The 288,358-nt window shown below is 35.3% G+C and overlaps 1 protein-coding gene across 1 annotated transcript; it reads right to left on the bottom strand.

Moving 5' to 3' along the window:
• Nucleotides 1-34,520: 34,520 nt before the first annotated feature.
• Nucleotides 34,521-179,607, bottom strand: Sema3c (semaphorin 3C). The gene is made up of 18 exons (XM_069996353.1): nt 179,338-179,607; nt 177,164-177,304; nt 109,101-109,261; nt 107,639-107,701; nt 100,214-100,333; nt 94,561-94,651; nt 92,474-92,593; nt 90,887-91,029; nt 89,585-89,699; nt 87,826-87,895; nt 86,931-87,075; nt 73,883-74,105; nt 54,653-54,741; nt 52,236-52,277; nt 48,028-48,185; nt 43,942-44,009; nt 41,469-41,599; nt 34,521-38,508 (listed from the first exon to the last, which is right to left on the bottom strand). The coding sequence occupies exons 2-18, from the start codon at nt 177,264-177,266 to the stop codon at nt 38,089-38,091; spliced, it is 2,262 nt and encodes a 753-aa protein (XP_069852454.1). The 5' UTR covers nt 177,267-177,304; nt 179,338-179,607; the 3' UTR covers nt 34,521-38,088.
• Between the last annotated feature and the right edge of the window lie 108,751 nt (nt 179,608-288,358).

Consider the following 288,358-nt stretch of genomic DNA (forward strand, 5'->3'; position numbering starts at 1 on the left):
GACAGTTTTACTTTTAAATTTTATATCCAGAAACTAATTTCTAACTTTAAAATCCTTTTACTAACCTCTGCTTTAGCCTTTTTTCACCCACAAATGCTATATTTATTGACCATTGATACTAAGGTTTATAACTTGCAAATCTATCAAACACTGCATTAAACAATATGGTGGGAAAATAGAATAAAAACAAGGACTTGTCAGAATTCCAGTGTATCAGAGACTAAAAGTTGATGCTCTGAAGAGCTACAGGTTGTTGAGACATTGGGCATCATTGAGAAGGTACCTTATATGAATGAATTATATTAAGTGAAGTAAACTAGGCCCAAAGAAACATAGGTTTCCCTTATTTGCAATAACTAGTATATGTCTGGGACAAGCAGAAAAAGTCAGACAAGATGATCTTAAGCAAAATGAACCCCAAGATAGGGACACACGTGGTTTTATCTTCCTTGCTATTGTTTCTAACGTATTAAGGTACCATGTGTTTTTTTTTTGTTGTTGTTGCTTTGTGTGTCCCTCCTCCACCATGCTTTAACATTTTACACTTTGGTTTTCATTTGCATTTGAATAACTCCTTGAAATTTTGAGGAGCTAGATAAAACCCATTGTCTCTTGGCTGCTTGTTTTAAAACAAATGTATTTTATTTTTCAGTCTGAATTGCCTCTTAGAAAACTGTTGAACTCAAATGACAGTTTTTCCTTAATGCAAGAATTACAATCACCAGCACTGTACCAGGAATCCAGACAGCATCTTTTTGCCTTTTAAAAATACATCCAATTGCAAAATAGCATAAATATCAAATTACGTTACACAGAGAAACATTTAACCCTCTTTTTAAAGCATTTTCAATTTCTGATACATCCAAGGGAAAGTTCTAGCAATACCAATCACATCATCACATCACTCACTTTACCATCAGGTCTCCAGTGTCCATCTGTAAGGAAAAATGATTGGACAAAGATAGACCACCCAGCCCCTCCTACAGAATGGGCTAATATCCACCCGACTCTGTAGGGTTAGGTGAACTGACTTTGTGCCAGCTTGCCCTCTTCTACCATGTGTGGACTCCCAGGCCTGGCTGAGCTGCACTGCGGCCTGTTCAACCCCCACACTTGAAGATAGGTCTTCTATTGGCTAAGTTTTTCCCCTTTCCTTTTTTTCTTGTTTCTTGACTGAAATACCCAAGCAGTTTTACACAGCCAGAACAGGTAAAGTCCATAGCAGTGGTAAGCAATTCTTTACATTTAAATTTCTAATACTTATACCCCAAATTTTAGCTGAGGGAAATAAATCCCAAATTTCCTTTTTGCTAAGCCAGATAACTTGTTTACAGTGTAAACACCCTTATGCATTTTAAAATACCAGATTTTCTGATTTTCAAATTAAAGAATCCTTAGAAAGCCTTTTAAAACAATGTGATAATTTTTTTAAATTTCTGGTCCAAATGTCCAAACCCCATAAACTTTTGCATTTTAAACTTAAATCCACTCAATTTTTTTACAGCATGCTGACAGTTTTTAATCTTGAACATGTTCACACACATACAAAACACACACTCACATAGATCTTAAAGCACACAAAAATGAAAAATCAGTTGTATGTATTTTCTGAAATTCAATATCAAGAGATTTTTTTTCTTTTTCTTTTGTCAATCTTACTCTTGCAGATGACAAAAATTTAAGACAAGACTTTAACAGAGCAATTTAGCTGGGCCTCATTTTTTCCAGGGCTTTCTTGTTTAGCCAGGTGTTTTAGCAATTGGTCTTTTGAATACCTTCAGTTGAAGGAAGGCTGGGGAGGGTGAGGGTCTGACTCTGTCTTTTACACAATTGTAGACAAGAGCATGTTACAAATTGTTACACTGTCAGGACCAGCTGAAAGTACAAACCCAAACTGGCACACAGCCTTCAACACCCTCCCTTCAGGCAGCCTCCAGAAGGAGAAAATGCAGCCATGCCCCAATTCTTGACTGCTGTAACACAAGGAGGGGGACTTGGCAGGTCTGTGACTGGGCTCAGCCCAAGGCTGGAACTTTTATTCCCCCAGAGATGTTCAAATAAATAACAAAACCACAAATAAACATAAAAACCAAGGATCCACATTTAAAACTGGTACCAATTCTAAAAACAGAACAAGACAAGACAATAACGGAAGGCTGAGTTGGGGACTGACTGGCCTCCAGCTCATCCCTACAAGAACTCTGTGCTACTCCTACTCAACAAGCTGAATCCAGAGCCAGCTGACTGAGCCTGTCACTCTCACCCAAAACTTCCCTACCTCAGAAAACATAGAACAGAAAACAGGACAGAGAAACAGACTTAGTTCTGAAAATTTCTAAATAAACCCAAAAAAGATTTTTCTTTGATGGCATGTCTGGCACCCACGAACTGGCTCTCAGAATTGCAGAAAGACCACAGGGCCCTGGAACGTCTCAGGGGCACTTCCCCTGTGGAGATTTCCATCCCTGGCAGACAACCTACTGAGGTCACTGCCAGTGGGCTCCAGGAACCCAGATATCTGACCCATAGTTAGCTTAACATTAAACTAACACCAGCACCAATCAATAACAAAGAAACAAACTGAAACTAAAAACAAACACTGACAAAGAAGACAAACACCACACTGAGAATCTACACATAATTACCAAGATAACTTCCACAAAATCCAGACCCTCCTCCAAACACAAGAGGCAGATGGAGGTCCAGGCATCCCTTGACCTCCCTGGTCTTGGAGAACGATACAGAGTCCAGTTTCTCTCCTCTTTAGACCTACAGATGGCACGCCCAAATAAGTATAGACAGTACACCCAGATAATTATAGATGGTGAACCCAGATACAGATGGTACACCCAAAAAAAGTACAGATGGTGCACCCCAAAAACTGATCATCCAAAGGCTTACCTCCAGAGGCTTTGCAGAGAACACCCAAAGAACCACCTTTGTTCTGGGGTTAAAGTGCAGTTAGGGATCTATCCCAGAAGAGCCCCCAAGAAATATTACGGGGTCCAAGAATGGGTCCACCAATGCAGATTAGGGTTTGAAGAAGTTTATTAAGGTGTTGCAGAAGCTGGTCGGCCAAGGACACAGTGTAGGCTCGGGAGCTAACACTGTGACCCTGAGCATGGACACAAGCTAGGCTTATGAAGGCAAAAACCACAAGCAGGTGCAACTGCCAAGTTCCAGTAACATAAAATCAATGTTTTTTTTTTAATCAGTGTTTTAAAAATGGTAGTTTTACAATGGCAGTTTCCTGTTATTGCATTCCTCCTTTCCAGGTAAGAGGTTAAATTCCTGACTCAGTTTCCTTGCTTGGTCTAGGGGCTTTTTTATCCCTAGGATTCTAGGATTACCAGATCCCTGTTTTTTACTTCTTGTTGATTTTATATAGTATCAAGTGATATAAATAAAAGAAGAAATGCATAAAGAATGATTCTGCACAGATGTAATAAAGTAGCCAACTATTCCTTTTATAGTAGGTGATCAGAGAAGATTTCTATAAAGGTTTGGCAGTGTGTTAAGCAGAATGGCCACCAACATATCTATGCACTAATTCCTGGAATCTGTAAGTATCTTTGGTTAAATGACCAAGGAATTTGGTAGAGGTAATCAAGGTTAAAGACTTTCAAATACAGTGATTATCCAGGATTACTCAAGTGGGCCTGATGTTATAAATATGGTTCTTAAAAGGGGAAACTTGCCCTTTGTGAGGGTAAAATATATGCAGCATGAAAGAATGATAGCAGGAAGATAGTTTCTAGAAATCCCTAGCACCCCAGTGTAAACAAGTGATCACACAAAGAATGGCATCTTGACCAAAATAACTGAAGGATGAAATCCCAGAGATCAGAGAAATTATAAAGACGGGAGGAAACACCTTGTTCTCAGTGTTCCATCCTCCCAATCAGAATCAGTCTTTCCCTGTGGGAAATCACAGGCAGAACACCTAAGCATCCTCATCATTGCCAAGAACATTCACTGTCTACTCTATTGGAGACTGCCACTGTCCTCATGGACTCTGAGTCCTGCTGAGAAAACTTTTAGAGTCCACATATCAAGCTGCCCTAGAGAAAGAAGTGACAGTTTCCCATCTGCCATCACCCATATTGCTACTGTATTGTACTGGCTTGATATCACTGCTGGGGTGAGACATATTCAAGGAATAAGAAGCCATTATATCTCTTTATTCCTGAGGCTTGGCTACCACTGTACCATGTCCACTTGATAAAGTACAATTGCTGGAGAGAGATTGTGTTATGTCCTACCCCTGAAGCAATGGACATTTCATTGTATATGCTTACCAGTTTCCTTATTCATTTGTTCATTGATTAGATTGTTTATAAGTCTCATTATCTTGATACTGGCTCAGTGAACATAGGAGTACAGATCCTTTTGTAAGAGAATAATTTAATTTCCTGTAGGTGAATACTCAGAAAACTTGTTGGATCACATGATAGTTTTATATTTAATTTGTCTAGAAAGTTTCAAACTGTTTTCAATAATGACTATGTTTCTGCCAAAACTCTACTAGAGTTCCTCTTTTTCTAGTCTCAAAAGCATATATTGAAGTGCAGACTGTAGGAAAAATATTCTACAGAGCAAGCTTTGGGAATTTGCTATCCAAACATTAACTCTATTTTTAAAAGGCAAAGAGCATTGATGAAGATCTTTAAACAAGCAGACAAGAGCTCCAAGTTTAATCCTAAATGCCATTAACTTCTTGACTGAACTTCCTTTGCTTCATAGATCATTTGAAGAAAATAAATTAAACTAGGTGTTTGTATGTTCCCAATTGTAGAAATATGATTTCCCTAAACAATAACACTGATATTGTTGCTCTTGAACAAATACTTAAAAAATAATCTTGTTAGGGCTGGAGGGGTGACTCAAGTATTAGAATGTCAGTTATGAATAGGAAAGCTAAAGAAAAACACAAGACCTTGAGATCAAACTGTGTATGAAAAATAATCAGAATAAAATTGCTCAAATTTAAATATTATAAATACATGATGCTCTGAATAAAATTACTCCACTATTAAATATTCTAAATGTATGCTGATTTTTATTACTTTGAACCTGTTCACTTAAGGTAATAATTTTCCACATTTAACTCTTTGCTCAGATAAGAGCTGATTCTTACCCTTTCAGACAACTATGGGGCTGACTTTAGGAACCCTGGTCTCCTAAGTGAATCATGGACTAGTTTCTTTGCTTCTTAAATGTTCGTAGAGCCTGAACTTCTTGAGGATCTTGTCAGAATACAAATTCTGATTACCTAGCTAGAGAGTGAAGCTTGAGATCTTACCTTTCTAACAAATTCCAGGGTGATCTCACTTGACCTGAGTTTGTGTTTATTTTCTGTGATTTCTTCCTTTTGTGAAATTGACTTGTTCCTGTAATACTGCTCTTTCCCTATTTTCTTAATGGAAAAAAGTGATACAGATTTGTTTCAGTGACCTTGCTGAGCCATTATGAAGGTGAATTCAGATCTTGTGAGGATTCACTAAGACATGTAGATCTATGTACTTTATTTCATAGATTCAATTATTCTCAAGAGTCTGAACTCTTTTCTTTTTAACCTTTCCGATGATGACATGTGTAACATTACTTGCATATATTCTCTAAAGTCTGACCTTATAGCTCATAGAGTCATAGAGATGCTCCAAGGTAAGAGCAAAAAGAAATAAATATTGTGAATGAAGGAAAAGTATTTTTTAAAAAACAGTATATTTTACTTCTGGTAAATACATCTGTAATAGCTTCACAAACTATGAAGCTGAAAGAGACTTTACTTCATTATATGAATAGGGATTTTACTAAGGAAGAAAAAAAGTTAATCATCCTATTCATATATTAGTCAAGAATTAGTTATATTGAAATTTAGGATGATAGGACATCTATTACATTTTGAAACAGTAAAAAAAATGTGTATTAGTGTTTGAAAGTGTTCGGTGAAATTTGATTGACTATATCTCAGAAACAAATGGGAAAAACTATTGCAGGGCCTTTTTGAAGACTGCAATTTACCCAAATTCCAGTAGATGGCAGACAAAATCCAACATTAAATAGAATGGCTATGAAGAAAGGGTAAAATGGAATAATGCTAATTATTACTTTATTGAAACTTTAGGCTTCTGACTCTGATATCTTTGTTCTTTTTTATATAACTTCTAACAGTAATTTAATAGCTGGAAATATACTCCATATAAAAACTTCCTAAACACTTTTCATTCAATTTACTGTATGTCTATGTACACAAGAAGACAATGTAGAAAAACCACAAAAATATACATGAGATCCTAATCATGGTTTTAACACTAAACAAAATTCTTGAGTAAGCTACTGAACTTCTCTGAATCCCAACTTATTACCCAGGCAGTGTGGATAATATATAGCAACATATTACCAATTTGGGAGTGATGGGTGTTAGACAGAAATTTATATTGTAGTACAAAGCACAATGTTGATTTACTACACTTTGCTGAGCTGGTGGGACTGAAGCCTCAAATCAGTAAGTCTCCTATACCACTCTTACCATGATGAGCTGTTTAGTGCAATGAAGCATCAGGAATCAGTGTTTTCCTGGTTTTTCTATATTGGACTCCCAGTCTTCTTTGGATATCTGAACAGTTCTTTACTAATTTCACTGTCATGTGTTATAAGGATACGTGTTCCTTCTGTGGGATTATCATCCTCACTTGGTCATTAGGCGAGAAAACTTTCAGATTCAGTTCTGGAATAAATTTTTAACATGTATCCTTCACGCTTCCTCCATCCCTCTAGAATTCCTCCTGTGGAATATATGCCTCTCTCCTGTTATTGTCTAGACACTAGTACTTCAGACTCAGGAATAGTCCAAGCTTTCACTTAATATCCCCACGAAGTACAGTATGAATCACAATAATGCTTGCTGCTCCCATACAATATGGGAGGTTGTTTTCTTTCTCATTACAGATCAAAAGAGGACAGGTATTTTCATTTATGTAATGACACAATCCCCAGCCCCTACAATGTATACTTAGGTACCCAGGATATACACAATGAGTTGTTAAAAAAAAAAGACAAAAGACAAAAGAAAAAGATGATACTGGCATGAACTAAGGGTTAGGAGTGGGGATAGAGAGAAAGCAGATTAAATAATATGCTGGAGACAAATGTCAGGATTTGATCATTTCGTTTGATGAGGAATGAAAGACTAAGTACAAATGCTCCAGTTGGTAGTATCAAAGCAAGCTAAGGACAACAAAAATCACTCTTCTGGATATATGGCCTTATATATATATAAGGTGAGAATATTTGATATAACTCACCAAATGCTCTATACATCACTGTTGCTCTATAATTCTAACTAAACAAGCCTCCTTTTATCCCTTTTCTTCAACCAGCACCATTTTACATACACACAGGTAATTCTTCTCTACGTGTAGTGGCTTCCTTTGATCAGGAAGTGATGTCAAACTCTGCTCCCTTACAATGTATAAATTAGCTTTGTTGGGTCACTTTTAAAACAATGCCATGTGATGGTTGTCTAAGATCGGTATCAAGGGTGCTGAAGCTTCTGACTGGATTTATCCCTATGATGGATCCATGCCACTTTGGAGTAATTGAGTCACAGTTTAATCAGATTGTCTAACATAAAATCACTACATGGGAGAAACCATGTGGAAAGATGACATGACAACAAATAATTATAATGTTCATACACCTCCAGTTTTCAACTATGAATGTCTCTACTCGTTTCATGTGTGGGAAGACAATTTTGAGAAAGCTCTAGTCCCCATCTCCTCCTCACTAACACAGTAGACATGTGGAAGAGTCGGAGCTGCTGGACTACCATAACAAAAGTCATGGACATGGACGGGTGGTTAAAATAATTGAATTTTCTTAGTTCTGAAGGCTAGAAGTCTGTGATCATTGTTTTCAAAGGGTGGAGGTTCTCTTCCTGGCTTGTAGCTACCTTTCATTCTACCTCAGATAAAGTAGAGAAAGTAGAGAGTAGGTAGAGAGAGTAAGCAAACCAGGTTCACTGTCTTATCTGACCCCCCCCATGACCTTCTAGATGCTTCATCTCTACATATGATTATATTGAGGGTTAGGGATCAAACATATGATTAGGTGTATAAGGAGGTCCAGTCCACAAAAAGGAACCTGGGCCTGGCATCTGAAGTAAACTGGTACTTCCTGAGGCCAATGTACACCAGAGCCATGAGATATTAAAGTAATAAATCATTGTTGTGGTTTTATAAGTTAAATTGGAGATAACTTGATATGCAGATAGAAAACCACGAGGCAACTCTCATTTATATCTTAAGTCTCTGCATGTCATTGTTCAGAAAAGAATTTTATGGTTACACTTCCCTCATTTCTTCTAGCAGGTGTAAGGTAGCTATTTCACTTTTGTTATCCTAAATACTTTCTTTGGCTTTAATATGACAGCTATCACATAAAATGCAATTATTTTTATTCCCTGCAACAGTCTCTAAAGGCAAGTAATATAGAAGTTACTTAAAATAATTTATCAGAAAGAGAAGCATTTTAAGCATTTTAAGTCTAAACTCATAAAACACACCTAAAGAACAGATGTGTGGGTAGAGAGAACAAGAGCTTTTACCCTTCATCTTTAATGCCATATGTGGTATGAGTGTGTGTGTGTGTGTGTGTGTGTGTGTGTGTGTGTGTGTGTGTGTGTGTGTGTGTGAAAAGGGGGAACAGAAATGTTTTAGCTACAAGTTTGATCTTCAAATTGAGGTTGACTTTGAGGAGTCACAGAACTAAAGAGGAAGCTCTTTGGAGGCAGCATCTTTGGTTTTAATATAAATAAATAATAAAACTCAGTGGATTCATAAATGGTGATTAACACTGCAAACATGAAACAAAAAACCCAAAATAGACTAAATGCATTGAATTAATGCAAATATATTTATTGACTCTCTTCTGTGTGATTTTTTGATCCATCTTACTTGTCATAGGAGAAATGACATAAATATGAGGAAGTCTTCAAGGAAATACTTTTCTACTTAGTGAGATAAGATATAATCACAAGGAAATTTAAGGCAGAAGATAAATGGCTACAGTATATTAAGATAACACAGCAGGAAATTATCACAGTAAATAGTTTCCAACACTACATTCAAAAATGTCTTTTTCAGCAATGGTTCTAGGTAGGGGGGAGAGGTTATAATGAGATGTTAAGTCAAAGGATACAAAAATAGGAGAATATAACAAGAACAAGACTAGAGATCCACCTACAATAGTAAAACTATTGTTAATAACTAGTAAATTTTGGTTTAGTTACTTTGTTATTAGCAAGGAGAAACATGTCAGGTGATGAACATGTTCATTTGTTTTATTATCATAGCCATGTTACCATATGTATATTTATGTATATATATATATATATATATATTCCCATATTGACATGTTGTATACCTTATACAGAATATTTGTTAGCAAATATTTATTAGTAAATATTTTGTGAATTAGTGATATGAACTGTATCAAACTGAAATGCCAAGGCTATTTCTTTTTGTTTTGTCAGTTGTTGGGCTTGAACTGAGCTCTTCAGCTCAAGGTGAGCATTCTCCGGCTTGAGCCACAGCTCCACTCCTGATTTTCTAGCAGTTTATTGTAAGCTGGCTTTGAACTGTCATCTTCAGATCTCAGCCTCCTCAGTAGCTAGGATTACAGGCACCCAGCTTATAGGTGATTTATCCCTAGTGTTTTAAGGTCTCAACAATTTTAAAAATTATTTTATGATCTATATAACAATATTACACTGATTTTGATTCAATACAATACAAACAAAAATTATTGTTTTTGCTTTACCTTGAGGCTCACCTTAATAATCTTGCTTAATATAAATTCTACTGTTTTGACATTCTTCTAATGAAAAGATACCATTACCAGAGAGTAGAAAAGTACCCTCAAATCATAATGGATAAAATAAAAATATGTTAAAATGATTATCTTCTGTTATCCTACTCTTTTCCCCCATTCTCTGAAATTTCGAATGGCTTTTTTAAATTATTGCTCTAAAGAAGAGAACCAGTTGGTTTCAAACAAATAAACACAATCAAGTTGTACACAAACAAGTTAACATAACATTGTAATGTATTATTTGCTATAATAAGGGAAGATCAGAAGCCTATGGCCTGGGTAGTCAAGACTTAAGATCAGGACAAACTAGGAAGATAGGAACAGTAGCTATCAATGGAATTTAAGTTTGAGTTCTGAGCAGGATTAAGATCATTTAAAAATATTTACAGGAGGGAGTTATTGAAGGAACAAAGCAAAGTACCTGTAGCAATAGGTATCGTTGACAGTCAGAGATTGGCAGAGTCAGGATGAACAAGAAACAGGTGAAAAAAGGAGCCTGTGTAGTGAGATTACAGGGCTTCCTGAGGATTACATGGAGACGTTGGAGATTTCAGACAGACATACTTTAGAAAAACCATTCTACCTACACCGTAGCTAGAATGTAAGGAATCAATCCTCTGAGCTGAGATACTGAAATCTGAAGTGAGAATAATGATGTTCAAGAAATATTGAGAGAATTAAATTGACAGGATTTCTTGATAAATTCATGAAACATATAAGATGTTTATGTAGAATGTTGAGTAAATGGTTGGATGGCTCTACCAGTCACTGTCACAGGCAAAGTGTAAGTTGTTAGGAATTAAAATGCATGAAATGAAAGTGATCAGTTGTAAAATTGTTGATATTTTTCAGATGCATATAGATTTTCTTATAGAGTGGAAGGAAGAAAGGAAGGACGGAAAGAAAGAAAGGAAGAAAGAAAGAAAGAAAGAAAGAAAGAAAGAAAGAAAGAAAGAAAGAAAGAAAGAAGGAAGGAAGGAAGGAAGGAAGGAAGGAAGGAAGGAAGGAAGGAAGGAAGGAAGGAAGGAAGGAAGGAAAGAAAGAAAGAAAGAAAGAAAAAGGAAGAAAAGTTGAGAGAAAGAGTCATGGAACTGAATTTGAATCCTTCAAGGGAGTGTTCAAGAATCTCACCATAAACGTGATGATCACTGACTTTAAAGATGGGTAGGAAAATCAAGTATTTCTAAAGGAGGTTAGCAGGAGCTCCAGTAACAAAAGGAGAACTATCTCAGAAGCCAAGTAAAGACCATGAAGCAGTAGTGATAAGAAGCTACCATCATTACTGTATGCCTGGGAGAAGAGCAGGTGCAGTGGAGTGGTGGAGACCAGAATGCAAAAGACTGAGGGAAGTGCTATATGTAAATGCAATGTTGGTAACTCTTTTAAGAGGTGTGGCTGAGAAATGGAGGTCATTCACTAATTCCTTGCCATATATGTATATATATAAAATGGAAAGAAATAATTATCTCTATATAATAGTAAATAAATAAGTATATTTAAAAACTGAAAGAAAGCAGCCAAGATGTGATTCAGAAAAATTCTCCTGTTTGTCTGTTTTTAACTGCAACCAGATCGAGCACACTGTTTTATAGACAAGACTCTTAATTTCCAATCTTTATAATCTCCAATGCAGCACTAATGCACATGCCCCTCTGCTGTGGCAAGCACCCTTACTCAACACAAGTTCCATTTCTAATACCTGTGCTTTCCTCCTTCTGCTAATAAAGACAGGATTTTTTTAATGTGACTGGGGAAGCATGTGAAAGAGGTCGCCAGGCCCAGGGACTGGCAACAGCTTGACTTTTGTCATCAGTTAAGGAAGAACTTGTAATTGAAAAATGTCTCTTTGAGGCCTCAGAAGCCTTCATCAAAAATAAATAGAACCCAATGTTGGCATTCCATTATGGCATTTCAACACTCTGAAAGCTAGACAAGAGAGAGGTGCTTTCCTCATTCAAGGCTCTTTTTTTCCCAAGTAGTTTGACTAACCCCTCTTTTATAGTTTTACAGTCAGTGGACTCAGTTCTTTCTATGTCAATAGTTTCCTTGATAGAATATTCTACTCAGTTTTCTTTCTAGGTGTTAAAAAAGCAAGATTCCTTTGGAGTCATAATTTATTCTGTTTTTATAATCACTCAGCATAACCTGTCACTGAGATGAAATGATGGAACACTCTAGATTCACCTGCATTATTGTGATTGAAATGATTCCTTACAGTGGGATTTCAATCAAGTGTGAAAAAAGTTGCTGTATGCAAAATAATCAGTCTGCTTGCAGAAAACCAAATTTGATACCCCAAGAAAAGAGCGAATGAGTCTTTTTTGAGGTTGAGTCACAGAATCTCAGTTTTTTCAAATTCATTTCTTTTTTGGTGGATGAACTAGGTAATTCAATATTCAGCTATGCCTGTAAGTAAGAATGTCCCACTGCCAATTAAAAAGGCATGTGGCTTGGTTTAAGTAGTTACAACTGACATGTATCTTATATCTGGCCTTAAAAATACTAGAACATTACTATAAACAGCATTCAATCTTGAACCAAAAATGCCTGGAGTCCCACCTCATGTCAGTATATGACACTGGGAAAATTTGCTTAATTTTCCATCTCTGTTCATGTCTAAACTGAAGATAATAATTGATTCTTTTTTACTGGATTGTGATAAGGTTTAACAAGTTAACATTTTGAAGACCTTAGACGGTTTGCTGTGCATAAAAGCATGTACTCTGCCTATCACATGATAAATAGTAAATATAAAATAGAAGGAATACTACTAAACTCAGATTATAAAGCTAGAATTGGCCTACTAGAGAAGCCAAAGACACTGCAAGAAAACTATAGGCTAGTTTCTCTGATGAACATAATTGCAAAAATCCTCAACAAAGTATCAGTAAACAGAAGCCAACAACACAACTGAAAGATTTTTTTTACTACAAGCAAATGAGACATATCCCCAAGATACAACTTTACTTAAAGATATGCAAACCAATGTGACATATTACATTAACTAACTGATAGATAAAACCCATATAACCACATCAACAAGTGCAGAAAAATCATGTGACAAACTTCAATATCCTATCTTAGTAATTCAATAGGTAATTAAGAAATTTCTCAATACAAGTAAAGCTGCTTTCAAATTCACACAGCTGATAACATAGCTAAATGGTGAAAAACCTGAATAGATTCGGCTAAGTACAGTACAAAGTCAACTCTATTCAATATGACAGTGAAAACACTGTATAGATTCAAATAAAAATACAAGGCATGAGGGTAGAACTATCCCCTTTTGCTTAACTATAGCAATTATAATACATCACATTGTGCACCCTAAACAGAACTTTGATTTTAAAAGAGTGTAACAATTAAAAAATGTTTTACAAAGTGAATTCACTTTAAAATCTAAGTTAGCTTAGTCACACTTAAATAGCAATTTGCGGAGGCCAAATTCCTGGAAGACAAAACTCTTGTCACTTCATGTGTCAAGTCATTAGACATGTATAATTGTTTGCAATATTTCTCAGTGAAGGCTTAGTTACTGATTTTGATTCATTGCATAAGAGCAAAGGCTGTAAAAAACATTTAAAGATTAGAATGATGGTATTTTCAAATTGTTTGCCAAAAAATAAGACAATGATATGAGAAGTATTGCAAGAATACATCAGCCACCTGATGCAAATAGTGATGATTTCTGCTTAGAGCTGTAGTTTTCATGCTAATCACAAGCTTTTCCAAAATGCTGAAAGTGTGATCAATGCTGCTGTCATGTCTGTTATAAACATATTTATTATTACTAAGCAGTTCTGGTTTACAATTGAATTCTCTCTGACCTCACTGTCCTCTCTTTGTGTGCATACTTGGTTCAGCCTGGAGGGTCAGTGTCTCTGGAGCACTCTTTGGCTCTCTGTTCACATATGTTCCCCCTGTGGTATATCCAGCCCTCACACACCTCTCTGTCAGGCACACCCAACATAAACCCTCTCTCCCTCAACTCACACATGATCCTGCCAACCTCTTCATCATCTTGAATCACCTGAGGGACCTGGAGAATTAGGAGTCATTCCCAAAATTCCTGGACATCTCTTATTGCCAATAGGGATTAACATCTGTGTTGGACTAAGCGGGCTTTCAGCTTCTCTGAAATGATCAGTGCAGTGGGTATGAGAGTATCCAGCATGACAGTTTACCAAATCCTAAATCCCAAGGCTTCTGCACACAGCCAGGATTTAATTCCTCATATATATCTTATTCTGTTGCTATGGAACACTCCATTTCCTTTATTTTAAATATCCCTCAGTGAGAATACAACTAGTAAATGGGACTCACAAAGTTTTATCTCCTTATGAGATTAAAAAGTGAGGCAAAATAATTTTAAAGCAATGAAGGTTTCTAAACTTGGCAAGACCTATTTTACTTTGGACATGACTGAAGTTTACATTATCAAGAAGCAACATTCTCCTACACATGACCTTGGAATATTATATCGAAGGAAGTTAATGGTATTTACTCAAAGAAGGATTTTTTTTTAAGAAGGGCATTTGGCCAGGAGAGTAACTCTCAGCAGTGAAGGATAGAGTACCCAAAACTAAACAGGCTGGTTTATTGCAGGATTCTTCAACCATTAGTAAAGAACTGCAGTATGTCTACTTCATTTCCTGCTGGAGCTTTATGTGGGGTGGGGGGAGGTGGGGTGTGCACACACATGTGTATTTGAATATATGGATGCAGGTTTAAGGTAAGTGCTCCATAGTACAAAATTGAACTGTGAGAAGATCACTATAGATAGGCTTAATCAAGTTATGCTGACCATGAAGTATGAAATTGCTGACCATTTTAGTGTGCTCTAACTCCAAGATTGGGGAGGCCTACCACCTATACTGTGCACTAGAGCTCTTGTGCACTCATTAAAAGAACCAAGACTTCATTGACTGAACTAGGATATTATTTAATTAATTAAACACACTAACACCAGATGCTTTTTTATAATATTATTATTATTTTTAAGTAGCTGTACAGAGGCTATCCAATTCAATGCATCAGTTTATGAATACAGTGCATCCTGATCAATATCATACCTTTAATTATTCTTCCCTGTCTCACCCAAACCTACCCATACCCTCAATTTGCTTAGCTCCATTTTCACACAGGTACCTTGGATATTATGATTGCATTCATTGCAACGTACAATAATTTTTTTATCCAGACAGAAAATAAAGTTTATAATTATCACCCTATTTTGTACTATAGCTGGCTAACATTATATACTTAAGAGCCCATATAAATTATACTTTGGGAAAGACAGTTTAAAGGACTCTAAACATTCAGACAATGAGACCAAAGGAGAATATTCTTAGGAAAGAAGCACTAGGGTTCAGTAGCTATGTGCATATGGTCATATAAAATGACGCTTATCGAAATGAACTCCAACAATGCTCGATAGGAAAAGTACTCATTACCTTACTCATGTAACTACAACCTCTTTGTACAGTACTTTTACAATAAAAAGTATTAAAAATACAAACCATTAGTAAAACAAAAAAAAAAGAAAAAAAAATGAAATCGAAGAAATGGAAATGAGTTTTTTTATTGTACTGTTTGAGGTTCTTTTTTTTTTCTTCTATTTTTTTTCTCTTTTGTCATTGTTTTGCTTTTTTTATTTCTGTACCTTTTGTCTGTGTTTTTCTGATTTGGGCAGAGGAAGGAGCAGCATGGAAACAGTGGGATAAAAAGTGAACTAATTCAGCAGTGATACTCACCAGATACTATGTTGGAAATAAACTATAAAATTTGGGTGAGGGAGGGAGTCTAGAGGGACAAAACTGGGAGAAAATGAGGAGAATGATAACACTGTTCAAAAAGAAATGTATTTATTACTAGATTTACATAACTGTAACCCCTCTGTACATCACCTTTACAATAAAAACATAAATAAACAAAGTAAAGTCCAAAAAAAAAAGAAAAGAAAAAGAAAGAAAAGCAAGATATTCCTAAGCAGGTGTAATTTCCTTAATTTGTTTTTAAGCCTTGCTCACCTAGTGGCCAGAATTTCTGTTTTTCTAGAATTAACTGAAACCTCAAGGAATGTTGAAAGCACAAGATGAGATCATGGTGAATTCTGTTTTTCCAGTAATATAATCAAGAATGATTCATCTTTTAAGCCATAAAGATCCTGTTAGTTTTTTTGTTTTTGAGGAGAAAGATCCTGTTGTCATTTCTGTGTATGAGAGTGAAAGCTGGGAAAGAGTAAACAATAGACAAATCTCCTGTGATCAGTTCTGAGTGCTCTATTGTGTCTATAAGGAAATATTCATTTTTTTAACTATATGTGGAATGCTTTGAATTCTTAGAAATATGAGTATCACATCACCATTATGGCTATCATATTACATGCCAGATGATTTTGACAATGTTCTGCTCACCCCATTTTCTATGTGTCAGTATCAGTTTCTCACAGGGTGTGAAGGATTATTGTTTCATGATTTTGTATTTGGTCACTGACATGACTCCCTCTGAAGAGTAGTGGTATTTAAGAGTAAGCTTTTAACATCATCCATTGCTACAAATTGACATGGGCATCAACAATCCCTTAAACCTCTGACAGCTTTGCTTCCCAAATTAAAAAAATAAAATAGAAGAGATGATTACTAAAAGTTTCCACATTAAACAATCACTGAGCATAGTTCAATGTTCAAAAAGTTGACTGATAGGAAGATAAGTACTGTAAGCTATGTTAAAAGAATTATTAAACATCAATACAATGGTTAGTATAATAATGAAAGTAATATAATGATTAAATCATTAAAATGTAATTATAATTTTGACAGAAATCATAATTATGTCTGTATCATGTACTTATTCAAATTTTTATATAGAATGTATTTATAATAGATAAATGGACAATTTCTAAAAAGAATCAACCAGGGTGCTGGTGGTTCATGCTTATAATCCTACCTACTCAGGAGGCTGAGATCTTAGTATCATGATTTGAAAGACATGATTTAAAAGTCCATGAAGGTCTTAATTAGCCACCAAGAAGCCCAAAGTGAAGGTGTAGCGCATGTGGTAGAGTGCTGGTCTAGAGCACAAAAGCTCAGAGACAGCATTGAGGTCCCGAGTTCAAGCTCCAGGACAAACACAGAAAAAGTAAATAAATAAATAATTACAAACATACTTAGGAAATTTAATTTAATTTAACATGACATGAATGTATAATGAAGTTAAATAATAAAAATAAAATCCCGACGAAATCAGGCTCATTCAGGATAGTATGGCCATAACCTAAAAATTAAGAAAAGTGAGGAAGAGGTGCGCTGGAAGGGTAGGTGAGAATGTTGAAAGGGGTGACATTGATCAAGGTGGACTGTATTCATAAACTGCTTTGGTGAATGGCAACTCCTCTGTAACTACTCAAAGATAATAAGAATATTCAGAAAACAAAATCTTTTAAAACTCATTATAAGGACATTTAATCTATTCACATATTGTCTATACATATATACATATATATAATCCTAATAGCTAAAAATCAAATTTCCACTAATGTCCACCCATTGATATACTAAAGGTAAACAATACCAAAGCAATGAAATATATGTATGTGCTACATAGATGAACATTAAAAACATTATCATCATGCTAAGTGAAAGAAAAATGTCACAAATGATTATATGATGTGTCATTCCATTTATCCGAAGTGTTCACACTGGAAAATCCAGAGACAGAATGTATGTTAATAACAGCCTTGTGTTGGAAGAGGTGACTGGTTCTGAATACAGGGTTTCTCTTGAGGGGTATGTGACAAAAAAAAATGAATTAAGTTGTAGTGATTGTTGTATAAGTTTTTTTTTTAATTTTTTTTGTCAGTAGTGGGGCCTGAACTCTGGACCTAGGTGCTGTCTCTCAGCTCTTCAGCCCAAGGCTAGAGCTCTATCACTTGAGCCACAGCTCCACTTCTGGCATTTTCTACTTAAGTGGTGCCAAGGAATGGAACCCAGGGCCTCACGTGTGCAAGGCAGGCATTCTTCCACTGAGCCACCTTTCCAGCCCCTGTTGCATCTCTTAATATAGTATAAACCATAAAAATTAACTTATGACTATATAATTACTTTAATTTTCATTTAAGTTATTGAATTTATTAAAATTTGTGTTTCACTTATTGAAATACAAATTACATGCTACATGAGTATGTAATTTATAACCCAACAAAGTCATACAAACACAGTAGTATACTCTGAGATTTAGTGGTGGTTTTAAAGTAAATCCAAGTCTCCTTTGACAACTTTGGGATGCTTTGTGTTTTTAAAAGCTAAGCCTGAAAAAATATTACTACATTTATTTTATTTATTTATTTATTTATTTATTTATTTTTTGCCAGTCCTGGGGCTTGAACTCAGGGCTTGGGCTCAGTCCCTAAGCTTCATTTGCTCAAGACTAGCACTCTACCACTTGAGCCACAGTGCCACTTCTGGCTCTTTTCTGTGTATGTGGTACTGAGGAATCGAACCCAGGGCTTCATGCATGCTAGGCAAGCATTCTATCACTGAGCCACCTTCTCAGCCCCATACAACATTTATTTTAAAGTAAATTTTCTAGACTTTCTACATTGTTGTTTTACAGAACTCCTTAGAACAGTTTGTTCTGTTGAAAGTCTGCTGGTTTGTAAAGTCTAAAGTCTAAATTAGAAGACTTTTTTCATCTTGCTATATTGGGAATTACTCAATGTTATTGTACATTAGAATTTCACAAAAGGGCCAATCTGCTGAGGACTGCAGGACCTGGATTAGAATCAGGAAAGAAATAAGTCTCTGACTCCGAAATAATGGACTAAGAGAATACTGTTGACTCGAAGTATAAGAATCAGACACGTGGGGCTGGGAAGGTGGCTCAGCGGTAGAGTGCTTGCCTTGCATGTATGAAGCCCTGGGTTCCATTCCTCAGCACCACATAAGCATAAAAAGTAGGAAGTGACACTGTGGTTCAAATGATAGAGCACTATCCTTGAACTAAAGAGCTGAGGGACAGCGCCTAGGTCCAGAGTTCAGGCCCCATGACGGACAAAAAAAAAAAAAAAAAGTCATCGACCAGAGTTGAGTTTCAGTCTACTTGGTATCACAACAATAAAATTATGTATAGATAAGTAATACAACTAAGTGGTTGTGACTGCTGAGGAATCAGGGCACTACCTGGGTAGGGTCACTAGGGATGAGATTGTTGTCCAAACCTGGATGATTATCCAAAAAAGCATATTCCCATTGTATCCCAGGTCTCTGACTGTCTGAAAAATCTGCTGTTGTCTATTTCTAGGTATCTGTCATCCATTCAGAAGCCAGTTCACCTGCAATTGTAGGATAAGATAATACTTCTCTTTCCCCAGTTTCTAAAACAACCTTCCCTTCTCCTTCTACTATTCATAGCTCTTTTCTGATACCACTTCAGGATTCTTCCACAGAGTTCAGGCACCAGAAAATGAAATCTCAGAGACAACTTTCCCAAGGGAATATGACTTGTAATCAAACTATGTAAATCTCTCCAGGGGCTAGAGAACACCATGGCTTGAGGGGAAGGAGAGAAAACACAGTGGGCACATTATCTCTAATTCTTCTTGTCATACTTGGATTCACTCTCTCTTGAACAGTTTAATTCTTAATACTTCAGTAGTTGCATAAAATAAACTGTGTCATACAAGTTTCTATGGCTGACATTTTACATCCCCATAATTCCCATTAAGTCAGTAATGGTGACTGCGTACTGGTATTCATTTTGCTACCTTCCTATGTTATTCAGTCATTTATTCCTTCAGCACCACCCACTGAACCTTGTGTCAATGAACTCTGTGTCCCTGCCCCACTGGTTTCTGCATTACACTCATCTTTAGTCTCATTCTGGACACCAGGACTTCTGTCAAACTTACATTTTTGCATGACATAGGTTCCTATTTGGGTTTTACTATGGCTATCTTCTGCTATTCTCTCACAAGATCTTTTTTTCTCCTGGTCTAATTTCAATTTCTTAGTTTATAGACTCTATTACAGTTAATAAAATGAATACACATGGAAGCTAACATGGTATCTTCAACTTCCACTTTATTGTGACTACCACATATATATATAAAAAAAGCACTTAAGATTAGGTTAATATATGCTTGTGACTTAAATATGCATACATTTTACTTGAGCTGTTTTGTGTGTATGCCTTTGTGTGTGTCTATATGTGTTTGTGTGTCTGTATGCATATACGCCGGTGTGCATACAATTATGGTTGAGGCAAAGAATGAAAAAAATATTTGAATCAACTTCCCATTGAGAGAGGAAATTAAATCCTCACAACTAACAACTTTCAAAAGCCTAAGTTAAATAACCGAAATAGTTCACCTCACTGTGGTATGAGGAATTAAAATGCTACTCCATTCAGGGTATGTAAGTAAGTCTGAGTTTTGTAAGTGATTTTAGTTTTTATTTATTTTCTCCTAACTTAGTTATAAATAATACCTCAGTTATTTGCACAGAAGTTGAAAAGCACGGTGTAAAAGACAGATAGAGGGACAGGTATGTGGTTCAAATTTCTGAGTACAGGCCATAGATTCAGAGAGAGAGAGAGAGAAAGAGAGAGACAGAAATAAGAGACAAAGACAAAATAAGAGTGGGAGTGAAGAAGGGAGGAAGGAGAGAGGGAGAGAGAGAAAGAAGAGAAAGAAAATTGAAAATGAGAGAGGAAGAGAGGGAAAGAAAAAAGAAAAGAAAGAGAAGGAGGGAGGAAGGAAGAAAGAAAGAAAGGAAAAAAGGAACAAAAAGAGAATGAGAAAAGTTATCTCTTTATACTAGATACCCTAACACTACACTAGGTGGTTCAAACATTTCTAAGTAGTGTGATGTCACAAATTCTGCATAAACATATAAATATATAAAATATATAAATATATAAAAATAAAGTACTATCAATAAAATCCAAGATAATACATTTCTTCTCAGTATAGTTTGTATGGACAATAAACCATTTCAGTTGAAACATACACCAGATATTGTATAAAACTTTTTTCTCCAGCCAGGTATCCTTGTTGGCTCTGCAATGAAGGTTTAGAATTATAAAATGGTTGTGGGGGGGGGGCAAATAAAGATGTAAAAGAACCAGAAGAAAATGTTGTTAGAAGAAAGAAAAAGATGCAGAAGGGCAAGGGCAAAGAGCAGCTAGTAGAAAAGCAACAAGGAGATCAGGAGAGCATATGTGCCATGCTGTTAATGCACACCTGTGAAGGGTGTGCTGTGGAGTGGGAACTCCTGGCACTCAAGTTCATTTGTGAGTATTACTTAGTGCCATTTTTCTTTTGGCTGAGGTGCCAGTCTCATCCCAGTGTTTGCCAAGAGCCCTAATTCATAGAAAATTCTAAGAAAAATCACCCTCTAAGCCAGGTGGTAGCTGGACAACTGAAGTATGTTTACATTCCAGACACATCCCAAAAGCACCCTGTGGAGTTTGAACAGCCCTCGGAATGCATTCTTCAGAAACTACCCCTGCCCCCTCCACCAAAAAAAAAAAAAACTTAAATAAGAGCTGCTCTTTGGAATTTGCTACAAAGTTTTTTTTTCTTCTTTTGTAAGAGATCTTTGTGTGAAAATGGCATCTGGGAAATATTCACCTAAGTTTTTCTTGTCGGTAGAAACACTTGGGGAGGCTAACTGCCTAGATGAAGAATAAATTTACCCAGTGGTCACTCAATGACATTGAAGCCCTAAATCATTTTTAGCTTCAGGAAAACATATGTGTTGGGATGGATCCCATTCAATTCATCTGCTTTAGTTGAACTCCGGAGTAAATTAAGAGTTTTAGGCCAAACTCTTAACAAATACACCAGATTTTAGCATCTGGATGGAAGGCGATCCAAAACAAATTATATGATCCAGAGAACATGTAACTATGGTGTGGTCATCTGATTCCTGAGCAGTGACCATATACTGGATGTGTAGTACGAACTTTTAACCCAACAAATGACAATTTAGCAAACAACAGCTGCATAGCTTTTCACCAATGGAACTATAAAAAATCAAATAAAACAATTATGTTTACAGTGGTGTTTGCACTTCAAAAAATGGCCATTTCTTCTAGCCTGAAGAAAATAAGAAAACTTGCAGCAATTCTAGAATTTGGCTCCTCTTTTACAGATAAATTATATCTTAGAAAGTCAGGGAAGATTATTATCTTTCCTATTCAGCTGCTATTTGTTTAATCTCTTGTTCAATTTCAAACCATTTTCAAGGGAAGGAAGACTGTCTTCTATCTTGGATGGCCTAGCAATATGGCTTATGCTTTGTTTCTGTGTTTGTTTTTGTTGATGTTTTGTACCTGTTTGAACTAAGGGCTTAGGCTCTAATCCTTAGTTTTTCATCCGAGGCTGGTGGTTTATCATTTAGGCCACACCTCCGCTTTTACCTATTTGGTAGTTAATTGGAGAATAAGACCCTCCTAGATTTTCTTACCCAGTGTGGCTTTGAACTGATATCCTGAGATCTCAGCCTCCTGAGTACTTAGAATTATGGCATGAGCCACAGGTGTCTGGCTGGGTTTTTGCTATATTTTATGACTAATGGAACTGAAAATTGTATGATGGTACTCTCGTTTCATCAAATTTTACCTATTGACTCAGCAGGTTGTGTTCCAATCCTGCAGCCCTAGGCACTTTCAGGTGGTTATTGATTGAGTCACAGATTTAGTTGCAGCAAATGATACTATGTGGTCAGTCTTTTAATTACTTAATGCAGTCTCTTCAGGTCATGACAATATGCACATTAAGGTAAGGGGTGTAAATAGAGCTGAATAAGGCTGGAGGAAGCAATTTTTATAAAAGCTGCTCTACCCAAGTGGGAAGTATTTCAAATTCAGTTAAGTGAAGTGTTTCAGTGAAAGTCAAGCATTATACTAAAAGCCATTTGGATAATGTTATCTATTATGGATAAAAAACACAAATGGAAAAATTAAATCAGACATGTCTGTATGTTAGTGTCTGGATGGACAGGAAGGTACTGTGCTTTGCAGACAGTACCCTTTTCTACAGAAAAAAGTAGAAGAAAATCATATTTAATTAATCACAGGTTAAGTAGTTTTGTTAAATCTTTAATCTTGTTCTAACTATTAATGAGATATATCTAAATGCTAAATGTGGACAAGAAGAGTATTCTACAAACCAAGAAATCAAGTTGTCTTTCAATTTCTTGCAGTCTTGGTAGTTAACAAAAACAAATATGCTTGTTGTTTCATTGCTGATTTTCTATAAGAACAGATTAACTACTTTGTTTTCCCTTTCTCTTGTTTTCCTTTTTCTCTTTTCATCTCCTCCTTTTCCTCTTTTTTGTTTACCCCTCTGTTCAGTTCAAAAGCACTCCAAAGAAGCTAAGGACAAGTATTTCTGAGTTTAGCCAGTCAAGAAAAATATAAAAGAAGAAGGGGTTATTACATGAGTAGCTGAACATTTTATGTATTTTAAAATTGTTTAATCATTTCACACATACATCACTACTAGACCCTATATACCTTTCAGTGGATCCTTAGCCAATTGATGTAGCTTATGTTTGTTAAACTACTGAAACTCAATTCCTAGAATTAAACCACTGTTCGAGGCATGGTGGTAAAGGTATGTAGTCTCAGATACTCTGGGGGCCAGAAAATAGGATTACATAGTCCTATGCCTAGGCAAAAGTTAACCACATGTTTCCTCAAAAGCAAGCCAGGGGTAATTGTGTATACCAGTGGTCTCAGCTACTTAGGAAACAGGGGTAAGAAGATTGTGGTATAAGGCCAGTTCAGCCAAATGCACAAGAAACTAATGGGAAAAAAAACTAAAACCAAAAGGACTTTTGCATTGTCCATCCATCTCTACTTTTACATAAAAAACTATTTCTGGAACTGCAAAAGAATATCCAGGTTGTTTTATTAATTATTCTCAGAAGGTGAACTTCAAAAGTCTTCACTTCATTGATTTTTCGGTATGTGAGAGAAACTAAAGGGAGATTATGTCCATGAGAAAGGAGATGACCACCCCACAAAGAAACTAACTCAGTTGGTTAATAAGAATAAACACAAATGCTAGGGAAATAAGTTTTTGATGAGGAAATTAATTCATGATTAAAACCTACCTAGGCAATAGACATTGATTCTTGAAATGTCTATTCTGTTGCTAAATTTCAGTAACTATACTCATTTTCTATATATTAGTTAGTCACAGACTGTAACATTTCTTCAAAAATAAATGATTCCCTTAATGATTCTTTTATGACATACGGCAACCACAACCCCAATGCACTTGAATTATACTGTTGAGTAGTTTCATCTTCAACAGCAGTGATGGACAAGTTCCTCTTTGCTGACCCCAGCACCATGTGTCATGCTGAATTCTACCTACAGTGCATTGGATGAGTTACACTGAACAGGTTTCACCCAGGCCAAGGTCACTACCCAGCCAATCAAAATGGATGGGGTCACTGTAACTATCCAAATTACTTCCAAATGGAGGTGCTGACAGACACTGTTAATGAGCACTGTTTTGTCAAACTTGTTGATGACCTTTGACAACATCTTTCTTCCAGACTCCCAGGATTAGTCTAATTTTTCTCCATCTGACATTTAGATGGTATCTGATACTTAAATGCACATTGGAAGGTAATCTGAATACAGTGTCTGAAGATGAATTTGCAGAAATGATTCAACTGAAGGTATCATTATCCATTCATTAGTGAAGAAAGTATTTGCTTATCTTAGTAAAGAAGTACACATGCATCTTGGTGAAATTGTTATTGGAGAAGCAATAGGGGCTACACAAATCTATGTCTTTGTAAGTATAGACAAATGACAGAGACCAAAGAATCCTGTTTTTAAACAGCCTCATGGTCTGCATTTTCCCAGTTGTGTACTGCCTGTGCTGGCCAATGAATGAAGCAAATGGGCTATGGTAGATCATTCAAAGCTTGAGTTTAGCATTCTAAAATAATCACATATTCCTAAAATGATGCCTTCATCTTCTGACAAAGCTATCAGCTATTCCATTAAATAAATTCTTTGGATCAGAGGGCTTGACCTTTAAGGTTTATGGTTATCTACTATAATAAATGAGTCAATACCTAACCCTTTATGCCATGTTCAAAGACAAGACTTTACAGTAAATAAGACCATGCAAATAGGAAATGTATACACAGGTCAATTTCTGAAAAAGTCTACAGTTACATGCAAGATAGAAAACTTTAAATCTCATTTTGATTTCTTTTAATTTTAAAATTATACTACCCAGCATTTTCCTGTTTAGGTTCTCTATTTTCACATATAAATGTCGAGAGTGTTATAGTTAAATACACTTTGTTTAACATTCCTACTTCACAGCCATTTGATTTTCTTAACTGTTCACAAACTTTGCTTGACAATCTCCTCATTCCTCTATTTGTCCCCAAGTGAAGTTTCAGGATCGTTCTATTCTCTGCCTCTATATTTAATGTCTCTTCATAAAAGACCCTTAACCTTTATTTCCTACTTGTGAACAGCCTAAAGATTAGCAAGATGTGAGGCCTAGTACACAACTTTCTTGAGGCATAAGCTTGCTGTATGTGTGCCTGTGCACGTGTGTGCAGGAACACACATACACACACATACACATACACACACACACACACACATACACACACACACACACACACACACACACACACACACACACCAGTATGCATCCTGCCCGTATATGCGCTTTGCTTTCGGTTTTCATGTAAATGATGGATTTTTTTTCAAAGCCCTTACAGAGCTTCTTATTCTGATTCTTTATCTTTCTTCCAAACTGAATGTGTCACAATTATTGCATAATTTTGTGTAGGTCAGTCACAAATGCACATATCAACTCTATCAGTCTTCTCATTTTCAACTGAAAAGTCATACACAATTTTTTGCTCAGAAAAGTTTTAATGGAGTCAACTTTTATATTCCATGTATAATTCAACATCTATTTTTAAAAGTAATTTGCTACAAATATAAAGGACAAAAGACATTATTTCAGATCAGGCTTATGATGTAATGTCTAAGAAAAAAATCCAAAGTTAACTAAGAGACAAAAATAAATGAAATAGAAACCTTAATATGGATACAAAGTTATACAAATTTTTCTTTTATCCTTTTATTTTTTTATTTTTTGGAACCATGTCATTTTTCCTTGCAACTCCAACTATTTTGTGAGGGAAGAGTCATTGGGCCTGTAGGTAAACTGAATTAATCGTTTCCTAGATTTGTGTTCACTGACTTCATGTTAGTTAGCTTTCCATTGGCCTTGATAGTATAAGTTACTTCATAGGAATGCGCAGTTATACATACCAAGTCTCTTTGGCCCCCTTCATCTAGTGAGTCAGTTTTTAATCTATACCTGTTCACCATTAGCCTTAATCCTTTAATAATCTGAATTCAAGTAAAATATTGGTGAAACATTACTTTAAAATACCAAAATAATGCTATTTATCAAGTGAAAAATTACTATGAAAAATAAACAACATTTCTTGGAGAAATATTACTCTGAAACACAGGCAATCTTAGGCAAATAATAAATAATAATAAACTGTACATTATTAACAATCTGCTTCAATCATTCCATTCAAAGATGGTAGTCATTTGTAGAGAAGAAAAAAAAACTACACTGCAAAGGATGGGGAGAAAAGGAAAATGAAATAAATTCTCTTTGTCTTCCTCTACAATTGGCCTTCATCCTCTCAGTCATCAAATATGTAAGTAAAACAAAGCCTTCTTCTGTAGCTTGCCTTACAGACCAACCACCTGAGCATCTCCCTGTAGGAACTTTCTAGAAATACAGAACCTCTACACTTATCAAATATGAATCTGCCTTTTAACAAAGTGCAAGGATGATTCATATACATGTCAACTGCAAGAAGCACTGGCAGGGAAATGAGGTACAGGAAAAGAAAGAAAGGGAGAAGATGGCAAAGAGAATAAGATGATACTGATTTGGGCCTCATGTAATTCAGTTCCCAGGCTAGTTAGCTGCCTTCTCTACAAAGAAGCTGGACCACCTCAGGCTTTTAAAGGGAGTGTTTTCAGATCACTTTTCTCCTCCCTACACCTTTGACTGCTTGTCTCACCTCTAGCACCTGTTTAAAAGGAAGGCGGCAGTAAGAATTCCCAACTACTGCTGAGGAAGTTGGAGAAAGTTGTCATTATGACCTCCAGTGTTGAAGCTTTAAATTTCTTCAATCTATGTGGATTGAGAGACAATAGACTCTCCTTTCACTCTAGACTAGTCTATGCCAAGGCTATGTGTAGCTAAGCAAAGTCAAATGAGACTAACCAAAAAAATCTGGCCTAGTTAACAGGGCAATTGAACAGCTGCCAGGCCATGAACTGGAATTCCAGAAACCTCACTTTTTCCTTATGTGGTGCTGACATGCAAAAAGAATAATCTGTAGGCCTTGTGTGTATTTTTCTGTACTACACACACACACATATCTCTAGGTCACTAACATATATAGGAAAGGAACTCCATGGAGGTATAGAAGATGTGGCTTTGTGACAAAAATCTGTGACCTCTTTATGTGGCTTAACTTGATCATCTGTAAAACAGTTGTTTTGACAGTTCTTAGGACCACCCTGATCTTCCCACCTGTCCAGATGCTTTTCGCTGTACAATATTCTGATCTCTAAAATGGGCTTAATTAACCACATCTTATGACCTAGCTCCAGTTGTTTTGATGTGTTTTGACATGTGATTCATCAATGTGAATTTTTTTAGTTCCTAAGTCCTATCTTAATTGATTGTCTAAAAGATTTTTCACAACTAAATGTATGCAGAGATTCTGTGTACTATTATGTATGGGCAATATTTTAACCACGTTTTAATGATTAACTTTCTCATGATAAAAGTAGTGTCCTAGGAAAACTTGATATGGCTAATGTTTGTAATTTCATTTCTCAGGAAATAGAAGGCTGTGGTTTTAATTTAAAGCCATCCTGAGCTAGATAGTCAATTTCCATCTACCCTGGTATACAAAGTGAGATACTTTCTTAAAAACAACAACAAAGCAAACAACAGAGTGGGCTATCTTGAAACTTTTTGGTTACTGTGGTACTGTGCTAGCTAATAGATATTCTGATATCATATGATGAAATCATATCTGCAGAGGCAAAGACAAAGTTAGAAGCTTAGAAGCTAGCCTTTATATGTATTACATTAATATTTCCTACTCCAGATTATCATCAGTATTAATGAGCACCTGACTTTCACAGAACATATAGAGATGGTACTTTACAAAGTAACAGCATCACTGTTTATATTATTCTACACAATCCTCTTATCAACATCAAATTTCTTATCAACTTTCAAATTTTTTTCATCTGTAAAAGACAAACAACTAATAGTAGTACTTCCCAAGTTTGATTCTGAAAATTAAACAAGGCAATGCAAATTAGCAAACATCATTAGCAATTAGTTAGCATAATTAAAATTATTTTTTAAAATTTTTAAATAAAAACATTTTTATTATTACATATTAAAAAAAAAACATCCTCACGTATAATGCTGAGAATATTTATACTAAAAATTAATCAGGCTTTATGTGATGAATCAGTTAACCCAAAGTCAATCAGTTAAATAACTTGCAGCATCTACATATTTTGCCAGATTTATGTAATAAAGTCTTCAAACTCAATGTGCCCACTAAACAACAGGGAAAACACCTCACTCGGGCTGTGCTTTCTATTGTCTGGTTTCTTTGTAATTTTGTAAATGTCTCTTTCCAGACAGCAGCTATAAAGTCTAGATAAGGATATCTAGTCTTAAACATTGCCCTTAGGAAAGCCATGAGTAGTAAAACATTAGAGTTTAGTTTAGAAGGTTTCATTCCAATGAGATACAAAGAAAAAGGGCAACCAAATGCATGGCACATAAGAAACTTAGTCCTTCCCGGTTTCAGAGAGGTTGGGCTGTCCAATAGGACTCAGATGAGTGGTTTGAATGTGCCAGATTGCTGTTTCAACCAACGAGGATTGAGAAAAACATTTTCTATTGAAGTCCATGACAATCAGTCAGTCCTCATGCTTTCCTGAAGGCATGTGTGTTGGCTAGATTAAAGGCAAGACATACACAGTAGAAATCTTATTTACATGACTCTTGTGTTGACCATTAGGCTTTATTGTCATGAAGACAAACAAGTGGGCTGTACTACAAACAACCAGGCAAGGAGGACCTATTTATAGTAGGATGAAGGAGACAGTATTTCAAACAATTGTCAGACCTTAAATTGAATGCCATGACAACTATATTAAACAAACTTATGATAAATAAATCTTCTACCCTTTTATCCTTATTGAAGCTTAATTGTTTATCTCAAGGCAATGTAATCTATTGATCATTGGAAATGTTTGTCTCTCATGCTTACCTTCTTAAATAAATCTGACCCTCTGTCTTCTCATATTGACCAACTTTTCTCAAAAATCAATGGTGAGACCATGTTTACTTCTTTATCTATTTCCTTCAGAGACACATGTCTGACTGAATCTAGGAGTCATTGTCCTCTTTTTCTATCTTTGCTTTATGTTTTCCTTCTCTAAATCTACAGAAAAGTCCTCTTCTATAGTTACATATTTAAATTCTACACTATACACTCTATATCATGTTCTTTGCAGCATAAAACTTTTCCAAGCTGGGCACTGGTAGCCCAGACCTGTAATCCTAGCTACTCAGGAGGCTGAGATCTGAGGATCAGAGTTCAAAGCCAGCTGGGGCAGGAAAGTCCATGAGACTCTTATCTCCAATAAACCACCAGAAAACCAGAAGTGGCAATGTGGCTCAAGTGGTAGAGTGCTTGCCTTGAGCTGAAGAGTTGAGGGACAGTGCCCAGGCCCAGAGTTCAAACCTCATGACTGACAAAAAAAATCAAAACAAACAACAACAACAACAACAACAAAAACTTTCCAGTGAAAGCCCATTGGCTCAACTGTTAATGTGTGTCCAACCTAGAACAACAAGTAGATGAGTGCTTCAGTCTTAGTACAACTGCTTGCTACTTCTTGAAATGCTTGGCTTATTTTTCTACCTACAAATTTAATACAATAACTTTACTAGATATGTATCACTGTGAGAAATGGATAAAATAAAGTAGACTTAAATATCACATTAACAGAACAACAGATTTCAGATGTATTATTGTGCTGTTCTTCTGGGATGGAATAAATATTTGTTGTTTAAAGGCCACCTGGTATTATTAAGTGTTCTATATTTGTTTAAGTTTTTCTTGAAGAATAGAGATGGTATTTTCTTATACAAAGTACACAGTAGAATTGTCATTGTTTCTTAGTAAGTTTTGTGAATTTCCTATTTCCCATAATGAAAATTCTACCTATTTTTAAACCAATAGCTGCTCACATTTTTAAATGGCATTATAGTCTTAAAAAAGCATCTATGGTATCCTATTTGTTGGATATTAGTGGCCACAAGGGTTCACTGTATACTGTCAAACAAGGAAGATCCTGAATCAATTCTATACTGCTTATTCAGACATTGAATTCACAATGAGTATGGCTAGCACTCTCCTAGATACTATGAAAACAATGTGATTGAGATATGAAGCTTAGGCTCTAGCTGAGAAGAGACAAAATTTACATATTGCATGTTACACATAGAGTGTTTGACATAATGTGGCATTGCCCAAGCCATATGAGGCCAGACAAATGTGCCAAAAGATACAGGAGGAGATTTCACAGATGTGAGCTTAGTTTACATTTTGTTTTAGGTTTTTGAACAAAGTATTTCATATCAGGTTTTAGGATTTTGGGGCTCTACCCAAATAAAAAAAGAAAACAAGCACTAGCAATCTTAGACTATTTTAACACCCCATCTATTCTTCACTGGTTATACTTTTGTTTTTTAAAAATTAGGTAAAACCTTGGTTTTTGTGGTAGAGATGGTAGGGGAATGAAGATGGTTAAGGCTCCTTAAGGAGAGGCAAAGTCATGGGTCCATCTTTTCTTCCTTCTTTCTATTCTCCAGATTCCTCTTACATAAATACTTTATCCATATGTATCCCTAATTATTTTGTTGGTTAGAATGAAACTGGATATACCTCCCTTTTCAGGTCTTAATGCCAACTTCTGATAAAACCATGCTAATATAGGTCTGGAAATGATCTTTCCTGATAAGGCATAGGGAAGAAGTTTCCTATGAAAAGTTGAAGTGGCTTCAGTGCTGATTCCAGGACCCTAAATTCATACATAAACTTCATCGTAATTTTACTTTTCTGAAGAAGGATATTTCATCACAAACACCATTCCCTAAGGTCTTCCTTATTCACTTTACACAGCTTGTTTTTATTTTTTTATTTTTCTTTTTTGCCGGTCGTGGGGCCTGAACTCTGGGCTTGGGCACTATCCCTCAGCTCTTCAGCTCAAGGCTAGCGCTCTATCACTTGAGCCAGAGTGCCACTTCTGGCTTTTTCTGCTTATGTGGTGCTGAGGAATCAAACCCAGGGCCTCATGCTGCAAAGCAAGCACTCTACCACTGAGCCACCTTCCCAGCCCACAGCTTGTTTTTAATGCACAAATAGAGGTGTCATTTCCCCAATAAATAGAATTGGGATGAAGTAAGTTATTTGCTGGTAAGGCAAGTAGGCTTCACCAATAGTCGCTCTCTTAATCTTGTCTCATTGTACCTTCAGCAAGGTGTTTGTCATGGCTTCTCAGTCCTACAAATTATTGTATCTTCAGTGCTTTAGAATCTCTGTCCCTGTGACCCAGCTTGTCTCCGTCCACATAGCATTGCCTCTAAAACATTCTTGGATTTCTATTCTTATATTGAAACTCGAGGCATTTCTTCTCCCAGACATTTTCAAAATAAATTTTAGTGTAAAGGTAATGTTCAGAGGGTTACAGTTACAAGAGTAGGTAATGAATACATTTCCTTTTGAACAGTATCACTCCCTCCCTCATTCTCACCAAGATTTTCTCCTCCCAACTTCCCTCCCCCTAAAGTTGTCTAGTTCATTTCCAACATAGTGTCTAGTGGGTTTCACTGCTGAATTGATTCACCCTTCGTCCCACCATTTGTGTGCTTCCTCTTCCCTACCTCAAATCAGATAAACTTATATATAAGACATAGGATACAGAAATCAAAAACAGTGAGAGAAGGGAATAAACTAAAGAAAAACAAAAGAAGACAGAAGAGAAAAGAAAAAAAACACAAACAGTATAATAATAATCATCATCATAATAATAATAAACAACTTTTTACTTCCATTCCTTGGAGATCACTCTCATAATCATTATTTTAAATAATCTTACGCACATGGCTGTTTGAGCCTTTGCAGTCTTCTGTGTGAATGTTTAGGTGGATGGCTAATTAATTATGTCCAGGTATAATTCTGTTGAGTAGCAAATCACTCCTGACAGTACCAGCTCCAGGACCACCTCTGAGGTGTTCTTCTTGGGGTTCACTTTTCTCTTCTAGAGCATACCCACTCAGTACTAATCCCTCCTCACCCTCAGGGATTAAATCATAGCTCATTTCTCCCTTTCTCCCTATTTCAAAAGCGCACTCCAGGAAAGATTTTTACAATTCTCTATATAGTCAGGTGAGTGGGTGTCAACACTTAAATCTAGACTCTGGATTTCTAGTTGATTGTTGTTTCCTTTGTTCTGATTATTTTTCCCTGTCGAAGGCTTCTAGGTTCAGTCATAAACATGTTTCACAGCATGTAAAGCACTCCTAACAAAAAATAATGCTCCAAAAGAAATGGCTTTGCTTCCCTGACTGAAAAATAATGGCCTGTGATAAAAACTCCACATCTCAATTTAATTCTCATAGCACACTTATTCCATGAAATTAATCTGTAGAATGTAATAATCCATTGGAGAGATGAATAAAAATAATTTCTAGGTTATATTATTAGAAGTGGAACAGGAATTTGAAGCAGAAAATTGACATTTATGTGCAATAATAAGTAAATTGAACAGAGCCAGCTTCTGAATTTATAGGCAAACAAACCTTGAATACACACATTGTATACATGTATATAAAGATGTATCCAGGATTACATCAAGGTCCCCAGACTTGTAGGGCTTGGATGTCAGTTTTCCTGTGGACCCAGTTTTCCTACTATGAGGAAAATTGTCTGTGGATATTAAAAAGGATCAAATAACTAGCAACTCATGTCACCTCAGGGACTTTAAAGATCTGAAGTCCCTCTGTGAGTACCCACAATGTAGAACAGAAGTGATAATTATTAAGTTACCCTCAAAACAAACAAACAGAAAAACCAAACTACGTGCTGGTGGCTCATGACTGTATTCCTAGCTACTGAGGAGGCTGAAAGCTAAGGATTATGGTTCAAAGCCAGCCAGGTCAGAAAAGTTTGGAATACTCTTATCCAACTCCAATAAACTACTCAGAAAAACCCAGAAGTAGCACTGTGGCTCAGTGGCACAGTGCTAGCATTAAACACAAGGAGGCTCAGGAACTGTACCCAAGCCCTGAGTTCAAGCCCCAAGACTAACAATAAATAAATAAACAAACAAATAAATAAATAAGTACAATCTAATACATACAATTTCCTTTTCTTCTTTTAAAGTTGTAGGCATGCACTATGCAAAAAATTTAGAAAGCAAGAAATTACACACATGTCATGAACCAAGCATCATATGAATGCTGAAAAATATCCAGAGCAACAAGAGTGATGACTTCCAGTCTCATAGCAACGCTTATCATATATCCATTTTGCCATCCATAAATTGTGCTTTTGATCTCATAAAAATCTTTAGATGGCATCTTTTTGTGTGTGTGACCAATTTGGAAGTAAGGAAAAACAAAGCACTTAAAAGAAATCCACCCTGCTTTTGTTCTTGGGAAATGCCAGGTACCTTTATATAGAATAAACAGTTTTAATATGTTTATTATAATGTCATTCTTTAATAGCACTTTATGTAAGTAACACTCAAGCTCAGCAACATAATAGTCCTGAGAAATACACCATTCTAACTATCTGGAAAGTAGAATTTTATGAGGTGAATAGACAAATATATTAGAGTCATTAAAATGAGATTTTTTTTTTTGGTCTTGGAAGTTGTTCTTTGCTAGATACCTGGACACTAACATTGTTATGGAGCCATAAAAATTTGTAGTATATATCAGAACTCCTAAGAAAACAACTTATTAACAGTGAAGTTTACCAGTTGATGTGTATATGGGATTTGTTGTGAGTTGTTTTGGTTTTGCAGAAGGGTTTGGATTCTTGTGTGAAATGTGGTCAGTTAAAAGGTTAGTAGGATAAACTCTTAAAAAGAATTTTTTTTCACAACGATCTGCTACAGCTTTGTTTTTAAGCAGAAAATTTAATAAAACTCTTCATTTCTGAAGCTCTTATGTAGTCTTAAGCAGCTTTTCAAAAAAGCTTGATTTTCTCCTGACTATAACCAGCAGAATAGATACAAGAGAAGAGACTCTCATTTTTTTCCTTAAAAGATTTCACTTAGGTAAGTCGCACATGATATCACAATCACAATTCTTTAAAATTACAAAGAAACATTAAAATATTCCAAGATAAGTAAGGTTAAAAAAGAAGCAAGGGAGAGTGTGAGAAACATGAAAGCAATTGACAGGTTGTACAAAATCATCAGGCTGCAAGACTGCTTGTGACAATTTTAAATTTTATTGTCCTGTTTTTCCTCTAGTCACATTAATACAGATAGATAACCTAGCAGTGAACAGGAAAGAATTGTGATTCAACTCTATTAACAAAACCAGGAATTAATCCATGGTTCCTTTTCCCCTTAATTTTACAAAGGCTCACTTTACCTGGCAAGGTGTTGCTGATCTACACAGTCGAGTTACATACTTAGGTCACTGGAATCTTAACTGGACATAGAATTCAGCTGGAAGTTGGAAGACGTCATCTTCCAGAAAAGGAAATTTGGCATGTATTAAATACTTTCTATGTAACATTTTCTAATACTTCCCAGGTATGGACTTGTATAGAGTACTATTGAAGAGTGTAATTTAAAAACTTAAACTAAAAACTTAAACTAGGTAGTCTTCCCCTAAGTCCAGTGAATTTCTATGATTTTTTAAATTAATGTTGACAAAACACTATATATAGATATGGATGTATGTGCAATATTAGGGATACAAACATACATCTGTTTGCATATATAAGATACCTTGGAAATAGACAGAAATCTTGATGACATGGGATAGCTTTTAGGTTGGGCTTGATGGTAAAGGATTAATAGACACATGATTCTCTATGGGATTCCTAAATATTGTGGGTGCTTTCCTCCCATGAAAATGGAAAATTAGATAAATAAGGAGTTTCTAGACTATTCACAAATAAACTCTACATTAACAAAGGAGCAAAAGACATCCCTGGGAGAATTCAATAGGTTTTTATTTTGCCAGGCAAATGCTTTCTTTCCCAACTCAAGGTTAGTGTGATAACTACACTTAGTTTGATTTCTTACACAGAGTGTGAACATTCACTATAATGATAGAATCATCATGCTAAAACTCTATTCACAAACTTACACTTTGAGAAAAAGTGCATTTCTAGGAAATTTTATATACAATGCAAATGGAAAGCATGTGAAACTGTTAATATGCCAAACTACCCCAAATGAAAGAATCACCAATAAACGGTCCACATTAACAATATTTTTGATACAGAAAACCTTTACACTTGGCAATTGTGTTTTAGAATGTTTTCAAAGAAGCAGTAATAAAGTATATACAGTTTAGTAATGGTCAAGATAAAAGGTATTAAATAGCATTATCGTTGGTTAATTTGGAACTATATGAAACCAGAAGATGACCCTAAAACAATTTTACTCTTGATTTTGGACATAGAATAGGTTTATTACAAACACAGAGGGTGGTTGTGGCTTTACATTAGCACATTGCTTTATTTTATTTCATTTCCTTGTACTGGGGCTTGACTTCAGGGCTTTGAGCTCACTCAGTTTTCTTCTGCTCATAGCTGGTGTTCTACCACTTGAGCTATTCCTCCAATTTTAGCTTTTTTTGGTGGTTAATTGGAGATAAGTCTCATGGACTTTTTTGCCCAGGTTGGCTTTGAATCACAATCTTCAGATACTTCCTGAGTACCTAGGATTACAGCCATGACCCACTGACCCCCAAATGTCACATTGCTTTGTGTTCATATAGAGGCAAAATTTAAGCATCTCCTTTTTAAACAGGCAAGCCATTTGTTTAACAAACTGCTTTAGAAACTGTTTTAGAATAGCATACATTTTGAGCAACAGCTTTGTAAATATATCCAGGTGATTTTTTTTTTTTTTTTGTAGTCATGGTCGTGGGGCCTGCCTGAACCCTGGGCCTGGGCACTGTCCCTCAGCTCTTCTACCACTTCTACTCAGCTCTTCTAGCACTCTACCACTTGAGCCACAGCGCCACTTTGGGCTTTTTCTGCTTATGTGGTGCTGAGGAATCAAACCCAGGGCATGCAAGGCAAGCACTGTACCACTGAGCCACCTTCCCAAATCTTCCAGGTGATTTTTATGGTTTTCATTTTTCACTGATTTTTTTTAACCACTGAGGTTCTCTTAGATTATTAAATTTTACCATTACTGGAAAATCAATCATTTCTTAAACTTTGATCAATGAGCCCATTGATTTTTACAGCAATTTTAATTCTTTCCCTTGATGTCAAGGTCTACTGCATGCTAAGCATGTGCTAGCCAATGAAACCACACCTCTAGTCCTAATTTTACATCTTTAAGTTTTATGGTGAAATTTTTTTAAAAGGGATATGTCAGTTTTGATTATCTTGCATTGTTAGTTAGAAATATTTTAATTAGATTTTGATAAGCTATTTGGTGCAATTTCTAATTTTATCTGGAAACCTAAAACTGTCTTCAAAGTAAGTAAAATAAAAAAGCAAAAGTTTGTTTTTTTTTTAAGTAGAAGAACCTGAGGAAAATCCTGTTATTTCTCTCATCTAGTTTTTAAATTTAATAAAAATAACTTTAGCATTAAATTATTCTAATAAACTATTCAAATATTATTCTAAGATAATCTATTATCACAAAACTTGCCATAATCACATTTAAAAATGACTGAACAGGTGCCAATATTCTTTCAAACGAATTAAACAAAACAATACATTATGAATAAAATAAACATCTTACAGGATGTCTGATTTTGTTCATATATATTATCTTTTTATTTCTTGGACTAATGGACATCTCTCAAAAACAAATGATTATAAAACAGGGAAATGTTGACTGAAAAAAATTAACATCTTGATTTTCAGTTTTATAAAAATGGGAATTAATCACAGAACTTGACTGCTGAATTTGAATATGAACCACATTTGGTATAAATTCTTACTGATAACAAATTTTCTACATTTATTCTTTTTCATTCTGGTGGATGTTTGCTACTTCAAAATGTTTTTCTTATTTTGATATCCCATGCAGACTAGAAAGATTAAAATCTAAACAATATGCCATAAATAGTGTCAAATTAAACTAAAGTCCATAATAACTTAAAAACACTTCCAAAAAAAGAAAAGTGCTTTTGTTTGGAAAATAATAACATAACAATATAAACCTAAATGTTCACTGATATATCTCCCATCAAAGATTTTTATTTATTCTTCCAGATATATGAGAATAAAATCAATGGCATTTATCAGCAACCGACAACAATTTTACAATCTTTAAAAACATAATATATTTCACTGAAAACATATCAACTAATTATTTCCTTGCCTTCTTCCCTGTCATTTAGCTATTCTACACTTCTTTTGATTTTAATTCTATCACATGCATTTGTGTAACTTCTACTATGTGAAGATTGTGATCTGGAATTGATTACCATATATAAAAATCATTGACAATTAAAAATTGAAACCCTTAGAGCCCAAAGTTTTGTCCCTCACTCAATCGAGGGATGTAACAGTTCTACTTTCGTAGTCACCACGTTGATTTTGAGGAAAGGATGGGTAAAGATATAAATAAATTCTGGGTTAAGTTAAATACTTATATGCACCATGAGGACCATGACATGTCTAGTGCTAGTCAATATCATACAAGAAAATGCATGCTCATTTCAGTTCACATTAAACTCACTTTAGGAGTGAGTAGTTGACTTTTAGCAGGAACTTTTCATGGGTAAAATACAATATTGATTGTAAAATTTGATCATTGCAAACAGAGCATTTGTTGCTGGAAGCAGAAGCTTGATTGAAGACCTTAAGATTCTGGCAGCTGATTCCTCCTGTTTCTACTTTTCCTGCTGTTGATGAGAGCCTTCAATTTGCCATAGTCCCCTCTCATCTTCTGCAATTCTTCTCCTTGCTGCTGCTGCTGCTGCTGCCGGGTGTCTTTGCAGTATTGATTGATCATCTGCATTTCAGAGTGGCTGAAGGCCCCCATGATGTCCTTAGGGTGAAAGGGTAGTGCCCTTACTGAGCTGGCCCAGGTCCATGGGGACCATTTATCTGTCACAACAGCCACCATTTCTGAATCTAAAACTTTGAAGTTGATCTTGGCTATGGTCTGCTTGAAACTGTTCTCAGTTGCAATGCAGTGGTAGAGCCCTTGGTCAGTATCTTGAACAGCACGAATCAGGAGTCCTTGAGAAGTGACAATAATTCTCTCATTCAGCTTAACCTAAGGAAAGAAACACATTTTAGTTCTCCAAACTGAAGACTGTACTTTAAAAAATGATATGGCCAGTGAGTACAAAGTATTGTGGACCTAAAAAAAGTTAGCAAAGCATTGCGTACAAGTTAGCATCCTGCCCAATAGGCACAGATTTTTGTCAGTCCTTTTTTTTCCCATGAACAATATTATCATGAGTCCCGCCCGAATCAATGAAAGAGAGGATGAGGGTGTCATCCATGTTGGAAAGGAAGGAAGTATGCTTCCTTTCAAGTAGTTTCATCACGCATAAGTGTAGAATTTTAGTTACTTTTGGAGAGTGAATCACAGGCAACATACATAAATGAATTTCATAGATATTATTAAATATCTATTTCATCCAAGAGTCCATTTAGTTTTGCAAAAATAGTCACTCATGAAAACATGAACTCATTATTAAAATGTTAGCTTTTTCTTTGTTTAATGTATGAATATACTGAATAAAAATATACAGAGGGTTGAGAATGTGGCTCAGTGGTACAGTGCTTGCCTCACATGCACGAAGCCCTGCGTTCAATTCCTCAGCACCACATAAACAGAAAAAGCCAGAAGTGGTGCTGTGTCTGGAGTGGTAGAGTGCTAGCCTTGAGCAAAGAGCAACTTAAGGACAGTGACCAGGCCCTGAGTTCAAGCTCCAGGACCAGCAAACCAAAATAAATAAATTAATTTAAAAAAAAAATATATATATATATATATACACAGAAACAGGCTTTTAAATATTTTCAAGGATCATTTCTAATTTCCCTATTCTGTAGGATGTATATCTATAAGTAAGCTGGAAAGGAATTAATTGTCTTACATGTCTCCCAGGGAGATTTACTTTCAAAGGAAAAGTAAGAAAATAAATGGTTAATGTTAAATTACTCCACAGGATTATACCTGGAAATGATTGATGGCTAGATATTAGGAAATGCTTAAAATCTATTTTCCTTTACAGTAGTTCTAGCTAGAGTGTTGTCAAGGAAGAGATAAAAACTGACGTAGTAACAGTTACATGACAGCATGCTCTATAAAGCTCTTTCTCTCAGGAAAAAAAGAAACCCTTCCAAAAATCAAATAAAGAAAATACATGTGAAATGTTTTCTATGCAGACAGATAATTGATTATTAAGGAAATGTAATTGAAAAATTTGTTTGCATAACAAGCAACCCATACAGAAAAGTAAGAATAAATTAATTAATTAATAAAGCAAGTACAATATTGGAAGCTGGTCAGACTAGAATTAGAAGAGTGGAAATAAGCAAGAAGAATTAGGGAAACAAGGATTATTTTTAATTAATCTATTAATTGTAATGGTTTATTTATTCATTATTTATTTATTGTGCTGGTGCTGGGGCTTATACTCAGGACCTGGGTGCTGTCCCTTAGATTTTACTCCATAGCATCAGCTGTTTTGTTTTGTTTTGGTTTTAATGGTTAATTGGAAATAACTCTCATAGACATTCTTGCCCAAGCTGGCTTTGATGTGCAATCCTCAGATCTCAGCTTCCTGAGTAGCTGTGATTATAGGAATAAGGCACTGGTGCCCAATTTATTTGGCTTTTTTGTTCAAGACAGATGCTCAACTTGGGCCATACCTTCATTTCCACTTTTTAAATTTTGAATGTACTTCCAAATTTACTTAGAAATTAAACAAAAGAATGTCTTTCCTAGTGTATAGAGTATTTTCTTTTCATATATACATATATATGTATATATATGGCACTGTGGTTTGAACTAAGAATCTCACATTTACTGGACATTCAACCATATGAACCACATTTGCAGCTTACTTCTCCTTCCTTCCCTCCCCCCCCTCTCTGTGTATATATATATATTGCAGCTTTCTGAAGAAGAAAATGGATTCTGAAATCCCACTAGTCTCTCTTTTCTCCAGAGAACTATGTAAGTAGACATAGTCTATGGTTAAATATTCTAGCAACAGAGGGAAAAACATTTCATTGAACAGTTCATAACACATTTGGATAGCCAAGTCTGAAAACTGGAAAGTATTTTCTCCTATGGACCTAATGTTTCAGCAACTCCAATTCAGTATCTATATGCTGTGACGATAAGCCTCCTACATAGTCTTAATTGATATAAAATGAAGAAACCAAATCTCCCAGAACAGAACATCCACAGATATAGCAGGCCCTATTTTTCACTTGGCTCTTCAGAATTTATGATGCACTAGTAACAGTACATTTTAGACTACCTCAAGACTTTATTACATGCATGTATACATGTTTTTCTTCTCCTCATTAGTCTGGAAAATGCAACAGCAAGATTTTGGAATTCATTCCTTATAGTATATTAAAATTTTACAATGTCTCTCTTTTAAAGTAGTCCTTTCTAATCACTGAAAGCTTACAGTGTCTTTTTACTTAGAAATACTTTTCCACTATATCAATAAGAAAAGGTAATGGCTCCATAAACAAGGATTCCATATATTAGCTCAGAGAAACCTAAGAATTATGAATAATACAGCAATGTAAACAGATTATGGCACCCTGGAAAAATGTTTTGTTGCCATAAAGGTTATAGTTCAGAGTAAATTTCTTGCTGAAGAAAACTGTACTTTGTTAAAAGACTCCTTTTATCTTGTTATTCACACAAAGGTCTCTTGTGTGAGAACTTGGCCTGTGGATTTGCACACATCTTGTTTCTTTTTACAAATGCTTCCTTACATCAATACTACAGTCTTACTGCCCAAACTCTTGTTTCAATTACTCTGTTACAGAGTTGGGCAGAGAGACAGAGAGGATTTGTAATTAATCCATCAATCTAAGCACAAAGGAGTTTCAAAAAAAAGGTAGGTCTTGTTCAGCCAGACACATAAAAGGATGTTCATATGTCTTTCCTTTGGTCTTTGATCTACACTTCACTTTGGGATGGTGATTTAATGTTTGTTACAAAGCCCTGGTTGATCCCAGAGGCACAGAGCTACTCACCTCTTTCCTCCTGTCTTTGTCTTTTTGTAGCAACCACTTTATCGATGCCTGTGGAGACTTAGGGGCACACTCCAGGAACGTGGTGTTATTTTTGACTCCATATTGAACAATTTCAGCTGCATTTCTATATGCTGAGGAACAAAACAGGAAGAAAGAACATAGTGGCATTTAAAGCACACTGTTTTGTATGGATGCTTATCTCTTTATATAAAACTGTATCAACTACAGCAGCCAGGAGAAGACAGTGACATTCATTTAATGAGCAAAGTGTTCTACAGTGTTTTCTAGTGTCGTTTAATGCAAAGGGACAGAAAGACTCTGAAGCTAATGGAGAGGCTATGTTGATAAAGCAATTAACATTTATTCAAGAATTCCTTGGTACCAACTGCACTTCAAATCAATTTTGACATTTAATTGCAACATGCTTATGAGTGACATTTTCTCAGATGAACAAATAAGGGTTGTGAATTATGAGGAAATAGAGTAAATGTCAGACAATTCTAAAACTGGTTTTATTTCACCCCAAACTGCATATTTAGGTGTAGCATGGAGAAAGTGAAGAAGAACTATAAAAGCAGAGATTGCTGTGCCCAAAGAGGAGTTTTAGTGGTGAAGAACCCAATGTTTGGAATGAGAGGAAATGTGAGGAAATCCTGACCTCAGCTGTGGTTGTGTTAGCTTAGACAAGTTACTTCATCTCTCTGTGACTTCATTTGACTCATTTCTACAACATACAATATTTCCAATGTTTTAAATAAAAATACATATTTGCATAAACAGTATAGTTATATGGTACATAGCTGTCATTTATAAATCAGGTTATAATATCATTTGGGATAATTGTTAAAGCATTAACTGAGATAGTCATCAAAAGAACCTGAGATAATTCCAGTTCCTAGCCAAAATCAGCAGCGTATTTGCAGTCACCTCCACTGCCACTATTGTTACCACTGTGATGTGATTAATGGAAACTGACATGCCTTCTATCAAAAACTCTGTGAATAGGGAAGTGGCAACCCAGATTTATGCCCTCCATTAGTGGTTCGGAACAATGAAGCCAAATCTGTCTTGATTACCTCACTGTAGCTTGGGAAGATGGTAAACAGAGATGACATGTTTTATTAAAGGAGAGGCTGGTCTCAGGTCTTTGGGCAATGGGAGGCTTCTTGTTAATGTTTAAAAGCAGATCTACATAGACAGCCCCTTGGTGAGGCAGAAGGAGGTCTGTAGGAGTTACTGGTTGATGAGGTTGGGGTAGAGACAGAGGATTAATGGGGAAAGTGGAATAACAGGGTATCTCCCTGTCAGGACAGGAAGGAAGTTTTAAATTAATTGTGAGATCCAAAGTAGTACTGTGTCCAGTACCCAGGCCCTGGCTTGGAACTATTCACTATGGCCAAAGTGTGGAAGCAACCCACACCTCCAGCAATGGATGTGTGGATAAACAAAAGGTATGACTAACACTCAGTTGAATATTGTTCAGACTTAAGCAAGAAGAAAACTGATATACACTACAATGTTAATGGATCTAGAAGATATTTTACTAATGGAAAAATGAAGGGGCAAACTTTATATGGTCCTACTTATGTGAGGTATTTAAAAATGTCAACTTCATAAGAAGTTCAGAAAAGTAGTGGCATCTGCAGGAGCTAGGATGGCTTCTGGATTGTTGTGCAACAATACAAATGTGCTTAAGTGGTAGTGTTACATTTAATTTCATTTTTCTTTTGCTGGTACTAGTGTTGGAACTCAGGAACCCATGTTAGCTCAGCTTGCTTTGCTGATGCTCTACCATGTGAGTCAGACCCCAAGCCTGGCTTTTCCTTGTATATTTTGGAGATAAAAATCACATTTTTAAAAATCATGTTTTTTGTGTGTTTGTCTGAGCTGGCCTCAACCTTTGATCCTTTAGATCTCAGCATCCCTAACAGCAATAGATATAAATGTGAGCTATCAGTACCAGTCATTCCATAGAAAATTAAAAAAAAATTCCCTCCAGGTGAGAGAGTAGCTATGAAAATGTACTACAATATATGTGAAATACCTACAAAGTAACACACACACACACACACACACACACACACACACACACACACACACACACACACACACATTCTTGATTCTTGGATGTTTGTTTTCTTGATTCTCAGTGTTCATACAAATAGCAATTAAAATATTTACTTATGTTTCTGTGACATTACAGTTTAAAATCAGGGCTTTGTACTTACTAGGCAAGTCTACTGGGATGGCAGCTGCACCAAGCCCAGCTACTGGTTCAGATGGGATCTCATAAGCATTTTGCCCTGGCTGTCCTCAAACTGTTATCCTTACCAAGAAAACAAAAACAAAAACAAAAACAAAAAACTATTCTCCCAAATATCTAGGTTCACAGGTATGAAATACCAGTTCCTGGACACAGTTAAGTTTTTTTATCATAGAGTTTACTGAGAATGACCACTGTGCACTTCCTTACCTTTCAGATTAAATCCTCTACATTGAGTCAGGGGATTTCCATGCCTCACATCTTGTCTTCGGCTCCTCCTACAGGCACAGAAACATGTAAATGGGATTGGAATTATCCTTTTACAATACTTAAAACACTGCATAAGGTTTCCTTATTTGGTATAGCTATGTTACGTTTCTCACTCACAATAGACTGTATGCTTCTACTTAAGAAAATATATGTAGCCAGTAGCTGGTGGCTCACACCTTTAATCCTAACTACTCAGGAGGCTGAGATCTGAGGATTGCGGTTCAAAGCCAGCCCGGGTTAGGAAAGTCCCTGAGACTCGTATCACCAATAAACCACTCAGAAAACTGGAAGTGGTGCTGTGGCTCAAGTGGTAGAGTTCTAGCCTTGGTTTAAAGAACTGAGGGACAGTGCCCAGGCCCAGAGTTCAAATCCATGACCAAAAAAAGGAAAAACAAAAGAAAAATTTGTTTTCCTAAAAATCAATTTGATCTTTACTATATTAAATAGTTATTTTAAACACAAACATACACAAATAGTGAAAATATCTCTCTTAGGTGGCAAAATATGATTCATATTATATTATCAATGAATACTCATATCCATTTTTTACTGTACCGAATTTGCTGTATTTGTGAGTCACAGCATCATTTACCATCAGCTGACTTGAAAATTTTTATTATATAACTGTGTGAGGGCTCTTATGGATGACCTGGTCAGCTTTCTGCACATGTAACATCATTCACATAGGTTACATTTATTGTCCTGAGATCAGCACTATGTAATGGTTACTCATTGAGAGCATAACCATTCCCAAGCTGGGCAATCTGAATTTACAGTATCAGCTGCCAAACATTCAAACCCAGAAACCGTTATTATGGCTTGGCTTAATTGAGACCAGCAAGAGGCTTTTGTGTGTGTCTATTGCCTTGGAGTCATTCCTGCAGGACCACAAAAGCACACTTCTAGGGAGGGCACTCTATATTGCACACAGAATTTAGGGGTTGGCTCCCGTTTCCAAGGTTTTACCCATTATGGTCAATGGCTTGGATAAACAATGAAATCATTTTCTTCTTGTATAGAAAAATATTTCTTTTAAGGTTGAACTGATTATCTTGTCTTAAATTTCTTACTCTGTTTCTTAATCTAGACTAAATAACACAACTAAATTGCATTATTTGATATAAATGCACAAATATTTAAGTTACTAGAGAGTGGTGAGAAGTAAAAACGCTTGTTAACTATACCTGTTTCTATACAAAAGAGATACTTTTTGCTTTTATTAATATGAGACCTCTAAGTGATAGCTATGCTCTAGGCAGATTGTGCAGCCAGGTTACATTAGCACTGTTAAAGAAGGAAAATGTGAAAAATATTCCAACTTGCCATTTCTATCACTGCCTTGTATGAGGTAAAGAAAATAAACACTGCATATGATAATTGGAATATAGTTAATTCATTCAGCAAACATGGTTTACATCCTCCATAAATAATGTTCCATTGATTTTGGAAATAATTTGGAGAATTTATATAGTGTAGATATTTGTAGTAAAACTTCCAGTGCTAATCATTATACTTGAGAGTGCAAAACAAATATGACTAAAAAATCCATCAGGCCTCACAAAAAGCATTTTTTAAAAATTTGCTTCTCTCACATTTTTATCAAGTTTCTAAGATCTCTCCACCAGCACAAATACAAAACATTACATGATAAAGAGGCTCCCAAATTAGATGTTAGACAAAATTAAAAGGCATAGACCTTCTTACTCCAAGAATGACATGGAATAGCATGGAATCTTTGAACATAGATACAAAAGACCCAAAGTGATCTAGTACCTCTTGACACTTCCAGTCTCATACAGCTACAGTTTTTGTGAGTTCTAAAAATAAAGCAGACCACATCTTGCTTCCTCTCCCTCCATCCCCCTGTACACGCCTCTATTTTATCTCACTTGAAATACTGCAGTAGCCTTCTGGCATGTAGCTTTTGCACATCTTACTCCAACCTCTTCCTACTTCTCAGACTCAATGCAAAATCCAACCAATGACCTTTTCAAAGCAAAACATCAAAAGTATCTATCACTCATGTACTGCAAACAAACAACAACAACCAAAAAAAACCCTCAGCCTGTTCACTTTTAGTCTAAAAACAAGCTTTCTTTCTGATTCCTTATAAAGACCTGCATCATCTAGAACTATGACCTCATTTCTGCCTATTCCATTTCCCTACTTCAGAGGCTAATTAAGTTTGGTGCTGTTACTCCAATGTTCTTGGAAACATTCCTGGAATTGTATTTTCTCACTTAATGCCTTGATGACATTCTCTAACACCTTCAAGTCCTTGCTCACCCAGTCAACACTGCAAATTTCTGCTTCCAAGGATTCTATTTATCTTCTCTGTTCTCCTAAAACTCATAGGCCTACCTTTTTCTGATACATTAGTACTTGTCTTTCTTTCTATCTTCTCCCCTTACAGTATTTTAAACCTGAAGGCACAGATTTTTGTCTTTTGTTATAATATCAAATTCTGAAACAATGGCTAGAAAATGTCCAGCATTGAGCAGGATATACTGTATTTATAAACATGTAAACAGCTTTGTTAATGGCAACTCCTTTGTACAACTACTTAAAGGTTTTATATATATATACATATAAAATATATATATATAATATATATGAAGGCTTTATATATATAAAGGTTATATATAAAGGTTTATATATATATTTATATATATATATGTTATATATACTTATATATATATATATATATATATATATATATATGTTGAACTAATAGATGAAAAGATCAAGATCTTAATTTGGGAAAGTGCAGAGTTATTTGAATCTGTCCATAAAGAAATATATCTGCTAAAGAGAATAAATGCTGTAAACCATCACAAAAATTAAAAGTAGGACAAAGGATGAACTAATTCAGCAGTAATACTCATTAGGCACTATGTTGGAAATGAACTATATAACTTGAGGGGAAAGGGGGGAAAATACTGGGAAAAAATGAGGATGGTAATACTCTTCAAAAAGAAATGTGCTCATTACCTGACTTAATGTAACTCCTCTGTTCATCAGCTTTACAATAAAATAAAAAATAAACCTATATAGCTTTATAGCTATAATTCCTAATGTTTTATTGAAAAGATCATTGCTAATAATGACTGGTATTGTTTTCTCCTTTTGCTGACATCAATGGTTTATAGATTTTTATCCCTACAATCCATCATGATCTATATCCAGGGATGATTGAAAATAGCTATGACCTTGTCTGACACTGACTTCTTCTCTGACTCTGACTTCTTCTTATATATATATATATATATATATATATATATATATTCAGATATTCAGTGTCTTTGTCTCTACTGGTGTCCTTTCCAACTTCATGCAGACTGGTGTTTTGTTTCCTCTCTCTGTATTATTTTACCTTCCATCTCTGAAATAAACAATCATCATTTCTCTTACACCAACACTTGTATTTGAGCTGTCTGGAATAAAACAAACAAAAACCAAAATAGCCTTCCTTAGATTTCTGTTTTCCTCTCACCCAAACCAGCAAACGTGTGCATGCCATTCCAGGTAAGAAGGCAGGAAGGCACATGTTCATCAGGTTGAAAAGCACAAAGAGCACCTTTCCTATGGCAAAGATTTAGTCACTACAATGACACAGGTAGTTCCATTCTAGAAAATGCTTTTTCTTGACAATAAAACTACTTCCTTTTATAAGAAGCATTTACTTACTTATAACATAATTAAGCAGTATATATTAAAAACCCTAAGAATGTGGGGTTTAAAATATACTGAAACCTTGAGAGTAACAATGAAACAAGAATTAGGTAGTATGAAGATAAAGCTACTTGCTCCCTGAAATATTTTAAAGGTGTTGGAGGGATAAGTTTTACAGTGAGGGTGAAAAAAGGTGAGGTCATAAATCATGGTATTTTCTCCACTAGAAGACTCTATATGGTATTAATCATAGCTACTACTTTACATTTGTTGATTACACCATACAAGTGAATTTAATGATGGGGTGGGGTCTTGTCCCATTGACTGCTTTCCCATTGAATACTGGGTACTCACCGCTTCCCAGTGGGATAGAACCTAGAGCATGAATGGCCATCCCAGGCACAGTAGGGGTCCCTGGCCAGGCAGCAGTCTGCACAGGCTGTGCCATACATGTGACAGCGGTGGAGAGAGACTTGGGAAACCCCTTCAATGGAGCTCACGTACAACTGTTGCTGTGAGAAAAACCAGGATCATTTATTTCAGATGTGGAAGTTAAAAGAAGCCTTTCAGCAGGAACACATTACAAGATACACCCGCAGACCCTTGAATTCATTCTGAAACACACTGAAAATGAGAAGTAGCACGCAGAAGGATATAAAGCCAAAACAAATAGAACTTTTCTATGTTAATGTGCCTATAACATTACCACTTTCCTGAAAAAAAAAAAAAAAAAAGAATCTCAGAGCACCTTGTAGAATGTGTTTTAGACACTGAGATTCAGTGTTCTCTCAGATTTGGACTAATACGTTGCAGGTTTAAATTATAATGTTTTCTATTTCCTTTGAATTCTGTCTCTTAAGCAAAGTACAAGGAGGCTTTCTTATTTTTCCAATGTGGAAACACATTACTTTGTAAGTTTGGAAGGAAAGTCAGGTTTAAAATAAAGCTTAAAAGAAAAATACTAAATCTAAAAGAAAAATATTAAATCTAAAAGAAAAATATTAGATAACAAGTATTAGATGAAATACAAAAACCATTTCAGAGCATGACTTTGAAAGTGGCATATTAGTTACTGAGACTCTTAAGATTACTTAGAACATCTGTATTTATATTTAAATATGCTTTCGATTTTTTTCATGATCCAGTAATCTGCACCATCCTCAAAAATCATGAATAAAGATTTTATCCTCCTCATTTGGAAGATGTTGAGAGCTTCTGAAGATATTGTTCCATGGCCTTCAGCCATGCATACATAGATATTTCATAGGAGTTGAAAGATGGGATTTCCAGTGGATACTTCTTGTGCAAAGCACTAATATTGGGTAACTCCAGTTTGCATGGAATTCTGGAGATGGAACTTGAATACACATGGATGTGTAGAAAGTGCCTGCCCTTCCCATATGTATATATACATTTAAGAATTATACCTACAGAGGTGTCTATTCTGGAACTTGGCAGGCAGACTCCCCTAGTTCCAAACTCAGCTCAGCCACAAATCTGATGTGCAACTTTTCTCAAACTCAGCTTCCTTATTATTAACATTGGGACAACATAACACTTACCCTGATAGAAGATTTTTGTTTGTTTTTTGTTTTTGTTAAGAGATTAATATTGTAAGGGCTATTATCACATGAAATGCTTAGAATAGTTTCTAGTTCATAGGTGTCCAATAAATATTAATTGATTAAAACAATAGAGTAAAACACTAATTAATAAACTATAAGTGTTCAATTCTAGCCAGTCATTTGGACTCTTTTACTGTGTTTAACATAATTATTTTATTCTGAATAATGGATTTTTTTCAGAAAATTTTCTAAATTTGGTTCCTACTTGGGCATTCAAATAATAGAAAAACCCATTTTCTTATATTTTTTTAATAATCTCTTAAATATTATTGTTATTATATGGTAATTCACAAAGGGCTTACAGTTACATAAGTCAGGTAAAGTGTACATTTGTTTTTGGATAACAATATTATTACAATAATGGTTATAGCAATCATTTATCCAGAAACATTTGAAATAATTGTTTATTAAGTGAATTTTTAAAAAATTACATAGTGACTATATTCTTCAATCAACTACTTTAATCAGAGTCAGTTATTTGAGAAAATGACACAAGTGGCTTTATTGGAATTTGTTTTTGTATATGTGTGTGTGCTGCTTCTGGGGCTTGAACTCAGGGTCGAGGTGCTATCCCTGAGCTTTTTTTTGCTCAAGGCGTGCACTCTATCATTTGAACCACAGCTCTACTTACAGCTTTTTGGTGGTTAATTGGAGACTAGAGTCTCAAGAACTTTCCTGACTGGGCTGGGTTTGAACTTCAACTCTCAGGTGTTGGCCCTCTGGATAACAGTTATGGAAGTGGCGCTGTAGCTCAAGTGGTAGAGTGCTTGCCTTGAGCTGAAGAGCTGAGGGACAGTGCTCAGGCCCAGAGTTCAAACCCCATGACCAAAAAAAAAACAAAACAAAAAAACCAAAAAACCTTTTTGAATAGCTAGTTATAAGGCATAGGTCACTACCAACCTGGCTACAGTATGCTTTTGATTATTTCATTTATTTTTGTTATATGTTACATAAGAATACATTATATATGTGTGCACATATGCATATATAATGACTGTACAATTTCTCTTTCACAAATTGTCCTTCTCTTATATAATAAGAGAATGCAGTTGAACAAAGGCATTTCAAAACTCAAATAATCACCATTGTCCTAACTTTAATTGTTTACTGTTCTTTTTCTTTTCTTTTCTTTTAGGTCTGAGACTGTATTGGTAGCTGGCATTCTCATTCATTGGCTGGTGCTCTACCAAATCAGCTATGCTTCCAACCCCAACCAACTTCAATAGTTCTAAGGAAGTATTTTTACTAAGTGGAATGTAAGATGTAGAAAACTAGTGTAATGTGTTAACTGCAAATAGAATAAGACCTGGAATTGTATGTAATACAGCTGTGCCAGAATGGCTTCATGTCCATTTTTAAAAATTGCTATGATAATATTTTCTTTTTCTATTAGTTCACTGTAAACAAAGGGCTCCCCTGCTAACTTCAAAGACAATTCTGACTTGTGATCAGCTCCCTAGGACATTAAGCAAAGTGATGAATTGCTCCTTGTGACTTGGGAAAATGTTTCTTATACACCATGCAAACATTTTTACAGATGAGATCTTCAGCTTTATCATACACTATTTATTTTTGCTCATAAAATTTATTCAAGTGAAAAGAGAACAAGGCTGACTTTGGAATACTGCATTATCTCTAACAGACCAAATATGGTAAACAATACTAAAATTATCAAATCAGTTGTACAAACATATAAAACCTTTATTCTCCATTCCAAAAAAAATGAATCTCAGCCTCTGATAGACAGCATTTGCTTAGCACCCACTTTACCTTAAGTGGTTATATAAGTTAACTTGTGAGAAAAGTTTCATGTGGCAGGTGTGGAAATATAGGACAGAGAACTTAAGCAATTAGACCCTAACTAACAGGTTGAGCTTCAGATAAATCTCAATCCAAATCTGAACTCCACCCTGCCTACAATACTCAACTCTGGAGAACTCTGTTAATCTAATACTTTTAAGGGCTGGAAAGATTGGAAATGGGCTCTTCTTTGCAATGATTACTGTGTATTTGCTTTTAAGTAAACATTAAATTTTAAAGAATTAAGGTAATTATCATAGATTTGTTCTTCAAATCCTGACTTAGAATATTCATGATTCATATTTTTTCAGACATGTATCAACCCTAGGGAATAGATTTGCCTTAAAAATAACCATAGAAGAATGCATTGCATATTTCCAACTTGTGACAGAAGCAAAAATTCAAAGGAGGATTAATTACCCATTCCAAGCCCCTGAGAATTATAGTAGCCCAAATATTATGATAAATTCTTTCTTTGGAAGATGACTTTTATTTTAGTTGGCTTTATACACTATAATATAAAATATTGTAATATATTTCTGTATGTATCTAGTGATCTGATGAACATTTCTATTATTTATTATTATCTTTAAGTACTTGTACAAAGAAGTTGCCATTTAACAATGTAACTTATGAACTTTTTTCTCTTTTTTTTCTTTCTTTTCTTTTTCTTTTCTTTTTTTTTTTTTTTTTTTTGTTGGTTGTGGGGTTTGAACTCTGGGCCTGGTTGCTATCCCTGAGCTCTTCAGCTCAAGGCAAGCTCTCTACTACTTGAGCCACAATGACACTTCTGGTTTTCTGGAGATTAATTGGAGATAAGAGTCTCATGGACTTTCCTTGCCTGGGCTGGCTTCAAACCATGATCCTCAGGTCTCAGCCTCCTGAGTAGCTAGGATTACAGGTGTGCCCCATCAGTGACTGGCTCTCATGAAATTTTATACAAAAATAAATATATTCGAGCTATTGCTAATGTCTATGTCAAAATGAAAGGTGATTTTATGATATACTTTAAAAGGTATTAAATATTTTTCACAGCAAAACTAAATTTTCTTAAATTAAGAAATATATTTTTTAGAGTAGCAAACAATAATAAGCTATTTGAACATGCAAAGAATATAAAAGTGGATTAGGTTTTACCTTTTTGGATGAGATTTTCATTGTTGTTATTGGCACATGAGCCTACAAAAAATTAGAAAAATTATGTTAATTGTTCTCACGACCTTTAGAAACTATTTTACATCAAAGTATTATTTATAAAAACTCTAAAAATCATCATCTTTCTCTCAGTATATACACTGTTCAATAAGTTATGTTTCTTCGTTAGGGACTAAGCTTACATTCATTATAACACCTAAAAAAAGGAGGTGCCTATGATGCATATGTATATCAAATACTTAAACAGAGAAAATTGTTTATTTTGCACTTTAGAAACACACACACACACACACACACACACACACACACACACACACACATTGCAACTGAGAATCAATGAGGTAACCCCTAACAATGTTATTTTAATTCAAGTTAAACTCAGAGAAATCAGACTCAGTCTCAGAAAATGAACCAAGTGAAATGAAGAGATGAAATTTCTGTACTGTATCAAAACTAACTGCCTGTTATTTGGTGGGGTTTTTATTTTTAACAGTTATATTAAGTTTTCTGTACTATCTCAACATGACACTTAGCTAAGGATTTTTTTTCCAACTTAAATACATGATTTCTTCACATGTTCATCAAAGTGGATCATGCACACCCAATTACTTTTTACCTCACCTCAGAAACTATGACACAAACACCAGGCTGCAGACAGTTACTATATTTGGTAACTGTGTCTCTTAATTTTTGTTCTATTCATCACTGGCACCTGTATCAGTGAAGAGGCTCGTGTAGATTTAATCTATCTCTTGGGATGATGTACCCCACATACATTCTGACTGATTCTCTTTTTCCACTGAGAGTTTATTCTTCATGATGATAACAACAGAAAAAGTCATGTAACAGACCATCAGTTGTTCTCACTTGGTCAGATTAACTCACATTTCTTTTGAGATGTTTTCATAACATATGTTTGGGTTTGTATCATATTCACTTAATTAACATTTCCCAACAATCAAGAAAAGATATGCCAGTATTAAAAATGAAGTGACACAATAAAGCATTTTTCTATCTTAAGAAGCCTCAAGAATAAGACACTTTATATTACTTAGGCCTGACACAAATTATTCGTACTTAGCTGAATAGCTAAAAAACATAATGAAATGATCATTTCTTAAAAAAGTAAAAAAATAGAAGAACAGCTAATTTTATAGGTTTTATTTTATGGTAACAATTTTAGTGTACTAATCAAAAGAACCGAATGTCAAACTCTGCCTAACATTGTTCATTCAATAACACACAGGGAAAGTTACCAGAGCTCCCCTACTACTTACTGATGTGCTTTTTTTTTTTTTGTATTTCTTTGCTTTTACTATGGATTAGCAAATCTGACAGTATTGTATCTTTACTATTTATATGCTTATAAATTCAATATTTTAATGACCTTAGTAATGTTCAAAAGATACTGAATCCATTCAGCTAGTAAAGCAACTTAGTGGATTAAAAATATTCTGGTTCTGGGAGGTCGGAACTTTTACTCAGCCATAGGCTACCTTTGCTCTTTTGTTGTCCCTGAGTTATTGTTTCTTAATTGGTTTAGTTAGAAATACTGGTCCTTCAATAAGAAGATTTCCTGCCACGGTTTCTTTACAATTCTGACAGTTCCTCTCCCTGTGTTTTAGCTATCTTTCCAAGTGAAGATAAAAAGGACCACTTGAACTAAGGTGATTTTAAGAAGAAAAGGACAAGGCAGGACACCACAAATCCCCTCTCTTGACACAGGGATGTAATGAATAGGCACTCTGCCCTAAGCAGACAAGAACTTACAGAATTGAACTTTCCTCCTTGTACCATTTATTAGTTGTTTTGTTCTTTCTTTTCTTTTGTTTTATCAGTCACAAATTTAAAACAAAAAGAAAAATTCAATAAAATCTTCAATAGTGACAGAATCCATGATTTTAAGGGTAACACTTGTTTCATTTAACATGAGTGCCATTTGAAGTGAAAACAATAAAAACAGAAAAAAATCAAAGTGGTTTTTCTTGAAACCAGTGGTTACAAGAATATGAGAAAGCTTGTCTAACAATCAATAATGTGAAAGCATTTGTGTTTCAGTGGCCTGTGATGCAAATCATAATAGCCCTTTCATGACAAACTCAGCTAGACCTTCACCACAACAATTCATTTTTAAAAAAATAATGATGACTAAAGTTGTGATGATAGCTGAGGGGAAAAAGTCATTCTTTCATGTTACAATAACTTGCAGTTTAAGAAAATACTTCACAAAAATATTTGTTCTAGATTTCTCATTTTATCTAATGTTTTCCTACCCACAAAAATTTATTACAGTCATTTATTTGATCTTTGGTCAAATATTTTCCCTCTAAAGTGGCTGTGAGATTAAAGAATTGCATTCATTGCACATGTTTTAAGATTAATAGAAGAGATGCTCAAACCTTAAAGACTTCCATTTCCTCTAGAATGAGTTCACCACTGGCAGAGCTGTTCATAGGAAGGACTACAACCTTTTGCACGGTACCTCGATCTATATTAAACAGAGAAACACTGAGATGAATATTTTTTAAACAAAGGGAATATTTAGAAGTTATATATATTAAAACATCATATATGTATACATACATACTAAAATATAAAATTTCCTGTTAATTAAAAATAAAACAAAAACAATGAAAAAACATGAAAGAATATGAAGTGCCTGTAAATGCAAAAAAAATTATCTCTTAAATTTTTTTTTTTTTTTTTTTTTTTGTCAGTCGTGGGGCTTGAACTCTGGGCTTGGGCACTATCCCTGCACTCTTCAGCTCAAGGCGAGCTCTCTACCACTTGAGCCACAGTACCACTTCAGGTTTTCTTGTGATTAATTGGAGATAAGAGTCTCACGGACTTTGCTGCCCAGGCTGGCTTTGAACCATGATCCTCAGATCTCAGTCTCCTCAGTAGGTAAGATTATAGGCGTGAGCCACTGGCACCCAGCAGAGTAGCTCCTAATTTTAACCCAATTTTTAAGTTACTGTGAGAGAAAATTTTAAAACAAACCATCATTTTCTTCTGAAAGGATTTAAAAACACTTTATTCATACCCTTTATAAAAGATTATACAAAGAAGACCTATAAACATGAGCCCATAAAAGATAATGCAAAACCTATTTTGATGTATTCACAATAAAAGGTAGAAAGTTACTTTGATTTATTGCAGATATTTTCATTTTTTAAAAATTTTCTTGTAATGAGTATTCTATACAGAAAATACTTTGACAGTATCTTTAGTCCATATCATTTGCTACTAAATAAATAGTAAATTTGTGTTGTCTTCCACCCATTTTTTACTCATCAATGCAACAAGAAATCATTGAATGGCTTCAGTAAGCTAGACAGTATAGATGCAAAAACAAATAGACAGAATACTCAAGAGTTCACAGTTGAGATTTCATGACTTTTGAGTACTTAATGTGTTCCCATTAAGCTATTAGTCATTGTGAGTTATGCATTCCAAAATGGTAATAAAAATGCCCATTACTGACATCACATAAAGCCATCTTCATGCCCCTTCATTTGAAGAAGATAACAGAGTTATCAAATGCCTTCCTTTTAGGGGTGGTGAGAATAGCATTCTTTGAATGTACTCATAACCATAAATCTTTTTTATTATTCTGTTGAATTGGGAGATTGCTATCAAATCCTTGGAGAAAAAAATCATGTATAGTTATACTAAAGGACTATTTCCTCATTCTGCTGTGTGTAAGGATGTGAAACACAACTGTGCCTTTTGCTGTGGACATCTGCTACTACAACGTGCCCAGAATCACATCCCTTTCTTCTGGTAATATCAATCGAAGGTATCTTTAGGAAACAATAACTTTCTTAGTCTTCGTCTACCATGATGAAGGGATGGTTTCCCTCACTGCCAATTCAGGGAGAAACTCTCCCACTTGACTTGAGCCTCTGTGATTCATGCAAGAGTGGGATCAGACACAAGTCAAAGCCCAGCCCTTTCTGAAGATCTTACTCCTTACATCAGGGCTATTGAAGCCTTGTTTATTTGGAGGTGCTGGAACCATTCCTGTGGCCATACACAGATTTTCCATTTGCAAATTAACAATGTGAAGGAAAGCAGAACTGAAAGGTGGTGAGATAAACTCTGACAAACACTATTTTAGCACAGATTTAACTGGAACCATGACTGCTTTTGACATTTCTCAAAGGAGGCTTTTGTTTCTTTGTTTTGCCTAGTTTGAATAAGGTATATGGTCACTTTCTGATGAAAGACTTCTAGTTAAATGAGTAAGAACAAACAACAACAACAACAAAAAACCAAAAATGTTTTAATATGGTACCCAGTACAGAGTTTCTCTTCAGTAAGCAAACGCTATTATTATTTTTAAAATATCTCATTCTTTCATTTTTAAGATTTTGACAGAACTGAAGTCCATGTGTTTCATTTAACTTCAATTTTCTCCTCAATGAGATAGAGGATAAACATCTGAATATATTACTGCCTTGGTATATGAATAAGCAAGATAAACCTTAGAGGTGATTTACATAATGCATACATATATATGCACAAAGCTAATACAGTAGACCCATTTTAGTAAATTTTATTTTCTTGTTACATTAACTATTTAAAGATAATCCTTCAGACAAGCATAAATCCTGCATTTTAAATTGTATACTTCCTAGGTTGTTGTGGTGGTGGATTTTTTTCCCCCCTCCTAACAGGGATCATAGCAATCAACTTAAAACCATCCCCTTACTCCAGCCAAGAGATCAGCTTGCATTTATAGCACAGTAGGTGTTGGCGGTCTCAAACAAGTGATCAAACACAGCTCATTATCAGCAGGTCACTTGAACAATCACCTGTATATCCATCCCCTGGGTTGCATTTTAACTAAAGTCTTCAAGAGTTTCCCTGGAAACTGGTTAGCTAAACTGTGCTTGCTATGGATTTCATAGAGTACTGCCTCCTTAATTAGATCTAGACAGTCGCCTCTCCTTTGTGTGTACCTCTAAAATTATTCCAGTCAGACTGGCTTCATAGGAGTTTGACCTGCATAGTCACACAAGCTCTTGTATTCAGAGGGGCTGTAAGTTTGAATTAAGGATCTATCGTGTACTTCCTTGAAATTCTGAATTGGTTTTTAGAAAAAGGATCCTACATTTTCATACTGTACAATGGCCTGCAAAGTACATATGGTGCTTATTTCTAGGAGTTGGTAAGTTGGTAACTAAGTAATTCAAACCATATAAGAAGCAGCCTTTAGGCTGGGGTGGGGGAGAGATGGGGTCAGTATAGTTGAGGAGGTGGGAGGGAAGGGATGGTAGGGGAAAAACAAAGGAGGCAAAAATGTTTGATAAGAAAAGTACTCATTACCTGGCTCACATAACTGTAACCCTCTGTACAGTATTTTCACAATAAAAAATTATTTATAAAATCAGCTCTCTTCATTTAAGAGAGACAAACACAAATTCCAATCACATAGGTATATTTCCTTCTTTTTCTCTGGCTTCACCACAGTGACCTTACGGGTCAACCTAGTCAGCCTACTGTATAATAGTGACCAATTTTTCAGATTAATTAAAATGAGCATTAAAAAAGATGACCTCTCATTTGCTAAATGGTAACTCTTCTTTATTACAGTTTTCTGAGCCAATATGTTTGTTAAAAAGGTAATTTTAATGCATGAGCCAGGTGCTGGTGGCTTACACCTGTGGTACTAAGCTACTTAGGACGTTGAGATAGGAGGATCATGGTTTGAACCAGCAGAAGCAGAAAAGTCCATAAGACTCTTATCTCCCTAATTAACCACCAGAAAATTGGAAGTGGATCTGTGGCTCAAAGTGACTGAGCAGTAGCCTTGAGCAGAAACTCTCAGGGACAAAGTCCAGGCCTTGAGATTAAGCCTCATGACAAAAAAAAAAAAAAAAAAAAAAGAACAAAAATAGATAATTTTATAGCCAAGAAAAAAGCTGCCAAATATCTACCCAATGAAAGTTTCATACATATGAAGAAAGTTTGTCTAGCCATCATACATTGTTAGTATCTATAATTAAATTTTACCAATTGGCTACTGCACTTCATTTTAGGAAAAAAGATCAAATAGATTTAATTTACCAAATTGCTTCCATAGTAATTTTTAAGTTCAAGAACAAAAAGAAGCATGTATTTTAAAAATCTTTAGTTTGAAAAATCTTTCTCCTCAGCATGCTTATTGTTACAAAAGAAATATAAATGTATTTCTACCCTAGGTCATCTAGTACAGTTTCTCACATTTAGCAGTTTCTTACATTGTGCCTCTTGACTGTATCATGGAAAAGCTGTGATAACCACACCTTCAACATCAGCTCAGGACAGCTAGAGGCCCATTTGGACCTCAATGGCATTGCAAGGGTCCCCATGGGAGGGGAGGCTTTTTAAAATGCAGTGTCCAAAAGAAAAGAAAAGAAAAAGTCATCTAATCAGTGTTTTCTAAAATGTATTGATGTTATAGTTTTCAAGATCACATAAATCTGAAAGTCTTAGGGTCACCTCTGTTCAACAAGTTTTTTTGTCAGAGTATTTCAGATGGTTTAAATACTTCGCCACAATGTAAAGAATACATAGGCTTTCACCTTCATTTGCTGATACTTTTAACTTCGCTTGTCTCCTTGGCAACTCTAGACATGTTCAATCACACAACTACTTTTTAAGCGTGGCTTTCAGACTGCCTCCCTCAGGCCCTTTGGGAATCTCGTAAAACCATACATATTGTTTCTTTTATCAGATCATGGATGTAGAATCTTTGGAATTCCTAAATATCACTAAATTTTACAGAGATTTCAAGATTTAAAAAACAAAAATTTCTGCAGTGTGACTCTTTTTAACCTGTTAGTTTTGTGGTAGTTGTCTATATTAATCAAAGAGGTAATCACCAAATTAGTCCTTTTTATAATATAAATTTATCAACTCTTATCTTAATTCTCTGTGTATTTCCCTAAAATAACACACTTTTTCTACTAATGTTTAAAATAATGATGTAATAAAGATACTTAATAAAAGGTACACACATAATTCTAATAGGCTGGGAAGGTGGCTCAGTGGTAGAGCACTTGCCTTGCATGCCTGAGGCCCTGGGTTCGACTCCTCAGCACCACATAAAGCATAATTCTAATAAAGAAGCTTCAAGTGTTTTGAAAATCAAGGTGTAATTCACACATATGATTCATGAAATTGCAAAAAGAACACTTAGTCTGTAAACATCAGAGTGTCTGATAAAACCTAGAGTTGCCATAGATGTAAGGAAAAAGGAAACTTCCAAATATTGTCAAGAGAAAAGTCATAAGGATAATCTTTCTGGAGGACACCATGCTCATTGACCATGATAAAGTAAGTTACTAGAACAAGTTTCTCGACTGAGAAAGTTTTCTACAAGCTGTAAAACATGGCCCGCTATTGTGGCTCACTCATACTGAGTCATAGCAGAAAGTGCAAGATTAAAATAAAGGTGGCCAATAGGCTAATCCCCACGATCACAACCACCTGTGGATTGTGTTCCACTAGAGGTTCAGGGAGTTAATGTTCAAGTTGAGCACAGAAGTCTCCCTTGAGATGAAGAGGTTTATATAAATGTCTGGAGCAAAGAAGGAAATGAATTCATGGAGCAAAGAGAGGAAAAGAACTGTCCAGCATGGGTGCCCACATCCTGAGTACTGGGCAACATCTTAACAGAGTATGAGAGCACCCAGGCTTAAGAGTTTGCAGCTGCTCAGGCAAGAGACAAAATAATGAATCATTATCTCATCAATTCAATGGGTAAACTAATGTTGGCTGAGATTAGAGTTCTGGTTGCATTCAGATTTCATTAACAACTTGTAAGGATTGTTCATATCCAACTGACAAAAGCAAACCTGAGCTTTTCAGAGGCACACAAAATGTATGACCAAGACCTGATGGAAGAGAAAGAGTTTAGAGTTGGATTCTTGAGAAACTGAAGTGATTTATTTGAGCATATACATTCTGATGAACAGTTAAAAAAAGATCAAATATGATTGAGACTATCACCTAATATAATATCATTATTGAAATGATAGTACTATTTAGACAAAGTAAACAGAATTGTCTACCATTTAAGAAACAAATTTGTTACACATAAACAAGGAGAAAGAAAATATGGCCAAGCATGAAAAAAGAATAAAGAAGTTAAGATAAAGCAGATGTTGAGCTTACTAAACAGTAACTTTAAAGAAGACCTAAATATATTCAAGAAATTAAAAAGATTTTTTTCTTTTCAAAACTTAAAGGAAGGAATGATATTAATGAGTAAACAGAATAACAAAGGAATAACAACCATTTAAAATTAGAAATATTAGATTTAAAAGTATAATAGCTATAAATAAAAGATTAATATTATGGGCTGAAGAGAAGGCTAACAAGTTGGAGTTGAAAACAGATAAAGTCAATGAAGTTAGAAATAGACCAATAAGAACTTATTAAATTGGAAGGAAGGAAGAAGAAAAAAAAAAAGATGGAGTGAACAGCCTCCTGGGCTGTGGGTATGATTGAATGGCCTCGTTTTAAAAGAATATCCTAATGTGGGGGGAATTTGAAGTAATACCAGCTGAAACCTCTCAAAAATTGATGAAAAATAATACAGTATAGATACAATAATTCATTAAGAACAACATAATAAATATAAAGAGGCAAGACATACACATATGAAAATAGCTAAAATAGCTAAAAATGAATGGCAAAGGAAAGAAAAAAAAAAGTCTTCGGCAGTATTAAGAGTAAAAAGACACTTTGCCACAATGATTGGTAGCATTCTCTGTAAAACAAGAGGGCTCAAAAATAATGAAGTGATATTTTTAATTTTTGAAAAAGACTCAGAATTCTTTATCTAGAGATATAAATATTTCATATATATTTTATAAATGAAAATGCTAATTATCATTTTCCAAAGCAGAAATGCTGTAAAATGTGTTCTATATAGATCCTTGCATTTGGAAGAAATGCTTAAAAGTATCTTTTAGAGCCAGGCCTCGTGGTAAATATACCTGCAAAGGGCAGTGGTCACAAGACCAAAAGCCTGAAGCCACCCTGGGCCACATTAATGAGATCCCCCTAAATATCTTTTAATCTTCTACTCAAAAGCAAAACATCACAAAGTACAAAATGAGATTCATAGGATCGAATAACAAAAGCAGATATGACCATTTCTTGTGAGAGCTGACTGGAATAAAGAGGAACATTTGGGAACTTTCTTTAGTCTGATAAATGCTGACACAAGACAATGCTGACTGATGCTTCCTTCTAAGGATGGCAGAGACCAAAGTTCCCAAGAGCCTGGAGTCCTCCTCAAACAACATCAACCCCTCCCACCAAGGACCTCCTTTAATAAAATAAATGCCAGCCAGTCAGAATCAGCACCTTAAGTGACAGTAAAGGAAAATTTTCCTCCCTCAAAAAAAAAAAATGTCAATATGAGCTATTTGTGATATCTCATGGAATGTAAGAAAATCAGTATAAAGATTATAATTCTTATTATGAATAAGGGATTAGTCTCTATTTTTAAAGTGACTCATTAATTATCTTTTATCCCTATTTCCAACCTCAACATTTAGAGGGCTTTATCATTTTAAAATATCTGTTATTTTAAACACCATGCTGACTTGAACTAATTTGGTCATAAAACCTGACTGGCACTGACTTGAAACTATTTATGTTCTTTACTCATTACTCATGGTTTGAAGATTTTTATGTCGCCCTGTAGAAAAAACACTGTGTGTTGTATTGTCATGGGTGTGGTCCAAGGGTCTGTACGCATTTTGAATGTGCAAATACTACCTTTTCTTGTTCAAAAGCTGAAATGCTGAAATGTTTGATTTCAAACAAGAGAATATAAACTACACTTCCTTTTTTTCTTAATTAAAATCTATCTTTCTCAGTTGTTTACAATAAGCATATGCAACTTAGCTGAATAAAAATAATTGAAGAAATGTAGTTAAATATTTGAAATCAAAGTTTTGTTTTGTTTTTCCCCAGAGATTAGAGTGTAAAGCTTCAAGAGAGCCTGGTCAGAACCACTCTCTAATACATTACCTTAGGAAGAGAATGTTTTGTGCTGGGTATGTGAGAGACTGTTTTGTGATGGCGATGCTTTTAGTACTCATGAGTGCTGTTCCTCACCAGCCCAGGTAGAGCGGTGCTACAGTGCTTCTGAGTGAACCACACACGTATGGATGCACCCACACATATATAAAACAAACATTCTCTATGTGTGTCTTCATGCACGTAAAATTTTGATTTTTAATATATAATTTTATAATATATCATTCTATTTATACGTAACCAAACCCAGTAAGTAGCATGCAATTTTCTTCCCTCTCTACAAAATATGGATAATGAAGTTGCCTTATACACTTGGCAAAGCTGCTCAAAATAAGTCAGACAACCTATGTCAACCTTCCTTGTAAACTCAAGAATATCACCATGTTAACCTCCATGGGAACACTGTCCTTCCTTATTCTTCTTCTGCTTGTGTGATAAAAAAATATTCATTTACTCTTCTTGTACATGAGTGCATCACTATAGTTTCAGAGCAAAGGAAATGTTTCCAGTAGTATAAGCATATTTATCTATATATCACTAAAGTTGCTTCTTTTTCTTTGTTTCCTTCCTTCCTTCCCCTCTCCTTATTCTCTCCCTTTCCTCCCTTCTTTCTGTTTATTCTTTCTTCCATTTTTCTTTCAGATCTTCCTATCAGAGTGTGTACTCAAATGTAGGCAACATTATAGACCAATTACCTGCATATTGTATTTTAACAAATTATTATGTATTTAATACAATTTTTGAAAAATCTCAACTAATGTTAGGATTGTCCAATATGTCCTCAAACATTGGCGTGTGAGAAGACAGGATGATATGGAAAGTGGCATGGTACAAAGGCCCTCTGATACAATGGGGCCACAGGTGATTGCTCCTTTTCAGCTCCCTGTTAAGGCCATCACGATGTTACTTCCTTGTATTCTTCCACTTACTTTCATGCTCTCTCCTCTATTTTTTTTTCAGCCCTTCAATGAACTCTCCGTGTTAATTTCCTTATCATCAGAGTCTCCTGGACTGACTTCAGGCATTGTCATGAACTCAACTAACACCTACATTGCAAATGACTCTCATATCTCTATCTCAAGCACAGCCCTCTATGGTGAAGTGTACCCTCTTTGACTTATCCTTCTGGATAGACCACCAAATCTTCAATCAAGTGTGAGACTTGGGATTGCATTTCAAAACTGTTTCCAAAAGCTCACAATGTTAAACAATTTAATCTCTCAAATTCTCACTGAACACAAACAGTGAAAAGGGCATAATAATTCCACCTCAGTTGTTTATGATGAGGTTTTTTTTAAAACCTTAATAAATCTTTTTATATGCATTCAATTAAATGGCACTACCTTCACTGTGAGTCTTTACAGTTTGGTGGCAATGTGTTTGACTCTTTGGATTTCTGAAACAGCTACAGCACACCCACTGAGAGGAGAGAAAGGAGAAGAGATCTCTGGAGAATTTCCCATTCCAGTCACTTTTTACCTGTATAAGGAAGAAATATTTTCTATTCTGAAGTCAGGTAGCAGTAGCTCATATCTGTAATCCTAGCTATTCAGGAGGTTGAGATCTGAGAATTGCAGTCAGTTTGAAGCCAGGCTGTGCAGGAAAATCTGTGAAGCTTTTATCTACAACTAACCACCAAAAAGCTGGAAGTGGAGCTGTAACTCAAGAGACAGAATCCTAGCCTTGAACAAAAACTCACACAGACAGTGTCTAGGCCTGGATTTCAAGCTTCATAACCCCCCCCCCCAGCCCCCCCCCACCAATTTCCTGAACTGGGCCTGATATCGAGAAATTAAACCTATAGAACTTGTGTCTTTAGTGATTGAATAATTGTGGGATCTGGGGATTGGTGATGAAATTGAATCATAGGAGAGCAGAGTTTGTGAGATGGTCGTGCCAGGCCAGCCCCTAGCCAATCTATTGTCATGGTGTACTCAGGGACACCCGGGCTGCTAGTGCTGCTCTGAGTTGTCAACTGAAGAATTTCATGGGTAAAGTGTGTGACTTTTACTGTCCTTGAGTGCTAGTCATTTTAATGACAGGAAGAAGAGGTGGATTGGTTGAGAGCAATGGACTATATCTTCATGATTTTCCAACACTTGTTGTAGGAGGTTGGGTAAAACTTTTTGCCAATCTGCACCACTACTATGAGGTTTTAATGAGATTTTATAGTTTGATATTGTAATTAGATATGATATCTTGGATTTGGTCTCTGATGACTTTTGAAAACTGCTTGCTCATTTTCTATTACTCTACTCAGCCATTTGCACTGATTTACAAAGCTATAAAGCTGCACATCGAGGCACCAATGGATTTGTTACCACTAAGTCCGTTCTTTTTCCTAAATAGTTCTGAAACTGGATAGTTCTTCTCAACATCCTACTTATAACTCTTGTTTAAATAATTTCATGCTTGTGCCATAAGTCCTCTTTCTCCTTTCTCTTCTGAATCTGTCTCCCACAACATTGTCAAAGGGACTTGTATAAAATATACATGGATACATATATACAGTATGTTGGGTAATATGGCCAACACATTTTAAGGTAACTTCGAATGAGTCACACCTTGTATAAATCCTTCCTTGCAGGTAGAACATGTAATTTGGTTGTAACCAAAAGAAAGTGCAAAAGCAATTGATTGTATGCCAGTGCCATTACTATGCTACATTATATGAGGCACTGTATTAATAGACTGAGGGACTGCCTGACTTAGGCAAGCAGCTTATTTTGATAGTCTATAAAGATATCCTTCTGACAGGGAATCATGCGTTCCTAAAAGAGCTAAGGCAGCAAGAAATTTAATTTCGCAAAATGTGTGTGAGTCTAGAAGGTGACCATGAGTTCAAAAAGAGATGTGGCCTGACTACACCGACAAAATGTTATGAGACTGTGACTTGAGAAGACAGGTCAGCTATCATCCATGGAAACTAGTAGAAAAGAAATATGGATAATCTAAGACAATAATTTTGTAGAAAATTTTTATGTAGCAAATTTTAAAAAACTCTCAAAAAGGTGTATCAAGCAGCTACTCTGACATTCAATAAACATGAATTGAATTAGATTGCTTTGCCTTCACTGTACTTACTGTAACTTCATTAGTGGACAATGATGCTGCTTTTCTTCTTTCTAAATCATAATCATTAAGTAGTGTCTGTAAATTCTACTGAATGGATATGTCACATTGTTATTTAATAGTATAGATATTTCCATGTTTCTATATACTCATTGATAAGTTGATTTTAACACATACCATCTCATCTTTGTGATTAATTAGCAGAATTTTTAGATTATTACAATTAACTTTATTTTTTGAAAATCTTAGGAGAAGAAAGCATTAAACTAGCACACAAAAGCTGCTTATTTTCATATTGTAGTCATAAACAAATTATCCCTAATTTAGATTCTTTGAACAATAAGTATTAATTACCTTAGAGGTTCTTAAGACTATAGCAATAGTCTCACTGCACTAAAAGGAAAGCTTCTAGAATTCTATTCCTTTTTGGATATTCTAGAATTTAGAAAGCAGAAATCGAGCGGTTCATTGTTCTATACTGCCTTAGGGGAAGAGAAAATAAGTGTGTAACTTAGCCAAATTAAACATGTGATTCTAATGAATGGATTCATCTCAAAAATTCATTTAAAATTCTTTTGTTCCAATTTATACTAGATTTAGCATTCTACAATGAAACATGTCCTTCCATTTTCTAAAATCTGAACTTTTCCCAGAAAAATAAAGAAAAATAATTAAAGCTAGCTTTGCACACAAGCCACCCCAACTGAGAGCTCCAGAGGTCTTGCAGTAGTCACTAAGGGACTGCCTCCCTGGCAGAAGGAAAGGGAGGCTACACATTCTTGTGAGGGGACAAAGGCTGCCAAATCCACCCCAGGGAAACTTGGCAGCACATCAAGAACAAAACCATAGTGTGGCTATTCATTCTTGACACGCAGACAATAGGCTTCATAAATTAATGTCATTGGGGTCAAAAATTGTCTTACACTCCCTTAGGTAGAAGTTAAGTAGAGGCAGCATGCAGGACTGAGCTTTCACTGTAGTGGTTCTCAAGTCCTCAACAGAAAGGTTGGTGATTAAATAGTCAAGGAGCCAATGGTACGGAGCAAATAACTCCATTTCTCTTCTTGCTGAAAAGCACCATTTCACTGCAAATATGCAAGTTTACCCAGTCTATCAATCACCCACAAAGATTCCATTTGAATTAGTTAAGAGAAGCATGACAGAAAGTTTTCTGTGTGTATTTTTTGGTGAATATGTGATGCATTTGGTATACATACATACTTTCTATCTTAAACAAACTGTAAATATGTAGAAATCTAATGATAACCTGAAAAAACTCAACATGAAATGCTACTTCATCTATGCTTCCTTTCTGTATCACTAAAAGTATTTACCTCCACTTCTTAATAGAATATAATACACACAACATGCATCAAATTTACAAGCTTAATTCTAGAAAGGTTAGGTTAGTTTACACAGAAAAATCCAGTGTGTTTGAAGACACAGTTTAACCAGTTTTTCTGTCATCTTGTTCACATGTAAGATGTGGTGACAGCAAGTAGATGGGTTAAGTGATAGCCCTTAAAGGAATACCAATAGTGGGTGTTGAGAGTCAGTCCATTAGTGGCATCTTCTGATGTGCATAGAACAAACAATAATATTGCATTTAGAGCAAAATGATAAAATGCAAATGGAATTACCTTCATTAAAGGAAAAAATATAAGTAGTATAGTCAGTGAGTTAGGACTTTGAAGAAGAAAGATGATCAGAAAGTAAAATAAGACAGAAAATATTCATATCTGAATTAACATAAACTATATATTGGCATGACCTTAATGTATCTAAAATTCCATCTGAATACAGTGCTGAATAATGAGGACAACTCATTCACTCATTCAAATAATGCCTATTTAAGAGCTACTTTGAATAATTCAATAGCTTAGATATTGAATGTAGATCAAGGACTATATCAGAACAATACTACTGCCCCAAGCCGCTTAGGTTCCTTGTGTATCAGAAATTAAGTAGGAGGGTTGAACGAGATAAATCATATATTACATTATAACAATAACAACACATTCCAGAAACTGAAGCATGCTTATTATGAGCACAGTACTAAATAAATGGGTAACTGGAACATCTGGCAAGATTGCAGTTTATGTAAGCATTATAGGAGAATAGACCTTATGCTAACTTTAAAAGAAAGATCTCTGAAGAGTAATATTAAAAAGAGTTTGCTTTTAGAAATAATTGTCTTGAGATTAACCATATATGCCTTTCAAGTAAATCTCTCTTTAATGTGTAAATTAATTGAGAATATTTCTCTCTGGATTGGACATCATGATCTTTCTTAAATGGCCTTCTGCACTACCTGATACCTGATCGGGCAGCCAGGACCCCATTAGTTATGATTTTCCTTCGATCAGTTCAGCCATCATTCTACACAGTTAAATTAGTATTGCCTGCTGTGAAAATCCTTGTGCAGTCCATGGAAAACCCTCAGAAGTTTTCAGATTCAACTTTGCAAAGCAGTGACCCACATGTTATTTTTTTTTTTTAATTGAGTGACTTGGAAAGGCATTTGCTTCTTATTTCTAAGCAAAGGGAAAATGTAGACATCATATTCAAAAAGGTAGTCAGGCACAGATTCCAACTGACAGTAGTGTTCCCAAACTCTAATGTACTACATTTTGCCTGGAGTATTTTAGGGTCTTTAAAATCAGAATTCCTGGCTCTGAAGATCATTAAGTGTGCCATTTCTAAGAGCTTCAACTGCCAGAACTGTACTTACCAGGAAGCCAGTTTTCCTCCAACGCTACCAGTCAAGCATGTTAAGGCTTAGTCACAAATGTGGCACAAACTTCAAACTTCCACACTTTCAAAAGGCTTAACTGGAGCCAGCTTCCAACTTAGTACTCACCCAGTTAAACGGAAGCTAATAAGAAGCATGAAATTGTAGATGCCATGTAAGAATTTTGGCAGAGCACCACAGATATTGACCCTACATTAAAAATTCATAATGATATTAAATCACCCTAAAACTTTAACACCCATTCATAAGAATACTTCCCATTATTCCATAAAAAACCACATGTCATTCTGATTCATGGGTAGCACTAAAATAAAAATTTGACAGAATATGTTTGAACCTGACCCAAAGACTTAAATATTTTCCCAACTCCAGAAGCAAAAGGAAAACAGACAGAAATCTCTGGGCTTATGCATTAGAGTCTGCTCTGAGCAATTGGCCTGGTAATAAGCAGTAGGTGGCAAAGTTAAAATAGAAATGCTAATCCCATGAGAGTCCTCTCCTGCTGTTTTACATCTGCCCTAAAGATTAAAAAAAGAAACTGAGCAAATAATACAGAATAAAACAAAGCCATGATTTTTATATGTATGTTTGTGTGTGTATTTTAAATATATGATCTGTCTTAGGAAGGAGTGAGAAAATAAGTAATTTAGCTTCTAGCTAAAAATTGAATAACATAGCAAGTTTTCTAAAATTCAGAATAAAAGTAGAATGATTTATTATGGGAAATATTATGCATCCCTATATTATCTCCTCAAATTAGAAATCGGTTTGTTTAAGAAGGTTATTTCTTTGCTATACTTTTACTTTTACATGTATAGACCAAAACAGTCAAACATAATCTACTTTAGGCCTTGTGCATTGAGGATTCAGTGGCTCCTGTTCAAGTCTTCCTGTGCAGCACAAAACCAACCTTACTTAGTACATGAACAAGAAATGGGTGTGGTTGAGTTTTAAGAAAGCTTTATGAACAGTGAAATCTAAGTCCTAATTTTTATTACTCACAAAATATTCTTCTTCTGTGTATCTTAACCATTTCCAATATAAAACAATATTCTTAGTGCATATAGTATACACTTGCCCAGATTTTTTCCATAGGTTACATAGTCAGATCACTCTTAGACCAGATATTGATGATGTGCAGAGAAGTAAAAGTTAAATGCCAATGACCACTTCTGTCACCTTCCCCTTTTTCTTCATTTTTTTCGTCTTTCATTCCATCTTGTTTTCCAGTTCTTTCATTCCTTCCTCCCTCTTTTTTTCTTTCCTTCCCTCTTTTCCTTTCTCTATCCATTCTTCCCTCCCTCCTTCCCCCTTTCCTTTCCTTTTTTCATTTATTTGTTGGATTACTCTGTTCATTATCTGGCAATACATAAACTATAATCTGAGGCATTCCAATGAGAATGGAAGGCCAATTTATCAGCATCTCAATCTCAGCTAGAGTTAAACTCACTATTGACACTAATTATCACAGTTACAAGGCACTAAGCCCACACAACTACCCATGGGGATGCTTTTAATTTCAAAATTATTCATAATATTTATGTCAAATAAACTTACACAATATCCTGTTTACACTCCAATGAACTTGTCACATGCTTTCTTGATGACTGATGATTTCCCCAATCCCCCTAAAAATTTCTTGATGGCACAGAAGGAAGGAAGCTATGACAAAAGCCTTCCTTAGAAAGTGGAGGTGTGGCTCAAATGGTAGGGTGCCAGCCTTGAGTGAAAAAGAAACTTCCCTCCATGTGAACAAGCCGGAGAATCATTGTTTATAACAGTGAAAGAAGTCTTTAAAAATGTTTTTAGAGATTTGGTAATTCCAAAGAAATAATATATTCTCCCATTTAGATACAAAAAGCTAATAGGTTGTTGGACAGTAGCCTGTAATTGCCCAAGAGCCATTTCAGAAAAGGTTCGAATTCTTAAAAAAAAAAAAAAAAAAGCATGTTACTACCAATTATTTTATTTTATTTTTTATTTATTTATTTATTTTTGGGTCCGGTTGTGGGCCTTGAACTCTGGGCCTGGGTGCTGTCCCTCAGCTCTTCAGCTCAAGGCTAGTGTTCTACCACTTGAGTCACAGCGCCACTTCCGGCTTTTTCCTTTTTGCTTATGTGGTGCTGAGGAATCGAACCCAGGGCCTCAGGCATGCAAGGCAAGCACTCTACCACTAAGCCACCTTCCCAACCCCCTACTACCAATTATTTTACACCAATATACTCTTGTTAGAATTTTGGATAAATAGAAATCACTGATTAGAAATGGTAATTCAGTCTTATAGGACAATGTGGATAAACTAGTGAAGTTGGTATAATACAATCTCTCCATAAAGACACTACTGACAGAGACACTGCTCTAGCACACACTTTTCTATTAAGATAGAATTATCAAAACAGTCTTGAAGCTTTGTAAGCAATTATTTGTGAATTTTTCCACTATAATTAAACACATATGCCTAAACATTGTTTCAAAAAATGGCAAAAGTGTTTAAATATCAATAGAGATAACTTTGTAAAGGTGCCAGCAAGTTATGCAGCAAGAAAAGCCAAAAGATTAGAGCAAAAGCACATTTTTTTTTACTGTTTGCTATCTACATAAACATTGCAGAACAGTCTTAAGAGATTGAAAACCCATGCACAAAAGTTTCCCAAAGGTAGGGCTGGGAAGGTGGCTCAGTGGTAGAGCACTTGCCTTGCATGCTCGAGGCCCTGGGTTCGATTCCTCAGCACCACATAAGCAAAAAATAAAAGGCCGGAAGTGGTGCTGTGGCTCAAGTGGTAGAGTGCTTAGCCTTGAGCTGAAGAGCTGAGGGACAGTGCCCAGGCCCAGAGTTCAGGCCCCATGACCGGACCCAAAAAAAAAAAGTTTCCCTAAGGTAGAAAAAACAAAAACAAAAAAGAAACTAACAATCTGACTAACAATCTGACTATGTTATTCAAGTCCAACATTAAGTCAGACTACAAAAGGTAAAGAAAAAAAGCAAGAATCATTTCTTGGTAATATGAGATATTAGGTTGATGTAAGGCTCTAAATTATTACTTGGATTTGAAGAAAAAAATTAGTTTTTTTTTCAAATGCAAACTACATTGTCTGATCTGATCAGTGTCTAACTAAAAGCAATTGTTTATGCTCATTTAAATGGAGCCTACTTGTTAGGAGAATGCATCTTGTATGCAAATGAAGATAAATGCTTTCACAGGCATTTATGAATTCATTCTATTACATGAGTAACAATGGACATTGTTAGATTTCTAATTTACCTTGACAAATATGTATTGAGCTAATGCAGTCCTGTGATACGCCTACAGAGAAATTACCTATCAAGGACAGAGAGTAAAGCTTGAGAGTAAAGTGTAGCAATGAATACAAATATGCAAGATTGGATTAAGTTCTGGCTTGAGTCATAGAAGAGAATAAATGAGCTTGGAGAATATTGTTTAAAATGTTAATGGGTTATACAATACATGTTCTATACTAGTAAATTGTAAATCCAATATTGAGCCTGCAAGGATTAATGACACACATTTTGAATTGTTTGTGCAAAATAATTAAAGCCAGATGAATAAATGAAGTGATCAAAGAATATATTAAAAGAGTGGTCATGGACAGAAACATTGAATAGAGGTTCCCACATTTATGAGCAGAAAGAAGACAAGGCAGCGACTGAATAAAGAATGACCAGGAGAAGGCTGGAATTAGTTGATACATGGGTGTAAGAAGCAGAGACCCACAATACTTAATGTTGCAAGGAAAAGCACGTATAGTATTTCGGTGGTTTAAAGAATGGCATGTCTTATCAGAAAACTATCAAGTCACTGACACAATCAGCAATAATGTAGAAGTGGTAGCGAGTGAAGATATGTGTATATTTTTTTAATTATTATTTTTATCAAATCAAGACTTGGTGTGGAACCAAAGTTGGAACAGCTAGGCCCAGTAGCTCATTCCTGTAATCCTAATTACCTGAGAGACAGAGATTAAATTATGGTTTCAAGCCATTTTAGGTAAAATTTAATGAGATTCTTTCAAAGAACAAACTAGGCATGGTAATGACAATGAAAAGGGAAAATATAAGGTGATTAAGAACATAATTATAATAGCAACAATCATAACAACAACAACAATAATAATACCCAAAGGCTTGGAGCTGGAAGAATAGCTTTGAGCAATTACGTGTGGTCAGACTGGAAAGAAGGGCTTAGGACTCAGATGGTTGGGGAATTGAAGAAGAACCAATAAAAACTGAGCCAAGAGGAACCAGGGTGAGGTTGCCAGATGTTAGAACAGTCTCTATCTCTGAAATTTCCAGCTGAGATGATGTGAGAATTAGAATTGTGAGCTTTGAATTCAAAGAATAAATAAGGATAAAAGAAACTTTATAAGAAAAGCAGATTTGGGATTTGTTTAGCCAAGAAAAAGTAAAACCACATTAAGCTGACTGAAATTTGAGTGCAATTCACCATTTAATGCAAAATACGTATTTCATTGCTGCCATATTGTATAATGACTTTTACAGACATGTGAGTCTATTTCTTAAATTAGAAGAGAGAGTAGCAGGTTTCTTGGAGTAGTAGGAAAACTGAGAGGGAATTTTATTACCGTAGTAAGAGCTATGTGAAATTCTGTTATTCACAACAACGAAGTTAAGCTAGAAGACCTGATATCTATGGGAAAAAAATTAAACAAAGAAATATAGTATTAGCTACTTGCTTAGGCAGAAAGCTAAGGTTTTATTACATTTTTTATTGGTTCTCAGATTTTAGGATGAATCATCACTACCTCCTAGACTTATTAACCATAAAATGCTGTGTCTCACCTCTAACATTCCTGGGTGGGGCCTAGAAATAGAGTATTTCTTACAGGTTTTAATGGTACTGATTTTGCTGATCTGAGAACACCACTTTGAGAAGCAGTGCATTAAACAACAACAACAACAAGATGATTAATCTTTGCATATTTTGTAAATCTCTGTGACCAAAAGTATTTTTATTTAACTTCAGATAAAGTAATTTGACAATTAGAATTGACAATTGTGGATATATTAAACTTGCCAAATTAATATTGCCTAACAATATACCTATATTTGAGTTCAATTCATTTCCAAATGTTATACAGAACCTGTTATCTATCATTATCTTCAACAATATCCTTAGAAAATGGATCCCAAGTGTTGATCAAGAAGTCACAAAATTTCCTTTGCTTCAAAAATATCATTCCTGGGGCTGGGAAGGTGGCTCAGAGCATTTGCCTTGCATGCATAAGGCCCTGGGTTTGATTCCTCAGCACCACATAAGCAAAAAGAAAAAAGCCAGAAGGGGTGCTGTGGCTCAAGTGGTACAGCGCTAGCCTTGAGCTGAAGAGCTGAGGGACAGTGCCCACACCCAGAATTCAGTCCCCACGACTGGACCCCCCCTCCAAAAAAATCTTTCCTGTCCTCAATTCAGCTCACATTATATATGTATAATATGATCTGAGTATAATATCATATATAATAAAATAAAAATATAATATTCCTATATTTTACTTAAGTATCAGGAACTCTTCCAGCTGTTTAACATTGGCAAACTCATTTCTCACAACAAATACATAATTTATTTCATTAGCTTCATTTACACATGTGAAAACAGTCACCAAAAGGTTTAAATAGCTTTCTTAATTCCAGACAAAAGGACATATCAGAGACATTTTGCTCTCCACACAAAGGTCCTAACTTACTACCTATATTGGAACACAATCTTTGAAGTGTAGTTTGACTCACCTGTTCCAAGAAACAGGACATGGTATCTACCATCGGCAGCACTGACTCTGTCCACAGCTATCTTTGTGTACTTGTAGTCGGTGCCTATACGAACTATTAAAGGCCTTCTGTGGATGGGGTAGATGGAGTTGTACATGAGAGGATGGTTCCGGATGAAAGTCACAACATCATCTGGAAATTCTTTGGTGGTTCGCATATTGGGCGTAAATGCTCCTCCTGGACACTAAAAAATATATTTTGAGGAAGTAAATTAATATAATAGTTCACTTTAATAATTATTGAAAGCCTTCTTCTCAAAACAGAAGCTCCAATTGCTTTAGGTATATTTACTATCCACTGAAGAGAAAATAAACATCTTGTCCCTCTGCATGCCATCTGTAGAAAATTAATATGAAATCCTACTCCTTCAGGGAGTTAGATAATTGATGGAAGCAAAGTCTACTTATCTTATCCAATTTGTTTTCAGAGGAGCTAATGCTTTTGCATGTGATATAAATTTCCCCTTTTCTCTATAACTTTTTTTTGATGTCATTGGAAAATAAAAACTTGTGGACACAATATAATGTTGCCATTTGTTAAACTTTATTAGATGGTGACTTATTAAACTAAATCAAAATTATATTGTACAAGGGTTTTTTGTTATTATTTTTATTCCATCTGTTTTACCTTCCTTAGAGTGATCTCAGAAGTTGGTTCTTCCATTGAATGTATTAAACGAGACCTGAAAATCTTCACTAGAAAAGACTCCAGTCATGTCTGTTAAATTTAGAATAGAACTTCAACAATCTACATTGGCCTATATGCCTGAGGCTTTCATCTCATGATAGTTCGTAATGGTCATGAATTTCAACTTTATTTCCCTTCCTGCTTCTTGGCACCTGCTGCTGCTCATTTAGCTTCATCCTCCAGCACACCTCCAGTATCTTATGATGCCTCATTCAGTTCTTAGTTTACAAGTTAGTTCTTTAAGGTGATGATAATATAAAAATAGCTCCTCCTATTTATCTTAATTTTCTGTTGCTTTAGTCTGCTGTTTTCCTTCACAGCCCTTTATTGAACAATAGATTACATACAAATTTCTAGTGTCTTCATTGTACATTTCTCCTTCTATCATGTTAGTATGTTAGTATGTCTACTCTGGAAGGCAGTTTGGAGGTTGCTCAAATAAATAAACATAGAACTTCCCTATTGCACAGCAGTACCAATCTTGGACATCTACCCAGAACATTGCAAGTCAGGATAGAATAAAGACATGTGTTCATTACTGCACTATTCACAGTAATGAAGTTATGGAATCAGTCCAGATGCCCCCCAAGAGATGAGTGGATCAATAAAATGCAACACACATGTGCTATGGAATGGTACACATCCATTAGAAAGAATTTAAGTACGTCATTTACAGGGAAACTGATGGACCTAAAACAAATCATGCTGCCGGGAGCTGGTGGCTCACACCTATAATCCTAGCTACTCAAGAGGCTGAGATCTGAGGATCATAGTTCAAAGCCAGCCCTGGCAGGAAAAGCCATGAGATTCTTTTTTTAAAAAAATATTATTCAATATATTTATTTATTTATTTTTATGTAACAACATAGTTCTTTTTATTTTTATTTATTTATTTTTATTGTGAGAATACCGTACAGAGGAGTTGCAATTACACGGGCAAGATAACGAGTACATTTCTTATCAAGCATTGTTGCCTCCTCTTTGTTTCCCCTTCCCATCCCTTCCCAAACTCCTTTCCTCCCCCCCCCAAGCCTCCCCCCTCCCACCAAAGTTGTGAAGTTTGTTTTTAGACATAACGACTTGTACATCTCACTGTTGCAATGGGTCCACCTGTATCCCTATTTAAACGATTTGTTTTTTCCCTTCCCCTCCACAAATTATACCAACATCAAATACAGTGAAAGCATGGGTTATACCGTGTGGGAGGGACATACAAAGCAACATAGAAATCATCTTATAAATATGTTAGAAACAACTGCATGAAAGGAAAAAAAATTTAATTCTTATCTTGGGGTTCATTCTCTTAACATCAACTTATCTGGCCTTTTCTGCTTGACTCAGAAATATACTAGTTATTGTAAATAAGAGAAACCATGGGACCTATGTTTCTTTGGGCCTGGCTTACTTCACTTAATATAATTTTTTCCAAGTCTTTCCATTTCCTAACAAATGGGGCAATGTCATTCTTTCTGATAGAGGCTGGCATAAGAACAGACCCCAAGACCATTGGAATAGAATTGAAAACCCAGAAATGAATCTAAAGACATATAACCATCCAATCTTCGATAAGGGAGCTAAAAAATTGAATGGAAGAAAGACAGCCTCTTCAGTAAATGGTGTTGGCAAAATCGATTAACTACTTGTAGAAAACTATCACCCTGCACCAGAATCAACTCCACGTGGATCAAAGACCTCCATGTCAAAGCAGAAACTCTGAAAACATTACAGGATGGAATAGGAGAAACCCTAGGTCTCCTTGGCACAGGCCAAAATTTTCTTAATAGAGACCCAGAAACACAACAAATCAAAGAAAGGTTGGCCAAATAGATTGCATGAAATTGCAGAGCTTCTGCATGGCAAAGGGCATAGCTAGCAAGATCAATAGAAAGCTCACGGATTGGGAGAAGATCTTCACTAGCCATACAACAGACAAGGGTCTCATATCTAAAATATACCTGGAACTCAAAAAATTAAATTCCCCAAAAAAAATCTTCAAAGAAACAACTGCCCAATAAATAAGTGGGCTAAAGACTTAAAGAGAAACTTCTCTGAAGAGAAAAGAAGGATGGCCAATAGACACATGAAGAAATGCTCAATCTCCTTAGCCATAAAAGAAATGCAAATTAAAACAACATTGAGATACCACCTCACCCCATTAGAATCTAGGCTATAATCAAGAACTCTAATAACAACAGATGCTGGAGGGGATGTGGACAGAAGGGAACCTTACTACATTTTTGGTGTGAGTGTAAACTTGTTCAAACAATTTGGAAAGCAGTATGGAGGTTCCTCAAAAGACTACACATAGAGCTCCCTTATGACCCAGCAATCCTACTTTTGGGCATTTACCCAAATGATCACAAACAAGACCATACTAAAGCTACCAGCACAACTATGTTTATTGCAGCATTTTTTTTTACTATAGCTAAGATATTGAACCAACCCAGATGCCCCTCAGTAGATCAATGGATCAAGAAAATGTGGTATATATGAACAATGGAATCTATGCCTCCATGAGATTTTTATCTCCAATAAGCCACCAGAAAACCAGACGTGGTGCTGTGGTTCAAGTGTTAGAGCACTAGCCTTGAGCTGAAGAGCTGATGGACAGCACCCAGGTCCAAAGTTCAAGCCCTATGACTAACCAAAAAAAAAATCATGCTAAGGTAAGCCAAGCTAGAGGGACAAATGGCACACATTTTCTCTCATATTTGGAAGCTAGATCTAAAAATGTAACTGAAAATGATGACCTATACAGTACTCTAGGGCTTCACACATAAATAGTCAAACTAAAAGATACCCATGGGGAACTCAGAGGTGTAACTCCTCTGAATATTCAAAATACTATTTATCAAAATAAATTCCAAGAAATTGAAACACAGAGTTTGTTGTTATTGGTGGTGGTGTTGGTGGTGGTGGTGGTGTTTGTCTTTGCTTTTGGTTTTTTCTTTTGCCTTTTGCAGTGGGGGGGGGGGCAAAAGAGAGGGCAGAAAGGGAGGGAGAGAGGATGAACAAAAGCAATCATGGTTCCATTATGTGGAAAATAAACCATGTAACATGTGTACAGGGATGGGAGGGGGAAGCTGGGGGAATGGGAAAGAAGGGTGGCATTGTCCACAAAAAGAAGCATACTCATTAACTGAATTATGAAATGGTAACCCTTGTGTACAACATCTTAATAATAACAATTAAATTATATTGTTTTTAAGGGTGTTAGGCTCTGGTTCAGAGCCTTAAGACCAAGGGACAGTAAATAATAATATAACCTTAAAAATGGACTGTTTGGCCTCGTTGGACATTATGTTGAAAATGAACTATACAACTTGTGGGCAGGGATAGAAGGGAAAAATGGGGAATGACGAGGGAAGAGATGATATTGGCCAAAAAGAAATGTACCCTTTACCTGACTCATGTAACTGCACCTCCTCTTTACATCACCCTAATAATAACAATAAAACATTTTTAATGGATTGCTAACTGAGTGTTCAGCTACTTGGGAAGCAGAGGTAGGAGAATTCTGGTGTTTGGAGAGCCTGGGAAAAGTTAGTCCAAAATATTATCTGAAAATCAAACTAAAAGCAGAAGGGCTGTGGGCATGTCTAAAGTGTTTCAGTGCAAGGCACTGAGTTCAGCCCCACTAGTGAGGAGAGAGAGAGAGAGAGAGAGAGAGAGAGAGAGAGAGAGAGAGAGAGAGAGAGAGAGAGAGAGAGAGAGAGAGAGAGAGAGAGAGAGGGGGGGGGGAGAGAGAGAGAGAGAGAGAGAGAGAGAGAGAGAGAGAGAGAGAGAGAGAGAGAGAGAGAGAGAGAGAGAGAGAGAGAGAGAGAGGAAAAAATGACTTAGTCAAAAAAAAGAAAAAAAAAACTGGACAGCTTCACTGTTCTGAAAAGGAGGCTGAGAAGGGCTGCTGAAGCAATGTTTCTATCCATGGGATATCTGAAGCCAAACTTCAGGTTAGACTGCGAAAACTGCTGAAGCTCACCACTCAAACTCACTCAACGGGAACAAAGTATTAAGTCATAGAACCATATTGTTAAGTATAGTATTTTAACATGTTCAAACATGAAATAATAATGTTGACCCACTCTATTAAATAGTAACATACCTGCCACCTGAACACAAACTATCTTAAAAACACACACTATTCTTAGTTTTTACTTATTCTCAAGAAAGAGGTTCAAGGTCTAAAGGAAGATTACAAAGAAAGCTTCCTGGCCAATAGCAGTGGGTACAGTATCAATGTGAACAGTAGGATATGATGTGACTGAGAGATTGGAAAGTTATGCTGGGTCCACGGGTGACAATGGACACGTATTATGTGCTGATTGTTCCTGTAAGATTGTGCTGCCAGATTCAATCATAAGATAAAAATGTGGTATTTTGCATGGAATCAGCCAAATCTTCAATGTTGATTCAGTTTTAAAAGATAAACAGTTATAGGAGTCATCAATATAAGGCAACCTCTAGGTTGAAGCCATCTGATTGCTATCCAGAATTCTGTGTGCCTTTGGGTCAATGTTGCCAGACAGATTCACAATTGTATGCACACCTCCACAGATTATTAATACAGTCTCACTCATTTAGACTGCATAGTCATATATGCTATTTTCAGAACAACTTGGCCAATTTAGCATTACTCAAAAGTTTTACAGGATAAAAAATATCCAGTTTGTTTTTGGAGAAATTGCTTAAGGAGCAATGGCATGAGTTCCCAAAGGAGAGATAATGAGACTAGCCATAAAACAAGCCTTCCACTTGTTCTTTCATTATTTGGAACTCATGTGCTCTGATTTGCAAGAAAAAGCATTGCATTTAAATATAGTTGTTTATAAACTGCCCACAATAGAGCCCAAAATGAGGACAAGAATTTAATTTGAGGTTGCTCTAAACTGGAGGATATATTCCATACTTCAGAGAAACATGGAATCATCATGGGTATTTTCTATTCTCATTCTTCATGCAAAGTGGAAAAAGGGAGACGCATTGCTCATTGGATGAAGACATGGAAAGAACAATGCATGGGCAATGTAACAAGTTGCAGACAGTCATAAACCACCACTAATTATGACTTGCTAAGTTGACACAGATCCTCAAGTATGTGCAAGCTCTTGAATTTTTCAGTTCTTGAAAGGTCAAAAGTTAGCCTACATGGTGAGGTGAGTTTTATAATTTCTAGTTGGTACAGTTAGTGCTTATTTTCTGTCTTTTCTTAAAAAGGAACTGAAATCCAGATAAAATAGTAAGGTTGCTTACCACCATAGTTAATTAGGTAAGTAAGCAATATACATCAAATCAGTGATGTTACATTCATTCAATCCATCTTTGAGACTTTCTTAACATACTGAATTTCCTTGGAAACAAGTGTCTCCTAAAAAGAGCTTATTTCCAAATTTACAGAATTATCTCTTTTTTCTTCCAGTTGTGGGCTTGAATTTAGGGTCTGGCTGCCTTGCCTGAGCCTCTTTTGTGCTCAAAGCTAACACTCTACCACGTGAGTCACAGCTCCTCTTCTGGTTAATTGGAGATGAGTCTCATGGGGACTTTTCTGCCCAGGATGGCTTAGCACTGTGATCCTCAGATCTCAGCCTTCTTAGTAGCTAGGATTATAGCCATGAGCCACTGAATCCCAACTAATTATCCTTTTATAATAACTACTTCTACTGATGCATTACATCAACTTTAAAGATAAAGTGTATATAGAATGGTACAATGTAAGCTAAAAAAAAAATCGATTACCCTTTTCTGACTATCTGTAATGGTGAGATCACTCAGGCTTACACTCCTAAATACAAATAAGATCAGATCATTTTTCCTTTATCTTGTGATATAGTAAAGTATATGTATTGAACCCATAAGATCAAATAACATACCTACACTGCCATACAAAAATGTGATTTCCACTAAATAATCTGCTGTCTCATTTTTTTAAAAATTGTCATAAAATTAATTTTGGTTAGATATTTTCTAGTGTTCAATTTCTTTTTAATGTGCCAGTAATGGGGTTCCTTCTCACATCCATTATACAAGCTTTCAAAGCTAATACAGTAACATACTAAAATGCATGTTCCTTCTTTTTTTATTTTGTTTAATTTTGTTAAGATGTTGTACGGAGGGGTTACAGTTACATGAGTAAAGCAATGAGTACATTACTTGTCCATCATTGTTACCTTCCTTGTTGCTGTCCCACTATCCCTTCCCTCTCCCACCTTCCACACTCCTCTCCCCTTTCCTCCCCCTGGCAGCCTAAGTTGTAAAGTTCATTTCCAATGTACTGTCCTGTGGGTATCATTGTTGCAATGGGTCATCCTGTGTCTTGCTTCAGTGTTTTGTTATTCTCCTTCCCCTCCCTAGAGGGGATTAGACATATGTATGTACAAGATGCAAAGTATCAGAATTGCGTACAGTGACAACAGGGGATATGCCATAGGGGAAAGAACATACAAAAGAAACAACAACAACAACAACAAAATAAAATCACATGATACATTTAAAACAACAACAATAAAGACAGACCTCTTGTGTCCATATCTTGGGGTTCATTTCACTTAGCATAATCTTATATGGTCATTTGTTCATGGTTTTTGAGCTTTTCAGCTCATCTGGTAAGATTATCCTATATGTATACTAACTATTGCAAATAAGGGAAACCATGGAACCTAAATTTCTTTGGGACTGGCTTACTTCACTTAACATGATTTTTTCTAAGTCTTTCCATTTCCTCCATAAGGGGCAGTGTTGTTCTTTCTGTTGGAAGCATAGAATTCATATGTATATATATATGTATATATATATATATATATATATATATATGTGTGTATATATATATACATATATATATACATTTTCTTGATCCACTAATCTAAGGAGGGACATCTGGGTTGGTTCCATATCTTACCTACAGTGAATAATGCTGCGATAAACATAGTTGTGCTGGTAGCATTAGTATGGCCTTGTTTGTGATTGTTTGGGTAAATGCCCAAAAGTGGGATTGCTGGGCCATAGGGGAGCTCTGTGTGTAGTCTTTTGAGGAACCTCCATACTGCTTTCCAGAGTGGCTGAACAAGTTTACACTCTAGTTGATTTTCTATGTGTAGGACATCTTTAAGTATCTTTTGTAGGGCTGGTTTGGTGGAGATATATTGTTTCAGTTTTTCTTGCCATGCTTTCTCTTATTTACAATATTTAGTATATGTCTACGACAAGCAGAAAAGGTTAAAAGCTATGTACATATGAACATATAAGATGATGCTAAGTGAAAGATAGGGACACAAGCATTTTTTTCCTTTATTGCTATTATTTTTAATATATTTTAATGTAGTATGTGATTTTTTGTTTCTTTGGTATATTATTCCCCTAGAGTATAACACCTGTTTACACTGTATTTGCTTAAATAAGGATACAGGTTGACCCATTGTAACAATGAGATGTACTAGACACTACCTAGAAAATGAACTTTACAACTTTGGCAGTGGGTGGGGGGCAGGAGGAGTTGGGGAAGTGGGGAGGGAAGGGATGGTAGGGGAAAACAAAGGAGGAGGTAACAATGCTCTATAGGAAATGTACTCATTATCTTACTCATGTAACCGTAACCCCTCTGTATAGTAATTTTACAATAAAAAAACATACAAAAATGAAAAAAAAGTTTATGCACCCACCAACAATGCAGTAGGGTTCTCTTCTGTCCACATCCCCTCCAACATCTGTCATTATTAGACTTTTTGATTATAGTCAATCTAAGTGGGGTGAGGTAGAATCTCAATGTTGTTTTGATTTACATTTCTTTTATGGCTAGAGAAATTGAGCATTTCTTCATGTGTCTACTGGCCATTCTTATTTACTCTTCAGAGAAGTCTCTAAGTCTTTAGCCTACTTATTAATTGGGCAGTTGTTTCTTTGAGGATTTGTTGTTGGAGGATTTAGTTTTTTGAGTTCTAAGTATATTTTAGATATGAGGCCCTTGTCTGTTGTGTAGCTAGTGAAGATCTTCTCCCAGTCTGTGGGCTTTCTATTGATCTTGCTAGCTATGTCCTTTGCCATACAGAAGCTCTGCAGTTTTGCATGTCCCTTCTTTGAACGCTTTTTATTCACAAAGCATTTTGACATAGAGGGCATAAGTATGAGTTGTATAAATACATCAGTAAGATAGACTTTATTCAAAGCAAAATAAAACCAGCATAATTTGTTTTTTGTTTTTTGTTTTTTTGGGTCCGGTCGTGGGGCCTGAACTCTTGGCCTGGGTGCTGTCCTTCAGCTCTTCAGCTCAAGGCTAGCACTCTACCACTTGAGCCACAGCGCCACTTCCGGCTTTTTTTTTCCTGCTTATGTGGTGCTGAGGAATCGAATCCAGGGCGTTAAGCATGCAAGGCGAGCGCTCTACCACTGAGCCAACTTCCCAGCCCAAAACCAGCATAATTTGGGACAATGAACTTGGTTCAAGTTCATTGTCCAAGTTCATTCATGAACTTGGTTCATGAATAATTGTCAATAATCAATATAGATAGATAGAAAAATAGATAGATAGATAGATATTAATGAACTTAGGAAAGTACAGAAGTCTTGAAAGTACTTGAGTCTGCCCAGGCCACTGAAAAAGTTTCAAGATAGGAAAATAAAGGTTAAGGTTATTCCTGAGCTATTAAAGCAGATTTCTCTGCTATAGTTATAAATAGATATTAGAATGGAGCACTTTAAAAATGGTGCTGTTTTTACCAGGACACACAGTTTATACAAAAGAAATCTCTGCAAAAGCTTTGTACACATTGGGACAGAATAATGTAATATGTTTGCCTGATGCAGAGAGAGTCGGCAGTCTTTGGCTGCCCTTTGCAACATACCAAAGGTGTCTTGTTTCTTCCACAAACTTGAGTTACTTATGGAAAAACATCATGACACAATTGGCAGGCTTCCTCCTACAGACTCAGACTTGCTGGTTGGGATGTTTGCTAACACAGCTATCAAGCTTGTTTTAAAAGGAGCACCTTCAGGGAACATCAGAATGAGCATATAGGATTTCTGCCAGTGCCATTTCTTTAAGAACACAATCATATTTATAGGGTTGACCCAGCAACCAGACTATGGCAAGGGGAAATACAGTCCGACAATCACAGTTGATCCTTTATTGGGAGGACTTCAGAGGCAGCATTCCTGACCCCAGAAGAGTGGAATGCTTTGGGTCATTTGGCTTAAGGTCTTCTGGCTGCATGATCAGGAAGCCCAGGGAAGCCACTAGCCACTGTGAGTCACAGAGCTGACTTCATGGTGTTTTGCTGAGCAAAGGGTGGAGGGACCTGATCTTCAAGGAAATATGCTTTTCCAGGAGAACTTCCAGAGGTCATTCCTCCACCCTGCTGCTTTAATTCCCTAGGCCTCACTCTTCAGACAATTTTTGGATTTAAAGGAGCTGTTCTGGTCTCAACACCAGATGTAAAACAACCACATAATAGAAATATGTCTTAAGTACTGACTACTCCCTTTTTTCACAGTCTGTTCCAGATGTGTGTCACTAATCCTTGGCTTATTCCACACTGTTTTAGAACAGGGGAGGGGGGGCGCAGAATGCTTATTCTTGGGAGCTAAAACAATGGTGAACAGTTAGCAGAATTTTCTAATTTAAAATGAGTTTATTTTTACTAAAATGGTCGCTCTATTCCCACATTGTGTAGAGGATTTGCTCCTTGCATTAGTGAGCCTTTATTCCTGTTATCCTCAGAGCTCCCTGCACACATTAAGGTGGCATTAAAGTTGCCATGAGCTTGATGAGCATCATGACAAGTAAATCCAGAGATGGCTATTCTTTAGGCAAAACAATCCCTGATGTAAAGCAATTTTTATGGTAAAAATTGTTTCTGCTATGGCTAAAAATTACTGGTTACCACTGTGGTGTCCTTTCTTTCTTTTTTTCTTTTCTTTCTTTTTCTTTTTTTTTTTTTTTTATCATTTGTGAGCCTGGGCACTGTTCCTCAGCTCTTCAGCTCAAGGAAAACACTCTACCACTTGAGCCACAGTGCCACTGTCAGTTTTCTGGTGGTTTATTGGAGATAAAAGTCTCATGGACTTTTCCTGCCTGGGCCAGCTTTGAACTTGGAATCTCGATCTCAGCTTCTTTAGTAGCTAGGATTACAGGCGCGAGCCACCGGCACCCTGCATGTGTCCTTTCTTTAGAAGAGCTGCTCATAATGTACACAATTTACTGTTGGGAGCTGGGTACAAGTTGGGTGTAGAACAGTAGTCAGCCTGTGGCTCTGAGGTCTCGAATTCTAATTTAACCTGATTTAGCATAAGTTCTCTTTCATTTCTTTCGGTAGATTATTTGAAGATTTTTCTTTTCTTGAGATATCAGAAATGAACAGATATCAGAACTGACTTTATAAGTTAGTTGCTTCTATACTAATCTATATATACATTGTTCAAAAGAATGAATGATAAATTTAGGCAAGGTAACTTATGTTTGTGATCTGAGGTACTTGACACACTGAGATCAAGAGAATCAAGAATCAAGGCCAGGCTGGGAGGTGGGTAGTACTTACTAGATCCTCATTTAAACCAGTAAAGTGCCAGTTGTTCTAGTAGTTAATTGGTAACATAAATAGGTACATCACGATCCAACTAACTGAGACAAAAAGCACAAAGCTACTGCAAAAAGTAACAAAAATAAAAAAAGACCTGAGGGTGTGGTTTTAGTGGTCAAGTACCTGCTTTGCAAGTGCCAGGCCTTAGGCTCAGACCCTGGTACTATCTGAAAGAGGGAGAAAAAAGAAGATGAAAGCATACACTATCATAGTCATCTATAAACTTCCTTCTCAAGAGAAAAGAATAATTGGAGACAAAGATCAAGAGGTAGAATGCTTGAGTTGTATATACAGGTCCCAGTCTTAATTCCCAGTATTTTAATCAATCAACCAACCAACCAATCAATCAACAAGATAAAACATTTTCAAAGCTGAAATTGGAGGATCCGAAGTTTGAGGTTAGCATGGGCTGAGTTCAAGGTGATCCTATCCTTCAAGTCCTATGAGGTTGGTTTTTTTTTTTTAATGAAAGCAATGATAAAGCTACAGCTCAATGAGAAGTCATTGTTAAGAATGTTATTTTTTAATATATTACCCATGACTCCTGTGGTAAAATATGAAATATTTCAGATGAAATACTTTCCATGTAATCATTCTTGAAATATGATTTGAGGAGAGGTGACTATCATATTGACATTTATTTTTACAATGACAGACTTCTTAGTATGCTCATGAATTTTCAACTCATAACTCCTAGCTTTATCAAGGTTTCGCTGCTTTGGAACTTGGCTAACATGTCATTTGTATTAGAAAACACTTGCTGCCTGCAGTAGATTATATCTATAATTCTAGCTACTCAGGAGGCAGAGATGAGAATTGTAGGTCAATGGTAGGCCTAGTCAAAAAGTTACAAAGACCCCTCTATCTAGCAAATAAGTTGAGCTTGGTGGTAGATGTCTGCAATCCCAACTATGTAAGAGGCAAAAAAAAAAAAAAAATCTATCGAAAAAATAACCTGAAGCAGAAAGACCTGAACAAGTGAGTCAGCTGGTAGAATCTTATAAATACTGATTTTAAAGTATAAAACTGACAAGAAAGTAAAAGAAGACTCCTTCTTCTAAGAGTTAAATGATAATGTTTAGATTGTAAAGTTATATAGATTGTACATTTATGTAAATTAAATGGGGAAAGATATTGATTTCCAATTAGCATATAAACTAACTTTTAAAAAGTTACCTGCCTAGCTCCCTCTTCTACCTCTTCCCTTCCTTCATACTTTTTCTCATCCTCTCTCTCTCTCTCTCTCTCTCTCTCTCTCTCTCTCTCTCTCTCTCTCTCTCTCTCTCTCTCCAATATCTCATTTTTGCAGCTTATGCTGGAATTACAGGGGTATTCTACCATACCTACTTGAAAGTTCAACATTTTAGAAGTCTAAGAATTTTATCACTAGTTGCTCCTCAATTTTCTCAAGCTTGAGGAATCTCAATTGTTTTAGTAAAGGAATAATCATGTGTGAATTAGAGATAACATGGCAAATCAATTTCAAATTTTTGACTATATTTAGTTAAAGCATATATGCTATATATTACTTAAAGGGAAAAATGTTTGACAAATGTGAGCAAATAGTTACAAGAAAAGTGATATTATAATACAAGTGTCTTATTTATAAAATGTAAAATAATTTAGAAATTAGAGCCACACAAATATTTGCTGCTCTGTGATTAAAAATCATTTCAACTACAAGTACTGTTTTGAAAGCATTTTGATGTATCAAACTTAAGCCACGTGATTAAAAGGAAAGTTTGCAATATACTTACAGTTCCAGGGCGAGGATAAGGAATTCTACCCTGATAGGAAATCAGCTGGTGATTGGGCCCTTCTTTGTGGGCAAAAGGCCCATTAAACACAGTCTGTATATCAGATAAATGGTACACACACACTGCTGAGCCTTTGAAAACTGAGCTGAAAAAGAAAAACAGAAAGAGTTTATTTTCTTATTTTAAAACATGTACTACAATTAAAAAAATTAGGTGGCAAAGCTTCTGATTAAAAGCTGATAAGGGCTGGGAAGGTGACTCAATGGTAGAGTGCTTGCCTTGCATGCATGAGACTCTGGGTTCAATTCCTCAGCACCACATAAGCAGAAAAAGCTGGACATTTCCAGCTGTGGCTCAAGTGGTAGTGTTGGCCCTGAGCTGAAGAACTGAGGGACAGAACCCAGGCCCAGAGTTCAGGCCCCATGACCCCCCCAAAAATAAAATAAAAAGAATGAAAAGCTGATAAAATTCACAAATCTCCTGCTGTGTGCTACCCAGGAACAAAGTCACAAACTGGAGAGTTAGGACATGGGCATAAATTTATATACCACTGTCACATCAAGTTACTCAAGTCACCTCAGCAAGACAAATTGTCAAAGTTTTCATGGAAATTGCCTGTATTCATAGTTTATTTCTTAAAATATCTTCTTTACTTAATTTCTATATTCTAACATATGTTTTCTTTTTTGAGAAAAATAACATAATTTCAGTTTTATTATTCATTATATGAATAACCTTGAAAAGTTCTTTTTCAGCTTAAGTATAATTTGGTAATCTGGAAATCTAAACAAAATGGTAGAACTATTTCATGGACCTAAAAATATAAAGAATATTTTAGAACTACTATTGCTCAATAATTTTATTAATTCACAAAACATACTCATTTAACAATTACCTGGATGTTGTAAAAATGCCATACACTAGAGTTGTCCTTGGATTATCAGTTTCCAGAAGAAATACATCCTCTATAACAAAGGAAAATGCCATTCTTTTAAAGTTCACAAATTTCAATGGTATTGTAAGAAAATAATTTCAACTATGAAAACTAGGGGTTAGAAAGTTATGCTTGGAGCATGACTATAATTTGGAAACAACTGAATGATGGGTACAGAGAGTAATGGGATTTATGAACACCATATCTGCATACCAACAAAGCTAAAGAAATGTTAACTGAAATAACCACAATGGCATATAATACGTATTAGAACCTTGTAAACTTTAAAAATACACACTAAGATAGAAAGGGGAGATTATTATCATGAGAGTCCTTGGGTATCAAGTTACAAGAGCATTCCTATAACTTGTTTGTGAATTTTCTAAGTATCTTTTAATGGTAATATATCATTTTCTTATTTAAAAATATCACAATTCTCAATTTCTTTTTAATCCATAGTTTAAAGTTCTAGCATGATAATTAATGGGTTTACAATGTTTCTATATAAATAGGGTTTTAAGACTTATGTTCAAAATTACTGATGACATATTTATCTTAACAAATACTTCCCCTGACAATAAGATTTTTACCCTATATTAAGGCAAAGACAAGAATATATATATATATATATATATATATATATATATATATATATATATATATATATATATATAACAAAACCCTAAGTAGATTTCTGAAAGAAAATCCTAACTTATCATCAACTGCCATGATTATCATAAAATCCTGGATGAACTACTTTGAGAATACAAACTCTAGGGAGAAATACCAGACAACTAGTTAAGGATCTCAAGCAAAAATTAGTAATCATTTAGCTTTTCCACATGTGAACTAAGGCTGATAGTATCTAGTTCTCACTCAAAGTAAAAAGACAGAACCAAAGAATTGTCAGCAAGGGGCCAGGGGAGGGGGATGAGTTACTAGCCTATGTCATAAAATGTTACTTAGAAATTTTTTTAGAGATGCTAGTGTTAAAAATTTGCTTGCATTATCAACACAATGGTTGATTAGACCATCTCTTTCAGGCTATCACTGTTAGGACCATCAAAGTTTTGCATTTTACAGTACAATGCCATTCTTCATCGTCTGCTTCCAAGTTTGAGAATGGACACAATTTCACATTTTAATAGATTAAAGAAAATACAAGATATTCTTAAAAGGCATTAGCATAGTTCAAATTAAGGCTACTTTTAGTGAGGAGAACTTTTCCATAACAGAATTAGACCATTGTTAGCCCTAGTTTGACTTGGAAATTTTATCTTTTTCATGTCATAGAAGTAATATGTAATTTCAGGGCCAACAACCAGGACCACAATTCTAATTTCTACTTTAATCTTTTTTTTTTCTCTCCACACTCAAGTGTGTGCATTTGTTTTACCGGCTGTGTATTCTTATACAAGCTGATCTTAAATTAGTATGTTAGATGTTCTGACATACATGAAATATATATTCATTTATAAAAACTGAAACATATAAATTACAGAAGTACACCATAACTTTCACACATTTAGTATGGAAAAAGAGATTTTAAAAACACTTAAGGAAAATGACAAGTAGCATTCAGATCATTAATTCAAACTGGCACCTTTTGTTGTTGTTGCTGCAAATACTCATAGAAGGCGCATCTTCTGGGATGCCACTGAAATAGATGAATCTTACGAACTCCCTTTCAGAAACATTGTTCAGTCTCACATCCACATACCTAACTCATCAAAGTGTGTCTCTGGGCCATCTTCATCTGTGACGGAGCACACAAGCCTTGCCTTCAAGAAGGTGGTCCACTTGTTAACGAGGCTCCGCAGCCCACCGGTGTCATTCTGAAACCATTTTGTAAACAGGATTCAGGTTACTTACAGAAAGATGGAAAGGCATTGAAAATTCAACGTGGACTCTACTTTCTTTAGGATTTACTACATATAATCTGAAGAACACGTGAACTCCATATGCACATCACAAAAATATTGAAGACATTATTTTGTAAAATGTCCAGAATTACACTGGTATTATTCTCCTACATTGTTAACAGTGAAAATATGTCTTAATTTTAATAACTTATGATCGAAACATCCACATTATGTAGAATAGTGATTTTTCATGCCTTTTCTTAATACTTGTTCTTCTTTGCTATAAACAAAAATTGTGGTACATTGTATTCTTCTCTGGTCAGGAGAGTGTGCATATCCCTATACCAGATAGTTTTATTTTTTTCCCTCCTTCATTGCATTACTATTGTTGTTATTTATTTTTTTATTTATTTTCCCTTCTCTGCTTTATCAGTCCCCAAAAGTTCTAATCAGAATTACCATTTGGATCATTCACAAATGTCTACTCATGAGGTTTTTCTCCATCTCTGTCCAGAGGCCGTTTTATCTCTATTAATGGCTTTTTTAAAAAATCTTCTTTCAAGTGACTAAGAAATAGCTGGTCTATGACCAATGGAATATTGCAATATGTTGAGATAAATTAACATAAAAACCTTCCAGAATATTTGTTGAACAAGGAGGCTAATCATATATAACCAAATACAATGATGAAATTACTATGTGAGAGAAACTTATGAATTTTTGATAGTATGTATGCTTCTTGTTGACACACAGAACATTTGGCTACTCTTTAAAATTAGAACTATAGTTGCTAAAGAATTCCTTAATTTTTTACTACTACAGACTGTTTCATAATACTTATCTTTTACTGAGATTTAGTTGTATTCTATTTGCAAGAGCTGTCTAGATTCTTTTGGTAATACACAATTTAGCTATTCAAATGCATTAAAGGAATATAAAAAAATTACTCAAAACTAAAACCAAATTATTTCCCTGAAGACTTTAAATAAAACAATTCAAGATGATCCCACATGACTCATGCAAGCATACATTATACTAAATTCTTTCTGTCAGTGTCTTATTCATTTGTCACTGTACATAATAAAAGCATGAATATAAACTATTGGAAAGACATGTATATAATTAATAATATATCTTCAAATTAGCATACGGATACTTACAGGACATATTCGAGCAATCATGGAATGAATCTGTTTTGTGCTCCTGTTATTGTCAGTTAACTTTTCTTTGAAGAAGAAATATACCTTAGCATCATTTGGATCAGTGCCATCTGGGATGACATGTGCATCCACAAACATAGGCTCTGGAAAAAACCATAAAGATTATATATACTCATGATGAAAATAAATCCAAGTACTGTTCTTTCAAGTAGATCAGAGATTCGTGCCTACTCCGTATTGGGTATAGAGGAATAGTTCTATGTCTATAGGCAAAATTTCAAATAAAAACAGTAACAGTATTCAGTTCAACATTACAAATTTGGAATGTCAAAGACCATGAAATATAGGGCTAATGTGACTATTTTTTATCTGTCTGTAATATATTATGGAAATAATGTAAATGCAAAAGTTCCTTGTACATTTGGTAAGTTTTAAAAAGTTATAAAGTTTCTCTCTGTTATTTCCCATGGAGTCTGATGGTCGTTTTATTGAAAGAATGTTTGCTTTTCAAAGTGTGGTTTACAATCTAGTACACATAAACTCAAATTCATTGAAGCAGAATGAGAAGTTGGGAGTCCAAAGTATGAAACACACACTATTTTTCCCTTGAAAAACAGCAAAATGAAATGGAGGGGAAACTTCTCAAGGAAAAAAATGCTGTCATTTGAAATCATACAGGGTTTCTTTATTTCAAGAACAAAACAACTTTTAGAACAGTCTAGATGTACGGGAAGAATAATTTGAAGTAAATGGACAATCAGTGCTTTTTTGGTGTGTTGCCCTATCAATGAAATAGAACACTTTGCTGTGGTGATTCATGCTTAGCTGGGCAATGTTAATTGAAGAGTCAAATTGAGTCAGCTTGAAACTTTGGACAAAAAAGAGTCAGCTTGAAATTTTTCTCTGGATAAAAATGACAAGGATCTTAGTGGTTTCTTCCTCTGTCAAGAGGAGTAAGTGATTGGAGTCATGGACTAAAATCAAATGAGGGCCTTTTTGTTAAAAAAATAACAATTCCACATAATCTCTAATAATCAGTAATAATTGCACAAAATAATAAAGTTATGTATATGATTTCTGGTAAATATTAATCACATTTTGGAAAAGTTATATATATATACACACCAGTTTTACAATTTGGAAATCTAAATATAAAATAAATGACTTTTTTGATACAACACATTTATCATATCAATATCATAAAAAATCTTCTCATTATGCCAAGTATCATGAATTTAGGACAGTTTTTAAGTTTGGCATACAAGCAGATTAAATGAAGTAGGAAGCATATTTAATCACAAGATATTCTCATTAAATAACCTGGAGAAGATGCTTGGAATATTGCTGCCACTTTTGTATGTATCTATGACAATTACATGATAGTTAATAAAACAAGGAATTATCACTGTTGGACTATTTCATTCCTTTGTCCTACATTATTGAATCATACAGTACAGACTTTTTATTACTCATATATTGGACTGAATTTTGACTTTTTAGCTATTGTTTGCTAGCTTTTATTATGGAATTACAAACTGTTACTCTATTACAGCATACTCCAGAAAAACGCAAGCTGTAACTTCTTACCACTTAGCCATTTAGAATTGTGTTGATCAGTTCTGACTGCATTCCTCTTGGTTAAACTTCGAAAAATGGCAGCATCTGTGCCCATGAAATCTATGTACATTCCAGAGAAAAGCTCTTCATCTATGAAAAGTAAGAAAATATCATCAGAGAGCTCAATTTTAAGTGCTATTCTGCTTTTCAGAAAGTTTTATGAATCAATAAAGTTGGTCATCTTAAATGTAATTGTTAATTGTTGTCATTGTCTATCAAACTGACTCAAAGGATAAATTTTAATCTAGTCCTATCATTACCTATATAATTATTTTTTCTACATAGTATGTGTCAGCAATGACAGATATTCAATGGATAAAATAGTATAATTGTTTTCTTTTTAACAAATTTAAACAACACACTAAGTTATAGAAAACTTGCTTTCTAATCTTGGCTGTCCATAACAAACTTAGAATTAGGGCTAAGTGCTTTAGCACCCTGATTTATAATCTTCTCATCTTTAAAATGTGAGACATGAAATACAATCTCGAAAGTTCTCATAGCATATTATATCCTAAAGTTTTACTAAACACAATTAATATAAAGTTTTCTTCTTCTTCTTATTTGATGACGTGGATGCTATATTTCAATCATTAAAATACTACTAATGATAAGAAATGTAATCAATGTAAAGTTGTATTTTAATTTTAAATACAAGATGGCTATTAGTAATATAAACAAAGTTTATCAATTACAACTCAGTTAAAAATAGAATATAAGGACAAGAAAGAAAATATGTTTAAAAATTTGAAAACATCATCGTTATTAATGGCAGGTGAATTATTTTAAGCCATATATATATATAAATGACATTATTTTATCTATTTTAAAGATACTTATGTGTAATCCCCATAGTAAGAAGGAGAATTTGGAATTAGTGAGAAGTAATGTGACCCTTGAGGAACTGAATACTGTCTTAATAAGAACCAGTTTTATCATGTCTGGTACACTGAACTCTACACTGATGACTCTCGCAGCCTCCAGGTTGTGGTCAGAACTATAACATTTGAACAGTCCACTCAGTCTCACTACTTAGGAATAAGCCATACGAGTTATACAAGAATCAACTGGAGAATGGAATGTTTCTAGAATGTGCTCACCGCGTTGCACACATCCCTACCAAGGAGCCAGTCTGTGTGGGAAATATTTTGGAGCAAAATGGGGCCAAAGTTCATGGAAACAGATTGTAGGGAGATAAAAATGAACAAAAAGGCCTTTAAAACTTTCAATGTAAATGTCTATGAATATTTATCAAGATATATACAGAGATTTGGTTACTAAATTCATATGTGTTATTAATCGATCCAATTTTGTTATAGCCACTTCGCCACAAAACTACAGATTACCAACTCTTGCTGTTCTGTTCCCAAGAAGAAAAAAAGAAAAGGATGTGAAAAGGTAAGTATAGAGATGACCTAATCCTATTGCATATTACAATGTTTTTATAACTTAAACATTACTCGTGTTGGCATGTTTAATTAGCTTCAGTTCCTGTTTGGAATTTTCAGTGTTTCTTGTATAACATTGGGAAGTTTCTGCTTTATGTTCTATAAATAAAAAGATTTAATGAAATATCACTTTGGAAAGCATTTTAAGAAGTTTTGGTGATGATTTCTTTGTAGGATTTAAGCAAAGATAAATATGTGCCTTTTTACTTTAACCGCAAATATTTTTCATTCCCAATTGTCCTTTCACTGACTACAAAGTCTAGTTTCTAAAAAAAAGATAACATCTGACTTCTTTGTTGATCTCCAAATAATAAGACAACATTGGGCTTGATTAATGGATTAGATACTGCATCAATATTGTGATGTGAATTCTTCTGATTATTAATGTTTATTGGCATTTAATAGATGTTACCATGTTAACCAGACTGAGTTATGTCAGTCATGGCAGTGGAATGGACATGACAATCCCAATAATACAGTCAAGTGAGATAATCACAAAAACTACTGAAATAGTCTCAGAAGGATAACCAAGAAGGATAACACAAACATGATAATATAAAAAGCTTATATAAAAGCACCATTATTTCGATTTCTTTATATCCTACTTACTGATCATAACAGACACAGTGTTCACATTGGGATTGAAAGAGCATCGTCCTTTTCCAGATTCACACTTGGAGTCAATCATGAAAACTTGGTCCTTTATTGAGGATAAAATATCATATGACAACATTTTAGTATATGTATAATAAAATGCAGCAATAATGTGCTAAGACAATTGTTCTTTGGTAAAAACAAAGCATAATCAAAAACAATTCACTTTCTACTTGGTTGCTTATGTCTACCCAATTCGCTGTGTTAAGAATGACTTGTCTTGTAAGAAGAATACATCTCTTAATAACTAGGAAACCTCAGCAGAGCTAGTTCTTATCCTATTATACTCCCTACAGAGCAGATCCAAGCAGTAATTCTCCTCAAATCAACATCACCAAAAATCATAGCTCATTCTAAATACAAGTGTAATAGGACAAAGGAAGAAAAACTTTCCACATAGAAATACTGCTTATAAGTAATACAATCTTTTCTAAGAAATATTTGTAAAAATATTTTGCCATATAATTTTGCTATGTAAAGCATTGTATAAGATCAACAAATAATGTAGATTAAAATATGTCACTATTTTGTTATTATGTTTATTTAACAAAAGATTATAGAACATGTACCAGACATATGATTAGCCAATGGAGTTACAGTAAGGAAAATGAAAAAAAAAAATCTTTGTTGCTGGGTGCCAGTGACTCACACTTGTGTTCCTAGCTATCAGAAAGTAAGATCTGGGTACAAAGCCAGACAAGTGCAGGAAAGTCTGAGAGACTCTTATCTCCAATTAAACACCACTAAGGCAAAAGTGGAGCTGTGGCTCAAGTAGTAGAGTGCTATCCTTGAGCAAAAAAGCTTAGCAACAGCACCTAGGCCTGAGTTCAAGCCCCAGGGCTAGCACCAAAAACATCACCAACAACAGTAACAAAGAACAAAAACCAACTTTGTCATCAAATATTTACAATCTCATGAGAAAGCCAGATAATAAAGAGAATAAGTAATGGTTGGTACCCCTTGCTTAGGAGAAAAACTAAAGGACAAACAAAACAGAGAAGAGTAAAGATTTGAAGAAATAGGTTCTCTGAGAAAGATGGTGGTCAGCATAGCATCAAAGAGGGAAGTCTTGTCAGCATAGTTATACATGTTTTCTTATACTTTTCTCAAAGTTTGTACTACCTACTACGAAAATTGAAAGAAAAATGATCATTTTTATAGCTTTATCAGATAATGGAAAACTTTAGTTGTTTGGATAAGGCTTTTAAAATTATCCAGAAGAAATAGACTTAGTGTGTGCAAGTAGAAAATAAAGGATGTAAACTGTCAGCAAACTGTCACAAACCTGTGATCCCAATATAAGGGAGGCTGAGCCAGGAACATCAATGGTTCTACCCTTCCTGAGTTACTGGCTTTCTCTTAAAGCACAGACACACACAAGCAATCTCTCTCTCCCTCCCCCCCCCCTCTCTCTCTCTCTCTCTCTCTCTCTCTCTCTCTCTCTCTCTCTCTCTCTCTCTCTCTCTCTCTCTCTCTCTCTCTCTCTCTCTCTCTCTCTCTCTCTCTCTCTCTCTTTCTCTCTCTCTCTTCTAAGGTTTGATTATATCTTGAGCTTTAGGAAGATTAGAAATAGTGTTAGGTGTACAGATATAGGTAAATAAATTAGACAATAAGGATCTGATCTTCTATAATCTCGGTAAGTAATCTGTACAGTAAGAGCAACAGAAATATAAGATAATTTCATGACAATCAACAGAGGCTGGCAATCAATTCTAAACTGTAATTCAAGATTTTATTTCCGATTATTCTGCAGATTCCACTTCTACTCCTTGAAGAAAAACAAAGCCAGTTCGTTTTCATTACATGAAGTTTGATGTATGAGACTGAAACTCAGAGGCAGTAGAGAATGACAAAGCTTTACAAATGTTAATCCTCTAAGGCTGAAAAAACCTTATGGTAAGATTTTTTTTAATGAATTAACTGAGACTCATGAGTAGTTCAAGGCCATGTAGCTAAAAGCTAACAAACTCAATCTTGTTGTCCTTGTTCCTAAATACATGTGCTGTAGAACAAGAGAAAAAAGTAAAACTGTATAATTAATGTTAGCTACAAGTTCCAACTTGATTCTTTATTTTACTTTGACTCCCAATAAATAAATAGTTATTATGGATTGGAATAACAAAAATGGGCCAAAAAAGAGTAGATGGTAAAATAATTAGAAAACAATTTCAGAATATAATGCTTTGAATATTAGAGGTTATTACCAAAAAGTTGCATGTTATAAATTTGTTTTAAGAGAAGGAATACTGAGTCATGGTAGTCTTTGAGGAATCTTACAAATAGTTTCTACTACTCTGTGGTAGGGAGAGTTATAATAGAAATGTCTAATAAAGACATAGTGAAGAGAATCATGAAAGCTGGAAACAAATCTCATTAGTCTAAGAAACATAGTTGGAAAAACTTACAGAACTAAGATAGTAATTTTAAGGAAAGGAATTTTTTTTCTTTTCTCGAGACAGGGTCTCCCTGCACAACTGAGGCTAGATCTGAAGTTGTGATTCTCCTGCTTTATCGCACCAAAGGCTGGGATTATAAACATCAGCCTGCCTGGACAATTCTACTTTCAAATGGAAAAATAAAAGGTAAGTACATAAGAAATGATTGAAGACATAATGCAGTGAGAAAGATTATGGATCAAAAAGTGTTATTGATAAGGAAAATATACAATTTTCTCCTTATGAAACAGGAGAAAAGCAACAGAAAGATACCAAAAAAAAAAAGTTTGGTGATTGGTTTAAGTAATTAAACCAGCAAAGGATAATATGAATGCTAGTGAGGTTCTTAGTCACGTGTGGTACTCCTTTAGAGTTAAAGTTATCTGCTTGAATAGTGGAAGAGTCAGGGACTTCAATGGCATTGGATTGTTGCAATAGATTTTATAGTAAAAGGTAAAACCAACCAGAGAAAAGATGTTGCAATATTTGTACCAAGATTATACAAATGGTTGTTGTTGTTCTTCTTTGTTTTTGTTGTTGTTGGTGGTGGTCATGGGGCTTGAACTCTGGGCCTAGATGCTGTCTCTCAGCTCTTCAACTCGAGGGTAGTACTCTCTTCCACCTAAGCCACAGGGATCCTTCTGGTTTTCTGGTGGTTTATTGGAGATAAGAGTCTCATAGAAGGGCTGGGAAGGCTCAGTGGTAGAGTGCTTGCCTTGCTTGCATGGGGCACTGGGTTCAATTCCTCAGCACAACATAAGCATAAATGGCCAGAAGTGGCGCTGCAGCTCAATTGGTAGAGGGCTAGCATTGTGCTGAAGAGCTGAGGGACAGCACCCACACCCAGAGTTCAGTCCCCATCACACACACAGAAAAAAAGAGTCTCATGGAATTTCCTGCCCAGCCTGGCTTTGAACAGTAATCCTCAGATCTCAGCCTTCCAAATAGCTAGGATTACAGGTAAGAGGCACCAGCACCTGGCTGTTTTCTTCATTTTTTAGCAATTACTTTGAAGTCGTATCTTATTTCTGTTGCTTTATGTTTTAACAGTAATGTAAGATGGAGTAAAGAGAGTGAGCAAAAGAAGAAGCCCAGGAAGCTTCTGATGCAGCATGGACGAAAGACTCTTTGGATGGGAGTTGATGTGCTCTGGTAATGCTCTCAACCCTACTTAGGAAATAAAGGAAGCATTATTAGGTATTATTAGGTATTATTCAACTGTAGATTTAAAGATTTCTATGAAGATAGGTGAAAGAGGATAGTGTCTCAGATATCAAAATGAATAATTAGTAACCATGAAAATATCAACTAATTCACTTATAGTTTGGTTTTGTATATGCAAAATAATTTCATAACTTAATAGGGATTCAGGTATTAGCTGTAAGTATTATTTACTGGTCATCTCAAAATACAATGTTAGTGGTAAAATTCCCAGATTTCCCAGAATGAAACATTCTGAATCAGATGGCCATTTTATGCCAGGAGACTCTTTTTCCCTTAGCTAGAAGAAAAGACACACACACACACACACACACACACACACACACACACACACACACACTGTTTTATAAAACTGTGCAGGTCTACAATTACATTGCAGTGTATATAGTTCAAATATATAAAATGATGCTATATCAAAACCTTTTAACTAGAATACAATATGTTGAATACAAACATACAGTTTGAATATCATAACTCCTACCTCAATAGTTTTATAAGGTACTCACATATGATTTAAGAGACTAAGTTAATGAAAATGCCTTCCCCTTTGAAATATATCTTAAGTAAGATACTTCATATTTAACAAAGTGATTAAAACTGATTCCATGCTGGTTTTTCCAAAAGAGATTATTTCTTGGATAGACTTTCTAATTAAGGTTTGAAGAGTGTAGTGGGAAATTTGTGCATGGGAAAACCATTTTATTTGAAATCTGTGCTCTGAAAATTGCAATGCTATTGTTGGCCTGCACAGTGAGTGCCCAGACTTCAGCCGAGTGTCTGACAGACTGCAGACGTCTGAGGCAGGAGTTTATTTAACAAATTGATCACAGGCATGTGTCTCTAATGACCAGCTCCATGAAGATAATTTTCTTCTTCCAACAAGCATAACTTTCCCTTGAAGACTGTTAATATTTTAATAGCATAGTGAACCCCATTTAGAAATGCCTTGGTTTCTGTGTATTCAAAAGTAATTTGATTAAAAGGAACATAGAAAAAAACATAGTTGAATTATACTAATATTATTTTAGATTGATCCTTATTGAAAGTAAATAAACATTTTAAAATATAACAATATTTAATCTTTGTCACAATTCTAATCTCTAAAATCAAATTAAAATATTTTCTAAGTAAATTTTCTCAAGTGAAGTTTCATAGTGAACCAAATAAAGATAGTTTTAAAACATTCAGTTTTTAAGTAATTATATTAAGTAAGACAATGTGTTTGCTTAAAAGAATGAATATAAACACTCGTTTTAATGTGTACCTTCCTCAGTCAATAGTTTTACACTGGATAATAAGCACAATCTTAAATGCCATGGTTGAAGTTCAACCAGTCTTGTATTTGGCTATGCATTAGCTATTGTACTTGACTAACCTTTGGCAAACACCATAATATCCAATATCATTTTAACTGTTAGAAGGATGAAGTGAGACTAGCTTACTATCAAGTCATGTTAGTTTTCCATGATAATATATAATTCACTAATGTATAAAGTTCTTTTAAGCAAAAATATTTAACAGTCTGTCTCAGATATCTTATAAATATTTGTTTCATAGAGGTTTATCAAATTCCTAGGATAAATAAGAATTACTTAAAATAGATGTAAGAGAGAAGATTTATAGTACAGTATTTCTAGAATTTAGAATATTTTTAGTGCTTTAGATTCAAATTAATGTTAAAATTGCCAATTTTTATATTTTCCATTATTTGCATTAGAATATATATATATATATATATATATATATATATATATATATATATATATATATGGCAAAAAGCCAGTCCCTTAACTCCTAAAAAACTTTGACAGATATTAATAAAAAGTAAGACATTATATATTAAAAAATGAACTTATTTTAAGGTTATGTTTCCCACCATTTACTATCAGGTACCATTTATCAAACCTCTGATGCTAACACTACATCTACGAATATGAAATTGCCCCACATACCTCTGATCTCCTTCCTCTGTTCAGGTAAGTACAAACTGGACTGTAAGCTCCACTCCCACATACATATAAATGAGTGCGGTTGAAGGTCTGAATCACACGGACAAAATTCCCACAGCCATGCTGGAAATGAAAAAGAAGTACTTTGCTGATGACTTTGATTTCTGTTTATGCTAACTATATCATCCTGAGATTTTGTCTGAAAAGCAACAGTGAGGTTCAATTCCTTGCGTTTTATTCCGTATCTTTGAGGAACTATGTAGACACTTCATAAAGGAAATTTGAGTACATTCATTTTACATTCAAACGTTTAAGATTTTTGGTGCTCAAAAACAAATACAAGCCTGGGCTGGGAAGGTGGCTCAGTAGTATAGCGCTTGCCTTGCATGCATGAGGCCCTAGGTTTGATTCCTCAGCACCACATAAACAGAAAAAGACGGAAGTGGCACTATGGCTCAAGTGGTAAAGAGCTAACCTTGATCTGAAGAACTGAGAGACAGCACCCAGGCCCAGAGTTCAGGCCCCACGACCAACCAACAACAACAAATAAACAAACAAACCCTAATCCAAGCTGGACACTGGTGACTCACGCCTGTAATACTAGCTATTCAGGAGTCTGAGATCTGAGGATCCCAGTTCAAAGCCAGTATGGCAGGAAAGTTTGTGAGACTTTAATCACCAGAAATTAACCACCAGAAAACTGCAAGTGGTGCTGTGGCTTAGGTGGCAAAATGTTTGCCTTGAGCTGAAGAGCTCAGGGACAGCGCCCAGGCCCAGAGTTCAAGCCCGACGACACAGACAAAAAAAAAAAAAGACTCAGAAATAGTCATAAAAGTATCACAGGAACAGTATATTAGCTACTATTTACTGAGTACTAACCTTAGTCAAAATGACATGTGTGATCTTTTGGGTATTTTTAGGGAACAAAATTTTACCCTTACAGAATTCAGTTGAACAAAGCAAACATCTATGTCCTCATTTTGTTTTCTTTTATTTGCAAAGCAGTTTGTGAATACAATATATCTTGAGCAGTGTCACCCTTTTCAATATTCTCACCCACCCCTCCTCTACAGACCCTCACACTTGTTAACTTTGTAGGTTACTCATCAGATCTAGTTATGTTTTGTTTGAGTCACTAATGTAATCCTAGCATTAACATGACAATATTTTCAAGTATGAACACATTAACAAGAAGTAAAGACAATATTGACATCCTTTGGTGTGCATTTTATTTTCTTGTGTTTTCTTTCTTTGCTATCAGTAGGAGATACTCATTGACATACAATTACTGTGATTCTCAGTTGGCAGTCATCTAGCAGGTGTGCATAATTGAATTAATCTCATGTGTTCAACAACTGCTAGGCTTGTTATATTGCTGATTATAAACCGACAGAATTTGAAATTGAACACTGTTCCTTTTCCACAGTCTCTTGAAGAACATTATTGCAAAGAATTGTATTGGTATAGATAAAATTGCTTATGTTAAAATCTAGGAAGAAATACACCAAAAGTTAACAGTAGATTTTCCCTGGATGGTCAGACATCACATGTTGATTTCTCTTTCTAAGGTATGTTTCTGATTTTTTTTTTGGTAAGAAACATGTATTATGTGAATTATTGTAAAAAGGCAAATTAAACTTAAAATAGAAGTTGTATTTAACTTAAAGTCAATAGTATTTCAGAGTTTATTTCATCTTTTCTTAATACTCCTGGCTTCTCAGTAAACATCAGCTTCTTTTCATACATAATAATTTCCTACATATGTTTCCATTATAAATTTTCAATCATTAACATACTGTCAAAGATATTTATCTTTACAGACTAGACTACACACTTGATTTTTATGTGAAGGTATTATGTATCTTATTAAATACACAATGCCATTGTGTTTTGATGTCTTTATAGAAGTACCTGGAAACTGATTACATAACTGCAGATGATCATATACTTCCTTGATGGAAAATCATAGATGAAATGTAGCATGCATAAAAGATGTCTATATTAAAGACATCAGTGAACAAGGAGCCTTGTGGACATTTTTCACATTGAAATTTAGGCACTCAGAATTCTGCATAGAATAACTTCCCATCAAACATGAATTTAAGCCAGTTGTTGTTGTTGTTGGTGGTGGTGGTGGTGTGTGTGTGTGCATGTGTGTATCTGTGTTGGTTGATCTCTAGGTTGCCTTCATGAATTACTGGTACTTTAAAGGAAAAGTAGCAGATAGTCTTCATTTGAATCTTGATTTAATAGCAATCTCTTTTTCTACCTATCTGCTTATCACAGTTGTATTTTTAAGTATTTAGTATAATCATGATACATATTTTGCTCTTTTGGTTCCAGGAGTTCAATTTTCACCTTGTTGCTGATTGTTTTGGACATTTATTATGTGGTACTTAACTACTTTATATAAATTCATTCAAGTTTTTAGAACAAGCCAGTCCCTTTTAGAAAAATAAAGCTTAATAATTTGTTTCACTTAACTTGTCTGAGATCATAGAGGTAGAATCTATAAGAGATTTTTGACCAATAGTAGGTTTAACATGGAATCCTGTCCTTTTATTCACTTTATAATTTATCATTGGCTGAGGAACTCATTGTGGCTTTTGTAAAATTTATTAGTACTTTTTGTTTTTGGTCAGTTGTGGGGCTTGAACTCTGGGCCTAAGCACTGTCCTTGAGTGCTTCAGCTCAAGGCAAGCGTTTTGTCACTTAAGCCACAGCACCACTTCTGATTTTCTGGTGGTTAATTGGAGATAAGAGTCCCATGGACTTTCCTACACTGCCTGGCTTTGAACTGTGATCCTCAGATCTCAGCCTCCTGAGTAGCTAGGATTACAGGCATGAGACACAGCACTCTGCCTTTTATAACTTTTTTCATAGCTGCTGCAACAATAGCTGCTGCGTACAAAGTCCTTAATCCTTAGATGTAAATTTAATTCTCACAGAAATTCTTTGGTTTATTAGTAAGACATTTTCTTGATAAGGAAATTGAGTAGGAGGGATTAAATAAAATGCTCTAGACTTAATAAGTAACTGAACTTGGATCTGAACAATGGTTGACCACGACTGAGCAGCTTTTCTGTAAGATGTTGAATAGATTGCCACACTATCTGATACTAAGATAGATCTTTCAACTCAATCTATATACAAGGGACAGAAGGAAACAGAAGTCAGTGGAGTTCACTAGTGAAAATCATCTTGTAGGTGTTCTGCTTTTCCACTGTGCCTCTTCCTTCATTTGTATGCACATTATTTCTGACCTAGACCACTGTGTCAATTCCATCCGGCAAATATTTACTCAACTTATGCTATGCAAGACACTGTGCTATACTGGCTGGCAACACTGGAATGAAGAGTCCATTATCTCCTCTTAAGGAGAGGGCATAGTATATCTGGCTATGATAGGTTCTAGAATAGGACTCAAAGTTTTAAGTACACCATAGAAGGAAAGAAGAGAAAATGTGGTTTGAGCTAGTTTGCATTTCAGCTGGAGCTTGTAGAATAAGCTAGAGATTTTGGCAGGAAAAAGCATAAGAAACGCTCATTTCAACAGAAAATAGCATGACCAAAAAGTAAAGACATTAGAATGTAGGATTTACTTGGGGAAAATAGTACCTAAAAGGGTTAGAGCACTGCTGGGAATGAAAGCTGCTAATACTAATAATAGCTCCCTGGAGAGGTAATAAGAGCTAGGCTGTCATTAGGCTTGAGTATTCAAATGAGCAGTAGAGCGTACTGTCAAGAACAGAAAATAGATATAAACACTAATATCTCAGACCCAGAAGTCCCATGTTCAAGCCTAGCACCGTTTATCAGCTTTTAGAACTTGAGGCAGTTAGTCTTTCTTCACTTAATAAGGCAGTTAGAATAGTATTTTGCACAAATAAACACAGTAATCACATAGTGATTTTTTTATTTGCAATTCCACTTATACTATCTGCACAAACCGTAAAAGTGGATCTCTACATTAGTAGAGATCCTTTTCACAGTAAAAGACTGGGGGCATAAATTTTAAAAAATAGAATCTTTAGTGGAAATAAATACAGTGCCTGCCTCCTTTTCACTGCTTAATTCTCTTTCCTTGGTTTTATGCGAATGGAAAATAAAGCTGATAACATTATACATAATGCAATGTAATTGTTTGTTATATATACATACACAACATGCTTGAAGGATGCAACTAAATTGTTCATAGTAAACACAGTTCACTAGGAGCACAGTTTAACTAGGTACTATCCTAAGCTCTCTACAAACATTAAACTGTTAATCCTCTTAACCAAATAAGATAGCAATTGTAAATTAGCACATTTCACAGATGAGCAAACAGAGACCCAAAGAGGGGAAGTCTCTAAGTCAGAGTTTATAAGATTTAGTTTGTTTTCTATGTGCTAATCTTAGCTTTTAAAGATTTATAAATTCAATTGACCATATATTGATTTGCTAATATAAAAATAGACATGTTTAAAACATATCCTGGAGTACAGATGAATAGACTTTAGAGGTATTCACTCCTCACAATCCATAAAGTGCTTTAGAAAAAAAAAGAACTTTTTATTTAGATTTTATAATAAACATTTCATATAAACATTTATAGAAGTGCATGTACATATAAAGAAATCTATGAGATGGGTACCAGTGACTCATATCTGTAAATCCTAGTGACTCAGGAGGCTGAGATCTGAGGATCATGGTTCAAAGCCAGTCCTTGCAGAAATATCTGTGACACTCTTATCTTAACCACCAGAAAACCAGAGAGCATTAGCCTTGAGCAAAAAAAGCTCAGGACAGAGCCTAGGCCTTGAGTTCAAGCCCTACAACTGACAAAAGACAGAGAGAAAGAAAGAGAGAAAAATTTATTCCAATGCTGTTAAGAAACTCCTAAACACTTGGTTTCAATGAAAAGTGTAAACAAAATAAGTTAATTGTAGAACTTTCAAGGATCTACTTCTCAGTACCTTTCTTTTTTTACCACTAGTGTTTTCTTCTGTGGTTAAACTGTGATTCTCTTACACATATGCAATGAGTTAGATTTGTTAGACATTCTCTTCTCCTGAATAGACAGACCACATGTTTGAAAGAATCTGATTATTATTTCCTAGGACTCCACAATGTTTTATGGACAAATAAAACCTGTCCAGCTGAGTTCTAGTAATATCTACATCAGATCCTTCCACTAGTTATTTCAATGGGTATACCAATTGGCCATATAGAAGGATTTAAAGATATTTGTGAATGATATTATAGCATAACAAAAGTATGGGAAAATGTAAGCATGTACCAAAGATTTTGCTAGATAAATTTTTAATTACCACAAAGCAACAATAGTGGGGTTCTGCTTTACCAAATGAAACAAGAGATCAACTGATTTAGCTAAGATTCTTGAGAAAGTCAACTGGTGGTTTGGGGAAAGAGAATACACAAAGGTGTATAGTTTCCATATATTGCCTACGCAGTTTCCATGGCTGAGAAATGAACATCTTTTTGAACAAAATATAAACCCAATTACATAGCCACAAGATATTATATGACAAAAACAACTGATGTGTATCTTGTTCTTTAGAGAATCAAAGACAATAGTTTAATTCTTTCTCAATTATTGAAATAACTGCTTCAGGGCACAAAACATTCTCTACAATATGATACTCCATCCTACTGTTAATTTCTTGAAAGATCATTTGTCATGTCTTAATGGACTTTTCAATATTTCTTTCTTATTTTTCTGAATTTCCCCTCCTCTAGCTAGACTGTGGTCCAGGAAATTCCTTAGATAGTGTACTGTCTATGCTTTAGCAAGGTTACTCTGCCCTCTTTAAAAGAGCAATCCTTGGATGAAATATCCAAAAAGGGAGACCCACAATCCAATCAATTTGGGTAATCTCTCTTGCTAAGACTTCTTGAGTGATACTCAGAGATGCAAATTGCAGAGTATTGTGTGGTTCTACTTTGAATCTGACTTCTTGGCGCTTTTACCTCAGTGACTATCTTTAGACTAAATCAGATATCAATTTTACTTCATAAAGAATATATGTCACGGGGCTGGGAAGGTGGCTCAGTGGTAGAGCACTTGCCTTGCATGCCTGAAGCCCTGGGTTCGATTCCTCAGCACCACATAAGCAAAAGGAAAAAAAAGCCGGAAGTAACGCTATGGCTCAAGTGGTAGAGCGCTAGCCTTGAGCTGAAGAGTTGAGGCACAGCGCCCAGACCCAGAGTTCAGGCCCCATGACGGGACCCAAAAAAAAAAGAATATGTGTCGCTTCTCCCCAACACCCAGGCCTGGCCTAGCATGATAAATCATAGGACATTTGCTACAAACATTATATTAATGAGCATTCCTTGCCTTTACTAGAAAAATAAGTGCTCAGTCACATTTTTCACCCTAATTTCAGATCATCTGGCATCAGATCTTTAAAAAAATGTGTGTCAATTTCCTAGATTTTTTACTCTGTCACCATGTAGAGGCTACCTCATTGCCTACTTAGCATGTATCTTCATGTTCATATGAAAGATGTTGATTTTTCCAAAGCAGTAAGCAAAGTTAATTAAAGTTATAGGTATGCCTGATTTAGTCCAGATTGTGTCTCTAACTACTAACACTATGCAAGTTATTCAAAAGGTACTCAAATATTATTTATTATTAGTGAATAATGCTTACCAAAAACAAACTTGAAAGAATAAGAAAATTAAGGAAATTCCTCAACATACTATTTGAAAGAATAGATAATTTAATATTTGGTTTCATTATATATTATTTTTATAAGATGATATATAAACTTGTCTTAAACACTGTTCGCAGTGAATACCAGCTCCATACATTTCTTTTGTAATATTCAAGAATAAATAAATGTGTCTATGTCAGCAAGCTGTTCACAGAAATTAATACAGATTTCTTGCCTGACTCTATATTGAATCCCACTTAAAGAAATGTAAGTCATGCAAGTGTTGTGGTGAATATTTATTGAAACTTGTATATGCATTGATTGTGGTTTTGTAGTTTTTTTAATCAACAAAGGTACCATTCAACACTGTTGATTTATATCTCAGGAATGTGCCCACTACCACTAGTTTGTCACAGGGAATCTTTGGGAAAGCCTGCATGGTATCTGGGAGCTGCTCCAGCCACTTGCATTATCATTATTTCAGCAGCCTGCTGAGAATTCTGTAGGTTGGATCCACTTGGAACAGGGTTTATTACTGAAATCCATCACAAAAATGTCTGCTCAAGATAATGAAAGCAAGACAGAAAATTTCTATCCAGTCAGAAATTCTAAAATTACAGATGGTATGAGAATTCCAATCTTGTCACATTTACATTTTTAACATACATTCAGTCAAGGTCTTCAAACACCTTCTTGGTTGTACTTAAAGCCATGAACCTAAAAAACAAACAAACATTTGTATGTTTTTATTTGTCTTAAATGTACTCACTGTGGGGTCTTTGCCAGCCATTTTGCACTCATCAACTTTGATTGTAGATGCTGGCCAGAAAACCTGATCAGAAAGGAAATAAAGTAATTTAAAGTCACTCAGATGTATGACAGCTCAATGCTCTTCATTTGCTTTCTGTTAGCAGATTTCTTCAAGGTATTTTGTATTTCTGTATTTCTACTTGAAAATTCACACTCCCACAGTCACTTAATATTCTACTGTTAATTCAATATTTGCCTCTTAGTCCTCCAATCAGTTATTTCTTTGCCAAAAGCCTTACCGTAACACATAGCCATTTAAAATTGTATATTATATAAGGTCCCTTATTCATACAAATGTGCACAACAATTCCTTCCGTCTGACTTACACTATGTTGCTCAACCTCATGAATTTATGTTTATGTTATCATCTAAATTTAATATTGTTTGTGGTAAACCACACAACTGGATGGATAGATTTTTACTAATATGAACCTTTATGTAACTGAGCAACTGAAATAACTTGGATAGAATCCAAGAGATTCTCTGTGAGGAATACTGCACCAGTCTTTTGAGACACTGCAGTTTTGGGTCAGGTCTTCTGAGTTGTCAGCCTGTTGCTATGTTAATATAATGAATTCAGAAATCAACTTTCTGTAATAATCTATGTTGTGTGTGTGTACTATGTTAATATAATGAATTCAGAAATCAACTTTCTGTAATAATCTACGTTGTGTGTGTGTGTGTGTGTGTGTGTGCATGCACACACACACACACACACACACACATGCACATGTATGTATGCTGCTTCTGTGGCTTGACCTCAGGGCCTGGATACTATCCATCGCTATGATTTTTAAGTCTAGTGATGTATTGCCTGAGTCACAGCTTTACTTCCAGATTTTTTTAGTGGTTAATTGGAGGTAAGAACCTCACAGACTTTCCTGCCTGAGCTGGCTCCAAACTGTGATCCTCAAATCTCAAACTCCTTAGTCCCTCAAAATCCTAGTACCTTATTACAGGTATAAGCTGCTGGTACCTGGCAGTCAATCTTCTTTTATTTATTTACTCTAATAAAGCTCAAGTTTGCTTCCTTGTTGGGTAACAGTATGGTAAATGTAACGCATACTCGTTAAATAACTTCCTTAGTGTATTCCTTTTAAACTCTGTGTGGATTTTATGTAGATTACAAGGTTTCTTTAATCTGATCATTTTCTCATGTTCTACATTTCCTTTCTTGATGTAAATGTGCAAGAAGTATTTTCTACTTTAGCTCTAGATTTTAGAGCTACAGGGGAGAATTGAAGTTGATACATACATTTCCAGTTGTGAAATAAGAACTAATTTCCTTAATATGAATGTGTGCATATGTGACAGGTATTTTCTATTCTATTGTAGTGAAATAAATATATTTTCTTCATTATATTTAAAGTTTGTTAAAGCATTTAGTTTCAAAATTGTCCTCATGAAAATGAAAAACTTACACTCAAAGGTTCTTGGCTGATATTATTAATGTTCAAGGAAATAATGTGATCCTTGCTGCCCACATATATCCGGTCCTGATCTTCATCCATTAGTAATATCCTGTAGTCTAAGGGGTGGTGGGATAGGCTGAAGTGTTCAGATGTCTTGGTTTCCCGAAGCTCTGAAATAGTGAAGAGCACACATAAAAACAGAATGTATCTCTTGAGCATCTCCCCAGAATGTGACATGTCAGGATAAGGTAAATACACGTGTATATCCATATTCATTGCAGCAGTATTCACAATAGCCAAGTTATGGAAACAGCCCAGAGGCTCCACAACAGATGAGTGGATCCAAAACTTATATATATATGTATATATATATATATATATATATATATATACATATATATATATATGCAATGGAATTTTACTCATCCAGGAGAAAGAATAAGATTGTGTTACTTGCAAAAAATTGGATGTACCTAGAGCAAATCATGATAAGTGAGGTAATCCAGAGAGACAAATGGCTCATGTTTTCTCTCATATGTTGAAGCTAGAGCTAAACCACAACTGGAGATGACAATGTGTATAGGGCTCTATGTGTTTACACACAATCAAACACACTGAAGGAAGATACACTCATGAGGAATCAAAAGGCTTAACTCCTCTGATCAATTAAATACTACTTTACTACTTACCAAAACAATTTTCAGGAAATTGAAACATGCTTTTGTTTGTTATTTATTGTTGGGCTCCTTTTTGTCTTAGAAAGGGCCAGGTACTGGAGGAGAAAAATGGGGGAAAATGAAGGAAGGGGTGACATTGTCCTGACTTAAGGAACTTTAAGCCATTTGTACAACTCCTTTGTAATAACAGTAAAAAGAACTGGAGGTGTGGCCACTGGAGAGCACAAACTCCTGAATTTGAGCACTAAGAAAGTGAGTAATAAATAATAAGTGAATGAATAAATAACTAAAGAAAAAAATAGTGTGTTGTTTCTACAATTCTATTGTTTTAATGAAAACTCTTACAGAATTATTGACCAAAAAAGTGAAGTTGTATGTTTCCCCTATCATAATAAATTGAATTTAAAATGAAGTTAGGCTAATGAAGTTTCAATTATTCTTTTGCTGAAGTAAAAAAAAAAAAAGTAAAACAACGAGTTCAATGTTAAAAATTTATTTGATCCAGAAAGAACAGGTTCCTTCATGAGTTGAATAAAACATAATAGAGAAAAGTCATTTACAAAGGTTGGAAAAATAGATAAGGATAACTAGAAAACTTGAATATCTGAGAATATATGAGGAAACACATAATAAAGCAAGTATCACTCCAAGATTGGACACGTTTACAGATGTCCTTGATTGTTTTTGTTATCACAGTGTTTCATAAAGCTTCCTTTTCATCTATGAATACAAGTCATGATGGTGCAAATCTTTAAAACTTCATGGTTAGAATATAGACTGGGCCATAGGATAGATGTTTAACTAATATCTCTTGAAATAATTATTTTCCAATGAAATACATAAAATGAAGGAGGGGTAACACTATTCAAAAAGAAATGTACTCATCTCTCTTATGTAACTGTAACTCCTCTACATCACCTTTACAATAATTACTTTTTTTTTGGTCAGTCGTGGGTCTTGAACTCTGTGCTTGGGCGCTGTCCTTGTGCTCTTCAGCTCAAGGCGAGCACTCTACCGCTTAAGCACCATTTCTGGTTTTCTAGTGGTTTATTAGAGATAAGAGTCTCATGGAGTTTCCTGCCTAGGCTGGCTTTGAACCGTGATCTTCAGATCTCAACCTCCTGAGTAGCTAGGATTACAGGCATGAGCCACAGGCACCCAGCTTAATAATTACTTTTTTTTTTTTTAATGAAAATTCTGAAATAAAATCCTAAAAATAACAAAAAGAAAAGAAAAAAGCAATACACTATGACTCAACTTATACTTTCTGGGTCCAATCATTGGAGTCTGAATTCTTTCTCTACAATTTCATTTTTTTAAAAAAATCAGATTACTGATTGGAATTTAGATCTTGTTTCCTCATCTTAAAGACAGTAAATAGTAACTTGCCTCACAAGGTTGTTGTAAGACTTAACCTGGGAACATACATAATGTCATAAAAAAGTAGCCAACCTAGTAATCCTAATTATACAGGATACCTCTGGACAGAGGCCAGAGGCCCTCAAAAATAATAACATTCCTCACACAAGGCAATAAAGGGGGAGAACTAGATTGTCAGATTTATATTTAATATTCACACATTGAATACTTTTATCTGTAGAATCTACTTAAATATTTGAGCAGGAGAGCATAATAATAAAACAAGGCATTTCTCAAAAAATTATTTGACTATGCAGGATAACTGTAGCAACTGTGAGATTAATGTGTAGTGAGGAGATACGACTTGATTGGAAAATGTAGGAAAAAAATGGGGTCCTTTACTAAGTCATTGAGTTATTGAAATAAGCATGGAATAGCACAATCCCAGAACTATCTAGTTAAGTGAATTTCACACACACACACACACACACACACACACACACACACACACACACACAGCACTTTTATAAAAATACATACTGACTGACAGAGCTTTTGTATTCATAATGTGCAGATACCACTTTTCATACTTTTTACTGTAGTTTGCTTAGATTGTTTTTTTTCAAAGTTCTCTTTGTCTCTGTCTCTATGTCTCTGTCTTCTACTCTCTATTTTTTCCTAATCTGTGCTAAAATGAACCCAAGAATGTGAACCTAGCTGGGAAAGTAACTGCAAATGAAATCAATTTTCAAATAACATGGAATAGCAGCTCTCCTCTTACTTGTTCCACTAAAAAATAATCGATTTATTGCATTTGTTTAAGTACCAGGGAGCAATAATATTAACTTGAAGACCTTTCTAGTCCAAGGACTTCTATCTTTTTTTTTTTTCTGAGCCATAAAACATCTTCAACTTTAATCATCTGTAGTTCACTGGCAGTTGACCACTGTTAACCCAAGGCATCTTTCAGAAGTGTTTTTTGTTTATCGTAGAATCCTAGGCTATTTAGTTATATACTATTAAAATTGCTGTTAGGAACCATAATGGAACTCTGGAGATTGTGGGGAAAAAAATGTTCACTTTTTATTTAAAAAAAAATTCAAAGCATTAAGTATCTTTAAAAAGTCTGATCCACAATTCTATCCCTTTGTTTCAATGTAGATCCAACTTAAGTCAATGATGATTCAGTGATTTTGCCACAGTTATAAGAAATAGCTGATTTAATTATTTGGCTATAGAGAGAGAGAAGGAAGTCACAAAGACTAGCTCATCATCAAAATAAGACAAAGAATGGCGATGCCCCACATTTCCTTAAAGTTAATAATGATATCATCTTTTTAACAGCATCTGACGTACAGCTAATTATATCCTTTCCCAAGACATGATCAGATGATTGAGAATAGACTTGACCTAGAGTTTGCAGTATTAGAAAATGCAGTGGCTCCAAGAAGGGCAGCATAGGTCTTCAAGTTCCTGGGAAAATCTCCTGGGAAACAATATTAAAAAAAAAAAAAAAAACAACTACATTGTTTTTCCTATTTCTATTCTGAAATCCACTCAAGTGTAGAGCTGCAGGATGGAAAGTTACTGTAATATCCTCTATGCCCAATCTACTTTCTTTTGAGGAAATTTTGCAGCTTAGTACACTCACCTACAATTTATGAGTTCAAGTGAACTTTTCTTTGTAATGGAAACCACTGTAAACCTTGAGAATTGAAGTAAAATTGGTTTTCCCCAAATATAAATGCTAGAAATGTAAGCTAAGTTTACTCAAGTATGCATCACTATAGCAGTAACTCAATACAGTGATTTGTTGTATTATCATTAATATTCTAATCACATAAGAACTAATCTTCATTTGCCATTAACCTAGTCAGAGACCTATTTCTAAGATGACCAAGTCTTTAAGAAGTGCATTCACATGCTCAGAAATGTAATCTTGGTAGAAAGATGGTAAGATTTTTTCTTTATGAATAATAAACATTTGTTAAACTACCTGCTGGAGAAATTCATTTAAACAGGATATTACATTATCTTTGGGCTTTTTTGAAATTCCAGAGTAGATAAAGAATTACTTGAGCTGAAAATCAATTCCCAAGAGTCTCTCAATTAGAAGCATATGCAATGGTAATCCATTAATTATATTTAAAGCTCATAATGTGCTTTTAATATATTTATTCAACACATACTCAGAGATCCTAATCCAAGTAAGAAAAAACAGATATTCATAAACACTGCTGCTAATTTGAACTGGAGTAGAGCCACACTACGTAGGTAGCTCACTTTAACATTCTCCTCAAGATCAACCTCAGCTTTGCCTAGGGGAGAAAGCAGACCACAGATTTCAAAGTAAATCTTATGAAACCTTTCACTTTAGAGATACTACTGTTAAGGACAGGATAATTTCCTCTAGAATGTCTTATCTCAGAAGAATGTTAAATAGGGTGTACTCAAATGACCCATCCTCTACTTAATGGGTTGAAAGTGAACTTCACCTGTCCCTTTAGGCAAAATTCTCAGATAAAGCCCAGAACAGAAACTTCTTCAGCCTGAAGCTAGGCTTCCTAATTCCCAAGATAAACAGAGACCTAAAGTCAATTGTTAAAACCTCATTCACTCAAAATTAACAGCCCTAAATAGAGGGAGCTCACCTGGCAAGTTACTGTTCTGTGGTTGCTTTAATTTTCATTCATAGCCTCTATAATTATGTATTAATATTGGCCTGGTTCCACACAAAAATAAATATGGACGTTCAGTGACCACCCTAACCAAAATCACCCAAGAGGTTTGAAGGTGGCAAGATCCAGCTTAGAAAGATCAGTGGGAGAGTGATGAAAGCGGTGACACTCTTCCAGATGACTGGTACTCACAAAATGACATGTTGAATGGAAGCCCCTTTCTATAACTACTTAAGGATAATAAAAAAGAAAAAAATCATAAATGTAAAATAAGTAGAAAAAAAGAAAGCAAGGTCAGGTCTTTGTGACCACAATCTGGTATCCTCTTGCTATTCTAAAGAGACACAACCTTCCACACTTAGTTATTCGGATTCTATTTCATTGCTATACCTGAGTCTGTATAGTGTCAAATGCAGTAGAACAAATCCCTCAGCTTCTCAAAACAACGACAACATTTTATGCCAACTGAGGTGAGGTGGAAACCATACTGCAAACAATGGGAAAGTCATCAGTCTCTGCAATGCCTTCCTGATGGGGTACTCAATAAGCCATCTTAGCAGGCCCAATGTACTACAGGAAAGAGGCATCAGATGTAGTTCATACTGGAGATAAAGCATTCCAATTTTCTGTTTCTTCATGGATGTGCATGATTAGCTAAGTGGAGGCAAAATGCCACATGGCTGAAAGAAGGAATAAGAGACACAGCTCTATTCACTGAGCCTGGCCAGAAAACGGCCACAAGAAACACAGAATGTATTTTCCAGACATTGCATAAGAGAGATTAAGAAACATACAGAAGGCTTTATGAGAGATGGTGATTCTCAGTCTGGTGTGCCCCAGACAGCTCTCTTTCCCAGCATAATTGTCAATAGTACTCATTTTTGTCTTCAAAAGATTCATGGTTTGGATGTTAAATTTTATGATTACTGTACTTTTGAGCTCCCTCTTCTAAATTGTCCTGAACAGTTTTCTATTAATTTTAGAAAAAAACCCAAGATTTTATCCTGACTTTCCAGGCCTGGCATGATCCTTTTAAAGATTAATTTATTAGAAGCCAGGTGTGGCTTCTATGATTCTATCTATTGAGGAAGATGAAATAGGAGGATTGCGGTTTCAAGAAAGTCTGGGCAAGAAGTTCCCAAGGCCTGTGTCAACCGACAGCTGAGTGAGAGGTGACTGTCATTTGAGTTACAGTTGGAATTGCATATAGGGGATCATGGTCCAGGGCATCCTGGACAAAAAGCATGACCCTGTCTAAAAAGCAACCAGAAGGAACAACAAAAGCAAGCAAACAACAACAAACAACCTAGAGGTATGGCTTAGTGGCATGGTACCAACCTGGCAAATGCAAGGACCTCAGTACATAAACTCCCAGTAAGAAAGAAAGAAAGAAAGAAAGAAAGAAAGAAAGAAAGAAAGAAAGAAAGAAAGAAAGAAAGAAAGAAAGAAAGAAAGAAAGAAAGAAAGAAAGGAAGAAAGAAAGGAAGAGAGAGAGAAAGAAAGAAAGAAAGAAAGAAGAAAGAAAGAAGGAAAGAAAAAAAAACAAGAAAAGAAAATCAAAGTTTTTCACAAAAAGAATTTATCACTGTTCAAATACAGACTTTATCATTGTTAGAATGTTGGATATTGTGGGATCAGCTGTGGAATTAGCCAATTGGACTGAAGTTTTAGTTTAATCTCCCAACAATAAAAATATTTTCCCAACCATCCTCCTACAATACAAGTCCTGTCCTTTCAGTCACAACAAACAAAATAATAATAAGATTTATTTAATAACCAGAATGATTACTGTTCCCTGCAGAAAGAAAATACTTATTTTGTTAATATTTGCAGGAGTTATTTATGATAAATATTATCTATGTGTACCATTGAATAGTATCCATAAGGCTAATATAATATTTTATTTTATCTTCAATCTGAGTCACAGTGCCACTTCCGGCTTTTTCTGCTTATGTGGTGCTGAGGAATCGAACCCAGGGCCTCATGCATGCAAGGCAAGCACTCTACTACTGAGCCAACTTCCAAGCCCCAAGCCCTCTTATTAAAATTCAGAAATGTAGCTGCAGTAATATGCATTTTCTGTATTTTCTAAGCTAAAGAAAAGAACAAGGCCTTCCTCTATTTAAAAAAAAAAAAAAGCTACTTTTGTTGTGTGGTTCAATTAAGTAGAAGTTTTACTTCTTCTAAGATCACTTGGGAGATGTGAATGCAGATTTCTAAGACATTTGGTACCAATCTGGTTCTTTGAGAAGCAATAACCAGAATCTAGCTCAGTATATGAACATTCAGTTAGAAATTCTCCTCAGATGTCTTGAGAGATGCTGAACAGGCAGGAAGGAACTTCTGGTTAGAAGACTCCAATCTGCACCTACTGCTAAAGTGTGGGGGACAAATGGATGAGCTGAATGAAATATTAGCACTCATGGTGTTTACAAATTATGTGAGGAAAGCATCTGTTTCAGAGAATGCCCATGAGACAGTGTAGACCGATTTGCAGAGAACCAGGCATATCATCTCATACGTGCTTTCTAGAGTTCTTGACATTCTAGTAAAGCTGCCATGGAACAGGGAGTTTAAGGTTTTGGGGTACAAGGTGTGACATGATTTCAACTGCTACTGATAACAAAAGAGTACACATCGATGAAATATAATATTGTGCTATTAAAATTTTGTTTATATAAAAACGTCAAAAAAAACAAAGTGCTGAAGGTGTTATTTTTTGAAGTCTACTTTCAATATGATAATACTTGTTAAAAGTTAATTTATAAAGCTGTGATCCTAGCTATTAAGGAGGCTGTGATATAAGATTTGAATGTAGCCCTGGGAGGAAAGTCTATGAGATTCTTATGTACACCACGAAAAAGCTGAAAATGGAGCTGGCTCAAGTGGTAGAGTGCTAGTCTAGAGAAGAAAAACAAAAATTTATCTCAGGACCACACTCAGGCCCTGAGTTCAAGCCCCAGGACAGGTACTCACACAAACACAAAAAAGGAAAAGAAAGAAAAAGTTAAAAAAAGATTAGTAACATCAGGAGGGATATATTGTAATATGTAAACACCAAAGCTGTGGGTAGAAAGACAGAAATCTAAAAGTAGGTGGATCAGTGTGTATGTATTAGCCAGGGAAAGGGTACTTCACAGCCCTTCCTGCCAGCAAAATCCCAGGAAAGAAAACATGACCACCCCATTTCCCATTGTCAAACCCCAAAATGACCATATTGGAATAACTTATGCAAAAGTTCTTATAGCAACATTAACACAAAACATCCTATTACTTATTGCTTTCCATGCTTCCAGTGAAACTTGCTTATCCACCTGATGTCCTTCCAGTAGGAATATCTAGTGAGCATAGTTTAATTACAGCAAGAAGAGCTGCAGATCGTATGTGCTGGTGAGATCTCTTGCCTATCTGACCCTAAATTTTCTAATCTTTTGATACATGCCTTTTAACTTGTATGGCTATATAATCCAGTGGACTCTCCACCAAAGAAAACTATTCATTGAGACATATATTTATTCAGTCTTTAGATAGTAGAGGAGCCAGGGGCTTGGTAAAAAGATGAAAAAATAATTTTGATCCATCTTCTCTAAGAAGACAAATCTATAGTGTAAGGCCATAAGCCACTGAGGAAAATGAGATGACTCAAGAAGTTACATGAATACTGAAGAGAGAAAATTAGGACTTCTGGGAAAGAACTATGAAATCTAATCAGGAGGAAGTCCCTGACTTTATTTCTTGAACAAATAGTATTCCAGTCACTCTTACCATTAACTTATAATCATATTAGTAAATGAACAAAGTATAATAAAAGAGAATGAATTGGAAACACAGGCTCAGCTATATTGTAGCAGGGTTGGAAATCTGTTGTGAAGACTTATGAAGATGGTGAGCTACAGAACAGTGGTGAGCTAAGAAGGAGGTACTGTTTTAAAGGGTGGAAAGAGCTGTACAGAAGCCCAAAAGTGGAAAATTCAAAAAAGATTATCAGAAGTTTGGGGAACTGAGAAAATATATTTGTGTGGGGCTTTCTAAGCAGAACTTAGGAACCAAGCAACATGCAAAATATTCACAAAGTCCAGGAGTGTCAGAGTAACATGTAAAGATGCAAACTCCTTGGATGTCAAACTAAAATGGCTGGATTATTTTTCAAGTCACTTGAAATACTAATGAAAAATTTTGAGAAAGTGTAAGATTTAATCAAACATAAGTTCTTTAAAAGATCAGTGTGCTAATAAAGAGTCTTGGAGATAATTTCATTAAACAATGTCAGGTGCATAATGTAGAATAAAAATATATGTATATATATACATATATAGAGTACTTTCATGGAAACGTATATACATATGTATATACATATATACATCCTAAGCTACTATATATGTAGGCATGAAAGTACACAGAAAAATATCTTGAGAAATTTCAATTTAATAATTTTCTTCATCATGTTTCCAAAGAGAAATGAGCCTGCTAATACTGAAGGCTTATTTCAGTGTTTTGTCAGCTTAAAAGATTTTTAATTACTCTGATGAAAAATCAAGCAGTGTTTGTTTTCTTTATAGACCACAATGTTCTACATATATTCTGAAACAAAAGTCTAGTTGGATTGCACTTAAAACCATGTTGAACTAGACGAAGGAAATACAAATTACAAACTGGAAAACAGGTAAAAGTTGCCAAAATTCTCTATCACTAGATTCTTTCAGAATGATGGAAGACCACCCACATCTTTTAGCAGGCAGACTATTTGGAATTAAACCACTGATCTCTTTCCATCAACCAAATTCCTGAACCAAGCTTTCAATTGGTACATTCTTAAACCCAGTTTCCCTTGAACACAGGAAAAAAAAAAAAAATATATATATATATATATATATATATAAAATGTATACTATATGATCTCAAGTTTAAAGAACTGAACTTTATGAATGAAGAGAGATAGAGATGTTTTCCTAAAGAGACAGCTATTTAATCTAAATATTGTTTAGCTCAATGTGACTCATTGTTTAGGCAACTTATTATACTTGGCTCAAAAACAAAAGTAAGTTGGAGAACTGTATGGGCCAGTAAAGATGTATTCCTTTCACTCTCAACATATTCATTTGTCATTCAATGCAGAGTTCTTTCTCTCTTGTATCTGTATCCCCTGAGACTGTCTAAAATACAAGGTCAGTGACTCCCCAGCATTCAGCTACCGGAGAAGAGATTTAAACAGTCCTTGGGAGTGTGTTTCTACATAGTAATAGAGCTACCCTTTGATTCTTTTCAACAGAAGCACAAAGGATCCAGCCACAGTTCCTGTGGTTTGCAAAGCCCAAGGGGCATCATATGTACAATAGCTATCCAATGTATATGCAAGACACTCCCTTTCCTTCATGCTAGATTGGTAAACCATTTGTTTCCAAATTTCATGTGACGGTGTTTGGAGATGGCATCACTTGATGCTTTACAAGTGAAGATCAGTGTTTCACTTGTCTGTTCTTGCTCTGGAAACATAATATTTATCATTCTTGCATGCACTTCAAGGAGAATAGTGACTATGGGATGTAAAGTTTATTTTTTAAAAAATGTGGCTGCACTTGTGAGATAAACAATGAGTCATGATTGTTCCTTCAATTTTCTGTGTACAAGTAAGGTCATTTGGTGAACGATAATAAGGCATAGGACAAAGTGACAAGCCATAGAAACTGAAAATTGATCTGAGTATTAATGACCAAAGATCACTTACTTTTTAATGGTAGGAAGTTTTATTCCATTTACTTATAGTCACTTTTATCTATAAATCTCAAAACTTACTTTAAATCAAAATGACAGGTATAGATAGCTAGGATGATGTTATTCAAGGGAATTTTTTTTAAAGTAAACAAATACGGATTTAGTGAGATTAGCTCAAGCAAGCTAGACTATGTCAAATAACCAGAAGGGTGAGGGCACAGGTTTCTCATTATGTAGTTGTCCCTGGTTCCTTTCCATTAAAGAGATTTCAAGTTGTATTTCTCTAATTTAAAAATGTTGCAAGCTGTGTTACTTTGTAAACAATATATGCAAAAATAACAAAGATTATCTCTTAATACTCAAAAGAAAAAATTAGCCAAAATTCAGAACAATTCAAGTCCCCAAATCAGTTTAACAGAAACAACAAAAATTACAGATAAAGCATGACTTTTGGGGAAGGAAGAGGGGGTAACCTAATCCATTTTCCTGGAGCAAACTTTTTTCTTTTGAAGAGAAATCTACACTCAAATCTTGGCATTACATCTGACTAAATATGTGGCTGTAGGATTGGTGCCTAAGTGTCCTCACCTGAATGATGGGAAAATAATTCCTGGAACTATTATGCTAATACAATATGAAAATAAGTGGGAAGCACCCAGGGCACAGTACTAGCTGCACTCATAGCTGGAAGACTCCATGCCAAGAGTCCAGTTTTAAACAGAATTCTTATGCACTGTCTTTGCACTCGCTTTAGGACATTAATGTTGTTTTCTGAATTAATCCTGGTAAGTAAAAACTCTTTTATTAATGTCAAGTTTGTATAAAATTATATTTGATAAAAGTAAGTATGGAACTTCAAAACTTTAGCAAAAGCAATGATTGCCATTTCTTCAGAATTTCTGCAATTAGCGTAAATGATGAGAAAATCAACAAACTTCTTGAGTTTTTAACCAGCCCGCCTATTGTAACCTACCACACACACTACCTAATTTCCAGGAAGAGTATACAAAAATCTGTATGTTTATAAGCACTTTCTCATTTAATCTCTAATGGATCCTATTGTTTTTTTTTGGGGGGGGGGCGGTTGTGGGGCCTGAACTCTGGGCCTGGGCGCTGTCCCTCAGCTCTTCAGCTCAAGGCGAGCGCTTTACCACTTGAGCCACAGAGCCACTTCGGGTTTTTTTTTTTCTTTTTGCTTATGTGGTGCTGAGGAATGGAACCAAGGGCCTCAGGCATGCAAGGCAAGCGCTCTACCACTGAGCCACCTTCCCAGCCCCCTATTTTTTTTTTTTTTTGTAGGTCGTGGGGCTTGAACTCTGGGCTTGGGCACTGTCCTTGTGCTCTTCAGCTCAAGGCGAGCGCTCTATACAGCACCACTTCTGATTTTCTAGTGGTTTATTGGAGATAAGAGTCTCATGGAGTTTCCTACCCCAGCTGGCTTTGAACCCCGATCCTCAGATCTCAGCCTCCTGAGTAGATAGAATTACAGGTATGAGACACCGGTGCCCAGCTTAGATCCTATTTTTTGTGAACAAATATGTAGAAAATTAGGGATGAATTTTGGGATACCCAAAGTGCATGTATGCAAACTCAGGTGTGTGTGTTCTGTTGAAGTTGCTAGAGAATGAGAGTTTTCTCAGCCTGAGGATTTTTGTTTCCTTTGGTTTTCCCTGATCATACCTGTAGCTCTCAATGACTAATGTATGTATGACATAAGTAAATTCTTGAAAAAGTAGGAATAGTTCATGACAGAAACATTTACTTAGGAGTTATTTTCAGCTCTTCCAGTTGAACATCCCAAGCTAAATACTTTACCAAGGTCATTGCCAAGATCAGATTAGAACTTCTCAATCTTCAAGGCAGTGACAATACGTTTGATTATAATACTCAAACTCATTTCAAATATTTTGCAGTTTGTAGTACAATTAATGCAAACATGTGTCTAGTAAGCTATTTTTTGGAGATATACATTTATGAGCTAATGTTGGATGATGTTTTTATTAAAATAATCTAACAAAGGAATCATTATCCTTCAAAACATTGCTTCATTTTTCTTCCAAAATTTTGTGAATATCAGCAAAAATTTATACATCAAATGTTCTTAGGAAATTTATTATTCACTTTAGATAATTCCTGAATGAAGATTATCTGACTAATGAAAATTGTTTAAGCTGATTTGAATATAAGACCTACAATTGTGTTCCCAAATTAGGAGTCGGTGAGGAAAGAGAGATCGTCTCATGTCAAGAAGTGAAAAGTGTATACAGAACTTCCTAAACCAGCGGCTTAAGAGACACTGGATGCCCACATTAGACAGAGAGACAAATTAACACTCTATACTTAAAACCACTATCTGACCTTCTGAATAGTACATCAGCCTCAATTTTAGCATTACTGTGTAAGGAGTTGATGATTCACTAAAATCCTTTGTGGCTTTGGGTTTGATTTTTTATTTCAAGAATTTTCAAAACTGGGCTGGGAAGGTGGCTTAGTGGTAGAGCGCTTGCCTTGCATGCCTGAGTTCAATTCCTTAGCACCACATAAGCAAAAAGAAAAAAGCCAGAAGGGGTGCTGTGGCTCAAATGGGAGAGCGCTAGCCTTGAGCTGAAGAGCTGAGGGACAGTGCCCAGGCCCAGAGTTCAGGCCCCACGACTGGAAACCCCCCCTCCCCAAAAAAAAGAATTTCCAAAACTATTCTTAAACCTATCCCAAAATAAACCTGAAATTCTTTTAGAATTTATTATTAATATATGCTTCTTTTTTATGCTGATTCCTTTGCTATACATGTAATCTTACTGTTTAAGAAGCAATTACATGGTTTTTGAAAATGATGTAGTATACAAAAGTAATTAAATCTGAATTTGTATATTTCTAGATATTCTTGATTTGATATTTATAATAAAAATTAACACACAAAATTAAAGTACCAGAAAATAAAAAAAATCAAACTACTTCAGTGGCTCCCTCTGGATTAAATCTTCCATTTACAAAAAAGATTGAAATAGAAAATAATTCCCTGGGGGGGGATGGGAAGGGAGGATGGGAAGGGGGAGATGGGAAGGGATGGGAAGGGGAAACAAGGGAGGAGGCAACAATGCTTGATAAGAAATGTACTCATTACATTGCTCCTGTAATTGTATCCCCTCTGTATGCTATTTTAACAATAAAAAGGAAAAAAAGAAAATAATTCACTTGTCTATCTACTACAAAATAGGGCATAAAATCAAATGACCTTTGAATTATTTACAAAATGACAACTTTACTGCCTCCAATCCCCAAACACTGAATAATGCTCAACATCAACTCAAGGAACACCATTTCAAGACTGCTAAAATTTTCTTCTCTTAGTATAGTATAAAAAAAAATCTGAACTAAAAATTGGCCTTCTTCAAATACAGCTAAAATAATTTCTTGATGCCATTTTTCTTATATTTTGTGAGGTTTTTATTTTCCAAAAGATTACTACTCTATGCTTCTCAAACATACATAAAAACTTAGACACAAATGCCCCAAAGAGTTCAATTGTTCTTCAGATTGTATATACTTTCTTTTTCCATTCTTCTTGATATCTCATTTTAATATCAGTGTTTCTTATACCTCTGGATTTTGTAGAAAGTAGTCATTTTTCAGCCCATGATTTTATTTTTCAGTTTCTGATTCTGTTGATTTTCTTGCACAATCTAGATCAAGGCATGCTGTCATTTTTAAGATCTCAGAGCCCTCTCTTGAGAACTGAACAGTCTCACTCGGGGAGAGAATATGATCCCCCACAAATCCACTTTATCACTCTCTCATCATGTTGCACAGCAACAACACGTGTTTCTTAATGCAAGAGACTGTACTGCCTTTTAATCCAGCTTTTGAATGTCATATAAAACATCATTTGGCAACTACACTTCTAAATTTAGCTTTAAATGTATACCTAATTCTACCATAAGTACATAATGACTTAATCTTCCACAGTAATCTTCACTGTTTTGCAAGAAAAGAGAACACTGGCAGATTTATGTAGTCTTAAATGTACACCACTTATAATCAGCTTTTTTTTACCTTGCATTTCAAACCGCAGAAGTCATAACATTAACATGTAGTAATGATGGCAATTAATGAATTTGGATATTATTGCTGAATAGAAACATTAAAAAGATTTTTAAAATTACTACCCTGACAAAATACTTTCACTGAATTTTAAAGCCTTAATATTTTCTCTTCAAATGGATGATCTGTATCTAGATATCAACTTCATGTATAATAAAATCATATAAATACAAATACATTTTGTTAAAGGTAGATGGTACTAAATGGTACAGAATAGCATGTCTTTTCATAAGAGATTCCTAGTGAAAAGAAAATAAATACTAAATGTGACTATTCAGAGTAAAAATGCTTTCAGCTAGCAGAAAAATAAGTTAATATTTCTGAAAGATAAGTCTATTACAGAGGGGATGAGAATGATTAAATTATATTTGGTACATCAGGTACAAATATCATATTACATTGTACAATTAAAACACATTGCTGGGCATCAATGGCTCACACCTATAATCCTAGCTACTCAGGTGGCTGAAATGGGAAGGTCAAAACCAGCCTGGGCAGGAACGTCCCTGGGCAGGAAAGTCTGTGAGACTCTGATCTCCAATAAACCACCAGGAAACCGGAAGTGGCTCTGTTGCTCAAGTGGTAGAGCACTAGCATTCAACTGAAGAGCTCAGCGACAGCCCAGGCCTAGAGTTCAAGCCCCACCACTGACTGAAAAAAAAAAAGAAAAGAAAAGAAAAAGAAAACCACAGAAAGAAGTCCTTCTCTTGCATTCATGAATGCTTGATCATCAATACACTGGGCTGAAATAGAAGTGACATAGCTGTGTTCCCCAGTAGTCTGTAGTGAAAACCTGTTTCTTGTCCCTTGAAGCTTCTGATAATATTTTGACTCACTTTAGTTTATCCCTGTATAGTCTTGGTATTTTTTGTTTGTTTGTTTGTTTGTTTGTTTGTTTTGTCTTCCTTTCCTTCTATGCAGGCTCTAAGCCTCTCAGATATATGTGATTGTAGATTCAACTTCATCTTGTAAGCTAACATTAACAGATTGCAGGGTTTATATGATGATATCTTTCAAAGGACCACTATTCAGCCTACCTCCACATGCTGATGGCAATAATCACTGAGAATTCTGTGGAGAGAGATGACTGAACATTACAGCAGCTGAGAAGGACAAGTGGAGGTGGAGTGGAAAATAAATTTTGATAGGAAAAGAGCCAGAACACAGAACACATAAAAAGGAGCAGACAATCAAAGCACAAAATGGCCCTGAAGGAGGCCAAGTGACAAATGAAAGAAAACAGTGTGACACAAGCAGCTATTAAAGAAGTGAATTTCAATAGGTGTGTTTAAAATAAGGTACATTTTCATGAAGAAAGCATGCTCATTTTAGTTCTATTTATACCTCTGAATTTATAACAGTGAAAATAATTCATCTTAATTTGATCATGACAAAAGCTAAAGTACCATTAACAAGTATGGTTTGTTTTTGGTTTGCTTTTCCACACCTGTGAAACTTTTTGTCTTCTATAACTGCCAAACTTAGAAGTCTTATGCAGAGCTACTCAGGCGACTAACACCAAAACAATGGATAGATCCAGTGGTCCTCGAAAACAACATCCCATGATCATTCCAGAACTAGAGAGGCACATGTACCATTTCATCAAGTCCTTGGTTACGTATCTGAGAAAAGTCCCCGTGAGAGTCAAGACACTCACAGACAACTACTCTGCATAGCTTCATCACACTCTACAGCATAATTCTTGACCTTATAGACAAGATAGAACAGTAGCTGGTGTCAAATGCTATCTACATATCTCTTCCAAATATACTTGAATTCCTTTCTGATATTCTTTCAGTGATAAGGAAAAAAAAAACTTTATTATAATCTCCAAAGTGAAAATTCAGCTGTGATTTTTAAACCATTGTTGTGGTCTAATTCACATGATGTGGTTCTAAGTGAGATCCGCTGATCCTGAAAAATAGGTTGCATATTTTCAGAGAAATATTTGGTAGAAATACTATTTTTTTCTGGAGAATTATACAGAACCAGAGAGCACACTAGCAAAGGAAATGAAGTAAAAAAAAAAAAAAAAACTTTTCAAGAGTTTCCATGTGTCCTTTGCCAGGATAACCTTCAGAATAAACCCATAGGGAATTGGGCAAAAATTCAGCTTATGCTGGGTGCGGGTGGCTCACACCTGTAATCCTAGCTACTCAGGAGGCTGAGATCTGAGGATCATGGTTCAAAGCCAGCCCTGGAAGGAAACTCTATGGGACTCTTATCTCCAATAAATCACTAGGAAAACCAGATGTGTCGTTGTGGCTCAAGCGGTAGAGCACTGGCTTTGATCTGAAGAGTGCAGGGACAGTGCCCAAGCCCAGAGTTCAAGCCCTACAACCAACAAAAAAAAATAATTAAAAAAAAATCTGTTTATGAGGAGATGTACTGCTCCTCTATCTGACCATTGTTGGAGAGTGGCAATTTACCATATTGCACTCTCTGAAGTGTGATAATGAACAACATATACACTTCTCAATTTAGTATAGCCTTAACTTGGCCATGAGGTCTGATGCTCCATTCCTGGGTCGTTTTTTATTTCTACTGAGCCCAGAGTTCTTGGATAGGGGTACAGTAATCAGTGTGCAAAAGACTCCTCCAGGATTATGAGTACAGCTGGTCCCTACCTATAGTACTCTACCTTACCATTTTCTACCTTCCCAGTAAAGTGAAAGCTATACACATTTGCTAGAAACTATATTTCATATTCTGAATAATGATATATTCCTGGGCTAAGGTTTTATGGTACAATACCATAACTCCAATCACCACATGATCCTCAGAATAAATGTATGAAAGTATAATCACCAGTATATTATGTTTAATAATATTCAATACTTTATTATACAAGGGACACATGTGAGTGACATGATTTTGTCTAACTGTAGTATAATATGAGTGTTCTGAAACTGTTTAAGATTGGCTAGGCTATAATCTACAACTATCAGCAGGTTTTGTATACTAAATATATAAAGTCGGTTGTGGGGCTTGAACTCAAGCCTAAGCACTGTCCCTGAGCTCTTTTGCTGAAGGCTAGCTTTCTACCACTTTAATTGGAGATAAGAGTCTCACAGACTGTTCTGCTGTGGCTGGCTTTGAACCTTGATCCTCAGATCTCAGCTATGATTCCAGGCATGCACCACTGGTTACCAGCTTTCAATATATTTTTTGATATAAGTTATTTTCAATAACCAATAGGTTGTTGAGATGTAACCCCTTGAGTTGAATATCAAGTAGGCTTCATTGTACCATGAGTCAACATCTATGCTTTTTATATCATTATAGTTAAAAGGGTGTTTATCAAACATTTAAACCCAGTTAAGTTATAACTAGAATATAAGCTATTATTTACCTAAAATATCTACTTAAAAAATCAACATGCACATGTATTTTGTCAACAGTATTATTTTCTCTTTTTTGTATTTTTTTACATCAGTGTTTTTAAATTGATAAGATGGTCAGAAATTTTTGCAGATGACCATGCTATCCTATGTCTATTGTTATGTGTCTGCTGGGCATGGGGGGGGGAAGTTTTGGGGGAGGTGTGGCAAGTACAACTCTTTAAGATCTCTCATGTCAGTTCTGTTGCTTCTTGAACTGATAATTAATAGTCCTTAACTATGGACCATATAATTTAGTCTTCACAATAACTATATGAGACTAATTTATCACTCAAAATAGGATTTTTTCAAGTATGAACAGGTAATGAAAATTGTACAACAAATGATGTATTTAGGGACCGTAACTGACAGACTATGATGGATGATTGATTGCCTTACATGTGAGGATTACTTTATCCTGGTGTGTAGTTAAGGACATTGGGACACAGTCATAGCAGAATCAGGACTGGCTCACAACGAAGTCTTCCTGGAATCCATACTCTTAATTACAGGCTCAAAGACTCAAGTAAAATCAACAGAATGCCAAATATAAGGCAACTTTTAGGGAGGGAGATTAAAATATCAGTTATTTACCTTATTTGAAGTATTCCATTGTAAAACTAGTTTCAGCTAAAGAGATAACATTTTGTTTGTCTTTAGGTTTCACTTCAACATGAAGCTTTTTGAAAAATAAACATTCTTCACACTCTGTTTTAACTAGATTTGCCATGTAGTTAGCAGTCTCACTGTCTTGCATTTATGAAGAAGGTAAGAAATTAGGAATGTGTTTCTTACATTTTGCAAAGAGGTGAAAAGGAGAGGCTATCTAGATTGCACATAATTAGATAACAGCCATTAAAGTGCCCATAAATTAGCAAAGGATATTGCCTATTAAATGTAAGTAAACAAAAATAAAAAGAGAGTTTTGTTTTAACTACTTTTATTTCTTGGAGAGTTCACCAGAACTAAGTAGGGAGAAAAACACTGTTCTGATTTCATAAAGGTGTCAGGATAACAACAAATTAAGTGCATTTGAATTTTCAGAATGACCCTTCAAAGCTACATTTTGGGCATTTGTTATTTTCTATCTGTTCCTCTTATGTATGGCAGGTAAAGCATGCCTACATCTGAGATATATGTCCATACTTGAAAACCCATTTAAAAGATCATGAATTAATTGTGATATAACAAAATGTTAATCTGGGAGGAATGAAGATTAGCCAAAGCAGAAAGATTGGACACAACATTCAAAGCAATGTTGACAAATTCTGCAGGAGATTTACAAAGAACAAACAATCCTTCTATAGTTGAGGGGAGAAAAATAGGTCAAAAGAAGAAATCATCCTGAAAATATGCTTATTGTGTTTTATTATGCTTAGAGTTTAAAGAGTTAACGCTCAAGAGTTTAAAGGATTAATAAACAAAGGAACATTGTGAAGAAAGATTTTAATTCTGGAAAAAAATGCTATAACAAAATATTCCTACTATCTTACTGATATTTGTGTTCTTAGACAAGAAAAAACCATGTGCTACATCACTTTGCTACTCAAGGAGGCAGCTGAAAATACACTGGATTTGATCCTCCAACTTGACCCTGGGTCTAGTGTCTTGAGAAAAAGGAGAGATACACACAGACACCCTGCCACCAAGTATGGCTGAGGTTAAAAGTGCTGTCATTCTAAATAGCCCTTCCATTTGCCTCTCCTACATTTTAGAATAGAAATTACTGCCCTTGGCATGAGTATGAAGCAAAAGTCAACATTCTCCCCATCCTCCCTTCCTCCGTTTTATTCATTCGTGCAACTACAAACCACTGAAGGTCGGAGAAACCATCCCTTCAGCCCTTACCTCACACATTGCCTCAGTAGTTGGTGAAGAGAAAGGTCTCTTCTACTCCACCTTAATTTTCTCTAAACTACTTCCTGAATTTAATGCACTTCTTTGTATTTTGCTTGGGCATGTATGTGTATTTGCTTTTTAAATTAGAGTCAAATTCTGGATATGCACATTTTTGAGACAATCACACAAACAACTCTAATAAAATAACTAACAGCATAAAAGACAGGATCATTTAGTAAAGACACTTTACATTTTCAGGACAAATTCATGGGCCAAAAATTTTTAATCACTCTAAACAGTTATTTTTATGAACATTTAGAATAGGAAAGAAAAAGTCAAGTTGTACTTTAAAAAAGAAGAAGAAAAAATAATCCAAAACTAGCCTCTGCATGATTCACTGGAAATTCATCCATATCTCTGAATGGTTTATGGCTAGATAAAATATTTGTTGCAGGTGTGTTGATTTTTTTGGCCATGTTTGCTCCAATGAATTTTTTAAATAGTTACCAGAAACTCACACAGATTTATCTCTTTATATCCAAGAACAGCTTAATAAAGCTACTGTATTCATATGAGTACTTATATCTATTAAACATTAAGAATATATGGGCAGTTATTTCCTTTTTGTAGACCTTTGATCACTTAACAGTGTTTTGATATAATTTGGTGGATCACACCAGTTATAAATAGAAGCCAGTGTAAAGGAATTTACTGCAAACTACATAGAGAATTTTTACTAACCCAAAAGGTCTCTAGAAAGACTTACAGTGTCTATTGCATAACATGTGCATAATGTGCATTAATATCTTTTTTTTGGTTGGTCATGGGGCTTGATTTCTGGGCCTGTGCCCTGTCCCTGAGCTGTTCAGCTCAAGGCTAGTACTCTACCACTTGAGCCACAGTGCCACTTCCAGTTTTGGAGATAAGAGTCTCATGGACTTTCCTGTTGGGGCTGGCTTTGAACTCGATCCTCAGATCTCGGTCTCTTGAGTAGCTAGGATTACAGGCATGAACCACCAGCACCCTGCTGGTTAATGCCTTCTTATTAAATGTGATGATTCTACATACAAGCAAAGATATTCCCAAGTACAAAAATTCAATCAGGTTTGTAATGGTATTTTTCCCTGAAACCACTATTTTGTTAATAAATGGAACTAATATATGAAGAATTTTCCTGGGCAATTATAAGACTCAGCCACCTTGATGGCTTTCAGACATGGAAACAGATATTAGTCATTGGTTACCAGTGATGACTTGTACTCCTAAATTAACTGCTTCTAGTTGGGTGTTATAAGTAGGTGTTTCGAACCTCTGGAAATATCTGGACCAAAATTTCTTTAAGTAAAGCTCAACAATACTTGCTTTATATCCATCTTCCAATGGCACTAAGTCAGACATTGTGGAGAAACATGGATCTGTATCACAACAGAACAAATACCTTTGCTGAGGAATTCTATTTGATTTAACTGGTGACTACACACTAGACCCTAAGGAAAATCTTTAATCATATATATGTGCACACAGAATCCAAGTCTGAGACACCACCACTGAGAATAATACACAGAAAACTAGAGCACTATTCTCCCGGCAGCTTACAATCGGAATTTTTAGTCCTTTTTGAAAAGGAAGTCATTTTTATTATCACTATTAAAATTATTATTGCCGATTAAGACACTATTAAGTAAATCATGAACATCAGCAATTGGAGGCTGCCTAAAATGAAAAAGTCATCTAAATCATGCCTAAGAGAAACTGAAGAAGAGGTGAGTTTTAACAGGATTTACTCAAGCCTTAAAGCTGCTAGGTACACATGAGGGTTGTCATTAGTCCAAGTCCTCTCTGAGATCCTGGGTGATTAATTAGATCAAATGCCCATCAGTCTAAACTATCAACTTTACCTAAATAGATATGTTTCCATTTGCATTCCCATTTCCTCTTATTTTTGGATTCTTGGTATGGGGGGGGAAACAAAGCTTTTGTCTGTAAATTTGAGCATCTCGAACTCCTCATCATGTAACATAGAAGGGTACATTAAAGATTTGTGTTCCTCAGAGATGCAGCAGGGATGTGGTTTGTCCCTTCCTGAAACCCCCAAACATTACTTAGTTTTTAATTTTTCACACTTTTTATTCTCCTCTTTTACCTTTCTCACCATTTAAAATTTATTTTCTAAAACTCTGTCTTGAGACAAGCATTCACCATACAATATATAGGTGATGAGTTTAAGAAAGTGTCATAAGTTCAAGAAATTTGGTATGCATGTGTGTGAAAAAGAAACATATCTATTTTTACTATACAAATGAAGCTGGATTGTGGTTTTTACATATACACATACATATTTAGGCATTTTTCCTCAATGCTTTATGAGTCTAGAAATCACCACTTTCCATGTGTAGGACAAACTTCTTATGCAATTTCAGTTTAGCTTTCTCAGGATTTGGGTCGTTTTGGAAAATCACTGTATAAGCTCCCATGACAGTACACATTTTTTGCCTTGTCATTTCCAAGTTCACCCTGAAGATTGGCTTCAAGCCTTGGGTGGACATAGTGACTTCCATAGGCTAAAGAAAACCTTTCCTCTCCAGCCAGGCTTGAGACTCAAACTCTCCCTCTAGGGCTTCATGATTACAAGAACTGAATTTCCTATGTTGTAAATGAAGATAACGAAAAGGCAGATTTAAAATGCAGTACAAAGCTTTATCTCATTGGAAGCAGGGGAAGAAAGGGTGTATATTTTCCATTAACAACTTTGGAGACACACATCTTCAAGCTTAGTAACGCGTTGTGGCCACCTGTGTTGACACACTTCATTAAACTGTTTCCTGGATCCCCTGGATGGTAAGCTGCTCTCAGCATCATTCACAGGCCCTTATTTGGTGAGAAGCACTTCAGTCTCCTGCGTCATGGCTGGCACAGAAAATATTTCTAAGCTACACTGAAATTTAGAACTCTCCAATACCTCTCACATTTGGTTTAAGGGTTCCTTTGTATTGTCTGCCCGACACAATTTATGTTTTAAATAATGGAGCTTCAAAACTGTCTCATCTATGGAGTTATGAATCATTTAAACTTGGTAAGAAATATTCTTCATTAGTAGGTATAAAATGTAAAGTTCTTTGTTAGTAAGTATAAAATGTAAGGTTCTATTTACACTGAATCCACTTACCTTGTAACAACATAAGTCTTAGTGGAGTGATCAATAAGTGCATGAAGATTGTGACATTTATATTCAACTTATTATTCAGCAATAAGTCTCTATGTCCTAGGAGACATTAGCTAATGCTTAGTTTTTACTGCATGAACTATGACCATTGTCTCACTGACAAGTGTGTAATCGTATATTTTTTAAAAATGTTATGTATCTTCTCAAAGCCAACTACTTTCTACTTCTTTATTCAAAATTTAACAAAGTTATTGCTTTCCCAAAATATATCGCTATCTCAATTGTAACTATATTTCAAGGGTAATCTGTGGTAACAAGAGGCCCTAGACATAAAAAGGATTCATCTGTGACCTCAAACTATTTTTAAACAAGAGGAGAAACTTGACTTAGCCTGGTAAAACTCATGCACTGAAGGTTACAGGAATTACTCTGTTTCCATTCAATAACATTAGAACAATCTCCATCAGTGAGCAAGATCTAAGATTAACTGGCAGAAGCCCAAAGTAGAGGTTTCAGATCCAAAACCACAGAGGTCAAGGGTCCTGGGCCATTACTCTTCCTTTAGTGTCAGAAACCAAACAGGCAAGTTCATTCAATCAGAGGGGAGGAACACTAAAGACCAGGCCACCCACATGAGCCTTTGTTGGACTACTTGGTTCTTGGCATAGGACAATGCCATTAAAATAGGTGTTGTGGGGTGTGAAAAATTCTGTTTGGGCAACCTACCACTTGGTGAGTGCTTTTCCTCAGTAGTTATCGGCCATGCAAATTTTCTACATTTCCTCTTTAACTGGTATATGTTTATCTAGTGCTGGTAACTTTGACATGTTTTTGTGGGAGACTTTAAATCAAAGGCACACAGAATGAAATAGCATGGTTTTTCAGTGGATGAACAAAAGATTTTATCCAGTTGACCAAACACATGAAAATCCACGCGAGCTGATGAAAGCATTCCTTGGCCATTTTGTTTGCTGACCAGGACACTGGTGGACAGATGGTGAATACAGACCCATGGAATATGTTCTTTCCTCCTTCATGTAGAAAAATTTCTACTTTTACATCCATGAATGATTATCTGCAAACCATTAAAATATCTATCTTTAGACAGAAAATCATAATATACAGAGAGAATATGTATTTATATGTCTGAAGAACACCTGCTTCATCAGAAGGTGTTTCTGAAACCTTATTATATATCCAGTAGAATATAATTAAGTCACTTCTAATAAGTTTTAGCTAAGCTTGTCATTTAACTGCATGATATCATATGTTTACTTGCAATAATTAGTCTAGGCCTTGCTTTTGATATGCAACAGAATATCCAAATATTAGCAATGACTTCATTTTATGTCTATATAACATTTTTTTAAGAAGTAGTGATGGCAATGTATCAAGTGAAACATATAAAAAGCCAGCTTCAAAACAAAGCCCAGCTTTGTTCACATACATTAAATAGTTGAAAATTTATTAAGAATGCTAATCTCAAATGTCATTTACTGTAAATATCATTGAAATAGCAGCATATTCATTCTTTCAAATATAAGTTTTGAGTGTTTTATTTGACAACTTCTGTACTAGACTTTGAGAATAAAACACTGAATTCAACAATGCGTCTTTTTTTTTGAGAGAGAGATTGGAATCAATACTCAATTTAATGATGCAAAGGTTGTTGTTAGTAAAAACATGTTTAATTATCCAATAGTTAGGAAAAAATATGTTAAGAAAATAGCACAAAATGTAGACGTAAAAGATAGAGAAAAACTAACATCACCTTCTATGGAACTTCCAAAATAATATGGTCACACAAAATTAGTTTTATTTAATTCTATGCATTGAAGTTGAGTTTTTAAAATGTCATTCTATTATCTCCACTTCTAAGCTACAAAACTTCCTTCTGACTTTTCTGTAGAAGATAAGTAACTTGTTCATTAGAACTTGGTGTCAATGCTCAGGCCTGAGAAAAATTCCTCAGTGAGGGCAATGTCTTTTTTTATACATAATGGTCAAATTTAAATTCAAAGAAATTTAGTTGTACCATGAAAGCCATACTAATTTTACTAAATTATTTTCCTAATTTAATAAATGATTAGAATCGATGCTAAGTATACTCAGTTTTATGTTCACTTGTTTTCAACAGTGTATTTCCTTAAGTGATGCCACCTTACTAATGCCAGGATTATTATTGTGCTCTGTGATGGAAGCAATGTGATTTTTTTAGTCAGACCTCAGGAAAGGTGCCAGGGCAGCTAAGAAAGTTGTCTGATTTCACTGGAGGTTGCCAGGACATTGTGGAGAAGCCAAACATTAGCTTTGTGTTGAGGGAACTCCTTCCCAGGGCTGCATACAACTCAATAACTCATTGTCAAAAAAAAGCCAGAAGTGGCATTGTGGCTGGAAGGAAGGAAGGAAGGAAGGAAGGAAGGAAGGAAGGAAAGGAGAGAGAGAGAGAGAGGGAGGGGGAAGAAAGAATGGAGAAAGAGAAAGAAAAAGAAGGAAAATTAGTTGTAACACAGTATGTTGTAGTTTTTCCCTCAATTCTCTTTTGAAGTCTAAGAGATAATTTATGATGTGTGAGGTTGAATGGATGTGGTTGGAAGTAACGTGACAAAAAAAGGAAAAATCTCTCAATAGGTTCTATGATATGAAGTCTCCCTCAAGGTGACTCTTGTATCCAATAAACTACTCAAAGTAGTTGGAACTGGTGCTGTGGCTGAAGTGGTAGAACACTCTCCTTGAGCAAAAGATGCTCAGGGACAGTGCCCAGGACCAGAGTTCAAAGCCGCATGACCAGGGAAAAAAAATCAAGAGAGGAAGCTGGGAGTTAGGGAGGAAAGGAGTCTTTTCTGATGTTGGGACTGACTCAAGTAGAACATGTCTTTTGTTTTATTATGATGGAGAAGTTTTAAATGCTACCTGAAGTTCAGGCTGGCCCACAGATATGTACCCCTCAACCTCTGAAGTGATCAAGACAATGAGGTAGTTGTCAGTAATTGTAAATTGCAGAGTTTCTAAATGAAATATAACTTGCATACATTTCTCCACACAAAATATCTGTAAATGATTTATATCAGGGTGCTGAAAATATTATTACTAAAAAATGTGAATGCTCGAGACGGGCACCAGTAGCTCATGCCTGTAATCCTAGCTACCCAGGAGGTTGAGATCTGAGGATCAAGGTTCAAAGCCAGCCCAGGCAGGAAAGTCCGTGAGATTCTTATCTCCAATAAACCACTAGAAAACTGGAAGTGGCACTGTGACTCAAGTGGTAGAGTGCTCACCTTGAGCTAAGGGACAGCGCCCAAGCCCATAGTTCAAGCCCCATGATCAAAAAAAAAAAAAAGAATGTGAATGCTTCCATACTGTCTGTAGTAGAGAGGACATATGAAAATGTCACTTTTTTTTCTGATTTTCAATATTGCAGAATGCAGATGACAAACACCATATGCATTTTCTCATTTAATCAGCTTAGGAAGGCAATGCTATTTGTTTCATATAGATGATGTGAGAGAGAAAGAGAGGAACAAGAGAAAGAGGAGCAAGAGGAGAAAGGAGAGAAGGAGAGACAGAAAGAGACAGAGAGACAAAGAAAGAGAGACAGAGAGACAGAGAGAGACAGGGAGAGAGAGAGGCAATTTGTCAGGGTCTTTTGAGCAACACATGGATAGAACTAATAATGTCTCAAAGGTCTCTCTACCAGGACCTATCAACCTACCAGGGACTCTGAGAGCTCAGGAAATGAATGAGAAGCACCTATGTAATTGTAAATACCCTGAAGAGGCCTGCAGATTGCTGAGACTTTCTTAGCATCAATCAGTGTTAAGAGATAAGAACTTGAGAGAGTTCAGCCCTTCCAGGAATTTGCTGTCTAATTGATGTGATTGCTCTTAACTGAAAAGCTCCACCACACAGCCTGAATCTTTTGTATAAACCTGGAGTACAGTAAATGCCTAGGGCAGCTGTGGTCAGGGTTTATCTCCTGACTCTTTGACTTGGATCTTGCAAGAGAAAAGGTAACATTGGGAGGGTGGGCAAAGGTGTCACTTGGGACTGGCAGGAGCTAGACCAAAGCTCTTGACAGGCCCTATCAAAAAAGCTATATTTCTGCATAAATGAGAATATGTACCTCTCTTTGACACCATGACTCATTAATTTTGTTTTAGAATCAAAAGTCACTGCTGCATCTCGTGTAGAGTCTTCCTGTAGGTAAGGAAGGTCAGGTAATGAGTTAGGCCTGGGTGATATGCTTCCACTTCGATTACCGTAGCTAGCAGAGGAGATCAGAGTGAACTCCACGCAGCAGGGACGCACAGTCTATTCCACTTGTAGCAGTGGACCTCGCGCTACCCAATGTTGCAGTTTGTGTAAGACAATCTAGGTTTTTATGTAGAACGTTTAAAAAGTTGACTCAAGGATCATCATCATTGTCATTGTAAAAAAAAAGCAACAAAAAGTGCTGTGTAGACAAAATCAGCACAAACTGGAGAATGCTTTGTAAGACAGATGTCTGAATCGGATCTATAGACCACTGATTTATGATTTCTGCCCTGTGTAGTGAGGCGCTGTCTCCTCTCTGACCGCAGTTTAAACCCTTTTTCCCTAGCTCTTTGCATCTTTACCACAGTGTTCTTTTTACGTGGTCTCAGATTTCTTAAGGATCCATTTTGGGTCTTCTTTCCTTCTAGTTTTCCATGCTAGAGTTGGGTCCTTCTTTTTTGTAAAACCTCAGCTCATCTCTTTTCAGTAATAATTTGTTTTGAAATTTTAGTATTCATAAATTATATTATTCCATGGTTGATTTAATTAACATTAAGTTGGTTTGCAATTTTAACTTCTACTAAGATAAAACATGTAACAAACATAGTTCAGGTCTCTGCTCACCAAAAAATAAAAATGTTCTTAGATGTACTCAGTAGCTCTTAACAGTTCCTGCATGCCTTAAGGATAAAACTTTTTTTTATCGTCAAGGTGTTGTACAGAGGAGTTACAGTCACATAAGTAAGGTAATAACTACATGTCCTGTCAAACTTGTCCTTTGTGTCACCATTCTGTTGTTCCCATTCCCTTCCCTATTTCAAATAAACGTGTGTACAATACCAGGGTACCAATGCAGTGTGTGTGTATACATATAAACACAATGGAATTCTATGCTTCCATCAGGAAGAAAGACACTGACCCCTTTGTTAGGAAATGGAAAGGAAAAAAATTATATTAAGTGAAATAAGCCAGACCCAAAGAAACATAGGTCCTATGGTTTCCCTTATTTGCAATAATTAGTATATGTCTAGGATAATCTTATCAAATGAGCAGAGTAGCTCAATAGCTATGTACATATGACCATATAAGATGAAGCTAAGCGAAATGAACTCTAAGATGTGGACACAAGGGGTTTTTCTTTGTTGTTGTTTTTAATGTACCATGTGATTTTTTTTGTTTATTTTGTATGCTCTTCCCACTGTGGAATATCCCCTTTTGTCACTGTATACAATGAGATGTATAAGACACTATGTTGAAAACGATGGTGGGGGGAGGTGGGAGGGAGTTGGATGGGATTTGGATGGGAGGTTGGGGAGGTAGGGAGGGAAGGGATGGTAGGAGAAGGTAACAATACTCAATAGGAAATGTACTTATTATCTTATTCATGTAACTGTAATCCCTCTGTACTGTATTGTATTTTTACAATAAATATATTAAAAAGAAATAACTTTTGAGTGCTGTTATTTTATAGATATGTATCAAACACTGAAATTGCCTGGTTTATCTATTTGTCTTCTTCACTAAATTTTCCCCTGGTCTTCATTGCTATGTTTGTACCCCTTAGCTCCTAAAACAGAAGTTGAAGTGTCCTAGGCACTAGGATAGTAGAATAAGCAAATAGAGATGAGCGTCATGTACAAATGGGAGTTATAATGAAGCATAGATTTGAGCTGGCTCTCACTGGAAGCTTTGCCTACAAGCCAGTGAATGGAATTGATCAAGTAAGCCTGCAGAAAAATTCTCCTAGTTACCCAGGAGGGTAGGATCTGAAGATCTCAGTTCAGAGCCATCCTGGGAGGACACATCCCAGAGATTCTTATCTTTAAATAACTAGCAAAAGCTGGAAAAGAATGCATGGTTCAGTGGTAGACCACTAGTCCTGATCAAAGAAAGCTAAGCAAGAACATGTGAGTTCAAGCCCCCCCCCACTCTCTCTCCCTCCCTCCCTCCCTCCCTCCCTCCCTCCCTCTCTCTCTCTCTCTCTCTCTCTCTCTCTCTCTCTCTCTCTTCTCTCTCTCTCTCTCTCTCTCTCTCTCTCTCTCTCTCTCTCTCTCTCTCACACACACACACACACACACACAAAACTATTATTTTATAGTAAAAGATATAACTTTCACCAGGTCTTGAATCTACTTTTTCCTTGATTTTCTGAATAGGGAGAAGTCTCTAAATTTTGTGTGTTTCTCACAACTATAAATACTAATGTACTAATGAATGAGGTCACATCAACTTAAATGGAACACTGACAGAAAACACAATTTAGCTCATTAGTTAAGCATGACAAATTTATAGCCAGAAATTCATGTTGACTTTTACCAAGGACCATAAATTCAAGGTGGCCAATATTATGTAGTCTGAACTCAGTCAGGCAAAAAATACACATATTCCATCATGCAAGCCCTTAAAGCAAGGGGTGTGGTATCTGTACGTGATCTCCAGAACCTTTTTCTTCCCACTCATGGAGAAAAGTCTCTACACTCATTAGAGAGTTTAGAATGCCATTAGAGATATTTAAAGTAACATTCTAATGGCACATTCTTCAAAGTGCCTTTTTCTTCTGTGTGTTTTTAAGATACAAATCCTTTTATGCTGTTAAGTATTGGAGGTCTAGTGTCAAACTCTTATGCTTAACTTTAAATCCAAATTATGTGTATGGTTTTGTGGAACCAATTGTATGCCTTACTTAAAGCAATGAGATATTAGAAGTCCTGCTGCAATGCTAAAAGTTTAAAATAATTTGTATTCTGATATTTACAACAATCCCTTATATATGTATGTCCTGTAGATATTACCTGTCACCCTTCTGACATGATAGGTAGCAAAGGAAACTGACTATGAAGGACTAACTTTGCAAATAAACCTCCAGGAAACTCTTATCAGCTCATTTAGGATGTCTGAGCTTCCTTCTTTAAAAGTTAAAAATAAAAGCAGAACTTGGCTTATTTCACTTAAGATGATGATCTCCAATCCACTCATTTTTCTGAAAATGAAATAAATCTGTGATTTATGATCAACTTATACTTCATATATAAGTATATATGTATATTATGTTATACTTATGTATGATATAATATTTTTTATAATGTGACATATTTTTATCTATCTATATCTATACTGATAGATATGGATATCTATATAGATATTGAGCTAACTTTTAAAATTTTATTTATGTTTTGGTGGTACTGGGGTTTGAACTTAGGGCTTTATGCTTGCTAGGCTGGCATTCTGCTCCCAACTCATGGCTCCAGCCCTCTTTCTCATTGGTTACTTTTAAGATGTCTTCCTTCCTGCCTGAGTGCCTGAGTCTCTTTCTACCTACTTTAGACTTCCTGTAATTGCTAAGATGACAGGATCTCACAACCTCATCCAACTTCTGTCTTTGGTATATTTCTGCCTGGGATGGTTTGGAGGCACAATCTTTTTAATTTCATTCTCTGCTGTAGGTTAAGATGACAGGTCCCTGCACCTAGCTTCATGTTGAGAATCAGCCTCACAAACTTTCTGCTGGGGCTAGTCTTTGCTCAAAATCCTTCTGCTCTCAGCCTCCAAGGGAGCTAGGATGGCAGATGAGCTCAGCTGACAACCAGATATTTTCACTTTTTTTGGTGGCTCTACATAGTGATTTCCATTGCAATTAAATTAGTTTATATTCTCACCAATAGTTGTTTGTTTTCTTCATGATAACCATTTTAATTAAGGTGAAATAAAACTTCAGTGCAGTGTTTGTTTCTTTTGTTTGTTTGGGCTTATGTTTTGCTTTTTACTTTTTGTCAGTACCAGGAGATCACATTTACTTGGTTTGCTTGCTTATCTGGCTTTTTCCTGGTTATTTGAAAAGAAGGTCTTGCAGTTTTGTCTGCCCAGGTTGGCTTTGGCCTGCATCCTTCTGATTTCAATCTCTTAAGTAGCTGGCATTACAGGTGTGAACCACTGACACCCAGATCTCAATGTAGTTTTGATTTTTATTCTTTGATGTCTAAGTATGATGAACTGCTCTCTTTATGTGTTTATTTGCCATTTGTGAGAACTGTACCTCAGGTGAGAACTGCTATGCCTATAAGATGTGCTCAAAAGTCCAGATATTGGTTGCGTATGTCCATATAAGAAATCTAGGCCTCAAATGAAAACAATAGCTATGAGACAAGAGTATAAAAAAGGGGGCTGGTTGGGAGATTAGCAGGGAGAAGAAGAAGGAAAAAGGAATGTGAGAGGATAAAGAGGGTAGAAAATATTATATATCTCTATGAACATAGATGTTCATGCACACACATATATTCTATCAAATGTTTCAAGTAAAGGAGGAAAGGGAGGAGATTCAAAGGAATACAACAGAGGGAGTAAAATTGTTCAAAGTATACTGTGTACCTCTGTAGAATCTTCACAATGAAACCCTTCTGCTATCACTAATACTAATCTTAAAATAAGAGCACTGTCTTCTTTCTTCCATTCAATTAAATGGAGTTATATTTAACAAATAAATGTTCTGAGTGAATTAATATGGTCCTTGGTTACATAATCTCCAAAGGAAAGTATTAGCATAGTGAAATATAGCACAAAGTCTGTACTGTTCTGATGAAAGCATTACTGTTTTATGGAGGAGAAAATAAGGTTTCTGTTGGTTGCATTAGACAAGATTGAAAGAAAAAGAAGGAACTTATCAGTTGGATTTGGGACACAGGAGGAAGCATTCCTTATGCACTCTTGGGGAAGTAAGTAACTCCACGCAGGGAGAACAGAAGTGATAGAGCCAGGTTTGAATGTAAGCAAAAGTGCTTAGTATGAAATGGTATGATGGAAACAGGTAGGAAAGCAGGGTAAGAACATTCACCTTGACAAGCTACAGGCCCAGACCTAGCTTTGCAAAAGTGGTCGGCATTGACAGGTAGACATTTGATCCTCTGTACAAACTTGGATAACAGGGAAAAGCAAGAGTTAGGGAGAAGACAAAATTACACCAGGAACAAGTTTACTTAAAATGAGAGTTCAAGACAGGGAATTGAAAAGGTAGAGCCTGCTGGTGCTGGTGGCTCACGCCTGTAATCCTACTCAGGAGGCTGAGATCTGAGTATCGCAGTTCAAAGCCAACCCAGGCAGGAAAATCCATAAGATTGTTATCTGCAATTAGCCACCCGAAAAACCAGAAGTGGTGATGTGGCTCAAAGTAGTAGAGAATTAGTAAAAGAGCTCAGTGACAGTGCCCAGGCCCTTAGTTCCAGCCCCATGACCGACTGAAAGAAAAGTTTGGACCCACAGGATCCCAGGCTCTTTTCAGTTTGAAGAAAGAGAGAGAAAGGGTTAGGGATGGAAGTAAGGTCGGAATCCCACAATGTGGAAAGATTTTTCTCAGGGAAAGGCTAAGTGGTTTGAGAAAGGAAGTAACACATCTAGTAATAAAACTCTATGGATTTCCATGCCAATAGGAGGAAAGCTGATTAACCAAATGGTATTGGCCTTGCTTCTGGCTATTCTGATTCACTCTCCTCCTGCCACAGCTCCTGGCATAGAAACCATAAATAAACATCAGTCCTTTACCTTTAATCCTGAGGGGCTCTGATAAAAGCTCTGGAAAAGCCAAGCATGTAGGAAATGGAAATGAGGCTTTGTAAGAAAATATCACCTACTATACATTAGCCTTCTTGGGTATGACTTTTTATGGGCCATAAATAATAAAGGAAACACAAAATTTGTATTTTTAACATTTAATAACAGATCTATGATAGGTTTATATATGAAGCCATCTCTGATTTTCTTGTAATGAGATGCTGAATGTCTTTGAGGGTAACCAGTACATTTTCACTAACATGTTGCAAGCTAATTATGTGCATTAAATTCATATGTGATTACTTGCAGCACTGCCAAATTGGTGCGTGCGTGGAAGAGGAGAGATTTACTTTAATTCCTTCATCCCAAGTGACTAAAAGCTTCACAACTCAGAATACTAAGGGTTTATTTAAATTACATTTTTGAGAAATCACTACTATCTTTACCATAATTAAAAATGTAGCTACTTCAAAAACAAGCAAGGAAGGTTATACTCTTAAATTCACATTTATCTTAAGGTTTAGGAATAGTAAATAATCTTTCTTGAAATGTCAGTGTGTGCATATGTGTGTGTATCTGTGTGAATGTTCATGCTCACAGCTTGAGACCTACCACTTGAGCCAGGCCTCCAATATAGAGTTTTGGTGATTATTTGGAGATGGAGTTTCTAGGACATTTCCAACCTTCCTGGCCTTGAATCTTCTTCTGACAGGTCTCAAATAGAATTTTTTATTTGTTTCACATTATATGGAATAAAAATGAATCTAATTGCCTAAAAATTGATTTTGTGACATTGGAATAATTTAGGAAGTTTCCTATTGCAAGCTGCAAAGAAGAAAGCTATTGGTGTTATGAAGGTATAAAATAGGAATCAGTAATAGTGTCCTAGAGCCAAGCTCAGTCGCTAGGATTTGGGGCTGATATTTGCTGACACAGAACAAGGAGAAAGGCATTTGAACAAAGGAGGGTGTGTGTTCAGTTAGCCATCTTGAGTGTGAGGGACATTGGACCTGTGGATGTTCACATGGGTACCAATTGCAAGTGCATCATTCTATAGAAGAATGCTAGACTCAAAGAGACCTAGACTGGAGGTCGGTGTATCACCACCACCATCAACAACAAAAAGTTGGAATTTCAAATTGCATTATATTGAAGCCATTTTTTTTTACCACTAACATAGCAGCAGCAGCAGCAGCTTCCAAGAAAATAGAAGTGATATTTCCTCTGAGTGTACTCTCAACTCTTACAAGAAATTGTGGACAATTTTGGCATCACGGAGGGTTTCCACATGTGTCATTGATTAGGACAATGAATGTTCAGATGGCTACATTCTCCCTGAGCTCAGCTTTTGAGGTGAGGGAAAAAAAATCAACCCTCTCCAACACGTGATATTTATCTCAGTAATCATAGGAACAATTAACTACATTACAATTGGCCTCATAACTGCAGCAAAAAGTTGAAATAAGGTTAGAGAATTAGATGTATAGCGTTCCTTGTGGAACTGACCAATCAGTGCAGCTAAAAACTCTAATCAGTGAGTGCATTAAAATGAAGGCAATGAAGAGAGAGAGAATGCCAAGCTATGTTAAATTTGTTGTGACAGGGAAGCTTGTGGAATATCACAAAAGACTGAGGATGTTTATTCATATGCACTTTGTATCCATACGTCAGTACTGATGTCACTTACTGAGAAAATATCATGAGGTAAATTACTCATACAATTTTGTTGATTTAATCCTGGAATTCATTATCTCTGAATAAAATATGTTTTCCAGGAAAAAAGAAAATATATTTAAGTGTAGAGGAACATAGGCATGCCAGAATTGTCTATGTTCTTTTAACGTGTGTGCACTCAATAGAAGATTTATTGTAATCATATGTAACAGAACCAGAGTCAAAGCTGTCTTTAATCATTATAATTGATAGTACAGACTATTACAACTAATTTCCCAAAATGCCATTGATTCACTACTGTATGCAATAAATAACTACAATGGTTCCACAAAAATCTCAAATATTCTCAATTAATACAATACAATAAGATAGTCACATCAAATAACTGAGTCTTCTTTTCCTGGGAGTAACTTTATAAAAACATTTTTAGTTACTTTGATTTTCTTAGGAGCTGGACTGTAGTGATAATTGTCACATTGGTATACAAAAGAACTCTGCCTTATTCAGTTTCCCATTTTGAGATTTTTGGTACTTACATTCTAACTACATCCTGCAAATATTTAATCGACAATTCCAAAAATCAAACCACTTCTAAGTTTTAAATGACAAATTCTTCCAAACTGCATGATGGAATCATGTCTACAGTTATCCTGCTTAAAGATGTGCAAAGTATCCATTCTATATATGTGCCTTGCCCATTTTTCTCTTAGTAGCTATCTAAGTAATTGTCATAGTATGATAGTGCCGGTATTCAAGTAGCAATGACTTTGTCTAGTAATGGTGCCTAAGAGCAAGACTTGTGGTGTATAAAAGGCATCAGGGTATAAAAGAGAAAGGAAGATTAGCTCTAGTATTATACAACCACCAGGCAGACGGAACAGACAGAATAAAAACATAATTTATGTAAGGTTCTGTGCTACTAGTAGTTTCAGGCATCCATTGGGATCTTGAGAATATCTCCTGAAGAGTTGAGAGGGGGAGGTTGTACTGAATATGGCACTGACTGAAACAAAAACAAGAAAGGAAACAAAACAAAATCCCATTCTGGAACTGTATGGTGGTTGTTGTTTGAGACAGAGTATGTGGCCCAGGCTGTCTTGGAAATCCCTACCATTTGCTATCTACAGCATTGGGATTACTGGTTTGCCTAGCATACCCTGCAGGAATTTGTTTCTTTTGCTGTTACCAGGGCTTGAACTCTGCTTATTTGCTGCTGACTGGCATTCTACCAGTTAAGCCTGACTTCTAGTCTGTTTTTTTTAAACTGATTAATTGGGCATGAAGTGTAACAGAGTTTTCTGCACAGGCTAGCTTTGAACCAAGATCACTGCCTCAATCTCCTGCAGTTTAGGATTATAAGCATAAACCAGCCAGGCTGGAATTGTCAAGGAACACAGTTTTTGTGTGTGTATTTTATATTTCAACTCTGCCTCATAATTTACATGTTTGTTCACATACAGGCATATTCAAAAGAGATTTAATAATGTTCTTGATGCATAGGTATTGATTGAACATTTCATTATCTGTGAAGCACTACTGTCAAATATTTCTGGCCTCTTGTTAGAAGCTAAGTCAGAACTGGCTTCCCACTTAAGGAAGCCCGATTACCTCATGTCTCATTTCAAACAACTTGTTTTTCTTGTACACTTGGTGAGTTCAAGAGTTCTTTCTTGTTTTAATTGGATCTATTCTTTCTTCTAGCCTAACACCTATAATATAATAAAGATATCCAACCGATCTTTTTGAGGGTTATCTGGGAAGCTATTAAATATAAGTGTTTAATTTGGATGATTTTCACATAGAAATGGATATGTACATCATTTTATTTTTACAGAAAGGTCTGGATAGGGAAGTTCTTGGCAGGAAGTAACATTTACTTTAAGCTGTTTATGTAACAGAACACTGAAGGTAAAACACCAACAAGAAATAAACAAGGTTTCCATGTTCCCAAGAAAGCCAGAATTCTCTCTTCCACCAGGTAAATTAGTTTGAATGATTGCTTTCAGGGGAATTTTCCTCTAAGGCATTTGAAAAATGTTACACATTCAATGTGTAACATTGAAAAATGTTACACATGTACTTTTTGTTTTTTGCCAGTCCTGGGACTTAACTCAAGGTGTGGACACTGCCTCGGAAGCTCTTTTTGCTGAAGGCTAGCACTCTACCACTTGAGCCACATAGCCACTTCTGTTTTTTTTTTTTCTGAGTAGTTTACTGGAGGTAAAAATTTCCTGGACTTTCCTGCCCAGGCTGGCTTCGAACCTCAATCCTCAGATCTCTGCCTCCTTGATTAGGATTACAGCCATGAGCCACTGGTGCCTGGCTTATATGAACTTTTTAAAAATTTAGCAATAAACTCAAAGTCTACAAAGTAACAGATATTGTTTCTAACAAAGCAATGGCCTCTTGCCAAAACAAAAAGGAAATGGGCATACAGAGTCAATTCTAAATAAGTATGTCACATCACAGTATGTCACATCACAGGAGAAATTCAGGTTCTGTTGCAAATGTCAGAAGTACACACTTTGATTTAAACAGAACTTGAGACAAGATACCTGAATTATCAATTAAAAGTAATTGTACACACCAATGGCCTACGTTTCTAAGACAATAGTTTCTGTCCTTATTGTATAAACTTTTGTACATGTGAACCCTAATTGTCCAACGCATTTCTACATAGCTCATCTTAGGTCAACAGCCTCTGTATGGAATGACATTTGTGTTTTATATTATGACCCGCTTCTTGCTCTTCCTCCTACCTTGGATACAATGAGAGAGTTACAGTTTGCCCTAAGACAGGCTTTAATAGGCGGTTCACAAAGATTCACTGTTCTGTCTTTCATGGAAACAAAGCACATCTTGAAATCAGGAGGAGAGACTTTAAGCTGTTAACAGTCCTTCTCACTGTCAATTAGCCCAGCACTTGAAAGAATCATTACTCTTCTTTCACTTTTCTGACAAGAAATGTTCCTGAAATCTGTATCATATGTGACACACACTAAATCTTAAGTTGTTTGTTCCTGACCTGTAGGATTTAAGTCAATTTCCTAGCTACTTTTTAAGTAGAAGTTTCATTTCAGGAAAAATATTTGCAATGTTAACTTAGTACAATTTGTTGTACTTCATTCTAATCTATTCATAAGGTTTTATGTTACTGTCATAAAATACAAATACATAGAAAGTTATGTATAAGTATATATGAGTAATATTTACTATATCATATATAAGTATATATAAGTAATATTTTTATGTAAAATTCTCTTGACAGTATGAAATTATTTCACTATAACTGTCCACATGATACTCAAAATTACTCCAAAACCATAGAGATGTTAATAAAGAAATCAAGACAAAGTCATTTGATTGTTCTAGAGAGTATTTTAACTGCATAGTCTTTTTAAAATAATTGTTACACAACTTTGAGGTCTTCACAAATATCAGAGATTCTTACAGCATCTGTTATATTCCAATTTAGTGAGGAAGGGGCTAGCATGTGTGCTTCATAGACTTGCTTGTGGACAATTTGGTCCTGAAAATAAGAAGTCATCATCGTCCATTCACTTAAACAGGAAGGCCAGGAAAAGTGAGAACAGAAGCAGTCCGTCTCTTACAAATACTGGTATTGCTTTCAGCTAAGCCAGCACCAGCACCTAAGCCAGCACCAGCACCTGATGTAAACTCTAACCATGTATTAAACACAAAGAGTAATAAGGATATCTCCTTATAGGAGGATGTCTTTATTATTGCATTGGTGTATACCATAAATTTCTTCTTAAGGTCACAAGATTGTGATGATATACCAAAAACTGTGATAAAAATGCTGATTATGTAAGAAAACTGTGTACAGTACTACAGAATACTAAACATAGGTACCAGCAAAATACAGACTACATGCCCTACAGAAGGTTCAAAGAAAATCTTCATTCTCTCAAGAGTATAGCCATTTGGTTTGAGTTGAAGTTATCCCATTTTATGAAGTCATTTCATTTGAAAGATTTCAAACAGAACTCTATGGTTTTCTGACAGCAATTCTCTTTGGAATGAGACAGGTATCAAGGTTATTATTATGAACAATTTTGCTAACTGGCTCAATAGTGTCCCAGCTCACTATTTCCCTAACATATTTTTTCTGAAGCAGAATCCCACCTCATTCATAGAAACATAATTTAATGCTTGGTGTATTTAAAATGCAGATATTCTCCTGATTTCCCTATCTTAAATCTCTAGGTAAGTTTGGTCAGGAGTTATTTTTAAATTAACTTCTTTAAAACCTTCTTGATAAACCTGTATGCTGGTGAAATCATATATCAAACACATAGTTGAATAAACAGATGATAGAATAATTAGAATATATAGATGATATCCCAGTTCTGTGATAAAATAGTAAGAGTTCTGTGATGAGTTGTGAACACATGAGCCATTCAAAGTCATTGCTATACCTGTGTGAAATACTGCATCCCTGGACAGGGATTTACAAATTGTGCCCTGCATTCTCAATTCTACACATACTGTCAGAGAAACTTGCTGTATTTATTAATTTATGGCCTCTACTGCTCTAAACCAGTGAGGCTCCCTGCATACTCCTTTGGTCTAACCATCTTGTCACCACAGACTGTTCAATTGGTTTATACAAACCTGCTGTGCTAAGCATCTACAACAACAATCCTGCTGATGACATATTGGTTTCTTTAGTTTCAGCTGTTCCCGTTGAGAATTCAGAGCAGCTGTGTTTTTGTAATCTACTGAGTCTAGAACACACACTAGAGTATACCTACATTATCCATCTGAAATACTCTTAAGTAGAGAAACATAATTATTAGCAAGTATATCTGCTGTTTGAGATTCTAACAGTAAAGATCAATCAGCTAATGAATGATATGCTTGTATATATCAAATCTACTCTTTCACATGTATCTATTTCTAAATCTGATCTTGTGCTTGTCATGGGGGGGTGTACATTTAACACATATATAGGTAGTATGCATTAATCTATACACTAAGATAAAAAGCTTAGATGAAAGTTGTGTCATTGGAACTTCAACTTCTCAAGGAAGACTTGCTTTTTCAAGGCCTCTCATGGCAAATGATACTAGAAATTTCTTCTTGAACATGATTCAGATATCTAAAAGGTTATTAGTTAAATGTACTATATATTAATTAAATCAACTTTTCACTAGTTTATTCTAGTCCTTGAAAATAATGATTGAATTTGACCATGCCACTGTTTTCTAAACAGAAGCAATAATAAAAGAATTAGGATATTGTTGAGTTACAAATATTTATCAGATTTTCTCTTATTTAACATTGACTGATTCGATCTTTAAATGTGTGCATGCAACATGTAAGCCCATTGATCAGTTACAGTTAATTAAACATGGCATATATTTTCAGCACATACACTCTGAGCTTATCCATTTTGCTACCAGTGAGTTAAAATAAAATATTGTCTGGAAAGGTTTCTACTTCAATGTATTATTATCATTCCACAGAACAGATCCAGAACTTAAACTTTTTTTTACATCAAGTAAACTTAAATTTTCTTATATAAAATATTTAATGAGAAACTCCAGATTAAAAAATATATAATTGTTATATATTTTAATCAATCAATCAGGTGCCAGTGGCTTACACCTGTAATCCTAGCTACTCAGGAAGCTGACACCTGTAGCATCAAAGTTCAAAGCTAGCCTAGACAGAAAAATACTTGACTCCCATCTCCAAAATGATCAACCAAAAAGCTGGAGTGTGGAGACATGGCTTGTTCACCTGTGAACAAGCAAATAGGAATACAAGCAAGCATGAATCCCTCAGTTTAAACCTATTTGACAGAAAATGAATAGATGATAGAAGGTACATAGCTATCATCAGACAGTATTTTAATAGATGAAACTCACCATTTAAGATATTATTCAAAATTTCAATTTGGCACAACAAAAATAGTATAAGACAACGCATCACAAAATAGAACACAGTATGTTTGAATGTCCCTCACTGTGATTCTATCTTTAATAACTATATTAAACTTAGAATAAAGTAAAAATTTAAATTTATTTTTTAAATCCCTAAACCAAAGTGAAAAGCATGAATGAAATACTCCAGTCAAAACATTATAGTATATCTAACAAATTACAGTATTAAATAATATAGTGATCTTAAGACAAAGGTTAAAGATTACTTTAGGTCATATCAATTACTAAGGGTTCCGCTATTCTTTGAGTTTAGTGTAATATAGATTTGTGAAATCAATTGAAAGGACTGCTTACCCCAAGTATAAATTGTAATTGAGATTATATAGTATATATGTAGATTTTTACATATATATGATAAATATGTAAAATATGTAAAATCTATATATATATAGTATCAAATATGTGGTATAGCAAAAAAAATCCTTTTTTTTTTTTTTTTTTTGGTCTATCATGGTGCTTGAACTCTGGGCCTGGGAGCTGTCTCTCAGCTCTTCAGCTCAAGGCTAGCACTTTACCACTTGAGCCATTTCCGGTTTTCTGGTGATTTATTGGAGATCAGAGTCTTACAGACTTTCCTCTCCAGGCTGGCTTTGAACCACAATCCTCAAATCTCAGCCTCCTGAGTAGCTAAGATTACTGGCATGAGCCTTTAAATACATTTAATTCCTACAATATTGGACTATATGATTTCTTCGATATTTTATGATTATAATTTCAGTATTATTGACACAATCAACAAATTCAGAAAATTAATGTAGCAGAGACACAGCTAGAAGTTAGGAAATATAGAGAAAGTATCTATCTATCTACCTATATATCTATCTATAATAGTTATCAAAGGAGAAAGAAGAAATTTCTGGTATCATTCTTAAGTATCCTAACTTTTATCCTAACTCCTATGTCAAAAGCATAGTCTTGAATTATTTTTTTATATAAACGTTATTTAAAAATACCACTGCTGTAACAAAAATATTAAATCAAATTAAAGGGAAAATATGGTATACTGCATTTTCTCACATAGCTTCGTTTGAGATACTGACACTTGTCAAATATATTTGTTTGTGATATGTAAATCTTAAACATTGGTTGCTGTTACTTAGTCAGTACCAGGTTTTTAACTCTAGGCCCTAGGCTTTCTCAGCTTACTTACTTGATTGTCACTCTACCACTTGAGCTCCACTGTAGCCTAGCTTTTGGCTGATTATTTTTGGAAATGGAATCTTGCAGACTATTTTGTCCCAGGCTAGTTTTAAAGTGAGAGTCTTCAGATCTCAACCTCCCAAATAGCTAGTATTATAGTTGTAGGCAACTGGTAATCAGCTATTATAATTTTGTGACAAACCATTAGTATGAATTAAGGCAAAGCAAGAAACAAGAATAATTATTTTTATTTATATCTTCTGTCTCATATAGACAGATATTTCCTGAAGGTTGAGAAAGTACTTCCAAAGCTATTAAGGTTACCAGATATTCCTCCCTTTTAGTCACAGAATTAGAGTTCCACATAGCTCATAAAGCTCAATAGAGAGATGAATGTCAAGGTAAAAAGTATGTAGATAAAATAAAAATAAGTTGAGAAAACTGAAAAATTTTAAGAGGTAGTTGATAAAGGAAGCTTTTGAAACCACTTCTAAACAACAAATCCACAGACTCCAAAATGACCTCTGCTTTTGTCTTGAAGTTTGGCTGAATCATTTTATTATATATGCATTCTACTTTTAAAATTGTTTGCTCAGAAAGCTGAAATACTTGTTGGGTGGTGACTGAACTTTCCCCAGTGAGGTTGGCATATGATAAACTGAAAAGTTAGTGAAATTTCAAAATATTTAAAAAAATAAAAAAACAGACACAGAGCTTACTATCAGAGAAAGTTTAGATTCTGGTTACACACACACACACACACACACACACACACACACACACACAATTATATATACACATACACACTATCCTCAACTACATGATATTAATAGCATATTATCACTTTCTTTTAAAACCATACCAATAGATTAATGATCTTCACATCAAATAGAGACAATATTTCACAAACTTTGCAATAGTGTAGTTTGGCTGGTTTCTTTCAGAAGTCCATACATAAAAAATCTATCACTGGCATGCTTCCTGAATCTACAAGATTGCATTAATATTGATTCACACTTCCATTCCAGAGCTTAGCACAATTAAGTCTACCAGTAATTTCATGTCTAACTCCCTTGAGCTTCATTCTATTTCCCCTTTTGGTTCAGAGTAGTCTGCTTGCTTATGTGCCATGTGAGATCAGCCTTCATGGTCTACACTTACAGTTTGCACGGAAATTTCAGACAAATTCAGTATTTTGTGATGTTTATCTAATTCCCTGATTGTCTGTGAGTGATGACACTGGAGACATTTCATCAAGTATTGAAGCCCTACCATATTCTCTCTACATCACTTTTCTTTACCCCAAATTTGAGAAATGTCCCTCTTCATGATGTAACATATTTTGCAGGGTAAGTCTGATGCTACTTGCCAACTCATCCTTCATTCTTCAAGATATTTCTATGACTTTCTAGTAAAACTAACCCAGAGCTAAGTAATCTCCAATTACTTCCCTTAAATCTCGATCAACTAATTTTATCCATGATTAAATTCTTCAAATAACTTGGAATATATATATATATATATGTGTATATGTATATATATATATATATATATATGGGAATAGGAAAAGAGAACCCAAAGGTAAGAAAAAGAAATAAAATGCACTCTCATTACCATCCTTCCTTTGCATACTTATAGTAAATAATAAAGTGCATGGGAGAAATTGGGATAGACAATGCACTCTTACAATTTTAGCACTCAGAAGACCAGAGTAGGTGTTCAAGAGTTTGAGGTAAGCCTGAGTTTTATAGCAAGACATTGTCTTGGCAAATACACACACACACACACACACACACACACACACACACACACACACATGATATGTATCATAAAAACCTTAGTTCCCAGGTGCTCAGTCCAAATCTGAACTATGGCTACAAATAACTAATGTTCCTTTATGATTATATCACAACAGCTTTCCCTACAATTTTAATTACTACAATAGAAAATAAATGTTTCTTATAATTTTTCTTCTAAAAGATTATAGATTACATTAATTTTTCTGAGAATATTTTCTATTTCTCAGGAAAAAAGATTATATGTACTGTGGTAACCTAAAGATTAAGTAGTGTTAAAGTCACACTTAAAAGATAAAATATCCTATCCGTAAGTTCTCTGTGTAGAGTAAAAAGGTAGAGACAGAATATGTGACATCTAGAGTTTCTATACCTTTTAAGATCACATCAGACTCTTTCATTAGTTTCCTTATATGGCTTTCCATGTCTAGCCTTCCTTTTCTTCTGATGTTGATCCTTAAAATCCATCCATGTTACCATAGTAGCCATCACCATTACTTAGACAATGCTTTAGCCAGATGACTCTCTCTTATCCCATTTTACCCTAAGGTCTACAATCAACATTGTCAAATTTATCACACAATGTCTTGAAGTCCACACAAAATAGTCAGGAAATTGATGTCTATACATTTTTCTCTATCAGATGCATTCTGCCTAGTTTCCTGGCCAGAAATTTTAAAATCATACCAGGATAACTCATCAGGATAACTCAGACTTTACAATCCCTCTTATACTTCCCCTTATCTCTCTAGCTTTCAACAATAATTGCTAACAGCGTCATCTGTTGTACAGTTATTGTTGTCTTCATCTCCTTATGGGATTGTAAATTTCTGGAAAACCAGAAACAGATTATGCATTAATGTTCTCAATACAGAAGACAAAACCTTAAACACATTAGTTACTCAATCAAGATTTTTAATTAAAAGGGAAATACCTTGAAAATCTGGAGAAGGATCACCTTGATATACGCTAATATGTACATTGTAACTTATGTCACAATAGGTTTATGTAGACTCGGAGAGAATGCAAATAATTCAGAGAATATGTTAAGGATATTTCTGACATGCATAATTACTGAAAAACCATCAAAACATCATCCTATCAAATGAACAAAGCCACCTAAAATGTATTGTAACCATCATGACAGAGAACAATATTTTAAAATGTAAACACATTTTAACATGTTATGTTGATTTGCATATTTATTGTGAGTGAAAACCAACTGAAGACATTTCTCTATTCTAATAGTATTTTAATCCCATGGCTCTACCTCACCTGAAGGATAGCTTTTGTCAGAAAGAATGCTGAGAAAACTTGCCATCTCACCCAAGACAAACAATTTTGTTTGCTGCTTTTATGGAGTAACTCTATTTATAAATATTCATCTCCTCATAAAGAATACAAATTACTTCAGACTAAGTCCTGAATACTGTAAGGCAATTTTAATTATGGCAGGTGTATAAAAGAGTGTATTAATGTTGAGTCCTGTTTTTCTTATGTAAATGTAGAGTCATTCTTTGGTACAGCGTACTAAAATTCACAGTGAAATAGATTTGTATACCTGCAATTTAAAGATGAAGCCTCTGTGCCTTCTTAAAGAGAAGAATGCCAATTCTTTCTCCCCATTGCACAATTACTTAAAAACTTCAGTGCTAGAATGTTCATTAGAATGAAACCTTTACATGATTTAGTTTTCATATTTTTCCTACAATATAACTGTGATTTTTTTTCAGAAATGTATCAGGCTAAATGCTGTTTCTATGAACAGATTTGTAAAGAGAAATTCACAAACTTCTTTAAACAGAATGTTCAAGAAGAGTTTTATGGATCTCTGATACAGAATGATCAACATTGAGTTTGGAGGCCTATAACTACACATACTTCCTTTACTTCTTTTCACATATTAGCTGTAAATGATGGGTATTATATTAAGTAAATTGACTTGGGTTTTAGTTTCCAAACCTTAATAAATAGGCATCAATTAAGCATTAACATTGTGGTTTTTAAGAAGCATGATTGAACCACCTACTCTTCAATTGAGTTATGCAAAGCATGGTGATATGGTTGGACACAGATGGACAAATAACCAGTGTTCCAACTTCTGTTCATCCTGAATAGTGGCCAAGGTTGTTAATCTCTTTAGGTGCCCTCAGCTGTAATATAAAAGGGGCAGATTAAATCACATCTCATTTTTCTTTGAGCAATAAAATTCAAGTTCTAATTTTAGGAAAGTGATACATGTTCTTTCTAGCCTCCAGGATGTTATTTAGCACTTTACTATATTTAAATTGCTAGATATAAGGCTGTGATGTAAAACAAGTCTCAGTCACTAATCACAGTAAACTATCATTACTGCATTTATTAACTTTACAAACAGCAAAAGCAAATACACATTCACACACACACACACACACACACACACACACACACACACACACACACTCCATGAATATATATTGTCTTTGAAAGTACCATTTATTTCAGTTGAATATTCTTAAGCTACTTTTCACTAACAGTGCTTAATCTCCATGTGGGTTAAAGTAAAAAAAACCAGGAGCATGTATGTGGCTAGTGTGGTCATGAATAAGAGGGAATCTCAATTTAAATGGCAGAAGGTAATGGAAAATGGGAGTCAGTTGACTGTTTTTCCAGCTGTTTCATTGGTTAAAAAAAAAAATCTAGTAAAACTGATTTTTTTCTGTCCTCATTAGTTTCCTCTACATAAACTGACAGTGCATGATTACTGTATTCATTGCATTCGATGTTCAGATATCCTGATCTCATGATTTTTACAATGTATTTTTTATTTTATTATAAAAGTGATGCCCAGAGGAGTTAGTTTTATAAGGAAGGACTGAGTATATTACCACGTGGTTTTTTTTTTCACTCCAGGCTGGCAAGGTGGGCAATTTTCACAAAAGTATTAAAAATCACCAGGAATTCCAATCCCTGATACATAAAACACACCCCAAAACTACACAGTTGGCATAGAATGGTTAGAAAGTTGCTTTGGATTTTAAGTTTAGGCATGAAACTGTCTTAATAATATCACTAATACATTAGCTATTAGGGTAAAATAATAATCAGGCTTCAAAACACACAGACACACACATACACACACACACATACACACATATATACACACACACAGAAGAGAATGCTTAAAAAGTCTATTTTAAACTTCAAAAGAGTTACTTCTAGAAAATCTCTGTGATACAGAAAAATCAAGGTAATGATTTAATTTAATGTCCTATAAGTTAAATCTGTTCTACAGTAGGTAGAACTGATGTTGAAAGTTTTCTCTTATTATCTAATATCTGACTAGTCTCTAGGCTTGTGAATAGAATAGACATTTTGAAATTAATGTGTTAAGAAAGTTTTATAAAATGTTATGGAACAAAAAGAATGAACAGTAGGCTACTTACAGAACACATGCCTGTAGTTGAGTATGTTGTTTATTTTAAGCTTAAATTTATACACCTTCTTAAAAATTTCTTCCTTTTTTGTTCTATAGATGTTATGTTGGTTCATTCTACAAATAATCATATAAGCTCCTGACAAATGACCTGTGCATTTTAATTCTGGTTGTTTTAGAAAGTAGACGTAAAGATGGTACATTTAGAGTCAACAATGAAATTGTCAAAGTACTCCACTTGAAATGACCAAAAATTGAGCAATTTCTTATCCAACTGGAGAACCATTGTATCAAACAGGAGAAATCTTACACCTAAAACTACACACATGCAATTATGAATTTACAATATAACAGCACAGTAATCTATAACTATAACTTATTTTAGCTAGTGAAATCATGTTTTCATTTCCAGTTTTCCTCATGAAGTCTTGGTGTTTATTAATAGAATTACTGGTCTAACTTTTACAGTTTTCTGCATATCTATCTATCTATTATCTATCATCTGACTATTAGGTATTTTGTAGTACTGAGGATGGAATCCAGATACTAGACAAACACCTTACCATTGAGCCTTACCTAGCCATAGACATTTATTTTTACCTTCAACAGTATAAAGCAGATGAAAGTAAAACTCTAGACCATTAATTATTGGCTTTCTTGTCTACATGGAACAGTAGGATCATAGTAAACATCTAAGGCTGTAGGACCCTAAGCAGATCATTTGCTAGAAAGGGTCATCACACATTAAGATGTTATTTTATAATTTTATAACATCCAGGATAAAATTTGGTCTGTTATAAGCCTTTCTGATCTTCTTAGTTTATTTGTGCTACTCCAACAGAACACCTGTACCAAATTATAAAGAATAGGAATTATTTTCTCACAGTTCTGGAGGCTAGAAAGTAAAATATCAAGGGCTCAGCATCTAGTGAGAAGATCATCACATTGTGGAAGACCGATGACGTAGTGGAGGCCAGAGAGGACAGAGAGATCACAACTGTTAAATCCTTAAATAATTGACACTAAGTCATTTACAAGCCAAAATGCCTCTCATGAGGTCCATGCTTCCAATATGGCTGATCTAGTGAATAAGTTGGTCTAAGCTTGTAGGCCAGCCCAATATACAGTCAAGGCAAGAAATCACTGCTTTAGGGATCCTTGAGTTTAATTTACCAGTCATTTTGAAAATCCCAAACTATAGAATTTTTTCCAAGATTTGTGCCTGACTGTCATGTAATTTCTACCTTTTTGGCTTATAATGGGATGTCAACTTGCTAGTGGAAGTGAAAGTATAGAGAAAAGAATTTATTTTGGTACTTCTTGTTACTGGGTTTGAACTCAGGGCCTTCCATTTGCTGGGTAAGTGCTCTACTACTTGACCTTTTTGCTATGGTTGTTTTCAGATAGGTTCTCATGTTTTTGCTCACAGCTGGCCTTAGACCATGATATCCTTACCTTTGTCCCATGTATAGCTATTATAGACATGTGTTCCCATGCCTGGTTTGTTTGTTGAAATGGAATTTCACTTAACTTTTTGCCTATGGTAACGATAAAACACAATCCTTCTATCACTATTCCTGTTGTAGCTTGAATTATAGGCATATGTCACTGTCATACATTTAGTGAAAGGAACTTCTAGACTATGAGTATAGAATTTGTCCATAAATATTAAAGGTTTCTGAATACCAAGACATTTTTAATTTTTAAAGATATTTAAAATAGTCTTCTTCAAGCCTTTGATGCAACCCTTAAATATATTCAATATTAGTGTGTGAGAGAGAGGAGAGGGGAAGGAGAGAGGGAGAGAAAGAAATAAGGAAAGAAGGAAGGAAGGAGAGAGAGAAAGAGAGAAAAGAGGTAGAAATAGAAAAATAAAAAGCACTCTATAAACAATCCCTACTACTATCATAGACAGTTCAGAATTTTAAATGTGCTAGGTCTAGGAGTCAAGTTGTCAACTGGGAGTCACATATGTCATCAAGCAGGTAGCCAAGATGACTCTGCATAGTTATAGACACTGCTAGGAATTCAGATACAAAATAAAACAAAATAAGCAACAGAGATTTGCTTTGGAGACATTTGGCTAGTTGTAATAACTTCATCATTCCAACTTAACTTATCCTCAATAAAATTTTAAACTCATTTAAGATATTCTCTCACAAACATCCTCTTCTGTAAGGGGCTATGGGATCTCTTACGTCTGACATGGCTCAGGCGTTGCTGTTGATAGTTATTGGTGTTTGGCTCACTCTGCCTCAACTAAACAGGAGGCCACTGTGAACAGGATTCTTTTTGTACATACACGTTAAGAGCAGAGTGTTGAATGAAGTAGGTTATAGAATACCTGAGGAATAAAACACAGTTTCTTGGATAGTTTTTGCTAAGTGAATCATGAACTCTTTCAGTAGTGAAGGTTGGAGTGGAGGAGTGAGAAGAAAAGAATAAGAGAGAAGTGCACAGAACATTTTTTTCATATTTCATGCTTTTTCTCATATGGATTCATAATTCTCCAACAATCAATTCTAATCATTTTCCCATCTACTAGCATAAAGTAAACACCATTTGTATGGCTAGAACCTAACCCAGGTACTTACACGCCTTGAAAAATGAATCACTGTTAATGCACTTCAGCAAATTTATCTTCACTTATTAAAAATCTAATGCCTATTTACCCAAAAGCAATATTTAAAAAAATAGGCATTAAAATTCTGCCTTAGTGTCAAATATTTATTATAACATTTCGAGATCAAAGATAGTTGTTTTAGAGGTAATTTCACACAAGTGGTTATGGCACTGAATTTCATTGCTAAAGCTGGGATAAATGATCTTTTAACTCATAGATCCTTCTAACTGCATTCCTACTAAGCACTCCATCAGCACCTGGGCTTTGAGGCTTTTACCATTCAGGAATAAATACCAGGTTCAGCTTGATAATCCTTCTCACATCATTTACACACACACACACACACACACACACACACACACACACACACACACACACACACACATCTCACAGTGAGACAATTGCCAAGACTAATGGCTAAACATTGTATTTTACATTAGTAGTTTGTAATGTAATTCCTGAAATATTCACAAATAATTATTGCATCCAATATGTCCAATGTATATCCTAAAATTAGAATGTAAGCTTAAGTGAGTCAATATATCACTTTGTCGAAGTTTCCACAAAGTCAAACACATTATAAATGAAATGTATAGACTTTAATAAAGAGGAAATAATCATTTGTTTTCATCCCAAAGCAGAATATTGTCTTACTCTCCACCAAAGCTCATAGGTACTTTGTTTTTCCTTTAAAAAATAAAGCCATTGAATACTTTTTCCTTCTATGATAGAAAAGTGCTTATCCCACAGTTGAAAATATAATTAAGTAAATAACGAAGGGATATAACACTATTATAAAAGCATGAGTTTATTTACCAAACTTTATACATCAAACTAGAAAATACAGCTGAACAGAATGTACATCTTACATAATTAGATTTTCACACAAAGGTTTGAGAGCTCTCATCATATCAGCAGGTTCTGGGGACTGATGGAAAACGGAATTGATGCAATTATGTAGAATGGTGGTGGGAAGCATGGCTTTTAAGAGAATCAGCTTAAAAGAAAAAAGCCCAGTGGCATGAGCATTAAAGCTGTCAAAATTCTAAGCTAAAGATCTACTCTCTGTGCCAGCTAAACCCCTGCCTGACTCCACTCCAGAAAGTAATTGCAGAGCCATGCTAGGCCCTTTGCTTGAAAATAACGTCCTAATTGGTTTCTTCTAATAAAATTTCAAATGCTCTTTTAGTGATGATAATGCACTCATTGTTTTATACCAGCTTAATGTTCCAGTCTCTTGGAATGTTCTGAGTAGTACTGTTCAAGGAAAAGGAGGAAAAGAGTGCATGTGTTTGAATTTATGGAGCGACAATCTGGCTGGATGGACCCACAGAGTTGGAAGTTTTTGGTGCCAGGAAAACTGCTTCTATAAAGAACTCAGATTCCTATATAATGCAGTGAGACTCCAAATCTCTTCCCATTTTCTCCATGATTAGTACATAACTTAGATGTGAGCACAGAATTGTTTTCTTTAGAGAACAGTTACGCCTTTGACTGCACACCAACAAAAATTAAATCATCCAGTAATTCTTTCTCAAATAAGAGATAACTCAAAACATGAGGGTTTTTTTTGCTTTGAGTTAAATTATGATGACTATATTTCTAAGAAGCTGAAAAAGTTATAAAATGGAAGGTTTTTTAATATATTTTTTTATTTTTCTTATTTTATTTTTTTAATTTTTTTAATTTTTTTTATATTTTTATTTTTTTTTATTGTGAACATACTGTACAGAGGGGTTACAATTACATGGGCAAGATAATAAGTACATTTCTTATCAAGCATTGTAGCCTCCTCCTTTGTTTACCCTTCCCATCCCTTCCCTGCCTCCTCCGGCCCCCCCACCCAATACTCCCCCCGCCCCCCACTAAAGTTGTAAAGTTCATTTTCGACATGACAACTTGTACTTCTCATTGTTGCAATGGGTCCACCTGTATCCTTAAACGATTTGTTTTTCCCCCTCTCCTCCACAAATTATACCGACATCAAATATAGTGAAAGCAGGGGTTATATTGTGGGGGAGGGACATACAAAGCAACAAAGAAATAATCTTATAAATGCCTTAGAAACAAATGCATGAAAGAAAAAAAAACATTTAAATACATATCTAAGGGTTCATTTTCCTAACAGCACATTATCTGACCTTTTCTGCTTGACTCATACATATACTAGATATTGCAAATAAGGGAAACCATGGGACCTATGTTTCTTTGGGCTTGAAGAGAAACTTCTCTGAAGAAGAAAGAAGGATGGCCAATAGACACATGAAGAAATGCTCAACCTCCCTAGCCATAAAAGAAATGCAAATCAAAACAACATTGAGATGCCACCTCACCCCAGTTAGAATGGCAAAAATCAAGAACTCTAACAACAACAGATGCTGGAGGGGATGTGGACAGAAGGGAACCTTACTTCATTTTGTTGGTGGGAGTGTAAAGTTGTTCAACCACTTTGGAAAACAATATGGAGGTTCCTCAAAAGACTTCACATAGAGCTCCCCTATGACCCAGCAATCCCACTTTTGGGCATTTACCCAAATGTTTACAAACAAGACCACACTAAAGCTACCAGCTTTACAACTATGTTTATTGCAGCATTATTTACCATAGCTAAGATATGGAACCAACCCAGATACCCCTCAGTAGATGAATGGATCAAGAAAATGTGGTATATATACACAATGGAATTCTATGCCTCCATCAGAAAGAATGACATTGGTCCATTTGTTAGGAAATGGAAAGGTTTGGAAAAAATTATATTAAGTGAAGTAAAATGGAGGTTTTTAAGATGGTCACCAGACAGAATCAAGATTTTCATGTGCTTTCATGAGACTTCATCTCAAATTTATTGTTTTCAATTCAGCCTACTGAATGGTTATGTGTATATACATATGTATTTATCTCTATATAGAAACGTTAAACATATGTTTTTAGATAGATGATAGATAACATATAGATTTGACTCTTTTCTATAATGAAGTTAAAGAAAATATTATGTATTTTGTCTTTGTATGTATTTGTATTATGTATTTGTGTAATTACTGTGCTATTCTTCACTAATACCATTGAACAAAGACTCTTTGTTTTGTTTTGTTTTTTGTTCAGTCATGGGGCCTCAATTCTGGGCTTGGGCGCTGTCCCTTGGCTCAAGGCTAGGGGTCTACCACTTGAGCCACAAAACCACTTCCACCTTTTTTATTTTCTGCTCCTGTGATGCTGAGGAATCGGACCCAAGGCCTCATGCATGCAAGGCAAGCACTCTACCACTGAGCCACCTTCCCAGCCCCCTGAACAGACTCTTGAGTTAAGAATTACAGTTCTGTTGGAATTGTTACTCTAGCTATTATAAGGACTACATAAACTAGCCTTTGGGAACATTCAAATACCTACATCACCAGAGTTTCTTGCCCTGATCCTCATACTAAGCAGTTACTACAGATCTTAGTGTACTAATTAGATCCTAACAGCTAAACTGTTTCAAGAGTTAATCACCTAATTATACTGTAATTATAAATCTGTGATTACTCACAGTAGAGAAAAAAACATGAGTAACACATTAAAATGGCATCAGGAATATTACAACCACTTTATGACTTATCAGGTTTGGTTACATTCATTTGTAAAAGAATATATAAGTTAAAAAAGACTAAAGCAGGATTAAACATAATTATTTTTCTTTTACTGACTATCTGTATGCAATATGTATGTGTACAATATGTATGTTATACTCAGATGTCTATATACTGTCTCCAGAATTAATTCTTTCTTCAGAAAGAGAATATGTACATATATATTTTTAAAGTTTAGAACTTAGAGATATAAGGGAGACAAAAAACTGCACTCATTACCTGATTTGACACCTCTGTTTATCACTTTTACAATAAAATAAAGAAATAAAGTAGTACCCACTTGAAAAAAAACAGTTTATTTTTCAGACCTATTAATTCTATACAGAATCAAAGCATTATTTTTCACTTGACTGGCACCTGATTGTTTCTTTTTTTTTTTAATTTATTTTTATTTTATTTTATTTTATTTTATTTTATTTGAGAACATACTGTACAGAGGGGCTACAATTACATGGGCAGGATAATGCATACATTTCTTACCAAGCATTGCAGCCTCCTCCTTTGTTTACCCTTCACCTCCCTTCCCAGCCTCCCCCCTCCCCCCAACCTGATTGTTTCTTAAGAGAATCCAAAATTGTCTTCTATGACATTTCAGTTTCATTGGTCTATCAATTCTATATAGACCTTAAACTTCACATTGGCCAAAACATTATATGTAATACATATATAATGATAGTAGAGGAAATCTGTATGCAAAGTCTGAAAATCTATTCATTTGTTGTTGTAATATTTTTTTAATTCATTAGGTAGAACATTCATACTTTTATTATCAAAATTCTTAAATCAAAGATTAGAGTCGAGTAGCACATGATCTTCCTTCTAAGGCCACATATATTAATGCCCTTGGAAATGAGTAAGGCAAAAGGTAAGACAAAAAACATACAATTATTTGTAAGCATTAGAGAACAACAAAAATATTGAATGTTTATCCTGATATACTGCATTAGTCTTTGAGCAGAGAATTTAGGGACTGCAGTAATGTTATATTAAACATATTTAAACTCAGGTAGTAAGACTGAAGATGTGGGTCATTGGTAGATCATTTGGCTAGCATGTGGAAACCTCTATATTTCACCTCTACCTCTGGTACAAAAGGAGGATTCCAGAAAGAAAACAAAGAAAGAAGAGAGAAAAGGAAGAAGAGGGAGAGAAATCAAGAAGGAAGGAGTAAGGGAAAGAGAAACAAAGGGGAAGAAGAAGATGGGGAAAAAAGTAAAGAACAGGAAAGAGATTTCTTCATATATTCAGAAAATTAGTAGTTAATTAAAATGTTAAAGCATATTAAAGCTGCAGTGTTGCATATTTTTTGGAGAAGAAATAACATGAATTTGATAATATTTACATTATTTTCCTAGTATTTCTTCACAATTGTACTATGCATTTTTCAGTTTGCTTCTGGTTCTATTCAAGTACTGTTTACAACTAATTTTCTTCTTTTTTCTCACTTCTGTTTTCTAGTGTGTCACTACCAAGCTAGAAGATCTGAACAAAGAGCTCCAACTCTAACAGGCCTTCATACATTCTGTAATAAAGGTCATTCTTCGTAAAGTCAATTATTCAAAAAGTAAAAAGCACTCTGTAGAACGGAACTATTATTCTCTTGAGTACTTAAATGCAGCGGATTTGTTCTGGAGATGAAGGAAGGCAGGAAATGATTGTTTCTCAAAAGCTTCCACCTTGGAAATTCAGAATGGACTGCCATCTTTACAGCTCAGCATATTGCTTCCTGGCCAGGGCTACCTTAAAATAGAACATGGCTCAACATCAAGCTTTGCCTCTCCAGCTCTTTCTTGCCAACTCATGCTCTGTGATAGGAAAAAGTCCTTTGCTTATAAAAATCATTTCCTTTGACAAAAGAAGTCCTCAGTTATACATAAATGGAAATGTAGAAGGAAAAGGAATGTTGGAATTAGTCCAAAGCTGGAAACTTTCTTTCTTGATATTTTACGCTTATAGTTTTTCACAGTAATAGAACTAATATCAAAGTGGACATTTCCCTATACTTCTTTATACAAAAGATAACTAGTATATGTCTGAGTCAAGCAGAAAAGGTCAGATAAGTTGATGTTAGGGGAATGAACCCCAACATAAGTATTCAAATGTTTTTTTTTCTTTCATGCAATTGTTTCTAACATATTTATAAGATGATTTCTATGTTGCTTTGTATGTCCTTCCACCATGGTATATATAACCCCTACTTTCACTGTATTTGATGTTGGTATAATTTGTGGAGGGGAAGGGCAAAAACAAATTGTTTAACTAGGGATACAGGTGGACCCATTGCAACAATGAGATGTACAAGTCATTATGTCGAAAAATGAACTTTACAACTTTGGTGGTGGGGGAAGGATCCGGTTGGGAGAGATGGGGGAAGGGATGGGAAGGGGAAACAAAGAGGAGGAAACAATGCTTGATAAGAAATGTACTCATTATCTTGCCCATGTAATTGTAACTCCTCTGTATGGTATATTCACAATAAATAAATAAAATAAAATTTTAAAAAAGAAAGAAATGGAGCATAAAAAAAGATGTTTAAGAATGGAAATATTGAGTACATTTCAATGCTGTATTTAACTAATGCTGAAGGGATATCCACAGAAAACAATAATTAAGTCATTTCTCTTTAACAGAAGGTTAGCTAAATTGAACTTACAGAGATAGGGTACCCAGGACTGCCAAAACAAAAACAAAACAACAACAAAAAAGATACATTTTGCTAAACTGGCATAGTGAGATAAGGATTATAAATAATAAATTCCTCTAGTTAGCCTTCTCCTGCTCAGTCTGATGCCCAAAGAAAATCTCATGATAACAACAAAATGAGCATGCTCCAGTGGCCTTGTTGCTGTTTTCCTCAAATTGAAGAATTGTCCATTGAAAGAATATTGAATATTATTTTCTTATTTTTAGAAAAGTTTGATATTCTAAGAGAAAACAAAACACAATAGCACCTTTTTAACTTTTTAAAAGATTTTGTTAAACTACAATTTTAAAAACATGATGCATCATAATTTTTTAAATTCATGGCTACTGTTTTCAATAGATATTTTTAGTATATAATATGACGCAGTTAGAATAGAGCCTGAACAAAGGCAATATACATTAGTGTATATTATACCAGATATAAATATATTACCAAAATATTTTAGAATCATAAAGACAAAATAGCAGTATCTATACGTGTAGGATGAAAACAATTTATAATTTTGGTTATTGGCATATTTTCTTTTATTACAAATAAAATTATGTAAAATATAGTTTTATAAATATAATAGAAACATATGATCAACATGTGAACAAATGTAAAATAAACTACCTTGCACTTCTTAGTCACTTCCATTGGGTAGAGTTAAATCTAATTAAAATATATTTGCCTATATTTGTGGTAATTCCATTAAATATAATACTTTTTGTCATGAAACTGCTTTGGTTGAGTTACTGAACATACCTAACACATACCTTCTTTCACTGGGTTTCAAAAACCTAGAATAATCCTTCTTTGTACCTGTGTAGAAATTGTACAATTATTATAACTCTTCTTACACTCATAATACCATAGCATCATTTTGGGGCAACAGAATGAGCCTTACTATCATCTGAGAAAACTCACCTAGAATAAGAACTATATTTTTTTTTTATAAAAAGACAATATAGGCTTCCAAATGATTCCCAAAATTCTCAAAAGAGATCAATAGCATATATCTTTTCTATCCTGACATATCTATCCTAACATTTCAACAAGGCATTCTTTATAATACCTGAAATAAAATTTATTCCTTCCCATTCTAGCCTTCAAAAATATTTGGCTTTATTTCACATACCAGATTCCTATGCTTATTATTATAAGAAAAAAAGACTACATTTCTTTGCAATTTTCTCATCAGTTGCTGCAATTGTATCTCAGAACAGTTTCTTACTCATGGCTTTACAACAGCAACAACAAAAAAGGTGGATTTCTCTGTACAGTTTCAGGTAAAGTCCAAGTCACAATGAATGCATCCATCTCTTAGAGGTCAGTGACACTGTCACAAGATGAAAAACACAGCTTTTTGTTCAGATTTTGTTGACTTTGGGATTATAAAAGCATGTAGGTGATGCTTGAGATACTTAGGAGACATTTAATAGGACCATTGTAAGAGGGCTTAAAAGGCACTGCAGTAACACAGGATTCCCTGAGAACTAAATATTTCAATATGCAGCTAGAGTGAACATTTTCCAAGATTAATGGAAAAATAAAGAACTGGCCTCATTTTGATTTCTTGGGCAATGACTAGACAAACTTTTCAACAAATTGAGTTTATTGTCTAACAATAATTCATCAGCTTTTGAGTTTAGTTCATTGATTCAGAGGGGTCTTCTCCTCTAGTACTTAATTAACTTAAGCTTACTGTCCAATGAGCCAAATATTAAAAGATAAATGTTTTATTTTCTTTGATGTGAAATAAAAATCTTTCTCATTTATGTACCACTGATAACCTCAAGACTGACAGCTTTATTACTGAAAATTCAATATTGAAAGAAAGATATAATGATAAAGTAAAAAAAAGAATTGATCATTGTAAACAAGTTTGGTTCCTATTCTTTTTTTTTTTGGTCCGGTCGTGGCACCTGAACTCTGGGCCTGGGCACTGTCCCTCAGCTCTTCAGCTCAAGGCTAGCGCTCTACCACTTGAGCCACAGTGCCACTTCCGGCTTTTTTCTTTTTTTTTTCTTATGTGGTGCTGAGGAATCGAACCCAGGGCCTTGAGCATGCAAGGCAAGTGCTCTACCACTGAGCCACCTTTCCAGTCCTGGTTCCTATTCTTTTATACTTAATTCCCAAGACAAAATTCACACTCCATCACTTTCATGTTCTAATGTCACCATCTTGTATAACCACTGAAAATAAAAACCTTAAATTTGGGCTGGCAGATTGGTCGTTATTAGTGAAGAAAACAAAATACATGAAAATCCATAGAACTTCCTAGGGAGTCTTCAGCATCCTGGCTAACACAGGCCAAGATTTAATAACAGTTTCATAGAATTGACTTTTTGTCATTATATTTCAAGTATTAAATGAAGTGGTGTTGAGCTTTTACAGCTTCATAAGTGCTTTAAAGTATTTCCATGAATACCTTAATAACAAGAATTTTAAATCAGAATAAACTGTACCCAGAGTTGATCTTTTGACTGTTCAGGGAAGTGATCACTATATTTCCTGAAGCCCCTAGAATACTGAGTGACTCTACTTACTTCAGATAGTCCATAAAAGTACACAGATAAAATGATGATCCAGTACCCACCAGGCTTATCTTTCCTAATGCTCTACCACTTAAGTAACAAATCCATTTCTGGTTATTTTGGTGCCTAATTGGAAATAAGTCTCACAGACCTTCCTGATTGGGCTGGCTTTGAGAAATCTGATCCTTGGATTTCTGCTTCCTGAGTAGCTAGGAATTACAGGTGAGAGTCACAGATGCCTGGCTAGTATTATTTTAAAAAATAGCATTTGATAAATCAAATTTGATTATTTGATTGTGGTGATGAGACAAAACTTCCACATGACTGAACTATTGTTTTGTTAACAGAGGTAGAACTATTATGTCATCTTGCATGAGACAACTTTGAAACTGTAGTTGCCACTCAATATAAGACACAGACTTACTAGCATACTAGTTTTCTTATTTGATAATTTTATAATAAATATCCTCATTAGCTCATATGATATTCACTAATCTAAATAGGAAGCCTTAATTAAAATCTTAAATATAATACCCATAAATTTCTTAAAACAATTATTCCTAAGAACAATCATTTTTAAAGCATTTTAATTTATTCACCTCAGATATAGAAAAGATTCTATTATTTTAAAACTATTTTATGCTGGATATAAAGGAATCACATACTTGATATTTATGTGGATACATTTACATTTCATTCCTTTATTTGTGGATTTACTTACAAAGATTCAAATCATATGATTATGATGAAAAAGATTGGAAAATATCCCATATGCCCTTGTTTTTGAGCTTTCATGTTACCCTAAACTTGACTGAGATTATGTGAAGCCTCTTCCTTCTGGCATTAGAAAAGTAGGCATCTAATCAAAGCACCTCAGAACACTGACAGAAAACATTTAAAATTTGCAGGGCAAAATATCTATTAGGAAGGAAATAGAATAATTAGGAGATGGGTTTGGAATTACCTGATAAGGATTACTATAAATGTTTAATTTCAAGATTACAAAGTGTTTGGTGTTTAATATAGGAAAGATTTGGAGGTAGACAGATTTTTTTTAAAACATTGATTACTATGTTTCAGGGTATAGATCTGTATACAAATTAACAAAAACAGTTCTTAGAAGTAGGTACTATCCCCATGTTCAGGATAAAATTTTAGAATGGGGAGAGTATGTATAAAATCCTCAGTATAGCCTACCAAAGAAATAACAGAAAACCATAACTGATATTTCCCTGTTAATTGGGTGCTGATGACTCAGCCTGTAATACTAGTTACTCAGGAGGGTAAGATTCAGAGAGTTGAGGTTAGACACCATTTTCGAAAAGTCTTCAATACTCTTTCTCCAATTAGTCAGCAAAATGCTGAATGGGAGATGTGGTTCAAGTAATTGTCAGCAATGAGCAAGAAAGACAAGCAAGACTGATTTAAGCCCCTAAGTTGTTTTTGTACTTCTCTACATCAAAGTAATTTTACACAAAATATTCTTGTGTGTTTTAATGTACAAAACAGTATAAGTCCATGAAAGAAGAAGAAAATAAGCTTAAATAAAAGTTCATGTCAAGAAATTGGCCTTAGAGATTGGTCCAAGTTTTTGAGTTTTTAAGTGATGATGTATTAGAAGAGATTTAAGGATTCAAAAAACTCTAATGATTCCAATAAAGGATCAAACTCTGATATTCTTAGTCTCAAATAAATGAAAATGTTGGGCTGGGGATGTGATTTATGGTAGAGTGCTTGCCTAGCATTAAGGCCTGGGGTTTGATTCTTCAGTACCACATAAAGAGAAAAAGCCATAAATGGCACTGTAGCTCAAGTGGTAGAGTGCTATTTTTGAGCAAAAGAAGTTCAGGGACAGTTCCCAGGTCCTGAATTTAAGCCCCATGATTAGCAAAACAAGAAGGAAAAGAAGGAAAAGAAGAAGAAGGAGGAGGAAGAGGAGGAGGAGGAGGAGGAGGAGGAGGAGGAGGAGGAGGAGGAGGAGGAGGAGGAGGAGGAGGAGGAGGAGGAGGAGGAGGAGGAGGGGGGAGGAGGAGGAAGAGGTGGGAGGAGGAGGAGGAGGAGGAGGAGGAGGGGGAGGAGGAGGAGGAAGAGGGGGGAGGAGGAGGAGGAGGAGGAAGAAGAAGAAGAAGAACAGCTCAGGGAGAGTGCACTCAGGGAGAGTGCCCAGGTTCTAAGATCAAGCACCAGGACTGGCACCAAAATTAATAAATGAATAAATTAATGGAAAAAATAAGAAATGAAATTGTTACTATAGCATACTGCTATAGTCTATTATTTATATATGCATGTATATAAAAACATGTGTCTTTTTAAAAAATGCCTTTAAAAATCTCATAAATTGTGACTTTTTTCCTACTTAATTTTAATTACAAATTTGCTATGTGAGAAGTAGTGGGAACAAGAACAGACCTGAGGACCAATGGAATAAAACTGAAGATCCAGAAATGAACCCACAACATATAACCACCTAATCTTCAATAAGGGAGCGAAAAAAGAAGAATGGAAGCAAGACACTCTCTTCAGTAAATGGTGCTGGCAAAACTGGTTAAACACCTGTAGAAAACAAAAGCTAGATCCTTATACATCACCCTGCACTATAATCAAATCCAAATGGATCAAATACCTCAAAATTAAAGCAGATACCCTGAAAACATTATAGGAAGGAACAGGAGAAACTCTAGGGCTGCTTGGCAAGGTCAAAATTTTCTCAATTAAGGCCCAGAAACACAACAAATCAAACAAAGGGGCTGCATGAAACTGAAGAGCTTCCACATGGCAAAGGACATAGATAGCAAGATCAATAGAAAGCCCATAGCTATACAATAGACAAGGGTCTCATATCTAAAATATACCTGGAATTCAAAAAATTAAATCCCCTAACACAAAGTCCTCAAAGAAACAACTGCCTGATAAATAAGTGGGGTAAAGAATTAAAGAGAAACTTCTCTGAAGAGGAAAGAAGGATGGCCAATAGACACATGAAGAAATGCTCAATCTCTCTAGCCATAAAAGAAATGCAAATCAAAACAACATTGAAATTCCACCTTATACCAGTTAGAATGGCTATAATCAAGAACTCTAATAACAACAGATGCTGGAGGGGATGTGGCCAAAAGGGAACCTTACTTCATTGTTGGTGGGAGTGTAAATTTGTTCAACCACTTTGGAAAACAGTATGGAGGTTCCTCAAAAGACTTCACATAGAGCTCCCCTATGACCTAGCAATCCCATTTTGGGGCATTTACTCCAATGATCACAAACAAGACCATACTAAAGCTACCAGCACAACTATTTTTACTGCAGTATTATTCACCACAGCTAAGATATGGAACCAATCCAGATGCCCCTCAGGAGAAGAATGGATCAAGAAAATGTGAGATCTATCTATCTATCTATCTATCTATCTATCTATCTATCTATCTATCTATCTATCTATCTATCTATCTATCTATCTATCTATCTATCTATCTATCTATCTATAATGGAATTCTATGCCTCCATCAGAAAGTGAGACACTGCCCCATGTGTTAGGAAATGGAGAGTTGGAAAAAATTATATTAAGTGAAGTAAGCCAGGCCCCAAAACCCATAGGTCCCATGTTTTCCCTTCTTTGCAATAACTAGTATATGTCTAGGATAATCTTGCCAGACAAGCAGAAAAGGTCAAAAGCTAACTACATAAGACCACATAAGATGATGCTAAGTGAACTGAACCCCAAGATAGGGACACAAGAGTTTTTCTCTTTGTCCCTGTTGTTTTTAATGTACTATATGACTTTCTTTTTTCTTTTGTATGTTCTTTACCCATAGTATAACCACCATTGTCACTGTATTTAATTCTGGTGCCCTGAATGTTGTATATACATTTTTCTAATTTGGAGAGGGGAAGGGAAATAACAAAATGTGAAACATGGATACAGACTGACCCATTGTAACAATGAGATGTACATGACACTGTTGAAAAATGAGCTTTAGAACTTGGGAGGGGGAGATGGAGGAGTTGGGGCAGTGGGGAGGGAAGGGATAGTAGAGAAAAACAAAGGAGGGGATAACAATGCTGGATAGGAAATGTACGCATTACCTTACTCATGTAACTGTAATCCCTCTGCACAGTATCTTTATAATAAAAAAAAAAAACTTAAAAATGTAACTACATTTTTTTGGATGCCAGTCCTGGGGTTTGAACTCAGGACCTAGGTGCTGAGTTCTTTTGCTCAAGGCCTACACTCTACCACATGTGTCACAACTTTAATTTTAGCTTTTTGTGGTTTGTTGGAGATAAGAGTCTCACAGATTTTCCTTTCTGGGTCCTCAGATCTTAGCCTCCTGAGTAGCTAGGATTATAGGCATGTTATAGATATAGATATGTAATGAAGGGAAAGTAGTCAATATGATGAGAGTAATAATGTCAGCCTATAGTAATAATATAAATTGAAAAATATGTATCAAAAATTTAATAGAACTTGCAAGAGTAATTAAAAAAGCCATAATTCTAGTAGGGTAATTCAACCTCTTCTCCACTGACTGAAAGAATAAGAAGATAGAAAATCAGTAAAGATATAGATAATCATTAACTGACTAGACCTAATTGTAATTGAACAAATACTTTAAGCAATGAAAGCAGAATATATGTTCTGTTTATTCTGTCACTAACTATGCTTAAATAACTAACATGGTAAAAATTCTGTAGAGATTAATAACAGAACAATCTACAAAAATGCCCGAAGATTCATACAGTATCACACATAACCAACACATATCTAAATAGTCCATAGGTAATAGACAAGGTAACAAGTAAAAGAATAATAAATTAATTGTAATCTTAATGCATTTTGGCAGAATTTGTGGTGGACTACTAAAGTGTATTATTGAGGAAAATGTATAACATAAATAGCTTCAGTAGAAGCAATGCATAAAATTAATAACCCAAACTTCTACTCAAATAAGTGCTAAAATTAAGAACAAGTTTATCCTGAGGCAAGAAGAAATTAGGAATAAAGAAATTTTGAAAAAGTGAATGAAATGTTAGCTGTGCAATAGTGCCTCACTCCTGTAATCCCAGCTGCTCAAGAGGTTGAGAATTGAGGATGGCAGTTTGAAGCCAGTCCAGGCAGGAAAGTCAATAAGACTCTTATCTCCAATAAACTACTCAGAAAAGGCTGAAATTACACTGTAGTTCAAATGGAAGAATTCTAGCTTTGAGCCAAAGAAGCTCAGGGACATGACATAGGCCCTGAATTCAAGACCCAGGACTAGCAATAAAATAAATAAATAAATAAATGTTTAATGGGAAAAATTAACAATATCAAATGCTGTTTATTTGAAGGTTGACAAAGTAGATACACCTTTAAACAGACATAAGAAGTAAACAAAAGTTTTCAATACCAGAAACAAAATAAAACATTATTATGGATCCTAAAGATTAAGAAAAATAATGAAAAGTATGAATAATTTTGTTTAAATAACATTGAGTGTTTTAGATTAACAATCTGAATCACTAGATGAAAAAGTAATCTTTCTCTTTTCATGTGATTCACTACATTTTTATGTTTTTTTTGTTTTTGTTTTTTGTCGGTTGTGGGGCTTGAACTCTGGGCTTGGGCACTGTCCTTGTGCTCTTCAGCTCAAGGCGAGCACTCTACTGCTTGAGCCACAGCACCACTGCCAGTTTTCTAGTGGTTTATTGGAGATAAGAGTCTCATGAACTTTGCTGCCTGGGCTGGCTTTGAACGGCGATCCTCAGATCTCAGCTAGGATTACAGGCATGGGCTACTGGTGCCCGGCTTACATGTTTAAATAGAGAATATTATACTTAATCCAGTAATCATGTTTTTAAATCAATTCACATGTAGATGATATCTTTATTTGTAATTCAGAAACCTTTTCTTCAGTTTTAGAAATAACTGACATAATGTTATCAAGCTATGATGCACTTATTCCTGAGTTTTTGACATTTTTTTGTAAAATTACTGTACAGATGGGTTACAGTTACATGAGCAAGGTTATGAGTACATTTCCTATCCAGCATTGTTGCCTCTCTTTTGTTTTTCCCCTATGATACCTTCCCTACCTCCTCCACAACTCCCCCTCCAGCCCACCAAAGTTGTAAAGATTGTTTTCAACATAGTGTCTTGTACATCTCATTGTTACAATGGGTTAACCTGTATCCCTATTTAAGCATTATTCCTGATTTTAAATTACAATATATGCTAGAATATTTACTGGATTAGAGCTAGATTTATTCAACATTTTTTTCACTGATAACATTAGCAAACAAAACAAGGTTGCCTTGAATACAGGCAAAGGTTACTTTTCCTAGATTCCAAAGTAGTTTTTGGAGAAAAAAAAAGTCAATTTTTTTGTTTCTACAAATTACTTTGCTCCTACAAATAATTCAAGTTAAAAAGCAGTAGCATGACATTCATATCCATTTGGAAAACTGACATAAAATGGGAATTATAACCATTAGAAAATACTAATAAAATTTGTAGTTTTCTTCACATGGAAGATTTGGGGAGCACAAATGTATCTAATTATTATCATCTGAGGTTCATTCTCACATAAGACTGATAGTCATCTGCTTGTCCTTACTCTAGATCAGCATGGAAGTCAACTCTGTAAATCACTGTTTTGTAAACATTATCACCCCATCAATCTACCGCAAAAATACAGAATGGAATGTGGATGGAAGGAGAAACCTTATTTCACATACCTTTATATTGACAGCAAAGCTTACATGGGCTGAAAGTAAGACAAGACAGAATAGATTCTTCTAAGGTTTCCCCCAGAATGAGACAGGTAGAGAACCCAGTTATAGTAAGAGAAGATTTTAAGAATAATCAAGGAGGTAAATAATTCTGAGAATTCAAACATGTACAGAGATATCAAACAAGGGATACAATTGACCTCTGCCTAATAAAACTTGTGATTACTTGAATTTCCTCCAACAATCTTCTAATTCCTGAACTTTGATTGATATATAAGGTAAACTAAAGTAAATATCCATATGAGAAATATAAGGTAAATTAAGGAAGTAAATATCCATATGTGTTTAAATACATGTGCACTAATAAACCTGGTAATCAGTACATGATTCTATATTTTTTATGTCAAGAGTAGGTCATTTTTGGAGAGAAATTAGTCACATAAGAAAATCATCTTGAATTGATGAATGAAATTTTGTACAATTTAACAACAGACTTTGCAAAAAGTGTGTGTGTGTGTGTGTGTGTGTGTGTGTGTGTGTGTGTGTGTGTGTGTGTGTGTTGGGACAAAGTGTGTCCTTTTGCATTTTACTCAAAGCTGACATCCACCACATAGCTTTACATGTTTTACCTGTTTGGGTGGTTAGATAGGAGTCTCACAGATTTTGTTGCCCAGCTGACTTTGAACCACAATTCTAAAATCTAAACTCTCTGGGTAGCCAGAGTCCAGCTAGATATTTTTCTCTTTACATCTTGTCTAGTACAGATTTTGTGAGTTTTAAGAAGTTATTAATTTAGAATGAGTAGAATTTTATTTTAATTCATCTACTTCTTTTTTATAAATTTGTAATTATTTTATTTATTTTTATTGTTACTATAAAGGTGATGTACAGAAGGGTTACAGTTACATAAGTCAAGTAATGAGTTCATTTCTTTTTGAACAGTGTCACCTCTTCTCTTGCTTTTTCCCAGTTTTCCCCCTTTAAAACAGTATTTTAGTGATCTTTGACTTCTAAAATTATTTGTCAGTCATATGCCTGAAAAGAACACTATGTCAAAAATTGAAGACCACAGTCTATAAATGGAAGTGGATCTTATTCTGCAAGGATCTGTATTGGGTTTTGGATTAAAAGCATCTAAAATATTAGACATGCAACATTTAAAAAGGTCATTGTAACTCCCACTCCCAGTGAAACACAATAGTCACTGCACATAGTGAGAAAATTTGTCTTTTCAAATATAAATGTACTGAATTACTTTTAGTAACTCATTTGATAATATTTATATAAAAGATTTGGAAAACGGCAACATTCCTGATATACTGTACTTATAAACTTCCATGTTGCATGTAAATGCCTTTGTACAACTACTTAAAGATAATAAAATTAGAATTAAAAATAAGTTTGGGGATAGTTTGGATTCAATAGAAGAACTTGCTTAGTGTCTTAATTCATAGATATCCTGATATAAACTGAATTTTATGACTGTGTTCTCCCCACCTCCTCTTAATCATTTATATACCCTCTTCCCTTTCTCCCTATCCTTCACCTTTTAAGTAACAGCCTAGCATTTATTTTGTTCGACTGTGAATTAGTCTTTCTAAGGAACTACACCATTTCATGCCTCCCCTGAAAATACCATATTTTGGTTAACATTGTTAGTCTTATTTGATGAAATATTTCTTGGTTCTCAATATGGGAGAAAAAGCGGGGGCAGTATATAAGATGTTTTACTAATTCCTAAAAGAAAAAAGACATTTCCAAGGGTGCTTTCTGCCCCTTCCGTCACAACCTAACTACAGACCTACGTATGGTGTTAGGGGGAATTTAGCTTGTACACTAAAGAAGCAATTAGAAGCTCACACGCTGTAAATGCTAAATATGGTTCCTTCAGTGCTTGTGATGACCTTGGAGAAGCACTTGGTAACTTAAAAACAAAGAAAAGTAAGATAGCCCTTGGACTGATAAGTGCCAGTCATGGTGCTATTTGAAACTGAAGATAACCAAGAATTTCAGGGACATGGGAATGTCTGAAAGAATAGTCTATCAAAGGAAAGTAAAAACACGTCCATGACAACTGAATTTCCTGCAGAGATGAAAAAAATGCAATAAAAATATCCATGTTCCTGAATGGCAAGGTACTTCTCTTTCCCTTCTTATTTCATCTGTCCAGTTAACATGGATTGTTTGGCTCACCAAAATAATCTCCCTATAAGTATGAGTTCCATACTTGAAAGTTCATGCACAAGACAAGGTGTTGGTGGCTCATGTATGAAATACTAGCTACTGAGAAGGCTGAGATATGAGGACCATAGTCCAAAGCAAGCCTAAGCAGAAAACCTGTGAGTATCTTATTTCCAATTAACTAACATAGAGCCAGAAGTAGAACTGTGGCTCATCTGGTAGAGTGGAGCTAGCCTTGAGTGTAGAAAAAGTCATGGAAGAGCTTGAGGCCCTGAGTTCATGCCCCAGAACTGATACAAAGAGACAAAAGAAAAGAAAGTCTATGCACATATTTGGTTAACTATTCTTTCAGAGGATATTATATCTTTAATGTATATAACAAGTTGAAATTGCATCCTTTTCTCTAAGCTTTTGAAGGCAACATCTGTAAATAATAATAATAATAGTGATCATAATAAACATATTTACAACTATTCTTGCAGGTACTTTTCAAATTATTAGAATAGTACACCAACCATAGGAAGCCCTGGAGAAAAATTAGAAGAAACACCATTAGAACACTCACCAGAGTAAAGTTTTGAAGCTAATGTATCTAATTTGTTGGGAGAAAGTCTTAGTAAGTTAAACGTATTTTATCCCATAGTATTGTTCTACTAATGAGGGCTGGCAGAAGAGGGTGTTTCTTCTTATAACCAAGAGACCAGACAGATCAAAGATGCTTGACTTTTGAGTTTTTCATTATCTCTCCAAGAATATACATATAGACAGAGAAGGAACTCAAAGGAGAAACAAAAGGCAGTATATACTTCAAACATTTGCATAAACATTATCTCGAGGGGCTTTCATCTACTAACCCATTATTTGCAATAGCTGTCATCCCAAAAGCACCCCAGTAATGCTTTTCATGTTCATCCTCAGCAAGATTCAGTCTTTCATTGACTAATTTATGATCTTGATAAAGTGAAACCAAGTAAGACTGCAGATAACATTTTCCCAGAATTTTCTTTTTCAAACTCTCTTACCATCAAATGTTAAGTAAACTCTTGCTTGGGGCTGAGAAGATCCTTTTACACAGATAGAACAAACGAGTACTCCAACCAACATGAAAATTGCCTGGAATGCCATTTCTTCAGTTTTGGAAGTCAATATCCAAGGGAAAATACCTTTAAGGGAGAGATAACAAGTTTGTGATATCTCATTTCAGAGTCTAGGAGTATAAAAACACACTGATCTAGACAGAACTATCTTTTCACAAAAGTTACAGCTGAAATTCTTCAGAGATGTAAACAGTAGGAGGTGCTGTGACTTAGTATCTCACATGTGAAAAGACTGATTTATTTGGGTCTGCAAATCTCCACAACCAAAGGGCTGTTTCATCTTCCACCAAAATAATGCTAATATGGAAGCAGAGTAACAGTGAGCTAAAGTGTGTTGATTCCCAAAGGAGAAGCCAGTCTTTAACTGAGATCTCTAAAATTCTATTCCATTAAAAGGACTTGAAAGAGGTGCCAATAGGGAGGAGTGCTCCCTACTCAAGACATGAATAGAGAAATCCCACACATGCTTTCATGTGTGCCCATTTGCTTCCATAATTATTAACTCTTTGGGAGCACTTGTCACTGAGATTTTTTTTCTATACATAAATCTGTGTACTCAATCTTAGATTAGTAAAATCGTTTAAATTAGCTATGTGGAGATTTATTCTGGTGACCAGGCAGCTGTTCAATGATGTGGATGAGGTAACCATGGACTCCTGCCAAATTCAAACCACTGAGCTTAGTGGTGAGTAAGCCAGTGAGTCTTGAATCCCACCAGTGCATATTTTAAATAAATCAACCAGAAAGTGGGCTGTCAAAATTCCAATAGATACATCAAAGAGACAAGTATGGATCTTTAAAATAGTACGCATAAAATTCATACATGCTATTAACTAATGTCTGGATACCCAGGAAGAGCAAGTGACATGCTAAGGTGAACCACAAGCATGGGAGGAGGAAGGGAGGGGAGGGGGAGACAACACCAGGCAAAATAAGCTCACAACCATAAGAGAAATCCCATCATTTTTACAATTATACAGCAATTATGTAGTAAAATGCTGTTAGAATGTAATCTAGAAATGTTCTTTTACAGGTAGCAATACTTATCTCCAATATAATGTGCTTTTTAATTGAAATGATATTATAGATTCTATTCAATGAACAAGTGTCATTAAACACTGAAGACTGTTTCATTGATAAAGAGGAAAAGAGCAATTAGCCCAAACATTCAATCTGCAACAACAATTCTAAATTGCTTTCACAGGTTCTCCAAAGGCTATGTGATTTAAGGAAGAAACATTATTGCTTCTTTGACCACACAGAGGGAGGAAACCCTAGAAGTATTTGTGTTGGTAATTTTCAAAAGAAACAGTGTCTTCCTGCTTCTACAACCTCTTCACCCTGTCATCCCTAAATTCACTTAGAAGAAAATTGATTTTTATGGGTGACTTTCTCTTAGTAATTTGCCCCTTCGATTTATTGACTTTATAGTTAGTGCCAAGGAAAAATAAATAAATAAAAATAAAAACTATTAATATGTCCCACCTCAGTCTGTTTGTTAGACATACTGGTAATATTTCCATGTGTTTCATATGTAGCAATTACCTAAATCTAATCAGATATATCCCCTAGGGTTACATAGAATAAATTGCAAAGAAGAATATTGTAGATGAAATAAACTAGTCTCCAGAACAAGCTGATTTCAACCATGCCTAGCACTGAAAGGTGAAAGCCAAGTGTCTAGCTTTCCTATCCTCCCCCCCCCCCCGCCGCTCACCCCCCCGCCCCCCACCCAAAGTACCTTACAGAGTCTTCCTTGTTACTCGCAGTGCAGTTAGAAGTGCTGCCTGGTGTTACCTGCTGCTGACTGAAAACTAATGATAAATAAGAATCTTGGATTTCCTTTGATCCCGTTTTGCTTTAGAGAGCTTAGGAATAACTCCCAACTTTCAACTCTCCGCAGGTGTCACAGTTTAAAGAGACCACTCCAGCCAGTCAGGCCCGCAGCAGCCCCAAGAAAGCTTTCCCGACAAACCGCGTGGGTTCTTAAGAAAATGCCCAGACTGTAGTAGTACACCGATGTATGGAAAGTCAATCCATACACCCTAAAGTTCTATCTGGCCATATTTATAAGGCTGAAAATAACGAATCCAGCTTACCGAGGTTGGAAGAGATCAGCGCAGACAAGTCATCGATGTGCTACCAGGTTGGATACCCCCAATCTGAGTCCTTTTCCACAGATCTTAATTCTTAGTGCGTCTCCAACAGTGCGATTCTTTCTTCTCGATCCCCTGACTTTCTTTGTAAAGGAATTCTCAGCGCCGCAGTGCCGTGGCACCCGGAGCCCTTCCCCGCGTCGTTCAATCGGGCACCTCGGAGTGAATGGAAAGTGGCCGGGCAGGCGCGGGGGGTGAGCGCACGGGTGTCCGATTACAGCGACGCGGCGTGCGGCTGGAGCTGCCCCGGCGCACCGCCCAGCCGGCTAGCAGCGCCCGCCCAGCGCACCCCACCCGGCCGCATCCCGAGGCAGCGAGGAGGCCCCACCCAGAGCGCGCGCGGGCCAAAGGGTGGCGGGGAGCCTAGAGCCACGAGGGCGGACCGGGCTGCCCCAGAGATGCGGGAATGCGCTACAGTGGGGCCGGGAACCTGCTCTGCTCCACGCGCTTCCCTGGGCCACCCGCGCTGTGACCGAACAACTTGCAAGTGTGCGCTCCTAGGTTTTGTGTTATCCGCCGTTCTTGAAAAAGCACACAGGCTTTAAATATCAAAGTGCAAAGCAGTTGTTTCTCTTTTTTCTTTTTAATTTTTGCAAGGGAAGAATCCCTGCCTCCTTTTAAGGCAAAGAGTTGCGTTTTGTTAAGGACGTGAGCAAACTGTCTAAAGTCAGGCGAGGTAAACCTACACTCTGGTCTCAGAAACTGAACCTTTTTTTTTTTTTTAATGGACCTACTACTGTGTTTCCTTAATGTTCTAATGGCAACTATTATTTGGATCTCTACACATTGAATCATGCACAGTACCTTCTCTCCCCAAAACATAATTACAAGACATTATTTCACAATTTTATTGAGGAATGCTGTTCGGAAATTATGCCTCAAAAAAATCGTGGCTTACAGATCTAGTCATTAGGAATGTGTTTCCAGCTTTATTTTCAGGTATATTCTCTGTTCAGCTCTGGAAATGATTTTGATGTTAAGTGAAAAGTATTCCCCCCAACCACAATGAAGTAAATGTTTGAACACAGAGAGAAAAGAGCTTTGCTTCATGAGAGAGGCGAAGAGCTTCTTTAAAATATTTGTAAGCTACAGCCCAGTAGATGTCACTGTTTGGAGCAAAGTTGAGTTTAATTCTCCCACCTTGCACCTTACAATTTTCTTTACAACACGAAGCAGAATTGCTAAGTTCCTACAAATTGTATCACAGAAAACAAAACCGAGAGTAGAATTACAGCACAGTGACACAACTGAATGAAATCTTGGTTGGGAGGGTCAAGCAATTTGTAAACAGCTAAATGTGTCTAGACACAGCCTCTTATGTCCACTAGTCTCTGTGACTCTTGTTGTATACTTAAGAAATGAGGGGATTAAGTCAAATAGGAATGGAAATTTGGGTTCATGCTTTATGACAATATTCACCTTATTGTGATGCTCTCAAACTGAACTTTCAGTCTCTGTGTGTGTGTGTGTGTGTGTGTGTGTGTGTGTGTGTGTGTGTGCACATGCATTGTGCACATGCTAATATTAGGACTTGAACTTAGGGTTTTGAACTCTTACTTGGCTTTTTGCCCTCTTGCTCTACCACTTGAGCCACACCTCCACTTCCAGATTTTTGCTGGTCAATTGAAGATAAGCTTCTGGACTGGCTTAGAACCTGGAATGGCAGTTTTCAATCCTGAGTAGCTAGGATGAGTTACTAGGCCAGCCAAATTTACAGCATCTCTGAGATTACCTGAATCCAAATACAAAATAGGCAAGGGGTTTTGCTAGGTATTTTTGAAAAGAATAGATATGGTTAACAGACAGAAAATGTCCCCATCACTAACTATTATAATCATAGTGTACTAACCATGGCAATTACCAAAAAAGACAAAAGCTAAGTCTTGGACAAGATGTATAGACTACTAAGTGACAGCCAGTAGGGGAAACTGTGAAAGTTCGTTTAACTACTGAACACAGGATTACTATTTAACCCCTTAATGGCACTTGTTTACTTCCCTTCAAGGTTTGAAATCAGTATGTAGAGGAGATGTTTTGAATTCCCTTATTGATTGAGAAATCAGCCTAACAGTCAATCACAGCTATGGAGACTGATAAAGAAAATCTGGTGCATATGAATGTGCATAAAATTATATATACTTCATATATGGAATGCTATATTGTGTGATTCTCCTATATAATACAAGACAAAGAAATAATTAAGAATACTTCTCATTTACACAAACATGAGTGGGACCAGATGTCATGCTAAGTGAAATAGGCTTAAAAACAACAGACAAATATCACAGGTTCTCACATACCTGTACAATCTAAAACATGTGAACTCAGTGAAACAGAAAGCAGAATGGTGGTGGCAGCCTTTGAGGGGACAAGAGAAATAAGGAGACCATAGCCAAAGGGTGAAGCGTGAAGAATACATGTGATTTTTGCTTTAAGATCAGTTTTATTGTATGGTGAATATAGCTAAAAACTGAGCTCTGAATATTTCAGTATCATTAAGAAAATAATGTTTCATCACAAAAAGATTTGAAGCAATGGTTATGTTAATTAGGTTTATTTAATCTTTCTAACTATATTCAAAATTGGAGCATGCATTGTTTCCATAAATATATGCAATCCTAATTAGTGAATATATAATTTAATAAAGCATGCATTTAAACGTTTGAAAAATTAAGAGTGCAAAAACAATATCCTAGCAAGGCACTGGTGGCTCTTACCTATAAGCTATTCAGGAGGTAGCAATTAGGAGAATCATGGTTTGAGGCCTGTCTGGACATAAAGTTTCTCTGTTAAGAAGACATGCTGGGCATGGTGGCATGTGTTTGATATCCCAGCCATAGCAAGAAATGTAAATAGGAGGATTGTGGTTCAATCTGTCCCAGACAAAAAGTGAGCCCCTATCTCAAAAATATTTATAGTATAAAGACCTAGAGGTGTGGGCTAAGTAAAAGAAACACCAAGAGCAAAGCCCTAATTTCAAGCTCCAGTACCTCTAAAATAATAAAAACAATAATATTCCATAGACATTGTTATCTTTAAATTTGTATGTGTTTTGAAAGAAATGTCCAAGTCAGTGGGTGTGTGTCATAAAAAACAATATAGTAAGTTATGCTGGTTTTTTATGATTAGTGAATACAATGTGGAGCAGATCCTTGACAAAAGTTTGTAAATAGATTTTACTCAAAAAACATCTGACAGTACTAAGATCCAAATATATATGTAAATGAGCAATATGCTTACATTTCTGGAATTCTAAAATGTATAAAGGTCTTTGGTATGTACTAATATTTTTTTTTATCTTCCTACAAGTAACTGACTTGAGAATGAATCAGGACAGAAGATTAATGAGCATTAACGATAAAATTCTTATAAAATTGCAGATCCCTAGAAATGGATTAATCCACAGATTCATGCAAAGTAGGTGTTGTTTACACATTTAATTTTAAGTTCTAGGGAACCACGATAAAGAGATACAAGATGAATAAGTATCTAATGATACATTTACAAGGGAGTGTAATTCCAAACTAGGCTTCTCCAAACTCAGAGAATTCATTCATTCTTTAACAAATACTTCCAAAGTTTTGGAGACTATGACAAATACCTGAGATGTAATCTGTCTGTGATTCCCTCTCTGTGCTGAAATTTCCTCTACCTTGTCTTTCAATATGCTTCTGGGAGTTAAAGATGTTTGCTTAATCCACACCTCAGAATGACTCATGCAGTACTGATATGCATTAGCCAAGAAAGATCCAAGCCCAAGGGCACAATCAGTGCTCCTACTTACCTAAAGGATGGCTGCAGAGTGAAATTTTAGGAGCGGCATTAGTTGGCTCTCAAGAGTTTACCTCTGTACCATTGCCTCATACTCCTTAGGAGTCTGACACCCCTTAACAGAGCAAAACTCATGAGAGACATCAATAGTCAGTACTTCTTCTTCGGGTTCTTTGTACAGGAATGAATTGAGGAAGCTGGCTGAGAAAAGGGCCAGTCAATAAACTCAGAGGAGCAATGACACAACTAAATATAGAGGATACAATTTTCAAAACATTTTCTCATTGGGATGCCTTGGGAACCCATCTACAGTAGAATACTGTACAGTATTCTGGAGGTACTGCACAGTACCTCCAGCACATTTGTACTTTCAGTGGTTACTTAATTTGTCTACATCCCCTTTACTTCTTGAGTTATTTTAGCACCTCTGAGACCAAGTTGGCCAAGCAGGTCTAGTCTATAAACCAGTATGTGGAATTGCTTGATGATAGATTTATTATTGCTCCTGTTGAAATAATTTCTTATCTTTGAACAGGATGATTGTATCTCTGTTTTTATTCAAAGAATGTTATCTCTATTATTAGTCTTAATCCATTCCTAACCTATTTCCCAAACTCTTGACCTTCTCTATTGGTGTATATTAAACTCTGTTTCTCAAATTATAGTATCTATAAGCCATTAAAAAACGTAAGATACTGATTGATTTTATTTTATTTTAATTTTTTTCTGTTGATCTTGGGGCTTGGACTCTGGGACTGGGCACTGTCCCTGAGCTTTTCAGCTCAGGGCCAGTGCTCTACAATTTGAGCCACAGTGCCATTTCCCTAACTGACTTTTTTTTTAGGGACATTTGCCAGAATATTTATTATTTTCCCTTTTATAACTTTGTAATTTGAAAGAAATTGATTCTAAATTTCAAAGCTTAAATTTTCAATATTCCTTTAAACATCTCAAATATAGTAATACACAATAGTGTCCAACCCAAGAGCAAATTGCTTCTAATATTAGTACATTGCACACTATTTCATTTGTAAAACAGAAGAGTGAGGGGAGCCTGTTACTGGTTTCTTTACTGTAAACTTACAGGTCCTTGATGACAGTGTAGACAATGGCTATGAAGATGCATATGTACACCTCCATCTCTGGAGTGAAATATACATTGTCTTGCTTTGATAGAGTGTTCTTCAAGAGTGGCTAAGTATCCCACAGCCTCTTAATTCATAATGTTCTTTATTTGAATATGCACACCCACACCACCAGTCAGAGTGCTTTAAGAAAAGTAGCAGCTTTTGTGGGTCTATTTTATGCAAAGCCCTTCCTCCTCACATGGGAGTAGAAAGCCCTTTTCCACATCTATTCTCCAGAAAAGCGATGAGAGACCGACCTCGAAGTGCCTCTGATGGTCAGGTGTGTGTGATGAGGCTCAGAAATGATAATTCACTGATGGATTAGTTAAGGTAAAACTGTTGTGGCTAATTAACTCCCATCTGTAGCCCTTCAGTGTGGTAAAAGGCACTTTCCACATAGTCTTCACATTTTACTATTTTCTACTCTTCTTAAGTTTTAAATGGGTGACTAAAATGATTACTGAATCACATAAAGAGCGACTTCCTTATCTGAGCCCACATATTTTCATAATGCAAAGCACCTGACAATCTCCATTGTATTCTTTATCAATCATTCCTGAGCATAGATAATACTGTGTAGGAAAAGTAGCAATCACTTTACCTATGTGACTGGCACTGCTTTTTAGTCAGAAAGTTAATGCTTTTATATAGAAGGATAATTTTCATTTTGAAACAAGCATAATAACATTTAAGGCATAAGACTCTTGGGACTCATTTTTGTACAACTTTTCAAATAGTAAAGAAAGGAAAAGTAAAATAATACTGATATCCATTTCCCTGGGGTTACTGAACCTTAGACCAGAATTACACCAGAAGGGCCACTGTGATTTAAACAGAAGGCAATATCAATAAACATTTTAAAAGATTATTTCTTTTAAGTTCATGTAATAGTCATTAAAAGAAGAGAAAACTATATCAACTATACTAACAAGAAATCTGGGGAAACTTCTCCCTCTTTGGCCCATAAGGCAAAAAATTTAGGTCTGCCTATCTCAGTTATTAATATATGCTCCACTTTCTCCTATGCATTTGTGCATCTATCTATTAAAATAAATCCAGTAAATAAGAGAATGAAAATGTATTTTTGAAAGTTGTTTATTTTTCTTTTTGTTGTATACTTATCACAGGTTCTCAGACATGTACAATAAATGCAGATATTGTATCTTTACTATGAGGTTTGGCCAAGTTGAGAGCAAGATTAGTGTCTAATTCTTTTTTACACTTTGAAATGCATACAATTGAAATGATGGTCATAGCACACAATATGAAAGGGAGTTCAAGGACAGTAAGTAGAAGGGACGTGGTAATCAATAATATATTGACCAAGTAAAAGACCACACAAGTATAATACAAAATCTTGCAAATTATTTCCTTAACCATACAAGTACATTTATCATTATGCAAATTGATCCTTCAGATATCTAGTTTGTTAATTAGGAAATTATAATGAATGGAATCCAGAAACAATTTTCACAATGTATTGAAGCCTAAGTAATGTGAAGTTTATCACTATAAAGGAAGGTCATGTTGTACATTACTGGTACCTGCTCTGCAAAGTGACAAATATGGATTCCAAAAAATCTGTTCATTTATTGGAAGACAATGTTTCTTTTTTTAGGAATGGATAATGCATTCCCTTCTACTGTCTGGTCTGGATTAATTCCCTACTACCTCTCACTCATTCTTTCTGCCAACTTAAGTTTGCTGTGCATCCAATGTCTTTCCTTGATGAAACCAAGCCTCTTAACATTTCTGTGGCTTTACTTGATTGTTTTCTCTCTCCATGTCACCCCATGGCAAGGATTTTCTTATTCATCAAGATTTTCCCTGAGAAATTAAAGCAGAACGAAGGAAGTAGAAGAATCTACCATGCTCCTAGATTGGGAGAAATAACATCATGAAAATGGCAATACTACCAAAGGCTATCTACAAATTCAATGTAATATCTATCAATATCTCAACCTCATTCTTCAAGGAAATAGAAGAAGCAATCCAAAAATTCATATGGAACAATAAAAGACCCGGAATAGCTAAAATAATCCTTAGCAGAAAGAACAGTGCTGAAGGAATATCAATAACAAACTTCAAACTTTACTACAAAGCTGTAGTAATCAAAACAGCTTGGTACTGGCACAAGAACAGACATGAGGACCAATGGAATAGAACTAAACACTCAGAAATGAACCCACAGACCTCTAGCCACTTAATCTTCTATCAGAGAGCTAAAAATATGGAATGGCAGAAACACAGCCTCTTTAGTAAAGGGTGCTGGCAAAATTGGTTAAACACCTGCAGAAAACTAAAGCTAGATCCTTTTATATCACCCTGCACCAGAATCAATTCCAAGTGGATGAAAGACCTCAAAGTCAAAGCAGATACCCTGAAAACATTACAGGAAGGAATAGGAGAAACTCTAGGGCTACTTGGCACCGATCAAAATTTTCTTAATAAAGACTCAGAAACATAACAAATCAAAGAAAGCTTGAACAAATGTGATTGCATGAAACTGCAGAGCATCTGCATGACAAAGGCCACAGCAAGGGAGATCAATAGAAAGCTCATGGATTGGGAGAAGATCATCACTAGCCATACAATGAACAAGGGCCTCATATCTAATATATACTTAGAACTCAAAAAATTAAATCCCCCAACAACAAGTCCTCAAAGAAACAACCGGCTGATTAATAAGTGGGCTAAAGACTTAAAAGAGAGACTTCTCTGAAGAGGAAATAAGAATGGCCAATAGACAGATGAAGAAATGCTCTACTTTTTTGGCCATAAAAGAAATGCAAATCAAAACAACATTGAGATTACATCTCACCCTCCCCCCCCCTTAGAATGGCTATAATCAAGAAATCTAATAACAATAGATTCTGGGGAGATATGGCCAAAAGGGAACCCTACTGCATTGTTGGTGGGAGTGTAAACTTGTTCAATCACTTTGGAAAGCAGTATGGAGGTTCCTCAAAAGACTATACATAGAGTTCCCCTATACCCAGCAATCCCACTTTTAGGCATTTACCCAAATAACCACAAACAAGGACATACTAAAGCTGCCAGCACAATTAAGTTTATCACAGCATTATTCACCATACCTAAGATATGGAACCAACTCAGATGCCCCTCAGTAGATGAATGGATCAAGAAAATGTGGTATACATATATACAATGGAATTTTATGCCTCCATCGGAAAGAATGATACAGCCCTATTTGTTAGGAAATGGAAAGACTTGGAAAAAAATTATATTAAGTGAAGTAAGCCAGACTCAAAGAAACAGAGATCCCATGGCTTCCCTTATCTGCAATAACTAGTATATGTCTAGGATAAACAGAAGAGGTATGTACATATGACCATATAACCTGATGCTAAACAAAATGAATCCCAAAATAGGGACACAAGAGATTTTATCTTTCTTGTTGTTCTTTTTAAAGTACTTATAATGTACTATGTGATTTTTTTTTGTTTCTTTGTATGTTCTTCTCCCACGGTACAACCCTGTTGTCACTATATTTGATTCAGGTATCCTGCATCTTGTATATACACTTTTCTAATTGGGGTAGTGGAAGAGAAATAACAAAATGCTGAAACACAGATACAGGTTGATCCATTGTAACAATAGATGCACAAGACACTATGTTACAACTTTGGGGGAGGGGTAAAAGGAGGAGCTGGGGATGTGGGGAGGGAAGGGATGCTAGGGGAAAAACAAAGGAGCCGGTAACAATGCTCAACAGGAAATGGATTCATCACCTTGCTCATGTAACTGTAACCCCTCTATACGGTTCCTTTACAATAAAAATATAATTTTTAAAAAAGATTCTCCTTGAATACATCCTACATGCATCATCCTTTTGCGTAGCCTGACGCATAATTGAAGTCCAAAATGTTATATGAGAGTTACAACTTTATTAGTTCAATGTCAGGAGATTTTTTCCTCCCTTCAATCTCCAAATCTTTACTGCCTCTATATTTTGGTAATTGATTGATGTATTTTGTTTTATTTTTATTTACAAAATGTAAAGTAAAACAACCACCTTTAGCTTCATTGTTTAATTAAATAATGTAATGTACATTCACAGGGTAAACATTAACAGACACAATTATCTCTATACGTAGCTTACTTTGTCCCTCAGTTATATCATTTGATGTTATAATTATGTGAAAACCACTTTTTACTCCCAACACTTCCAGAGAAGGACAAAAATCTTGTATATTTTTGTTCAGGAGTACAGGCAAGTCTTGTCAGATAATACATGCTAGTTAGATGGTTCTTAAAATTATGAGATTTTTCCTTATACCACCCTGCACCAGAATCAACTCCAAATAGATCAAAGACCTGGGAATTAAAACAGACACTCTGAAAACATTACAGAATGGAATAGGAGAAACCCTAGGTCTCCTTGGCACAGACTGAGATTTTCTTAATAGAGACCCAGAAACACAACAAATCAAAGAAAGGTTGGACCAATGGATTGCATGAAATTGCAGAGCTTCTGCATGGCAAAGACATAGCTAGCAAGATCAATAGAAAGCCCATGGATTGGGAGAAGATTTTCACTAGCCATAAAATGGACAAGGGTCTCATATCTAAAATATACTTGGAACTCAAAAAATTAAATCCCCCAACAACAAATCCTCAAAGAAACAACTGCCTGATAAATAAGTGGGCTAAAGACTTAAAAAGAAACTTCTCTGAAGAGAAAAGAAGGATGGTCAATAGACACATAAAGAAATGCTCAACCTCCCTAGCCATAAAAGAAATGCAAATCAAAACAGCACTGAGATACCACCTCATTCCAGTTAGAATGGCTATAATCAAGAACTCTAATAACAACAGATGCTGGAGGGGATGTGGACAGAAGGGAACCTTACTGCATTGCTGGTGGGAGTGTAAACTTGTTCAACCACTTTGGCAAGTAGAATGGAGGTTCCTCAAAAGACTCCACAAAGAGCTCCCCTATGACCCAGTAATCCCACTTTTGGGCATTTACCCAAATGATCACAAACAAGATCATACTAAAGCTACCAACACAACCATGTTTATTGCAGTATTATTTACCATACCTAAGATATGGAACCAACCCAGATGCCCCTCAGTAGATGAATGGATCAAGAAAATGTGGTATATATACACAATGGAATTCTATGCCTCCATCAGAAAGAATGACATTGCCCCATTTGTTAGGAAATGGAAAGACTTGGAAAAAATTATATTAAGTGAAGTAAGCCAGGCCCAAAGAAACATAGGCCCCATCCTTTCCCTTTATTTACAATAACTAGTATATGTCTGAATCAAGCAGAAAAGGTCAGATAAGTTGATGTTAGGTGAAATGACCCCCAAGATAAGTATTCAAATGTTTTTTCTTTCATGTGATTGTTTCTAACATATTTATAAGATGATTTCTTTGTTGCTTTGCATGTCCCTCCCCCACGATATAACCCCTGCTTTCACTGTATTTGATGTTGGCATAATTTGTGGAGGGGAAGGGAAAAAATAAATCGTTAAAGGGATACGGGTGGACCCATTGCAACAATGAGATGTACAAGTCGTTATGTAGAAAAACAAACTTTACAACTTTTGCAAGGGGTGAGGGATCGGGGGTGGGGGGAGATATTGGGGGGACCGAGAGGGGAGGGGAGATGGGAAGGGATAGGAAGGGGAAAAAAAGGAGGAGGCAACAATGCTTGATAAGAAATGTATTCATTATCTTGCCCATGTAATTGTAACTCCTCAGTACAGTATTTTCATAATAAAAAATTATGAGATTTTGTAGATATTATAAACCTAAATCAAATATTTACTTGTCATTATTAGTGTGGAATTCTTGTACATACATTTTATAGGCTTTATAATTACTCCCTTTCAAAGGCTCAAAATTTTACTCCCAAATGTAATCATATTTGTTTTATTCCACCATACCATATTTGAATCTTATTTTGAGTTTGTAAACCTATAGGAAAATTTTAATTGTTTTTTTTTTTTGTTGTTTTGTTTTTGGTGTCCGGTAGTGGGGCCTGAGCGCTGTCCCTCAGCTCTTCAGCTCAAGGCTAGCGCTCTACCACTTGAGCCATAGCGCCACTTCCGGTTTTTTTTTTTTTTCTTCTGCTTATGTGGTGCTGAGGAATCGAACCCAGGGCCTCCTGCATGCAAGGCAAGTGCTCTACCACTGAGCCACCTTCCCAGCCCCAGAATTGGTTTGATTCTTGGAAATAAACAACTATAGAACCAAACTCTATGGGTTAATTTTAAATTGTTTTTAAAGTATATGTTTTAAAATCAGCAAATATGTTTGAGTTCTCTTTTTACAATTTAAATCAATATTCTCTAAAAATTACATGAGAGTAAAAATAAAACCTGATTGTAAAAATACTAGCAATCAACATACAAAGGGAATGTTATTCTAGAAATTGAATAGCATTTTGTTTCTTCTCATATTTCCTTTCAGTTTAGTTTCATTCTAGTAAAAATCTTAGTCTTCTAAGAACTAAGTTATCTACTAATTATTTTATATTTTAGTATATTCTGTACATTTCCATTTCTTTATTTTAGGATATATATTATCCAAAACAATCAACATATAAAATCTGTACTTACTACATTAGCAACAGCATGACTTAAGAAAATAGTTACTTAAATATGATTCTGCAACTTCTCTAAAAGAATTTTGGACAATTAGTAGTTATCCCTAATGCATCCAAGTATTTTTTTATACAAGTCTCAAGCAAAAATTAATTATAAAATATTATTAACAATACTGGTTATTTTGCATTAAAGATCAGATAGATTAATTTAAAATTCTTATTATTCACATATTGTATTAAGAATATATTATAAATATTTATATACAGAAATCTCAGACAAACAAGGACTTAAATAATTTATACTTCACGTATAGGAAGCATGAAAGCTTTACAAATGTCAACATTGCTGAAAATTAATGTTCTGACAGAGTCAAGTGCCATTTTCTGCTCTGGTCCCTTAGATACTATAAATGTGTACCTATACCTTCAGTAAACTCCTTTTAAGAATTACTATATTGGTAATATGATAAAAAGTGACTTCCATTTTCAAATAAACTTTACTTCATGGCTTAAAAAAACCTTTATATACTCCTTACAAATATCTGTAACCAGAAATAGGTGTCTCTTTAAAGATGTTTGAGGAAATTCTCACCATGGGATAAACATTCCTAGGGAATATTAAAATATAATGTAATTCAGTGGCAACACAACATATTGAAGACATGACCTCACTTTTCAAAGTATGCATTAGATTTGGGTATCCATTTACTGATGTTACCATTTGCCTACTTGTGTGCATATGGAATGCATCGGGGAGGGCTTTAAGTGCCACAGCCTTCAATATTGGAAAGTAATACATTATTTGACTTCCATTTAATTTAAGTCTCTTGAATATGCATAAGCTTTTTGTTCACAATGAATTGGTTCTCCTGAGAATTTATGTCCTTTATATACTTAACCATCACACACACACACACACACACACACACACACACACACACACAGTAGTACATATGGATACAAATATGATACATGTACTTATCTAATTACTCATATTCAAATTTTTAAGGCATTTTAAAGAACTAATCATAATAATCATCTATTGTTTTTATATTTTGTGTATGTTCCCCTTTGTCACTCTTTTTTTAAATTTTAGGACATTTGAAAGAAATCAAAATATGAGAAGTTTATCTACAAAATGAAATGAAATAAATTATTTTAATGAGTAATGTAGCCCTTGGCAATACTGTACAAATTGACTCTTTAAGCAACATACTAGCTAATGAATTAAAGATTTGTATGTCCCATGTTTTAACATTCTGAGAGTTCTCTATATTTTGAAGGACAAACAAGTGGCCTTTATCTTTAAAGCTGAACATTTCCCCTATATTTAACTGGAAAGATTTGTCTTATAGCATTCACTTCTCACTGTATTAAAATTAAGGCTTCCAATCACAGATGGACATAAATCAAAGTGCAAATTTACTTTCACATCACATCCATTTATCAAGTTACACTGACATTTTTATATTGAACTTGCCAATTCACACAACAGTTTAACACAAATCAACTCCTTCCTTGTTGTGATAGCATTTCCCAGCATTTTCTACAAAGTCGTGCCTTTACATACAGTCAACCACCATGAATGGTACCTGTTGTCTTTATCTTCTTTTATGTTCTAATATCACTCACTGTGGCACCCAACTCCCTTATGGTTGCTGATAAAATGTGGATGCCTCTAAGGGACAAGAACATCTTTTGTTCTCTGTGATATCATAGAAAGGGTGGAAGTGACAGGAAAATACTTTGCTTCTTATACATTACATTCTACTAGAAGGCAATATGAGGTCAATTTGTATTCTTACATCTTAAGAAGTCTTTCCAAAAAACACAACTGCCTTATTATTTATAGCTTATGGGTTTTCTTGATTTTTTTTATTGTGAAAATACCATACAGAGGGGTTACAATTACATGAGCAAGGTAATGAGTACATTTCTTATCAAGCACTGTTGCCTCCTCCTTTGTTTCCCCTTCCCATCCCTTCCCATCCCCCCCTCCTCCCCCGCTTCCTGCCAAAGTTTTAAAGTACGTTTTTTGACATAATGTCGTGTACATCTCATTGTTGCAATGGGTCCACCTGTATCCTTTTTTAAACAATTTTTTTCCCTTCCCTTCCACAAATTATACCAACATCAAATAGAGTGAAAACGGGTTATACCGTGGGGGAGGCACATACAAAGCAACAAGGAAATCATCTTATACATATGTTACAAACAATCGCAAGAAAGAAAAAAACATTTGAGTCCTTATCTTGGGGCTTATTTCGCATTATTTACCATAGCTAAGATATGGAACCAACCCAGATGCCCCTCAGTAGATGAATGGATCAAGAAAATGTGGTATATATACACAATGGAATTCTATGCCTCCATCAGAAAGAATGACATTGCCCCATTTGTTAGGAAATGGAAAGGCTTGGAAAAAAATTATATTAAATGAGATAAGGCAGGCCCAAAGAAACATAGGTCCCATGGTTTCCCTTATTTGCAATTACTAGTATATGTCTGAGACAAGCAGAAATGGTCAGATATAGCTTATGTTTTAAGCATTTACTCCTTTCCATCCCTCCACCAAGACTTGAAGACAAAGGAAAGCTAGGTAAAGAAAGCTTGGCAGGTCATGTCTGTAATCTCAGCTATTCAGGAGACAGAGATCTGTGGATTGGTATTTAAAGCCAGCCCAGTGAAGAAAAGTCCTTAAGATACTTACCTCTAATCCATCACAAAAAAGGCTATGGCTCAGGTGCTAGAGTGATAGCCTGGAGCAAAATAACTCGGGCTGTAATGAGTCTGTTCTGTTTGTGGCTGTTTTTCTTCATTAGTGAATTCTTTTTCCATCAGATCATGTACTGGTTTACTTTGACTTTTTTAGATTTCAGACTTCCCATACTGTCCTGTTTACTTTAGTCATCTATTAAGATAAATTGATGATGAGATGTTCTTGTTTATGATGGTCAGACTTTGCTTTCAGAATGAGAGCAGAAGGCTAGATTGTTAAGCATTTGGTTTCCTAAATATCAGAGTAGAGGTGGTCTTCGTTGAGTAAGTGCATCTACATATGAAACTATCCTTAAAATTTAGGTTTTGCTAGAGTTAAGATTGCCTTCCAAGAGTTCTGTACTGAATTGTAAGAAATAGTGTAGGTGAAGTATTCCATCTTTCTTTAAACTGAATTACCTACCTTTTATGGTAAAGGCCATTCAGTCCAGAATCAGCTTATGACTCTACTCAAAGCACTGCCTCCTCCTGTACCACAGGATTCTTCTTTCCTTGTGCAACTTATCATCTACGTTCTCACTTCTAGAAATGTGCTAAAAGCCTACGGATGATCCCAATATGCTCACCTTGTTATTCCATACTATAGTCTTAATGAATTTCTTTGACATTAATTTAATGTAAAGTTGGAACAGGTACAACTTCAAATGTTCCATCTCTAATTTTGAATAATAGTTCTTTTCCTTCCGCCTCCACCCTAATATTTTTGTTTGGAATGATTGTTTCTTAACCTCAACATTGGTTAAAAAAGTGTTTTACACTGGGAAGTTTTACTCACTAAGGAAAACATGCTTATATAATTGTTCCCAATAGTCCAGGCAGTTGTTAAAAGTTGACTATATATGAGAAACCAGATGAGTCTAAAAATGAGATACACTGTGTGTGGTAAAGAGAAAACTGACAGTCATCCTTCATTTGATTTCTGACTCTAGTTCCTCAGATACAAAATTAAAGACAGAAAGTTGAAGTCACTCCTACCTCCTCTTTTTCTGTTTTCTGTGAAGATCTTGCAAACATACGCTGGCCTCAGCCTCCTGAGTATTGGGATTTCAGAAGTAAGACACCAAGCCCAGCTTACAGCTCCTTTTGGAGTTGAATACATTTTTCAATATTATACAGAATCTCTGCCAATATTTTTATTTCTACATGCTATCAGTAGTAAGAAAAGGCAGATATTTAAATAATTTTCATGACATTCTATTAAATGTTTAGATGATTTTATTCTATGAATGAAAAGAATACCTTGGAATTTATCCATATAATTTTTAACTCCTTAGTGTCATTTATGGCTTCATTATATGCAATACTTTCTTACATAATGTATTAATATATAATAAAAATAGAAGTATTAAGTATTTCCATATAAGGTTTTATGTGCATCCATTAGCCTTGAGTCAATGCCACTTCTTTTAAGGAAATTTTTTCTCTATCACATCAGTACAACTACCTCTCATGTGGAGTGGATCATTGACTCCAATGACATTTTAATGGATTTTAAGTGGATTCTGACCCTGACCTTATCTTATTTGTATGTAACTTTCCATAACCATTAGACCTACATCCTTTATTTAGTTAAATTGTATAGAAGAAAACTGGTACATTCTTCACTGCATTTCATTTAATTTGATATGTGATAAAAACACATTTGTAAAACACCCTAACTCATATCACGAATTAGTGCCAAGATTGTATAAATATTTCTAATCATGGCATAAACGTGTATTGATGAGCAATTTTGAATTAGTGCATTAGAACTAAACATTCCATTAGATGCCATTTCCAATGTCAAGAATGGTCTCTATGTAATGTATATCATTTCTGTAAGGTCTAGGCCATCTTATCTTTCACTGAAGGAGATATTTATAGCTTCCTATGTGAATGGCTAGTCTCTATAAACTACTTATTCTACAAGTCTGGCCATCTTTATTTCTGTATGCAAAGTCAAAGTTATATCAAAAGCAAATACATTAAAGCCAATAATTTATGATCATTTTGATTGGTTGTGATAATAACTTTATACAAATTATAAACATATGTTTTACTTAGTCCAGAACGACATATTTTTTTGGAGAAAAGCCAGTATTCTAGACATGTTTCTACTTGATGAAACAGAAGTTTGGTCAAATCACATTTTATTGCTAAACTTTCTGTTAATATTTAGAATCTGAGAATTAGAAAGGAGCTTTGGGATCATAGTGTATAATTTAGTCATTGAAACAGAGTCCCAGACTAGTTGGTAAATTGTTAATTAATAGGAAGCTGAATATGAGAAGAACCAATTGGTGGTCACCAGACCAGGGCTCTTTCCCACTGTTACCCAGAGAATTATATATTCACTCTTTGATGGTTCTGATAACTGACATGAATTGTAAGTATATTTAAAGATATTTAACATTTAACATTGTACATCAGTTCATAAATTCCTGGAATCTTATAAGGAGAATCTCATTGGCCATCTATTCTACCTGCTGCTTCCACTAGTGTGAGGTGTGGTTTTCATTTTTGTTTTTGTTTTTGTTTTTGTTTTTCTTTTTGTGGTTCATGAGCTTGGGGCCTGGCACTAAAGTAAATTTTATATGTAGTATTACATAGACTTTTTACAAAGACTTGACATACTACATATTCATAAGCACATATGTACCCATATCTATCTCCATATCTATCTCTCTTTTACTCTAGTTTACTATATATATATATATATATATATATATATATACATATACATATACATAAAAATTTTTGGGGGGGGTCTGGTCGTGGGGCTTGAACTCTGGACCTGGGCGCTTTCCCTCAGCTCCTCAGCTCAAGGCTAGCACTCTACCACTTGAGACACAGTGCCACTTCTGGCTTTTTTCTTTTTGCTTATGTGGTGTTGAGGAATTGAACCCAGGGCCTCAGGCATGCAAGGCAAGCACTCTACCACTGAGCCACCTTCCCAGCCCTATAAAATATATTTTAACTTACATTTTTGTTAAATTAAAACTATTATTATGTAAAATACCTTACATTGAAGGTAATATATATTACATATATACATATATATCCTAGTTAATTTTCAAAATAATCGAGTATTTCATATTCAATTAAGTATTTTATGTTCAATAATATCAAGACTATGTTAAAGAAATAGTGAGAAAATGAGCATCTCACAGACAAGTATATGTCTGTAATTCTTCAAGACATCACATACTTTTATTTGACTAAAAATTCAGTGCTTCAAAAGCTATCTTGTTTCTTCTCACTTTAGATTCTTCAGTGCCTAGCAATTCTTTGTCCTCTATGTTAACATGTCCTATACATTATAGTAATTACAATCCCAACTGAATTATTAGTGATTCATTTTCTGTACATTAATTTTTCACCATTGATTGACTTGTTCTATCTCTTACTTATCTTTTTCCTTTTGAAATGTAATCTTCATGAGAACATTGTATTTATCTCTTTTAATATTATGAAATTTCTAGTCTAATACCTGACATGGAACAGATTACAAAGCTATGGTGAACATACACAATTAATAGACTTTTACAAATTAAGAAATAAAGTCACACAATTTATAGACTTTCAGAAATTTTAGTTTCATCATTGGTGTCAAGTATTTAGCAAAATAATTTATCATCAGTGGTAGAATATTACTTTGTTAGGAAATTATTGATTGAATCAATGTTTGCAAAAGATTTAAATATTTTGTAAGCTTTTGACATTTTGATGATCTGCATTGCCTCTCAGTGTATCTTTGATGTTCTGGTGTGAAGATTGCAGATATTTCATTTTTGGAGATGGTGAGAGGCTGACTTAGACTGTGGGCTACATGGTGCTATCTCAGCCATTTTGTACTATTAATAACTCCAACATACCTGGTTATTTAAAAGAAAAAAATTGCAGCATGTCCTAATGTCTCTTGTGGAACAAAAAATCACTTCAAATTAGAAAACATATTTCTAAATTATGCTTCAATAATTATATTAAAATATAAAATGACCCTTATTTTCATAAGTATTTCTAAATGGATAGTATCTCAGATTCAATTTATAAATGGAAAGGTAGAAGCTTAGGGTGTTAAATCCTACACCCAAGGTGACAGTGTTTAAGTAGAAAAGTGAGGCTTTGACTTATTTTCAATCAGCAGGAGTTCAAAGTTTTTGTTTAAGCAATGTTTCAGGAAGCCTAAATAAAAGCCCCCCGCACGCTGTGGCCTACTTCTTGGACTTCCCTTCCATTTATCTTTATTCGTTTCTTTCCAGATCCTCAAGTCTCCCCTCATCTAGCTCTCAGAAATCTAGTTTTCCTCCTCACAAGTGGAGATGAATACTTTTCCTCTCTTCTATTACTTATCTCTCCCTTTCTTTTGGTGGGTTTTTGGCAGAAGTTGATTCTGAACCAAGCATATAAGGTTTATTAAGAAGCTGTTTCTAGGGAACACTATCCTTAGGGAGTTGGGGCCAGCAGGAGAAACAAGGAAAGGGAGAAAATTCATTCTTAGACCTAAAGTCTTGCAGAAAAGAACATTAGCCAAATTGTGCAATGAGCTTTGAGTGTTTGTTATGCTTTATAGTTTCCCATCTTGAAGCAAGAGAGCTGAATTTCAGAGAATCTGAAGAGTGATAGGTAGAATATATATCAGTCTTTGATAACATTCTCCTCATCCCTAAAAGTCGTAAATAAATATGAAAAAGAATCTAGAAAGATATCTCATATTCTATACTGTAAACATCTCAGTTATTGAGTGAACTTCACTGTGAAATTTTGTTTTCTTTATCACTATTTAAGGAGGCTCTCATCCATAAGACAGAAACATTTAAGTGATGTGAACAATTTTTCTGGGGACCAGAGTATTGAGACAACTTTTTTGAAGACATTTTAGTGTTTAGACCAAAAGGGGTGTGTATGACTGGAGGAGAATTCATCATGAGCCTGCTCAGGAGTGTGGAAATTCATTGACACTTCGATGAGTCAAAGTGGGTCAAAAGTGACTTCTGATAAGATTTCTGTTTCAGGGTCCTGTCTTATACAGAGCTGGAATTTATAGCCTGAGGGAAATAGCAATTATCTCATTTAGGACAGCTGTTACCTTCATAAGGTTTAAATTTAACTTTGGAGTAAGCAATAAACCATCTTCAGATGTATACATATGAATCCATTGTAATAAAGAGTATACAAGGATAGGCAGGGGGGACATAGGAAAAACAATTGCACTCTTATTTCAGATCCGTGAACAAATTGTCCCATGGGTGTTAACACACAAATGACACAAATAAGGATCATGCGATTATTGCCCAATAAAATTAAATAAAGGAATTGCACTTGGCCTTAACTGCTAGTTGGCCTTAACTGCTAGGTTTCTGTCATAAAAAATAAAGTCAATGAATAACAGAGTGAAGCATAATGGAGAGAAATTTCTGAAAATAAAATCTAAAAATAAATATTGAGCTACCAAAATCCCAGTGTAAATGATATACCTACCTATATAAAATAACACCTGTGAGGAAAATGTATGCAATTGATAGATGCTATTTATTAGATGTACAGCCTTCTATCATTCTCTGGTCTCTTGCTTAGCTCTTTTCTTGATCTCTCTTTTATCTTTATTCACCATATTCAGTTTAGTTTCTTTTACTCAAGAAACAAGTTCACATGTCCCTTAGTTATATTTTTGCCAATATAATTTCTCTTATTTTTCAACCACAAGAATCAAGATTATTATTATTTTGTTTTTGAGAATCTATCCAAAGATGACTTAATAATGTCTTCCGAATAAGTTTCTCGCAATGTGTTTTACATGCACTGGCAACATCTAATACTGTTATTGCAAGTAGATAATAAACTTACACTTTACTTAACATTCCAAATCAGACAAAAACTGAAGTCTCTTGACAAATCAGATTGCCATTTAGGAGTCTCCACTCTGCATAGCAGGCTCACTTTTCTCTTTTATAGTCAGCGAGTTCTGACCTATCAGCCACTCCTGCCAGCATTCTTCTAGCTGCCCCAGACAGCTGGTTTCAGAAACTGGCTGAGTCATGTCTCTCTACTCAGCTACTCAGTAATGAGCAACTCCAGGGACATTCCTCAGACATGCCAAAGATAGGTTTCTGATCTCCACCTATTTTTTAGTCATGCCCCCAGGCCATACCCACATTGCTGGAATTTTCTAGTCCTCTGCCACTCAGTAGTACAAAAGAAAATTCTGTGGAATTGCTACATATTATTACTCGATAAATCAGCAACAGAAGCAATGAATGCCGTGGAATGTAAAATTCTTGGCTTCTACACTTAGATAGAACCACTTCCTTCCTCTGAGAAAATAGTGGTTAATAAGTTGAGTTTGGGGACTACAGACGACAGTTTCTGAGCAGTTAATAATATTATGAAAAAAAACCTGAGAAATGAATTTCAATTGAAAAGAATATGCTATTTTCCCCCCATTGAAATATTGAGTTTCTACCCTGTAAGAAAGTCAGTGAACAATCATTTGCTGACTTTGAATAGTTAAGTAGAATGGCTTAAGGGACTTACTGATCAATGATTGACTTAACAATGTCTATAAAAAATGTATTTGTTAAGTTCTACAAGTACTAGATTTTTGTTTCCAACTCTTTTTTTTCCAGGAAACATTTCAAAAGAAAATTGCTACTGCCGATTTAGAAACATAGCTGTTGTGCTGCTGTGACCAAATACCTGAGAAAAACAACTTAAAATGAGAAAGGGTTTATTTTGCTGACAGTTTCAGAGGCATCAATCCATCCTGGCAGGGAGGGTGCCGTGGAGCAGAGCAGCTGATGAAGAAGGCCATAAAGTAGACTAAAATCAGATTACAGCATAGGAACAAGGCAAGATCTAGTCCCAAGGTCATGTCCTCATTGACCTAATTCTGCCAAATGCACCTTACCTCCTACCTTTTACTAACTCCTATCAGTGCCTCACATTATAAAAGCATTAAGAGATAAATCTATTCATTAGGTCACATTCCTCATCTTCTAATTGTCTCTGGAAATATCATTGAAGGTACCCACAGAGGTGTGTTTTAGAAATCTCCTAAACATTTCTCTATCAACAGGACAAGATTACAGTCAATCAAGATGACAAGATTAACCATTACAATATTTATCCTTCCTCTCCAAAATAAAACACTAAAAATATGCTAAGATGATGTTGGAGACAGTCAAATGCAGAAAATACATGAACAATTACTTTAGTCTCTATTTTATTAATATATTGCTTTGACTTGCCTGGAACTTTAACTTCTGCTGCTATTACCTCCCATGGGCTAAAATTACAAGTGTTTGGCATTCATGACTATAAAAGTGTTTCTTTATGATCTATCTTCTTTGTGTAAAATATCTTGCTAGGTAGAGGTGACACAAAAGATAGATACAATTCAGCTATTTAGACAAAGAAGTAGCATGAATTATAAACCAATAATTGGTTAATTGTCCTATTGTAATCTGAAACTTGGAGAAAATAAAACATAGAAAAATATACTGTAAAGTTTAGCTTTTAACAAATTTTCTATGAGAAACTGACATGTATACATTATGAAGATAGCTTTAAGGAAATGGAAAGTGGAATTCCAGGTGTAGGGAGAAGTCTGTGCAAATCCCTTGTAGTTGTCTGGTATAGAATACATCAAAGACTCAAAGAAGGCAAGGAAAAAGTAGAAATTAGAAAAAATATATTAAAATGACAGGAAAGATTAATCCAAACTTTGAGGGTTATATTTGAGATTTTAACTTGCATTATAAAAGTAATGGATATGTATTCATTTTTACATTTAAAGGGAGAGTTTGAAAATGTTGGTTTCATCAGATATTTCTGGCTAAATGCTCATAACTTGGTAAATGTTAACATGTATGAAGTCCAGTTAGCATGTGAGATATGAAAATATTTAAGTTAAATTGGTATATAATTACCAAGAATCATTCCACTCCTCTCCTCTTCTTTCCTCTCCTCTCCTCTCCCCTTCTTTCCCTTCCTCTCTTTTTCCCTCCCCTCCCCTCCTTTCTCTTTTCTCTTTTCTCTTTTCTCTTGTCCTCTTCTCCCTTTCCTCCCCCTCCTCTCACTTCTCCACATCTCCCCTCCCCTTTCCTCCTCTTTCCTCCTCTTCTCTCCTCTCCCCCCTTTTCCTCCCTCCCTCACTATCTTGCTCTCCCTATCACCTACCCCTCCCCCCAGAAAGAAAAAAACAACTACATACCATGAAGTAAGCTGGTCTGCTCCTTTATGCTCACTCCATCATGCTGCATTAAACATTTCTGAAGCCATAAACAAAAACATTTTTGTCCTTAAAATATAAAAGAACATTCTATGACCCAGCAATTCCACTCCTGGACAGTTATCTAATAGAGCACAAACAAGGATTGAAGCATTTTTTACAATAGTCAAGATACAGAATCAGCCCAGATGTTCCTCAATGGATGTGTGGATCAAGAAACTATGGATAAATGCACAATGGAATTCTACTTATCCTTCAGAAAGAATATATTATACTATCCACAAGGAAATGAAAAGACTTGGAAAAAATATATTAAGTGAAGTAAGCCAGACCCAGAGACACATAGGTTGCACATTTTCTCTCACTTGTGGTAGCTAGGATGTGCCTATAAATCCACAGTGGATGATAAACAAGGGTTTATAAATGAATTAACTAAAGTGTTAATAGACTCTATAGAATGTGTAAAAGGTCAAATTCTTTAAAAAGACTAATCCAAAGTCCAAGAAAAAAAGTACCAGGAAATGGGTACTGGCAAGAGGGGAGGGTGGGGCCAAGAAGAGAAGGGTAGAGAGTGAAGGGGGAAGGGTTGAGGGATGCAGGCAAGAATTCACGTATATACCACAGAATTGAGAAACACAAGGAAAAGGGTGAATCAAAGAGGGGTGAAGATGCTGAAATGATGACACATGTCAGGATGCATTGTACATACTTTAAATTGCAAAAATACATATCCTAAAATTAAGATAAATGAGGAAAGGGCTGGTTTGTGATGGGTAGGTGAGAATACTGAACGGGGTGACATTGATAAAGATGCACTGTATTCCTAAACTGCTTCGGTGAATGGCAACTCCTTTACACAACTACTTTAAGATAAATATATAGAGAGATATCTATCATCTATCTATCTATCTATCTATCTATCTATCTATCTATCTATCTATCTATCTATCTATCTATCTATCTATCTATCTATCTATCTAATCTATCTATCTATCTATCTATCTATCTATCTATCTATCTATCTATCTATCTATCTATCTATCTATCTATCTATCTAACTATCTATCTATCCATCTATCTATTCAAAAAACAAGCTGGGTACCGGTGGTTTATGCTGAAATCCTAGCTACTCAGGAGGCTGAGATCTGAGAATCTGCATTCAAAGTCAGCTCGGGAAAGAAAGTTTGTGAGACTCTTATCTTTAATAAACCATTCAGAAAACCAGAAGTGACACTGTGGCTCAAGTGGGAGTGCTAGCCTTGAGCTGAAGACCTGGGACAGTGCCCAGGCCCAGAATTCAAGCGCCACGACTGACAAAAATAAATAAATAAATAAATAAATAAATAAATAAATAGATAACTAAATAAATAAAAAAAAACAAGAGAACAAATTGCTTTTATGAAAAGATTTGCATAAGAAAGGTATTTTCTTGTCAAAGTAAGTTTTGCTAAGATTTAAGAGAAAGTCTTTTATCATGTAACTTAAGCGAAGTATAGAAAAATAAGTACTAGCTATCCAAAAATGGTAAAATAGTTAGTATTTATCAAAATTCATTCATAAAATCTAATGAGGATGGATAACATTGAACAATTTAAAAGCAAAAATATGTTCTTTGTGAAATATTCATATGAAATTATAACATTATAAGAGGGAATACAAAATCATCACAAATGCCTAAGATTAATATGAAAATTTAAGTGGTTAGAATATGCATGTTGGATGGCAATGTCAATTCCCCCAAAGGATACACTGTCTAGGCTAAAACCCAATCATCTGTGCCAAATGGTAAGTGATATCAACCTGACTGTTATCTTCAGATAATTTGATTAATTTTGTTTTCACAAATATGTTTTTTAACTCATCTCATTTATGTACACAAATAAGATTCAATGTTTTAGGTTGAATTAACCCTTTGTCTTGGAGGTCTTAGCAATGTCTTCACCTTGGAACTACCTGCTACAACAGAGAACTTACAGTGCATGCTTAGTTTATATTCCATTTCAATAAAGCATATACTTTGTTTTCTATATCAAAATTTAATTCTTTATTTAAAAATTATTCTCAGTAAAATCAAATTTCATTCAATTTTCGTCTCAACAAGTTCCTTTCTAATAAAAAAATTGCCCTTTGAAGATTAAATTTTCCTATGTAGAAAAGTAGTCCAATGGCCTGGAGGTTGCCACTGTCTTTATTGCCTATTAGTATGTAGGGAAATAAATTTGAATTGGAAAGTGAACTTGGCATTCATAAATCTTCCTACCACAAAATCAAATATTCTGGACCTTTAGAAAACATTTGCAACAATTCTGGAACCAGGGCAATTCAAGATCCTAGCTGACGAGGCCAAATAAATTTTCCCAGGTCAACGCTTAAGAAGGCAAACATCAGAAACATGTCAGTATAGTGAGGAGACAGCATGTGCTCTCAGAATTGCAGCAGCATTACTATTGGAGCTTTCATTCAGAATGAATGGCTTATGCATTGGACAGTGAGGATTCTCTTCTAGAAGACTTGGCCTTGAAGGTGTATTTGGAAGAACTAAGGGTTTCTTTAGGCTGCTTAAAGAAAGATGTGAAGAATTACAATGAAAGAGTGTTGAAGAAACAGGTGGGTATTAGGTTGTATCTGTCCCACCGAGTGCCTCAAAGTCCCCCAGAGGTTCAACTGAATGGCAGCATACTAAAAAGTCAATATTTGTTCCATCTAGTTCTTTCTCTCCTGAGAAAACGCATTTCTTCTTTAAATGCCCTGCTTCTCATCTTACTCTAAGTACATTGTTTTATCTGGGGCTGAAATATGATTATTTTATATTGTTTGGATCCTAACCCCTCCTTACCACAAAAATGGGAAGGTGGCTCTTGCCAAGCTAGCAAAACTTTTCTCTAGGAATTCATTTTTTCTAAGTTGAAGTAAAGGGCAGCTTCGGCTTCCCCTTTCCTGATGTTTATGTACTGTATAGTTTTCCTGCTACCCCCAAAATGCCTTCATTCTCATCTGTAGCATCTATAAAGATACTAAATTAATTACAAAGAGATATTCAGGTTAAAGATAGAAGCAAGGTTGTCAATCTTTTTATATTACATTAAGAATATTATCCTAGATTTTTTTTCCAATTTTGAGCCAGGTGTAATCACAGAATGCTTACTAAAAGGCCAAGGAGGAAGTTGGAATAATATTTTAGGACAAATACCATATTTATCTTTGGAGATAGAGGAAGAGGAACACCAATCAAAGAATTAGTACCATTCTTTAGCAGTTGGGAACAGCAAGAAAATAGTTCCTTTCCCTAAGGAAGGAACATAACACTGAGGATAGTTTGATTTTGCACCAGCATATGAGTTCATATGGACTGCCACATACCATAGACTGGGTGGCTTAGAAAACAGAGATTTATTGTTTCATAGTTCTAGAGCTTAGAAGTCCCAGGTAGAAATATTATGAGTGTTAATGCGTGGCAAGGCCTGTCTCATTGACTTTAATACTCATGGGATACAAACCATGATGAGGAGCAATCTAGTGCTTCTACCTCTTCACACAAGAACATTAATCCTATTGTGTTCAGGCCCTACTCTTCTGAACAAATGTAACCTTTGTGTCTCATTAGGTATCTCTTTCCAAATACAGTCAAATTGAGAGTTGAGCTTCAACCTGTGAAGGAATGTAATCTAGTATACTTTATTTTTGTTATTTTAAGTCACCAAATATGGTAGTCATGCATTGTAGTAACAACAGAAAAAACTCTGATAGGTCATATTAATTAAAAATCATTTGTTATGGTCTCAGTGGGTTTGCTTTGCACATAATGAGAGTTCTAATTTGAAGCGTTGTCATATTCAGACAATTAGATATAACACCTAGCCTTTTAGTGAAGACTATGATGTAACATATTTAGGGCAATTAGGGATTCAGGATTGAAAAAGCAAGAATGCAGAAGCAAAGTGGCAAATAACATTAGTTAAAATTCATAGAGCTTATTAAACAATGTTATTATTATTGATGGGTTAATTCTAATATTAAAATGAATCTTTATATTTTAGAGGCTATATAACTGTTCTAGGGAGCAGCTACTTTTAAAGACCCGATCCAAAGGGTTTATCAGAATATTTTACACAGAAATAGAAGATACATTTATTCTCTCAAAAATAAGATGTATGTGTGTGGGAGAAATAGAGAGAGAGTGAGAGAGGGAAAGAGACAGAAAGGAGTAGGGAAGGAAGGAAGGAAGGAAGGAAGGAAGGAAAGAAAGAAGGAAGGAAAGAAGGAAGGAAGGAAGGAAGGAAGGAAGGAAGGAAGGAAGGAAGGAAAGAAAGAAGGAAGGAAAGAAGGAAGGAAGGAAGGAAGGAAGGAAGGAAGGAAGGAAGGAAGGAAGCAGGGAGGGAGAGAGGGAGGAAGGCAGGAAGGAGGGAAGGAGGGAAAAAGGGAGGAGACACGAGGAGCAGGGAGGGGGAGCAAAGAGGAGGGGGGATGAAAGGGAATGGGAGGAGACAGAAAGAAAGGGAAGGAAAAATATTTCTGTGTGGATCTTCACTAAGGGGCCCCAAATAATCACTTTCATATATTCTATATTTGAATTTGTTTCTTATTCTATAAATTCTGAATTAGCACCCCATGATTCTATTTTCTTTCTTTTCTATTACTTTTATTGTATTATCATTTTGACTAAGTTTCTAAATCTACCAATCTAACTGCTAACTATATATATTTTCTTAAAGCATAGAGATTAATTCATTCAAGGTGCTTTTATTCTGCAGAAGTCATTTTAGTAAGGAAAGAACTGCTACTATATGCAGTTATTTATTTTTAAACAGGCACAATTTATATCTGGCACAATTTACTCTGGCTTTTCATACTTTTGCTAATTGAGATATATGATTCTGATATTTTTTGTTTTTGTTTTTTTGCTTGTGAGGCTTGAGATTAGGGCCTGAGTGCCATCCCTGAGCGTCTTTCTTTTCCTCAAGGCTAGTGCTCTAACACTTAGAGCCACATTGCCAGGTTGGGTTTATTGTTTTGTTGTTGTTGGTTTTTTTTTTGTGGTTAATTGTAGGTAAGAGTCTCACAGACTTTCTGCCTGAGCTGGCTTTGAACTGCAATCCTCTGATGTCAGCCTCTTGAGAAGCTAGGATTACAGGCATGAGCCACCAAGTGATTCTGTCTTTTGCAATCAAAACATAAAACTTATTTATAAATTGATCCCTATCATACTAAAATGATGTTCCTTGAGAATGTTTCCTTCAAGCTATTGTACTATCTGAGATCTGTGTTTGGGGAGCTAAAGGGTTGAATGGCGCACCTCTGCTTCACTGGGTTACCATGGTTTTATTCAGCCTTTTGGGCTGGCTTGTTTCCATTCACATTCCTCATGTGTTCATTTATATGGAGAAACAAAGATTGAAACAGAGCAGGCAGAGATTAGACTCAAGAAAACTTTCCCTTTTATACAAACAGTTCTTTTCATTTTACTGTGAGCAACATGTAAAAATTCCTGGCTTTGTTGCTTATATTGTTCACTTGAGAGTAAAGCTGTTCATATGCTTGAAGTATCTGAGGAAAAATTTTTGACTGTGTATGAATTCCTTGGACTATTTCCCCTATGGGGCTCTATCCTCCTCCTCCAGCCCTGAGCAACAGGCACAACAGATTGTAACTGAGAAAACATGGTAGTAAGAAAAGATCAATCTTTTCTCAATCTAGGTCTTATTGAAGCAACAAAGGAACTAGTTATTGTATGGCAACTACTCACCTTTTGATTTGTTTGGACTCAATGAAGTTTCCCAAGAGGTAATCTAAAATCTATCTTCTCCTCACCATGATAAATAATTCAGCATCTCTATCTCTAGTTCCTAGGGAAAAAATACTCTGCTACTTAAGCCAAAAACAAAACTCATTTAATGGCAGTATGTAAACCTACCACCATGATACCCAGGAACTTTGAGAAACTATATGTGGTCTTGCAGCAACTTAGAATTTCAGCTTCAGCTTCATTCACTTCAACTTCCTGGAACACATTTTCCTCTTTGGTTTTCTTCAATCAATCATGTTTTTCTGGTCCTGAGATGTAAGCTTTGGATGTTTATTTATTTGACAAGCATGGTATAATCTATATGACATCTACTACATATTTTCTTGTTCACAAAGCAAAGATGTGTCTACCATGAGTTGTAGTATTCTTGTGAAGCTGAAGAAATATGCCAGTTAATGTCCAGTTTTCATAAAGATTAGTACATGTAAAGAACTTAGAATGCAACATGGTAAATAAGTGTCACTCACAATTGGCAGTCATTATTTAAAATAATCTCCATTGTCACTTTAGGCAGCACAGTACTGTACTGGGAACTTAGTCTCTAAAGCTAGACACAGGGGTTCAGATCTCATTCTTCCATTCATTACCTGTGAGTTCTAACAAATCACTATTTTTCTAAGCTTCACTTCTTTCCATAATACTTGGATCAGAATAAAATCTTAGTTGAAGAATCATAAATTGCTCCTGATTGACTGTGAGCGAATATTAGAGCATTTAGCATTGTGAGTCCTGGGCTCTGTTCACAAGCCTGGTGGCTGCCAGGAGGTTATTTTCAGGAAGTGGAGAGAAAAGAGAGAGCACATTGTATCTGGCATGTCTGGTCCTGGCTTACATCCTTATTCCTAAATCCAGTATCATTACACTTGGATTTAAACTCGATGACATCTCTGCTCCTAAAATGACAGATGATCCTAGCTTTGTTGTTGTTGTTTATAGCAAGGGGCAGGAAATGATCAGGGGACATCCTGGTGGTGACCTTGGATCAGAGTTGTGGCACGTTCATGCAGTGACCCTTTGGCACCAGTGTGGAGATCTCTCAGTTGGCTGTGCAATTCCAAGTGTTGCATTAATGTCATAAAATTGGTAGATAGAAGGCGTCTGCAGAAACTGAGAAACACTGACGTGACACTAGCCTTCTAGAAATGATTGTCAAAATTTCAGGAGTTCTGCAAGGCTGCTATTAAACAACCATTATGACTAGGCACTTGTGTAATCCTGGCTACTAGGCTAAAATATGAGGATTGTGGTTCAAAGCCAGTGTGGGCAGGAAAGTTCATAAGATTCTTATCTCCAACTAACCAGCACAAAACAGGAGAGGAGCTGTGATTCCAGTGTTACAGTACTATGATTGAGTGAAAAAGCTAAAGGACAGGGCCTAGGCCATGAACGCAAGCCTCAGTACCAGCACAAATCTAAAACAGTCATTACTGAAAATTGTTACATACATTTTCCATTAAATAAATCACATTCAAAGCAAGAGTGATAAGCATCTAAACTCATGTTTCCTCAGAGGTTTGAGCTCAGAAGTGTATGATGGCTAACAATTCAGGTTTTTAATTTTTTTTCTTCTTCTAGTTAGTAAAATTGTCTACAAGATGAGACGGTTTGCACTAAGAAATTAGAATAATTTTTTGTCTATTTTAAGAGTTTTTTTTATTAATACCAGAGGTTCATCTTTATCTTTAACAAATGTTCTAATAAAAATTACTTAGGTTATTATTTCATTTGGTAACTTAAGATTGCTCTTTATAGTGCATGTACAAAATTCAGTCAATTTCTGAGAAATACTAGGATAAACAGCTACTAAATATTCAGAAAATACAAAGCACAATAAAATGATATATTCATTTATACATAAATTATATATTTTTAAGGTTTTAATTTAATTATTTTTAGTAACCAAAAGAGTTTGTATTTAACAGGGCATAATTATAAATACAATGTATCTTGATCAGTGTCATCCCCTTTATAAATTCCCTAACCCACCCCAACCCTTTCCCTTACTTTTTTGAATTTTGTAGCATATACATGGATTCTTCACCACATTCTCCCCTTTTTTGTCTTCATTTGTCTACCCCGCTTCCCTTGAACCCAATGCCCCTCTTGCAAGTACTCGTGTTTTGATTTTTATTGTTGGGCTTTGACTTTGCCTTTCTAAGGAATTCCATTATTTCCGTTCTCCTTTGAATCTACTATATCTCAGTTAGTATGTTTCTAATCACTTGCATACCACCCCATATGTTTACTTACAGGATGATAGGCTAATTCTAGCTTCCACATATGAGGGAAACCATGCAACCTTTGTCTCTCTGAGCCTGACTCACTTTACTTTATATATATATCCAAATCCTTCCATTTCTTTGCAAATGGTACAATAAGGGTTTTTTTTTATAATGGATGAGTGAAAATTCCATTGTGATTATATACTATGTTTTCTTAAAAAAATCTTGTCTATGGTGAAAAGTACTGTAATGAACATAGTTGTGCTGGTGGCTTTTCTGTAGCCTGGTTTGGGATCCTTTGGATACATGCCCAGGAGTGGAATTGCAGAAACATAGGGAAGGTCATAGGAAGTTCTAGTATGTGTTAGAGTTCCCTTTTGGCTGCATCCTCACCAGCATCTCTTATTATTTGTTTTCTAATAATGGCCATTCTTACTGGGATGGTGTGGAATGTCAGTGCTATTTTGGTAACTAGTTTAAAAAACTGTATTTCTCTGAATTTTTCTAGCAGTTAGGTTACTGGAATATTATCTCATATCACTTGAAATACACACGAATCCCTTATGTTTTGGCAATAGTTATGGCCAATAGGTAGCTTCCTTCAATAAAAATAAAAAGGTATAAAAAGAATTTTGTTAGGTTTTCTGAACAACACTACTAATGATATTTTATGGTGCTCAAAATCGAAAATTTACATTCTAATAAGTATACATATCATGTAGAAGAAAATAAAGCCAAGCATGTCACAAGGCCTCAAGCTCAAACCCAAGTAATACCCCCCTATAAAAAAAACAACAAACAAAACCAAGTACATTATTTACTAGAAAGTTGTTGTGTAGTTGTGTTTGGCTTACATATTTGGCTGATTTCATTTAAATTTGGAGACTTAACTTTTATTCATTGTTGATTAGGCTAGATAAGAAAACTAACATACTGGCTTAATTATTGCTTCACTTATAAAAATAAAAATAGTAAAATAATTCATTATAGAAATATTGGGAAGCCCAAATACTTGTATTCAACATTAAAAAAAAAACTAGTTATACAAACTATTACTTACCAAAACACATTTTATATGGATATTTGGAGAGGACTTTTGGAGAATTTCTCTTAGAGCTATAATAAAATCAAGTTTGGTAATAGAGAATAGCACCAGAACTTTAGGTTATACCAGCTTCTGGTACAGCTGGTTTTTTTTCCTCTCCAGCTTTGATTACAGTACATCATTGTCAAAATGCCAGAGCTTGTAGAAGGCTATTGAAACTCTATCCTCAGATTCCAGAAGGTCTATCACAAAACCCTTTTTGATTTTGTAGATCTGTTAATCCATTGCCTGCTCAGTTTATGTTTCCAGGACAGCATTGAAGAACCCTGAGCCATATAGTATGCATTTGGTTCATATGACACATAACGGATTATTTAAAAAATCTGAATGCCATCACATATAAAAATTTACTGCTGATTTCAACAACAAACTAGATGTAATTTCCACATTGTAAGTGTACTGTTTTCCTATCTTCTTAACAATTTGTACTGAGTAATATACTTATTTTACATGTGTCCAAATTCTCTCTTGCTTATTCTAAAAGAATTAAGGATTTCTTGGGGGGTTTCTAGGCAATCTATAAAAAAATGACAACAAATTCTCTATTTTTTAAATGTAATATTGTTTGCTTTAATTTTTGTCCTCTTACAGTTTCTTTTTTTGGTATATATTAACAGTACTGGTGAAGTAGACATCCCTGCCTATATGCTGATTTTAAATGAACTAATCTGTAAGTATTTGAATAATGGTGACTAATCCTCCACTTGTGACTCAAAGAAAGTCATCTTCCAGATGAAAGTGAATGCTTCCCTTAGGATCATCTAAGCTTCAGTGTGTCTGTTTTCAAGATTAAAATATGTATTGCAGCACAGAATCACATCCTGGATCTTTAATAGAAGTTCCATTGTAGTTAAGGATCCCAAACACAGCTGTGTTCATTCTCATTTGATAATTATTTGTTATATATAAGTCCAAGAATAACACATCTCACTTAAAACACTTCAAATGTACCTGCTATACATAATTTAAATAAAGCGGTGTGTTTGGGTGTTTCTGTGTGTGTGTGCTGTGTTGCATACATTTTTGTGTGCTACTTGCTGCACACAATATTGACAGACAGTATAGAAATACAGATCAAATTTCACTTCCACCATGAAGCCTCTACTGGAATCCTAGACATAATTCTTGTTCCTTTCAAAATTTCAAAGATGATAAATGCCAATATTTATGTGCCTCTTATTGCACACTACTAACAATTGAGATATAGAATCGATTTATATTAATAGCTTTCTTTTCTTTTTTCTTTTTCTGTCAGTTGTGGTGCTTGAACTCTGGGCCTGAGCACTGATCCTCAGCTCTTTAGCTCAAGGCTAGCACTCTACCACTTGACCTACAGTGCCACTTCTGGTTTTCTGGTGGTTTATTGGAGATAAGAGTTTCACAGACTTCCCTGCCCAGGCTGGCTTTGAACCGCAGTCCTCAGATATCAGCCTCCTATATCGCTAGGATTACAGGCTTGAGCCACCAGCGCCTGGAAGCTTTATTTTCTTTCCAAGTTAAATGTATAGATCTAATCAGAAATGGAACTAACCAATTCCAAATTTCTGCTTTGCTTCTTAACTTGATATCTAGCCTGTGGATTTCTTTTGAAATGTATTTTGGCCCTATTCTATTGCTTCCTCATATGGGACATAAAACTATTAATATTTTATTATTTATTTAAAGCATAATTGCAGTATTCTTAAAACTAATGAAATATTAAAGAGCTTACAATGGTCTTTAATTACAATGAATAGAGCACAACAATGGCTTTATGATTGCCTAGCTAAACACTCTTGTCAATGTTTATGTTATTACATCTCAGTCACTCATCTCAACTAATTTAGGGGAGCTAAAGTTTGTAGAGATTAAAACATTTGCTTCAAAGTGCAATGTTGGTATGTCAAGGTTTGTAATTCCAGCTCTTTGTCTAATGGCAAAGGCTCTGTTCTATGGCAGAAATCAGGTTTTCAAGCAGTAGTTTGGGAACAAGCAGTCTCTTGTATAAATTGATAAAATCATATTTATAGGGGAAGCTATCTATAGAGTAAAACAAAATATTAGAACTATGAGAATACACCAATAGTGCTTAAATTTGGTTTTCTTGTCCTCTCTTTTCTTTTCCCCTTCCTTTTCCCCCTTCTACTCTACCCCAAGCTCATCTTGCTCAGTATCCACATTATATCCCTTTCACTGAAACGAGTCTGTTGGTGGGTTCTGGGCATCAACATCAATTGAATTTCCTAGGTGGATTCCAATGTGTGGCCAAGGTCAGGATCCAGTGGTTTAAAACTGTATTCCTTAATTAGAACCAACTGGAATTTAGAGGAACAGATTTCCAAGTCTTCCGGGTATGTCAGAAAGGGCTTCCCAGAACTCATTGACAAGATTGAGAAGAGGACAAGTCTGATGTGTTCTTTCTCTTAAGGAGAAAACTGAGATGAGAAGGAGAAATATGAACAATCTGAAAAAAGAGAGCCAACACTCAAAAGACTTCACATAGAGTTCCCCTATGACCCAGCAATCCCACTTTTGGGCATTTACCCAAACCATCACAAACAAGGCCATACTAAAGCTACAGGCACAACTATGTTTATCACAGCATTATTCACCATAGGTAAGATATAGAACCAACCCAGATGCTCCTCAGTAGATGAATGGATCAAGAATATGTGTATATATATGTATATATATAGGTATATACATATACCTATATATATGTATGTATGTATATATATATATATATATATATATATATATATATATATATATATATATGAAATATATGCCTCCATCAGAAAGAATGGAATTGCCCCATTTGTTAGGAAATGGAAGGACTTGGAAAAAATTATATTAAGTGAAGTAAGACAGGCCCAAAGAAACATAGGATTTTTGGTTCCCCTTATTTGTAATATACGTCTAGAATAATCTTATCAGACAAGCAGACTATGTACAATGACAGTATAAGCTGATGCTAAGAGGTTTTATACTAGTCCTTGTTGTTTTTAATGTACTATGTGATTTTTTTTGTTTCTTTTGTATGTATGTATAACCGCTGTTGTCAATGTATTTGATTCTGGTGCCCTGAATTTTTAAGTACATTTTTCTAATTTGGGGAGTGGAATGGAAATAACAAAATGCTGAAACAAGAATACAGGTTGACCATTGTAACAATGAGTTGTACAAGATACTATATTGAAACTGAACTTTACAACTTCCGGTGTTGGGGGTGGGGTAAGGGAGAAGTTGAGGAGGTGATGAGGGAAGGTATGGTAGGGGAAAAACAAAGGAGGGGTAACAGTGTTCAATAGGAAATGTACTCATGACCCTTACTCAAGTAACTGTAGCCCCTCTGTACAGTATCTTTACAATATATATACAGTATGTATATATATATATATATATATATACACAAACACATACTTACATACACACACACACACACACACACACACACACACACACACACACACACACACACACACAGAGCCAGCAAGAAACAGTGTATGGTACTTGGGGAAACTGCCAGATTCTGGCACTTCAGTCACCTTTAATCACTCCTAAATGATCTTGTTTGTATAATAATGTTTTCAACCCTTCATGATCATGTTTGTGCATGGTTGTTTGCTCCATTTCAAGTGTTCTCTGACAAGCCAACCATATAGTACTTCCGTGGACTCTTCAAGTCAATCTTACTCTGATCACTTGATTTTCTGCTTATTATTTAGCTATTTATAGTTAAAAATTGTTAAAATATTTATTATGAAATATTCAATGGTCATTTTCTAATTTTAAAATAACAAATACTGCTCTGTTGGATTGTGCAGATTTCAAACTTTGGGCCATTTGTATTTTCTGTATTTTGATGCTTTGTAACTGTATGATATATAAAATAACATTTTTTCTTTTAAAGTACTTTGTTGGAAATAACTTGATTGGTTTTATTTTGGGGATATAGTTATCATTGTTTTCCAAATATTAATACTTAGAAATTTATCCAAAAGTAGAGCAGAAAGCAGCAAATATACATATAAAATGTACCTGTAAGGGAAAACACTCAGTTTAAAATTGAATACATTTTAAAAGTAGATTGAAATCTGAAGATTTCTTTTCAAAGAAGTCATGTATGCTGCTGTAGTTATGAAAACTTAGCTTTATTTTTAAAAAACTAATTACAGGCAGGATGACAAGATTCTTGTGAAACCAACTATTTGTACTTAAACCCTGTTCAAATGGCTTCCAGAAAACTATTGGTCAGAATGTGATTTGAGTCATACTTTAAAATTCCAAAGAAGACAATAATAAAATCAAATTAAAATGTCTTGCAAGTCAGGGGGCGGGGACAGGGATGAAGGGAAGTAATTGTGTACTACAATTCCAAAGCAGAAATTGGGAGTGTAAAGAGTTCATCTTTCGGGTGAACAACCCAACTTGCTCTTGAAGCTTCGAGAGCCCAATTCTGGCATCTGGAAGCACACTGGCTAACGGCAGCACAAACTCATCAACCCTAGACTGGAGGAACTTATGGAGGGTACACTCTTGTCCTGTGCCTAGCTCATGGTTCCTAACTGATGTCGGTTCCATAGTCAGAGATTCCTTCAAGTTACAGCTCCCAAGGTCCACTAAAGAGAGGCTGGGCACCTGCCTGGAGTAGTTCTGAGCACTTCCAGCCGCAAGGAAAAGGGAATGAAACCACAATTTGCAGACTTCAAACACCAACAGTGGGCAGAGAGATGCATGGGCAGAAGCATTTTCTCTCTACCCTCCCTTCAAAAGCCCACACTTTTGAAAGATCTGTGCTCCAGTGGACACTACAATTCCCACAATGTGCTGTGCCCACTGGAGGAAGTGGGCTTGTTACAAGAGGTTGAAGCAGTCATAGTCTCCAGGTCAGTGGAGTGTTTGTGTGCATTGGCACATTCCTATCCCAGCAGCAGGAGCCAAGGTGAGTTTCTTCTTGAAAATCACTCTTCGCCTCCTGAAACATTATAATACCAACCAGAAAATGGAAATGTATTTAGAGCATTAGATGAGTTGGCTTTTAAATTCTTAGTCCTAATAATGTAATGGGACTTCTGAGATAACGCTGTTTTTGTTTTTAGTTTTCTTTAACATATACATTCTGCTGAATGTAAGTTATTATTAGGTTTTAGGCAAGGAAAGAACATGTAGGAGGAAGTAAAGGTGAAGAAAGGAAAGTTTATTGGGAGTACGCTCCAAAATCGCCAAGCCTTGGACCTTCTAATGGCTGAAAAAGGTGGGACCTGCCTATTCTTGCAGGAACCATGTTGTTATTATATTAATGTGTCAGGTTTGGTAGTGAAGAACATAAATATATATACATATATATGTATATATATACATATATATATATATACATATATATATAAAGGGTTTACAGCCCTGGCCAAGGGCACAAAGTCCTCAGAATTATCCCCACAGCTGCAACGCCCTTCCCGGAGGCCGAGGCAGTAAGGCCCTAGGGAAGAAATATAATGTTTTAACAAACCTAAGCAACTCCATTTTTGTTTAACATTCCATCTCAGTTCTGTGACTTGACTCGTGATCCACTTTAGCCCCAATGCTAGGAATTTATGACAGAAAGCCATGCACAATTCTTGGAGCCATAGATGGTTTTTGCTTAAGGCAGGTGTTAGCCCCCAAGTGGTGTTGCCCCCCACCCACCTAGGACTAAGAATTTCTGACCAACCAGTACTTCAGAGCCCCGGGCGAGACATGCCATGCATTCTGTTCGTCCAGGTGTGACTTATAACGGTTTTCGGTCAAGCTATGGTCCAAGGACATTTTTCTGTAAAGGTCAACCAATCATATTTGCTCAGCTTAGCTTGCTTTAAATGTTAACCAATCATGTAATTTCTTATGTAAAAGTTCCTTAAAGTTGTTTGTTCAATACTATAAAAACTGTGCTGATTCTATATTCAGGGCCTCTTAGTGTCACAGGTTACTGTGTGCGCGGAGGACCAAGCTCGAACTTGCAATAAACCGGCTCTTTGTTGCTTTAAAAAAAAAAAAAAGAGTTCATCTTTCCTTTTCATTGGGGAATGGTAGCAAAATACCACATATTTCTGGGAAACACATTGCTGACAGTTTTGGGAAATCACCCAGAGTTTCCACTGTGAAATCAAAGAAAAAATATCACGTGTTCTTTAAATGTGTTGAACATGATAATGAAATCGTGTGGTCTTAATAGTCTTATAAGAGAAATGTATATAAGTGGAATTAATAAATGTGGAAATGACTTGAGCTATTTGAACTGCTAACTTCCTAATCTTGTGGTTTCCAGCCTTAAGCTTTTAGGAGAAATGACTATTGGCACAACACATCAGATAATAGAAGTTGATTAGGTAGTTATATATTATTTCTGTACATGTCAAAAATAATTTTGAAAGAGTTGTTTACCAGTATGATTTGAGTAAAGAAAACATGAGGGCTGAAAGCATGGCTCACGTAGTAATAGTGCCAGTAGGGAGAAAAAGCCATGCAAGAGCATAAGACCAAAGTTCAACTCCCAATACTGGCATAAACTTAAAAATAAATAAATAAAATAAACATCAACAAAATCTTGGTGTCTACAAGGACATTTCAGTAGGTCTGCAAAGCTGAAACAAGAATTTTATTTCTTCTGAACTAGTTTATCTCTAAAATTCTGCTATAAAATTCATCCTGTTTTCCAAGTCCTGGCATCCTTTACCACAGCTTATATATAGCTATACATTAAACTGCATTGTGGATGGGGAAACCAGGGAATGGAAAGTTTAGTTACCTGACCAAGACTGCATGGCTTTTAATTAGGTGCCAGAACAGGGATATGAACTCAGGAAATTTAACTCCATAATCTGTATTCCTCACACTATGTTATATTAAAAAAAATGGTATTCACTGGAGGTGATCAAGAAATGAAGCTGTTGGACAAAGTTAAACATATTTTTTAAAACATAGAATAAATCAAATTGTATTTTCAATCTTTATCTCTTCATAAAGGTAGACTTGAAGAAATGAGCCAAAATATCCAGACTCAGGCTTTTCATCCTCTAATGTAAAACTCTACAATCAATTGTAGATGCAACTTGCTCATATTTCAAGCCAGGAAGTGAAGAGACACTGAGAGGAAGAGCCTGGGGCTTCTCTATCCCTTTAGAGGGCTTGCTCCCTGTGACCTATAGACCTCCTGTGAGGCTCTTCCTCCTAACAGTCTGTCCTGGAGCCCAAGTCTCTTATCACTGGGCCACTGGGGGATATTCAGTTGGCTAAAAGCTTGCAGAATTGACTTATTGGTTGATACTTGTCTCTTTTTTTGTAAGATTTTTCTTCAAAAGAAGTACACATAAAGAAATAATAATATCATGTAGAAGAAACTTTCGTTTCTTTTGCTATGTGATTGGAATTTATCCCATAAAATTTGAAATAATTTAAATTTATAAGACCGCTTCCTAATGGGATCAAACTTCATTCTATATCTAAAGCAGTCCAACTAATACAAAAATCCATAATTTATATTTAAAAATTATTGCATTCTTGTATGCATGTGTTCAGGGGCTAAATACATCAATGAAGTCTTGCCTAGTCAAAAGTTAAAAACATTAAGAAGGTATGAAAATAAGTAAGCTGGCCAAGACTAATAGTATTTTCCTTTTGTATGTTTTTACAAAGAAGTTAGCCTCTCTACTGGCCTTTGAACATATAACATTTTGATCCATTTCTCCCATTTTAACTTCATATAAATGATCATTTTCTGAAAATTTTTCCTGCATACAATCTTGTGGATTTGTCTTATTATATCCAGTCTCATTCCAAACTACATAGTCCTGGCTGGCTGGCTACATTATTGCAAAATAGTCTCAGCATGTACAATAATTCTAATTCTTGTCTCCAGAATTGTTAATAATTTATGATCAATTTCTTTTACAAAAATCATTGAGAGACTCCACATTCCTTTCCTGATAAATTTCAACTCTCCAGCATAAAATGTACAATGCATGTGTGTCTATGTGTGCATTCTCACACATTACTTTCCAAACCTATCAACTAAAAGTCTGTATTGTAAACCCTTCATCTCATGTGTCTGCTTCTTCTTGCCTTCCTCTTAGACAAATGTACATTTGCTTCATACTGACAAAATCTATTTTTCAACATTTCAATAAAATTTCATTATTCAAATGGTAATGAAGGAGTTGAAGTTCATTGTGATATCATCTTCCTTTCTTCTTCTTTACTCTGAATTTATTTATTCTTTTGATGGTGCAGTGTTTTTGCCTGGTGACTAACTTTTGTTGATTTTACTTCCCCATGAAATATTGTTTGCATAGTAAGCTGCCAGTATCCAATAATCACAATTAGCAAAATGTGGTACCAAAACAAAAGTTGGTCAGGCTGGCTTAAATTTATCAAAAATGATGGCCTTGTCCATGACAAGCCTAATGTAATCTGTATGTATACTGTATGTTTTCCATAATGCTGTTCTATAAGTGACCTCCTTGTAATTAATTTGTTTATTTTTCTTCTACGATATGAGTTGTGCAGTATTATTGGTGGGAAAGTGATAAGGATGAATAGATGAACCCTGAACTGACTGCCAGAGCTTAGATTTCAGTGAAGCAAAAAGACAATAATGTTCCAAAGACATAAGACCCCTAACGTCCTTAGGTAATATAATAAAGATTAAAGTGACACTATGAGATCCTGCAAGGTGCATTGACTTTGAAGAGGATCTTGGCAAATGCTCTCTGATGGGAGTCTTCTTGCTGAACTCTGGACAGTTGTAAACACTAACAAGTAAGAAAAGAGGAAATGTTGTTCTAGCAAAGGGGTAAACATGGGTAAAGACCCTGTAGTAAAGACCGTTTAGTAAAGGGATGGCTGGAAGAAAGGTGAAAGGAAATGCAATAAGAGATAACTCTCAAAGACTAGGCAAAGTCCTAACAGACCTGGGCTTAATCTTTTATATGGAGATATTCCAGAAGTCAAAGAGAAGCTTTAAGTGTAGGGAGTGATGAATCCAGAAAAAAATGTTAATCAGAAGCTAAGAATATAATATCTGTAAGTGTTAAACATTCACAATAAATTCTCAGGAAATGTTCAAAAACACATTAAATGCCATGCAATTCTGGTTATATAAAGCATTTTAAATTACAAGGTAAGGTGAGAGCCCAAAGACCAGTTTAAAAATAACTCCAAACCTAACATCTGGGAATAGCCAAATGCTTTGGAATTAAAACTTGAGTACTAAAGATGTGACAAAAATGTTCGTGTAATGATAATGCGATGTCTCTATGGATTCTTAAGAAATTCTGCCCCATGCTCCTGGTTTGCATGTAGCTTAGGTAAGAAATGACTTCAAATTGTTACCACCTGCCAGTTGCTGACATAAGTGAAGTTAATCAATTCTCAATTTAACTCCTAGAGCAGATGTCCACAAGGTAAAATTAACATCCTAATAACCAACCATTGGATTCTTCCTCAGCAAAGTCAGCCAGAAGGGCAGAGATCAAATTGTTTAATGGCACTGATAAGAATTAGAAAATGCTGCTTTGTCACTCTTCCTTTCTTTTTGAGACCATGGCAAATCTATGGTCCTTACTCTTATCCTTTCTTCTCAAGTGTTTTATGCAGTTTGATTAGGAAAAAAAAATCAATGCTATGAATTCTTGGCTTCCTTCATCAAATCTCTAAATGCTTTTTTTCTCCTATTCTTCCAGTTATTCTGTTCTTAACTTTTTTTTTTTTTTTTTTTTTTTTTTTAGTAAATCTGCCTATTCTCTATATTCCCAGGTTCAGACAATATGTATAGATGTTCTGTAAATCTCAAAGAAAAGAGGATCTGGAAAACTGAATTACCTAATTATCTAAGTGGATGCTCTTTGCATGGACATAAAACTTACCACAAGATTAGGTTCACACTAATTATAAAGCTACCCACAATCCAATAACAGAAACATAGTATATATCATGACATGTATTTGATGTTATGATAAAATATTGACCAAGAAAGTAATTCACCATAATGACAAATAAAATACTCTCAAAGCTGAAGAGGAAAATTAACCTGTGACCGGGTTCCATTTTTGTTGTATATTGTTCCATTTGTTGTATTTAAGAACTTGTAAAATATAATACCGATAACAGCTCAGCGTTTTTGACAATCAGATCTTAAAGTTCAGTACTTGGCAGATAGTGCTGAATGGGGTAGTTATATGTTTAGAATTCAGAAAAAAAAACCCTTGTATTAATAAGTATAGGTTCTTTTTTACAGTAAGAGAACAGACCTTTGAGTGTATTATTTTTATGTTTTTATAATATGACCCTATAAGGTTTTTTTGTTTCACAAACTAGGAAATTACCGTTCAGTATTATAGTGCAAAACACATCTTGAATCAGAATTTAGGGATTAATTTTCCAAAGCCTAGTTATGTCACTACTGCCATCTGTTAAGTTCTTCCCTTTTGTAAAGTAGTTTAATACTATATACAGGGCTTAAAGTGGAATGACAGGGAAATCCCATTTACAGCAACAGGGGGAAGGAGGTGTGGGGAAATCTTGAGTTAAGGAAGAAAGCATTTCAATAGTGTAGCATTTCACACATGGAGAAACAATCCCAGGGTCATCTCACACTAGTTTTTCCAGATCTCATTTACTTGGCTTACACAGTAAATTCCTGTATTTTTCTTTTGATTGAAAGGATATTTACTGATAAAATTTCAAGGCCAGCAGACTCTCAATAACAGAAATTAAAAGGTATGGCCAGGGGAGTGGCTCAAGTAGTAGATTACTTGCTAAGTATGAATAAGTTCAAATAGAGTACCACCCAAAGACATCACCCTACAAACAAACAAATAGAAACATGAAAAATCTATTTTTCAGTTCTACTGGATGACTTGGACTGGTACCTGAAGCATTATAAGGGAGAAAGAAAGTCCTCCTAATGCATAGCAAACCTGGCTGAAAGGTATCTCTCTTACTCAGAGTATGGCAATAACTTCTTGTCTGAGGGTGGTGGGGAGAGAGGAGAGAGAGAGAGAAGGAGAAGAGAGAGAGAGAGAGAGAGAGAGAGAGAGAGAGAGAGAGAGAGAGAGAGAGAGAGAGAATTGATAGTGATAACACCCATAAAGTCTAATTCTGAGTTTTATCTTCAAAGGTATCCATAGAATTTTAATGCTAATTTTAGACACATAGTAGTAATTACAAATCTTCCAGAAAAATGGAAAGATAATGTTTAAGAATTGCTACCTCTGCTTGGGATAAATGTCCATTGGTAAATCAAATGCTAAATCAAAATTTAAATTAAAAAATGAATTCACTTATTTTTTATTTTATTTATTTGTAAGTTCAACAGGAAAAGTCTGATTTAAAGTTCTATGAACTATATAGGAGATGAGAGCAATGAAAAGTTGACTAGTAAGCATGAAAGATACTACTAATGCATACAGGAATGGAATACATGTGGAATAGTTTGCGTCCTCCAGCTCAGATGTGTCTGTAGAACTCCCTGTAGTCTCTCTTCCCCCAGCTAGGTCTGAGTTCCAGACTTTGCTGGAGTAGAAATAACTTCAGTTCACTGAAAGAGAAGATACTGTGGCATTCTGCCAATGGAACTTTCAGAAGATCTATCCCTCAGAACTTGTCAGAAATCACCCTTCTGGCATCTGGACAATGCTCATCTGAGACATTCCACTGTGAAACTAGCTGGAGGATAGCTTTGGGGGAGCTACCGGCCTTTGTGTGTTGCTGGTCAGTGTTCTGCAAATGCCTGTTGCTAGAAAAGCTACTGTTCCAAAATACAGGCTTGTATTACCACTCAGTCATGAGGCTGTCAACAGATCAAAAGACTATAGCCAAAGAAAATGCAATTATACTCAATCTCAAAGGGAGAGGTTATGCTATTCTATGGAGAGCCATTTGAGATAGGCCAGGGCTGGTCAGGAGACAGGGAATAAAAGTACAAAACCAGTACTGTGTTTCCTTCAGTAAGGAATACACAAGGCAGATAAGTAAGTATGTAATTAGCTAGTCGACTATAAAATTTTGGTTCTAAGACATAAGACCAAATGAGTTCTATGAGAATGTGGGCCCTCCTTAGTTTAGGGGAAACTCTTCTATCCAAGTAGATTTTACATTGCAATTTAAGGCTCCCCTACATAATCAGCCATTATAATCCCATCACTTTTTACCTTCCAGATTTGGTTTTCTGCTGGGTCTCTTGTCCTCTTTTCTGCTCGTACAATGACAGATCCAGTCAGGATATGAGGAACTCTATATGCAAAATTGCAGGTTTTTGTATTTGTAACCCTTTTTGTCTTCACAATTTCCAGGTACCTTATCGTCTTAAACTCAGACTTCAGATACCAGACTTTACTGCAACAACATTGCAGCTTCATATTTGATCTTTAGACTCTGTCTTTGGCCCTAAGTCTAAAGACATCTCAAGAGGCAAGCCATAGCTATCACTAGGGAAATTTTCTTTTTCAAGGGTAATGACCCTAAAATTTCTGCTTGCTTTGATCAGTCTCTACTATTTTCAGTTTTTTTCTTTGTGTGATTTAGGACACACTTTGTCTAGATTTCTTAGTTATTTCTAGAAGGAATTTTAGTTTGATGTGAACCATTCTGACCTACTGAAACTGACAAGTGGTTTTTGAAACTGCATTCCTCCAGCTGTGGTCCACAGACAGCTGTCAAGAACGAGGAAGAAAGAAGGTCAGTGAAGAATCCCATTTTCTTCCTTACTTATGTTTAAAAAGAATTGATCATTTTTATGTCTAATTTCACCTAGTGTTGTGCCCTACATGATTTTATTTAGGAAATAAAATCTGCTAACCAGAGATTGGAAATTAACTACAGTAGAAATTATTCCACAAATTTTTAGTGATATCACAACAGTTGCTACGCCAGGCTTTGGGTTTTGATTTCAACTAATGAGTAATTTGAGGGAGTGATATATTTTTTTAATAATTTAAATCTGTATTTGTTTCTTCAGCCTTTTTACTCATTCTTCTCTGATACTGAAATGAGTGTGAAATGAGTATAATGAATAATTATAGAGTCTACTTACATATTTTATAATATATCAATAATAGTATTTATATTTTTTAATTTTTTTGAATTTAATTTTAAAGAACAGAACACTTAAAATTTTCAATTTAATTGCTGATTCATTCAAAAGCATAATGTTATTTGCTTTTGAAACAGAGAATTCTAATACCTTGTCTCGGGATGTCACTTTCCCATGAATTAGTCTTTTTCCAAGTAAATGGATTTTATTTTTCTAGCTATTACAAAACCTACCAAAAAGATAATATCATTTCATGACTAATGTGAATGAAAATGAGTTAGAAAGACAAACATAGAGATACGATTTTAATAGAAATCTTGACAATAAAATAAAATTAAAAATTTTACAAAGTTAAAATTATATTTAGATGGAGGCACAGAATAGGGAATAACATGCCTAGTATGAGAGGCAATTATAGAGTAAATGATAGAATAAGGAGAAGGAAACAGACACTCAAAATATGAAAAGATGGATTGGAAAAAGTTTTAAGGAAGTCTAATTCTGACTTTCAACACAATCCTACATACAGATCATTTCTTTTCCTTCAATGTATAACTTAAATGGAGACCATAAAGATGAAATTAATTATTCTCAAGTTGGAATGGTTAAAAACAATGTGAGCACTAGGAATAGGTAACCAGAATCCACTCACATTCATTTCACATCACTGCAATCTGTTGCAAAATAAAGGTGTCAAATGGGTTGTCTTTAAGAATACTACTAACTTGCACACACATTACAATTCTCCACATGAAGCAAAACAAAACATTCTAGTTTCATTGAATTTAAAATGAATCATAAATAATAGACAGCTTGAAATCTAACACACTAATAGGAACTAGCTAGAAAAAAAGTTGAAGATGTGTGTAGATGGTTCACATTTCCTTTTAAATTATCTTATTTTCAAAGGAGTAGTTCCTCACCTTTGTTGTTTTCTGTTAGCGGTCATTCAGTATTTTTTAAAAATGAGAATTATATTAATATACCATTGAGTACTGTAGACATATATACCTTAATACTTCTATAAATATAAATTGTTATATATGTATTTTAAATTCCATCTTTAGATTCCATCATTGTTTTCTTTAGAAGATTCATAATAATATAGAAGCACACAGAGAACACATCTAGGTAAAAGAAAAACAAACTACACATCTCATAGATTTTTTTTTGGTGGTGGAAGTCGGTCATGGGACTTGAACTCTGGACTTGGGAGCTGTCACTCAGCTCTTCAACTCAAGGAGAGCACTCTACCACTTGATCCACAGCACCACTTCCAGTTTTCTGGTGGCTTATTGGCAAAAAGAGCCTCACATATTTTCCTGCCTGGGCTGGCTTTGAACTGTGATCCTCAGATCTTAGCCTCCTGAGTCTCTAGGATTACAGGTGTGAGCCACCAGCAGCAGGCCACATCTCATTGACTTTAAATCTAAGATTATCTCTTTGTATTATCTATCCTCAATGTGTTTAAGAATCTTAGCAGATACTAGATTTGGAGATATATATATATATATATATATATGTATCTATATATATACATATATGGATATGGATAATCAATAGGAAAAAATAACAATTGAGCTGATTTAAAAATTATGTTCTTTACTTAGTGTAGTGTGCACTAGTGCATATAAGGTACACATTGAAAAAAATGGCATGCTTTTCTGATTTTTAATTTTTAATTTTTATTACCTTTAAGTAGTTGTGTAAATGAGGTGCTATTTAACAAAGCAGTGAATGAATACAATGAATGCCTCTTGATCAGTGTCTTACCCTTCAACATTTTCATCCCCTTCGACTCACCTATTCCTTTATTTTTCTTAATGTTGTAGTTTATTCAATGCATTATTAACTGCATCCCTCACCCCTGACATTTCTCTACCCCTCTCACCTCAACCTATTTTATTATCTTTAAGTAGTTGTATGAGGAGTTGCCATTCAACAAAGGGTCTTGATCAACATCACCTTTTTCAACATTTCACCCATTCCTCACACATCTGAACATTCTTACCCATCCCTTCCCTCGCTCTTCTTAATTTTGTAAGATGTGCAATAAAAATTTCCACTATAGTTCCAGCTTTAATTGCATCAAAAAGCTCTTCTAAGAGCAAGCACTATTTAAAGGAAGGAAGAGAGAAGTCAAAGATAAAGTGAATGGACTATTTGCAAATATTCACTTTTAGATAGATTAGCTTTATTGTGATGTGATGAGAAAACAGAGACTATGTTCTATAAACAGTCTTTTCTTTTAGAACATGTGCTTACTCTACAGCGGTATTCTTGGCTCATCTTTTATTTGAACCACTTTTAATCTCATAAACATCTCATAAAATACATTTATCAGTTAAAAAATAGATTGTTAGTTTAAGACTGGGTGACAGTATTCTTTGGAAGGGAGCTGTTGTCCTGAGTGCAAATGTTATGACTAATTTGTGTTTAGGAAAAGACAAATGTTAGGTATATAACAAGGCATAAATAAGCTAAGACTGACCTATGAATATATAAAATGTATGGGATATATCATTATATCAATAAATAGAAATTGGAGAGTTTCTTATGTGTTTTCATAAAGAAATTGACTCCACTTAGGGAGCGGGAGTATCAGAAGCAATGTGAAGCAAAATAAGGAAAAGGTCTGGCACAATGCAAGAATATTCTGATCTGTGGTGGAGGCCCAAATGTATTTCATAAAGCATCAGTTTGGTAGGTGGTTATTCTATAATATGCCATGAACACCATGAAGTAAACCTTCCCCTAAACCATAGGTCATTTTTCAATAAAGTTCTTTTTATATAATTAAAGATCTACAATATTGTACCAATAGTCAATAATACTGTATTTTATGTCAAAAATTTGCTGAAATAGATGCCTTATTGTGTTCTTGCTATACACAAAACTTTCTGTATAAATATGACTTCACAACTGTATTGCAAACAGAATATTTAATGATTGTATCCACACACTATGCAACAGTAAAAAAAAAAAAAACTAATACAATTTAATGCAAAACAAAACATTGAGAGTAAACCATGAACAGAAGAAACACCAGACTTAGGTTGTGGGTAGTTTGTTGGTTGATGTAATGGTAGCCATGTGTTAGTAGCTCATGCCTGTAATCCTAGCTACTTAGAAGGCTGAGATGTGAGGATCACAGCTTGAAGTCAGCCTGGGCAGGAAAGTCTAGGAGACTCTTAGATCCAATTAATCCCCTCCTCCCACGCTGCATCCCCACAAAAACCTGAAAGTGGAGCTGTGGGTCAAGTGGTAGAGTAAAAAAGCTCAGGGACAAAGCCTCGGCCTTGAGTTCAAGCCCCAGGATGGGAATTCACACAAAAGTGATGGAGTGAAGGCCAGAGGGCATCAAGGCACTTGGAGAAGTTAAATTCAGCCATATCTATCTAAAAAACAGAATTTCTGTTAGAACATTATTGATCTGAAATCAAGATGCAATGTTAAAGTTAATTTTAAATTCATAAAACCATATAGGCTCAAAACGATAGGCTTATGAAGACCGTAGGGATTCTAGACATAGAAATACTATTTAACTAACCTTAAATTTTGAATAGTGGAATTTGTTTTATTACTTAGCCTAATTAGCCAGAATTTAGGATTATTTTTCATTTTAATTTCACCAAACTATTTTTAGCTCAGATCATTTCCTAGGTAAATGTTATCATTTACTTTTTAGTCATAAAATTCTTTTATTATGAATATATTTTATTTTTAAATAATATCTTTAAAAGTATACACATTAGTAGTCAATGATTATTAAAGAAGTAAAATAATTTAAATTGTATTTTTCAGAGTTATACTGCTATATTGCATCATACATTTCATGTGCAAAGAAATATTGACAGCTATAAATGTGAAAATCTATGGAAATGCATAAAACTAATATAACAGTCTACCGTTTAAGATAATGTACATTTTTAATTTTTGAAGATGTCAAAAATGCCCAAGATTACAGAAAAATACTTTTAAACACTTCTATAGAAAAATATCAAATCTAATCCATTTACATGCAGAATTCAGAATTCCTATTAAAACATTTTATCATAGTTTTCAACATTGTTATGCCATAATAAACACAACTACCCTTACAGTCAGATTGCATCATAGAGAATACCCAACACAGAGTATCTAACTCTTCAGAGGATGTGAAATCCCTGAATCAAGTAGAAGTTTAAATAGCAAGAAGAATATTTCTCATAGAATTTCCTGACTGGATTCTGATATAACAAAACAATTAAAACAAAAATTTTCTTTATAGATGAATAAGAAATACATTTATCTTAGTTACATTAAAGCATGCATCTGGCTCTTTTGGTTGGCTGTTTTGCTTAAGTCAACTCATAATAATATATATTTATCACTAATTTTCACAATCAAAATCATATGTATTTTGTTATGAGGAAATTATTTTTATGTAATAAAATTAGTGTATATATTGTGTGCCAGATAGAAAAAAAACAACAGAACTAGTGTGACTTATCTTTTCATGCAGAAAAGATGACAATTGTTAAATAACTAATATCAGAGCACATAAAGGGTGATAGATAAGTAAGGGTAGGAATAAATAAAATGAGATACAGAGTATGCTGAACAGGTATGGTGGTTCTTTAGGTAGAGTAAGCAAGAAAAACTATTTGAGGAGCTCAAATTTTAAGTGAAACATGATAAACCAGAAGTGATAGATGAAGTTATAGAGTAAGAAGAAACATTTGCAAAACAGAACTAGGCCAAAGGAGCTAGAATGTAATGGACCAAAGAAACTGGTAGGAAATGAAAGAGGGTTGGTGGACTGTGGTTGAATATGTGAATTTTGCATAATGTGGTCACTTGCTTTCCCAAGAAAATGTACCCTGAGACAAACTTACATGAAAAGAATCAATTAGAAATAAGTATAATTTCAAGATAGAAAATGTTAGACACAAATGGAAAATGACCAGGAAGGAGCAAAAGTAAAGCAATAGGTCTTTGCCAAGCTAACTATAAATTGTTGCTTGATTAGTAAGTAAAGCTTGGTAATACCGATATTATTGATAGATGGAAAACTGTAACTCAATAGGCAGTGTTGTAAGTTTAGGTTCACCAGAAGATTAAGAAACAGTGCTACAGCCAAGGGACTGAAAGCTCCAAAGAACTAAGATTCATGTTAATTTCTGAATCTCGTTACTAATACTTTCAAATGTAAGTTTAAGCATTTCTTAATTTTTGCTTTCAGAAGTTCAATCATGCCTTGTGGAGGAAATAAAGGACCTAGAGAAACACAGTGGCAGGAAATGATGAAATTAAAGTTTCCAGTAGGCTGGTTAGTTTTTGCATTTGCCTTTTTTTTTAAAGTAAGTTTAAAAAAGGTAAGGGAAATATTGCAAATTTCCTCAATATGGAAATTTGTAATGCCCTCTAAGTCCTCACAGTAAAGTGATAAGATAAAAGCATACTCAGAAGCGGGGTGTGGTGGCTCATGCCTGTAATCCTAGCTACTCAGGAGGTTGAGATCTGAGGATCACAGTTCAAAGCCAGCCCAGGCAAGAAAGACCATAAGATTCTTATCTCCAATAAACCACCAGAAAACCAAAAGTGAAAGTGGTGCTGTGCCTCAAGTGGTAGAGCACTAGTCTTGAGCTGAAGAGCTGAGAGATAGCTCCCAGGCCAATTTCAAGCCCCATGATAGACCATCCCCTCCAAAAAACTGCTAGATTAAATTGAGAAGAAAAGGAGGCTATCCTAAAAGAGAGTTAAATGAGAAGAGAAGACTCAGTAGTATTTGGACGGTATCCTTTGTCAAGGCATTTTTTTAAATTAAAAGTTGATTGAAAGGTATATTTATAGACTGGGAATGATGCAATCATGATATATAAATTTATAAGGACAGATGAAAAGGGGATATAGGAAGCCAGTTTTCTAGTCCTAAAATGAGAACAGGCTTAAACCAGAAGTGGGTGAGTTGGCCTTGAAAGGACATGGGAGCTCCTACATTCTCAGCATTAACATTACCATCATCGTCGTTTAAAAGGGACTTAAAATATTTTCCTTATGGCTCTGAAAGAGTACAAGAATAATTAGGGATTCTTAGGAAGAAATAATTACACATAGACACACAATATAGTTAAATAAAATGTATAGGAAATGGTTCCACGAAGTAGATATAGGTGCACAAAGACATATGAAGCACAGTCACAACCCCAGTATGATTTTTTTTATCTGATATTATGTGAATTTTTTAAAAGACTTTAAAATCATGTACCTAAAGTTCTGTATTATTTGTCTTAAACGACTGGATTCTCTCAAATGAAGTGGGGTCGAAGGTCTTGGTGTTAATACAAGAGAAACTTAAAGAAATACATTATCACTCAGGGATGATTCATGTGAACATGAATGAATTCCTGTTCAAGGTGGACAAACAAGTGTCTTTTCCACTCACATTAAGTTTTATTTTCTTTCTTTCTTCTTTCTGTGTTATCTTTAAAGAGTTGTATAAAGAACTTTTAACAAAGCAGTTTATAAAGAAAATGAATCTTGACCAATGTCATCCCTTTCCACCATCACTCCCCTCCCCGCCTCTTCCCTCACTCTTCTGTTTGTCAGCATGCCTTACTTGCTATTCAGTCATGCAGCAACAAATCTCATATTCTTGCCACCTCCCTATTGAAATACTTAACTATGGGACTGAAAAGATTTTCTTGGATTTATGTTGACTTTTTTTCTAATCTGTAATTTCTGTTCCAAATGACAGTTTTGAGGCTATAGGATCTATAAAGCCAATGATAAGACAGAGGTCACATATTCCATTGGATCCCTCTGTCTCTTTTTAAGGGTCATTAACTTTGAGACCTTTAGCAACCAGACTACTTGAAACATGGAGGAGGAGGAGGAAGAGGAGGAGGAGGAGGGGGAGAGGAAGGGGGAAGAGGAGGGGGAGGGGGAAGAAGGAAGGGAGGGAAAGAAACAAGGGAACAAATGCAGGATTCTTTTCTGAGAAGTTATCTTTGAAAGAAGCTAATATCCATGACAAAGTTAACTCTTCTCCCAAGTAAATAGTAGAAAATGACAAATTCACAATATTTTCTCAATTATCTGTCTCCTGTTGATCCTAATTTGTCAAATTTCCTATGAATAAAGAAACAATGGCATTGGGGATTCTTTTTATTTTTTATTTTTTGGTCCAGTCATAGGGCCTGAATTCTAGGTCTGGGCGCTGTCCCTCAGCTGTTCAGCTCAAGGCTAGTGCTCTATCACTTGAGCCACAGCACCACTTCTAGTTTTTTTTCTTTTTTGCTTATGTGGTACTGAGGAATTGAACCCAGGGCCTCATGCATGCAAGTCAAGCGCTCCACCATTGAGCCACCTTTCCAGCCCTAGGGGTTTCTTATTTTTACACTTAGTTATGGCTACCTTGTTTTCAATGTATTTCAGTTAGCACCATTGCTAGCTAACTTTATTTTTATTTATTTATTTTTTATTGTGAAAATACCATATAGAGGGGTTACAATTACATGGGCAAGATAATGAGTACATTTCTTATCAAGCATTGTTACCTCCTCCCCCAGCCTTAGTTGTAAAGTGGTTTTTCAACATAACAACTTGTACATCTCATTGTTGCTAGCTAATTTTAATTAAGCCTTGCTATGGTTTGCCCTAGTTTTGGTTATAAAGGAGAAGAAAAGTAATTGAGATGGCAGCCACATTTTCTAGAGGATGCTGGGAGACCAATGCTTATCCATGATTCTTGATGGCTTCTTAAAACTTTTTAAAAGAATAACATTTCAGATATTATATATCAACAATACAAAGTGATGATAAAGCCAAGCATTAAGCATTTTAAACCCATAATATTAAAAATTCCTTTACTGGGTGGGGTACAAACTGTGGCTCTGGTTTGTTTTATACACTGATTCTTCAGGGGTTTATGAGTCAATACAAATGTAAAACCCAAGAAATAAAATTGTACAGTGAAAGAGGAAGTAAAGCATTTCCAAATAATCAATAAAATGTGGAAAACATCTGTTTTGAACCACTAACAATTGTTATGTTAACACCAGTAAATAAACATTGTAAAAGAAATATCCTGTGTTTATTTTCTCTCTCAATTACCTACTGTTTAAGGTTTCTAATTGTTTTAGGTAAAGAGTAAAAGTATTGTCTTAAGTAAATAAATGTGAATATTCTCTACTAACATACAATATTATTGCTGATGAGAATGTGAAAAATAGTAAAAAAAAAATTCAAAAAGTAGTTACTTCCCAGGGAACAAATTCATTCCTAGAAAGTATATTGATCTTAGTAATAACTATCTAGTTTGTCCAATTAGTTTTTTATCTTAAGGAAATATGTTATCTCTGTGTCAGAAAGAAACCTAAAACTAATCTATATTCTGATTTTATATTATTTGAAAATACATATTTAAAATAAGATGAACAAAGCTAAAAAATGATATTTATAAAACTAGCCTATCTCTATTTTGTCTCAATATTAATATATCATAGTTAATATAGGTTTAAATAGTCCCACATTTTTAATGCAGAAAGTAGAGTCTCAGTTATCTAAGACATTGAACTATTTCTATTATATGTAAATATATACATATATATTCAGGTTTTTTTCCATTTAGTTAACTATTTTGAAAAGATGGTGAAAGTATATATATTCTAAAAGGAGATTTACTGATATTTTTGGAAATGTATACATTTCTGTGAAAAGTATGCAACATTAAATAGGATATTTCATTTTGTTAGGAACAAAATCAGAGTTAGTAAATTGACTTGAAGTTCATAATTCTTTTTTTCATTAGTGTATATTAACTATAAACAAGTGTTTCTCTATGATATTTCTGTGCATTCATATAATATAATATGATCAAATTCACCTCTATTATCCTTATTCCATTAAGCCCCTTTTAAAGCTTTTTTTAATGTCTTTTAAAATTGTTATAAATACATATAAAATACTTTGGTCATGAACACCACCATCACCCTGCTGTCTTTTCCTTCCTACTGAATTCCCACTTGAAATAGTCTCAGTTTTAAACGCATGTCATTCTTTCCCTCTGTTTCTGTTTCCTTCTCTCTTTTTCTCTTCCTCTCTCTGTCTGTCTCTCTGTCGCTCTGTCTCTGTTTGTGTCTTTGCTGCTGTCATTCATACTCATTTAGCTGGCACTTTATTATTTGAGCCACTCCTCTGGCCTAGCTTTTTGCTAGTTTTCTTGGAGATCGGTTCTCAAGAGCTTTTCTGCCCAGGTTTTCTTGGCACCTTAACCTTCTGGTTCTCAGTTTCCTGGGTAGCAAGAATTACAGGTGTTAGCCAAAACAATTAAAAATAAGTCTCTTTCTAAACATGTCTGCTTTTTCTTAATATAATGATTTTTAGTTCCATCAATTGTCCTCCAAATAACAATTTCATTCTTATGAATGCATAATACAAGGGATCCCTCACCTATTGCGGGAATGATATTCCAGAGAGCCCCATGATAAATGAGTAGTGTTATATTTATTATTTATACATATTTTTGTTTGTTTGTTTTTGCTGGTCATGGGGCCTGAACTCTGGGCCTGGGCACTGTCCCTCAGCTCTTCATCTCAAGGCTAGTGCTCTACCACTTGAGCCATAGCACCACTTCTTATTTATACATATTTTAAGGCTTTATAAGCCTTTCACACTTTCCTAGAAACCTTACTACTCCCTTATTAACTTTTCCCACCTTCTTATAAACATTTCATAAGCTCCATATAAATATAAATACACCATGAAATCCTGCAATATAGAGAAAACTTCTCAATACAGAATTAGAATTACATCAGAATGACATTACTGAATAATTTACAAAGAAAACAAGCCTGGTGCCAGTGGCTCACGCCTATAATCCTAGCTGCTCAGGAGGCTGAGATCTGAGGATCACGGTTTAAACCCAGCAGGTGCAGGAAACTCCGGGAAACTATTATCTTCAATAAACCACTAGAAAACCGGAAGTGGTGATGAGGCTTAAGCAGTAGAGCGCTCACTTGTGCTGAAGAGCTCAAGCCCAGGGAAAGGGCCCAGGTCCAGAGTTCAAGCCCCATGACCTACTAAAAACAGAAAACAAAAAAACAAAAAACAACAACAAAAAAACTGGTGGAGTAATCCTAGTTGTAATCCTAGCTACTCAGGAGGCTGAGATCTGAGGTTCCTGTTTCAAAGCCTGCCGGGGCAGGAAAGTCAATGAGAATCTTATTTCCAATTAACCACTAGAAAACTGAAAGTGGTGCTATGGCTCAAGTGGTAGAGCTATAGCCTTGAGCTGAAGAGCTGAGGGACAGTGCCCAGGCACAGAGTTCATGCCCTATCACCACCACTACCACCACCACCAACAACAACACAAAAGAAAATCCTCCAATGACATTCTTTACATAAAAAGAAAAAAAAATCTTCAAATACAAATGACCCCAAATTGCCAAAGCAATCTTGGGCAAATAATGCTGGAGGCTTCACATATTTGACAAAATATACTATTAAAGTATACTAGCTAAGATAACAGCTTGAAGCCGGCACAAAATCAGGAGTGTAGATAAAGATGCCAAAAAACTTATGTAGAGAAAACCCAAACCTCCTAAAACGAAAGAGGTTTTTGTTGGGATGTTTCATGTACTTTGCTGCTTTTTGAGATTATGGTGCTAATTTATCCTTGAAAAAAGTTGTCAGAAACATATAGTGGTGATAACAGTCTCTTAAAAAATAAAAAATAATGCTAGTAAATTTTATAACCATCTGCAGAAGATTGAAATCTGATCTTAATCTCTCACTCTGAATAGAAAATCAGCCCCAAATGGTTAAAAGATCCTAATGTAAGCCCTTACATTCCTAAGAGAACTTCTTCAAGATATTGACATGAGCACTAATTATTCCGGATAGTACTCATATATCTTAGGAAACCAAAATAAAAAAAAAATCATCGAATGCATTGCATCAAGTGTAAAAGCTTCTGAACTGTGATGGAAACAATCAACAGAGCAAATAAGCCACTATATAATTCAAGGAAACATTTGCCTGCTATTCATGTGGCAGAGCCTTACTATGAAAACTATTATAGAATTAAATAAACTCAACCACGATAGCAACAACATGAAAAAGGCCCAATTAAAATTGTTAAATGATCAGAATACTTATTTAAAATGAAATGCAAATGACCAATAAATTTCTGAAAAACATCTGAATACTATTATTTAGTCATATAGTAAGTGCACATCAAAAATATTTTGAAATACCATGGCACCTCAGTTCTAATGGCTATTACAAAAAAAATAACAAATGGTGGTAAGGATGTGGAGGATAAAGAGCCCATCTGCACAGCTGGTGTGAATATAAATTAGTGAAGTCACTGTGGAAAATAGAATACAGACCCCTCCCTCCAAAGAAATAGGAAAAACTACCATCTGATCCAGCTATGTCATTCCTCCATATACGTCCAAAGGAGGTGAAATCAGCATATAAAAAAGATACTTGTTTGCTCCTGTGTGCCAAAGCACTTTCACAATGGCTAAGATTTGGAACCACTTAGGTGTCTGTCAATGGATGAATGGATAAAGAAAATGTGATACACCACACACACACACACACACACACACACACACACACACACACACACACACAGAGAAAATGTGATACACACACACACACAAAGAAAATGTGATACACCACACACACACACACACACACACACACACACACACACACACACACACGGAGTATAATTAGGCCATAAAGAAGAAAAGAACTTTGCCATTTGTGGCAAAATTAATGGAAATAAGTAGCATCTTGTTAAGCAAAATAAGCCAGATACTGAGAGACAAGATTGCATCTTCCCTCTCATATGCTCAAACTAATAAAATAAGATGACATGAAAGTAGAGGAGAGATTAGGAAACAAGGACTAGGTTTCTTGGATAGGAATAGGAAGTTAAAGAGACACAATTAGTGCATGTTTGAAAATATTTATATAATTAGGAAATGAATAAATGTAAGCTCACATTTTAATAAAGTATATTAAAACAAAGACAATAAACTCAAAATACAGGGAAGAACTTAAATACATATTAATTAGTAAGGGAAGCAACTCAATATGAAATGCTCACCCTCTAATTCCAAGGACATCTAAGTCTTTAATGGCTAACCCATAGAGCTGATAAGCACGTCTACTGGTGAATTCAAGGGCTGGTGTGTCACATCTGTAATGCTATCTATTCATTGAGGATCCTTGTATCAAGCCAGCCTGATCAAGAAAGTCCTGAGACTCTTATTACCAATTAATAGGCACAAAGTCACAAGTGGAGCTGTATCTCAGGAGGTAAAATATCAGCGTTGAGCAATAAAGCTAAGGGACAGTGCCCTGGACCTGAGTTCAAGTACCAGTATAGGCACATACATATATATACCCCACCCCACACACACGTATGTGTGTATTTGAAATGGTTTCAAGGAGAAGGAGCAGAGAAATGAAAGGTAGAATACTCATTTTTAGGCCAGTAAAACTACATGGCATCATCCCTAATTTTGATATTTGTCATTTATCTGTTTGAATCCATAGAACATGCAAAGACTGTGCAACTCTCAGAGTAATCATTTACCTGGTCTTGGTCCAGCAGTAATTGCAGCACTCAGGAGTCTGAAATAGGATGATTCTAACTTCATAGCTACCCTTGGGCTATCTAGAAATCTTGTGAACTATGTTTAGTTTTTCCTGAAAAAAAAAAAGAATCTTATTAGTAAGAGATCCACAGAATAGATTTGGTAAAAACTGCTGAATGGGTACCAAAGTTTCACCCTTATTTGGAGGTGATGCTAATGCCAATGACCATGCATTTGGAATATGTATATGGAATGCCTTTGGACTTACTACTCCAATTTTACTGTTAAATTAAAACAAAAGAATCTTTTTTAAAAACAAACCAACAAACATTTTATGGCTGTTTTAACAAATCATTTGAAACACACAAACCTTTTTTTGAAATACTTTTTTATTGTAAAAATACTGTACAGAGGGGTTACAGTTACATGAGTAAGGTAATGAGTACATTTCTTATCAAGCATTGTTACCTCCTCCTTTGCTTTTCCCCTACTCTTCCTTCCCTCCCACCTCTACAACTACACTCCCCCCACCCGCCTCTCTGCCTAAATTGTAAAGTTCGTTTTTCAACATAGTGTTTTGTGCATCTCATTGTTACCATGGGTCAAACTGTATTCCTATTTAAGCATTTTGTTTTTTCCCTTCCCCTCCCCAAGCTAGAGAAGTATATAAGATGCAGGGTATAGACATCAAATACAGTGAAAACGGGGATTATACCATGGGGGAAGGAACTTACAAAGAAACAAAAAAAATCACATGGTTGGGAACAATAGCAAGAAAGAAAAAATCACTTGTGTCCATATCATGGGGTTCATTTCGCTTAACCTCATCTTATCTGGTCATATGTACATAGCTTTAGACCTTTTCTGCTTGTCCTAGACATATACTAGTTATTGCAAATAAGGGAAACCATAAATTATTCATAAAGGAGAGATGACTTTGACACTCAGTCATCTGTAGATGAAGCATCTTTAGACCCCGATTCTTACATCTTTGAGTGTCATTTATGTATGAGCTGAGGCCACATGAGACACTGACAGTGAACTGGAAGTAGCATAGAGACACCTAGAGACACATTTGCTAACGTGGCAGGCTGCCTACCATTCATCAGCATAGCAGATGGCCAAAAGGCAACCAGGGTAGGAGTGGCTGGCACCTCACAAACTGCCAGGATCTGTCTGGGTTCCTGATAAATATTAATTAAGTGAACCAAATCCATTGAAAAGCAATAGCCATGCTGCCAATTATGACAACTGCTCTTTGTTGTCTGTATTATCATGTTAGCATGGTAGAGACTTTGATCTGTTTTTGTAAAGACTGTGTGGGCTCTACAGATAGCCCAACAGATGTGAAACCCAAAGGCATACATTGTTTCATGAATTCTAAATTATTAATATAGTATTAAAAGCATATCTGACTGATGTTTTGATTAACAATTCATCTGAAAATAAAGTCATAATACTTGAACAAAACCAATCTGTTTGAGAGAACCTGGCAGAGCTTCAGCTTTTTCATTGCTTGGTCTGGGGCTAACACAGACAAAGAGAAAAAGCAGCCGCCCAGAATTCATTCGTATGGGCAGTGCAGGTAGATGGGGTGGTGTATTTTTGGAGCTCACAATACATGTTACCTTGATGCCCTGATTTGATGCCGTTCAGAGGACTCCTATACCTCTCTATAGGGATAAAGAGGCTGTGGTGCTCCAAGGTAGATAAATGGTAAATGAAGGAGATGAGCAATTCTCCCGAGGGATTTAGGGAGAAAACCATACAGAAACACCCATGGTCTTAAGGTAACCCTAAGTGAAAAAGTGCCCCTTGTGAAATAGTCGTGAGAACATACCTAACTTTCTTATAGTCAGGTACCCATAATATCTACCAGACTCACCAGCCTGTGGGTTCAGATGAGGATTCATTAATATTAATGTCCAAATTCCACACACTCGCTCCTAATGGCAAAACTCCCACCCTAATGTACAATATCTGAAAATGTCAGCCAGTTATTTCTGGGAGTCCTCATATGCTTCTAAGTTTCTTTTACTTCAGCGTGCTAATGGAAATGGTCATCCCAGGTCCTAAGGGGAGGCACCTGGTCACTGGCAATTCCCCAGTGCTTTTTTTTTTCTCACAAGAATATTGGTAGGCACCAAAGTTACCATATGGGAATGATGTCTTTTCCTCCAATGAGCTCAGATATTTGTGCTCCAAAGCAGCCCAATTAGTTAGGCTCTTGTGAAGAATAGCTGCTGCTAATCTTGCTGTGTCAGAAGTAGTCCTCACCACAGGTGACACACATTCTGGTCTTCCCCCTTCTTAGGGAATAATGATAAACACTGGTTTCCAGAAGCAACTTTATATAACAGGTCTGTGATTAGGTGCAGTGCTTAATGATCTCATGGTTCTATGGTACTTTTCTTATGGTGCAAAATGATTTTATTTACACTGCTGTCTGTGTTCCTGGCTCTAAGCCTAAGAGCCACCCTGAGAAGGCGAGGCAGACTCCTCCCTCCTCTTGGCTAAGTCTCCGCCCAGTATCTGTGTCACCTAGCAAACTGGCACACCTGGAGCCAGTCACGATTCTGGGCTGCCCCCAGTCATTTCTCTGGTCAGACTGTGGGAGGGTCCTAGGCTTTGAGGTCATCTCATCCTTTGGTGGTACCATACCTTCCCTTACCTGGCCATACCTTCTCCCTGCCCATCCCTAGTTAAGGCCTGGCAAACCAGCCCTCCAGCCCTTTTTTGGCCATGCCTGTCCATGCCATGCATGGCCAGGCAGCAGATTGGTAAAATAAACTTCTCTTTCTCCCTGAATATCACATAGTGTTCTCTTTATCAGCTACCTAATTAAACCTACCAATTTAATTTACTTTACACTAAGCTTTTTGTTTGCTTATTTAATAGTTAGGGATCAAATTCAGGACTTCTCATTTGCTAGGAAAATGACATAAAACTTGAGCCATGTCTTCAGCTCATGTTGCTCTTATTGTTATTGTTGTTATTATTATTATTGTTGTTGTCAGTCATGAGGCTTGAACTCTGTGCTATGATTGTTTTAGAGATAGGGTCTTTCTTTGTGCCCAGGCAAGAAGAGGCCACAATCTTCTATTCACAGTGTAGCTGAGGTAACAGGTACGCAATGATGTGCCAGATATTGACACAGAGGTCTAATGAACTTTTGCTTCAGCTTGATTTCCCATAAAGGTTTTATTTATTTATTTGTTTGTCTGTTTGGTTGTTTATTCTGGTACTGAGGTTTAAATTCAGGGCCTTGCACTCTTGAGGTCTATTTACTCCAAGCTGGTACTTAACCATTTGCCACATCTCCACTTTCTTTATTTGTTGATGTTTGTCACTTTATACATCTCGCATATCAGTTCGTAAGAAGGGATGCATTCTGCCCATGTGGGCACTGCTGTATGATATTCTCCCCAACATTAATAAAACTTGGTGACTGTTTATGTAACTTTAAATAAATAAGTTGTATTATAGAATTGTGAGCTTCTCCAATGATTTATCTGAAATGTAAACAAAAATCCCTTTTTTTCTGCTCATGTTTAATAATATAATATCCTTTCATGATGTGGGAACAGATAATTAAGCAAGTTCTGTTAGATTTCCAGGTTAGATTTCCACCCACCTTGTTAAAGTATCCATATGGTGTGGAAATGTGGTGAGGAGAAGAGAAGATGTAGGCATTGAACCTGAGGCATCACAGAGGGGTTATGGCCATGTGTTCATTTCAGTTCCTCCACAATATTCACTGAACACCCATTTTAGAGATGCTGCTAGAGATACAGGCATAACAACAGTGAATAAAATAAAGGATAAAGATTTTAAATGCATTTACAGTGATAAATAAGTTTATCATTTAGATAAGAAATGCTTTTAAAAATACAGTAGCATCACAGGATAGAACACAATAAGTACCTGTTGTTACTTCACACATTTGAATGGACTGACTCCTGTGCACAATGTAGAGTGAGCATACACAGATCCCAAGAGGATGGATTTCAGGAAAGGACACAGGAAACCAAGTAATATTGGAAAATGAAATACACTCTAGGTTATTTGGTGAATCATGGAAAGAGTTGAGAAAAATGCAGTGGGGTTTAGAATAATATCTAATTCATTAATATCATCGATATTTAGAATATTTACAGATAGTAGAAAAATGATGCTGCATGAACGCTGCTAAGCATTTTAAATTAAACCATCTTCCAAAACCTGTGAGGCACGTGGGACTGCCACCTTCAACTCACCTGTGAGGACCTATCATAGACTTAAAAAAAAAAGATGTTATTAGAAGTGGAGTTCTGGCTGAAGTGATAAAGTGCCAGCCTGAGAGATAAAGGTAAGAGAAAGAAGCTAAGCCCTGGGTTCAAGGCCCAATACTTGTACCAATGAGAGAGAGACAAAGGAAGAGAGAGATGGAAGGAGAGACAGACAGACAGACAGACAGACAGACAGAGGAAGTGGAGAGGAGAGGTTTTTTGTTGATACTTTCCTAAGGTTAGGCAACCCATTAATATTTGAGTTTGAATATAGAGGACCTAATTATAGAATCTGTCATAATTTAGTTGTGTGTGTGTGTGTGTGTGTGTGTGTGTGTGTGTGTGTGTGTATGATCACTGATGCATTTCCTATTCATTTATTATTCTTGATTTTCTGTTTTTTGTGTTTGTTTTTGTTTTTGCCAGTCCTGATAGTTGAACTCAGGGCCTGGGCACTGTCCCTGAGCTGCTTTTGCTCAAGGCTAGCACTTTACCACTTGAGCCACAGTGCCACTTCCGGCTTTTTCTGTTTAGGTGGTACTGAGGAATCAAACCCAGGGCTTCATGCATGCTAGGGAAGTACTCTACCACTAACCCATGTTCCCAGCCCCTGCATTTCCAGTCTAAATATTGATTTTAAATATCTAGACACATGGAAGAATATCTATTTGAGTTACACAAATAATTAGTCCTTTTCCACTCATGCCAATAATTTGGTTTATTGTAATTACTTTTCATTTTTCTTTATTTTTGGTGGTAATGGGATTGAATTTAGGGCTTTTTTCATGTAAACATTCTACCACTGAGCCATGCCTCCAGTTGTTATGGATATATTTGGTTATTTAGTTTTTCAGATAGGATTTCGTGGTAACTTTGCTGGGTCTGGTCTTAGAACAATATCTTCCTTCTAAGTAGCTAAGATTGTATTCATAAACTCTAAAGCTCAGCTTGTTTGGGATTTGGGATCTTGCTATAATTTTTCCTATGCTAACCTCAAATGAATATCTGATTTTACCACCCCTGCAACCAGGATTACAGGTGTGTGGAAATTATACACCTAAATATAATAACTTAAAAAAATCTTTGTGTGTGCTATGTAATTGAAATATGTATGTTAAGATTTCATATATTGTAATGACATCATTGTTCTTATAGTTATCATAATTTCACAAAAATCATGAAGTTTGACATCATGAGACCTGAAAAAATTAGATCAACTTCAGTAAATAATTACTTATGAACACATCACTGTAAGGCTTTGATGTATCTATTTACATTATGTCCATTCTAGATCTAGAAACTTTGTGTGTTTGTGTATGCTTGCATGCTATCTCTGAGCTTTTTTATTTTTTGCTCAAAACTAGCAGTCTGCCACTTAATGCACAGCTCCACATCTGTCTTTTTTGGAGAAAAAATCTCAAGAACTTTCCTACCCCAGCTAGCTTCAAACCATGAACCTCAACTCTCAGCTTCCTGTGTAGCTGAGATTACAGTCAGGAGCTATCATAACCCACCTCCAAGAACTATTTTAAAACATGAATAGAAATAGTATTAGGGGAAATCTTGTTAAAAGAATATTAAAAAATAGAGTCAGCATATGGTAAAATCCACAGGAGATGGTCAATGATTTTTTTTAATATTTGTGGAATTCTTCACTTGGGACATCTCCTTGAAAACCAGCATAGGTATTAAAGAATTTATGCTGATATTGAATTTGTGGAACATTTATATTTGTTTTATTTATTATTAGTAGTATTTTATTTATTTATTTTGTCGGTCGTGGAGCTTGAACTCTGAGCCTGAGCGCTGTCCCTCAGCTCTTTAGCTCAAGGCAAGCACTCTACCTCTTGAGCTACAACGCCACTTCCCATTTTCTGGTGGTTTTTATTAGAGATAAGAGTTTCAAGGACTTTCCTGCCAGGGCTGGCTTTGAACCGTGATCCTCAGATCTCAGCCTCCTGAGTAGCTAGGATTACAGGCATGAGCCACCAGCGCCCAGCTCATGCTTTATTTATTATTTTTGATTGCCATGGTTAATCCACATAGTCTTTTCTTAGACCACTCAACAGAACACTGGTCCCCAAAGTGCTAATTTTCCTCAATATTTTCACAGAGATCTTCTGCCACTATTGTGTATTTTGGTTTAACAGTAACAACAGCCTCACCTGTCCATCTGTTGCTTAGATGTTTTTGCTATGTACAGCTCATACTGACCAGTCCCAATCATACAAAGTTATGGTAGAGAGAATGATGGATGAAACAGGTATGCTTTGTAATAGCTGGGAAAACACTGGCTTGGGTAGATAATAACTGGAAGATAATTTTAATGCTAAAGGTTATTTAAATGTTCCCGTGGGTAATGCCAAGCAAAAACTCAAAGGAAAAAAAAAGCAGATGGAAAACATGTTCTGACCAACTGCCAATTCCAGTTCTTACAGCCCAGTACTCCCTAAGTCATGCAGTTTCCAGGACAAATGGTATTGTCCTGGGAACATAATTACCTTGGCAAACAAATGTTTGTGGCTACTAGGAGGAATACTGATAGATAAAACCTAAATATAGTTTTTAAAAGTTTTGACTGTAAATAACCTGTTTAATCATATGCACAGAATATGTCAGTTAATATCTTTAGTCTTCTGAGAACCATTTTTCAACAAAGGAAAGTAAACTTTAATATCACTAAAAAGCTACATGTTTCTATAAGTAGTTGTATTATGTAAATGGTTGAAATCATCTAAGAGGTAATTGTCATATCAGGCTTTCCTTGTGTGCAATTGATGTTCCATTAGAAAAAAAATACTTTGTCTAGACTTGTTTCATATTGGTTTGATTAGTGAAGACAGGTGTTAAACTACTTTGCCTCAATATTATTGTCTTACAGAAACAGAATCATTTAATTGAACCTTAGTAAAAACATTAGCTACTCATCTAGAAATGTATGATCATTGGCTTGTCTTCAAATATGTGACAGATTAGAAGTGCTGGCACTTTAAAAAAATTTTTTTATTGTGAAAATACTGTACAGAGGGGTTACAATTAAATGGGCAAGGTAATGAGTACGTTTCTTATCAAGCATTGTTGCCTCCTCCTTTGCTTCCCCTTCCCATTCCATCCTCCCCCTACCCCCTCCCAACATTTCCCCCCACCAAAGTTGTAAAGTTCATTTTCGACATAACGACTTGTACGTCTCCTTGTTGCAATGGGTCCACCTGGATCCTTATTTAAACGATTTGTTTTTTTCCTTTCCCCTCCACAAATTATAACAACATCAAATATAGTGAAAGCAGAGGTTATTCCATGGGTGAGGGACGTACAAAGAAACAAAGAAATAATCTTATAAATGTGTTAGAAACAATTGCATGAAAGAAAAAAACATTTGAATACAAATGCTGGCACTTTTATTGACTAGTTCAATGCAAGCCTCTTCACAATGTCAATTTCCCTATTATGTGAAAGCCAACCTATTTTGAGTCAGTAACAATACCTCTAAAAAGGAGTTCATATACAAAGGAAGATGACCCACCCTCTCTCTAGGATTGAGACTGTCATATTTAAAAGTATCCCCTCATCGAAGCTTTGTGTTGTTAAAAAAAATCATCCCTTCCACAAGACTGGCAGGATTTCCTATGACATTTTTTTCTCATTCAATCTGAGAATAGGACTGAGTTTTGCCAGATAAAATCTTCTTGGGACTTGGAAGCTAATAGTTTTCAGTTGTTAATTTACATTTAGGCCTAGCTCTGCCAGCTTCAAAAATATGACTGAGTACAAAGCCAGATGACCTTAAATAACTCCAAAAATGATGGCTAAATGTGCACTGATTATTTACATAGGACATATCCTCACACATTTCCAAAACAGATAATGCAACTTAGAATTTAAACCTGACTTCATCAATGTGTAATTTTATATTTTTAAGCACACAATTTCCAATTTCCATGCCTGTTGTTCTACTCCACTTCTATTATCATATCTAGAAAGGTTAATTAGGATTTCATTTTCTAAATATTTGTTTAGTCTAGAGGAGTAGTATGTCTACTAACTCACTAAAATTTAGTGATTTGACTTGAGAATGATTGAGTTTACAATCTGTGCAACCACAATGCTGTCTGAATGAATGTATGGCATGGCTCTTCTAAGGTCCATCACCTGGGCACTAACTAGGACTGGCTGATCTGGAAGAATTGTACTCACAACACTAGAAAATTCTGGGTTTTGTGGATGCAACAGTTATGACTAGGCCACAGTTATGAGTAGGCCATAGTTCCTCAGTCCAATGGCTGACCAAGGCTTAATCACATGGCTACCAAATTCCATAAGCTCCAAAAAAGATCAAGCAATGCCCAATCATTTTCTAAATGTGTGCTAGTTTGCTGTTGTCCCATTGGTTAAAACAAGTAAGTCACATGGCTAAACCCAGTAAGGAGTGGTGAGGACCCAGACATATAGTGAAAGGCAGCAAGGATACAGATTGAAAGTTTTGCAGTTTATCTCAGTAATTACCACAATCGGTCTAACACATAGAACTAAGCACTGACTGGGTTTATTGCTGTAGAAATGTTTATTTATAAACAAGGACAAAAGGATCAAGAAATGAAATGAGTCAAATATTTAATGGATACTTTAATATATAAATTTAATGTTAATTATATTGGTTTACTACTAACCAAATACCTGAAGCTGAATTTTTGTTGTTGTTGTTTAAAGAGAAAGGCAATTTAGTTAACTTATGATATTAGACGTAGAAAGTCCAAGATTGGTAACTTTATCTATTCAGGCCTCCTTGGCTGTTTTTCTACATCATGAATAACACCATGGTAGAGATACACATAAGAAGAAAGTTACATGTGCTTATATAGAAAGCCAGAGTGCCAAGATGGGCTAGTCTGTGTCTCTTGTAAGAAGAAACTAGGATTCCATGTAAACTAATTCCTCCTGAAACCAGTATTTTGAATTGATTGTTTTGCTTTAGACACAACTTCTTAAAGATGTCATCACTTCCTAACAATGCCATAGTGAAGAACAAGCTTCAAACATGGGAGTCATTGGGGGACACAAGCAAACTACATACAAACCGCAGCACTAACATTGAACATTTGCTGTGCCCCATATATAAACATTTTACCCCTATTGCTTCCTTTTCTGTGGTCTTCATTAAAATAAATATGAATTCAGACTATATTAAGTCCTAGTGAGTCTAAATACTCTGAAAACACATGTTATTCCTCAGAACTCCATAGTCGGATTTGAACTTTCTCAGAGCTGATTTTGTTTGCTTTTATGAAAACAATTGTTTCTATGAAATAATATATTGGTCTTTTGGTATAAAGAAAGAAAAAAATCATAAATATAAAAAGCAGACATATTCTGAAAGGTAATATATATTAAAACATGGGTCAAGTAATAAAACTTTTTATTAAATAAGCACATGATGAGATTTGAAAGGCAGTATTATATTTATTCTTTCTAATATAGCAAAATTTTACTTTGTACCAATATTTTAAATGTTAATTCTATGTCTCTATATTTTTCCTCATCAAATGTGATTTGTAAAGACCTTAATGTGTACCCTAACCCCTTGAAAATTCTCCAGGATAAAAATACTAGAACTTAGTAGCTCTGTAAATAGAAATGAGCATTGACAAGTGGGATCGCATCAAGCGAAGAAGCTTCTGGATACCAAATGGTGTACTTATAAGGCTGAAAAGACAGCTTACAGAATGGGAGAAAATCTTTGCCAGTTATACATCTGACAGGGGGCCTAGTAACAATGATATAGAGGGAACTTAATAAAACTAAACCTGCAAAACACCAATAGCCCAATTAATAAATGGGAACAAGCATTAAATAGACAATCCTCAAAAGAGGAAGCAAAAGGGCTGATAAACCCATGAAGAGATAATCAACATCTCTGGCCATAATCCAAACATTGAAATGCTGTCTACTCCAATCAGAAGAACCATCATCAAGAACATTAATAACACCAATGCTGGCCAGGATGTGGTGGTATACTGTTGTTAGTATGGTAAACTTTCAGCTACTATGGAAATCAGCATAGAAGTTCCTCAAAAAAACTCAATACAGAACTTCTCTATGATGCAGTGATACCACTTTTGGTCATTAATCAAAAAGAATATAAATTGGAATGTAATAGTGGCATAGCACACTATATTCATTGCAGCACTATTCACAATAGCTAGACAATATAACCAACCCAAATGTCCAACAGTGAATGAATGGATCAAGAAAATAGGTAGAATAGAATATTATTCAGCCATACAGAAGAATGGCAGGCCTGAAAAACATGATAGTAAGTGAAATAAGCTAGGGTCAGAAGACAAAGCTCACACATATTCTCCTATATGTAGATGCTGGACCTCAAATATAGACGCATATATAAGCACATATAGGTTCCTAATCCAACATGACTAAAGCAGGATAAATATTTTTCATGAAAAATATCATGCTTTAATCATATGTAGTTTGCAAGAGTGAAATTTCATGGTGAAAACATTTTTAAACAGTTAACAGGCAGCATAACAAAAAGAACACTAGGAATTTGAACTATGATGAGGTGTGGGTTCCACTTACTGTGAGAAAATGAAGAAGAGGGTGGAGGGGGAGTTCGTCTTAAGATTCTAGGTACATATATGAAAATGAAACAAGGAAATTTGATGACACTGGGGAAAGGAGAGGGGCAAAGAGAAGGATGGAAGATCAAGGTGTCTATAGAAGGACATGTTATCATGAAACATCCTTGTACAATTAGTTAATGCTAATTAAAAAAGAAAAAATATCATTTTTTGCTGTTATCCATCTGAATATATCACCTTATAATTCTCCTTCTGTAATTTCTCATTAAGTATCACTGCCAATGCTCTTTCATCCTTTCAGACGTGATCACCACATTTATATTGGTGTCCTGTAGTGAATAGAGCCAGGTGACACACTGCTTTCCTTTGAGTTATTTATAGTCAGGGTTTATACAAGGAATGATAGTACTCTTGTAAAAATGATTTGAGCTAGTTTAACAACCTTAGCATAAACACATTCCTGTTTTCCTTAACTGGTTTCATTTTGGTGGAGTCTAGTTTGCCTGGAGCAAGAAACGGGATTCCAACAGAAAATTCAGTCAAACAAAGGATCGGGATGGTAGAGGTGTGGAGATAGAGACAGCTGTCAGAGAAAAGAAGGACATAGGGGAGCTCTATGTTTAGTCTTTTGAGGAACGTCCACACTGCTTTCCAGGGTGGTTGTACAAGTTTGCACTCCCTCCAATAGTGTAGTAGCATTCCCCTTTGACCAGATCCCTGCCAATATCTGTTGTTAGATTTCTTGATTATGGCCATTCTAACTGGTATAAGGCAGAATCTCAATGTTGCTTTGATTTGCATTTTTTTTTATAGCAAGAGATGTTGAGCAATTCTTCTTGTTTCTCTTGGTCATTCATATTTCCTCTTCAGAGAGGTCTCTCTTAAGGTCTTTAGCCCACTTTTTAATAGGGTGGTTGCTTCTTTGGGAGTTTGTTCTTAGGGAATTTAATTCTGAGACCTGTGGGTATATTCTAGATATGAGGCCCTTGTCTGTTGTGTGTCTGTGAAGATCTTCTCCCCATCTGTAGGAGCTATGTCCTTTGCTGTGCAGAAACTGTACAGTTTAATGCAGTCCCATTTATCCAGCCTTTCTTTGATATGTTGTGTTTCTGTGATTTTTAAGAAAATTTCAACCTGTGCCAAGGACCCCAAGGGTTTCTCCTATTGTTTCTTATAATATTTTCAGGGTATCTGCTTTTACCTTGAGGTCTTTGATCCATTTGGAGTTGATTCTGGTGCCATGTGATATGGTAATTTACCCAAATGACCACAAACAAAGTCATACTAAAGCTACCAGCATCACTGCATCACTGCAGCATTACTTACCATAGCTAAGACATGGAACCAACCCAGATGCCCTTCAATAGAAGAATGGATTAAAAAAATGTGGGGGCTGGGAAGGTGGCTCAGTGGTAGAGCACTTGCCTTGCAAGCATGAGGCCCTGGGTTCAATTCCTCAGCACCACATAAGCAAAAAGAAAAAAAGCTGGAAGTGGTGCTGTGGCTCAAGTGGTAGAGCGCTAGCCTTGAGCGGAAGAGCTGAGGGACAGTGCCCAGGCCCAGAGTTCAGGCCCCATGACCAGACCCCCCCCAAAAAAATGTGGTACATATACATAATGGAATTCTATGCTTCCATCAGAAAGAATAACATTGCTCCATTCATAAGGAAATGGAAAGACTTGGAAAAAATTATATTAAGTGAAGTAATCCAGACCCAAAGAAAAGTAGGTTGCATGATTTCTATCTTTTGTAAGAACTAGAATATGTCTATGATGTTCTGAATAGGGGATCTCAATAACCCAAATGTTTAGTGCATAGGACCATACATAATGAAGTGTATCAACATGAACTCCAATATATGGAAGCAAGAGATTTTTATTAGACCCTGTATGTACTATGCTCTTTTCTTTTTCTATTGTTTTATTTTTGTTCATTTCTCTTAGTTTTGTTTCTACCTCTTGTTTCTACTTATAAGATTATTTAACATATGGAAGGGAAAGAGGATCACAGAAACAGCAGGAAAATGGATGAACCAAAGCAAAACTGGAACTCAATTCACACTCACTTGACACTATGTTGGATATGAACATTGCAACTTGGGGGTGGGGTGGGAATAAGGAGGGATGGGTGAGAGATAATGAGGGATGGGATAACAATGATTAAAAACAAATGTTGGGCTGGGAAGGTGGCTCAGTGGTAGAGGGCTTGCCTTGCATGCATGAGGCCCTGGGTTTGATTCCTCAGCGCCACATAAGCAGAAAAAGCTGGAAGTGGCGCTGTGGCTCAAGTGGTAGAGTGCTAGTTTGAGCTGAAGAGCTGAGGGACAGCGCCCAGGCCCAGAGTTCAGGCCCAATGACTGACCAAAAAAAACAAACGCACACACACACACACACACACTCACACACACTCACACACACACTCACACAAAACTCACAACTGCACTCATTGCCATATCTATGTAACTGGGACCCCCACGCACTCATTACCTTTTCAATTAAAAAAAAAAAGAAGTCCAAAGGTAGGTTCATGTAATATTCTATTTCTCACCCAGATGCCTTGGCATAGTTTTTTAAACTTTTTAATTGTATTTTTAAGTTAAATTAACAATTTAATAGGAGGACCTTTAATTGTGATTTATTTTCATACAAGATGATAATGTACTTTGAACAGTCACTCTCCTGTATCATAGTCCTCTTCACTTTTTCCCACCTGTTCAAATAGCATTTGGCGGATTCACTGTTGTGTTATAGCATTTATTTATAAATGTATGTATGCATGCATGTATGTATGTATGTATGTATGTATGTATGTATGTATGTATCTATCTATCTATCTATCTATCTATCTATCTATCTATCTATCTATCTATCTATCTATCTATCTATCTATCTAATGTCCTTTGACCCAATTCACAACTCAGTATCCTCTCTTTTCTCTTGCCTCACTGACTTTGAATCTCTCCTAGAGTGTTTCCCTTTTACATTCATGTCTTGTTACCACTAAAATCATCACCACCACCACTGCCATTTTAGTTCCATACTCCACAAATAAACAAGGACATGGGATATTTGGACTTTTAGGTTTGGCTTATCTCACTCAACATGATGACCTCCAGTTTCTTCCATTTTCCTGCAAATAACATAATTTCATTTTTCTTTATTGTAGACCTAATTTCACTATTGTTTAGGGCATTGAAACACTAGAACACACCCGTGCTACTGTAGATAATTAGCACAGGCCATTTTATTGAAAGACTATGAGTCCTAGTATAAATCACTGGTTATCAATAACTCAAACCAGGTGGTTTGTCACCTATCTCCATTCATCATCGGGCATTGGTATGAGTGTAGTGGTCAGGGGTGAAGAAGTTGGGGAGGTAATGCCAGTGAAAGGAAATGAAAAAAATTACTGAGGCTAAGTAATAAAGTTGATCTTTCTTATTTACCTTCCTTTATAGATGACTTATACAGGGTGTTGTTGTTAATGGGAGTATTGCTTTCTCACTTTCCTAGAGAAGAAATATTTGTTGCTTTTGTACTTCAAGGCCCAAAGACAGCTTTCTGAATCTACTCAGAAGCAGCACGTTTCCAAATCTACAAACATGTTGAACAACAAAGGTCTTGCAAGATGTTCTAGGAACAGTAGTACTGAAGTTCAAACTAGTCTGGATGCACAGATCTGACTCTCCACCTAAGATGAAGATTATTCCTGCAACATTTTCTTCCTACAAAATATTTTAGTATTCTAAATGGATATAATATGAAAAATGATATGCTGTTTTGTATGTTGGAAGCATAGAAAGAAAACAGGTGGTGGTGGGAAGATTTACCAACACCTAATGCTCAGAGCAACACTGCATCTGTCTATTGTTTGGGTTTGATCATCCTGATGTCACAGTCTCTCCTCACAATGGTAACTACAATTGTGATTCCTGGACACCAATTCTCTTGCAGCTGAAGTGGCCTTGGAGTATGGAGATGTAAGAATTAACATAAATAGTCAACCTAACAGTGAATGACTATGAAGCTTTAACTCCTGTTGCACAGAAATAAACAAACCGAGGCCTATCTCACAGTCCTAAATTGTAGTCATAAAACTTCATAACTAAAAACTTGATACATTTATTATTTCTCCAAATTAACAAACACTCTTGGGGGATGGACATACACATTAGTGTAAATTGTAACCAGGTTTTTCTTCTCTCTACCTGGAAGAAATAACATAAAATACATTTTTTAAATGGATACAATATGGTTTAATAAATTCTGATTCTTGCTCCATTCTTCCTCCTCCCTTTAGCTTTTGGCTGACCTAACTGGGATTGGAGCCACTCCCTGAATCTGCAGCAAAGAATGCATTTGCTGTTCTAACTTACAGTAGCCTGATGTTTTTAATCAAATCCAAGGATTTGAGATTCAGCTTGAAAACAGCCAGCATAACACATTTAAGTACAGATAAGTTACTATAAATGTCACTCTTTGGTTTCTAAAATGCATTGTGATAATGGAGGCAATTTCTCCAAATTCAGATTGTTTTAATAGTTAAAATTAACTTAATCAGTCAAATACTAGTCTATAAAGAAATAACTGCATACAATACACTAAGAAAAAATTCTTGTTTCCATATCTTATAGTTCATTTCAATTAACATTATTTTATAAAGTTATGTGTACATAGCTATGGAACAATTTGTCTCTGTTTTATCCACTGTTCCTAAGGTATTAATTTTGGGACAACAACTGAAAATTTAGAATATTTATAGTGTACTTCCTCTATGATGTCTATTCTTCTTTCCTCAGTACTAAAAAACTTCCTAAATCTCCTCTTAGATTTAAAACACTTTCTACATTTCTTAGTTTCTTTGAATGTCTCTATGTATCATCTGGAACAAATAATTCAAGGGGAGTTTTATTCATTGTAAACTTACTTTTCTTTTCCTCTTTTTTCTTGGATTTTCTTTTTAAGTTCTGATTCTTTACCAGATCTCACTGTATTTTTCCATATAGGGAATGCTTCATGTATTTAATACATGTGTGTGGGTAGTGGTGGTGATGGTGTGTGTGTGTGTGTGTGTGTGTGTGTGTGTGTGTGTGTGTGTGCCAGTGACTTCTTCCTTGTTTCTCAAGTTCTCCAGCAAGTGAATCAAATTGTGAGGCAGCTCACAGGAAGCCAACTCACTTCCATGTGGGTCAGTTCTCTGACTCCTAAGTCCACATCCTCAGCAACACCCCACTTGTCTTCAAAGGAATCACCTCCTTTGTAATTTTATCTGCCTTCTCTATTTGTCCTCAGTAGAAATGTTAGTCAGCTAAAGTTACTTCAATGTAGCCATCTCAAAAGTTCCCAGCCACTTGGTTTTGATGATTCAAGAGTTTCACATTGTTTTGAGTAAGAATCTGAGTGATGTGTTAAGTGTGGCCTAAGCATTGAAAAAGACCAATACGAACAATTAGAATGTGCTTACATATATAAATATGTATAATATTAAAATATTGAAAACCCTTTAAATAGGTAACCCACAGGCACTATTCCAGCAGGAATAGTGTCTTCATTTCTAAAAGACAAATAATGGAAATAGAAAATCTCCATTTTTCTGAATCTGAGATTAGATCATATTGAAATACAAAAAAAAAATCATACAAACACACTTGCTGGGTATTCATAGAGCATACTCCTCCTGGCTTCAGGATTTTCCAGAGCCTGCAATATTTGTTGACTGATTTTCCAACTAGGGCAGAGGTAGAGTTGTGTGTTGGTCACATGAAGACTGAAAGCTTCAAAAACCATAGAGCTTTTCAGAAGTTGAGATGTTACAGATTCATGGGCTCAGGAACTGTTACTACTGGACTGCCTTTCATTTTTATTCTGCCAAGAACATTAAACAGTTGTCTGTTGTTAAGATGTTTGGGATTCATGAAGAACTTACGAAAGTGATTTTAAAATTCTATAAATTACTTTTGGTTGAGGTTATATTTTAGATGTGAACTAAAATAACCATATAGTATCTACATTACATATTACTTTTTTAGAACTAGCTCTGAAAATATTATTAGAGAAAAAAATGTGCTTTAGAAGTCAGAAGAAATCTGGTCTGGGCTTTTGTTGTCAGCTGAGCCTGGATATTTATAAAAAAATAAAGTCTCTAACTTATAATATGGTTTGATAAGCATTAAATATTGTCAATTAGAAACATTGTTTTGAAATGTAAGGGTACATTATACATTTTGTATCAAATATGAAAAAACTCTAATACAAAAATATTTCATAATACTGTACATGTATTACAAAGAGATCTTTCCATACTCTGACAACTGAATGTTAGCTATTCATTAGTTAGTTTATACATTCTTCCATATGTTAGACATTGACAGTTTCAGTGAAGTTACAGTAGTTGTAAATAAATCTTAAATAAAAGCTTAGCATCTATAAATAGAAACAACAGAGAGAGAGGTGGGAGGGACAAGCGGGATGTAAAAGGATTACATTTCCAGACACAAGAAGTCATTCATCATGATGATTTGCATATTTGTACAGGGTGGAGATTGTTGACTCATTAGTGATGTACACATTCATGAAAGAGGAAAACTGACTTCATTATTCTATATCTCATCCATATTACTTAATCCAGTAGTTTCTTTACATGAGTTCTGAACATTCATCCTTTTATTATTCACAAAATTAGACCTACTTTTAATTTTAACATATCTGTATCTGTCTCATATGCCATTTATCTGTATTTGTCTCATATGCCACTAGCTTGAAACTGTCTAATTTGACAAACTCTTTCAACTCTGACATTCCATGATTCAATGTCTATGGATATCATTTTATTGTATATAGGATCTATTTTAGAATTAGAAAATTATAAATCAAAATGATGGTATAAACAAAAAAGTTAATTAATGGAAGAAACAAATGCACAAAATTTTGATGTGTGGAACTAGCTTATGAGGAATATTGTACTGTCTCCTTTATTTTATTGTATTTTAAATTTATATAATAAAGAAAGAATCAAAGCAACTAATAAGAGAAAATCAATAATTAGAAAACCAATAATAACAAACTAGCAAGAAAGGAAGAAAATAATAAAGGATCTACAAAACTCTACACAGTTAATAAATGGCTGTTTACCTGACATTACCTGTCAATAATTACCTCTACTCAAAGTTGATTAAAATTTGTAATCAAAAGACAGAGAATATCTGAGTGGACCAACTTTATGCTACCTCTGACAAATTCACCTCGTTTTCACTGTATTTGACGTTGGTATAATTTGGGGAGGGGAAGGGAAAAAAACAAATTGTTTAAATAAGGATACAGGTGGACCCATTGCAACAATGAGATGTACAAGACGCTATGTGGAAAAATGAACTTTACAATGTAGGAGGGGAAGGGAGTGTAGTTGAGGGGGTGGAGGGAAGGGATGGTAGGGGAAAAACAAAGGAGGAGGCAACAATGCTTGATAAGAAATGTATTCATTGTCTTGCTCATGTAACTGTAACCCCTCTGTACAATATTTTCACAATAAAACTTAAAAATAAATAAAAAATAAAGATATTTGAAAGAAAGTGAAACAACAAGCAAAGTTACTTTGCAAATGGAAAACAAAATCTAGACAACTTTAAGAAATAGGAAAGTTATTTAACACATAAAACTTACCAAAATTAAACTATAAAGAAATAAATTATGACCAGATCTACAGCAAGTAAGGAAATTATATCAGCAAAAAGCAGTTTCCCAGTAAGAAAAGCCCAGAACTGGAAATATCTGCTGCTGTCTTTGATCAGTTTTTGAAAGAAGAACTAGTACCAGCACTTCTCAAAATGTTCCATAAGTAGAAAGAAAATAAATGTTTCATTTTATGAATTATCTTGATACTAAAAATCAGATAGGGACAGAATAAAAGGAAAACTAAAGGCCAAATCCCTTGATTGACATAGATGAAAATTCTCAATAAAAATACTAGAGCCGGGCGCTGGTGGCTCACGCCTGTAATCCTAGCTACTCAGGAGGCTGAGATCTGAGGATCGCGGTTCAAAGCCAGCCCGGGCAGGAGAGACCGTGAGACTCCTATCTCCAATAAACCACCAGAAAACCGGAAGTGGCGCGGTAGCTCAAGTGGTAGAGCGCTCGCCTTGAGCTGAAGAGCTGAGGGACAGCGCCCAGGCCCAGAGTTCAAGCCCCACGGCCGACAAAAAAAAAAAAAAAAAAAAAAAAAAAAAAAAAAATACTAGAAAATGAAATTAAATAGCACACTAAAAAGGTCCTACTCCATTATCAAGTTGCCATTATCCTAGTTTGAGGATCTGATTACTAAAAAATACAAAATACCGGTCAGACCATAGGAAAATACATGTATTATTTCTTAGTTTTATATCACAGCATGATGAAAGTAGTAGTAAAGTATTATTCACTTCAAATTTCAGAGTAAATTTCAAATGTGTTCATTGCAAAAAAATGTTAAATATTTGATGTGATTGATAAATTAATTAGTTTGATTTAAGTTCCTTAAATCATGACATAAATCATAACATCACCATGTGTTCCACAAAGTCATACTATTATTATTATTATTATTATTATTATTATTATTATTATTATTATTATTATTATTTTGCCAGTAGAAGAGCTTTAATTCAGGGTCTGGGCACTATCCTTGAGCTTCTTTTGCTCAGGGCTAGCATTCTACCACTTGAGCCACAGTGCCACATTGGACTTTTTCTGTTCATGTGGTACTGAAGAATCAAACCCAGGGCTTCATGCATGCTAGGCAAGCACTTTACTACTAAGCCACATTCTCAACCCAAGTTATGCAATTGTAAGCAATATATTATATAATAGTTATTTTTATTTTAAAATGAGACAAAGTATAGTGCCACACATGAGTAATCTCAAATATTTGGGAGATTAAAAAAAATAGAAGGGTCTTAGTTCAAGGACAGCCCAGATAAAATGTTGCCAAGGTTTCATCTTAACTAATGGGTAAAGCACTTGCCTAGATGTATGAAGCCCTAAGTTCAAATACCAGTGCCACACAAAATATTAAAAATAACTGCATTTGCGGGCTTGAAAAGTGGCTCAGTGGTAGAGTGCTTGCCTTGCATGCATGAGGACCTGTGTTCAATTCCTCAGCACCACATAAGCAAAAAGAAAAAAGCCGGAAGTGGCACTGTGGCCCAAGTGGTAGAGCACTAGCCTTGCGAATTGCTGAGGGTCAGCGCCCAGGCCCAGAGTTCAGGCCCCATGACTGGACAAAAAACAAAACAAAACAAAAACCTGCATTTGAATGATTGCTCCCATAGGTTTTTGAGGTTACACAGATAATCAAACAAATCTGACAATTTCAAGGAATAGTTGATTTACTCCCTCAGCAAGTATTTACTAATGACCTAGTATATGCAACGCTCCCATTGCAAGAACTAGAAATTCAATAATAAAGCTAAAGCAAACACAAGGTTTTGAGGGGGTTTATGCCAGGCATGGAAGGATCATGAATACTGGTCTTACATGACCAGTATACAAAAAGGAGAAAATAGGAGGCGAAGAGAATGATGGTTGGAATCAAAGGGCAACCAATTGTGGTTAAAGGTTAAAAAGAAAGATTATCTATTGGCTTTCTAGTTGGTAGTTGGAAATGTGTTGGAATGGTACTCAATGCAAATTACCTAATGGTCCAGTGTTGGACAAAGAGCATTAATTCTGCTCTATCTTCAGTGGCAATTTCAGGCACTAAAGTGTTCCTGTCTCAAGAAAAAGTGTGCATAATAACTTAATAACTTAAGTGAAAGCATAAAACTACTTCTTACTACATTTATAGTTTAAATAAAACAAAGACGTGAAACTCTAGGCTAAATTAACCAAGGTAAAATTTAGAAAGGTAAATATTTTATTAATTTCAAAATGACATATCACATCATTCAGTAAATATTGAGACAACAGATCCAGCAGCATTGGGACAATAACACTGATTTCAGGAGTGATTGTCTCCAGAACTTGTCTTGTCCCATCATCTGAGCATATTGTGTTCTATTTCTGGAACCATATTCACAGCAGATACTTATAAACAGGATCATGCAAATAGAACACAAAATGGAAAGCCCAGATAATAAGAGGTCGGGAAGCAATTCTGTAAACCATGAACCATTAGATAGAACTCCATGCTTTTACCCTTAAAACTCTACTCCTAGCTTAAAATCCATTCTCAGTATTTCAGCAGAAATGGTCATGAAAACATGCCAAAATAGAAAACAAAAGCTTCCTCCTCAAAATTCTGCAATGGCACCACACAATTTTTAAATAAGTTCAGAAACTTGGGTATCATTTTTTCCCCTATCACTTCTCATTTCTTGTTTCTAACACCACTCTTTTCCTTTCTCACTCTCTCCAGTGGCACACTTGTTGTTTTGCTTGTCCTGGTTGTATCTTCCATGTAGAATATGGTTCCCAGTTACAGGGCTGTCTCCCTCACCTGCCCCAAGCCCTTGCTCAAGGAATTCAATTGAGGAGAACACTTCGTAAAATTCCAAACCATTTTGATCCCTTTATTTTACATGTCTTGCTTCTCTGCTATCGATATTTAGAATGCCAGGGTACTTATTTATGATGGGATATTTTTATTTTATGTGTTGGTACTTGGCTCTTAGCTAAAAGATAGCCCCATGACAGCATGTCACATCTTCAACATTCATGGAGGATAAACAAAACATTCTCAAAAAAGGAAGCATGAACAAAGAAATATGTCAATCAGCACTCTTATGAAATTAAAGTGAGCAGCTGGCTTTTCAAAAAACAAGGGTAAATCATTACATTGGCATGACAAGGACATTGATCAAGTAATAGATTTATATTTTATAGTGACACTGTCTACAGTATCCACAACAATACTTATTTAATGGTTGAAATTTGTCTAGTATTTCTGAAGAACTGAATTTTGCTTTCATATTATTTTTTCATAATTAAAATTTACATTCATGTAACAGCATTAAGCAAGAGGAAACCAAGCAAGACACCAGAGTCCTGGAGTCCTAACTGAAAGCCAATGAATGAACTCTTCCAAGAAAAGAAAAAGAGGCTTGGGGGTTAATTAAGGAACTCTGCAAGTGCATTGGGTATTGAGAATAGACTGCTCAGTGAAGTGAGGGTCAGAAATGCCAGAGATACATTTATCTGAACCATTACAGCAGAGTCTCTGCCTAGAAGAGTGAGCTATGCCACTGCAAAGGTAATTCCATTTCCAAATTCAATACCTAACACTACAGGCTTCATAGCAAAAACAAAACAAAACTGTTGAATCACACTTGGTATTCATGTATACAATTATATATTATTTGCAAAAAAAATAGTATTCAAGAGTCAGGTGAATTTTTCTCCTTAAATTTTCTACCAGTGAAGAACAATAAGGAGGAAAATACAGTTTAAAAAATGACAAATGACATATATGTCTTGTAATCACTTTTGGATTAAACAAGCTCTCTGCTGTAATATTAGTAAAATGAACTTGGGAGCCATATGGGTGTCAGAGAATAGGGAACTGGCTTTTTCTGATATTACATGTTCAGCGGCTATTCACCAATATCACTGGTTTTAACTCCACAGTAATAGAGCTTTAGCTAGGTCACAGCTACCCACCCATAAAAAACAGGTGGAGAAGTCATTGTAGTAGCTAGGACTTGGCTCTTGTGACCCTAATGCAAGCAGAAGTGATGGCTGTTATTTTGGTTTGTGAACTTCAAAGGTGATTTCTAGCTCTGGTGATCTCTTATCTTTGTACCACTGGTTGAAACATCAATATCAAACTGACCTTGGGCTCTTCAACTATGTGAATTTATTGTTCATTTAGTAAAATAAAATTAGATTTATTAAAATTTTAATCTATAGCAAGATCAGTTAATAAAATAGAAGATGTAAGTTGTTTTCTGAAAATCAAAATGAGAAGTAATTTGAGATATTGTGTGTGTGTGTGTGTGTGTGTGTGTGTGTGTGTGTGTGTGTGTGTCCTAGGGCTTGAGCTCAGAGCTTGGTCATGGTCTTTGATCTCTTCTGCTCTAGACTAGCAGTCTACCTCAGCTCCAATTCAGTATTTTTTTTTGGTAGTTAACTGGAGATAAGTGTCTCATGGACTTGCCAGCTGGGGATGGCTTTGAACCAGTACCCTCAGATCTTATACTATTAAATAGCTAGGATTACAGGCTTGAGATACTGACACCTGCCTTTTATTATTATTTTTTATTCTCAAGGTGATGTACAGAGGAGTTATAGTTACATAAGTAAGGTAATAAGTACATTTCTCAACAAGTTGTTACCCTTCCCTCATTTTTCTCCTATCTTCCCTCCCCCACAACCCACACCCCTAATTATACAGATCATTTCCAACGTCTTGTCTTGTGAATGTCGTTGTTGCATTGGTTCCCCCTTTGTCCTTTGTCTCACCATTCTGTTGTTCCCCTTCCCTTCCACAATTCAAGTAAACATAGCTACATTATCAGGGTACCAAAATAAAAAACAGTGAAAACAGAGGATATACCATAGGGGGAAGAGCATACAAAAGAAACCAAAAGATCACATAGTACATTAGAAACAACAACAACAAAGAAAAACCTCTGTGTCCATGTCTTGGAGTTCATTTTGCTTAGCGTCATCTTATATGGTCATATGTACATAGATATTGAGCTATTCTGTTCATCTGATAAGATTATCCTGGACATGTACTAATTATTACAAATAAGGCAAACCTTTGGACCTATGTTTCTTTGGGTCTGGTTTACTTCATTTAAAATGATTTTTTCCAAGCCTTCTCATTTCCTTACAAATGGGGCAGTGTCATTCTTTCTGATGGAAGCATAGAATTCCATTGTGTGTGTGTGTGTGTGTGTGTGTGTGTGTGTGTGTGTGTGTGTGTCTCACATTTTCTTGATCCATTCATTGATTGAGGTGCATCTGGGTTGGTTCCATATCTTGGCTATGGTGAATAATGCTGTGATAAACATAGTTGCACTGGTAGTTTTAGTATGGCCTATTTTTTTAAAAAAGAATCTTATTCCAGACAGTTGACATTGGATTATTTATTTATTTTATTTGATGTTATTTTTGTCCATTTGGGGCTTGAACTCTGGGCCTGGGCACTGTCACTCAGCTCTTCAGCTCAAGGCTAGCAACAGTGCCACTTCTGACTTTTTCTGTTTAGGTGGTGCTAAGGAATCTAGCCCAGGGCCTCATGCATACGAGGCAAGTACTCTATTACTGAACCACCTTCCCAGCCCTGCCCTTAGATTTGTAACACAATTTGGGGAACAGTCACAGAACAGGTAAAACCTTTTTGTCTGTGACTAGGTCTGATGACTGTTATATTTGAAACACTCCATGTGCAGAAAGAAAAGGCTACTTAAAACGATTGCAGTGACATGGATAGGCAAGCACCTTATATTTATTTCTACATGCTACTTAGAAATATACCTAGATTTCAGCTGTAATTTTAGATGGTATCCAGAGGATGTGAATCAGTTTCCTGATACAAACATGCAATTAAAATCAGACAATGAGAATAGTTAAACATAGTATTGCTTAACAGATTGTTTAATGATAGACTTCCCTTTCTCCCTTGTTGAAAGGTAAGGATCATTGCAACCACCCAGTAGTCTAAAAAAATTGTGTCTTAAAATATTTTTGATAAAAGTCTTAGGGCTTATTGTATTTTCTTTCTTATAGGTAAGAGTTAGGATGAATAGGTAGCTTGTTAAGTAAAATTATCCCTCCCACTTTTGCCTGAAGTCAGAGTTTAACTAAAAAGATTCATTGTCTTAGTTCCAATTTTATTTCTGATACAATGAACTGTAATTAGATTCTCTGAAATGCATCATAATAAATAGCACATTCAGTTTACAATACAAGCAGTTGGAAAACTCAGCCAAATAATTTAATAGGATAGTTAAATTTACAACAAAAATTGTTTAATTTTCTATTACTAGGCATATTTTTAGGCCTGGCATAAACACATTCAAAGCCAGTACGCATCAGAAGTTCAGGTTTAAGCAAGTATTCAAATTGTGTCAAATTAGGTCTCTTTACTCAGAGTATTATGACCCAGAAGATTGTGTTTCTAAGGCAAAACAATCTATTACTTTCCAAAGTGATTGGGAGAAGTCTGAAAATATTTCATATGCAAAGGATGAAAAGAATATAAAGGAAGATTTTTACAGTATATTTGCATGCCAAAAGTCATTTTCTAAAACATAGTTTCTTTTAGTGATGTCCATCTAGAACATGGATAATAGATCAAGAAGTAGGAGAACACAGAAACACTATTATTTAAATGCTTTCCCTTGAAAATATGAGACTTGGTGTTATAAATATCAAAAATCCTAAAAGAAAAAGGAATTACTTTCAAAATCACTTTACTTTCTTCTTAACATTTTTCCATATGGCAGCTGCATTATAAAACAGTCCTTAATTTCCACATTTAAATTGTGCTTTCTTTCTTTTTTTAAAATATTTTTATTGTGAAAATACCATACAGAGGGGTTACAATTACATGAGCAAGGTAATGAGTACATTTCTTATCAAGCATTGTTGCCTCCTCCTTTGTTTCCCCTTCCCATCCCTTCCCATCTCCCCCCTCCCCAGGCCAAAGTTGCCTTGTACATCTCATGGTTGCAATGGGTCCACCTGTATCCCTTTTTAAACAATTGGTTTTTTCCCTTTCCCTCCACAAATTATACCATCAAATACAGTGAAAACAAGGGTTATACCATGTGGGAGGGACATACAAAGCAACAAGGAAATCATCTTATAAATACGTTAGAAACAATAATGAAAAACCATTTGAGTCCTTATCTTGGGGTTCATTTCACCCAGTCTCCCTAGCCATAAAAGAAATGCAAATCAAAACAACACCGAGATACCACCTCAGTGGCTATGCTCAAGAACTCTAATAACAACAGATGCTGGAGGGGATGTGGCCAGAAGGGAACCCTACTGCATTGTTGGTGGGAGTGTAAACTTGTTCAACCACTTTGGAAAGTAGTATGGAGGTTCCTCAAAAGACTCCACATGTGCTTTCTTTCTGATGGCATTGTATGAACTGCAGATTGAGAGAGCAGGAATGGAAACAGATCGAAATATGCATATGCACAATGATGCTGCAATAAAAATGATTCTGAAATAATAGTCATTTCCACTTTAACACCTTATGCTTCTAGCCTTGACTTTCAGTATTTCCTGTAAACACAAGTTTTGTGTGGTTTTTCTGATATTTAAAGTACTGAAACACTCCAAGTCAATAGAGTATGTATGTATGCATTCTCATGTGTTCTTCTTTATAGGCATTATTCAAGCAAATAGATTGCAACTCTCTCACTTTATATGTACATGTGTTCTTCTTTATAGGCTTTAATTCAAGCAAATAGATTGCAACTCTGTCTCTCACTTATATGTACAGAATAAAAGCTTAGATCACAAAGTAAATTGTCAAATGAAATATGTTTGCAAATATGTTTATTGGGTAAAATGTTTTTAACTTATAAAGTATTATACGCTCATTCTTTTAAAAGGTAAGTGCTGCGCTTTTAATCCATCTAAATGTCTATGCTTCTCCATGCTAAATGGTTCTATAAATCCTGGAAATAACACCAAAAATGCACAAAGGAAAATTCTGCAAAAGGCATGAAAAAGAATCACTGGAGACTCAGGGATGGAAACAGGATAGTTAGGAGGTGGCTTATGAATCTTCACCCAGCAGAATAGGCTACAAGTCCAGCCTTGCAGCAGAAGTCAGTTCACCCTCAGAATCAATCCTGTTCTTCTTCAAAGGGGTGTCTCATAAATCAACAGATGTCAACCCCAAAAGACAACAATGTTAAAATGAGCTGATCAAGAATTTAGTACAAGTTGTCATATTGAAAACAAACTGTACAACTTTCGTGTGTGTGTGTGTGAGGATTAGGTGGGGGGGGGGGGCGGGGGGAGGCTGGGAAGAGATGGGAAGGGGAAACAAAGGAGGAGGCTACAATTCTTGATAAGAAATGTACTCATTATCTTGCCCATGTAATTGTAACCCCTCTATACAGTATTTTCACAATAAAAAATAAATAAAAATTTAAAAAAAGAATTTAAATCAACCATCACGAAAATACTCCTATTAGTAATTATTCACAAACTTGTGCCAAATAAGGGATAAAAAGTCTGAGTAAAGCTATTGAAGACAACAAGAGAAAACTGTAAACATTTTAAAACTTTGACACAAAAAATGACAACTCATGAAAGTACTAGGATGATAGTCATGAGTAAAATGTAATAGTGAAAGAATTAATATGATTAATCTTGAAGATTAGAACTAAATAAAATCAAATCAATATTTATTAACAAACTGTGACAACCATTTAGGTTTATATAATTTATAAAATACCTAACATTATTTTGAAAGTATAATTTGATTACAACTTTTTACTTGAACATCAGTAATTGGAAAATAAATGTTATATTTCTCCAAAATTCATTGTGTATTATTAAAGACATAGTTATAAAATATACTTGTATTCCTTTGAAAATATTATAGAGGTGATGTATAGAGGAGTTACTATTACATTTCTTTTCTCACAATGTTATCCCCCTCATTTTCTCCTGTTTCCCTCTCCCTTGCCTCCCTTCCCCTCCAAGTTATAAAGTTCATTTCAACATAGTGATTAGTGAATATTGCTGTAGCATTGGCTCACCCTTTGTTCCACTGTTTCTGTGATTCCCCTTTCCTACCCAAATCCAATAAACATATATACAAGACAGACGGTACTGAAATTTAAAAAATGACAACAGGGAATAAACTAAAGGGAAAAAAAGAAGGAAAAAAGAAATAACTGCAAACAATACATTAAAAACAAAACAAAACAACAACAAAAACCTCTTGCTTCCATACCTTGGAGTTCATCTCGATTAGCATCATTTTATATGGTCATATGCACATATCTATTGTGCTCTTGTGATCCTCTGCCACCTTACCCCAGTTAGAATGGCCATTATAAAAAGTAATAATAATAACAGTTGCTGGTGGAGATGTGGCCAAAAGGAAACACTACTACACTGTTGGTGGGAATATAAACTTGTTCAATCACACTGGAAAGCACTAAGGAGGTTCCTTAAAAAACTAACCATAGAGCTCCCCTATGATTCAGCGATCCCACTCCTGGGGGATTTACCCAAATGACCATAAGCAAGGCCACACCAAAGCAACTAGCACAACTACGTTGATTGAAGCATTATTTACCATCATTGAGGTATGGAAGCAACTCAGATGGCCCTCAGCAGATGAATGAATCATGTTTATATTTCTTTCAAACAACTTATTAAGAAATACTACTCTCTATTTATTGAAACTAATTGAAAAAAACACATTTATTTACTCATTTCAATGTTAATAAAAATCCTTTGTACTAGTATTCACATATTATAGAATTTTTAAAGCATTTGTTTTTAAGTGTACTAGATTTAAAGTCACTAAAATCACTTAAAGATAATTGTCCTTCCATAGCGAATGAAAGGATTTTTTTTAAAAAATGAAAAGGGGGGGGAGCAGGGAGGATTGGGTGGGTGGGGAAGAGGGGGGAGATGGGAAGGGATGGGAAGGGGAAACAAAGGAGGAGGCTACAATGCTTGATAAGAAATGTATTCATTATCTTGCCCATATAACTGTAACCTCTCTGTACAGTATTTTCACAATAAAAAAATAAAATAAAATGAAAAGAAACCTTATTTCAGAAGGTCACATTCATGAGCTTTTTCTATAAACCAATTCTTGATCATGTGAGCCTTTTGGGATAATATCTATAGGATGTAAACACTTTAGTTTTATGAAGAACAAAACTTGGGGTCAAAAGGGAATCTTTTTTCCCCCCTTAAAGAGTAGATGGAATTTGAAATATTTGTAGTATGCTGATTGACAGTGTTGGAAATGAATGAACTATTGTAGAATGAAATTGTTTTGCATTTCTGTCATTCATCAAAGAAAATCAATATTTTCTTTTTTGGATATTCCATGTTGTTTGCTTTGTGTGAACCAATGAAATCATAACACTATATCTAACAAACTTATTCTGATTCTTCCCTTTAAATAATTGAAAGGAGGCAATCCTCAAGACATATATCTATTAAGTGTCTATGATATATCACACACTAAAATAAATAATCTGTTTATTCTTTGGAAAAATCATATCCTTCTCTCAACAATGCTAAGATGTGACTAGTATTGATTGAATCTGAAAGATATTGAACTAAACACATCAAAACCAATCTCCCTTCAGAACACATCCTCAGGCAGACTGTTGGCTCTGAAGGAAGAACATTTTGACTTTTATCCAAAGTCCAACTTCATCACACAGTCTCAATGTATTGTAAAGTATAATTTAGTTGCTGAGCATTCAAATGGAAAAGAATGAAAAAAGATTTTATGCGCACAAAAATTATTCTCAAATTTAGAGCAGGCCTGTCTCCTTTCTCCTTATACATTCATCCAATATCAAAGTATAAACTTGAGAAAGAAGTGTAGACAGCTCATGGTCTAGAAAGCATACGTGCACAGCAGTATGCCTTGTCAAAAGACAGTGGACAAATATAAGAATCTCTCGTGGACAAAACCCAGTTGTTCTCAGATCTGCTTTTCCCCATCCAGCTGCTACCACCATTCAAACAGCAGCAGCAGCAGCAGGAATGTACTGACAGCTGTTATAAGGATTATCATGACAGACTTCTCACTTTTACTGATCTTCTAGACAAGCTAACAGCTATGATCTATCACTGTATCCAATCTACTACTGACAACAAGCTAGCTAATCTTATTGATGTTCAACTAAAAACAGATTCAAAATTAGATATGGACACAGGATCAGATTGTTCTACTTACAAAATAAGTTAAAAGGACTAATTGATGGATGTAAATTGTTGGATATAAATAGATGATTATTCATTAATTTCCTTGGCTTTTGAGGAACACAGTATATTACTACGAGAACAGCAAGTGGGCATTATCTCTTCAAATTCCAAGAGTTACTTAGCAGCTGTAATGAGCCGTAAGGGTAGAAATATTTCAGCAAAGGAATATAACTTGTATCGAAGAGCAATTACTATAAATCCAAAGTGATTTTGAGATAAAAATGCTGTAATCATGAACCTGTCCTGACATTAAGTAGATTAGCTCTCCATTTTCATGGATTCAACCAACTGTAGATTGGAAACATTTAGAAAGAACACTGAAAATGTACAGATTTATTTTCTATCATTATGCCTCAGACAACATGGTAAAATCATTATTTCCTGGACATTTACACTGCATTAAGTATTACAAGTTATCTAAAGAAAAGATAAAGTACATAGAAGGATATACATAATAGACTGTATGAAAATTGTAAACTTTCATGTAAGGGACTTGAACATGGGCAAATATTTTATGCCTCCCAGAGTCTTAGAAAACAAATGATGACTGCATCTTACTTAGTTTTATTGACTGAAGTTTTTATATTTGTTATATTTTATTTGGAACAGTAAGTCCATCATAGAATCAGTGTTCTGGATCTAGCATGATGACTCATGCCTGCCATCCTAGCTATGTGGGAAGCAGAGCATGTTCAAATAAGTCAGGCAAAAAGCAAAGCCCTATTTAAAAATTGGGGTTATTTAAAAATAATCATTTAAAAAGTAAAGTAAAAAGGAGTAGGGTCTTTGTTCAAGTGATACACAGCCTGCCGAGCAAACATAAGGCTCTATATTCAAGCTCCAGTATTCCTTTCCCCCCCTAGCACTGTTTAGTTCTTCATATGCCAGTCTTTCTTCCACCCTTATGCCCATCCTTGCTCACTTCACCCTGCATCCTCTGTTTAGCTGCTCATTTCTGTACCTTAGAATTTCTATTAATTCCATATCCTCCTCCCCATGAGGGTGTTTTAATAAACTCACTAGAGCTTTTATCATTTTCCTTGGTTTCACAAAGGTGTTTCTCCTTTGGTGTCTACCTCTGCCACTTCATTCATTAATCCAAAAATCATTTCATCAACTTCTATTGAATCAAGATTTATGCAAGGAACTAGAAATTCAAAGATGAGCAATGTGTGCCTAAAAGACCCAAACCACAAGAACATAGAGAACAGATTCAATACAGAAGAAATGAAAAGTTTTTAAGCAGTACAAATAGTACGACAGTGCTGAACAGAAACAGGCAAGTCTGTGGGAGGTGAGGATCAGAGATGGAGGGTGGGATGATGAGTCTGTTTTCAGACATGACAAATTAGGACAAAGGGAAACAACCAGATGAGAGTGTTTAGGGCATACTGGGAAATCCAGAATGGAGATGAAGACAGATGATAGAGGTTTGAGCATTAACCACAAGAAACTCACTCACCCAAGATCTAAAATAATGCAATAAAAACAATCAGATGAGGATTTTTATGCCCTAAAGAGAATACTGTATTGAAACATCACCCACCAGCTCCAGAATTCAGGACTTCCAGGTTGTCCAGACCTCAGGCAAGACAGAGGGGCTGTCCTTAGAGTGAAACGCTATGAGATTGTTTGGATCGGCTGACCATTTAGATTTTTCCACAACTCGTTTTATCTGCACAAGGTTCTGCTTGCGCTTGAACTCTTGTGCCAGACTTTCACCATAAAAAGCTGAGGAATGCAGTGCTCCCCTCCAAGTTCTGTTTTGGCAGAAAAGCCTCTTCCTGGGGCTTCAGGCTTGAATTGATTTTGTGATCATTCTGAGCAACATCGCATATCACTAGGTTTAATCATTTCTGTTTGTAATAAACAAACACAAGCAACATGAACAACAGTGGGAATGAAACCATACAGTCTGAATACAATTTCTAGGAAGTATGGCAAGAAAATAAGAACAAGATTGTAGAGCAACTAATGGTACCATTGGGAATTTTTTTTTCAAAATGTGGTAGTGAAGCTTGGTGTTACAGTTTGTACATGAACTGTCCCCTCAAAGCCTTTTATACTGAAGGCTTGGTTCCCTCCTGATGGCATCATTTGGGGAGGTTCTGGAAAGATTGGGAGGTGGGGCTTAGCTAGAAAAAGTGGATCACTAAGGTGTATCCTTTGGACTACATCTTGTCCCTGATTCTTCAAATCTCTATGTCTCTGTCTCTGTCTCTGTCTGTCTGTCTGTCTCTGTCTGTCTCTGTCTCTGTCTCTGTCTGTCTCTGTCTGTCTCTGTCTGTCTGTCTCTCTCTGTCTCTCTGTCTCTGTCTGTCTGTCTCTGTCTGTCTCTCTGTCTCTGTCTGTCTCTGTCTGTCTGTCTCTGTCTGTCTGTCTCTCTCTCTGTCTGTCTGTCTCTCTCCTTTCCTTCCTCCCTCCCTCACTGTCTCCATCTCTATCCTGTCTGTCACCCTCTGCCAAATCCCCCTACCACTATGAGGCAGCACCTCACAGAGGTCAGCAAGTAGCCAATTCAAGGAATTCCAAGTAAGGTCTACGGATGGAAGCCTACAGACCTCAGCAAAACAGACCCTCCTTTTACGTAGTCTCATCACTTACTAACAGAAACAAGACACTAACATAGAAGGGAATAGTTAATACTACAGAAATTGAAATCAAGACAGAAATGAACAAAAACACATAAAACCAGATAAACCAAGGTCATGACAATAAAAGCCGGAAATCCTAAGGCAGTGAAAAGGGAGAAGAAAAGAGGAGAGAGGAGGGAAATGAAAGAAAGTGTGCATGATGAAATTACATGGTGAAATGTCTTATTATGTATATTTTAGTAGAGGATAATTAAAATCATTTTTAAAATTAGTATATTAAAATTTTCTCTTATATTTCTTGGATTAGATAAAAAAGCATTAAAATGGGTTGAATGAGAAATAAAAAGCTGCTTAGGCATTTTTATGAAACATATATTTCATATTACCCATGTAAAACTTCCTAATAGTTCACTAGGTCTAGTGTCTGGCTAATGATACCATTTTTTTACTCTCTTATGTTTAATTTAATCATGACCTTTTGTCATTTTAGAATGTGTGATGTTAATAAGTACAGTAATATTCTTGATTTCAAAGTCAGTATATTTTTTGCTTCTATATTAAGTTCAATATGCTGTTAGAATCTCATATATGCAATTCTTGGAAAAGATTAAATAGAAAATTTAAGTTACATCTGATGCTATTTGAAAAAACCAAATAGATACTAGCTCTGAGAACTATATTCGTTGACTGTTCCAACTTTCAAACTTGAACTGGATTAGTTTTATAATGTTCGTTCACTAAGCAGAAAAGTAGATCCTTCAACACTTAGTTACATTGTAGTCCCTGATCTGTTCTTTTGGTCCTAGAACAGTATGCTCCCTTTATGTTAGCAACCAAACTTTAATGCGAATCACACTTTCTGGCATTTATGCCAATCTTCCTAACTGGGTTCTGAGTTCAAGCAGTGCCTCTTTATTTAAGAGCCCACTTAAATAAACATTTTGGTGCATACTGATTTATTTATTTATTTAGTCAGTTGTGAGGCTTGAACTCAGGGATTAGGGGCTGTCCCTCAGCCTTTTCCCTCAAAAATGGTGTTCTACCATTTTGAACCATAGCAACACTTCTGATTTTCTGTTGGTTAATTGGAGGTAAGAGTCTTGTGGACTTTCCTGACTGGGCTAGCTTTGAACATAGATCCCAGATCTCAGACTCCTGAGTAGCTATGGTTACAGACATGAATCATCAGCACCCAGCTACTGATGGCTTTTGATTTGATTGACATAAAATATGCCTCTTCTGACAAATATAATCTAGGAAATTATATAATAAATGTTATCTGTGTTATTTTGTCTTTCCTATTCTCATGATGATATATCTACTATGTTTCTTCTTAATGAGAAAAGAAATCATTTTATGAGGTATTTATATGACCAACTTGTATTCATGAAATATTTTCCATGTACTCTCCTTTATATGATAATGAAGTGGTTTTTATCCTCACAGATACGTTGAGGATCAATAAGCCCTGCTCTAGTTTGTTAAAAATTTACAGTGCTCAGAGGGGTCTTTGAAAGCAGGTGTCTTAACACTTGTGATTTCCAAATGAGAAATTTGAGAACAAGAAGTCTGAGTTTTCTGTATAAGAACTATTTGTTTAACATCTGTCTTGTGCTTAGCATGGGGATAAAGAGATAAAGTAGAAATAATCTCATAAGAATTAAATACAATATTGTACATCGCAAATGGAACACAGTTTATTCATGCACAAATATTTGAATATTTCACATTTAAATTGTGGCTCCTTATGCTCTTATATTGGCTAGAAATTTAATTGTCGAATTAGGATTCCTTAAGAATTTTATCATCTGGGCTGGGAAGGTGGCTCAGTGGTAGAGTGCTTGCCTTGCATGCATGAGGCCCTGGGTTCGATTCCTCAGCACCACATAAGCAAAAAGAAAAAAGCCGGAAGTGGCGCTGTGGCTCAAGCGGTAGAGCGCTAGCCTTGAGCTGAAGAGCTGAGGGACAGCGCCCAGGCCCAGAGTTCAGGCCCCACGACCGGACCCAAAAAAAAAAAAAAAAAAAAAGAATTTTATCATCTGTCTAAAACAACACATTAATAATTTGACTATTCTGTGTCAACAGCCAATAATCTATGTATGTTTTGATTTCTTTTTAAATGTTTTTAGAAAATTTTAATTATTTTGTTAAAACACTAGTTACAACTCTCAAAGCTATGTGTGTTCTCAATTGGATATTAATATCACTATGTTAAAAAGCAGGGAAAAATAAGAGTGGAAGAGAAAATCTTTGCTCAGCTGTATAGTATGTCTATTATGTTTAAGAAAGTATACTGAAAATCTTTGCTCAGCTGTATAGTATGTCTATTATGTTTAAGAAAGTATACTGTCTTCAAAAATTTACTTATATTACAGCAGTGATATAGAACAGAAAAGTACTCCATATATATATATATATTCTCTCTCTCGTTCTCTCTCTATATATATGTAAAGTATTATCTGATAATGGAGGACATGTAAAAATTTCCAAACAATATTCATATGGGAATACCATTTAGCATCTAGTCTCAGTCTTGGATGCTTTTGTACATTAAGAGTCTGATAACCAGACCACAGGTTTTCTTAGCTCAGATGGTTGATATTAATTAACACAGATGAGAAAATTGCTTTCATTAATATTTTTCTTATTTAGTAGGCTTTCCTCAAAAAGTCAAAAAGAAGGAAGACAGGAAAACAAAAAAAAAAATAAAGGAACTATTTTGTTTTCTATTTTCTGGTACTATCAATCATTTGGTCTAGTCATGTACTTTTTCCATCAATGGTATCAATAGAAAAAATATTTTAAAGTGTTTATTACATTTATTTAGATTTTATAAGACGTTATTTTATTTACTCTTCTATACCTAAATACACATAATCACCTTAATTAGTCCATGAAATAATGTCTAAATGACAAACATTTCCATAACTTTTCGAAGACTCCAAGGTAAGCATGCCAATCACCTCTCTTTGCCATCTCTATTGTTTTGATGACATTTATTGCTTTATTTAGAAATTGAGTACATCCCTTTCATGATATCAAAAGGATCATTGAATAATAAGATACAAAAGAAATACAGAAAATAATCATTACAGAAATACAGAAATACAGAAAATAGGCAATGTGAGCATTTCAACATTCGTGGTATATTTAGGGTGATTTATAATACCAAAGACAAGAATTAAAAGGATTAAGCCATGTCTTTCTTCTTGAATTTACAAAAACATGTGAAAAAAAGTGTTTTCACAGTTGTCAGCAGTCCCAGTTGACAAGTCCAGCTGAGTAAAGAAAAAGAAAAGGTGACTAGTAATATGAGTTAACATCAAAAGTTGTATAGAATTTCAAATGTAAGTTGACATCTTGACACAAGGGAAAGTGTCAAAAGTGGAACAAAGGTGCTACACCTTTTCTTTCTTGGGGCTTGATTAAAATATATTTTCAGTCTTACACACAAAATTTAACCCCCACACTTAATGGAAAATTGGCATGCTGTGAAGAACCTAAATCAAAGTAATTAAATATGTGATGAAAATTTTCTCTGCAGTCTAGAAAGCTAAGAAACAGACATGTTGCACTTATAATTAAAACTAGAACATAAAAGGAACATTTACATATAAAAAAAAGGCAAAGAAATATCAGTTTAGGATTATCAGGACAAGAAAGACACAGAGGAAGTAGAGTTGTGGCTCAACTAGTAGAGTACAAGCTTTCATCAAAAAAGCTCAAGAACAGTACCTCAGCCCTGAGTTCCAGCCCCAGAATGGACAGAAAGATAAAGAAAGAAAGAAAGAAAGAAAGAAAGAAAGAAAGAAAGAAAGAAAGAAAGAAAGAAAGAAAGAAAGAAGAGAAGGAAGAGAAGGAAGGCAGGAAAGACAGACAGAAAAGAAAGGAAGGAAGGAAAGAAGGAAAGAAAGAAAGAAGGAAATAAGGGAAGGAGAGCTGGAAAGAGAGAGAGAGGGAGGGAGGGAAAGAGGGAGGGAGGGAGGGGGAGGACAGAAGGAGTGGGGGACAGAGGAAGGCCGGAAGGAAGAAGAAAGAAATACACAGAAAGCAAAAGGTATTGAAATAAAATTTGGTAAGATTTTAACCAAGTATTCAAATATTCTGGTTGAGTTTATAAAAGCCCAAAGCTTTGAGGTAGTTTTCCCAAATTATATGGCCAAATACCATTCTTGAACAATTGATTTTATAGTCATATAATTAGTAATAACTTTCTGTGCTGTAAAAGTGACAGAGGTACATAATTTCTTCTTTTATTTACTTCTACTATTACTGAGTAATGTCTGACTTCCCATATGACATGAAAAAGAAACATATGATCATTCAGACTACAATTACTGTGGCTTCTGTAGCAGTTATTTCTTTTCATAAATGAATAAATTTCCATCATAAGCATCATAAGAGCTTATTTCTGAAGTGATAAGGTCAGACTACAGAATCAAAGTTTTACTTGCTGAGATCTGGCTAAGTCTCAGATATTGCTAGCTAACTCCAGCACTGGCAGGCATCCATCAACTGATTTGTTACATAATTCTTAGTTTAATATGTATTATTGATGATGACTTTAGGATTTTGTAATATAACATTATCACAAGGTTGGCCTAAGGAGATACTACATTGAAGAGTACAATATCTTGCCCCTGAAGGATAATCATTTTCAAATAAAATCTATAAAACCTATCACTTCTATTTTATTCAGTATATATATATATATATATATATATATTATATGTTACATGTTAATATTTATAACAACAGCAAATAGGAAAGCTGTTTGAGAAACAGTCTTCTTTTGGCCAAGAATAAGTAGGTGTTAAACTTCAAATCAACCAGGTCATGATGATTAAAAGCAAACTTCTCATCATATGGAGAACTTTAGGATTCATTCGAAAGAGTCATTAAATTATTTGAAGTTTGAGAACGAAAATTATTGTCTTTTTCCTTCTATGTAAATTAAATCTAATATTTCAACAGCAGTTGAAATGTATTACATAACATATAGTAACCATGTTGTATTTCCTATTGTTATGAAAATTAAAATGAAATTAGTATCATTCTTTCTTATGTCACAAACTTTTTTCACAAGTTGATGACAGAAATTTCTTTATACTGAGCTTCACTTGGAAAACTTCATTAATAAGAAGGAAAGATTTGATTATTCTACAGTATAACTTTACTGAAAAATAAATTCTGAAATGTGTGTGTATGTACGTGTGTGTGTGTGTGTGTACGTGTGTGTGTGTGTATGTGTGTATGTGTGTTTGAATGTGTGTGTGTGCACTAAGGCTGGAATTCAGGGCCACTAGTTTGCTTGGCTGTTTTGCTCATAGCTACCCCTCTACCAATTAATCCATGTGTCCAGTCTGGCCCTATTTTTAATTATTATAGAAATAAAAATGAATTAAAGTTGCAAGCAATTGCTGACAAATGATTTTTTTTCTGAAACAATATTTTCAAGGTAATATTTTAGTAAGAATAAGATAATGGAGATAATTAAGGAGTTGAGACTTGTAGAATAAAAGATAAATTCACTGGACAAATATAAATATCTTTAAATAATTAATTCTAGATCATAAATACATCCTGTAAGTATTCATATATTCAGTAAAATATCTCTATAGAACCCCATTAGTTTCCCAAAATATTCACTCATGGCTATTGTAGGAAATTTACTAGGCTAGGGATATATACAAAGAATTAGACTGATACTTATCCAAGCCTAAAATATAAAACCATTTCAAAGTGGCATATGGAGATACCAGAGAGAGATTAGGCTGTGTTCTTAAAAGTGACAATATTTCCCTCCCAAAAGCTCCTCTGTTCAAGTCAGGTGAGAACATATAGTTGCATGATTCTGATGTTTACAAACCATACTTTGCAAAATTTTATTTAAAAGCCTTCCTACCTTTATGCAAATTTGAGCGTTGACACACATTTTTTTCATTTATAAATGGAAAAGTAAAACTCAGGGGCCTAACATTTTCTTCCAGTGATGTCAACTTAGACCCCATGTGATGTTTACATATTTTTGTAATTTATAAACTACTAGGTTGTTATAAATGTCAAATTATAGTTCTATAAGGATTTGTACTAATACAAAACATTTTTCAAGTTTCTGTTTTTACTATTTATTTTATGTTTTTGGTTGATTTTATTGCCATATGTTACAGTAACATATGTAAGGTAGTAAGTACATTTCTTTTTTCTTTCTTTCTTTTTTTTTTTTATTTTTTTGGTCACAGGGCTTGAACTCAGTCTGAGTGCTGTCCCTCAGCTCAGCTCTTACAGCTCAATAAGAGCACTCTACCAATTGAGCCGCACACCACTTCCTGTTTTCTGGTGGTTTATTGAAGATTAGAGTCTCACGGACCGGACCTTCTCTCCAGAGCTGGCTTTGAACTGTGATCTTCAGATCTCAGCCTCCTGAGTAGCTAGGATTAAGGCCTGAGCTGCCGCCCCTGGAATGAGTACATTTTTTGTCAAACATTGTTACCCGCTCCTTTGTTTTCTCCCACTTTCCCTTGCCCTCAATGCTCGTGTCCCTCCCCTCCCAAGTTGTGAAGTTCATACAACCAAAATGAAGTGCCAATAGGTCGGAATTTTCTTAATAGAGACCCAGAAACACAACAAATCAAAGAAAGGTTGGACAAATGGGATTGCACGAAATTGCAGAGCTTCTGCATAGCAAAGGACATAGCTAGCAAGATCAATAGAAAGCCCATGGATTGGGAGAAGATCTTCACTAGTCATACAATGGACAAGGGTCTCATATCTAAAATATACCTGGAACTCAAAAAATTAAATCCCCCAATAACAAATCTTCAAAGAAACAGCTGCCCAAGAAATAAGTGAGCTAAAGCCTCCCTAGCCATAAAAGAAATGCAAATCAAAACAACATTGAGATATCACCTCACCTCAGTTAGAATGGCTAAAATCAAGAACTCTAATAACAACAGATGCTGGAAGGGATGTGGACAGAAGGGAACTTTACTTCATTGTTGGTGGGAATGTAAACTTGTTCAACCACTTTGGAAAGTAGTATGGAGGTTCCTCAAAAGACTCCACATAGAGCTCCCCTATGACCCAGCAATCCCACTTTTGGGCATTTACCCAAATGTTCACAAACAAGACCACACTAAAGCTACCAGCATGACTATGTTTATTGCAGCATTATTTACTATAGCTAAGATATGGAACCAACCCAGATGCCCCTCAGTAGATGAATGGATCAAGAAAATGTGGTATATATACAAAATGGAATTCTATGCCTCCATCAGAAAGAATGACATTGCCCCATTTGTTAGGAAATGGAAAGGCTTGGAAAAAATTATATTAAGTGAAGCAAGCCAGGCCCAAAGAAGCATAGGTCCCATGGTTTCCCTTATTTGCAATAATTAGTATATGTGTAAGACAAACAGAAAAGGTCAGATAAAGTGATGTTAGGGAAATTAACCCTAAGATATGTATTCAAATGTTTTTTTTTTCTTTCATACGATTCTTTCTAACACATTTATAAGGTTATTTCTTTGTTGCTTTGTATGTCCCTCCCCCACGGTATAACCCCTGCTTTCACTGTATTTGATATCGGTATCATTTGTGGAGGGGAAGGGATAAAACAAATCATTTAAATAGGGACACAGTTTGACCCATTGCTACAATGAGATGTACAAGATGTTATGTCGAAAACGAACTTTACAACTTTGGTGAGGGTGAGGGGAGGGTGGGAAAGGCGGATTGGTTGGGGGGGCCAGGGGAGGATGGGAAGGGATGGAAAGGGGAAAGAAAGGAGGAGAATACAATGCTTGATAAGAAATGTACTCATTACCTTGCCCATGTAATTGTAACCCCTTTGTACAGTATTTTCATAATAAAAAAAGAACGAAAACAAAAAACCAAAACCAAAAAAAAAAAAAAAACCCAAAATTAAGTGCCAAGCAAATCAGGATTTTTGTTTTATTTGCTGAATGTTCCTTGCATTTATACTGCATATTGGATGGTAAAAATTAAGATTACTACATGTGTATAATATTCATTAGTATAAAAACTTGATTATAGATGGGGACATGGGTTAAGCTAATTTTTTATATTAGGTTTTTCTTTTTTTTAATGTAGAACATTCAAAGTTAGATATTGGCAGTATGTTCACCCAATGTAGTCTTCTTTTCAGAGGAGAAAAATTCTTTTAATAGGCTTTGAAGAAAAATGTATAATGGATTCTCTTTTGTCATATCAACTTTTCAGTAAATTTAAAAGGCATTTGATACAAAATGTGGTATGTGGCAACAATAATCTTATGTGATAACAACAAAGCTATTGTCTTGGTTTCTGGATTCACTTCACAACAAAAATTGTGATCAAGAATGTAGCAATTGCATTATATCATTTAGGATTCTCTTCTGCATTTTCCATTTCTGAACTTTTAGCTACTGCTAAAGGTTTTCCTTCTTTTTAAATCAATGAAATGATTGGGTAATGTTTCATAAATGTGCTGTTAGATGGAGATATAAAAAGAGAGAGAAAAAAACCCTAAGTTGGTAGGGAGGTCTGCCTTCCCACAAAATCTTTAAACTCATTAAGTTGAAATCATTAATAGAAATCTTTCTAGTTCATTTATATAATTGTTGTGATGCCTGCACAGTAGTAGAATGTTTTAGAAATAGCAAATAATGAATTAAAAAGGAGTTGCACTTTTAAACTTCAAGAGAAGAAAAATAAAATAACAAGGTTGTAACAAAGGCTTGAAGAAATGTTAAAACAAAGTACCTTCAGATAATTGTCCTGATTAGACAACTTGAAGTCTACTTGTAGTTCTTGTTTAGCTGCCTTGTTTCATTGTGGGGGAAAAATTATCTTCCTTTGATTTAGAAAAGTAGATTTCCAAACCACTAAAGACAGTTCGTGTGACTTAATTGATCCCACAGAGGGAGTGTGCTTCAGCTTAGGAGGCCAGAGTGTATTTCTGTTGTCTCAGACTCTAAGGCAGAAGTTTATGGGGGAATTCTTCCACTCAGCTCTCAGCTGCTAGGTCAGTTAGTTAGTTTGCTGCCAGTGAGCCAAAGGTCACCAGTCTGATACTTACACACATCTCTACTTTACACAGAGAAAGCTCTGTAATGAAGACATAGGTTACAGCCATATCCCTGCCAGCACTAGCTGAGTTCCAAGTATGAGGCAATCCCCGCCAGAGGGTAGGTCTGTCTAAGACGTCAGGGGTCCCCACTGAAGAACACAGATTCCCTGGCTTACCAAGTAATTTTTTGCGTAAATGTGAAGAAAAAGGCAACAAAGATAGGATTGATCTTTAGTGTGTTCTGAGAAAATCATTGTTATCAGTGCATATGAAATGAGAAAATGGAATCAAATCTTTTTATTTTTATCATAGAATGTTATATTGTTTGCCTTTTTAATTTAGTGTATATTAGTTGTAAAAAATAATTTTGGTGTCATTTGCTATATATGAATGCAATGGACTTAGATCAAACTCATCCACTCTTTTATTCCTTGCTCCTTTTAAATCAATCTTAATGGGTTTTATTATTCTATTTTTACAAATAAATATATGTATTAAAAGGTGAAAAAATATGATCATATTCACCCCTTCTTCACTCTCTCCTTTTACCCTACCCCCATCTGCTAGTCCCTACCCCAAACAGTACCCTCTGCAGCTTTACCCTCCAATCATTCTTTTGTTTATTTATTTAGGTCTACATTGCATATGAGAATAACTCAGCAGCATATCTTTAAGTTATGAGTTTTTTAATAAAGTAGATTAGATTTTTGAGATAGTAAGATCAGAAATTAATATGACAATACTAAACAAAGAGTCAACAGCTTTAGAAACATGCGTTAACATTGTATCCATATGTGAATTTAAGAAATGTGTGACTTATTTGAACCATGAAGTTAAAATGCCTTTATCTGATGCCACTTTGAAATTATTTCATTTAATTAAATCGGTATTTCATCAGTTCTAAATAGGAAAGTTTTGTTTCCAGCATCTCTTCTTATATGTTTTACTAAACAAAAAATATAGTGTTGGGAACTGAATAATCGAGAATGCTTTTAACCCTACTCCTGACATGCAATTGGTATCTGAGTCCTGTCAATTTTCTCCAAACACCTCTGTAATCTACATACAATATATTGTATGTAGGAACTTTGTATTGTGATCTTAGTGGTAGACCAATTCCAACAGAAATGATCTAGAATGATTTTTCTGGAATATATCTTTGACTCATTTGTTCTCTATAGGAAAAATGAGCAACTACAGGAAAAAATGAGCAACTGCATAGTTTCTGCCTTGTCATGCTCAGCTCCATCCCTTTCACTCAATTTTGGTGAATTAGTTGTAGTTTTCAAAATATTCTTACTAGCTAATTGTTCAACACACAGACTGAAATCCGTTTGCTTCCCCAACTGTCATCCACTGTCCCTTCTTTCCTTATAAAACAAAGGTGGAACTACTAATTCTGTTGCTTCCTCATGGAGCTTTGGGCCCCTTCACACCCCTGATATGAACTGTGGTTAGAATATATCCACACAGTTCTCTTTTCCTCTCAGGTGAGATTATTTCTCAAAAAAAGCAGAAGTCTTCTGATAAAGGTTTACTTTTAATTGCCCTGTTTTCCTACAATGATGTTTTAGGAGGATGTGATAGTGTACTTTTTAGGGGACAAAATTTAACTGAGAACAACAGAGTAGAAAGAGAAAAGAAACTTGGCCGCTTAATACCATCACAAAGCCAGGAAATTAACTCTGTCCTGATTCTATGTCCAATCTTGTTACAAAAGATGAAAATTCTCATGTTTTTTTAAGTCACTTTGAAATGGACTTATGCTCCTTCTAGCCAACAGCATTATAATTAGAAATTCCCACAAGTTCAGGACATTGGAGTGTGTTAATGTAGACTTCAACTTTGCTAATACAAGCACGTCTGAAAACTCTCTTAAATTCTTCTTCTTTTTTGTGCCATTACAGTTTATAGATGCACTTCCTACAGCCAATTTAGAATTGCAACAGACAAATCCAAAGCAAACTTTTTAGTGTACAAACCATCTCCATGCTGAAACATGATACTGAATCTAAGTGATGCCATCTTTTTTTTTTGTAAAGATACTGTACAGAGGGGTTACATGAATAAGGTAATAAGTACTTGTCCTATGGAGCATTGCTACCTCTCCTTTGTTTTTCCCCTACTATCCCTTGTCCTAATTGTCACTTTGGCATCTTAATAAATGATGGGGAATTTGCACTCAGTTCCAAGAACGCTAGAGGAGATACAGGGCTTTCTTTGATCTGCAGCTGTTATGAGATGCTCAGCACTATAGAGCTGATGTTCTTTGAATTGCAGGTGTTTCACAAGTTGTTTAGATCCAGGAAAGTTTTACTCCAGAGAATACTTGTCCTTGGTTGTCCTACATTGTTCCCCCTAGATAGCTTGCTTGGGTAGAACATGCTTTGCTAGGCTTTATATCATGTGACATCTACTCTGAGGTGGTTTTTGCCTTTATAAACTTTGAAATAACTGCTTTCAGGACTGCAGGTTTTCTATGATGTAGTGTGGTAGCAGTTGCTGACTTTCTAATAAAGACTCCCAATTTGACCTCTTAAAGTCTGGTTTCTCTGTATCGCTGATCAAATTCCTGTATAACAATGCCACTTGTGGTATGGATAAAGCATGAGAAAATGAATAATAATGATCCCATTAATCCATTTATTTATGCTTTTATAGTCCTAGCACTGACCTTCATACGAGTGATTAAACAGTAAACAAATTACTTTTGCTGATGAAGATAAATGGTGTGCTATGTGCCTGGAAGGGTTATTTAACCTTAAAGTAAAATACACCAGGAAAAAGCACATTTTAAAATATATTTGATAAATGCCATAGTTTGGAATAATTTTATAACTGTTACTTTGCTAACAGTTCTTGTTCATGTATGCATACACCTAATTATGTTTTGTTTCTGAGAATATCTTTAAATGTAGAGAAGTTGAGCATGTGCACATGAGATTCCCTAGAGACATAGAATAATTCATTTGCCCAAATGAATATATTCATATGAATTTCCTTTTCATAGTAAATTCTTTCTTTAACTCACTAAAAAAGGACATTAACATATTAAGGACAGGTACATGTGAGAGTCGCCTGAAGAGTTGCTTAGAGACAAATGTAAACCCTGCCCCAAGAAAGTGTAACCAAAATCTCTTATGGACGGAGCATGGCACATGCGTTATTGATAGACTTTCAGCAATAGACAAGATATGAGGTGTATTGTTCTAACAGAACACTGTGCTGCATAAATTGTGACCTCAGACTTTCTCTAAAGAACCCCTCATCAGACTCAAGGTCTGCCTTGTCAGTTTTAGTATGCCTGTTTGCAATTCAGAAAACTATTTCTTTGAAACTTTATTAGGTCCTCTATGAACATTACAATTTGAACACGATTGATGTAATCTGAGAGTATATTGAAGACTATGGAACTTCTAGAGCTGTCTTTTTTGAATTGTTCATTTCCATAGCTGTTGACACTTTTACCATGGTTCTTATTTACTTTCTCATGGTATGACCCATAAATGGAGTAAGATGCCTGTCCACCAAGATAGGTCACTATCTACTAATGTTTTTTGGTGTTTTTTTTTGTAATAAAAAAAGACTATATGAAAGTCTTCAGCAAATATGAATTGATTCATTAATCTATGTTGGAATATGCAAGGGAATTGGTCTGTATGTCTGCTTTTGTACCAAGTTTTAGATCTATGTTGAATATAAATAAGGCCCAGAAATAAAACTACGTAAGTATAGCCATCTAAATTTTCACAAAGAAGGCAAAACATGATTAGAGAAAAGGAAACTTATTCAACAAATTCAGTTGGGAAATTAGTTATTTACATGCTAGAGACTGAAAATAAATCTTTGTCTCTCAACCTGTACAAAAATTAATTCCAAATGGACCCAAGATCTTAAGTGTATGAAATCTTGAAATTACTATAGGAAGACATGGGAGAAATCTCGGGAAAATACAGGCATAGGTAATAATTTTCTGAATAGGATTACAATTTCCCAGAAAATAAGAGCATGAATTAACAAGTAGAACTGCATCATTAAATTAACTTTCCGTACATCAACAGAAACAAATTCCGGAACAATTACTTTTCGATGGATGAAAGGTTAGTATCCACAATATACAAGGAGCTTCCAAAACATTTGTTGGGAAGATAAGTCAAAGGGAGAGGGGAGGGAGCCAACAGAGTGAATGAGGGTCTAAAGTACTTTATTTCATGGATGAAAATAGAACAATGAAACTTGTTGAACTTTTTTAAGAGAGGAGGAAAAATAAAGGAGAGTAATAAGATGAGTTTGTTGGGGGCACATTGTATGCATATATGAAAGCACCTTTCTCTCTCTTTCCTTCTGCCTATCTATCTATCTATCTATCTATCTATCTATCTATCTATCTATCTATCTATCTATCTATCTATCTATCTATCTATCTATTGATCTATCTGAAAAGACTGACCTTTCATATTTTGATTGATAGGGGTAATCATACTTTCATAACTTTTTATTTTGGCAAATGATGTGGTAGACTATGTTCCTTCATGTGGACACTACATCAGGAGACTTTAACTTACAGAATTTAATTCTATTGTTGTCTAGCAATTAAAGAAAAAAGTCATCATATTGTATGTGAATCTGGTTGGTGAGTAAATACTTATCTTAAATTTTTTATAACTATAAAAAGTTGAGACTAACTTAAGAGTTCAAATAAAAGTAACATAATTTAAAATCCTTTAGTTCTTACAGATAGTACTTACAGTTTCTTACTGGTCAGGAATTTAATCGTAGCTTGGCTGAGGGGCTCCACTCAGAGCCTCAGGTGGGTTCAATCAAGGTGTTAGCAAGGAATCTCTCAGGGATTTAAGGTCTGAAATTCTCTGCTTCACAGCATGGCCTTCAAGGCACTCAGGGAAGTCTCCATGACTTCCAGGCTCTGTTTTAAAGGGCACGCTTGATTAGGTCAGACTCTCCCTGGAAATATCATTTTTGATTAACTGAAAGTCAACTGATTTGTGGTTTGATTACATCTGTAAAGTGTCTTCACCTTTACCTTATGAAATCTCATCACAATCATGAAATCCATCCTGTCAGGAGGCCTCATCTGTACTCTGAAGCTGCCTGTTATGCCAGGACATTGCTTCAGGGACAGGAAGATTGGAGGCCATCTTGATTCCTACCCATCAGCAATAAAGCAAATATTGCTTTATTGTAGAATATTTTTGCATTAGCTATGAAAATACATGTTGCTGTAAGAAGAAAAATAATCAAAGTGGACATAAGAATATCTGATGGAAATACATCTATAGCTCACCACTAACTTTCAGTGTTGCCTGTTTACCAGCAACAGTGAAAATTATTTTTATACTCATGTCTGGAGTATACTATGCATGCATGTGATATAACACTAATTTGCATATTTTAAAATCAGGGCTACTTGTAAGGTATATTATAAGCAGTTTGTATGTTTGTTCCACATAAATTTAAATATGTGTTTTATTATAATGCTAGTTAAATACACATGTGCATTATTAACTACAGAAATAGAAGTATTTACTATTTTATTGTTGTGAAGAATTGTCAGTTATTATGAATTTTATACACTTGTATTAAAGCATATGGCATAGTAGAATTGTGTCTTCAGTTAGTAAGTATTTTTAATACATTGGTAAATATTAAGTGTTAAAAAGATGCACTAAGTTACAACCTTCTGTTTATGACACTATTGAATCAGAAAAAAATTTGACTTCTCAAATTTTATAGCTAAACGGAGGTACCTCATTATTGCTACTTTGTATTGCCTTAATTTTAAAAGGACTGTTTAAATATGTTTAAAAGACATTATATTTCATTCTTATAAAATGTTATCTTTTTGTCCCGTACTGTTTTAGCCAGTGACAGTTTTTTATCCCTGGGATATAGCAGAACACTCAAGTAGTATGCAGTCCAGTGTGAGAAGCAGAAATACTACTGTTCTCTTCACTTCAAAGTATACTGAGTCATTTGAATGTAAGGAAGATACAAGATTGGGCCTTCCTTCCATAGGGTATCTATTCTTCTTTCTCTTTCTGTAGTCCTTTCAGCTTTAACTAAGCACAATCCTAATGCATGTATATGGGTAGCTTTTAGAATGATTCCCTTGAAAAAAATGAAAGAGGCTTTAAAGATATGTCTTGGAATTCCAGTTGTGATGGGTAGAAATCATTTAACCAAGCTGAAGCCTAGATTGAAGCAATGCTGATATAAGTGTGAATATTTAAAGAAATATTTAAAGAAATATTTAAAGAAAATGAATGTACAACCTGGAGTGGCTATGACTGTAAGCCTAGTACTTTCAAATGGAGACAATAGCATTATAAATTTCATGACAGTCTGAGTTACAGTGAAACATTAACAAAAAGACACAAGGTGTGTCTATTTATATATTATTGATTAAGTATTTGATGCAGTAGTGTTCTAAATGTTTGCACAAATTTTAATCTACAAATGTAACCAATTCAGTAGTACAAATAAACAAAAACATTGGTATCTTTATTGTTGCCCAAAGGGGCAAAACTTAAGTCATATCATAAAGTAATGTTTGAGGATTTTGACATCTTCATTTTAAAAATGTATTTTAAAATACATATAAACAATATATATGATATATAAATAAATATATATAAATAATATTCAAAATTCAAAAAAATGAAAAGAAAAAACACCTTTTCTTAATGGAATGTATGGAAAATACAAATAGGCATTCAGATGGGTGTCAGTACCTTTAGAGGTAAATCAATGAGAGGGAGAGGAGCAAAGGAAGAATTAGTCAGTTCTTGGGAGAAGCTGCAGGAGGAGGGGAGGAAATGGCAGCATTGCAGTGAGTACTGAGGTCTATAGAGAAGTGATCTCTTTGGAACATTTCTAAAATGTTCTTTCTATAAAACATTAAAATGTTTAAGTTGCTACAAGTAAATCATAAATTTATACAATTTTTCCATACAGTAATTTGAAAGATTATGATATTTGCACTGGAAACACTTCACAGAATCTTGGCAACTCTGCCTGTCCCTCTACTACTCCAGCATTCATATCTGGGTACGCTTAATTTTTTCTGCAGGTTTTGTTGAACCTCAGGCTCTGGAGTCTTTAAAAAAAATGGGGTCAGATGCAAGCTTTTGCATCTAATAGACTTTCTGCTGATCCCTTCCACTGACTGGAATGAAGAAATCTCCATTTTAGTGTGTAGAGTTGGTTATGCGAGGCCTAGACATATTTATCCCCACTGGCCCAGGGCTAAGGCCAGAGACTGAGAGCTTAATAGTTTCTAATACCTTGGTTTGCTATCATTTTAAAAATGTAAGAAGAGACCCTCCTCATAACACTTGCTAAACATTAACCCCCCACTCCCTGTAGTAAGAATAGAGGGTAGAACACCTTACACCTTATTAAAATAAACTCAGGAAACATAAATCTTTAAACCTTCATGGTATCTGTAACTTAGCCACAATTACCCTTCCATCTGTTTTCCTAATGGTAGCTACTGTATTGAAAGAGCTGCCATTCCTGTCTAAAAGTGGTAGAACCTTTCAGAGAAATTCAGGAAGGACAGGAGAACCCAGGAGAGCTCAGCTGGATCTACACCTGGGAATATATGACTTTCTCTACATTACAGCGTGTATGTGGCAACCATAAAGTATGCTTGAATTGCTTAGCTGATTTCCCCTTCTACCATGTTCTGTTAGAGCTAATTTTCAATCCACAGTCTTCCTAAAGAAGCTAAGTTAGACTTTTAAGTTTATTCATGGATTATTTTCCTGTTACACAAATAGCTTTACCTGTTTGAGCCTTGATTTCTTAATCTATAGAATTATGACGACTATACAGAACAAAAAAAGCACTGAAATAAAACATCACTAATTGCCTTCACTCATAGGAGTATGCCATTTATGTTCCTGAAATAAGTTGTCAAAATTGTCTACCATCTGAGATTTTTATCTGTTCCCCTTAGTCCATCATCCAAGACCCTGCTTGCCAAGGAGGACTTGATCTCTCTGACAGAACATGCTTTTCTTGTAATACAGGACTCCACTGATGCTGTTGAAACCTGTCCTGACACCTGTTTCCATCCTCAGTTCCCAGGGGCCTATTAATAGCCAACACCTGGCCACTCTCAGGCAGGCTGCATTGCTGATCAAGATTCTGTCACTGATTGTAGTTACTGAACATATTATAGAATTTAGCATAACCAGTGATAATCTAACCCATATTCTTGTGAAATTCAATCCTTGTGCTCTATGTGAAATATCTTTCCCCTAACCCACTTCTTATTACTAGATAAGAACACACTATAAGTTTCCAGAGTACAGAATTGGAAATTATTAAAGTTCTGTGGCTTAACTTTGCAAAATAATTCTAAACTAGTCATTTTGATGAATATATCTAGCATATTCTCACGTTCTTGGTTTTATGTGTAATTTGGTGCACGTGTTAACTTGTGTCATGTGACTGGACTTTTTGTTAGCATTGTTTAAAAAAATTGAAAATCTCGATTAAAAAATGCAACAGTTTCCAAACCCAAATATACATAGATATAATTATTAACCTTCTGATCTTCAATATATATAACGTAGTGGAACTGAATGCAATTGCCATTGTTATCAGTGATACAGGGTTGAATATGGACATTTTTATGATCAGAAAGATTTATTAAAATAGAGTTGTTTATGTTCTGAGTTATGCTACTTTAGGCAGAGATGATTTATGTTTGTGGTACTGTGGTAAGGGGAACATCTCCAAGAAGGCATCCTTCTGCAGCCTATAATTTGGAAGGATTAAGGTTTTTAGAATAAAGGAGTATCAGAATCATTAATTAAAATACTTCTGAGGAAAGCTTTGAGCCCTTGACAGTGTTCGAGAAGAAGCTGAATGAGAGACACGTATAAGACTCTGGCTTTGAAAACTCTGCAATATTCCTTCAGGCTAACCCAATGGTCAAATATCCCATGGAATATGGATTATTTGGTAGTGTGGGAACTCTCCTATTATATTTATGACATAAGCAACAATGCTTAAGTCATAGTAGAATGTCATGAGAGCAATGGAAGTGATGGTAAACAGCAGGGAATTAAACCAGAAGATCCTGAGCCTGGGCTAATGTTCACTTTAAAAGGTAAAAATCACACACACACACACACACACACACACACACACACACACACACACACACACACACCTTGTAGCACACTTACCCATCAGAATATACTCATTGGTATACTTGACAATTGATCTCTTTTTGTTTTTATGTTTTAATATATCTGAATTTCTGGTTTATCCATGCCCTCATCTGGCTGTGTATCTAAGAGATTAGATTAGATTAGAACTTCTATTTCTGCCTTAGTCTGGACTAATGGGTAATTTGCCCTAAGTTGGGTATCTAGAAATACAGAATACTTCCCCTGGCAGAGAACATAAAAGGCAGGGCAGATTTCAACTATTCTAAGTCAACCAGCAAATCAGCATCGCTGGGTTTGTTCATTCCAAATTCAGGAGTCACAGCCATGGCTGCCTGACCTAGCAATCATTAGTGACTCTCTGTGACTCTTCTTCCAGGTGGATGCAATCCATAGTGTCACCTCTTAGTGACTGCCTGAAACCTTTATCCAAAATAGAGAATGATACCCTTTCTCCCTTCATGTAACTATACTTCCTTGTAGTAAGGATTCAGTGAGTAGCAAGCTCTCCTGGCCAGCAGTTCTCATACAGAAAACAAACTACACAGTCGCATGAAGCAGCCCTCACTCCCTGTTCAAATTTCAAGACAAATCTTGAGTAGATCCCTAAGCAATCCATAACATTGTGTGATTATTTAAATGTCATTACAATTACTTACTCATGCATCCTATGGTAAAGATGCCAGAATCCATATATCAATGGTAAATTATTTTGGTAACTAGAACCACTTTCATGTATTTCAGAAGGCATATTCATCAATATAAGATGACTGAATTACATAAAAATTTAAGAATAAAAATAATTGTAACCAAAATCAAGTGTGCCGAAGCAAATTTTTGTAGGAAGAAAAGTGTCTTCAGAATTGTTGAAGGTGGGCATTAGAGGAAGAAAATGGAGGTTGGACAATAAATGAAAGAAAACAGCCCTCAAATTTAAACTGAGCTGTCTAATTGCGACCATAAATGTAATAGAAGAGTTCCCACACTTCCAAAAACATATCATACCAGAATAGCGGAATAATGGCATAGTTGAACAATAACATTTAATAAAAATTAAAAATTAGATCAATCATGTTTAAAAGAGG

Source organism: Dipodomys merriami, unplaced genomic scaffold (genome assembly GCF_024711535.1).
Source record: "Dipodomys merriami isolate MVZ:Mamm:240054 unplaced genomic scaffold, mDipMer1.0.p SCAF_5, whole genome shotgun sequence".
Taxonomy (NCBI): Eukaryota; Metazoa; Chordata; class Mammalia; order Rodentia; family Heteromyidae; genus Dipodomys; species Dipodomys merriami.

Excerpts from the sequence above, each read along its gene's own strand:
- Sema3c (XM_069996353.1), bottom strand. The coding sequence starts at position 177,266 with ATGGCATTCCAGGCAATTTTCATGTTGGTTGGAGTACTCGTTTGTTCT. Across the intron at positions 100,334-107,638 it reads TGGCTGGCAAAGACCCCACA|CATGGCTGTGGGAATTTTGT; the intron begins GTGAGTACATTT and ends TTTCATTTCCAG. Across the intron at positions 44,010-48,027 it reads TTCTATCCCACTGGGAAGCG|GAGGAGCCGAAGACAAGATG; the intron begins GTGAGTACCCAG and ends CTGTGCCTGTAG.